This window comes from Salmo salar, chromosome ssa19, assembly GCF_905237065.1.
Source record: "Salmo salar chromosome ssa19, Ssal_v3.1, whole genome shotgun sequence".
Taxonomy (NCBI): domain Eukaryota; kingdom Metazoa; phylum Chordata; class Actinopteri; order Salmoniformes; family Salmonidae; genus Salmo; species Salmo salar.
In genome coordinates, this window is record NC_059460.1 from 5,589,828 (window position 1) to 5,878,185 (window position 288,358).

Below are 288,358 nucleotides of genomic sequence, written 5' to 3' on the forward strand. Positions count from 1 at the left end.
CCAATGGTTTAAAGCTGTTTAAAAATATATTTCACAGTTGTTAAATACAACACAGTCTCCTATCATTTCAACAAACATCTCCTACCAGTCGTGTTAAAGTTTTATGGAAGAAAAAAGTGCAAACATATGTGACTCGTTTCAGGAAACTAGACGCATGTTGCGCGTCACTACTTCACAGGAGCACCATTTGAACGTAAACTTTTTTTTAATCAAAATGCTTTTTTTTCCCCAGAATTGCCTTCGGGAACATTTGAACTTTCATGTGCCTTAATAACAAACTTGTATGCCATCTGTAAATATGAATAACATTTTTAAATTAGGAGCCTAGTTGGTTTAGCAACGGAAAATGACATCAACCTTCCCGCTAGCCATGATTGGCTGGGATAATGAGTGGGCTAGACATGCAGAGAGATGAGTTCGGATTGGTTTTCCATGTAGCACGCTACTGTCTATAACATGAGTATGTGTAGGTAATCCTTTCTAAAGCGGCTTTTTTGAAAGATATCATGTAGTAAAACTGCTTAAGTGTTGCTCTCCACTTTCTGGAGGACCGAGTTTTGAAATTCTGACATTTGATTGAAAAAATGCAGACGGAGTCGAAAAGAGAACACACAGAAAGCTGTTGTATAAAACACCTGTCTCCGGATTACATCTTCAAACTAAGGGCAACCATGGCATCTGTGACAGTGAGCGAGAGAAGCGTCCATCCATGTATACGGGTAAGAGAGTCTAGCTAGCTACATTTTCAGATATTACACGTTTCTAATTTTGTCAGAAAGTCATTTTCATTTCAAGTTAGTGTACTGTTAGCTAGCTAGCTAACATCAGCTAACATTAGCTGGTTGGCTAGCTAACGTTACGTGTATGATCTGTGTAGTGCTATTATTTGTGTCTCAGAGCCATTTGCATTGCTAGTTTTATCCTAATGTTAGCTAGCTAACATTGAACCTGGTTGGTTCACTACCAGCAGATTCATGCAGTAACATTATGAGTTAGGATTATGGTTAATTGTTTTGCTAGCTAGTTAGCAACATGCCTAAACAAAAGACTCCACAATGCAAGTAACTATTTTAATAGAATGTTTATGACGTCACAGCGACAACTGTCGATAGACGTAGGTGGTAAATTCTCTGGGTATCTACTCCAATTTCAGAGCACTCTCGTCTGAGTGTGCCAGAGTGCAGAATAACTGACGAATTTACGAACGCTCAAAACCCCTTGAATATGGCCGGTGTCAGTAAATGTTGGCAATAGAGGGTAATTAAATTGTTGCCAGCAGCACAGTTGCCATCACCAACTCTCTGCATAACATGAAAACAGCCTAACCAGCTCTGCTAGGGCAAGTAAAATGGTCAGTGAGCTGTTCTCTCATTTGTGTCTGGAGGTAGCTAAAAAGCTAGCCAACTTATGCCAGTTAGCTTGGGTGCCTGACTGCTGTTGTTAGGTCAGAAAGCTCTAACCCACCCTACTCCTCGGCCAGAGCATCCAGTGTGCACTATGAACACTCCGAGAGCAAAACGCTCTGAATTTAAGAATGGACAATCTGAGTTTACAAACGCCCAGAGCACACCCTGGCACTCCAGATTAAATTTACTAACACACCCGTAGTATAAACCAGCCTTTAGTCTTGAAATGTTTGATTGTTTTGTACATAGCCTCACTATCAAGGCACAAATCAAGACCCAAATGCAGACACAGGAGGCAGATGGTTGGAGTCTTACAATGTTTATTAATCCAAAGGGGTAGGCAAGAGAATGGTCGTGGACAGGTAAACAGGTCAAAGTCCAGGAGCTACAGAGTCGCAGACAGGCTCGTGGTCAAGGCAGGCAGAATGGTCAGTCAGGTGGGTACAAAGTCCAGAAACAGGCAAAGGTCAAAACTGGGAGGACTAGAAAAAGGAGAATGCAAAAAGCAGGAGAATGGGGAAACCGCTGGTTGACTTGGAAACATAAAAGACGAACTGGCACAGAGAGACAGGAAGCACAGAGATAAATACACTGGGGAAATAAGCGACACCTGGAGGGGGTGGAGACAATCACAAGGACAGGTGAAACAGATCAGCGTGTGACACTCACATGTGAATCCTTAAAGAGATGGTTGGGGCTAAAGCTTAAGAGGCTGTGATTGATGCTGAATGGGTGTAGACAAAGAAAAGCTCTCCAGTTGGTACCAAAACATTCAAGGGCCATTTGCTCATAAGTGAGGTTACAAGTTGATCAACTTTTCCATTGTTGCGCCTCCCGAGTGGTGCAGTGGTCTAAGGCACTGCATCGCAGTTGCTAGCGGTGTCACTAGAGATCCTGGTTTGACCGGGAAACCCATGGGGAGGTGCACAATTGGCCCAGCGTCGTACAGGTTAGAGGAGGGTTTAGCCGGCAGGGATGTCCTTGTCCCATCACGCTCTAGTGACTCGTGGCGGGCCAGGCGCATGCACACTGACACGGTCGCCAGGTGTACGGTGTTTCCTTCAACACATTGGTGTGCCTGGCTTCCGGGTTAAGCGGGCATTGTGTCAAGAAGCAGTGCAGCTTGGTTGGGTTGTGTTTCGGAGGACGCATGGCTCTCGACCTTCGCCTCTCCCGTGTCCGTACGGGAGTTGCAGCTATGTGACAAGACTGTAACTACCAATTGGATACCATGAAATTGGGGAGAAAAATGGGGTTTAAGTAAAAAATAAAAAACACTTTCCCATTGATCCTCAACTGTAGTTTATGATATACCATTTTCTAACTCTGTGTCTGTACTTTTATCCAACGTAAAAAAAAAAAAAAAAATTCAAATTTTGCTACATCAGACTTTGTGGCTGTGTTATCTAGTGGAAATAGCTCTGTCCTTTCCTGGTTGCTAAAATTCTACGCTGTTCACTCAATTTCAGGCTGTGAGAGAAAACAAGGGATTCATTGTGCCATCTAAATCGCTAAGAAATACATTTTCAATAAGAACATTTTTTGCATTTTTACTGCTGTTTTGAAGTTGGTGGACCAAAACCGAAAGCTACAAGTTACTTTTGGTTTTGGTCCACAAGCTTCAACCAGAGGTTTTGGTCTATTGAAAATATATTTTACAGTGATTTAGAGGGTAATGTTGGGTTCTGAGAATATGAAATATACTTATAAATATATTCATGTCACTGAGGGAAAGCGATCACGTGGCAGGCATTGATGTGGGGAGAGAGCCATGGATTACTGATGAAGGGGGGGGGGGAAATCGAGATCAGGTCAGGTCACATTAAGGGAGAAATAAAAGTGTATGGCCCGTATCACTTTGTGTCCTGCCTAGCAGTAAAGATACAATGTTTGTTCAGATGTGTAGGAGAGAGTCAGCCTAGGAGAAAGGGTTAAATATCAGTGCTTGTGTGAAAATGTTTGTCTAATGCAGCTGTTTTGACCCTCTGGGAAGAATAAACTTGGTTAAGCTTTCCGTTGAGTTTTTTACTCTGAGAATTAAAACCTAACAGTACATGAAGTGAAATTGAGTAAACTGTGTAGAATCTTTGCAACCAGGAAATGACAGAATGATTTCCACTAGACAACACAACCACAAAGTCAGAACAACTTTCACATTTTGACAACAGATGCTGCTCCAGCTGGAGAAATCATTAGGGCGAATATCACAGCCAATCAGAACACTGGCGGATAAGTAATACTGTGAAACACTATCATTCCACTATTACTGCAGATATATTATGGACATTTTCTCAAATTACAATGCACATTTTTTTTTTCTATCCAACCTTTAACAAAAACATAATTATGGAATTGAAACACGTGCACATGTCTGTTATTACCAGTTTATTATCACCACTTTATTATCGCCAAGTGGACCTTTAACCCCTGTTCTAGGGCTGCATTTCAAACTCATAAAAGACACACCCTCGTCCACTTACCCTCGCCTTACGCCCTTGGGGAATACCGTCACCATCTTGGACGTCGGTACAAATGATTAGCCAAACAAGGGAAGTTCGCAACGTAAGCCTCTCAGCCCTCATTTTTGATCGAGTTTGCGAGTGTACAATTATGTTCACCTCGGGGCCTTAAATGCCCCATAATTCAATTCACGATGATTGTACTTCCGCTAACAAAAATCAGCCGAAACTTAAAACCTCAACGTCAGATCCTCCTCTCCACCCTCTCCGAGTTGGGCATCTCTGGCGCGGCCCACGCTTGGATTGCGTCCTACCTGACAGGTCGCTCCTACCAGGTGGCGTGGCGAGAATCTGTCTCCGCACCACGTGCTCTCACCACTGGTGTCCCCCAGGGCTCTGTTCTAGGCCCTCTCCTATTCTCACTATACACCAAGTCACTTGGCTCTGTCATATCCTCACATGGTCTCTCCTATCATTGCTATGCAGACGACACACAATTAATCTTCTCCTTTCCCCCTTCTGATAACCAGGTGGCGAATCGCATCTCTGCATGTCTGGCAGACATATCAGTGTGGATGACGGATCACCACCTCAAGCTGAACCTCGGCAAGACGGAGCTGCTCTTCCTCCCGGGGAAGGACTGCCCGTTCCATGATCTCGCCATCACGGTTGACAACTCCATTGTGTCCTCCTCCCAGAGTGCTAAGAACCTTGGCGTGACCCTGGACAACACCCTGTCGTTCTCCACTAACATCAAGGCGGTGACCCGATCCTGTAGGTTCATGCTCTACAACATTCGCAGAGTACGACCCTGCCTCACACAGGAAGCGGCGCAGGTCCTAATCCAGGCACTTGTCATCTCCCGTCTGGATTACTGCAACTCGCTGTTGGCTGGGCTCCCTACCTGTGCCATTAAACCCCTACAACTCATCCAGAACGCCGCAGCCCGTCTGGTGTTCAACCTTCCCAAGTTCTCTCACGTCACCCCGCTCCTCCGCTCTCTCCACTGGCTTCCAGTTGAAGCTCGCATCCGCTACAAGACCATGGTGCTTGCCTACGGAGCAGTGAGGGGAACAGCACCTCCGTACCTTCAGGCTCTGATCAGGCCCTATACCCAAACAAGGGCACTGCGTTCATCCACCTCTGGCCTGCTCGCCTCCCTACCTCTGAGGAAGCACAGTTCCCGCTCAGCCCAGTCAAAACTGTTCGCTGCTCTGGCACCCCAATGGTGGAACAAGCTCCCTCACGATGCCAGGACAGCGGAGTCAATCACCACCTTCCGGAGACACCTGAAACCCCACCTCTTTAAGGAATACCTAGGATAGGATAAAGTAATCCTTCTAACCCCACCCCCCCCCTTAAAAGATTTAGATGCACTATTGTAAAGTGGTTGTTCCACTGGATATCATAAGGTGAATGCACCAATTTGTAAGTCGCTCTGGATAAGAGCATCTGCTAAAGGACTTAAATGTAAATGTATATGGATAAGTGTCACGACCGTCGTATGAATAATTGGACCAAGGCGCAGTGTGAGTAGAGTTCCACATTTTAATGATAGTGAAGCTTCCAAAACAACAGCGCTATAACGATCATGAAATACGTAGCGCACTCATACAAAACAATATCCCACATAGCAGGTGGGAAAAAGGACACACTAAGTATGATCCCCAATTAGAGGTAACGATATTCAGCTGCCTCTAATTGGGAACCATACACACACACCAACATAGAAATATAATACCTAGAAACTCCCCTAGTCACGCCCTGACCTAAAACACTATAGAGAACCCAGAGGGGTCTCTATGGTCAGGGTGTGACAATAAGTCAACATACAAGTAAGTAAAAACGAATTTAAAAAGGTTATAAATTGTGCTACTAATGCACATGATGGCACAAACACGTCTCGTAAAAGTAATGATGTTTTTGTATGGTTAACTTTTGGAAACATTTTCCTTCTTCAGAAGTTCCAGCTAGGCAGGCTAACATTAGTTAGCGAATTAATATGCTAGCTATCATACAGTAGGTGTATATTAATAATTATAAAGTTAATTTAAGTAGACATGCAATCATAATTGACTGCAGCGCATATAAAGCACCCACAAGCTACCGGTGGCTGAAAACACAATCATCGCGTAATGAACGGATGACAAATTTCCGGGCACCGGCAGTCCATTTAAAAATCATTCCTTCCTCCCTCGCCCCTCAAGTGTATACTCGGCAGACGTCATGATACGTCATCATAAGTGTCCACTTAATTTGAGGGCTGAGGGAATAGGGTGTGTCTTTTAAGTGTTTGGAATGCAACCTATGTATCTTCCACAGCCACAACTAAAATAGACCACATCCTGTCCTTTCCAATGGGAGGCAAGTGAGCCGAGTAGGTGGGATCAAGTGTTGAGATGGGTTTTTCAAAGTCGCGTTTATTGGTCTATCAGATGTCGGTCAGATGGTGTCGTGGAAATATTCAGTCAATAATATTTCACAAATACCAGAGCCACCGTTATCTTATTGCCTTACACTAATTTTAGTTTGGTTTCATATTAGGGCATGGAAACTTTAGAGCCACACCAATAGTTAAAAAATACAGACATGTTCTCGACTAAGATAGGTGCATGCATGTAGGACCATAGCAACAGCCGATAGAAATAACCAGACATGTCATCCTGCTAGCTCCTCTGAAGGTAACACCCACGTTCTGGAAAAGTCCCAAAAGGTGTAAGCAACAGTACATATTAGGCCATAACACAGTTACAGAAATAACCAGTCATGTCCACTCCCCAGACAGGTGCATCTCTAATGGTGTCTAATGACCCAGAGCACATATGGAGTGCACTAGTCTTGCTAGCTCTTCTGAAATAAATAATTGCCACACGTTCTGGAAAATTCTCACTAATGGCTTAGTGACGTCAATAAAATACATCGTCATCATATTCAAATGAAGTTCAAAATGAGATGCAGACGTTGGACTGGAGATTTGAAGAGGGACTTCAACACTTGATTTGATGTAGCTAACTTTAACTATTCGTTGTTGAGACTGTTATAACGCCACCAAGATGGAAAAGTTACAAATATATAGTTTAATGTTATATAAATTAGATATTAAAACTTTTTTAGTGGGCGTTAACTGTTTGGCTAGCTATTTTCCGTTAAAACACGCTGAGGAATAGTAACAGTAACATTAAGTTAGCTAACAGTTAAATCAATAACGTTAAATTAGCTGGGCTCTGCACATGCAAGAAACTAGCTGAGGACTAGTTAAAAAACCTCTATGGGCTAGGTGGGACGCTAGCGTGCCACCCGTGGTGCACTACATCAACAGCAGGTGCATTTCAAGAGCGGCAAATTTGAATCCAAATAAATGTCAAAATTCAAATTTTTCAAACATACAACTATTTTACACCCTTTGAAAGATAAACATCTCCTTAATCTAACCACGTTTTACGATTTCAAAAAGGTTTTACGGCGAAAGCATAAATTTAGAGTATGTTAGGACAGTACATTTACAAGAGTTGTGTGTAATGTTTTGTCAATTCAAAGACAGGGTCACCAAAACCATAAAACCAGCTAAAATGATGCACTAACCTTTTACAATCTCCATCAGATGACACTCCTAGGACATTATGTTAGACAATGCATGCATTTTTAGTTCTATCAAGTTCATATTTATATCCAAAAACAGCGTTTTACTATGGCATTGATGTTGAGGAAATCGTTTCCCTCCAATAACCGGCAGTCAAGTCAGCACCACTAATTAAATAATTAAAATTAGAAAACATTGGTAAAATATTATATTGTCATTTAAAGAATTATAGATTTACATCTCTTGAACGTAATCAACTTGCCAGATTTAAAAATAACCTTACTGGGAAATCACACTTTGCAATAATCTGAGCACTGCGCCCAGAAAAATACGCGTTGCGATACAGACTAGACGTCATGTTGGGGAGATCTAAAATCGAAAATACTATGTAAATAATCCATTACCTTTGATTCTCTTCATCAGATGTCACTTCCAGGTATCACAGGTCCATAACGAATGTAGTTTTGTTCAAAAAAGCTCATCATTTATGTCCAAAAATCTCCGTCTTGTTAGCACATGATCTAAGCCAGCCGGACTTCTCGTCATGAACGAGGGGAAAAAATATATTTACGTTCGTTCAAACATGTCAAACGTTGTATAGCATAAATCATTAGGGCCTTTTTTAACCAGAACATGAATAATATTCAAGGTGGACGAATGCATACTCTTTTATAACGTATTGGAACGAGGGTACCCAACATGAACTCGCGCGCCAGGTGTCTAATGGGCCATCATCGTTCCATGGCTCTTGTTCGGTCAGATCTCCCTCCAGAAGACTCAAAACACTTTGTAAAGGCTGGTGACATCTAGTGGAAGCAATAGGAAGTGCCAAAATATTCCTCAGCCCCTGTGTTTTTCAATGGGATAGGTTTAAAGGTAATACAACACATCAGGTATCCACTTCCTGTCAGAAAATGTCTCAGGGTTTTGCCTGCCAAATGAGTTCTGTTATACTCACAGACACCATTCAAACAGTTTTAGAAAATGTAGGGTGTTTTCTATCCATATGTAATAAGTATATGCATATTCTAGTTACTGGGTAGGAGTGGTAACCAGATTAAATCGGGTATGTTTTTTTATCCAGCCGTGTCAATACTGCCCCCTAGCCCTAACAGGTTTTAACAATTGTCATTTTGCGAATCAATACTGGAGACTATTGGTGAAATATAATTGAGTGAGGTTATTAATAGCTAACCTGTTACTCTTCTCTTAATACGTACAAATTTCTCATTGGCAAGAAGAGAGAAATAGTAGCTAGCTTAATATATACAATATTATATATTTCTCAGCTAACGTTAGCTAGCTAATGTTGCTGTAGCGCAACAAATACGATTCTGCACGTGTCAGAAAAATAGCAGAGTAACTAGCTAGTCTAGCTAGCTAATCATTCAGGACCGCACATCTGAGAGAGAACAGGACGTAAGTTATGTTTACTCGTAGAGCTACAAATCGCTAGAACATGGATGAGCACGGACGAACAGCATTTGTATGAATGAATGCACTCTCTACAGTACTGCATTGTTACACTTCAAAAGAGCTAGAACCAGGTGTTGGAACCAAAATTATTCTACAATTGTTTTGAACAGAACCATTACCAGGCGGACATTGGAATTTGTTTCTGAGTGACAGTGATGACAAAGTACTGTTCCCCCAACTCGCGGGCCGAATTTGGCACATGGGTGGTTTTATTTGGCCCCCAAAGTTGAGGTAATTTAAAATATATATGTTTTATTGTTGTACATAAGACTGGAAAACACCAGGAAATCAGCTCCAAGTGATTTTTATTTAAGAATCTATTAATGTTATCATAACACAAGGCGAGACCCAGATGCAGACACCGGAGGCAGATGGTGGGAGTCTTACAATGTTTAATAATCCAAAAGGAGTAGGCAAGAGAATAGTCGTGGACAGGCAAAAGGTCAAAACCAGATCAGAGTCCAGGAGGTACAGAGTGGCAGAAAAGCTTGTGGTCAAGGCAGGCAGAATAGTCAGGCAGGCGAATACAGAGTCCAGAACAGGCAAGGGTCAAAACTGGGAGGACTAGAAAAAAAGAGAAGAGCAAAAGGCAGGAGTACGGGAAAACCGCTGGTTGACTTGGAACATACAAGACGAACTGGCACAGAGAGACAGGAAACACAGAGATAAATACACTGGGGAAAACAAGCGACACCTGGAGGGGGTGGAGACAATCACAAGGACAGGTGAAACAGATCAGGGTGTGACAAATGTATTCTCATGCATAATAGACACCTGATCGTATACAATTGTAAGCAAGGTTTGAATTATTATTTTATTCAAACATTTTATTTTTTGGGGCTTCTTCCAGTCAATTTGCAGTCTACAAATTATTTGTAATTATATTCCGGTCCCCCAACCATCTGCTCAAGAAAAAATTGGCACACAGCTGAATCTAGTTGATGATCCCTGGGATAAAGGGAATGGATGACTCCCCTTTTCTCTGTTTGTTTTTGTTCTCTTCACCAGGATAGTGAGACAGGAGAGTCCAGGCACCAAAAGGAAAGTACTATCCGGTGAAACAGTTTTTGCTGTGCTATGGTTTTTGGTTAGTTAACTTCACCATGTTTTTTTCTAAGCTGTGCTCGCATTCTACACAGGGTGCATTTCTTTATAATTTTTTCTATAAGGGGTAGACATGCTCGACATGGCCTTCCAGGATGAAATCAAAGGCACTAGATCTAAGTAAGACGACTCTTAGTACTTGCACAATGCCAGTTTTTGCCCAGAGACTGCTAAGGGGTTTTGTCAACTATTTTTTTGTTATTCCAATCTATAAGATGACTATGCCTACTTTGCATTTGCTGTTGTTTTTTTGTTTTTTTGTGATTTTGACAGCTTCTTTTCTAGGAGTTGTATTCTCTTAAAGTAACATCTGTATGAGATTAACTTTGTGATATTTTTCCTTCAATGTGTGTGTATTTGTTATTATACTATAGACCTCCTTCAATTGGATGATGGCCTCCTGCATGACACCTTTGCTACATGCTGCTTCCTTTGACACCTGAGCTTCTTCTATGCTCGTGAGGATGACTCCTTCCGCCACCTGTCACCTGACAGACCACCTCCTGTATGCTTGTGAGGAAGCCTCCTGCCACCCCTGTCACCTGACAGACCACTTCCTGCAGACCACCTGAACTAAATTCAGTATCTGCTGCTTTCTCTACTGGAGCTGGGTCGCCTTCACTCTCTTGTTCTCTCTGTCTTTCTCACCTAAAACTCCTACATCTGCATCCCTGTCCTCTCCTTCAAAAATAGACAATTTAAGACTTTAATCCTGTTGATATAAAATAATAACGATGCATACTTCTGGACCTTCTTTGGACACTGTGTTAACCTGTTGAGGACAGACGTTCCGCTAGCGGAACCCTGTTCCGCCTGCGGAACCCCGTTCCGCCTGCGGAACCCCAAGCCAACAGCCAATGGCATCGCACGGCGCGAAATACAAAACCAACTAAAATACCACAATTAAATTTTCTCAAACAATCAACCATTTTACACTGTTTCTGGGCAGGAGTAGTAACCAGATTAAATCAGGTACGTTTTTTATCCGGCAGTGAAAATACTGCCTCCTATCCCAAAGAAGTTTTAACTAACCTCCAGACGAGCTTCAATGCCATACAACACTCCTTCCGTGGCCTCCAACTGCTCCTAAATACAAGTAAAACTAAATGCATGCTCTTCAACCGATCACTGCCCGCCCGTCCAGCATCACTACTCTGGACGGTTCTGACTTAGAATATGTGGACAACTACAAATACCTAGGTGTCTGGGTAGACTGTAAACTCTCCTTCCAGACTCACATTAACATCTCCAATCCAAAATTAAATCTAGAATCGGCTTCCTATTTCGCAACAAAGCATCATTCACTCATGCTGCCAAACATACCCTCGTAAAACTGACCATCCTACCGATCCTCGACTTCGGCGATGTCATTTACAAAATAGCCACCAACACTCTACTCAACAAATTGGATGCAGTCTATCACAGTGCCATCCGTTTTGTCACCAAAGCCCCATATATTACCCACCACTGTGACCTGTACGCTCTCGTTGGCTGGTCATCGCTTCATACTTATCGCCAAACCCACTGGCTCCAGGTCATCTACAAGTCTCTGCTAGGTAAAGCCCCACCTTATCTCAGCTCACTGGTCACCATAGCAGCACCCACCCGTAGCACGCGCTCCAGCAGGTATATCTCACTGGTCACCCCCAAAGCCAATTCCTACTTTGGCCGCCTTTCCTTCCAGTTCTCTGATGCCAATAACTGGAACGAACTGCAAAAATCACTGAAGCTGGGGACCCATATCTCCCTTACTAGCTTTAAGCACCAGCTGTCAGAGCAGCTCACAGATCATTGCACCTGTACATAGCCTATCTGTAAACAGGCCATCCAACTACCTCATACCCATACTGTATTTATCTTGCTCCTTGCACCCCAGTATCTCTATTTGCACATTCATCTTCTGCACATCTACCATTCCAGTGTCTAATTGCTATATTGTAATTACTTCGCCACCATGGCCTATCTTACCTCATTTGCACTCACTGTATATAGATTTTTCTTTTTTTCTACTGTATTATTGACTGTATGTTTGTTTAGTCCATGTGTAACTCTGTGTTGCTGTATGTGTCGAACTGCTGTGCTTTATCTTGGCCAGGTCGCTGTGCTTTATCTTGGCCAGGTCGCAGTTGTAAATGAGAACTTGTTCTCAACTAGCCTACCTGGTTAAATAAAGGTGAAATACATTTTTTAAATATCTTTAATTGCTACGAACGTTGTTGTTGGCTTACTTATTTTTCTACTACAACGTGCATCTGTTGCAGATTGAGGGGGTGGAGTCATGCAATTTAATCTGGTAAGTACTGCTTCAGAGGACAGTGTCTTCCAGAAAAGTATTTTTATTCACAAAGATAGTCAATAATCAGAATAAAATACTCTTCAAAGTGTTCCTCGCACATACTGTAACCCCCTTTCTTCAGGTCCTCAAAGAACTTCTTCAGACTGATGTCCCTACGCCTGATGTTTCTCAGCCACATCGTCCTCCTGAATAATTACAAAAGTGTGTAAGGTTTAATCTCACATTTTATTATACTATATTTTGTGTTATTCTCACTTAAAATCTGATCACAGGGCAACAGAACATAAGTAGTTGCCTATATAACATTTTACAGACCTCTACCATCATTTAAGAGGTACTTAATGGTGTTCTACAACTCGATAAATTACTTTGCAATGACCCAGTGTCACAAATGATGGCTTCTATTGATTGTGCAGCATACGCTGGGATGGCCTTGGATGTAATATGGCTGTGCACATTGGTAAACTAACATTAACTAGCCATGCTGCCTTATGCTAGTTGTGTTAAACCCTGCTATAGATTTCTTTCATTACTGGTAGCTAGCATGTTTTATCTATCAGTGATTATTGCTTTGGTGATTGATTCGATGGGTAGTCATGGATACAGCACACTACAGAGTACATAGTCAACAACGTGTGCCTCATCATGCAATAATTACTCCAAATGCATCTTCTCGTTATTTATGACATACCTTTCAACGTCTGTTGGAAACGTGGAAAAGGGATTTTCCCCCTTCCATTTTACAGTTAACAAGGTATTTATTGATGACGTGTTCTTATCATGAAAAATAGTTGATTCACAAAAGGAGTACTAGTAGTGGGAAAACTTTCAAAGAAATCGATTTCTAGCTATTTAAGTCAAGTATTATTTTTTTTTTTGTGAATTAGCTAGCCAGCTAGATATCTACTTGGGACAGCTAGCTAGCTACCGCCAAGTAGTGGATTTAGACTATTTGTGCCTTACTGAATATGCATGACGTTCATTAGGAAAATGCACTCGTCATAAAAAATGTATCTCCATAAACAATTAGGTAAGTCAAGTCTACCAAACTTTTCTATAACTGTTTGTTATAGATTCTAGTTTTGGAAACAGAAACCTGTATGGAGATCAACTGTTTCATTTATGAGAAAATGTGCAGAATATCGGCCAAAATCCATCTAGCTCAATCTTCTCCCACTGCCAGCCACTGGGCTTCCTGTCACATTTATACCTCCGGTGAAATATCTGTCTCGTCTATCTGTGGTAAAACCATGTCTTATTTTCATTCAGGCAGAGTAAGGGCAGCCATTGGGTCCCTCTCGTGAAGGGGGAGGTGACGTTGACGTCAGAGAGGAAGAGGCGAAGCGAGAGGTTTCACTCTTGCTAAAAATCTGTCCAAAATAAACCCAATAAGTTTCGATGGGTTTATTTTGGACCTAAGCTTGTCGCCTGCCTTCCCGCCTTTGGGACAACGACTCCCATTGTTAGGGCGGAGACATGAGCATCTCGCCATTATATATTTTTCTAAGTGAACGGGGAACTACCCTGAGATTCAACTTTCATAGGATGACAGCTGATTCCAAGACTATGACACACATGTTGGCAAGCGACTTTTTTGTAATGTGTGTAACCAATTAGCTTTGGAAGTGATTTGTAGACCGTGAACGTGTCTGTTTTGTAAAGAACATTTTATCTTACTTGCAGTAGGCGGTGGATGTGGCCGCAGAATTTTTCGCCTGAGTATAAACGAAAGACAGCAACACGGACCGAAAGTTGGATAACTTGCCAGACTGAAATATAAAGACTTGATTTGACCACTTCGGTAACTTCATCACGGATGCTACAGGTAAGCGTTCAGGAGGCAACTTTTGCTTTTATTATGCTTTTACATCAGATGCATTTTCTTTTCATGCAAGCAAAACGCATGAACGATCACATGATGAGCGACATATGTCCAGCCGATCAGTTGTCACATTATAGGCTACTTTGTAACAGTCACATACTTACCACGAATATAGGCTGCTACATTGTATTTTAACTGCTGCAGCTATGGCGATATTGGTACCTCTACAGATGTCTTTCCTCTCCAATAAGTGATCATGAAATCAGTTGCAAATTGTTATGCGTTTTACAAAACGCATATACAATTAACATGTTTTAAATTATTGCTTAATATTTGAAAAGTAATCAATTACTGTCGTAGGGCTATAGGCTACTCAACCACGTCAACAGAACCCACACGTTCTTAGGGCTACTTAACGAGGGACGTGGACTGATGTGTATAGGTTGAGAACGAGGCAGTGGATGGCATTACCAGTCATCTGACAAACGTAGCCTCGTCGTTGTCAAGGTTTGTAAGGCTAGAGAAAACATTGACAAAATATGATGCCTGCAGGCCTAGGCTGAAACCTAGGCTGAAACCTAGGCCTGCGACGTGACGTTGGAATAACCCATGCCGACAAAAAAGACGTGTAGCATGTTTTTTTATTTACTTTCCAAAAGCATAATTTGTCTTCTGTCAAAGCCTATACTTGTTTGTACACAACAGATACCCACCCTACCGTTACGCTTGTTTACACTAAGTGTGTTTTCATATATAGTCCTCTTTAAAATAACCGATTGCACTGTGGGGTAAAAAAAAAGCTAAATAACTCCGTTATTTGTATTCACACTGCCCTGGCATTTGAATGAGGACTCAATCATTTTTCCAGTTCACTATACGTATTTTGTGGTATGAATCAGCAATGTGAATTCAAAGCTATGTTTAGAAAGGACCCAAGATCATTTCCCAAAATTAACTCAATGCACTCTGGGTTTTTACAAAGTGCAAGACGAGCCATTCTATCAGAATGGTGTTATTGGACAGTTAGATATACCAACTTACATTTTGGAAGCTAATAGATTGCATTTAATTAAAATATGAGACATAATTACTTAGAAGATAATTTTAACATGTAAATATTATTGGTAACTGAACAAATAGAAAATTAATAACTAACTGCAGACTAAATAATGCTGTAATTGAAAATTGTACTCTCAATGAAGGCTACTGCCCTTTAAGAGTAGCTTTTGTACACTTTGTTGTGATTCTTACCAAGTATGTTTTCTTCTCACGCTATTCAAACCCCACAATCAAATAAACGGCTTATGAAGATCTCACCCTATAGATCACATATTGCAAACAAATAGTCTTCAACTAAAAACACATTTTGGAATTTCTGTTCATACTTGACAGTCATTATCCAAAAACGGCACTTTTTTTTCTCTAAAATATTTCACTTATATTAGTTTTTATTTGATTACTTTATTTTTCATTCCTTAGTCATCATCATCTCCACTCAGGCAGTAGCAGGCAAAAAGCCAGACAACGTTCTCTGTGATCCCCATATTGTACTGTCTTTAGACAAAATCATTTTTACTCGTTCTTCAAAGTAGTTAAGGCATACTATCCAAATCAAATTTATTTATATAGCCCTTCTTACATCAGCTGATATCGCAAAGTGCTGTACAGAAACCCAGCCTAAAACCCCAAACACCAAGTAATGCAGGTGTAGAAGCACTATCCCTCTCTCGAAGTTGCGTTGTGTTTATTCCTGTCACATTTGGTCTATGCGGTCTGTGGGTACCTAACCGGCGTAAAAGTGTATCCATCTCTATCTGAGCTGTAAATATCAGGCGCAATGGATTATGGTCATTGTAGGTAATTACCAAATTTCTGTGCTGAACTAGGTTAAATATTTGCTTAAGGAAAACTACAACTCCCTTCAGCCCAGCAACACTCAGTTCTTGATTTGATTTCTCTCTAGAGAAATGGCAAGTCGGTCTCACAAAAAAACTAAACTAAATGGAATTAAAGTATTTGAACCGACGTCAGTCAATAAGTTGTTTAATAACCAGAATAAATACTGAAATGTCTGTTAATCACTCAGCACTAGTTCACATTGCACTTCAATTCCACAGTCCGGTTCCCTTTTTAAATGAGCCAAACTCGGACCATCTCTCGATGGTCTCAGTTTGGTTCGCGGGAATCTTTTGAGGGGTCTGAGTTCCTTTGGCGTGTTCACACTACACACACAAGTTTTAAAAAGTTGCCTGAAAGGGACCAATTGTGAAACACCCTAAGCTTCACTGAGGTCGGAATGCAATCATGGTTACATTTTAAGACACCGTGGAGCCGGAGCGAGATAAGGGTCGGAAAACGTACCTCAATGCAGGGATGGGATATGCCACTCTACTTCAAATGTTACTTTTATCCACACTGATACATTGAAGATACTGCTAGTTTTTCTAGGAAACTGCCCTTTTCATCTTAATGCTTGCTAGCATTTGGCACTGCATCAAATATTGGAATGGCAGTGTCAGTGTAAAAACTGCCCGCTGGAATCGTCTGAGCGCTTTGCTTTTGAGCTTACCCGTTAGTGACTGAATGCTGATATACTTGGTTCTGACTCGCTACAGGCTGTCCAGCAAGAACAGTATGGATGCTTCTCCGTCCAGAACTTTCATTATCTTCATCACTACCGCACACTATAGTATTCCCACTGAAATCATTAGTGTACATAGGATGGACTTGTGGTTCTAAAGGGAAGAAACATATACATATGACAGTATTAATATAGTTGTACGTGCAATAGGAATATACAACAGGAACAAAAAGCATATTCACATAGCAGCATATACAGTACACATCAGCAAAAATTGGCCCGCGGGCCGACAGCCCATCCCTGGGCTAGATTTATGGCCCCTCTCTCACGACTTGGTGTTTCTGGTGCCACAGAGTTGTAAATCTGTGCATGCAGAGCTCAGAGGAACATCTCCAAGACTTCTTTCTAGCAGGTTCTAGAATTCACCAGAGCATAACAATTGCGTGAACTATGACAGCGCAGTGGTATTGTGCTCATACAAATAACCACCTGTTAACAGTATAATCTACTGTATTCAACGGAAATGTGTCTTCCGCATTCAACCCAAACCCCTCTGACTCAGAGGTGCGTGGGGCTGCCTTATCCGACAGCCAGGGATAGTTGCAGCGCGGGGTGGAATAGGCTATATAGGATTCGTAGTTCTTTGACTGTGTGCAATTTTAATAAATATAAAATTGCAGAAATGCTTTAAACAGCTACTGACTGCAGCATTTATTTTCACTATAAATGTGATCAAACTTGACTTTTATTCTCAAATGTGAGTGAAATGCTTGCGTTGTGGAGCCCTGACCACCCGCCAACGTGGCTGGTGAAAAATATATATTTGCCACTGCTCAACAACAAAGATCTTGGTTGACCAACAAACAATCGACCAGTCGACCAAATGGGGTCAGCCGTAATTTCAACATATTTATTAGAGAAACCAAAGTGCTGTAACAGCCATACATTTAAATAAAAAAGCCTAGTACACAGCAAAACCTTTCCAATCAAAAGGCTATTGCACAGAAAAACGAGGGCAGTCGGATGCATTGCAAATTCAGAACCGGGACAATTGGACAGCCACATAATAAACTAAAGCACTGACCATTGGGAACAAGATCAGAATGACTCCTTATTAAAAGAAGGCTTGATCCATGAATTCAATATTTAAATTGGTAGCCTAGCCTACAAAACCAAAACCAAAATCAAATAACACGGCCATATCCTTACCCCTCTACACAATCAGAAATGTTTAGGTTACATGAAAGGCTATGCAATTCAACACAATCCCGACATAAAAAAGCCTATTGCAGAGAATTGCATAACTATTTTTGCCATGCCTGTTGAATAACCGAAAAATAGGCTACCTAATTAAATGCTCTCCGTAGGCTAAGTAAAACAATTATTTAAGGACAAATAAACATTGCCATTTTTTTTTTTAGGTATTGATCATTATTTCGATTTTTAAAAGATGGAGTGAAAATTGTGTTAAATGAGGAAATTGTCAGTCACAGGATCTCTCTCGCATTGCAAATTCAGCACATGTACTCACAGGCCTGAAATAGCTAAAGTACTGATTAACAGAAGATGGCGCCGATAGAGATGGCAGCTTTGCTTCTAGTCCTTAGGAAACAGTGTTTAAAAAAACAAAAATGTGTATTATTTATTACATTGTTGGCCCAGAAACATACAACCAGGAAGGACTATTGGATATCAGAGATGTCAATTTACAAGCACCACCAGCACCATGACCAGGAATACGACTTTCCCAAAGCGGATCCTTTTGTCTGCACCGCCCAGGGCATTTTATCTGATTCCAGAGGCCGACCCAAAACAACGCTGCCGGAGGAGAGGGTGCCGGAATGGTCTTCTAGTGAGGCTTCGGATGCGCGCACACCACCCACCGCTCCCGAGTACGTTGATCGCTAATGTCCAGTCCCTAGTTAACAAAGTTGACGAAATTAGGGCAAGAGTTGCTTTCCAAAGAGATATGCGGGATTGTAACATCTCTGTTTCATGGAAACATGGCTAGCTGGGGACATGCTGTCGGAGTCCATACAGCCAAAGGGATTTTCAGTGCATTGTGCCGACAGGAATAAACATCTCTCCGGTAAGAGGAAGGGCGGGGGTGTATGTTTCATGATTAACGTGTCATGGTGTAATTGTAACAACATACATGAACTCAAGACCTTGTGTTCAACTGACCTAGAATTCCTCAGTCAAATGCTGACCGTATTATCTCCCAAGAGAAATCTCCTCGGTTAATTCACGGCTGTGACGATATCTCCCCGCAAGCGGATACCAAGATGGCCATCAAGGAACTTCACTGGGCTTTATGCAAACTGGAAACAAGATATCCTGAGGCTGCATTTATTATAGCTGGGTATTTTAACAAAGCTAATTTGAGAACAAGGCTACCGAAATTCTAGCAGCATATCAATTGCTATACACGAGCGGGTAACACGCGCGACCACTGCTACTCTAACTTCCGTGACGCATACAAGGCCCTCCCCTGCCCTTCTTTTGGCAAATCTGACCATGACTCCATCTTGTTGCTCCCCTCCTATAGGTAGAAACTAAAACAGGAAGCGCCCGTGCTTAGGTCTATCCAATGCTGGTCTGACCAATCGGATTCCACACTTCAAGATTGCTTCGATCACATGGACTGGGATATGTTCCGGGTAGCCTCCGGCAATAACATTGACGTATACGCTAACTCTGTGAGCGAGTTTGTAAGGAATTGTATAGGAGATGTTGTACCCACTGTAACTATTAAAACTTCCTAACCAGAAACCGTGGATTGATGGCGGCATTTGCGCAAAGCTGAAAGCACGTATAACCGCATTTGTAAGTCGCTCTGGATAAGAGCGTCTGCTAAATGACTTAAATGTAAATGTAATGTAATGCATTTAATCATGGCAAGGCGACTGGAAATGTGACCAACTACAAACAGTGTAGTTATTCTCTCCATAAGGCAAGCAAACAAGCCAAGTGTCGGTATAGAGTGGAGTCTCAATTCAACGGCTCAAACACGAGATGTATGTGGCAGGGTCACCGCCTGGTACGGCAACTGCACCGCCCACAACCGCAAGGCTCTCCAGAGGGTGATGCGGTCTGCACAACGCATCACCGGGTGCAAACTACCTGCCCTCCAGGACACCTTCAACACCCAATATCACAGGAAGGCAAAAAAGACCAAGGACAATAACCACCTTTTAAAAATATCCCATTACAAATGAACAGTTCTGTGTCCTTGAGCAAGGCACTTAATCCTAATTACTCCTGTAAAGATAGGCATTTTCTTCCCAAGATGGCGTAGCAGTTCAGACGTCCTTTGTCTTCCTCTTGCCGTGTCATTCATATATATATATATATATCTTTTTACATTTTTTTTTTCTTCTAAAAACTCAAGCTCAAAACACTCTCCTGCAATCCGACTCACCAATTAAAAAAAAAAAAAGATTTATTTACCTCATCTGAAATCCACAACAGAAGCTAGCCAGAGGGTAGCCAGTTCACTGGCTAACGTTGGAGTTCAGCTAGCCACCGTTAGCGGTCCTCAGCTATCCATTAGTTCGAAAAGCTATCGACAGTTTTTGTACAGCGCGACTCAGACCAGAGCATACCGGACCTATTCTCTCTCCATATCCCCGGATTTCTACCGCAGGCTCTGGACATTTACACCTGGATCTTGCAGCTAGCTAGCTGCTACCTGAGTGAAATTGTCAACGTCGGTCCCGGACTTAACCTGTTGGGTCTAGGGGGCAGCATTTGCACGTCTGGATAAAAAAAAATGTACCCGATTTAATCTGGTTACTAATCCTACCCAGTAACTAGAATATGCATATACTTATTATATATGGATAGAAAACACTCTAAAGTTTCCAAAACTGTTTGAATGGTGTCTGTGAGTATAACAGAACTCATTTGGCAGGCAAAACCCTGAGACATTTTCTGACAGGAAGTGGATACCTGATGTGTTGTATTGACTTTAAACCTATCCCATTGAAAAACACAGGGGTTTAGGAATATTTTGGCACTTCCTATTGCTTCCACTAGATGTCACCAGCCTTTACAAAGTGTTTTGAGTCTTCTGGAGGGAGATCTGACCGAACAAGAGCCATGGAACGGTGATGTCCCATTAGACACCTGGCGCGCTACTTCATGTTGGGTACCCTCGTTCAATACCCTTAGCCTTGAATATTATTCATGTTCTGGTTAAAAAAGGCCCTAATGATTTATGCTATACAACGTTTGACATGTTTGAACGAACGGAAATATATTTTTTCCCCTCGTTCATGACGAGAAGTCCGGCTGGCTTACATCATGTGCTAACGAGACGGAGATTTTTGGACATAAATGATGAGCTTTTTTGAACAAAACTACATTCGTTATGGACCTGTGATACCTGGAAGTGACATCTGATGAAGAGAATCAAAGGTAATGGATTATTTACATAGTATTTTCGATTTTAGATCTCCCCAACATGACGTCTAGTCTGTATCGCAACGCGTATTTTTCCGGGCGCAGTGCTCAGATTATTGCAAAGTGTGATTTCCCAGTAAGGTTATTTTTAAATCTGGCAAGTTGATTGCGTTCAAAAGATGTAAATCTATAATTCTTTAAATGACAATATAATATTTTACCAATGTTTTCTAATTTTAATTATTTAATTTGTGACGCTGACTTGACTGCCGGTTATTGGAGGGAAACGATTTCCTCAACATCAATGCCATAGTAAAACGCTGTTTTTGGATATAAATATCAACTTGATAGAACTAAAAATGCATGCATTGTCTAACATAATGTCCTAGGAGTGTCATCTGATGGAGATTGTAAAAGGTTAGTGTATCATTTTAGCTGGTTTTATGGTTTTGGTGACCCTGTCTTTGACTTGACAAAACATTACACACAACTCTTGTAAATGTACTGTCCTAACATACTCTAAATTTATGCTTTCGCCGTAAAACCTTTTTGAAATCGTAAAACGTGGTTAGATTAAGGAGATGTTTATCTTTCAAATGGTGTAACATAGTTGTATTTTTGAAAAATTTGAATTTTGACATTTATTTGGATTCAAATTTGCCGCTCTTGAAATGCACCTGCTGTTGATGGAGTGCACCACGGGTGGCACGCTAGCGTCCCACCTAGCCCCAAGAGGTTAACATAAATTATTCAGGAGCTAGCCAGCTGAAGCGTTCCATCAGCCTCTCCTGGGCTACTAACTAACTATTTTGCCAATTGGACTGGTCCCCCCCTACGACACGGAACCCCACTAATCTACAGACAGAATCGCACGAGGTGGCTAAAAACAGACCTCCCTCCATCTTCTACCAGCTTGCTACCTATGGCTCGGCTAGCTATCTAACTCTCACTGGAGCCTTTGATCACTCGGCTAAGCATGCCTCTCTTTAATGTCAATATGCCTTGTCCATTGCTGTTCTGGTTAGTGTTTATTGGCTTATTTCACTGTAGAGCCTCTAGCCCTGCTCATTATACCTTATCCAACCTCTCAGTTCCTCCACCCACACATGCTATGACATATTCTGGTTTCAATTATGTTTCTAGAGCCAATATCTCTCTCATCATCACTAAATGCCTAGGTTTACCTCCACTGTACTCACATCCTACCATACCTTTGTCTGTACATTATACCTTGAAGCTATTTTATCACCCCCAGAAACCTGCTCCTTTTTCTCTCTATTCCGGACGTCATAGACGACCAATTCTTATAGCTTTTAACTGTACCCTTATCCTCATCCTTCTCTGTTCCTCTGGTGATGTAGAGGTGAATCCAGGCCCTGCAGTGCCTAGCTCCACTCCTACTCCCCAGGCGCTCTCTTTTGATGACTTCTGTAACCGTAATAGCCTTGGTTTCATGCATGTTAACATTAGAAGCCTCCTCCCTAAGTTTGTTTTATTCACTGCTTTAGCACACTCTGCCAACCCGGATGTCCTAGCCGTGTCTGAATCCTGGCTTAGGAAGTCCACCAAAAACTCTGAAATCTTCATCCCTAACTACGTTTTCAAACAAGATAGAACGGCCAAAGGGGGCGGTGTTGCAATCTACTGCAGAGATAGCCTGCAGAGTTCTGTCTTTCTATCCAGGTCTGTACCCAAACAATTTGAACTTCTACTTTTATCTCTCTAAAAACAAGTCTCTCACCGTTGCCGCCTGCTATAGACCACCCTCGGCTCCCAGCTGTGCTCTGGACACCATATGTGAACTGATTGCCCCCCATCTATCTTCAGAGCTCGTGCTACTAGGTGACCTAAACTGGGACATGCTTAACACCCCAGCCATCCTACAATCCAAGCTTGACGCCCTCAATCTCACACAATTTATTAATGAACCCACCAGGTACCACCCCAAAGCCGTAAACACTGGCACCCTCATAGATATCATCCTAACCAATTTGCCCTTTAAATACACCTCAAACGACCTCCACTCATCACTGTCAAACGCTCCCTGAAACATTTCAGCGAGCAAGCCTTTCTAATCGACCTGGCCCTGGTATCCTGGAAGGATATTGACCTCATCCCGTCAGTAGAGGATGCCTGGTTATTTTTTTTTAAATGCCTTCCTCACCATCTTAAATAAGCATGCCCCATTCAAGAAATTTAGAACCAGGAACAGATATAGCCCTTGGTTCTCCCCAGATGTCCTTAACCTGTTAGGGCTAGTATTGACACGGCTGGATAAAAAACATACCCGATTTAATCTGGTTACCACTCCTACCCAGTAACTAGAATATGCATATACTTATTACATATGGATAGATAACACCCTACATTTTCTAAACCTGTTTGAATGGTGTCTGTGAGTATAACAGAACTCAAATGGCAGGTCAAAACCTGAGAGATTCCTTTACAGGAAGTGGCCTGTCTGACCATTTCTTGAACTTCTTTTCCATCTCTATCATTTACTAAGGATCTCTGCTCTAACGTGACACTTCCCACGTCGTCCATAGGCGCTCAGAGCCCGGGAAAAAACAGAATGTCGTCATTCCAGCCCCAGGCTGAAACACATTATCGCCTTTCTCAAGTGGCCCATCAAGGGACACTGGGCTTATGCGCGTGACCCGACCGCCCCCGCCTTTGGGATTTTTTTCCTCTGTTTGCCGAAAAGGAGATTCCCTGTCGGAATATTATCGCTTTTCTACGAGAAAAATGGCGTAAAAATTGATTTTAAACAGCGGTTGACATGCTTCGAAGTACGGTAATGGAATATTTAGAATTTTATTGTCACGAATTGCGCCATGCGCGCGACACTTCTTTACTATTTCGGATAGTGTCTGGAACGCATACGAACAAAACGCCGCTATTCGGATATAACGATGGATTATTTTGGACCAAACCAACATTTGTTATTGAAGTAGCAGTCCTGGGTGTGCATTCTGACGAAGACAACAAAAGGTAATCAAACTTTTATAATAGTAAATATGATTATGGTGAGTGCTAAACTTGCCGGGTGTCTAAATAGCGAGCCCGTGATGCCTGGGCTATGTACTTAGAATATTGCAAAATGTGCTTTCACCAAAAGCTATTTTAAAATCGGACATATCGAGTGCATAGAGGAGGTCTGTATCTATAATTCTTAAAATAATTGTTATGCTTTTTGTGAACGTTTATCGTGAGTAATTTAGTAAAATGTTAGCGAATTCCCCGGAAGTTTGCGGGGGTATGCTAGTTCTGAACGTCACATGCTAATGTAAAAAGCTGTTTTTTGATATAAATATGAACTTGATTGAACAAAACATGCATGTATTGTATAACATAATGTCCTAGGGTTGTCATCTGATGAAGATCATCAAAGGTGAGTGCTGCATTTAGCTGTCTTCTGGGTTTTGGTGACATTATATGCTGGCTTGAAAAATGGGTGTCTGATTATTTCTGGCTTGGTACTCTGCTGACATAATCTAATGTTTTGCTTTCGTTGTAAAGCCTTTTTGAAATCGGACAGTGTGGTTAGATTAACGAGAGTCTTGTCTTTAAATAGCTGTAAAATAGTCATATGTTTGAGAAATTGAAGTAATAGGATTTTTAATGTTTTGAAAATCGCGCCACAGGCTGCAAGTGGCTGTTACGTAGGTGGGACGAATTCGTCCCGCCTAGCCTAGAGAGGTTAACCAACACAAAAACATCCTATGGCGTTCTGCATTAGCATCGAACAGCCCCCGTGATATGCAACTTTTCAGGGAAGTTAGAAACCAATATACACAGGCAGTTAAAGCCAAGGCTAGCTTTTTCAAGCAGAAATTTGCTTCCTGCAACACAAACTCAAAGTTCTGGGACATTGTAAAGTCCATGGAGAATAAGAACACCTCCTCCCAACTGCCCACTGCACTGAGGATAGGAAACTCTGTCACCACTGATAAACCCACTATAATTGAGAATTTCAATAAGCATTTTTCTACGGCTGGCCTTGCTTTCCACCTGGCTACCCCTACTGCAGTCAACAGCACTGCACCCCCCACAGCTACTCGCCCAAGCCTTCCCCATTTCTCCTTCTCCCAAATCCATTCAGCTGATGTTCTGAAAGAGCTGCAAAATCTGGACCCCCTACAAATCAGCCGGGCTAGACAATCTGGACCCTTTCTTTCTAAAATTATCTGCCAAAATTATTGCAACCCCTATCACTAGCCTGTTCAACCTCTTTCGTGTCGTCTGAGATTCCCATAGATTTTAAAGCAGCTGCTGTCATCCCCCTCTTCAAAGGAGGGGACACTCTTGACCCAAATTGCTATAGACCTATATCCATCCTACTACTCTGCCTTTCAAAGGTCTTCGAAAGCCAAGTCAACAAACAGATTACCGACCATTTCGAATCCCACCGCACCTTCTCCGCTATGCAATCTGGTTTCAGAGCTGGTCATGGGTGCACCTCAGCCACGCTCAAGGTCCTAAACGATATTGTAACCGCCATCGATACGAAACAATACTGTGCTGCCGTATTCATTGACCTGGCCAAAGCTTTCGACTCTGTCAATCACCACATCCTCATCGGCAGACTCAATAGCCTTGGTTTCTCTAATGATTGCATCGCCTGGTTCACCAACTACTTCTCTGATAGAGTTCAGTGTGTCAAATCGGAGGGCCTGTTGTCCGGACCTCTGGCAGTCTCTATGGGGGTGCCACAGGGTTCAATTCTTGGGCCAACTCTTTTCTCTGTATACATCAATGATGTCGCTCTTGTTGCTGGTGAGTCTCTGATCCACCTCTACGCAGACGACACCATTCTGTATACTTCTGGCTAGAGGTCGACCGATTATGATTTTTCAACGCCGATACCGATTTATTGGAGGACCAAAAAAGCCGGTACCGATTAATCGGCCGATTTTATTGTTATGATTTTTTAAATGTGTGTGTGTGTATTATATTATATACACTGCTCAAAAAATAAAGGGAACACTTAAACAACACAATGTAACTCCAAGTCAATCACACTTCTGTGAAATCAAACTGTCCACTTAGGAAGCAACACTGAATGACAATAAATTTCACATGCTGTTGTGCAAATGGAATAGACAACAGGTGGAAATTATAGGCAATTAGCAAGACACCCCCAATAAAGGAGTGGTTCTGCAGGTGGGGACCACAGACCACTTCTCAGTTCCTATGCTTCCTGGCTGATGTTTTGGTCACTTTTGAATGCTGGCGGTGCTTTCACTCTAGTGGTAGCATGAGACGGAGTCTACAACCCACACAAGTGGCTCAGGTAGTGCAGCTCATCCAGGATGGCACATCAATGCGAGCTGTGGCAAGAAGGTTTGCTGTGTCTGTCAGCGTAGTGTCCAGAGCATGGAGGCGCTACCAGGAGACAGGCCAGTACATCAGGAGACGTGCAGGAGGCCGTAGGAGGGCAACAACCCAGCAGCAGGACCGCTACCTCCGCCTTTGTGCTAGGAGGAGCAGGAGAAGCACTGCCAGAGCTCTGCAAAATGACCTCCAGCAGGCCACAAATGTGCATGTGTCTGCTCAAACGGTCAGAAACAGACTCCATGAGGGTGGTATGAGTGCCCGACGTCCACAGGTGGGGGTTGTGCTTACAGCCCAACACCGTGCAGGACGTTTGGCATTTGCCAGAGAACACCAAGATTGGCAAATTCGCCACTGGCGCCCTGTGCTCTTCACAGATGAAAGCAGGTTCACACGGAGCACGTGACCGACGTGACAGAGTCTGGAGACGCCGTGGAGAACGTTCTGCTGCCTGCAACATCCTCCAGCATTACCAGTTTGGCGGTGGGTCAGTCATGGTGTGGGGTGGCATTTCTTTTGGGGGCCGCACAGCCCTCCATGTGCTCGCCAGAGGTAGCCTGACTGCCATTAGGTACCGAGATGAGATCCTCTGACCCCTTGGGAGACCATATGCTTGTACGGTTGGCCCTGGGTTCCTCCTAATGCAAGACAATGCTAGACCTCATGTGGCTGGAGTGTGTCAGCAGTTCCTGCAAGAGGAAGGCATTGATGCTATTGACTGGCCCGCCGTTCCCCAGACCTGAATCCAATTGAGCACATCTGGGACATCATGTCTCGCTCCATCCACCAACGCCACGTTGCACCACAGCCTGTCCAGGAGTTGGCGGATGCTTTAGTCCAGGTCTGGGAGGAGATCCCTCAGGAGACCATCCGCCACCTCATCAGGAGCATGCCCAGGCGTTGTAGGGAGGTCATACAGGCACGTGGAGGCCACACACACTACTGAGCCTCATTTTGACTTGTTTTAAGGACATTACATCAAAGTTGGATCAGCCTGTAGTGTGGTTTTCCACTTTAATTTTGAGTGTGACTCCAAATCCAGACCTCCATTTGTTGATAAATTGGATTTCCATTGATTATTTTTGTGATTTTGTTGTCAGCACATTCAACTATGTAAAGAGAAAAGTATTTAATAAGATTATTTCTTTCATTCAGATCTAGGATGTCCCACCTACTCAACAGCCAGTGTAATCCCGTGGCGCGTTATTCAAATTCCTCAAATGCAAAAACTTCAATTTTTCAAACATATGACTATTTTACACCATTTTAAAGACAAGACTCTCGTTAATCTAACCACACTGTCCGATTTCAAAAAGGCTTTACAACGAAAGCAAAACATTAGATTATGTCAGGAGAGTACCCAGACAGAAATAATCACACACCCATTTTTCAAGCTAGCATATGTCACATAAACCCAAACCACAGCTAAATGCAGCACTAACCTTTGATCTTCATCAGATGACACACCTAGGACATTATGTTATACGATACATGCATGTTTTGTTCAATCAAGTTCATATTTATATCAAAAACCAGCTTTTTACATTAGCATGTGACGTTCAGAACTAGCATACCCCCCGCAAACTTCCGGTGAATTTACTAAATTACTCACGATAAACGTTCTTAAAAAGCATAACAATTATTTTAAGAATTATAGATACAGAACTCCTCTATGCACTCGATATGTCCGATTTTTAAAATGGCTTTTCGGTGAAAGCACATTTTGCAATATTCTGAGTAGATATCCCAGCATCACAGGGCTAGCTATTTAGACACCCAGCAAGTTTAGCCCTCACAAAAGTCAGATTTACTATAAGAAAAATGTTATTACCTTTGGTGTTCTTCGTCAGAATGCACTCCCAGGACTTCTACTTCAATAACAAATGTTGGTTTGGTTCAAAATAATCCATAGTTATATCCAAATAGTGGCGTTTTGTTCGTGCGTTCAAGACACTATCCGAAGGGTGACGCGCCCGATGCGTTTCGTGACAAAAAAATTCAAAATATTCCATTACCGTACTTCGAAGCGTGTCAAACGCTGTTTAAAATCTATTTTTATGCGAGTGTTCTCGTAAAAAAGCGATAATATTTCCGACCGGGAGTTGTTTTCGTTCAAAGAGAGAGAAAGTAAACATGGTGTCGGCTCGTGCACGCGCCTCCAGTCTCAATGTCCTCAGATCGACCACTATCCAAATGCGCTAATGTTTTTCCACCAGGACCTGCAAAGCCACCATTCATCGTTCTGGCGCCTTCTGAGAGCCTATGGGAGCGTTAGAAAATGTCACGTTATGCCAGAGATCCCCTGTTTTGGTTAGAGATGATCAAGAAGTTCAAGAAATAGTCAGAGCGCTTCCTGTTTGGAATCTTCTCAGGTTTTGGCCTGCCAAATGAGTTCTGTTATACTCAGACACCATTCAAACAGTTTTAGAAACTTTAGGGTGTTTTCTATCCAAATCAAACAGTTATATGCATATTCTAGTTACTGGGCAGGAGTAGTAACCAGATTAAATCGGGTACGTTTTGTAACGTGACACTTCCTACGGCTCCCATAGGCTCTCAGAACCCGGGAAAAAGCTAAATGATGTCGAGGCAGCCCCTGGCTGAAAAACATTAGCGCCTTTGGTAAGTGGTCTATCAGAGGACAATGAGACTGAGGCGCGTGCACGAGGCGACCCCATGTTTTTATTTTCTCACTCTTTGTACTAAAACACAGATTCCCGGTCGGAATGTTATCGCTTTTTTAACGAGAAAAATGGCATAAAAATTGATTTTTAAACAGCAGTTGACATGCTTCGAAGTACGGTAATGGAATATTTAGAATTTTGTCACGAAACGCGTCGGGCGCGTCACCCTTTACACTTCGGATAGTGTCTTGAACGCACGAACAAAACGCCACTATTTGGATATAACTATGGATTATTTTGAACCAAACCAACATTTGTTATTGAAGTAGAAGTCCTGGGAGTGCATTCTGACGAAGAACACCAAAGGTAATAACATTTTTACCAAATAAACAAAAGTAATTAAAAGCAACAATAACGAGGCTATATACAGGGGGTGAGTCAGTGTGCGGGGGTACAGGTCAGAGGTCATTTGTACATGTTGGTAGGGGTGAAGTGACTGCATAGATAATAAACAGCGAGTTGCAGCAGTGTACAAAACAAATGGAGGGGAGGAGAGTCAATGTAATAGTCCGGTGGCCATTTGATTAATTGTTCAGCAGTCTTATTGCTTGGGGGTAGATGCTGTTAAGGAGCCTTTTGGTCCTATACTTGGCGCTCCGCTACCACTTGCCGTGCGGTAGCGGAGAAAAGTCTATGACTTGGGTGACTGGAGTCTCTGAAACTTTTATGGGCATTCCTCTGACACCGCCTATTATATAGGTCCTGGATTGCAGGAAGCTTGGCCCCGGGGATGTACTGGGCCGTACGCGCTACCCTCTCTAGCACCTTACGATCAGATGCCGAGCAGTTGCCATACCAGGCGGTGATGCAACCGGTCAGGATGCTCTCGATAGTGAATTTTCTACAGCTGCACGACTGTCTTGGTGTGTTTGGACCTTGATAGATCGTTGGTGATGTGGACACCAAGGAACTTGAAACTCTCGACCAGCTCCACTTCAGCCCCATCGATGTTAATGGGGGCCTGTTCGGCCCTCCTCTTTCTATTGTCAATGATCAGCTCCTTTGTCTTGCTCACATTGAGGGAGAGGTTGTTGTCCTGGCACCACACTGCTAGTTCCCTAACCTCTTCCCTATAGGCTGTCTTATCGTTGTGTCGTCAGCAAACTTAATGATGGTTTTGGCGTCGTTCTTGGCCACGCAGTCATGGGTGAACAGGGAGTACAGGAGGGGACTAAGCATGCACCCCTGAGGGGCTCCGGTGTTGAGGATCAGCATGACAGATGTGTTGTTGCCTACCCTTACTACCTGTGGGTGGCCCGTTAGTCCCAGGGTTCTTAGTTTACTGATGAGCTTTGTGGGAACTATGGTGTAGTGTAGTAGACTACAGCTGAGCTGTAGTCAATGAACAGCATTCTCACATAGGTGTTCCTTTTGTCCAGGTGGGAAAGGGCAGTGTGGAGTGGGATTGAGATTGCTTGATCTGTTGGGACGGTATGCGAATTGGAGTGGGTCTAGGGTTTCCGGGATGATGCTGTTGATGTGAGCCATGACCAGCCTTTCAAAGCAGTAAATGGCTACCGACGTGAGTGCCACGGGGCGGTAGTCATTTAGGCAAGTTACCTTCACTTTCTTGGGCACAGGGACTATGGTGGTCTGCTTGAAACATGTAGGTATTACAGACTTGGTCAGGGAGAGGTTGAAAATGTCAGTGAAGACACTTGCTAGTTGGTCCGCGCATGCTCTGAGTACACGTCCTGGTAATCTGTCTGGCCCAGAGGCCTTGTGAATGTTGACCTGTTTTTAAGGTCTTGCTCACATCGGCTACAAAGAGCATGATCACACAGTCGTCTGGAACAGTGTTGCTTGCCTCGAAGCGATAATAAAAGGCATTTAGCTCATCTGGTAGGCTCGCGTCACTGGACAGCTCATGGCTGGGTTTCCCTTTGTAGTCCGTAATAGTTTGCAAGCCCTGCCTCATTCGATGAGCATCAGAGCCGGTTTGGTAGGATTCAATCTTAGTCCTGTATTGACACTTTCCCTGTGTGATGGTTCGTCTGAGGGCATAGCAGGATTTCTTATAAGTGTCTGGATTAGTGTCCCGCTCCTTGAAAGCCGCAACTCTAGCCTTTAGTTGGTGTGGATGTTGCCTATAATCCATGGCTTCTGGTTGGGATATGTACGTACATTCACTGTGGGGACCACGTCGTCGATATACTTATTGATGAAGCCGTTGACTGATGTGGTATACTCCTCAATGCCATTGGACGAATCCCGGAACATATTCCAGTCTGTGCTAGCAAAACAGTCCTGTAGAGTAGCATCCGCGTCATCTGACCACTTTCGTATTAACCTGTTAGGGCTAGGGGGCAGTATTGACACGGCCGGATAAAAAACGTACCCGATTTAATCTGGTTACTACTCCTGCCCAGTAACTAGAATATGCATATAATTATTGGCTTTGGATAGAAAACACCCTAAAGTTTCTAAAACTGTTTGAATGGTGTCTGTGAGTATAACAGAACTCATATGGCAGGCAAAAACCTGAGAACATTCCATGCAGGAAGTGGCCTGTCTGAGAAGTTGTTTCATCTTGGCTCTTTTTATTGAAGACTTGTAGTGATTCATATGTTTATGATGTAGAGAATATTTGTTGGTTCGTGGTGTGTAATGAAGAGCAAACAGACGATGCACTAGACACATGTATGAAATTCCTTATTCCAGTTACTAATAAGCACGCACCCAATAAGAAAATGACTGTAAACTTAAATCTCCTTGGATTGATGAGGAATTGAAAATTTGTATGGATGAGGCAAAAGGTATGGCAGCCCAACTGATCAGCAAACATACTGCAAATTAAGAAATCATGTTACTAAATAAAAACAAACTATGCTCAAACAAGTTAAATACAATTTTGGGGAAAAAGCCATCTCGGCTCCATCATTCATTGAATCAGATGGCTCATTCATCACAAAGCCCACTGATATTGCCAACTACTTTAATGACTTTTTCATTGGCAAGATAATCAAACTTAGGGATGACATGCTAGCAACAAATGCTGACACTACAAGTATAATTGACCAAATTATGAAAGACACAAATTGTACTTTTGAATTCCGTAAAGTCAGTGTGGAAGAGACGAAAACGTATTGTTGTCTATGAACAATGACAAGCCACTAGGGTCTGACAATCTGGATGGAAAATTACTGAGGATAATAGGGGACGATATTGCCACTCCTATTTGCCACATCTTCAATTTAAGACTACTAGAGAGTGTGTGCCCTCAGGCCTGGAGGGAAGTTATTCCGCTACCCAAGAATAGTAAAGCCCCCTTTACTGACTCAAATAGCCAACCAATCAGCCTGTTACCAACCCTTAGTAAACTTCTGGAAAAATAGTTTGACAAGATACAATGTTATTTCACAGTAACAAATTGACAACAGACTTTCAGCACACATATAGGGAAGGACACTCAACAAGCACGGCACTTACACAAATGGCTGATAATTGGCTGAGAGAAAGTGATGATACAATTATTGTGTGGGCTGTCTTGTTAGATTTCAGTGCAGCTTTTGACATTATTGATCATAGTCTGCTGTTGGAAAAACATATGTGTTATGGCTTTACACTCCCTGCTATAATGTGGATAAAGAGTTACTTGTCTAACAGAACACGGGTGTTCTTTAATGGAAGCCTCTCAAAAATAATCCAGGTAGAAGCAGGAATTCCCCAGGAAGGCCTGTGTGTCTATGTATGCGGATGACTCAACACTATACACATTAGCTACTTCAGCGACTGAAATGACTGCAACAATTAACAAAGAGCTGCAGTTAGTTTCAGAGTGGGTAGCAAGGAATAAGCTGGTCCTAAATATTTCCAAAACTTAAAGCATTATACACTGCTCAAAAAAATAAAGGGAACACTTCAACAACACATCCTAGATCTGAATGAAAGAAATAATCTTATTAAATACTTTTTCTTTACATAGTTGAATGTGCTGACAACAGAATCACACAAAAATAATCAATGGAAATCCAATTTATCAACCCATGGAGGTCTGGACTTGGAGTCACATTCAAAATTAAAGTGGAAAACCACACTACAGGCTGATCCAACTTTGATGTAATGTCCTTAAAACAAGTCAAAATGAGGCTCAGTAGTGTGTGTGGCCTCCACGTGCCTGTATGACCTCCCTACAACGCCTGGGCATGCTCCTGATGAGGTGGCGGATGGTCTCCTGAGGGATCTCCTCCCAGACCTGGACTAAAGCATCCGCCAACTCCTGGACAGTCTGTGGTGCAACGTGGCGTTGGTGGATGGAGCGAGACATGATGTCCCAGATGTGCTCAGTTGGATTCAGGTCTGGGGAACGGGCGGGCCAGTCCATAGCATCAATGCCTTCCTCTTGCAGGAACTGCTGACACACTCCAGCCACATGAGGTCTAGCATTGTCTTGCATTAGGAGGAACCCAGGGCCAACTGCACCAACATATGGTCTCACAAGGGGTCTGAGGATCTCATCTCGGTACCTAATGGCAGTCAGGCTACCTCTGGCGAGCACATGGAGGGCTGTGCAGCCCCCCAAAGAAATGCCACCCCACACCATGACTGACCCACCGCCAAACCGGTCATGCTGGAGGATGTTGCAGGCAGCAGAACGTTCTCCACGGCATCTCCAGACTCTGTCACGTCTGTCACGTGCTCAGTGTGAACCTGTTTTCATCTGTGAAGAGCACAGGGCGCCAGTGGCGAATTTGCCAATCTTGGTGTTCTCTGACAAATGCCAAACGTCCTGCACAGTGTTGGGCTGTAAGCACAACCCCCACCTGTGGACGTCGGGCCCTCATACCACCCTCATGGAGTCTGTTTCTGACCGTTTGAGCAGACACATGCACATTTGTGGCCTGCTGGAGGTCATTTTGCAGGGCTTTGGCAGTGCTCCTCCTGCTCCTCCTTGCACAAAGGCGGAGGTAGCGGTCCTGCTGCTGGGTTGTTGCCCTCCTACGGCCTCCTCCACGTCTCCTGATGTACTGGCCTGTCTCCTGGTAGCGCCTCCATGCTCTGGACACTACGCTGACAGACACAGCAAACCTTCTTGCCACAGCTCGCATTGATGTGCCATCCTGGATGAGCTGCACTACCTGAGCCACTTGTGTGGGTTGTAGACTCCGTCTCATGCTACCACTAGAGTGAAAGCACCGCCAGCATTCAAAAGTGACCAAAACATCAGCCAGGAAGCATAGGAACTGAGAAGTGGTCTGTGGTCACCACCTGCTGAACCACTCCTTTATTGGGGGTGTCTTGCTTATTGCCTATTTCCACCTGTTGTCTATTCCATTTGCACAACAGCATGTGAAATTTATTGTCAATCAGTGTTGCTTCGTAAGTGGACAGTTTGATTTCACAGAAGTGTGATTGACTTGGAGTTACATTGTGTTGTTTAAGTGTTCCTTTTATTTTTTTGAGCAGTATATTTGGGACAAATCATTCACTAAACCCTAAACCTAATCTACGTCTCGTAATGAATAATGTGGAAATTGAGTAAGGTGAGGTGACTAAACTGCTTGGAGTAACCCTGGATTGTAAACTGTCATGGTCAAAACATATTGATACAACAGTAGCTAAGATGAGAAGTCTGTCCATAATAAAGCGCTACTTTTTAACAACACTATCAACAAGGCAGGTCCTACAGGCTTTCATTTTGTTGCAGCTAGACTACTGTTCAGTAGTGTGGTCAGGTGCCACAAAGAGGGACTTTAAGGAAAATTGCAATTGGCTCAGAACAGGGCTGCATGGCTGGCCGTTAAAAGTACATGGAGAGCTAACATTAATGACATGCATGTCAATCTCTCCTGGCTCAAAGTGGAAGAGATTGACTTCATCACTACTTGTTTTTGTAAGAGGTGTTAAAGCTGAATGTACTGAGTTGTCTGTTTTAAAATACTTGCACACAGCTCAGACACCCATGCAAACCCCACAAGACGTGCCACCAGAGGTCTCTTCACAGTCCCCAAGTCCAGAACAGACTATGGGAGGCTCACAGTACTACATAGAGCCATGGCTACATGGAACTCTATTCAACATCAGGTAACTGATGCAGCAGTAGAATCAGATTTAAAAAGCAGGTAAATATACACCTTATGGAACAATGGGGACTGTGAAGACATACACACACAAAGGTACAGACCCATTCCTGCGCACATATTGTTGTATGATGGTATTGAACAGTCTCTGTTGTGGATATGTGCTGGTTTAGGGGTGTTGTATAATGTACTGTTTTATCTTTAGCTCATTTAGTACAAACGTAGTTCACTGTTTTTCATATGGAATGTGGGTGCTTTGGTGTGTTTGGACCTTGGTCTTTGACCTTCCTGCCTTGGCAGCAGCTAATGGGGACCCCTAATACATACAAATTGTTTTCCTCTTTGATGTTGAGTTTACTATTGCAACCTTTTGATGGCGATTTATTTAATAATTCAAATCTACTCTATAGGCTAGTTGCTGAGGGTCGACTTTTTCTGTTTGCACTGCGAGAGATCAAGCAGATAACGGCGCTATCGTTGCACCACAGTATTTGTTTATGTAAATTAGACATTTTTCTGCTGTTAACGTTGATAGCCGTAAATTGTTGCTACGAATAAAAGGGTGGCAGGCCCAGCGGCCACGACAGTTTGATATTTCGATTACATAAATTACGTTACGGAGTCTGGCTTTAACCTGTTGGGGATGGGGGGCAGTATTTACACGGCCGGATAAAAAACATACCCGATTTAATCTGCTTACTACTCCTGCCCAGTAACTAGAATATGCATATAATTATTGGCTTTGGATAGAAAACACCCTAAAGTTTCTAAAACTGTTTGAATGGTGTGTGAGTATAACAGAACTCATATGGCAGGCAAAAACCTGAGAAGATTCCATACAGGAAGTGACCTGTCTGACAAGTTCTTGTTCATCTTGGCTCTTTTTATTGAAGACTGAGGATCTTTGCTGTAACGTGACACTTCCTACGGCTCCCATAGGCTCTCAGAACCCGGGAAAAAGCTGAATGATATCGAGGCAGCCCCAGGCTGAAACACATTATCGCCTTTGGTAAGTGGCCGATCAGAGGGCTTAGGCGCGTGCACGAGTCGACCCCATGCTTTATTTTCTTTCGTCTTTTTACCTAAACGCAGATTCCCGGTCGGAATATTATCGCTTTTTTACGAGAAATTGCATAAAAATTGATTTTAAACAGCGGTTGACATGCTTCGAAGTACGGTAATGGAATATTTAGAAATGTTTTGTCACGAAATGCGTCGTGCTCATCACCCTTCTTTACCCTTTCGGATAGTGTCTTGAATGCGCGAACAAAACGCTGCTATTTGGATATAACTATGGATTATTTGGGACCAAACCAACATTTGTTATTGAAGTAGAAGTCCTGGGAGTGCATTCTGACGAAGAACACCAAAGGTAATAACATTTTTCTTATAGTAAATCTGACTTTGAGTGTTAAACTTGCTGGGTGTCTAAATAGCTAGCCCTGTGATGCCGGGCTATCTACTCAGAATATTGCAAAATGTGCTTTCACCAAAAAGCTATTTTAAAATCGGACATATCGAGTGCATAGAGTTCTGTATCTATAATTATTTAAATAATTGTTATGCTTTTTGTGAACGTTTATCGTGAGTAATTTAGTAAATGTTTAGTAAATTCACCGGAAGTTTGCGGGGGGTATGCTAGTTCTGAACGTCACATGCTAATGTAAAAAGCTGGTTTTTGATATAAATATGAACTTGATTGAACAAAACATGCATGTTTTGTATAACATAATATCCTAGGGTTGTCATCTGATGAAGATCATCAAAGGTTAGTGCTGCATTTAGCTGTGGTGTGGGTTTATGTGACATTATATGCTAGCTTGAAAAATGGGTGTCTGATTATTTCTGGCTGGGTACTCTGCTGACATAATCTAATGTTTTGCTTTCGTTGTAAAGCCTTTTTGAAATCGGACAGTGTGGTTAGATTAACGAGAGTCTTTTCTTTAAATGGCTGTAAAATAGTCATATGTTTGAGAAATTGAAGTAATAGCATTTCTAAGGTATTTCAATAACGCGCCACAGGATTCCACTGGCTGTTACGTAGCCGACCCTAGAGAGGTTAAGGGAGTTTAGGCGACATCACATTTTGTTAAAAGTCAGTGGATCAATAAGGACACATGAAAATGTAAGTAACATTTTATCCTGAATCAAAAGAATGTCAACACATCAGTGTATTGCAAAGGCCACATTTGAAAGGGCAACAAGTACTTACTTGCCAAGTACTTTGTGTAATATTTTATATTGCAAGTTCAAGAGATGAAACTCTGGGAGAGGTTGTAGTTGCTGAGGCATGTGTGTTTGTCTAATTGATGAGCAGGAGTGTGGGTGGCAGCTTATCTGCTGACTGGCCATGTTATTTATTGAATTGGGTCCATCTCATGCCAACAATGAAGCCTCTGCCGCTCCCTCTCCCAACAGAACAATAGCAACACACACACCAAGCGGTAGAACCCTCTAGACTGGTCATGGTGCAGTTGTAGCCTTTTTTATTTCTAATAGGTTGTTTACTGACTGCTCATTGTACTTCAGGCCAATGCAGCCCTCTGGGGTGCTGCATCCACTACAATGTATTCAGTTAAAAGCAATGTGCCCAACAGGTATGCCAGTGGATCATTCTAGATATTAACAGAGGACATTTGTCCTTTTTTCCCCCAACTTGTCTTTCAGCCCGTGATGGGGAGTTATGTCTGAGCAGCAGTTGTCAAATGAGCTCATATTGCATGGCTAGCCATGTGCTCTGGCATGCTTTGTGATTTTCATTTGTCAGATAATTTTAGGTGCATAAATTACCAAGTATTAACTAATGTACATTTTCAATTTTTAGAGAAATGTTAAGACTTGCTTGAACTCTTTTAAAAGTATTTTTGTGGCAGAATATAGTCTAAGTTAAATTTTAGTAAAACCATTGTTCTGATTATGTTGATAAAATATTATATCAAACTCAACTTTGTATTGTGGGGCAGGTAGATCATTTCATCAGAAATAACTACACTCAGACTACACTTTCATACACTCTCCTACTAGCATACCACAGTATGTGAAACCTGTAATTATAGAGTACAGAAGACCCTTGGCATTGATGTTTTAAAGAGAAGTTTCAAAAGATTTCTACTTCATATTCATCATCTCCAGCACCGCCCCAACATCAACATATGTGAAAATGGCGCATATCTTTTTGTGTGAAAAAGATATTGTCAACCAATTAAGAGGCAATTGATTGTGTGTTGTAGTGGGCACACATAATGTACTTTTTCACTTACGTTTCCATGTACCGAATAAAAATCTAAAGTTCGATGTGTTTTCAATTCTATGGATTTTTGTCACAAACTGTTGCATTTAAATAGTAAATGTGCCTACTCTGGTCTTGGCATGTGTGCTCTAGCCAACAGCTCGCAGATACAGTGCGGGTAGGCTAGTCTACATGAGATTATGGATAAGATATTTTTTTTATTTGTAAATGGCAGTCAAGCATCGATCATCAGAATAAGACCCTCGATATTTATTGGAAATGAGCATCAAGATCACTGCATTTTCACCACCATGTAAAGTTCATAATATATTTCATGTATAGCCTAATAAACTGCATGGTTTCCCGAGTCATCGTAGTGGGAGGACCACATACCATATCATCACCTAACTCCAAGTTTACTTCCATATGATGGTTATTATACACTACATGACCAAAAGTATGTGGACACCTGCTCGTCCAATATCTCATTCCAGAATCATGGGATTTAATATGGAGTTCCCCCCCCTTTTGCTGCTTTAACAGCCTCCACTCTTCTGTGAAGGATTTTTCTAGTAGATGTTGGAATATTGCTGCAGTGACTTGCTTCCATTCAACCACGAGCATTCGTGAGGTTGGGCACTGATGTTGGAAGATTAGGCCTGCACGCAGTCGGCATTCCAATTCATCCCAAAGGTGTTCGATAGTTGAGGTCAGGGCTCTGTGCAGGCCAGTCAAGTTCTTCCACACCAATCTCAATAAGCCATTTCTGTATGGACCTCGCTTCGTGCATGCGGGAATTTTCATGCTGAAACAGGAAAGGGCCTTCCCCAAACTATTGCCACAGAGTTGGAAACACAGAATCGTCTAGAATGTCATTGTATGCTGTAGTGTTAAGATTTCCCCTCACTGAAACAAAGGGGCATAGCCCGAACCATGAATAACAGCCCCAGACCATTATTCCTCCTACACCAAACTTTACAGTTGGCACTATGCATTGGGGCAGGTAGCGTTCTCCTGGCATCATTTTACTTTCACGTCCACATGGAAGGGGTGGTATGGGGAGGGTTTTCTCCGGTCACCGGGAGTGGTGCAGGAGGGAAGATGGAAAAGCATCCTCTATTGACAAACAACCTTGGATGTATGGAGGGGTAGAATAGATGGGGTGGGGACTGACAACCAACCTGTGTTGCTTAGAAGGGGTGGGAAACATGGTTTCGGGGTGGTGGACAGAGACATGGGGGGGCTGGGGGTAATAGGATGAGGGAGTTTGGAGCGTAGGCCCCCTTGTTTAAATAATAATAATTGTACATAGCATTTTTACTCTTACAAAATCCTGTTTTGGTATCCAATGTGATCATCTCGCTGTATGCATTTCTTAGTTTTTTGTTTTACTTTTAAGTGGCAGCCCACTGTTATATGAATTGTAATTTATATTGTACCTGTAAACCCCCCAAACGAACAATTACAACCCCCCCCCCAAAAAAAAGATCTAACGATACAGATGTTTTAGTAACTTCATTAACACATCTTCCCCCAACTATTTACAAACTTAAGTTTGGACCACTTTCCTGGCAGTTGAGACAAAAGCTTTGGTTGGGGATGACATCTTGGTCTACTTCTTTGATAATTATGTTATGATTCCAGATTTAAATAGCATCTATCAATCAAAAGTTTAAGGCTGACCCCAATTAGTCGAAGCCGTGGTTTACAGGCAACATCCGCACCGAGCTAAAGGCTAGAGCTGCCGCTTTTAAGGAGCTGGACACTAATCCAGACGCTTATAAGAAATCCGCTATGCCCTCAGACGAACCATCATTCAGGCAAAGCGTCAATACAGGACTAAGATTTAATCCTCCTACACCGGCTATGACACTCGTCGGATGTGGTAGGCCTTGCAAACGATTACGGACTACAAAGGGAAACCCGGCCGTCCTGTGACGCGAGCCTACCAGACGAGCTAAATGCCTTTTTTATTATCGCTTCGAGGCAAGCAACACTGAAGTATGCATGAGAGCACCAGGTGATCCGGACGACTGTGTGATCACGCGCTCCGTAGACGATGTGAGCCAGACCTTTTTAAACAGGTCAAAATTCACAAGGCCGCTGGGCCAGACGGATTACCAGGACGTGTACTCCGAGCATGCGCTCACAAACTGGCAAGTGTCTTCACTGACATTTTCAACCTCTCCCTGACCGAGTCTGTAATACCTACATGTTTCAAGCAAACCACCATAGTCCCTGTGCCCAAGGAAGCGATGGTTACCTGCCTAAGTGACAACTGCACCGTAGCACTCACGTCAGTAGCCATGAAGTGCTTTGAAAGGCTGGTCGTGACTCACATCAACATCATCCCAGAAACCCTAGACCCACTCCAATTCGCAGACTGCCCCAACAGATCCACAGATGAAGCAATCTAAAACGCACTCCACACTGCCCTTTCCCACTTGGACAAAAGGAACACCTACAGTGCCTTGCAAAAGTAATCATCCCCCTTGGCGTGTTAACTATTAACTATTGTATCAATACAACCTGTAATTTAAATGGATTTATATTTTGAGATCATGTAATGGACATACACAAAATAGTCCAAATTGGTGATGTGAAATTATTTTTTATTTTTTTAAACTGAAAGTGGTGCATGCATATATATTCACCCCTTTGCTATGAAGCCCCTAAATAAGATCTGTTGCAACCAATTACCTTCAGAAGTCACATAATTAGATTGCACACAGGTGGACTTTATTTAACCTCTTAAGGATCTGCCCCTTCAATTTTCGCCTAAAATGACATACCCAAATCTAACTGCCTGTGGCTCAGGCCTTGAAGCAAGGATATGCCTATTCTTGGTATTATTTGAAAGAAAACATTTTGAAGTTAGTGGAAATGTGAAAGGAATGTAGGAGAATATAACACATTCGATCTGGTAAAAGATAATACAAAGAAAAAAACTTTTTTGTACCATCATCTTATGAAACAAGAGAGAGGCAATATTGTATTATTCCAGCCCAGGTGCAATTTTACTAGATGGCATCAGTGTGAAGTTTGAGACTGATTCAATGAACCATTGCATTTCTGTTCAAAATGTTGTATCAAGAGTGCCTAATTTGTTTATTAATAACTTTTCATGTTCAGAAAAAAAAATGCTTTTTGGCCATCAAAGAAAACACTGTCTGGTGCAAACTCAACACCTCTCATCACCCTGAGTTAACCATGTTAAACAATGTTTTTCATCGGCAGGGACTGGGAAACTGGTCAGAATTGAAGGAATGATGGATGGCGCTAAATACAGGGAAATTCTTGAGTGAAACCTGTTTCAGTCTTCCAGAGATTTGAGACTGGGACGGAGGTTCACCTTCCAGCAGGACATTGACCCCAAGCATAGTGCTAAAGCAACACTAGTGGTTTAAGGGGAAACATTTAAATGTTCTGGAATGGCCTAGTCAAAGCCAGACCTCAATCCAATTGAGAATCTGTGGTATGAGATTACTCTACACCAGTGGAACCCATCCAAATTGAAGGAGCTCGAGCAGTTTTGCCTTGAAAAATGGGCAAAAATCCCGGTGGCTAAATGTGCAACGCTTGTAGAGACATACCCCAAGAGACTTGCAGATGTAATTGCAGCAAAAAGTGTTTCGACAAAGTATTGACTTTGGGGGGGTGAGTAGTTATGCACGCTCAAGTTTTCTGGTTTTATTTGTCTTATTTCTTGTTTGTTTCACAACTATTCAAATTATAGAAACCCCCAAAAATACATGTAAATTCCAGGTTGTAAGGCAACAAAATAGAAAACATGCCAAGGGGGTGAATACTTTCGCAAGCCACTGTATGTGAGAATGCTGTTCACTGACTACAGCTCAACGTTCAACACCATAGTGCCCACAAAGCTCATCAGTAAACGAAGAACCCTGGGATAACAGGCCACCCACTGGTAGTAAGGGTAGGCAAAAACACATCTGCCACTCTGATCCTCAACACTGGGGCCGCTCAGGGGTGTATGCTTAGTCCCCTCCTGTACTCCCTGTTCACCCACGACTGCGTGGCCAAGCACGACTCCAACACCAAGTTTGCTGACGACACAACAGTGATAGGCCTGATCACTGACAATGATGAGCCTATAGGGAGGAGGTCAGACACCTGGCAGTGTGGTGCCAGGACAACAGCCTCTCCCTCAATGTGAGCAAGACAAAGGAGCTGATCGTGGACTAAAGGAAAAGGAGGTCCTAACAGGCCCCCATTTACATCAACGGGGCTGTAGTGGAGCATGTCGAGTTCCTTGGTGTCCACATCACCAACAAACTATCATGGTCCAAACACACCAAGACAGTTGTGAAGAGGGCACAACACCTTTTCTTCCTCAGGAGACTAAATATTTGGCATGGGTCCCCAGATCCTCAAAGCTGCACCATCGAGAGCATCCTGACCGATTTGCATCAATGCCTGGTATTGCAACTGCTCGGGCATCCGACTGTAAGGCGCTACAGAGTGTAGTGCGTACGGCCCAGTACATCACTGGTTCCAAGCTTCCTGCCATCCAGGATCTATATACTAGGCGATGTCAGAGGAAGGCACCTAAGACTGTTCTCTCTGCTACCACACGGCAAGCTGTACCGGATCGCCAAGTCTAGTTGCAAAAGGCTCCTTAACAGCTTCTACCCCCCAAGGCATAAAACTGCTGAACAATTAATCAAATGGGCACCCGGGCTATTTACATTGACACCCCCACTCCCTTTGTTTTTACACTGCTGTTTTATTATCTATGCATAGTCATTTTACCCCTACCTACATGTGCAAATGACCTCGACTAACCTGTATACCCGGTGTATATAGCCTCATTATTTTGTTACTTTTTATAAAAAATGTTACTTTTTAGTTCGTAAATATTTACTTTAAAACTATATATTTACCCCTTTTTCTCCCCAATTTCGTGGTATCCAATTGGTAGTTACAGTTTGATCCCATCGCTGCAACTCCTGTACGGACTCAAAGGCGAAGGTTGAGAGTCGTACGTCCTCTGAAACACAACACAACCCAGCCAAGCCTCACTGCTTCTTGACACAACGCCCGCTTAACCCAAACAAAGGTTCTGGCTCTATTGTCATTAAAGATCCATGAGCACGTATTTCAAGAGTAAGGGTGAGAACCCTGGTGTCTTGGCTTAAATTCCCAACTTGCCCGTCTTCATGGCCATTTTTACATTTGAGTCATATAGCAGATGCTCTTTGCAACTTAGTTAGTGCATAATCATCCTCAGCTTCCAGTTGGGTCATTCAGCCCCTCTTTTCCCCCTGCAGCTATTGCCTAAATTGTTGCTATAAATGACAGTGTCAGTGTCAACGCATGGTCAAATATGCTTGAAACAAATAAATCATTGATTACTATCCATCATTCTCTCTCTGTTCAGGCGATGAGTGATGGAGCCAGGTTCGGTGGTCCGTGCCGTGTTTGAGTTCCTGCCCAGCGTCTCTGAGGAGCTGCCCCTCTTCACTGGCGACGTCATCGAGGTGCTCAACGTGGTGGATGAGTTCTGGTTGCTCGGAAACAAGGATGGAGTCACAGGTGGGGGTCAGGGTTTGAGATTAGCGGTCACAAATTCTCTGACCAGATTAAAGAATCACGTCACTGATCTTTCCTTTTCTCCTCTGACTTATTTTGTCTTTTCTTCTTCCTCTTTCTCATCTCAGTTTTTTGCTCCATCTCCCTCTCCAGGCCAGTTTCCCAGCACTTTTGTGGAAGCAGTCACCATCCCCAGCACCAAACCAGAGGATAAACTGTATGTGTGTATCAATGACTTCAGTACTGCAATGCCAGGGAGCCTACCCCTGCAGAGAGGTATGTGCAAGCACACACACACTTCTTTACTAGTACATAAATAGATGGTCGCTTCAAAAAGGGTAGAAAAGGGTGCTCTCCAATTAATCAAAAGTTTGGGTATGTGGGTCTTAAAATGCGAGCAAGAATTGTGCTCTTGAAAAATAATCCCCTCAGAAAGATGACAGAGGCGGACACAATGTGGAAGTAGATAGCTAGGCTAATTATAGCCATAGCAAGTCAGTGGTTATGTGCTTGTAACGCTAACGTTAGCTGTAATGGCACATGCAAACTACTTACTTGAGAAATACATTCATTGAAAATGTCCTCCTCGAGCTCCATCTAGCTAGCTGCCAATTTTGTGTCTGGTGGGGATGTTTACACCAGAGCACAAATGGATAAGGCTCTGGATGGGTTTCCTGCGCGTCCCATTTCTGCCAAATTATGGAACCCAACCGATTCTAGTATTGTGTGCAGACGTGTCAGAACATTGTAAATGTGGGAGGCAACCCGTCTGCCTATGGAGACTACTATATTACTGAATGAATGAGCTCAACTGAACTGTAGGATCTCAGGTGAAAGAACAGGGATGCAGTATTATTGACAACCAGTGACCAGTCCGGAAAACAATACCATTTCTGAATGCTGGTAGTTAAAGGTGCAGTATGTAACTTTGTGCATAACCCAACCAAATTCACATAGAAATGTGAGTAATAGACAGAGGTCGATAGATGGGGCTTCTTTGCATCTGTGCCCTAATTGCTTCTGTGATAGCATGTGGAGCGCCATTGAGGCTTTCTACATTTTAAAGAAGTCTCCTTCTTTAACTTGTTGTTAATCCAGCCATGGTGTCAGATTTCAAAAAGGCTTTACGGCGAAAGCAAACCATGCAATTTATCTGAGGACAGCGTCCAGCACACAAATGCATAACAAATCATTTTCAACCAGGGAGTTGCGACACGAAAGTCAGAAATAGCGATATAATATATGCCTTACCTTTGAAGATCTTCTGTTGGTACTCCAAAATGTCCCAGTTACATTACAAATGGTCCTTTTGTTCGATAAATTCCTTCTTTATATCCATAAAAACTCAGTTTAGCTGGCGCGCTTCAGTCAATAATCCACTCGGTTTCCTTAAATGCATACAAAATGAATCCCAAACGTTACCAATAAACTTATCCAAACAAGTCAATCAACGTTTATAATCAATCTTTAGGTACTCTAATATGCAAATAAACAAAATTTAAGACGGAGAATCGTTATTGTCTTTACCGGAGATAAACAAAAAGAATGTGCCCTCTCTGCCATGCGCTTGGAAACACTACAGCCAAAATGGGAGCCACTAGAAAAACTACAATTTCTCCCTAATTTTTACAAAAACCAGCCTGAAACTCTTTCTAAAGGCTGACATCTAGTGGAAGCCCTAGGAACTGCAATCGGGGACGATTTAGCCCTATTATAAAAGTGCCAGGCATTGAAATCAGTGGTATGCTAAATTAAAAAAAATTGTATGGTTTGTCCTCGGGGTTTCGCCTGCCATTTCAGTTCTGTTATACTCAGACATAACAGTTTTAGAAACTTTAGAGTGTTTTCTATCCAAATCTACCAATTAAATACATATCCTAGCTTCTGGGCCTGAGTAGAAGGCAGTTTACTTTGGGCACGCTTTTCATCCGGATGTCAAAATACCGCCCCCTATCCCAAAGAAGTTAATCCAGCCGCTGTATTAGATTTCAAAAAGGCTTTACGGCGAAAGTACACCATGCGATTTATCTGAGGACAGCGCCCCGCTTACAAAAGCATACAAACATTTTCAAGCCATTTTCAAGCCGAGTCATGAAAGTCAGAGATAGCGATAAAATGAATCGCTTACCTTTGATCTTCATCTGGTTGCAGTCCCAAGAGTCCCTGTTACACAATAAATGTTCGATGAAGTCCCTCTTTATTTCCCAATAACTCAGTTTTGTTGCCACGTTTTGTTCAGTAATCCACTGGCTCAATGGCAGTCACAACATGCAGACGAATACATCCTTATAGTACTGGTAAAGTTCGTCGAAACATGTCAGACAATGTTTATAATTAATCCTCAGGTTGTCTATTGTCTAAATCGATAATATTTTAACTGGACAATAGCGTATTCTAAAGAAAAAGAACGAAGTGTGCACAATCGGTCACATGCGCAAACCAGCTCTGCTTCATTCTACAGTCCACTTACGAAATGGACTCATTCTTCCTCATTTTTTTCAGAAAACAAGCCTGAAACAATGTCTAAAGACTGTTGACATCTAGTGGAAGCCATAGGAACTGCAATCTGGGTCCTAACCCATTACATACTGTATAGGCATTCCATTGAAAACTACATATCAAAAATATCCCACATCCTGGATGGATTTTCCTCAGGTTTTCACCTGCCATATCAGTTCTGTTATACTCACAGACATTATTTTAACAGTTTTGGAAACTTTAGAGTTTTCTATCTATTCTATTATATGCATATCCTAACTTCTGGGCCTGAGTAACAGGCGAAATCGAAATACTGCCCCCAAGCCATAACAAGTTAACTACTTCTGAGTCTGTAAACAAACTGAAAGGGTGCATCCTGCCACCTGGAGTGTGTTGTCTGAACAGGTATAAAGCCAAGGTTGGTGATTTACTGCCAGCTGAAGTTATGGAATGTTTGTTCAGGAGTATAATTCATTGGCTAATTTCTCCTGAGTCCTGATGATCTGGATATGATTGTTATCTTTCCTTAACCCTTAGTAAGTCCCACCCAGTTGACTACTTCTAAATGGTGAAAGTCCTCAAGCTACAGATGATGGTTCAATACCCGTGCCGGCCTCGACTGGGAGACCCATGAGATGACTGTAGGTTTTTGGTTTCTCTCCCTCTAAAAACAGAAATAAAATATTCTAAATAACAAACTGGATTTATTTACAAATTACTAACAATGTCCCACCCCATGTTCAAAAATTGCCTTTTTCTTGCTCGTTTTACATTATTTGAAAACAAAATAATCTCTTTTTTTTTTTAAACAAAGCTATTTATTATTATTAATTTAGAATTATATAAAAGCCCCGTGGATATTCTCACAGATATATTATTAACCCTGTTATTAGCAGGACAATATATATTGGTCATGGCTCCGGAGTGGCGCACAATGGGATTGCCTTGCAGTTCTCCAGCTGTATCCACTGAAACAGTGGTGGGCGCAAACGGTTCAATGCAAGGGGCATTGGGATGGGCCCGCAGAGCCGTGCACAGAAGATGGACCTAGCCCATGTGCTACCCGCCCCACTGGGTAGCACAGAGCAACAATTTTTAAGGGGCATTGCACTAATAATGGCGCTGACTGGGGAAACGTTCCCGTTGTTCTTAGTTCCAGTCTGCACGTTAAAACTAAAATAATGTAACTAATAACAGTGTGAAAAATGCCCCTTTCAGATATGAATTGGGATGGCAGATATTATTAAATATTAAAGCATTAGACCTCTCACTAAAGGCGTCACTCAAAAGTTATACTTAAATCCGAACTGGATTTAATGAAAAATGACATGAAAAGCACACATTTGTAAATCCCAAACTCTGAAAGGCAATTGGAAAGGTAGATACAAATTATTTGTGACATTGGGGTTACAATAAAGAATGTAAACAAGATGCTGTGCTTTTATTTACAGTAGTGATGGACAGCTGGTGGCATTTTGAAAACAGGTTTTCAAACACTTGTAGCCCGATTAGCAGGACAATAGACTCTTCATAGCCCAGCTACTGTAGGTGTGAACATCCCCCTTCCTGCAAAAAATGACATTGCGACCAAAGAGAACAGACGAAATGGACATTTGTTTTCATCAAGCCAGCTTCTTTCTATGGTGCTACCCGTTCCAGGGTTTGGACCGTAACCACAAGAGGACTTGAACATAAGCCGGAGCTCAGAGGATCACCAAAACTAAAGGTATTTGGTTTCGGTGCATTTTCTTAATATTTTTTTTTATATAGCCTTTCAATGTGTAAGCGTACTGTGTAATAAAATCGATAAATAAATAAATAAAAACATTTTTAAAATCTTGTGTAATAAAAACATGAATGCTTTTTTCCAGAGTATACAAACATGCCTACAACCATCTGTGGAGATCAGTGGACAAAGAGCTGGACAATGGGCCGCACCGAAAAAACGCATGGTTGTCAAGAAAGCGGTTAGTTTTGCTAGATTCTTAAAATGTGTACACAGCATTTGTGTGTTGGAGTCACTTTTTTAATTCTTAATTGATCTACCGTTTCTCTCATAGGCCACTGTAATCGATGGGGGCTCAGGGCAGTATTCTGCTCATCTGATGAAGGTGCACATGGATCAGATTCAAACTTTGAAGACCGAGATGGAGTCATTGAAGGCAGACCAACAGAAAGAGAAACATTATCTGAGGGCAGAGATATGGGCGATTAGCTGATGCATTGGTCCAGAGCCAGGCGGCATTGGCGGAGAAACGGGCGGAGAATGACGCGTTGAAGAGGGCGAGGAATGAGATGGAGTCACAATCCATGCCAGGCACACCTGTGAGCTCTGGAACTCCACCTCCAACAGGCGGAGTCAACATACCTGGCGGGTTCATCAAGTTGTGTGTTCACTCTGACATTTCCATTCCTCTTCTCACAACAGAACTTGACCAACTGCTCACCATGCACAGCAAGGGCTGTCCGGACCGTTATACTGTTCTGCTAAAGCCTAATAAACAAATGCAGGGGGCTTATATCTTCAAAATGCTTTATTATTCAAATGTAAAAGCATATACTGTTCTGTATTTCTTCATCAGCATCTTTATGCTTTTGTTAATAAAAATAATGATAAATACTTTCAAAATGCCGATGTTTATTTAGTTATAGATCCATAATGAATTACTAAGGGAATAAATATCACTGAATTACAGAAATATTGGAACAAAATTGTCTAATGAAGGTAAACATTGTTGCTTACTGGAAAATACTTGTTGTACAGCGCCATTATGGCTATTAGCAGGGCTATATTCTGGCCTTTATGGGCGGTGCACAATTGGCCCAGCGTTTCTCTCCCTCTAAAAACAGAAATAAATGTTTTGGCCTTTACAAATATATTATTCTGGCCTTTATTCAGATTACATTTGTTCTCCTTCATTAAAAAAAAATAATAATAACCTCAAAAATATCGTTATATATTATCAAGTTGATGACAGTCATATAGCCGGCACCTACATAAAGCTGAGTGACTCACGGCTTTGGATCAAAATAAATAAGTACCAACATTTTGTCTGATAGTTAGTCTTTTAATAAAGAACTGTTTTGGTTATCCTGACCAGGACACCATGTACAGTATTTTAATAGTCCATTATGGGCTATTAGCAGGACAATATACTTTTACCAACACCTCTCTGTATTTTGATACTTTGTGGATGGGGGCTCCCGCAGTGCAAAACGCGTTGCTACAGATGCAGGTTCGATACCCGTGCCGGCCGCCACCGGGAGACCCATGAGGTGGCTTTTGGTTTTAATTTAGACTCTATGAAATTATTGGCAGAGAGTCATGTCATATATTTTTTGATATTCTGTAGGCCTTACGTAGGCGACATGAGTCTCACTGGTGTTGAGTAATGTGCTGTTAAAAGTGGTGTAGGTCTTATTGATTTAAAGAGCATATTGAAGATAGACACAATGGGATTTGAAGCAAAACCCTACAACCATTTTAGCAGTTTCGTGCTGCTCTGAGACAAGCATGGGGACTGGTCTTGATCAATCAATGAGATTTTTATTTTTACTTAATCTCCGTTTGGGTATTGGCTAGACTACAATTAGGGTGTAGAAATGTTATGCTCTTAGTGTAACCTTTTATTTAACTAGGCAAGTTCGTTAAGAACAAATTATTAGTTACAAGGACAGCCTACTGAACCCCAGCCTCCCATGTGCCCGCATGACACAGGGATTATTTTAGCTAAATTGCCCAGTACTGTAGCCTAGTCCCGACCATCACGTTGTACAGCGCCATATTTTTCGTTCCATCCTAATGGAAATCCAGAGGGTTTATAATATTAATCAAATTAATTAAGCAACATTTCTTAATCAGTCCCATATACTATGTTTGTACAAAAAAAGGTTTTACATTCTCTAGTACAGCCACTATTGAAGGCTATCAACTGCTTCCCAAAGATGCCCTCTGGTGGTCAAACTAGCACTAACTAGCATTAATGGTACCAGTGGTTGGCACTTAACGTGCCATAGAATTCTGCGGCACCATGCATGCTGTGCCGCAGTACACTGCAACTTTTAAAGGACGAACCACTGTATAGAGGTCCTGGATGGCAGGGAGCTCAGCCTTAGTGATGTTCTGGGCCATACGCACTATCCTCTGTAGCGCCTTGCGGTCCGATGCCAAGCGGTAATGCAGCCAGTCAATATGCTCTCAATGGTTCAGCTGTTGAACTTTTTGGGGATTTGAGGTGCCATGCCAAATCTTTTCAGCCTCCTGAGGGGAAAGAGGCTGGCCAAATAATAATCACAGTGGTTTTAGAGGGTGCAACTGGTCAGCACCTCAGTTGGCTTTTCATAGCTAAGCATTGAGGTCGAGACAGCAGGTGCGGTAGAGCGAGTGAGGGTTAGAGAGAGGGTTGAAAAAGCAGGTCCAGGATTGAGTAGCACGTCTGGTGAATAGCTCAAGGTTCCATAGCCGCAGGCAGAACAGCAGAAACTGGATCAGCAGCACGACAAGGTTGCACATTCTGTGAACAGGAAGAACCTACTCAAGTCGAGTATAGTGAAAAAAGCCTGGCAAGACATGATGCGCCCATGGGAGAGCACTAGCATGCCAGCGACTTAGGGTCAAAGGTAGAGAATCCCAGTGGAGGGGGGAAGCCTGCCAGGCAGACCGCAAGGGTGGTTTGTCACTCCAGTGCCTTGCCATTCAACTTCGCACCACGGAGCCAGACTACACTCAATCATAAGACCTACTGAAGTGATATGTTTGCAGTAAAGAGTTAAATGATGAAACTGAGTCTCTCTCACATGGATCGGCAGTCCATTCCATAAAAATGTAGCTCTATAGGAGAACCTTGCTTCAAGCCCTGTTGAACCCCAGTATGTTGATTTCTTCATCTCTAAATTTGTGCCAGCTTTGCCAGCCTTTTTAGGAGATACCAGGGATGTGCTTAAGATAATCAATAACTATAGATGCGACACCAAAAGCATCTTGGTAACACTTGACGTTCAGTCTCTCTATATGACACAGGCCAACGAGTGCTCTCTTGCTATCTCAACACTAGACCAGAGGGTGTCTTACCTCTGTCTAACTTTATTCGGTCTCTCATTGAAAAAGCCCTCACATCAAATTACTTCCATTATGCGGGCAGTTTCTGCCAATGGGTTTGGGGTACTGTGATGGGAGCTGCATTCACTCCTAACTATGCAAATGTATTAAAGGGACACTGGAGGAGACCTTAATTTATGATGTCCAGGAAAAACCCATATTTCCAGAATGTTGCCCTTAGGAAAAGATACATAGATGACAACCTACTGGTATGGAATTGTACTGATGCTCTCCTCTGAGTTAATTTGTTATGTTCATTTATCTGACCCAATATCAAATTCACAGTAGACAGAAGTCGGGGAAAAAATAGATTTCTCGGATCTTACAGTCCAAAAAAATAACGAATTAGAGTGTACTATCTTCCGCAAGGCGCAGAGTAGGAATAGACTTTTCCGTGCAAACAGTAACCACCTGGTACACCGTAAGCGGAACATACTGGTGGGTCAATTCCGAAGACTCTGACCTAACTGCAGTACCGACATAGATATATACTGATGGGTCAATTCCGAAGACTCTGACCTAACTGCAGTACCGACATAGATTTCGAGTGCAAAGCTAATGATATGCCATCCAGGTTCCCGCCACGCAGGTATGATAAGAATGTCATCAGTCTACTCGCTGGCACTAATAGAAACCAGGACCAAACGTTTTTCCAGTACAGCCCATGTGCCGGTCGCGTCAAATCTGTCGTGTTGAAACACTGGAACATCCTCAAAAGTGATCCAAATCTATGAGAGTTCACAACACTGCCCCATTGCCTTTGTTTTCAAACATGTGCGCAATCTAGCCGATTCCATTATGCACACAATGCAACTACCCAAGAAGTGACACATGGCTCGCAGGCCTGCCCAATGGTAATTACAAGTATGGCCACTGTGATCAATTGTGACAATACAACCAATACTAAAAAAAAATGTAACCAGAGAACAGGTAAAGAATACAAAATCCAAAGCTTCATTAATTGTAGCACCACAAATGTCATATACTTGGACAAATCACACAGGACATTGTGATGGCGCCGGAGGAGATAGCTACCATTTTACGGGCTCCTAACCAATTGTGCTATTTTGTGTGTGTTCGCATTATTTGTAACTTATTTTGTACATAATGTTTCTGACACTGTGTCTTATGACTGAAAAGAGCTTCTGGATGTCAGGACAGCGATTACTCACCTCGTACTGGACAAAGATTTTTTTCTTTAACGAGTTGGACATGGATAACATACAGCTGGCTGGGTTTTTGGTCCATCGGCAAGGTTGTTTTTGTGGACTGTAAGAATGAGGCGACAGGTAGCCTAGTGGTTAGAGCGATGGGCCAATAACCGAAAGGTTGCTGGATCGAATCCCCAAGCTGACAAGGTAAAAACCCACTGTTCCCCGAGCTATACAGTAATGTATAGCAACCCCAGGTGTAAAATAGTAAATAACGGATACTTCTCAGTTTTGAATTGCCAAGAGGAGTTAAACAAGGGTGTCCGCTGTCACCATATCTATTCGTTATGGCCATCGAAATGCTAGCTATTAAAATCAGATCAAATAACAACATTAGAGGATTAGAAATCCAAGACTTAAAAACAAAGGTGCCATGTATGCTGATGACTTGCTTTATATCAAGTCCGCAAGCTAGATCTCTGCATTGTCTCATTGAAGATCTAGATAGGTTTTAGTCCAGAGTCCAGAAAAGCTCATTATGATAACTCAATATTACATATTGGATCTTTAAAAAAGACAACTTTTACATTACCTGGGGCAGCAGGTAGCCTAGTGGTTAGAGAGTTGGGCCAGGAACCGAAAGGTTGCTGGATCGAATCCCCAAGCTGACAAGGTAAAAATCTGATGTTCTGCCCCTGAACAAGGCAGTTAACCCACAGTTCCCCAGTAGGCCATCATTGTAAATAAGAATTTGTTCTTAACCTGTTATGGATAGGGGGCAGTATTTTCACGGCCGGATAAAAAACGTACCCGATTTAATCTGTTTATTACTCCTCCCCAGAAACTAGAATATGCATAGAATTGTTTGATTTGGATAGAAAACACCCTAACGTTTCTAAAATGGTTTGAATGGTGTCTGTGAGTATAACAGAACTCATATGGCAGGCCAAAACCTGAGAAGATTCCAAACAGGAAGTGCCCTCTCTGACCATTTCTTGGCCTTCTTTATTCTCTTTATTGAAAACAGAGGATCTCTGCTGTAACGTGACACTTTCTAAGGCTCCCATAGGCTCTCAGAAGGCGCCAGAACGTTGAATGATGACTTTGCAGTCCATGGCTGAAAAACAGTAGCGCATTTGGATAGTGGTCGATCTGAGAACAATGAGACGGGCGCGCGCGTGCACGTGAAGAGTCCATTTTACATTTTCAGTCTTTGAACGAAAACAACGACTGCCGGTCAGAATATTATCGCTATTTTACGAGAAAAATCGCATAAAAATGTATTTTAAACAGCGTTTGACATGCTTCGAAGTACGGTAATGGAATATTTTGACATTTTTTGTCACGATATGCGCGGGCGCGTTACCCTTCGGATAGTGTCTTGAACGCACGAACAAAATGCCGCTATTTGGATATAACTATGGATTATTTGGAACCAAACCAACATTTGTTGTTGAAGTAGAAGTCCTGGGAGTGCATTCTGACGAAGAACAGCAAAGGTAATCCAATTTTTCTTATAGTAAATCTGAGTTTGTTGAGTACCAAACTTGGTGGTTGTCAAAATAGCTAGCCTGTGATGGCCGGGCTATCTACTGAGAATATTGCAAAATGTGCTTTCACCGAAAAGCTATTTTAAAATCTGACACGGCGATTGCATAAAGGAGTTCTGTATCTATAATTCTTAAAATAATTTATGTTTTTTGTGAACGTTTATCGTGAGTAATTTAGTAAATTCACCGGAAGTGTTCGGTGGGAATGCTAGTTCTGAACGTCACATGCTAATGTAAAAAGCTGGTTTTTGATATAAATATGAACTTGATTGAACAAAACATGCATGTATTGTATAACATAATGTCCTAGGTGTGTCATCTGATGAAGATCATCAAAGGTTAGTGCTGCATTTAGCTGTGGTTTTGGTTTTTGTGACATTATATGCTAGCTTGAAAAATGGGTGTCTGATTATTTCTGGCTTGGTACTCTCCTGACATAATCTAATGTTTTGCTTTCGTTGTAAAGCCTTTTTGAAATCGGACAGTGTGGTTAGAAAAAGGAGAGTCTTGTCTTTAAAATGGTGTAAAATAGTCATATGTTTGAAAAACTGAAGTTTTCGGATTTTCGAGGAGTTTGTATTTCGCGCCACGCCCTATCATTGGATATTGGAGCGGTGTTCCGCTAGCGGAACATCTAGATGTAAGAAGTTAACTGACTTGCCTTAAATAAAGGTTAAATAAAAATAAAAAATGACCCTGCAGTTTACCTAATAAAATGGGCTGATGGTGAAGTAGACATACTTGGTATTCATATCACTAAATTTATGAGCTCTCCACAATGAATTTCAATAGAAAACTTGTAGAAATAGACATATCTCAGTTTACTCACTTATGTCACTGCCTATTCCTGATGATTCGTTGTGAGCAAAAAATATTTTGCTTTATCTTGGACGCTAAACCAGACAAGGCATATAATGAATATGAATTGGGGGGGTTGAGATTATTACATATAAAAGCACTAAACCTCTCTGAAAGTTTTACTTGAACCCTAAATGGTTCTCAGATAGATTACTAACAAAAGCTCATCCATTGTTTAAAAATTTCCTTTTTGCCTTTGTGCGGATTGCCATTTCTCATTTTTGATTAATTAAAAATAAAACCTTTTTCAAAGTATCTCTCTTTTTCAAACAAGCATTGCAGAGCTGGCTTCAATGTCATCCCCCTGAAAAGATAGGACAAATATTATGGCAACTCAAATGTTCTGGTTGATAAAATACCTGTAGTTATGGAAAAGATGTTTGAAAAGGGTATTTTGTTTTTAAATGTAAATTGGAATGGTAGAGTTATGTTTTTCATTTGGAAGGTCTGCTCAATCCAAGATTACAACCAATTTATTACAGCATTACCACAAAAATGGAGGAGGCAGGTGATAGGGAACTTGTCTGTCTGCCCAATATACACTGCTCCAAAAAATAAAGGGAACACTAAAATAACACATCCTAGATCTGAATGAATGAAATAATCTTATTAAATACTTTTTTCTTTACATAGTTGAATGTGCTGACAACAAAATCACAAAAAGAATCAATGGAAATCCAATTTATCAACCCATGGAGGTCTGGATTTGGAGTCACACTCAAAATTAAAGTGGAAAACCACAATACAGGATGATCCAACTTTGATGTAATGTCCTTAAAACAAGTCAAAATGAGGCTCAGTATTGTGTGTGGCCTCCACGTGCCTGTATGACCTCCCTACAATGCCTGGGCATGCTCCTGATGAGGTGGCAGATGGTCTCCTTAGGGATCTCCTCCCAGACCTGGACTAAAGCATCAGCCAACTCCTGGACAGTTTGTGGTGCAACGTGGTCGTTGGTGGATGGAGCGAGACATGATGTCCCAGATGTGCTCAATTGGATTCAGGTCTGGGGAACGGGCGGGCCAGTCCATAGCATCAATGCCTTCCTCTTGCAGGAACTGCTGACACACTCCAGCCACATGAGGTCTAGCATTGTCTTGCATTAGGAGGAACCCAGGGCCAACCGCACCAGCATATGGTCTCACAAGGGGTCTGAGGATCTCATCTCGGTACCTAATGGCAGTCAGGCTACCTCTGGCGAGCATATGGAGGGCTGTGCGACCCCCCCCCCAAAGAAATGCAACCCCACACCATGACTGACCCACCGCCAAACCGGTCATGCTGGAGGATGTTGCAGGCAGCAGAACGTTCTCCACGGCATCTCCAGACTCTGTCACATCTGTCACTTGCTCAGTGTGAATCTCCTTTCATCTGTGAAGAGCACAGGGCGCCAGTGGCGAATTTGCCAATCTTGGTGTTCTCTGGCAAATGCCAAACGTCCTGCACGGTGTTGGGCTGTAAGCACAACCCCCACCTGTGGACGTCGGGCCCTCATACCACCCTCATGGAGTCTGTTTCTTACCGTTTGAGCAGACACATGCACATTTGTGGCCTGCTGGAGGTCATTTTGCAGGGCTCTGGCAGTGCTCCTCCTGCTCCTCCTTGCACAAAGGTGTAGGTAGCGGTCCTGCTGCTTGGTTGTTGCCCTCCTACGGCCTCCTCCACGTCTCCTGATGTACTGGCCTGTCTCCTGGTAGCGCCTCCATGCTCTGGACACTATGCTGACAGACACAGCAAACCTTCTTGCCACAGCTCGAATTGATGTGCCATCCTGGATGAGCTGGACTACCTGAGCCACTTGTGTGGGTTGTAGACTCCGTCTCATGCTAGCACTAGAGTGAAAGCACCGCCAGCATTCAAAAGTGACCAAAACATCAGCCAGGAAGCATAGGAACTGAGAAGTGGTCTGTGGTCACCACCTGCAGAACCACTCCTTTATTGGGGGTGTCTTGCTAATTGCCTATAATTTCCACCTGTTGTCTATTCCATTTCCACAACAGCATGTGAAATTTATTGTCATTCAGTGTTGCTTCCTAAGTGGACAGTTTGATTTCACAGAAGTGTGATTGACTTGGAGTTACATTGTGTTGTTTAAGTGTTCCCTTTATGTTTTTGAGCAGTGTATAAAGGATCAAAACTGGTGGAGGAATAAAAATTAGCATAAATAAGAAAGTACACCAGTTTAATTTGAGGACCAGGATGTTGACAGATGTGCCATACAGATGGCAAAGTAGTTGGGAAGAGATTTTTGATTCCATGGTACAGGGTGTATGAGTTGATATGTGACTCACCACCTGGATTTGTTTTTATGTAGCAACATTTGAAATTGTGTTTTTCCATTGGATAAAAGTAGAGACTCGGAGCTACAAAATGTTATATCATACATTTTTGAGGAACAATGGGAAAGTAATTATGCTTTGAAAGTTGATAAACTTGTATCCTCACTTTTGAGAAAATGGCCTTTGAATGTTTTGGTATCAAGTGAAGTTGTCTACACCCATTCAGCAATGTTCACACTCTCTTAAGCTTTAGCCCCACCCATCTCGTTTCACTCTCAGAGCATTCAGAGCGCACACTTGACACTCTAGCCGATGATAAGTTTACCTCTGGATAACATGAATACAGCCTAACCAGCTCTGCTGGCAACAATTTCATTACGCTTTTTTGCCGACGTTTACTGACACCGGCCATATTCAACAGGTGTTTTACACTTTAGCTTAAGACATGTAGATCGCTAGGTAAACAATGTGTAAGATCGCACATGTCACGTTAGCTAACGAGCCAGCCAGCTAATGTTAGCAAGTTAAACAACAATGAACATAGTGCCCAGCATGAATCTACTGCGAGCTAACCAACCATTTTCAATGTTAGCTAGCTAACATTAGGCTCTAACTAGCAAAGCAAATGTTTCTGGGATACGAATAATGTCATACACGTAATGTTAGCTTGGGAGCCAGCCGGCTAACATTAGCTAGCTAGCTAAAAGTTCACTTTAGCTTGAAATGAAACCACTTTCTGTCAATTGGAAATGTGTAATATCTGAAAATGTAGCTAGCTAGACTATCTTACCCGTATACATCATGATGGATGCCAAGGTTGCCCTTAGTTTGAAGATGTAATCTGGCGACAGGTGTTTTCTCCATCTCCTTAGCTATCGTACTCGAGTTCCACAGATTTCAAAACTCGGTCCTCCAGAAAGTGGAGAGCAAAACGTATGCAGTTTTACTACTACACTATAAAAAAAAAATTAAAGCCGCTTTAGACAGGATTACCTAGACATACTGACCAGCTCAAATAGACAGAAATATGGCAGATAGGGCTGGGCAATATGGCCAAAATATAACATCACGGCATTTGTAAAGAAAATTGGACGGTATGACGGTAGTTGACGGTATGTTGAGTTTTTGAATAATAAAAGTTCTACATTTGCTCTATGAGTAGTGAGTGATCCTAGAGTGCAACACATACATTCTAAGGGATTTCATTGAGTCTTTCTCCATTTTGATTGTTTTATACTGTTCATTTCAACTTCAACAAAAACAGATTTCAGCCCTTTAATAATTTCAGCATTTCCTGCACTCAATTGCAGTGGTGGAAAAAGTACCCAATTGTCATACTTGAGTAAAATGAAGTAAAAGTGAGTCACCCAGTAAAATACTACTTGAGTAAAAGTCGAAAAGTATTTGGTTTTAAATATACTTAAGTATCAAATGTAATTGATAAAATGTACTTAAGTATCAAAAGTATACATTTCAAATTCCTTATATTAAGCAAACCATTTTCTAGTTTATTTTATTTACGGATAGCCAGGGGCACACTCCAACACTCAGACTTAATTTACAAACAAAGCATTTGTGTTTAGTGAGTTTTACAGATCAGAGGCAGTAGATGACTAGGGATGTTCTCTTGACAAGTGCTTGAATTTGACCATTTTCCTGTCCTGCTAAGCGTTCTGCTAAGTATTTTTAGTTGTCAGGGAGTTGTATGGAGTAAAAAGTACAGTATTTTCTTTAGGAATGTAGTGAAGTAAAAGTTGTCAAAAATAAAAATAGTCAACTACAGATACCAAAAAACACCTTAAGTAGTACTTAAAATAATTTTTACTTAAGTACTTTATACCACTGCTCAATTGAGAATTTTCACACTGCCACGTAGAGCTACACGATATGGGCAAATAATCTAGGACTTATTTTTAACCAAATGTTGCAATTGCGATTTGACTTGCGAATTAAAGCAAAACTGTTGGAATCATGGAAATATAATGACTAGTCTAATTCTTTAGTTAGAATATAATAGTGGGCACTTTGAATACAATGTTGTTTGAGATGACAGTGAATGAAAATGCCAGGGAGGAGTTATTGTGACAGGGTAGGAACTAAGTGTTCATACGTATTTCCTGGGACCCTATAAGCTTTGGCTGCATTGCATGTTTTCTCTTAGCTACTTCATGTAGCTAACATATTCTTGCTTTGCATATTCCTCTTTGATTTAGAAGATACTGTTGCACAAACAACAGGCTGATTTAGGTCTACACCATCACTGGTACTATCAGGCTGTATTAGCTAGCTATGTTTCCTCTTACTCAGTACATTTATTAGCTAGCTAGCTATTAGCATTAGCGGCTAACAATTAGCGTCTCACAAGATTTAGGGCAACTTGCTAAGAAAAGACAAACTAGCTGTTTGCTGATGTAAGAAACACAAACTAATAGTGTCTTTATAGAATGCTAGTATATTTATATTAAGCAAAGTGAAAACAGCATTGTTGTCATCAACGTTGTTGCATGTGCTGCATTGACCATGCAGACTGATTTCAAGTGTCTCATGGTTGAGGAACATCAAATGCGCTCCTTGAGTGACGGGGCGTGGCTAGGTCTATGTGGAAAGTGGCACGGAGAGAAGGAGCGGAGAGAGATGCCTCAAGTAGCAAAGTAAACTATAAAAATTGACATTACACATGGCGTATCACATTTAACAAACCAAACATTCAAATACCGGTGTAGAAGGTAAAGTAAAAACCCAAACCGGTCCCTGCATCAATACCGGTATATCATAAAATACGGTATACCGCCCAGCCCTAATGGCAGACCAATCCAAACTCATCTCTCGGGCATTTCCAGCACACTCATTATCTCTGCCAATCATGGCAAGCGGGAAGGTTGCCTCTTTTTCTGTGGCTAAACCAACTAGGCTTGTAATTTAACCGTTTTATTCATATTTACAGATGGCATACAAGTTTCTTATTAAGGCACATGAGAGTTCACATGTTCAAGAAGGCATTTCTTCCCAAAAAAAGTTTACGTTCAAATGTCTCCTGTGAAGTAGTGACTCGCGATATACGCCTAGTTTCCTGAAACGGGTCACAAATGAGGCCCAGAGTCAAGTTACATTTCTACCACCTGCTGTGACAGAATTCTCAAGCCATACAATATCTCATCTGACTTCTGCTCTTCTTGCTCTTCCTCATTCTTCCCTCTCTTTATTTCTTAATACCTTCATCTTCTTCCTCTCATATCTTTTCTTTTGCTCTCCCCTCCCTCTCTCTCTTGTTAGGTGACGTGGTGGCAGCCGAGAGCAGCGTGGACCCAGGGACAGCCTGGCAGAGGGGGCGTAATGCCTGGGGTGCTCGTGGCCTCTTCCCTGTGTCCTGCGTGAAAGAGCTCCACCTGTCAGGCCGCTCCAGGCAGCTGTCGGAGCGCAGCGCTCAGGCCCAGGCTTCCGAGCTCCCCCCATATGCCTTCGGCCAGGCCAGGGCACTCATGGGCCTCCATGCACAGCTCCATGAGGAGTTAGACTTCTGCAAGGGGGACCTTATCACCATCATCGGCCTACCCGAGCCTGGCTGGTTCCAGGGAGAGCTGGTCGGACGCAGGGGGGTGTTTCCTGAGGGATTCGTGGAGCTTCTGGGGCCCCTGAGGTCCCCACATGATAAAGAGGTTGACCCCATGAACTACAAGACTGATCCTTTGACCTATGAGCCCTACAGTAGTGGGAAAGGGATTGAGGAGGTGTTTTCCAGGGAGGTTGAAGAAGAAGAGGAGGAGGATGGTGTATATGGGGTAGCACTGCACGACTTTCGGGCCATGGAGCCAGGAGAGTTGGAATTCGACGTGGGGGACCGTATCCGGGTGGTGAACACCCTGGAGGACGGTTGGCTGTCGGGCGAGCTGAGAGGGCGATGTGGGGTCTTTCCTCATCGCTTTGTCAAGATTGAGGATTATGGGCAAAACATGAGGGAAGACATGGAAGCTGTAAAAAGGGAAGGGGTAGAGGAGTATAGCAGCTACACCTTGGACTGCAGCTCTGGTCAACAGGACCATAGCGAGACGAAGTATGGTTCTGAGTGGAGACCCCAAGAGGACCACACTGTGTGGGACCTGGATTACTTTGATAGGGCGGAAGAAAGGATGTGGCAGGGGGACTCTGTCAGCGAGCGTCTTTCCCAGGAGACTGCAGGGGAGCAGACCCAGGACAGGGGAGAGAGAAGAGATGGGGCTAAAGCGCAACCTCACAGGCCTACAGCCCCCCATGGGCCCCAGAGACCCAGCTCTGTCCCTCAGGCAAGGCCCAGGCTTCTCCCTCGACCTAGTGTGCCAACTCTGGGCCACAGGCATCACATCAGCCCTAATGCCACCAATAATGGTAGTAGGACTAGCCACCCTGATACGACCCTACCACCACTACTCAACAGAGCCTTTAGCCTAGCTACACCTAGCACCCAGTCTGCCTGGTCCAAAGGTAATGGCCACTACCTCGGAGCACTAGAGGGCGCCACCAGCAATGGCAAAGGTCCTAGTCTGGGCAAGGAATTGTTAAGTCTAGTGGTGGAGGGCCACAGGCTGAAAAAGCTGACCCGCCACTCCAGCGTCAACGATGCCGACTTGCTACTTGGTTGCCGTGGTGAGCGCAGGGTGCTGTCCCAGCGGAAAGGACAATGCTCCAATGGTCTCCTGCCCGCTTCCCTCACTTTGGATTCCCTGGCAACATCAGCCGGTGACCTGGAGACCAAGTTATCCCAGCAGCTCTTGCAATTTGAGAGGAGCCTGCCGGGGCACGGAGGGGTTGATGTTGTCGGGGCTGCTGCTGGGGATGTTGTCGGGTCTGCTGCCGAGGACAATGGAAGCCGACAATCCAACATCTCCCGTCACTTTTCCATAATGGACTTCAGTAGCGAGAGCGACATCATGCGAGGCTCCTCCCACTCCCAACTGACCCTCCTCCAACCCTCTTCCTCATCGTCCTCCCTGGAGAGGTGCAAAACCCTTCGCCCCCCTCCCCCTCGTCCAAGAATCCTCCAACCCCCAGTTCGAGCTCCCTACAAACCGGCACGCCCTGCGCCTCGCCCACCTTGTCCCCGGCAAACATCCCCTCCCCTTAACAACCTCCAGCCCTTTGGACCCCTCTTCTACACCCGCGAGGAGGGGGAGGGGTATGTGTCAGAGACTGAGAGCAGAGAAGAATCTGAACCTGCCTTCGGTGACCTGGCTCTGGAGCAAGAGAAGGAGATGGAGCAGCACCTTGAGATGGACAGGGATATCAAGATTGAGAGGCAAAGAGAGATGCAGCAAAAGGAGGAGTACAGGCTGCTGCTGCGGCTGCAGGAGATAGAGAAGGACATGGAGGCGTACGCCCACACAGCCTCAGAGCTGAGGGCCATGCTGGAGGAGGAAGAGGAGGAGGATGAGGATGAGGATGAGACGTCCTGTCTGCAGACCCTGGAGAACCTGGAATTCTGCACTTACACCCTGTCAACTCTGGCCCTGGAACAGCAGCATCTACAGCAGCAGCTACAAGGTAAATGGCTTCACTTATTCCACAACAAGTTCACAAGAGGTCCACAAAAGGCTTTTTCAGAAACAACCCTATAAGCCCTATCCTTTAGGCACTCTTGTAGATCTGAAAGGAATATATATTGTTTAAGCAATATGGCAAAATTCCACTTACTCTATCAGAGGGCAAAGGTGAAGCTACTACCATATTCTCTACACCCATCCAAATCTTTCAGATCTGAACAACGGCAGCAGCTACTAGGACAGAGAGAGATTCATATAACAGGCACTGAATATGGAACGGCAACAGATTAGGGAGCCAATGTTGAATTTAAATGATTGGGTTTCAAACTCGGATCGTCTGCTCAATTTAATGCTTTTCTGCTTCGCTAAAGGCTAGGTATGCTGCATGCAATCAATTCATATTAGTGCCAAAATTGACCTCTGAACACTGACCCAGGAAAGCAGCTGTTATAAAGTATGGGTTATGTTTACAATTGGGGAGATTGATGCCAGAGTTGGCTCATAAAACCAGTTAGCAACCTGGCCCTTAGACCAAAACCTGATGTTGTCACCAAGTGTCACATTTTAAATTCATTCCAGAATTGGCTTGGTCTCCCAAATCCCTGTCAGCACCCCTGGGATAGGTGCTGTGTAAGGTAAGGTCAAAGGGTCCCCTCTAACACTGGCCAAACAAATCCCTGGTTAGCAGTAGAGAAAAGAGACTTGTTCTGCACCCACTGTAGTTTCTTTTAGGTTGGCTGCTGCATCTTCAGTCCAATCGCTAATCTCACAGAGAGACAAACACACCGAGGCTAATCTCAATGTGGTAACCACATCTTATTTGAATAACTGGGCTATCTATATCTCCACAATCATCGCAGGCCACAAATGGGGATGTACATACATTTGCATAATGTTTAAATGACTGTTAACCTCTCTAGGGTATGTGGGACGAAATTGTCCCACCTACTCAACAGCCAGTGGAATCCCGTGGCGCGATATTCAAATACCTTAGAAATGCTATTACTTCAATTTCTCAAACATATGACTATTTTACACCATTTTAAAGACAAGACTCTCATTAATCTAACCACACTGTCCGATTTCAAAAAGGCTTTACAACGAAAGCAAAACATTAGATTATGTCAGCAGAGTACCCAGCCAGAAATAATCAGACACCCATTTTTCAAGCTAGCATATAATGTCACATAAACCCAAACCACAGCTAAATGCAGCACTAACCTTTGATGATCTTCATCAGATGACAACCCTAGGACATTATGTTATACAATACATGCATGTTTTGTTCAATCAAGTTCATATTTATATCAAAAACCAGCTTTTTAAATTAGCATGTGACGTTCAGAACTAGCATATCCACCGCAAACTTCCGGTGAATTTACTAAATTACTCACGATAAACGTTCACAAAAAACATAACAATTATTTTAAGAATTATAGATACAGAACTCCTTTATGCAATCACTATGTCCGATTTTAAAATAGCTTTTCAGCAAAAGCACATTTTGCAATATTCTGAGTAGATAGCTCGCCATCACGGGCTAGCTATTTTGACACCCACCAAGTTTGGCCCTCACCAAACTCCGATTTACTATAAGAAAAATTGGATTACCTTTGCTGTACTTCGTCAGAATGCACTCCCAGGACTTCTACTTCAATAACAAATGTTGGTTTGGTTCAAAATAATCCATAGTTATGTTCAAATATCCTCTGTTTTGTTAGTGCGTTCAAGACACTATCCGAAGGGTGACGAAGGGTTACGCGCCTGACGCGTTTCGTGACCAAAAAAATCTAAATATTCCATTACCGTACTTCGAAGCATGTCAACCGCTGTTTAAAATCAATTTTTATGCGATTTTTCTCGTAAAAAAGCGATAATATTCCGCCCGGGAAACCCTGTTTTCGTTCAAAGACGAAAAAATAAAAACATGGTGTCGGCTCGTGCACGCGCCCCCAGTCTCATTGTTCTCTGATCGACCACTATCCAAATGCGCTACTGTTTTTCAGCCTGGGCCTGCAAAGTCATCATTCCCCGTTCTGCCGCCTTCTGAGAGCCTATGGGAGCCGTAGGAAGTGTCACGTTACAGCAGAGATCCTCAGTTTTCAATAAAGAGAGTGTAGAAGGCCAAGAAATGGTCAGAGAGGGCACTTCCTGTAAGGAATCTTCTCAGGTTTTTGCCTGCCATATGAGTTCTGTTATACTCACAGACACCATTCAAACAGTTTTAGAAACTTTAGGGTGTTTTCTATCCAAATCAAACAATTTTATGCATATTCTAGTTTCTCGGCAGTAGTAATAACCAGATTAAATCGGGTATGTTTTTTATCCGGCCGTGCAAATACTGCCCTCTACCCTAGAGAGGTTAAAGTGTGTGTTTGTAGGAAAAGGAAGGGGATACCTAGCAAGTTGCAAACTGAATGCATTCAACCGAAATGTGTCTTCCACATTTAACCCAACCCCTCTGAACCCTTGAGCACATAACACATTCTGGCTCCTAGCCACCCAATTAAAGGAATCATGTAACAATTAACTCATTAGGAATTTGGGGCACCACATAATACGTTTTTTAATGAGTTAAAATCTCCCGAATTAAACTCTAGAAGATATATAAGTTATATATTGATAACAGTCAATTATTAAATCATTACCTCATATCAATTCTCATTCTGAATACTCGTAACCTTTTTGGATCTGCACAAACCCCAGCCTTGAGCATTATTCAGTACTACACAAATTGGTTTAATTATTTATTTACTAGCGAACTAAATAATAACACAGAATACACATACACACTTACATGAGACAAAGGTCCCTAGTGGACTGACAAGATATGACAGCTTATTACACAGAGATGGAGAAGGGGGTGGGGAAAATAGAGAGAGAAACTGACATTTATCGTGGATACATTCTAGGACTGTCCTCACATTAATCATATGCCTTACACACGAACCGCCACCCATTTGGAATAAGAAAATAGTTAATGTATTTGCGTGTTGAATGCATTTAGTTCGTTGTTTATCTCGGTCGGAACCAAGCCCTCTCAGAAAGTTGTTTCCTGTGGGCCACTTGTACATGCTCTGATTGTCCACCAGAGGTCACAAGGTCCTTCTTCTTAGTTGTCTGGTTTCCAATGGGCTGCTTCCGAAGAACAGCTACTTAGCTGTACCAGTGATTGTCTGAGAGGGGAGTTTTCTTCTCCTCTTCCTCGGGTACATAGTCAAAGTTCCAAACCACTTTACATGTGCACCTGCAGACTGGCGGTGTCCTGGTCTGGTAAGTTTGTTTTCTTCACCTCGTGTTGAGTTTCAGAGTCTCTAATTATTTCAACGTGTGGACCACAGTCTCATGTCTTTCTGGTCTAATGGTTGATTATTCAGGGTTCAGCTCCCGACCACTTTACATGCCACCAGTAACTCGGCAATGTACTGGTCTGATATGTTAATTCTTAGCCAATTCTTTTTTAACCCCACACATGTATGTATGTATGTATGTATGTATGTATGTATGTATGTATGTATGTATGTATGTATGTATGTATGTATGTATGTATGTATGTATGTAGTGTGTGAATGAAAACCTGAGTTTAAATGTTTTTGGCTAAGGTGTATGTAAACTTCTGACTTGAACTATGTGTATATATGTGTGTGTGTGTGTATATATATATATATATATATATATATACACATATATATATATATATATATATATATATATATATATATATATACATACATACATACATACATACACACACACACACACACACACACACACACACACACACACACACACACACACACACACACACACACACACACACACACACACACACACACACACACACACGTGTACGTGTGTATATGTGTGTGTGTTGGCCAGCATCCCGGAGTTGCCTCTTCACTGTTGACGTTGAGACTGGTGTTTTGCGGGTACTATTTAATGAAGCTGCCTGTTGAGGACTTGTGAGGCGTTTGTTTCTCAAACTAGATGTACTTGTCCTCTTGCTTAGTTGTGCACCGAGGCCTCCCACTCCTCTTTCTATTCTGGTTAGAGTCAGTTTGCGCTGTTCTGTGAAGGGAGTAGTACACAGCGTAGTACGAGATCTTCAGTTTCTTGCCAATTTCTTGCATGGAATAACCTTAATTTATCATAACAAGAATAGACTGATGAGTTTCAGAAGAAAGTGCTTTGTTTCTGGCCATTTTGAGCCTGTAATTGAACCCACAGCTGATGCTCCAGATACTCAACTAGTCTAAAGAAGGCCAGTTTTATTGCTTCTTTAATCAGGACAACAGTTTTAGCTGTGTAAATATATTTGCAAAAAGTTTTTCTAATGATCAATTAGCCTTTTAAAATAAACACAGGAGTGATGGTTGCTGAAAATGGGCCTATGTAGATATTCCATTCAAAATCAGCCGTTTCCAGCTACAATAGTCATTTAAAACATTAACAATGTCTACACTGTATTTCTGATCATTTTGATGTTCTTTTAATGGACAAAAAATTGCTTTTATTTAAAAAACAAGGACGTTCTAAGTGACCCCAAACTTTTGAATGTGTGTATATGTATGTATGTGTATATAGTCATATATATATACTGCTCAAAAAAATTAAGGGAACACTTAAACAACACAATGTAACTCCAAGTCAATCACACTTCTGTGAAATCAAACTGTCCACTTAGGAAGCAACACTGATTGACAATAAATTTCACATGCTGTTGTGCAAATGGAATAGACAACAGGTGGAAATTATAGGCAATTAGCAAGACACCCCCAATAAAGGACTGGTTCTGCGGTGGTGACCACAGACCACTTCTCAGTTCCTATGCTTCCTGGCTGATGTTTTGGTCACTTTTGAATGCTGGCGGTGCTTTCACTCTAGTGGTAGCATGAGACGGAGTCCACAACCCACACAAGTGGCTCAGGTAGTGCAGCTCATCCAGGATGGCACATCAATGCGAGCTGTGGCAAGAAGTTTTGCTATGTCTGTCAGCGTAGTGTCCAGAGCAAGGAGGCGCTACCAGGAGACAGGCCAGTACATCAGGAGACGTGGAGGAGGCCGTAGGAGGGCAACAACCCAGCAGCAGGACCACTACCTCCGCGTTTGTGCAAGGAGGAGCAGGAGGAGCACTGCCAGAGCCCTGCAAAATGACCTCCAGCAGGCCACAAATGTGCATGTGTCTGCTCAAACGGTCAGAAACAGACTCCATGAGGGTGGTATGAGGGCCCAACGTCCACAGGTGGGGGTTGTGCTTACAGCCCAACACCGTGCAGGACGTTTGGCATTTGCCAGAGAACACCAAGATTGGCAAATTCGCCACTGGCGCCCTGTGCTCTTCACAGATGAAAGCAGGTTCACACTGAGCACATGTGACAGACGTGACAGAGTCTGGAGACGCCGTGGAGAACGTTCTGCTGCCTGCAACATCTTCCAGCATGACCGGTTTGGCGGTGGATCAGTCATGGTGTGGGGTGGCATTTCTTTGGGGGGCCGCACAGCCCTTTATGTGCTCGCCAGAGGTAGCCTGACTGCCATTAGGTACCGAGATGAGATCCTCAGACCCCTTGTGAGACCGTATGCTGGTGCGGTTGGCCCTGGGTTCCTCCTAATGCAAGACAATGCTAGACCTCATGTGGCTGGAGTGTGTCAGCAGTTCCTGCAAGAGGAAGGCATTGATGCTATGGACTGGCCCTCCCGTTCCCCAGACCTGAATCCAATTGAGCACATCTGGGACATCATGTCTCGCTCCATCCACCAACACCACGTTGCACCACAGACTGTCCAGGAGTTGGCGGATGCTTTAGTCCAGGTCTGGGAGGTGATCCCTCAGGAGACCATCCGCCACCTCATCAGGAGCATGCCCAGGCGTTGTAGGAAGGTCATACAGGCACGTGGAGGCCACACACACTACTGAGCCTCATTTTGACTTGTTTTAAGGACATTACATCAAAGTTGGATCAGCCTGTAGTGTGGCTTTCCACTTTAATTTTGAGTGTGACTCCAAATCCAGACCTCCATCGGTTGAGAAATTGGATTTCCATTGATTATTTTTGTGTGATTTTGTTGTCAGCACATTCAACTATGTAAAGAAAAAAGTATTTAATAAGATTATTTAATTCATTCAGATCTAGGATGTGTTATTTTAGTGTTCCCTTTATTTTTTTGAGCAGTGTATATATATATATATATATATACACACACACACACACACTTAAAAATATTTTTTAATATACCTTTATTTTTCCCTGCAAACTCTACCACCCCTCCCCCAATTGGCATAAACTAATAAACAGTAACACTTAGGCTTCTACTTCCAGCTTATACGTACTATACACATTTTACAAACACAATCTATTTTACAATAGTTATATTTTGTTTGTTTTTAGTCCTTGCCATCCAGTTTGATTTCTATTTGCAATATATTTGTAACTGCTGTTTCACAAATGTTCTGAACCTATATACATTTTACAGACCCATATATTTTACATTTGTTATCTTGTTATTAGTCCCACCCTTAAGCTCCATTCAACCCCTCCCATCTATTTCTTAACACCATCCATATTGGATTTATATTTGCCATATATTTTTCATCTGTGCCATGATGCTTCACAAAAGGTTGACTTTTGACATTATCTTGTTTTTTGGGGATTGCTGAAAATGTATCAGAATTATTTATTTATGCCAACTACATAGCTCTGATTTTAAACCAGTTACTAATTCCCCCCGTGATAAGGAAGTAAAATAAAAATGTAGTGCCTCAGGCTGAGGCCAGTTCCATTTAGTTTTCATTTGGGGTACTTTCAACTGGGATTACTGTAGTATGGCAAATATTTCTGAGCAGACAAGATGCAACCAACCAGCTTTTTGATACGATTTTTATCAATTACATTTACATTACATTACATTTAAGTCATTTAGCAGATGCTCTTATCCAGAGCGACTTAAAAATGGTGCATTCACCTTATGATATCCAGTGGAACAACCACTTTACAATAGTGCATCTAAATCTTTTAAGGGGGGGGGTTAGAAGGATTACTTTATCCTAGCCTAGGTATTCCTTAAAGAGGTGGGGTTTCAGGTGTCTCCGGAAGGTGGTGATTGACTCCGCTGTCCTGGCGTCGTGAGGGAGCTTGTTCCACCATTGGGGTGCCAGAGCAGCGAACAGTTTTGACTGGGCTGAGCGGGAACTGTGCTTCCTCAGAGGTAGGGGGGCCAGCAGGCCAGTGGTGGATGAACGCAGTGCCCTTGTTTGGGTGTAGGGCCTGATCAGAGCCTGAAGGTATGGAGGTGCCGTTCCCTTCACAGCTCCGTAGGCAATCACCATGGTCTTGTAGCGGATGCGAGCTTCAACTGGAAGCCAGTGGAGAGAGCGGAGGAGCGGGGTGACGTGAGAGAACTTGGGAAGGTTGAACACCAGACGGGCTGCGGCGTTCTGGATGAGTTGTAGGGGTTTAATGGCACAGGCAGGGAGCCCAGCCAACAGCGAGTTGCAGTAATCCAGACGGGAGATGACAAGTGCCTGGATTAGGACCTGCGCCGCTTCCTGTGTGAGGCAGGGTCGTACTCTGCGAATGTTGTAGAGCATGAACCTACAGGATCGGGTCACCGCCTTGATGTTAGTGGAGAACGACAGGGTGTTGTCCAGGATCACGCCAAGGTTCTTAGCACTCTGGGAGGAGGACACAAGGGAGTTGTCAACCGTGATGGCGAGATCATGGAACGGGCAGTCCTTCCCCGGGAGGAAGAGCAGCTCCGTCTTGCCGAGGTTCAGCTTGAGCTGGTGATCCGTCATCCACACTGATATGTCTGACAGACATGCAGAGATGCGATTCGCCGCCTGGTTATCAGAAGCGGGAAAGGAGAAGATTAATTGTGTGTCGTCTGCATAGCAATGATAGGAGAGACCATGTGAGGATATGACAGAGCCAAGTGACTTGGTGTATAGCGAGAATAGGAGAGGGCCTAGAACAGAGCCCTGGGGGACACCAGTGGTGAGAGCGCATGGTGCGGAGACAGATTCTCGCCACGCCACCTGGTAGGAGCGACCTGTCAGGTAGGACGCAATCCAAGCGTGGGCCGCGCCGGAGATGCCCAACTCGGAGAGGGTGGAGAGGAGGATCTGATGGTTCACAGTATCAAAGGCAGCAGATAGGTCTAGAAGGATGAGAGCAGAGGAGAGAGAGTTAGCTTTAGCAGTGCGGAGAGCCTCCGTGACACAGAGAAGAGCAGTCTCAGTTGAATGCCCAGTCTTGAAACCTGACTGATTAGGATCAAGAAGGTCATTCTGAGAGAGATAGCAGGAGAGCTGGCCAAGGACGGCACGTTCAAGAGTTTTGGAGAGAAAAGAAAGAAGGGATACTGGTCTGTAGTTGTTGACATCGGAGGGATCGAGTGTAGGTTTTTTCAGAAGGGGTGCAACTCTCGCTCTCTTGAAGACGGAAGGGACGTAGCCAGCGGTCAAGGATGAGTTGATGAGCGAGGTGAGGAAGGGGAGAAGGTCTCCGGAAATGGTCTGGAGAAGAGAGGAGGGGATAGGGTCAAGTGGGCAGGTTGTTGGGCGGCCGGCCGTCACAAGACGCGAGATTTCATCTGGAGAGAGAGGGGAGAAAGAGGTCAAAGCACAGGGTAGGGCAGTGTGAGCAGGACCAGCGGTGTCGTTTGACTTAGCAAACGAGGATCGGATATCGTCAACCTTCTTTTCAAAATGGTTGACGAAGTCATCCGCAGAGAGGGGGGGAGGGGGAGGAGGATTCAGGAGGGAGGAGAAGGTAGCAAAGAGCTTCCTAGGGTTAGAGGCAGATGCTTGGAATTTAGAGTGGTAGAAAGTGGCTTTAGCAGCAGAGACAGAAGAGGAGAATGTAGAGAGGAGTGAGTGAAAGGATGCCAGGTCCGCAGGGAGGCGAGTTTTCCTCCATTTCCGCTCGGCTGCCCGGAGCCTTGTTCTGTGAGCTCGTAGTGAGTCGTCGAGCCACGGAGCAGGAGGGGAAGATCAAGAGTATAAAGTTGTTTTTGTTGGGACAGTTCAATCCAAAGTCAAAGTTCAGGTCTACCTCAAAAGTGATCATGAGATTTCAACCTTTATTCACCCACTCAAAAAGACAGACAGAAGTTTGTTGAATTCCCAATGTGTTATCACTATGCTTTCAAACATCTAAAAGCACAACCAAATTCCAATGGAGGACTTAATTCTTCCTGCTGCCGCTGATATGACTGAGACAGTGCTGGGGAAAAGGCCAACAAAAACTATACAGACAATGCCTTCATCAAACAACGCGGTTTCACGACGCATCAGTGACATGGCAGGAGATGTTTTGAAACAATTACTACTTCGCATACAAGCCAATGAATTCTATGCGTTAGAGCTGCATGAGTCAACAGACGTGGCGGGCCTGGTACAGCTCCTGGTATATGTCTGTTACGTTTATGGGGGGTCAATTAAGGAAGACATCCTCTTCTGCAAACCGCTGGAAACCAGGACAACAGGAAAGGATATTTTTACTGGACAGCTTTGTGACATCAAATGGACTTGGGTGGTCAAGATGTATTGGTATCTGTACTGATGGCGCAAAAGCCATGACAGGAAGACTTAGGGGTGTCGTAATGCGCATACAAGCGGTTGCTCCTGACGCCACTTGGGTACACTGGAGCATCCACCGAGAGGCTCTTGCTGCCAAAGGAGTGCCTGACAGCTTGAAAGACGTTTTGGACACGACAGTGAAAATGGTTAACTTTGTTAAAGCAAAGTCCCTGAACTCTCGTGTATTTTCTGCACTATGCAATGATATGGGAGGCGACCATGTAACAGTTTTACAACATACAGAAGTGCGCAGGTTATCAAGGGTAAAAGTATTGACACTTTTTTTTAATTGAGAGACAAGCTTAAAGTTTTCTTTACTGACCATAATTTTCACTTGTCTGACCACTTGCATGATGACAAGTTTCTCACACGACTGGCCTATCTGGGTGATGTTTTTTCTCACCTCAATTATCTGAATCTAGGATTACAGGGACTCTCCGCAACTATATTCAATGTGTTGGCAAAATTGAGGCTATGATTAAGAAGTTGGAGCTCTTTTCTGTCTGCATTAGCAAGGACAACACAGGTCTTTCCATCATTGTATGATTTTTTTGCGTGCAAATGAACTCAAGCTTACGGACAATGTCAAATGTGATATAGAGAAGAACCTGAGTGAGTTGGGTGCGCAGTTACGCAGGTACTTTCCCGAAACAGATGACACAAACAACTGGATTCTTTATCCCTTTCATGCCCTGCCTCCAGTCCACTGAACAAGAGAGCCTCCTCGAAATTGCAATAAGCGGGTCTGTGAAAATTGAATTTAATCAGAAGCCACTGCCAGATTTCTGTGTTGGGCTGCGCTCAGAGTATCTTGCCTTGGCAAATCGTGCTGTTAAGACACTGATGTCCTTTGCAACCACGTACCTATGTGCGAGTGGATTCTCGGCCCTCACCAGTATGAAAACTAAATACAGACTGTGTGTGGAAAATGATTTAAGACTGAGACTCTCCCCAATACAACCCAACATTGCAGAGTTATGTGCATCTTTTCAAGCATACCCTTCTCATTAACCTGTGGTGAGTTATTCAAATTTTTTGAAAAACAAATTAGGTTTTTATGGCTAAATAAAGAGCAAAATGATTTATTATTTGTGCCCTTGGTCCTATAAGAGCACTTTGTCACAACCCGGCTCGTGGGAAGTGACAAACTCACACCCATTCTTATGTTTAATAAATTTATCATGTAGCTTGTGTGTGGCAGGCTTACAATGATGGCAAAAAACAACATTTGAGAGTGCGCTAACCCTGGTGCTAGAGGGGGTACGCAGCTGGAGGTTGAATGTTTGAAGGGGTACAGGACTATAAAAAGTTTGGGAACCACTGGTGTAGATGAAGGGAAGGAGACCTGTTAAAGAAGGATTTTTCAGCCTTGAGACAATTGAGACATGGATTGCATTTGAATGCCATTCAGAGGGTGAATGGGCAAGATAAAAGATGTAAGTGCCTTTGAAAGGGGTATGGTAGTAGGTGTCAGGCACACCGGATGGTGTCAAGAACTGCAACGCTGCTTGGTTTTTCCTGCTCAACAATTTCCTGTGTGTATCAAGAATGGTCCACCACCCAAAGGACACAACTGTGGGATGCATTGGAGCCAACATGTGCCAGCATCCCTGTGGAATACTTTTAACCTGTTAGGGCTAGGGGGCAGTATTGACACGGCCGGATAAAAAACGTACCCGATTTAATCTGGTTACTACTCCTGCCCAGTAACTAGAATATGCATATAATTATTGGCTTTGGATAGAAAACACCCTAAAGTTTCTAAAACTGTTTGAATGGTGTCTGTGAGTATAACAGAACTCATATGGCAGGCAAAAACCTGAGAAGATTCTGAACAGGAAGTGGCCTGTCTGACAAGTTGTTGTTTATCTTGGCTCTTTTTATTGAAGACTGAGGATCTTTGCTGTAACGTGACACTTCCTACGGCTCCCATAGGCTCTCAGAACCCGGGAAAAAGCTGAACGATATCGAGGCAGCCCCAGGCTGAAACACATTATCGCGTTTGGATAGTTGCTGGTCAGAGTACTCTGAGACTCAGGCTCGTGCACGAGGGCACGAGATGTTTTTATTTTCTCTCTCTTTGTACGTATACACGCTTTCCCGGTCGGAATATTATCGCTTTTTTACGAGAAAAATTGCATAAAAATTCATTTTTAACCTGTTATGGCTAGGGGGCAGTATTTTCACGGCTGGATAAAAAACGTACCCGATTTAATCTGGTTACTACTCCTGCCCAGTAACTAGAATATGCATATAATTATTGGCTTTGGATAGAAAACACTCCAAAGTTTCTAAAACTGTTTGAATGGTGTCTGTGAGTATAACAGAACTCAAATGGCAGGTCAAAACCTGAGAGATTCCTTTACAGGAAGTGGCCTGTCTGACCATTTCTTGAACTTCTTTGCCATCTCTATCTTTTACAAAGGATCTCTGCTCTAACGTGACACTTCCTACGTCTTCCATGGGCGCTCAGAGCCCGGGAAAAAACAGAATGTCGTCATCCCAGCCCCAGGCTGAAACACATTATCGCCTTTCTCAAGTGGCCGATCAAGGGACTGTGGGCTTAGGCGCGTGCCCTAGCCGCCCCCGTCTTTGTGATTTTTCCTCTGTTTGCCGAAAAGGAGATTCCCGGTCAGAATATTATCGCTTTTTTACGAGATAAATTGCATAAAAATTTATTTTAAACAGCGGTTGACATGCTTCGAAGTACGGTAATGGAATATTTAGACATTTTTTGTCACGAATTGCGCCATGCGCACGACCCTTCTTTACCATTCGGATAGTGTCTGGGACGCACGAACAAAACGCCGCTATTCGGATATAACGATGGATTATTTTGGACCAAACCAACATTTGTTATTGAAGTAGCAGTCCTGGGAGTGCATTCTGACGAAGACAACCAAAGGTAATCAAACTTTTATAATAGTAAATCTGATATTGGTGAGTGCTAAACTTGCCGGGTGTCTAAATAGCTAGCCCGTGATGGCTGGGCTATGTACTTAGAATATTGCAAAATGTGCTTTCACCAAAAAGCTATTTTAAAATCGGACATATCGAGTGCATAGAGGAGTTCTGTATCTATAATTCTTAAAATAATTGTTATGCTTTTTGTGAAAGTTTATCAAGAGTAATTTAGTAAATTGTTAGCAAATTCCCCGGAAGTTTGCTAGTTCTGAACGTCACATGCTAATGTAAAAAGCTGTTTTTTGATATAAATATGAACTTGATTGAACAAAACATGCATGTATTGTATAACATAATGTCCTAGGTGTGTCATCTGATGAAGATCATCAAAGGTTAGTGCTGCATTTAGCTGTCTTCTGGGTTTTTGTGACATTATATGCTAGCTTGAAAAATGGGTGTCTGATTATTTCTGGCTTGGTACTCTGCTGACATAATCTAATGTTTTGCTTTCGCTGTAAAGCCTTTTTGAAATCGGACAGTGTGGTTAGATAAAGGAGAGTCTTGTCTTTAAAATGCTGTGAAATAGTCATATGTTTGAAAAATTGAAGTTTTTGTATTTTTGAGGAATTTGTAATTCGCGCCACGCCTATCATTGGATATTGGAGCAGGTGTTCCGCTAGCGGAACGTCTAGATGTAAGAGGTTAACAGCGGTTGACATACTTCAAAGTACGGTAATGGAATATTTAAAAAAAAATTGTCACGAAATGCGCCATGCTCGTCACCCTTATTTACCCTTTCGGATAGTGTCTTGAACGCACGAACAAAACGCCGCTATTTGGATATAACAATGGATTATTTGGGACCAAACCAACATTTGTTATTGAAGTAGAAGTCCTGGGAGTGCATTCTGACGAAGAAAAGCAAAGGTAATAACATTTTTCTTATAGTAAATCTGACTTTGGTGAGTGCTAAACTTGCTGGGTGTCTAAATAGCTAGCCCTGTGATGCCGGGCTATCTACTTAGAATATTGCAAGATGTGCTTTCACTGAACGTTTATCGTGAGTAATTTAGTAAATTCACCGGCAGTGTTCGGTCGGAATGCTAGTCACATGCTAGTCACATGCTAATGTAAAAAGCTGTTTTTTGATATAAATATGAACTTGATTGAACAAAACATGCATGTATTGTATAACATAATATCCTAGTGTTGTCATCTGATGAAGATCATCAAAGGTTAGTGCTGCATTTAGCTGTGGTTTGGGTTTATGTGACAATATATGCTAGCTTGAAAAATGGGTGTCTGATTATTTCTGGCTGGGTACTGTGCTGACATAATCTAATGTTTTGCTTTCGTTGTAAAGCCTTTTTGAAATCGGACAGTGTGGTTAGATTAACGAGAGTCTTGTCTTTAAAATGGTGTAAAATAGTCATATGTTTGAAAAATTGAAGTTTTTGCGGTATTTCAATATCGCGCCACGGGATTACACTGGCTGTTGAGTAGGTGGAACACCAAGATTGACAAATTCGCCACTGGCGCCCTGTGCTCTTCACAGATGAAAGCAGGTTCACACTGAGCACGTGACAGACGTGACAGTCTGGAGACGCCGTGGAGAACGTTCTGCTGCCTGCAACATCCTCCAGCATGACCGGTTTGGCGGTGGGTCAGTCATGGTGTAGGGTGGCATTTCTTTGGGGGGCCGCACAGCCCTCCACGTGCTCGCCCGAGGTAGCCTGACTGCCATTAGGTACCGAGATGAGATCCTCAGACCCCTTGTGAGACCATATGCTGGTGCGGTTGGCCCTGGGTTCCTCCTAATGCAAGACAATGCTAGACCTCATGTGGCTTGAGTGTGTCAGCAGTTCCTGCAAGAGGAAGGCATTGATGCTATGGACTGGCCCGCCCGTTCCCCAGACCTGAATCCAATTGAGCACATCTGGGACATCATGTCTCGCTCCATCCACCAACGCCACGTTGCACCACAGACTGTCCAGGAGTTGGCGGATGCTTTAGTCCAGGTTTGGGAGGTGATCCCTCAGGAGACCATCCACCACCTCATCAGGAGCATGCCCAGGCGTTGTAGGGAGGTCATACAGGCACGTGGAGGCCACACACACTACTGAGCCTCATTTTGACTTGTTTTAAGGACATTACATCAAAGTTGGATCAGCCTGTAGTGTGGTTTTCCACTTTAATTTTGAGTGTGACTCCATGGGTTGATAAATTGGAATTCCATTGATTATTTTTGTGTGATTTTGTTGTCAGCACATTCAACTATGTAAAGAAAAAAGTATTTAATAAGATTATTTCTTTCATTCAGATCTAGGATGTGTTTAAGTGTTCCCTTTATTTTTTTGAGCAGTATATTTTAATGTATATGCCATCGGAAATGATTCAGACCCATTGGCTGTTCCACATTGTGTTATGTTACAGCTTTATTCTAAAATGGATTTCAAGAAATTTACTCAACAATCTACCCACAATACCCCATAATGACAAAGCGAAAACAGGTTTAGAATTTTTTTAGCTCAGTTGCATCCTGTTTCCATTGATCATCCTTGATGTTTCTACAACTTGATTGGAGTCCACCTGTGGTAAATCCAATTGATTGGGCATGATTAGTTAGGCAAACACCTGTCCATCTAAGATCCCATATTGGACAGTGCATGTCAGTGCAAAAACCAAGCCATGAGGTTGAAGCAATTGTCTGTAGAGCGCCGAGACAGGATTGTGTCGAGGCACAGATCTGGGGAAGGGTACCAAAACATTTCTGCAGCATTGAAGGTCCCCAAGAACACAGTGACCTCCATCATTCTTAAATGGAGAAGTTTGGAACCACCAAGACTCTGCCTAGTGCTGGCCGCCCAGCCAAATTAAGCATTTGTCAGAGAAGGGCCTTGGTCAGGGAGATGGTCACTCTGACAGAGCTCTAGAGTTCCTCTGTGGAGATGGGAGAACATTCCAGAAGGACAACCATCTCTGCAGCACTCCACCAATCAGGCGTTTTATGGTAGAGAGGCCAGACGGAAGCCACTCCTCAGTAAAAGGCACATGACAGCGCGCTTGGAGTTTGTCAAAAGGCACCTAAAGATTCTCAGACCATTTTTTGTTAGTAAAGCGTCACGTCTGGAGGAAACCTGGCACCATACCTACGGTGAAGCATGGTGGTGGCAGCATCATGCTGTGGAGATGTTTTTCAGCGGCAGGGACTAGGAGGCTAGTCAGGATCGAGGCAAAGATGATTGGAACAAAGTACAGAGAGATCCTTGATGAAAACCTGCTCCAGAGCGCTCAGGACCTCGGACTGGGGCGACGGTTCACCTTCCAACAGGACAACGACCCTAAGCACACAGCCAAGACAATGCAGGAATGGCTTCGAGTCAAGTCTTTCAATGTCCTTGAGAAGCAAAGCCAGAGCCAGGACTTGAACCCGATCGAACATCTCTGGAGAGACCTGAAAATAGCTGTGCTGCGATGCGCCTCATCTAACCTGAGGATCTGCAGAGACTAATGGGAAAAACTCCCCAAATACAGGTGTGCCAAGCTTGTAGCGTCATATCCAAGAAGACTCGGCTGTCAAAGGTGCTTCAACAAAGTACTGAGTAAAGCGTCTGAATAGTTATGTAAATGTGATATTTCATTTATTTATTCATTTTTATTAGCAAAAAATTCTAAACCTGTTTTTGCTTGTCTTTATGGGGATTTGTGTGTAGATGTTATAAGAATTTTATATCTTGATGATAATAATCAATAATCAATTCACCTTGACTAATGCCCAAGGTTTGTAAGACAATGGGTTAAAATAATTAGGCAAGGACTCAGCTTTCTGCAAAAGGTTTCTGTAGCTTTATTCAGAGAACGTTCTGGCGTCAGGATAACAAAACAGTCATTATATAGTTCTTGCTTACTTACGCACATGCATTTACACACAATCCGTTGGTGACCTGCAACCCCCATAAACTTCTCACACTGTTTATCACCTTCTGACTCAGCCTGTTCCTTTCCTTCAAGGTTAGGAACTCTCTGAGGTTTTACTCCCTTGACCATCTGCTTCTCTATCTCTCTATACTAATTGCATACACACATTTCTTTCCCTCTCCAGTGGTTCCTGGACTTTCCGGAACTAATCAAACTAATCGATCCCTACATTGATCATTACATTGATTATTCATTAAACCTGCTGTATGACTAATAATTCATCATGGTTTATTGATTCATTTACCTTTATTAGATAATTCTCTTATCAGTAGATTGATGAGGAAAAAAACATTTAAATCAATTTTAGCATAAGGCTGTAACGTAACAAAATGTGGAAAAATCAAGGGGTCTGAATACTTTCGAAATGCACGGTAAAAGCGCTCACCTGCCAATTCTCGTATGTAGCGCAGTCTATGCCTCCCCCTAGATGGCTATAGCGCCAATGGTCTGATCAGAAAACAATATATTTTGCCCATGCTGTCACTCCTCTTCCCTTTTGACTGGTGAAGTCGGTCCTTCCACACACGCAGGAGAGGCAATACGGACACGACTGGTGGCCAAAATTGATGACGTATGTCATGCAGCGAGAGTTAAGTGGGGACTTGGGAGAGTTTAGTTTTGTTTATTGAGATCCCCATTAACTACTGCACATGCAGCAACTACTCTTCCTGGGGTCCACATAAAACGTACAAATGCATGGCAAAGTACAGTAAAGTTATAGACAATGACAACAAAATATATTACATTAAATTCAAAATTAAAACAAAATAACAGGGATGTAAATAAATGTCTGCACAAAATGTGAGAGAAGTACACTTTCTGTATTTGGAAATACACCGAGACAAAAAAAAAAAAAAAGTGTTTCTCTCAAATTTTATGCACTCATATCTTTACATCCCTGTTAGTGAAAATGTATCCTTTGCCAATATAATCCATCTACCTTACAGGTGCGGCATATCAAGACGCTGATTAAACAGCATGATCATTGCACAGGTGCACTTTGTGTAGGGGACAATAAAAGGCCACTTTAAAATGTGGAGTTTTGTCATACAACACAATGCTACAGATGTCTCAAGTTTTGAGGGTGTGTGCAATTGGCACACTGACCTGCAGCAATGTCCACCAGAGCTGTTGCCAGAGAAATGAATGTTCATTTCTCTACCATAAGCTGCCGCCAACGTGTTTTAGAGAATTTGGCAGTGCATCCAACCGGCCTCACAACTGCAGACCACGTGTAACCACGCTAGCCTAGTGCCTCCACATCCGGGATTCTGATGAGTATTTCTGTATGTAATAAATTTCTTTTGTGGGGATAAACTCATTCTGATTGGCTAGGTCTGGCCAGTGTGAGGGACTGGCTGCCAAGTGGGTGGGCCTATTCCCTCCAGGGGCCCACCCATGGCTGCACCCATGCGACGCATGAAATCTGTTTTTGGTTTGGGTACCGTGAAGAAACCCATAGTGGCGTGTCTGGTGGGGTATGTATGTATGTATGTATGTATGCATGTCTATTTGAATTGTATGCAAATAGATTATATAAGTTGTTAGGCATTTTCAACACGTTTTTTTAAAAGACTAACCCTCAAATATGAAAGACTATCATGCATGTTGTTAGTTCTGTGTGTGCAATTAAGGGCAAGGCATAAGACTTTGTTTTGAGCCAGCTGCAACTTTCTTAGGTCTGAGTAAACTCTGGTGGCAGAGCATTCCAGGATGCCATGGCTCTATACATAACTGAGCAACACATGTTTTTGGTTTGGGTAACGTGTAGAAATCCATAGTGGCGTGTCTGGTGGGGTATGTAGGTCTGTTTGAAGTGTATGCAAATAGATTATACAAGTGGTTAGGCATTTAACACACAAATGTTTCTTAAAAAGACTAGAAGAGAAGTAGTCAATTTCTCCTCAACCATGAAAGAATATCATGCATGTTGTTGTTCTGTGTGTGCAGTTAATGGCAAGGCGTTCTGCTTCAAGCCAGCTGCAACGTTGCTAGGTCCATCTTTGCTGCACAAGAACATATTACCGGACAGTAATCAAGTTGGGACAAGATCAGAGCTTGAAAAAGTAGTAGTCCTGTTGATATTTGTGTCGGAAACACAGATTATCTTTTTATAACAGACATACCTCTCCCCATCTTCACAACAACTTTGTTAATATGACTTGACCATGATAACTGACCATCCAATGTTACTCCTAGGAGTTCAGCTCCTTCAACTTGTTCAGGGGTCACAACCTTTATGCACAACTCCAGTTGAGGTTTAGTTCTGAGTGAATGCTTTGAACCAAATACAATGTTTTGGGTTTAGATGTATTTAAAACCAGTTTATTGTTAATTACCCATTCCGACATTGACTGGAACTCCTTGATAAGTCTGGTGCTGATGAGTAGAGAGTGCAATCATCAGCATACATAGTCATTTTAGCTTCTTGTAAGACAAGTGGCAAATCATTTGTAAAAATAGAGAAGAGTAATGGCCCAAGGCAACTGCCCTGAGGGATACCACACTGTACATAGCTGATGTTAGAGAAGCTTGCATTGAAGAATACTCTGCGTTCTATTGGATACTTAATCCTCCAACCAAGTGATGGCAGGTGATGTAAAGCCATTACAATTGAGTTTTTTTAAATACAAAATGATGATCAATAACATAAGGCTGCACTGACATCTAACAGTACTGTTCCAACTATCATCTTCTTGTTAGCCAATCATCAGTCATCTGAGTAGGTGCAGTACAAGTTGTGTGCCATTCCCTACATGCATGCTGAAAGTCAGTAGTTAACTTGTTCTTTGAAAACTAGCATTGTATTTGGTACACAATTTTCTCCCTCAGTTTACTAAAAAACAGGCAGCAAACTGATTGGGTGCATGTTAGAGCCAGCAAAGGATGCTTTACTATTTTTTAGGTAGTGGATAAAAGTATAATTTTTTTCCGGCATCCACTTCCTTATGTCTGAAACACAGACTTCCAGGGAGGGCAATTTTGGGGCTTCACCATGTTTAATCGAAATGTACAGCTGTGTGTGGTCCGCATAGCAGTGAAAGGTAACATTATGTTTCCTAATGACATCACCAAGAGGTAAAATATATAGTGAAAACAATAGTGGTGCTAAAACGGAGCCTTGAGGATCACCGAAATGTACAGTTGATTTGTCAGAGGACAAACCATCCACAGAGACAAACTGATATCTTTCCGACAGATCTAAACCAGGCCAGAACTTGTCCGTGTAGACCAATTTGGGTTTCCAATCTCTCCAAAAGAATGTGGTGATCGATGGTATCAAAAGCAGCACTAAGATCTAGGAGCATGAGGACAGATGCAGAGCCTCCATCTGACGCCATTAAAAGGTAATTTACCACTTTCACAAGTGCAGTCTCAGTGCTATGATGGGGTCTAAAACCAGACCGAAGATTTCGTATACATTGTTTGTCTTCAGGAAGGCATTGCGTTGCTGCGCAATAGCTTTTTTAAAAGATTTTGAGGGGAATGGGAGATTCGATATAGGCCGATTTTAGTTTTTTATACACTGCTCAAAAAATAAAGGGAACACTAAAATAACACATCCTAGATCTGAATGAATGAAATAATCTTATTAAATACTTTTTTCTTTACATAGTTGAATGTGCTGACAACAAAATCACACAAAAATAATCAATGGAAATCCAATTTATTAACCTCTATGGGCTAGGCGGGACGAATTCGTCCCACCTACGTAACAGCCACTTGAAGCCTGTGGCGCGATTTTCAAAACCTTAAAAATCCTATTACTTCAATTTCTCAAACATATGACTATTTTACAGCTATTTAAAGACAAGACTCTCGTTAATCTAACCACACTGTCCGATTTCAAAAAGGCTTTACAACGAAAGCAAAACATTAGATTATGTCAGCAGAGTACCAAGCCAGAAATAATCAGACACCCATTTTTCAAGCTAGCATATAATGTCACCAAAACCCAGAAGACAGCTAAATGCAGCACTCACCTTTGATGATCTTCATCAGATGACAACCCTAGGACATTATGTTATACAATACATGCATGTTTTGTTCAATCAAGTTCATATTTATATCAAAAACCAGATTTTTACATTAGCATGTGACGTTCAGAACTAGCATACCCCCCGCAAACTTCCGGGGAATTCGCTAACATTTTACTAAATTACTCACGATAAACGTTCACAAAAAGCATAACAATTATTTTAAGAATTATAGATACAGACCTCCTCTATGCACTCGATATGTCCGATTTTAAAATAGCTTTTTGGTGAAAGCACATTTTGCAATATTCTAAGTACATAGCCCAGCCATCACGGGCTAGCTATTTAGACACCCGGCAAGTTTAGCACTCACCATAATCATATTTACTATTATAAAAGTTTGATTACCTTTTGTTGTCTTCGTCAGAATGCACTCCCAGGACTGCTACTTCAATAACAAATGTTGGTTTGGTCCAAAATAATCCATCGTTATATCCGAATAGCGGCGTTTTGTTCGATGCGTTCCAGACACTATCCGAAATGGTAAAGAAGGGTCGCGCGCATGGCGCAATTCGTGACAAAAAAATTCTAAATATTCCATTACCGTACTTCGAAGCATGTCAACCGCTGTTTAAAATCAATTTTTACGCCATTTTTCTCGTAGAAAAGCGATAATATTCCGACAGGGAATCTCCTTTTCGGCAAACAGAGGAAAAAAATCACAAAGGCGGGGCGGTCGGGTCATGCGCCTAAGCCCAGAGTCCCTTGATCGGCCACTTGAGAAAGGCGATAATGTGTTTCAGCCTGGGGCTGGGATGACGACATTCTGTTTTTTCCCGGGCTCTGAGCGCCTATGGACGACGTAGGAAGTGTCACGTTAGAGCAGAGATCCTTTGTAAAAGATAGAGATGGAAAAGCAGTTCAAGAAATGGTCAGACAGGCCACTTCCTGTAAAGGAATCTCTCAGGTTTTGACCTGCCATTTGAGTTCTGTTATACTCACAGACACCATTCAAACAGTTTTAGAAACTTTAGGGTGTTTTCTATCCATATGTAATAAGTATATGCATATTCTAGTTACTGGGTAGGAGTGGTAACCAGATTAAATCGGGTATGTTTTTTATCCAGCCGTGTCAATACTGCCCCCTAGCCCTAACAGGTTAACCCGTTGGAGGTCTGGATTTGGAGTCACACTCAAAATTAAAGTGGAAAACCACACTACAGGCTGATCCAACTTTGATGTAATGTCCTTAAAACAAGTCAAAATGAGGCTCAGTTGTGTGTGTGGCCTCCACGTGCCTGTATGACCACCCTACAACGCCTGGGCATGCTCCTGATGAGGTGGCGGATGGTCTCCTGAGGGATCTCCTCCCAGACCTGGACTAAAGCATCCGCCAACTCCTGGACAGTCTGTGGTGCAACGTGGCGTTGGTGGATGGAGCGAGACATGATGTCCCAGATGTGCTCAATTGGATTCAGGTCTGGGGAACGGGCGGGCCAGTCCATAGCATCAATGCCTTCCTCTTGCAGGAACTGCTGACACACTCCAGCCACATGAGATCTAGCATTGTCTTGCATTAGGAGGAACCCAGGGCCAACCGCACCAGCATATGGTCTCACAAGGGGTCTGAGGATCTCATCTCGGTACCTAATGGCAGTCAGGCTACCTCTGGCGAGCACATGGAGGGCTGTGCGGCCCCCCAAAGAAATGCCACCCCACACCATGACTGACCCACCGCCAAACCAGTCATGCTGGAGGATGTTGCAGGCAGCAGAACATTCTCCATGGCGTCTCCAGACTGTCACGTCTGTCACATGTGCTCAGTGTGAATCTGCTTTCATCTGTGAAGAGCACAGGGCGCCAATGGCGAATTTGCCAATCTTGGTGTTCTCTGGCAAATGCCAAATGTCATGCACGGTGTTGGGCTGTAAGCACAACCCCCACCTGTGGACGTCGGGCCCTCATACCACCCTCATGGAGTCTGTTTCTGACCGTTTGAGCAGACACATGCACATTTGTGGCCTGCTGGAGGTCATTTTGCAGGGCTCTGGCAGTGCTCCTCCTGCTCCTCCTTGCACAAAGGCGGAGGTAGTGGTCCTGCTGCTGGGTTGTTGCCCTCCTACGGCCTCCTCCACGTCTCCTGATGTACTGGCCTGTCTCCTGGTAGCGCCTCCATGCTCTGGACACTACGCTGACAGACACAGCAAACCTTCTTGCCACAGCTCGCATTGATGTGCCATCCTGGATGAGCTGCACTACCTGAGCCACTTGTGTGGGTTGTAGACTCCGTCTCATGCTACCACTAGAGTGAAAGCACCGCCAGCATTCAAAAGTGACCAAAACATCAGCGAGGAAGCATAGGAACTGAGAAGTGGTCTGTGGTTACCACCTGCAGAACCACTCCTTTATTGGGGGTGTCTTGCTTATTGCCTATAATTTCCACCTGTTGTCTATTCCATTTGCACAACAGCATGTGAAATTTATTGTCAATCAGTGTTGCTTCCTAAGTGGACAGTTTGATTTCACAGAAGTGTGATTGACTTGGAGTTACATTGTGTTGTTTAAGTGTTCCCTTTATTTTTTTAGCAGTATATTTTCTTGGTCAAGGTTTGGCTTTTTCAAGAGAGGCTTTATTACTGCCACTTTTAGTGAGTTTGGTACACACCCGGTGGATAGTGAGCTGTTTATTATGTTCAACGTAATAGCACAGGAAGTAGCTCTTTCAGTAGCTTAGTTGGAGTAGGTTCCAGTATGCAGCTTGAAGGTTTAGAGGCCATGACTATTTTCATCAATGTGTCAAGAGATATAGGATTAAAAAACTTGAGTGTCTCCCTTGATCCTAGGTCCTGGCAGTGTTGTACAGACTCAGGACAACTGAGCTTTGGAGGAATACACAGATTTAAAGAGGAGTCCGTAATTTGCTTTCTAATGATCATGATATTTTCGTCAAAGTATATGAATTTATCACTGCTGAAGTGAAAGCCATCTTCTCTTGGGGAATGCTGCTTTTTAGTTAGCTTTGCGACAGTATCAAAAATACATTTTGGATTGTTCTTATTTTCCTCAATTAAGTTGGAAAAATAGGACGATTGGGCAGCAGTGAGGGCTCTTAGATACTGCACGGTACTGTCTTTCCAAGCTAGTGGGAAGACTTCCAGTTTGGTGTACCGTCATTTCCGTTCCAATTTTCTGGAAGCTTGCTTCAGAGCTCGGATATTGTCTGTATACCAGAGTCTTATGACAAATGCTGTTAGGGGTGCGACTGCATCTAGGGCATTTCGCAAGGTTAAATTGAGCTCCTCAGATAGGTGGTGGTTAACTGATTTTTGTACTCTGTCGTCCTTGGTTAGGTAGATCAAGTCTGGAAGGGCATCTAGGAATCTTTGGGTTGTCTGAGAATTTGCTGCCAGCAGCATACCACCTTGCATCCCACTGCTGGCTTGCTTCTGAATCTAAGCAGGGTTGGTCCTGGGCAGTCCCTAGATGGGAGACCAGATGCTGCTGGAAGTGGTGTTGGAGGGCCAGTAGGAGGCACTCTTGCCTCAGGTCTAAAAAAACATATCCCAATGCCACAGGACACTGCCCTGTGTAGGGTGCTGTCTTTCGGGTGGGACGTTAAACGGGTGTCCTGGCTCTCTGTGGTTACTAAAGATCCCATGGCACTTATCGTAAGAGTAGGGGTGTTTACCCCGGTATCCTGGCTAAATTCCCAAGCTGTCCCTAATACCATCACGTTCACCTAATCATCCCCTGCTTATAATTGGCTCATTCATTCCCCTCCTCTCCCCTGTAACTGTTCCCCAGGTCGTTGCTGTATATGAGAATGTGTTCTCAGTCACCTTACTTGGTAAAATAAAATAGCACAGCTTTTGATGATCCTTGGTTGGGGTCTGAGCAGATTATTTGTTGCAATTGCAAACGTAATGAAATGGTGGTCCGATAGTCCAGGATTATGATGAAAAACATTAAGATCCACAACATTTATTCCACGGGACAAAACTAGGTCCAGAGTATGACTGTGGCAGTGAGTTGGTCCGGAGACATGTTGGACAAAACCCACTGAGTCGATGATGGCGCAAAAATCCTTTTGGAGTGGGTCTGTGGACTTATCCATGTGAATATTAGTCACCAAAAATGTGAATATTATCTGCCATGACTACAAGGCCCAATAGGAATTCAGGGAACTTAGTGAGGAACACTGTATATGGCCCAGGAGGCCTGTAAACAGTAGCTATAAAAAGTGATTGAGTAGGCGGCGTAGATTTCATGACTAGAAGCTCAAAAGACGAAAACGCAGTCATTTCTTTGTAAACGGAAATTTGCTATCGTAAATGTTAGCAACACCTCCGCCTTTGCGGGATGCACAGGGGATATGGTCACGAGTGTAACCAGGAGGAGAGGCCTCATTTAACACAGTAAATTCATCAGGCTTAAGCCATGTTTCAGTCAGGCCAATCACATCAAGATTATGATCAGTGATTAGTTCATTGACAATAACTGCCGTGGAAGTGAGGGGTCTAACATTAAGTAACCCTATTTTGAGATGTGAGGTATCACAATCTCTTTCAATAATGACAGGAATGGAGGAGGTCTTTATTCCAGTGAGATTGCTAACACCGCCATGTTTAGTTTTGCCCAACCTAGATCGAGGCACAGACACGGTCTCAATGGGGATATCTGAGCTGAATACACTGACTGTGCTAGTGGTAGACTCCACTAAGCTGGCAGGCTGGCTAACAGCCTGCTGCCTGGCCTGCACCCTATCTCATTGTGGAGCTAGGGGAGTTAAAGCCCTGTCTATGTTCGTAGATAAGATGAGAGCACCCCTCCAGTTAGGATGGAGTCCGTCACTCCTCAGCAGGCCAGGCTTGGTCCTGTTTGTGCGTGAGTCCCAGAAATAGGGCCAATGATCTACAAATTCTATCTTTTGGGAGGGGCAGAAAACTGTTTTCAACCAGCGATTGAGTTATGACACTCTGCTGTAGAGCTCATCACTCCCCCAAACTGGGAGGGGGCCAGAGACAATTTCTCGATGCCGACACATCTTTCTAGCTGATTTACACGCTGAAGCCATGTTGCGCTTGGTGACCTCTGACTGTTTCATCCTAACATCGTTGGTGCCAACGTGGATAACAATATCCCTATACTCTCTACACACGCCAGTTTTAGCTTTAGCCAGCACCATCTTCAAATTAGCCTTATCGTTGGTAGCCCTGCCCCCTGGTAAACAGTGTATGATCGCTGGATGATTCGTTTTAAGTCTAATACTGGGGGTAATGGAGTCGCCAATGACTAGGGTTTTCAATTTGTCAGAGCTAATGGTGGGAAGCTTCGACATCTCAGACCCCGTAACGGGAGGAGTAGAGACCAGAGAAGGCTCGGCCTCTGACTCCGACCCTTTGCATAATGGGGAGAACTGGTTGAAAGTTTCTGTTGGCTGAATGGGCGACACCGATTGAGCATTCCTACAGCATTTCCTTCCAGAAGCCATGAGAAAATTGTCTGGCTGCGGGGACTGGGCGAAGGGATTTATACTACTATCTGTACTTATTGGTGGCACAGACGCGGTTTCATCCTTTCCTATACTTAAATTACCCTTGCATAACGGTTGTGTCTGAAGCTGGGCTTGCAGCACGGCAATCCTCACAATAAGGCGATCGTTCTCCGGTATATTATGAGTACAGCGACTGCAATGAGAATGCATAATGCTAATGTTACTACTTAGCTTCGGCTGGTGGAGGTCCTGACGAACCACGTCCAGATAAAGCGTCCGGGGTGAAAAGGTTGAATGAAAAAAGTTGAGCGAGGGGAGAAAATAAAAATATACAACGGTAATTAAAGTAAAAACCGTAAAGTTGACAGGTAGCAAAGTAAGGTAATGAAGCATGCATGAGAGGACCAGCTGTTCTGGATGACTGTGTGATCAAGCTCTCCGTAGCCAATGTCACAAGACATTTAAATAGGTCAAGATTCACAAGGCTGCGGGGCCAGACGGATTACCAGGACATGTACTCAGAGCATGTGCGGACCAACTGGCAAGTGTCTACTCTGACATTTTCAACCTTTCCCTGACCTAGTCTGTAATACCCACATGTTTCAAGCAGACCACCATAGTCCCTATGCCCAAGAATGTCAAGGTAATCTGCCTAAATGACTACCGGCCCATAGCACTCACGTCGGTAACCATTAACCTGTTGGGTCTAGGGGGCAGCATTTGCACGTCTGGATAAAAAAAATGTACCCGATTTAATCTGGTTACTAATCCTACCCAGTAACTAGAATATGCATATACTTATTATATATGGATAGAAAACACTCTAAAGTTTCCAAAACTGTTTGAATGGTGTCTGTGAGTATAACAGAACTCATTTGGCAGGCAAAACCCTGAGACATTTTCTGACAGGAAGTGGATACCTGATGTGTTGTATTGACTTTAAACCTATCCCATTGAAAAACACAGGGGTTTAGGAATATTTTGGCACTTCCTATTGCTTCCACTAGATGTCACCAGCCTTTACAAAGTGTTTTGAGTCTTCTGGAGGGAGATCTGACCGAACAAGAGCCATGGAACGATGATGTCCCATTAGACACCTGGCGCGCGAGTTCATGTTGGGTACCCTCGTTCCAATACGTTATAAAAGAGTATGCATTCGTCCACCTTGAATATTATTCATGTTCTGGTTAAAAAAGGCCCTAATGATTTATGCTATACAACGTTTGACATGTTTGAACGAACGGAAATATATTTTTTCCCCTCGTTCATGACGAGAAGTCCGGCTGGCTTACATCATGTGCTAACGAGACGGAGATTTTTGGACATAAATGATGAGCTTTTTTGAACAAAACTACATTCGTTATGGACCTGTGATACCTGGAAGTGACATCTGATGAAGAGAATCAAAGGTAATGGATTATTTACATAGTATTTTCGATTTTAGATCTCCCCAACATGACGTCTAGTCTGTATCGCAACGCGTATTTTTCTGGGCGCAGTGCTCAGATTATTGCAAAGTGTGATTTCCCAGTAAGGTTATTTTTAAATCTGGCAAGTTGATTGCGTTCAAGAGATGTAAATCTATAATTCTTTAAATGACAATATAATATTTTACCAATGTTTTCTAATTTTAATTATTTAATTTGTGACGCTGACTTGACTGCCGGTTATTGGAGGGAAACGATTTCCTCAACATCAATGCCATAGTAAAACGCTGTTTTTGGATATAAATATGAACTTGATAGAACTAAAAATGCATGCATTGTCTAACATAATGTCCTAGGAGTGTCATCTGATGGAGATTGTAAAAGGTTAGTGCATCATTTTAGCTGGTTTTATGGTTTTGGTGACCCTGTCTTTGACTTGACAAAACATTACACACAACTCTTGTAAATGTACTGTCCTAACATACTCTAAATTTATGCTTTCGCCGTAAAACCTTTTTGAAATCGTAAAACGTGGTTAGATTAAGGAGATGTTTATCTTTCAAATGGTGTAAAATAGTTGTATTTTTGAAAAATTTGAATTTTGACATTTATTTGGATTCAAATTTGCCGCTCTTGAAATGCACCTGCTGTTGATGGAGTGCACCACGGGTGGCACGCTAGCGTCCCACCTAGCCCCAAGAGGTTAACTTCTCTAGGGCCAGTGGGACGATTTCGTCCCACCTACGTAACAGCCAGTGGAATCCCGTGGCGCGTTATTCAAATACCTTAGAAATGCTATTACTTCAATTTCTCAAACATATGACTATTTTACACCATTTTAAAGACAAGACTCTCGTTAATCTAATCCACACTGTCCGATTTCAAAAAGGCTTTACAACGAAAGCAAAACATTAGATTATGTCAGCAGATTACCCAGTCAGAAATAATCAGACACCCATTTTTCAAGCTAGCATATAATGTCACAAAAACCCAAACCACAGCTAAATGCAGCACTAACCTTTGATGATCTTCATCAGATGACACACCTAGGACATTATGTTATACAATACATGCATGTTTTGTTCAATCAAGTTCATATTTATATAAAAAACCAGCTTTTTACATTAGCATGTGACGTTCAGAACTAGCATACCCCCCGCAAACTTCCGGTGAATTTACTAAATTACTCACGATAAACGTTCACAAAAAGCATAACAATTATTTTAAGAATTATAGATACAGAACTCCTCTATGCACTCGCTATGTCCAATTTTAAAATAGCTTTTCGGTCAAAGCACATGTTGCAATATTCTGAGTAGATAGCCCGTCATCACAGGGCTAGCTATTTATACACCCAGCAAGTTTAGCACTCACCAAAGTCAGATTTACTATAAGAAAAATGTTATTACCTTTGCTGTTCTTCGTCAGAATACACTCCCAGGACTTCTACTTCAATAACAAATGTTGGTTTGGTTCAAAATAATCCATAGTTATATCCAAATAGCGGCGTTTTGTTAGTGCGTTCAAGACACTATCCGAAGTGTAAATAAGGGTCATGCGCACGACGCATTTCTTGACAAAAAAATTCTAAATATTCCATTACCGTACTTCGAAGCATGTCAACCGCTGTTTAAAATCAATTTTTATGCCATTTCTCGTAAAAAGGCGATAATATTCTGACCGGGAAAGCGTGTTTACGTTCAAAGAGAGAGAAAATAAAAGCATGGGATCCCCTCGTGCACGAGCCTGAGTCTCATAGTACTCTGACCGGCCACTATCCAAACGTGCTAATGTTTTTCAGCCAGGGGCTGCCTCTATCATTCAGCTTTTTCCCGGGCTCTGAGAGCCTAAGGGAGCCGTAGGAAGTGTCACGTTACAGCAAAGATCCTCAGTTTTCAATAAACAGAGCCAAGAAGAACAAGAACTTGTCAGAGAGGGCACTTCCTGTAAGGAATCTTCTCAGGTTTTTGCCTGCCATATGAGTTCTGTTATACTCACAGACACCATTCAAACAGTTTAATAAACTTTAGGGTGTTTTCTATCCAAAGCCAATAATTATATGCATATTGTAGTTACTGGGCAGGAGTAGTAACCAGATTAAATCGGGTACGTTTTTTATCCGGCCGTGTCAATACTGCCCCCTAGCCCTAACAGGTTAAGTGCTTTGAAAGGCTGGTTATGGCTCACATCCACGCCATCATCCCGGAAACCCTAGACAAACTCCAATATGCATACCACCCCAACAGATCCACAGATTACACAATCTCAATCACACTCCATACTGTCCTTTCCCACCTGGACAAAGGGAACACCTGTGTGAGAATGCTGTTCAACACCATAGTGCCAACAAAGCTCAGTAAGCTAAGGACCCTTGGACTAAACACCTTCCACTAAAACTGGATCCTGGACTTCCTGACGGGCAGGCAACAACACATCTGCCACGCTGATCCTCAATGCCGGTTCTCCTCAGGGGTGCGTGCTTAGTCCCCTCCTGTACTCCCTGTCCACCCATGACTGGCCAATCACGACTCCAACACCATCATTAAGTTTGCTGATGACACAACAGTGGTAGGCCTGATCAGTGACAATGATAAGACAGCCAAGACAAAGGACATGATCGTGGACTACAGGAAAAGGAAGGCCGAACAGGCCCCCATTTTGCGTCGACAGGGCTGATATGGAACGGGTTGAGAGTTTCATGTTCCTTGGTGTCCACATCACCAATGATCTATCATGGTCCAAACACACCAAGACAGTCGTGAAGAGGGCATGGCAACACCTTTTCCCTCTCAGGAGACTGAAACGATATGGCATGGGTCCCCGTATCCTCAACAAGTTCTACAGCTGCACCATCGAGAGCGTCTTTACCGGTTGCATCACCGCCTGCTCGGTATCTGACCGTAATGCGCTACAGAGGGTAGTGCGTATTGCCCAATACATCACTGGGGCCAAGTTTCCTGCCATCCAGGACCTATCAGGCGGTGTCAGAGGAAGGCGCAAGAAATGTTCAGACTCCAGTCACCCAAGTCATAGACTGTTCTCTCTGCTACCGTTCGGCAAGCGATACCGGAGCACCAAGTCAAGGTCCAAAAGGCTCCTTATTAACAGTTTCTACCCCCAAGCTATAAGACAGCTGAACAATTCATCAAATGGCCACCTGGACTATTTACATTGAGCCACCCCCCCTCCTTTTGTTTTTACACAAGAAATCAGCCAAGACCTCAGAAAAATAATTGTTGACCTCCACAAGTCTGGTTCATCCTTGTACAAACAATAGTACGCAAGTACTAACACCATGGGACCATGCAGCCGTCATACCGCTCAGGAAGGAGACGCGTTCTGTCTCCTAGAGATGAACATACTTTGGTGCGAAAAGTACAAATCAATCCCAGAACAACAGCAAAGGACCTTGTGAAGATGCTGGAGGAAACAGGTACAAAAGTTTTTTAGTGGCTTCATTGCAAAGGGGTGAATAAAAATGCACGCACCACTTTTCCCCCAAAAAAATTTTGAATTTTTTGAAACAAGTAATTTTTTTCATTTCACTTCACAATTTGGACTATTTAGTGTATGTCCATTACATGAAATCAATTTAAATTCTAGGTTGTAATGCAACAAAATAAGAAAAATGAATACTTTTGCAAGGCACTGTATGGGATGAGTAATTTGAGATATGTAAACATTCTTAAAGTGGCATTATTAAAGTGACTAGTGTTCCATTTATTAAAGTGGCCTATGATATCAAGTCTGTAGGTAGGCAGCCGTCTCTCTGTGCTAGTGGTGGCTGTTTAACAATCTGATGGCCTTGAGCTGTTTTTCAATCTCTCTGTCCCAGCTTTGATGTACCTGTACTGACCTCGCCTTCTGGATGAAGCGGGGTGAACAGGCAATGGCTCGGGTGGTTATTGTCCTTGATGATCCTTTTGGCCTTCCTGTGACATCGAGTGCTGTAGGTGTCCTGGAGCGCAGGTAGTTTGCCCCCGGTGATGCTTTGTGCAGACCGCACCACTCTCTGGAGAGCCCTGCAGTTGTGGGCGGTGCAGTTGCCGTACCAGGCGGTGATACAGCCCGACAGGATGCTCTCAATTGTGCACCTGTAAAAGTTAGTGAGGGTTTTCAGTGACAAGCCACATTTTTTCAGCCACCTGAGGTTGAAGAGGCGCTGTTGCGCCTTCACCACACTGTTTGTGTGCGTGGACCATTTCAGTTTGTCGGTGATATGTACACCGAGGAACTTAAAACTTTCCACCTTCTCCACTGCTGTCCCATCGATGTGGATAGGGGGTGCTCCCTTTGCTGTTTCCTGAAGTCCACGATCATCTCTTTGTTTTGCAGACATTGAGTGAGAGGTTATTTTCCTGACACCACACTCTGAGGACCCTCACCTCCTCCTTGAAGGCTGTCTTGTCGTTGTTGGAAATCAAGCCTACCACTGTAGTGTCGTCTACAAACTTGATGAATGAGTTGAAGTTGTGCATGGCCACGCAGTCGTGGGTGAACAGGGAGTACAGGAGAGGGCTGAGAACGCACCTTTATGGATCCCCAGTGTTGAGGATCAGCAGAGTGGAGATGTTGTTTCCTACCTTCACCACCTGGGGATGGCCCGTCAGGAAGTCCACGACCCAGTTGCACAGGGTGGGGTTGAGACCCAGGGTCTCAAGCTTAATGATGAGCTTGGAGGGTACTATGGTGTTGAATGCTGAGCTGTAGTCCATGAACAGCATTCTTACGTAGGTATTCCTCTTTTCCAGATGGGATGGGGCAGCGTGCAGTGTGATGGCGATTGCATCGTCTGTGGACCTATTGGGGCGGTAGGGCAAATTGGTGTGGGTCTAGGGTGGCAGGTAAGGTAGAGGTAATATGATCCTTGACTAGTCTCTCAAGCACTTCATGATGACCGAAGTGAGTGCTACGGGGCGATAGTCGTTCAGTTATCTTAGCTTTCTTGGGAACAGGAACAATGGTGGCCATCTTGAAGCATGTGGGGACAGCAGACTACGCTAGGGATTGATTGAATATGTCCGTAAACACACCAGCCAGCTGGTCTGCGCATGCTCTGAGGACGTGGCTAGGGATGCCGTCTTGGCCGGCAGCCTTGCGAGACTTAACACGTTTAAATGTTTTACTCACGTCGGCCACGGAGAAGGAGAGCCCAGAGTCTTTGGTTGCGGGCTGTGTCGGTGGCATTGTATTGTCCTCAAAGCGCACAACAAAGTTTAATTTGTCTGGCAGCAAGACATTGATGTCTGTGACGTGGCAGGTTTTCTTTTTGTAACCCGTGACTGTCTGTAGACCCTGCCACATACGTCTCGTGTTTGAGCCCTTGAATTGCAACTCCACTATGTCTCTATACTTATGCATTGCTTGTTTGATTGCCTTACGGAGGGAATAACTACACTGTTTGTATTCGGCCATGTTTCCAGTCGCCTTGCCATGATTAAATGTGGTGCTATGTGCTTTCAGGCAAACGTGTCAGTGAACAGCATGCTGACAAAACAGGCCTTTTGCAATATTTCAAATACAGTCGCGGGAAAACACAGGTTGGACACCAAAGAGAAGACTCTAATCTGTCTGCTGTAGGCAAACAAAATATTTGATAAACTTCCAAATATTATTTTACAAAGTAAAACAGCGAGATATTGGCTTTTGGCACGAACACAATGGCCATCACCGGCGAGTGAATGAATATTTGTCTCAACACACCTAGGCCTATGCTATTGATGGATTCAAGGTTGTTTTTCTTGATCGCAGATTCTCACGTCAGTGTCAAAGTAGCCTGTCATTTCGATAATTTGTGCGGGATTAAAAAATATTCTGCCAAAGTCTACAGTCACATAACTCATGTAGAATTGCATGAAATGCGTTTATAAAAGGCCACATTTCTGCCGGACCCTAGGCTTAGGCTACTAAAATGTTCCACTGCTCTATGCCACTATGCAAATGCAATGAGATGCATGCAATGCTTTGATTATTTAAAAACAGACATTATTACACGTGGCGGAGTGGCGTAACATATTTAACAAACCAAACATTAAAATACCGTTATATAAGGTAAAGTAAAAACCCAAACCTGTCTGTGCATCAATACCGGTATACAGAGCATTCAGAAAGTATTCAGACTCCTTGACTTTTTCCACATTGTTACGTTACAGCCTTATTCTAAAATTGATTACATTTTTTCACCTTATCAATCTACACACTATAGCCCATAATGACAAAGCAAAAACTGGTTTTTAAAAATGTTAGCAATTTTTTTTTAAATATACTGAAATATCAGTATCAGAACCTTTACTCAGTACTTTGCTGAAGCACCTTTGGCAGCGATTACAGCCTTGATTCTTCTTGGGTATGACGCTGCAAGCTTGGCACAACTGTATTTGGGGAGTTTCTCCCCTTACTCTCTACAGATCCTCTCAAGCTCTGTCAGGTTGGATGGGGAGCGTCGCTGCACAGCTATTTTCATTTCTCTCCAGAGATGTTCGCTTAGGTTCAAGTCCGTGCTATGGCTCGGCCGCTCTGGCTTGGCCACTCCTGTGTTGTCTTGGCTGTGTGCTTAGGGTCGTTGTCCTGTTGGTAGGTGAATCTTCGCCCCAGTCTGAGTTCCTGAGCGCACTGGAGCAGGTTTTCCTCAAGGATCTCTGTACTTTGCGCTGTTCATCTTTCCCTCGATCCTGACTAGTCTCCCAGTCCCTGGCGCTGAAAAACTTCCCCACAGCATCATGCTGCCACCACCATGCTTCACCTGGAGGGATGGTGCCAGATTTCCTCCAGACATGACACTTGGCATTCAGGCCAAGGAGTTCAATCTTAGTTTCATCAGACCAGAGAATCATGTTTCTCATGGTGTTCTTGGACACTGTGTTAACAAACCTCCAGGCGAGCTTCAATTCCATACAACACTCCTTCCGTGGCCTCCAACTGCTCTTAAATGCAAGTAAAACTAAATGCATGCTCTTCAACCGATCGCTGCCCGCACACTCCCGGCCATCTAGCATCACTACTCTGGACGGTTCTGACTTAGAATATGTGGACAACTACAAATACCTAGTTGTCTGGTTAGACTGTAAACTCTCCTTCCAGACTCACATTAAGCATCTCCAATCCAAAATGAAATCTAGAATCGGCTTCCTACTTCGCAACCTAGCGTCCTTCACTCATGCTGCCAAACATACCTACCAATCCTTGACTTCGGCGATGTCATCTACAAAATAGCCTCCAACACTCTACTCAGCAAATTGGATGTAGTCTATCACAGTGCCATCCGTTTTGTCACCAAAGCCCCATATACTACCCACCACTGCAACCAGTATCTTTACTCAGTACTCAGCCCTCGCTTCATATTCATCGCCAAACCCAATGGCTCCAGGTCATCTATAAGTCTATGCTAGGTAAAGCCCTGCCTTATCTCAGCTCACTGGTCACCATAGCAGCACCCACACGTAGCACGTGCTCCAGTAGGTATATTTCACTGGTCATCCCCAAAGCCAACTCCTCCTTTGGCCGCCTTTCCTTCCAGTTCTCTGCTGCAAATGACTGGAACGAATTGCAAAAATCACTGAAGCTGGAGTCTTATCTCCCTCACTAACTTTAAGCATCAGCTGTCAGAGCAGTGTACCAATCATTGAACCTGTACACAGCCCATCTGTAAACAGCCCACCCAACTACCTCATCCCCATATCCCCAGGGTGGCATGTAGCCTAGTGGTTAGAGCGTTGGACTAGTAACCGGAAGGTTGCAAGATTTAATCCCCGAGCAGACAAGGTAAAAATCTGTCTTTCTGCCCCTGAACAAGGCAGTTAACCCCCTGTTCCTAGCCTGTCATTGAAAATAAGAATTTGTTCTTAACTGACTTGCCTAGTTAAATAAAGGTGAAATAAAAAAAATTACTAACAAAAAAGCGGGCTGTCATATGACTTTAACTGAGGATTGGCTTCCCATCTGGCCTCTCTACCATAAAGGCCTGATTGGTGGAGTGCTGCAGAGATGGCTGTCCTTGTGGAAGGTTCTCTCATCTCCACAGAGGAACTCTGGAGTGACCATCGGGTTCTTGGTCACCTCCCTGACCAAGGCCCTTCTCCCCCGATTGCTCAGTTTGGCCCGGTGGCCAAGTCTTTGTGGTTCCAAACTTCTTCCATTTAAGAATGATGGAGGCCACTGTGTTCTTTGACAAAGAAACACACATACACAGCTGTGCACACATCTTGGCTGATAAGTGTGTTTTCTTTTGAAGACCTTTACTGTGATCGAGAGGTAAGAGGGGTTCTCATGAGGCATCTGAAAGGGCACCAATTCCTTAAAACAAACCACTAGGGAACTGGTAGTACTTTTCTCTCCTCACCCCTGATACAATTAAAGTGCCTTCGCTTTCTCTTCTTTTCAATTAAGTTCAAAATGCTTTATTGGCATGACAAAAGTGCCAAACCAACAGACATACAAAATATTTAGGAACATTGATGAGAATTTGTTATATGTACTGAATTGTGTAATGAACTACACAAGTATGAAAAACAAATTGGATAGAAAATAACATTAAAATGACATGAAGTGCAGATAAATTAATATTACTGCAGTTTTTATATTATTCACATACATTTTTTCTTTCTCAATATTATTGGGTGTGGTGATTGTTTGTGCTATAGATCAAATATTGTGATTGTTATACATCTTAATGTTATCACTGTTCTGTGATCAGTGAAGCTACAGTAAAAAAAAAACACATCTTAATTGTGACTTTATTTAGGTTTGCTCATATACTTGTATAGAATCATGACACAATAATAGCTTCAAATATGAACAGGGTTTGTAATCACGTCACTGTTTCTCTTTATTAAGTGATACTTTCCTTACAGTAACCAGGTTTCCATCAAACCCTTTTATGTGAGTAAAGTGCATGTCGGATAAAAAAGTTCATGACGGGCCCGGGGGAAACAGAACATTTTTTGTTAAACTTTCCAAAATTCATTAGGATTCAGTTATAGTCACAGCCGTGTATATTCCCCCTCAAACCGATACCATGACGGCCCTCAAAGAACCAAACTGTAAACCACATATCCTGAAGTCGCATTTATTGTAGGTGGGGATTTTAAAGCAAATTTGTGGAAATGCTACTGAAGTTCTATCAACACATTGACTGTAGTACTCGCGCAGCTAAAACACTCAACCACTGCTACTCCAACTTCCGAGATGCCTACAAGTCTCTCCCTCGCCCTCCCTTTGGCAAATCTGATCATGACTCCATTTTGCTACTCCCTTCCTATAGGCAGATACAAAAAAATTAAGTACCAGTGCTAAGGAGTATTCAACGCTGGTCTGACCAATCGGAATCCACGCTTCACAATTGTTTTGATTACGTGGACTGGGATATGTTCCGGGTAGCCTCCGAAAATAATATTGACGAATATACTGCAATGGTGACTGAGTTTATCTATTAAAACCTACCCTAACCAGAAACCTTGGATAGATGGCAGCGTTCACTCCAAAACAAAGCACGAACCACCACATTTAACCACGGCAAGGTGACTGGGAATATAGCCGAATACAAACAGTGTACTTATTCCCTAAGTAAGACAATCAAACAGGCAAAAGTCAGTATAGAGACAAAGTGGAGTCGCAATTCAATGGCTCAGACACGAGATGTATGTGGCAGGGTCTACAGACAATCACGGACTACAAAGGGAAAACTTCCGGACATGCTAAACACCTTCTTCGCCGTCTTTGAGGATAATACAGTGCCACCGACGCAGCCCGCTACCAAGGACTGTGGGCTCTCCTCCGTGGCCGACGTAAGACATTTAAGCGCATTAATCCTCGCAAGGCTGCCGGCCCAGACGGCATCCCTAGCTGCGTCCTCAGAGCATGCGCAGACCAGCTGGCTGGAGTGTCTACGGACATATTCAATCTCTCCCTATCCCAGTCTGCTGTCCCCACATGCAAGATGTCCACATGTCCACCATTGTTCCTGTTCCCAAGAAAGCAAAGGTAACAGAACTAAATTACTATCGCCCCATAGCACACTTCTGTCATCATGAAGTGCTTTGAGAGACTAGTCTCAAAGCCCCAATAGATCCACATATGATGCCATCGCACTGCACACTGCCCTATTCCATATGGACAAGAGGAATACCTATGTAAGAATGCTGTTCATTGACTATAGCTCAGCATTCAACACCAAAGTACCCTCCAAGCTCATCATTAGGCTCGAGGCCCAGGGTCTGAACCCCACCCTGTGCAACTGGGTCCTGGACTTCCTGACGGGCCGCCCCCAGGTGGTGAAGGTAGGAAACAACACCTCCACTTCACTAATCATCAACACTGAGGCCCCAAGAAGGAGCCAGTACTACCTGTTCACCCATGACTGCGTGGCAACGCACACCTCCAACTCAATCATCACCTCAGTAGTAGGCCTGATTACCAACAATGACAAGACAGCCTACAGGGAGGAGGTGAGAGCCCTGGGAGTGTGGTGCCAGGAAAATAGCCTCATACCCAACGTCAGCAAAACGAAGTAGCTGATCTTTGACATCAGGAAACAGCAGAGGGAGCACCCCCCATATCTACATCGATGGGACCGCAGTTGTTGGAGCTAGAAACACAAGCCTTTCACTACACCCGCAATAGCATCTGCTAAACACGTGTATGTGACCAATAATATTTGATTAAATAAATTATGATGAACTTCACAGGGTGGTGGAAGTGCAGGTCATGAGCTTGATGCTCCTTTGTAATAAATATTGTGGGTCTTATTCTGGTGACATGTTCATTGATGCTTGTCTCCCATTTGACAAATAAAAATAATCTTGCTCTTTTGTCCATAATAATCTCATCATGTAGGCTATACGCTCTAGCCAAAAGCACACCCTGCACCCATCAGTAGGGTTGAAAATGCGATGGAAACCCATTTAAGTTGTATTTGTTTATTCGGTATATGAGAATTTAACCGCATAAATTATTTTGACGTGCACTATGACATCACGCACAGCATTTTATCTGTAGTATAGCACAACAAGTCAATTTGCTGGTATCATGTCTCTGGTGGGAAAAAGTGCATATTGTTTTTATGTAGATTTTAGAATATCTGCATGAAAATCTGTCAAAGTGTATGGAAACCTAGCTAGTGGTAAAGCACGCCTCAAAATTATATAATCACATTCTTAGGAGTTCAAGTGGTAGTGTGTGTGTGTCACTACTGTGCATGGTGTTGTTGCAGTGTGTGTAAGAGTGTTTTCTTTGATCTAACAGGGTGTGTGAGTTGCTCAGCTCGGAGTCTGAGATACCTGTGCACTGTAAAGTCCTGATTGTTGTGTGAATAGAGGAGAGGATTTTTAAAGAAAAGCACATATGAAGAGGTAGACTGACAAATAGATGACAAATATACTTAAAATAAAATACTCCGTCACTCTTTTCTGTTATCTGTTATCATCAAATCAAATGTATTTATATAGCCCTTCGTACATCAGCTGATATCTCAAAGTGCTGTACAGAAACCCAGCCTAAAACCCCAAACAGCAAGCAATGCATGTGAAAGAAGCACGGTGGCTAGGAAAAACTCCCTAGGAAAAACTCCCTAGAAAGGCCAAAAACCTAGGAAGAAACCTAGAGAGGAACCAGGCTATGAGGGGTGGCCAGTCCTCTTCTGGCTGTGCCGGGTGGATATTATAACAGAACATGGTCAAGATGTTAAAATGTTCATAAATGACCAGCATGGTCAAATAATAATAATCATAGTAGTTGTCGAGGGTGCAACAAGCACGTCCGGTGAGCAGGTCAGGGTTCCATAGCCGCAGGCAGAACAGTGGAGCACCCTCGAAACTGGAGCAGCACCACGGCCAGGTGGACTGGGGACAGCAAGGAGTCATCATGCCAGGTAGTCCTGAGGCATGTTCCTAGGGCTCAGGTCCTCCGAGAGAAAGACAGAAAGAGAGAATTAGAGAGAGCATATTTAAATTCACACAGGACACCGGATAAGACAAGAGAAATACTCCAGATGTAACAGACTGACCCTAGCCCCCCGACACAAACTACTGCAGCATAAATACTGGAGGCTGAGACAGGAGGGATCAGAAGACACTGTCGCCCCATCCGATGATAACCCCGGACAGGGCCAAACAGGCAGGATATAACCCCACCCACTTTGCCAAAGCACAACCCCCACACCACTAGAGGGATGTCTCCAACCACCAACTTACCGTCCTAAGACAAGGCCGAGTATAGCCCACAACGATCTCCACCATGGCACAACCCAAGGGGGGGCGCCAACCCAGACAGGAAGACCACGTCAGTGACTCAACCCACTCAAGTGACGGACCCCTCCCATGGACGGCATGGAAGAACACCAGTAAGCCAGTGACTCAGCCCCTGTAAAGGGGTTAGAGGCAGAGAATCCCAGTGGAAAGAGGGGAACCGGCAAGGCAGAGACAGCAAGGGCGGTTCGTTGCTCCAGCCTTTCCGTTCACCTTCACACTCCTGGGCCAGACTATACTTAATCATAGGACCTACTAAAGAGATAAGTCTTCAGTAAAGACAAAGGTTGAGACTGATGCTGCGTCTCTCACATTGGTAGGCAGACCATTCCATAAAAATGGAGCTCTATAGGAGAAAGCCCTACCTCCAGCCGTTTGCTTAGAAATTCTAGGGACAATTAGGAGGCCTGCGTCTTGTGACCGTAGCGTACGTGTAGGTATGTACGGCAGGACCAAATCGGAAAGATCGGTACGAGCAAGCCCATGTAATGCTTTGTAGGTTAGCAGTAAAACCTTGAAATCACCCCTTGCCTTAACAGGAAGCCAGTGTAGGGAGGCTAGCACTGGAGTAATATGATCAAATTTTTGGGTTCTAGTCAGGATTCTAGCAGCCGTATTTAGCACTAACTGAAGTTTGTTTAGTGCTTTATCCGGGTAGCCGGAAAGTAGAGCATTGCAGTAGTCCAGCCTAGAAGTAACAAAAGCATGGATTAATTTTTCTGCGTCATTTTTCGACAGAAAGTTTCTGATTTTTGCAATGTTATGTAGATGGAAAAAAAGCTGTCCTTGAAACAGTCTTGATATGTTCTTCAAAAGAGAGATCAGGGTCCAGAGTAACGCCGAGGTCCTTCACAGTTTTATTTGAGACGACTGTACAACCATCCAGATTAATTGTCAGATTCAACAGAAGATCTCTTTGTTTCTTGGGACCTAGAACAAGCATCTCTGTTTTGTCCGAGTTTAAAAGTAGAAAGTTTGCAGCCATCCACTTCTTTATGTCTGAAACACAGGCTTCTAGCGAGGGCAATTTTGGGGCTTCACCATGTTTCATTGAAATGTACAGCTGTGTGTCGTCCGCATAGCAGTGAAATTTAACATTATGTTTTCGAATGACATCCCCAAGAGGTAAAATATATAGTGAAAACAATAGTGGTCCTAAAACGGAACCTTGAGGAACACCGAAATTTACAATTAATTTGTCAGAGGACAAACCATTCACAGAGACAAACTGATATCTTTCCGACAGATAAGATCTAAACCAGGCCAGAACTTGTCCATGTAGACCAATTGGGTTTCCAATCTCTCCAAAAGAATGTGGTGATCGATGGTATCAAAAGCGGCACTAAGATCTAGGAGCACGAGGACAGATGCAGAGCCTCGGTCTGACGTCATTAAAAGGTAATTTACCACCTTCACAAGTGCAGTCTCAGTGCTATGATGGGGTCTAAAACCAGACTGAAGCGTTTCGTATAAATTGTTTGTCTTCAGGAAGGCAGTGAGTTGCTGTGCAACAGCTTTTTCAATTTTTTTTGAGAGGAATGGAAGATTCGATATAGGCCGATAGTTTTTTATATTTTCTGGGTCAAGGTTTGGCTTTTTCAAGAAAGGCTTTATTACTGCCACTTTTAGTGAGCTTGGTACACATCCGGTGGATAGAGAGCCGTTTATTATGTTCAACATAGGAGGGCCAAGCACAGGAAGCAGCTCTTTCAGTAGTTTAGTTGGAATAGGGTCCAGTATGCAGCTTGAGGGTTTGGAGGCCATGATTATTTTCATCATTGTGTCAAGAGATATAGTACTAAAACACTTTAGTATCTCCCTTGATCCTAGGTCCTGGCAGAGTTGTGTAGACTCAGGACAATGGAGCTTTGGAGGAATACCCAGATTTAAAGAGGAGTCCGTAATTAGCTTTCTAATGATCATGATCTTTTCCTCAAAGAAGTTCATAAATGTATTACTGCTGAAGTGAAAGCCAGCCTCCATTTGCGAATGCTGCTTTTTAGTTAGCTTTGCGACAGTATCAAAAAGACATTTCGGATTGTTCTTATTTTCCTCAATTAAGTTGGAAAAATAGGATGATCGAGCAGCAGTGAGGGCTCTTCGATACTGCACGGTACTGTCTTTCCAAGCTAGTCGGAAGACTTCCAGTTTGGTGTGGCGCCATTTCCGTTCCAATTTTCTGGAAGCTTGCTTCAGAGCTCGTGTATTTTCTGTATACCAGGGAGCTAGTTTCTTATGACAGATGTTTTTAATTTTTAGGGGTCATCATCTAAAGCCTCTTCAACAATATTTTCACATGTACACATTTTTTTACTATTTTCTACATTGTAGAATAATCGTAAAGACATAAGCATGAAAAAACACATGGAATCATGTATTAATCAAAAAAGTGGTAAACAAATCAAAATATATTTTATATTTGAGATTCTTCAAATAGCCACCATTTGCCTTGATGACAGCTTTGCACACTCTTGGCATTCTCTCAACCAGCTTCACCTGGAATGCTTTTCCAACAGTCTTGAAGGAGTTCCCACATATGCTGAGCACTTGTTGGCTGCTTTTCCTTCACTCCACGATCCGACTCATCCTAAACCATCTCAATTTGGTAGAGGTCGAGGGATTGTGGAGTCCAGGTCATCTGATGCAGCACTCCATCACTCTTCTTCTTGGTCAAATAGCCATTACACAGCCTGGAGATGTGTTGGGTCATTGTCCTGTTGAAAAACAAATGCCAGTCCCACTAAGCCAAATAAAGATGGGATTGCATATCGCTGCAGAATGCTGTGGTAGCCATGCTGGTTAATTGTGCCTTGAATTCTAAATATATAACAGACAGTGTCACCAACAAAGCACCGCCACACAATAACACCGCCTCCTCCATGCTTCACGGTGGGAACCACACATGCAGAGATCATCCGTTCACCCACACCGCGTTTCACAAAGATATGGCGGTTGGAACCAAAGATCTCAAATTTGGACTCCAGACCAAAGGACAAATGTCCACCGGTCTATGTCCATTGTTCGTGTTTCTTGGCCCATGCAAGTCTCGTCTTCTTATTGGTGTCCTTTAGTAGATGTTTCTTTGTAGCAATTTGACCATGAAGGCCTGATTCACGCACTCTCCTCTGAACAGTTGATGTTGAGATGTGTCTGTTACTTGAACTCTGTTAAGCATTAATTTGGGCTGGTATCTCTAATGAACGTATCCACTGCAGCAGAGGTAACTCTGGGTCTTCCTTTCCTGTGCAGTCCTCAGTTTCATCATAGCGCTTGATGGTTTTTGCGACTGCACTTTTCTGTATTGACTGACCTTCTTATCTTAAGGTAATGATGGACTGTCGTTTTTCTTTGCTTACTTGAGCTGTTCTTGCCATAATATGGATTTAGTATTTTACCAAATAGGGCCATCTTCTGTATACCCCCCAACAATTTTTTGTTTACTACATGATTCCATATGTGTTATTTCATAGTTTTGATGTCTTCACTATTATTCTACAATGTAGAAAATAGTAAAAAAAAAAGAAAGAAAAACCTTTGAATGAGTTGCTGTTCTAAATCTTTTGACCGGTAGTGTATATCCAGCCAATATATCTTTATGGAGTAGAATTCAGTAGAGTTGTCTGAAGTTATGGAAACCATGTTGTGTGGCAAAGAAGTGGCAGAGTAAAAAAGAACACCATAAATGAGAAGACTAAGAGGAAAGAAATGAAAAAGAGCGTGATGCTCTCCCCACTCATTCCCTGAGGTGGGTGCTTTTGTCCTCGTCCAAATGGGAGTGCCTGGTGTTGGGTCCTGTTCCTGGAGAGTGCCTCCTCCAGTATAAAAATCTAATGTTATTTGTCACATGCACTTAATACAACAGGTGTAGAACTTACACACACTAACACATACAGTAAAATGTGTGTATCTGTATTCTGACTATCCCAGTACCTGCCTCCATTTACCACTCTCTCTCTCTTTCTCTCTCTCTCTCTCTCTCTCTCTCTGGGAGGCTATGTTATGCCCTGGACATTATATGTATCAAAGAAGTAGATATATAAGAAGTAGAAAATAAGCATCAAATAATGTCAGTTTACATTAAATTATGTTTCACAATTGTGTTATGAAAGTAATGAAGTGTGTTACAAATGATGAGCCTGTGAAAGCTGTTGTTGCTGACAAGTGAAGGTTTCTGGCCAGATATGAGAGATCGTAATGTTGCCATTACTGGTACCAGCAAAGTTAGATAGCTAAAATATGGTGGTCCCCTCAATCTTAGTTAGCTGGCTAAAGTTATACTGCATCTCAAATCAAATTGTATTTGTCACATGTGCCAGCAGCGTGGGGAGGGGCAAATAGTCTGGGCAGCCATTTGATTAGCTGTTCAGGAGTCTTATGGCTTGGGGGTAGAAACTGTTTAGAAGCCTCTTGGACCTAGCTCTGGTACCGCTTGCTGTGTGGTAGCAGAGAGAACAGTCTATGACTAGGGTGGCTGGAGTCTTTTTTTTGGGGGGGTTCTTCCTCTGACACCGCCTGGTATAGAGGTCCTGGATGGCAGGAAACTTGGCCCCGGTGATGTACTGGGCTGTACGCACTACACTCTAGTGCCTTGCGGTCGGAGGCAGAGCAGTTGATCTGAGGACCCATGCCAAATCTTTTCAGTCTCCTGAGGGGGAATAGGTTTTGTCGTGCCCTCTTCACGACTGTCTTGGTGTGCTTGAACCATGTTCATTTGTTGGTGATGTGGACGCCAAGAACTTGAAGCTTTCAACCTGCTCCACTACAGCCCCGTCGATGAGAATGGGGGCGTGCTCGGTCCTCCTTTTCCAGGAGTCCACAATCATCTCCTTTGTCTTGATCATGTTGAGGGAGAGGTTGTTATTCTGGCACCACACGGCCAGGTCTCTGACGACCTCCCTATACGCAGTCTCATTGTTGTCGGTGATCAGGCCTACCACTGTTGTGTCATCAGCAAACTTAATGATGGTGTTGGAGTTGTGCCTGGCCTTGCAGTCATGAGTGAACAGGGAGTACAGGAAGGGACTGAGCGCGAGGGGCACTCGTGTTGAGGATCAGCATGGCGGATGTGTTACTACCTACCCTTCCCACCTGGGGGCGGCCTGTCAGGAAGTCTAGGATCCAGTTGCAGAGGGAGGTGTTTAGTCCCAGGGTCCTTAGCTTAGTGATGAGCTTTGAGTGCACTATGGTGTTGAATGCTGAGCTGTAGTCAATGAATAGCATTCTCACATAGTTGTTCCTTTTGTCCAGGTTGGAAAGGGCGGTGTGGAGTGAAATAGAGATTGCATCATCTGTGGATTTGTTGGTGCGGTATCCAAATTGGAGCGGGTCAAGGGTTTCTGGGATAATGGTGTTGATGTGGGCCATGACCATCCTTTCAAAGCATTTCATGGCTACAGACGTGAGTGCTACGGGTTGGTAATCATTTAGGCAGTTTACCTTAGTGTTCTTGGGCACAGGGACTATGGAGGTCTGCTTAAAACATGTTGGTATTACAGACTTGGACAGGGAGAGGTTGAAAATGTCAGTGAAGACACTTGCCAGTTGGTCAACGCATGCTCGGAGTACACGTCCTAGTAATCCGTCTGGCCCAGCGGCCTTGTGAATGTTGACCTATTTAAAGGTCTTATTCACATCGGCTGCGGAGAGTGTGTTCACACAGTCATCCATGCATGTTTCATTGTTACTTGCCTCGAAGCGAGCATAGAAATTATTTAGCTTGTCTGGTAGGCTCGTGTCATTGGGCAGCTCTCGGTTGTGCTTCCCTTTTGTAGTCTGTAATAGTTTGCAAGCCCTGCCACATCTGACGAGCGTCGGAGCCGGTGTAGTATGACTTGACCTTAGTCCTATATTGACGCTTTGCCTGTTTGATGGTTCGTCGGAGGGCATAGTGGGATTTCTTATACGCTTCTGGGTTGGAGTCCCGCTCCTTGAAAGCGGCAGCTCTGCCCTTTAGCTCAGTGCGAATGTTGACTGTAATTCATGGCTTCTGGTTAGGGTATGTACGTACAGTCACTGTGGGGACGACGTCCTCGATGCATTTATTGATAAAGCCAGTGACTGATGTGGTGTACTCAATGCCATTGGAAGAATCCCGGAACATGTTCCAGTCTGTGATAGCAAAACATTCCTGTAGTTTAGCATCTGCTTCATCTGACCACTTTTTTATATACCGAGTCACTGGTGCTTCCTGCTTTAATTTTTGCTTGTAAGCAGGAATCAGGAGGATAGAGTTATGATCAGATTTGCCAAATGGAAGGCGAGGGATTGTGATATCCTAGTCACTTTTACCCCTACCTACATGTACACATTACCTAAACTACTTCGTACCCCTGCACATTGACTCGATACCGGTGCTCCTTGTAGCCTTGTTATTGTTATTTTATTGTGCTACTATTTACTTTTTTTAATTAGCAAATTTTTTTAAACTCTGAATTGTTGGGAAAGGGCATAAGTAAGAATTTCACAGTAAAGTCTATACCTGTTGAATTTGGGGCATGTGACAAATAAAATTTGATTTGAGCTAGCTAGCTGGTTAGCTAACGTCAGCTATGCTAGCGATAATGGTGATAATGATTATCAATATATACATAACCAGCAATCTATGGTCTAGCTACCTCTTTACTCACCATCAGTGGGGACCAACAAACTCCAACCACCTATTCCTCATGAAAGGGTCCTTTGGCACGGCATGCAAACCACAGTTAGTCAATCCGTATAGGGCTTTTCAGTCTCAAATGGCTGTAACCTTTGAAATCGTTGGGGGCGATGAAACAACAGAGCCCCATTCAATGAAGGGAAGCGAAGTGGGCAGTGGGGCGATTTACACGTGGAGCTTGGCAAAAGGGGGCATGATTTGTTGACATAATTGTAATCCATTTACTCGTTGTGACACTGAGGTTCCAAATTCCATTTTAGACGAGACTTACTTAATGACCGAAATAATAATTTGGACACTTTGTATTCCATTTTGACACTAGAATAATCGTTTCTGACTCATATTGATGGCACATACGGCGTTTTCAAAGGAATTAGTTGGTTTTTAGGGGCAGTCACTCTCTTTAATCTGACTTTCCATTGCAACCAATTCATTTCCAGGTTGACTGAGTAAATCTCTTTAACCTGCGTGGTATCACCTGTCACATGGATATCAGGGTATGTGTTCTGTTTGACAGGATATTCAGACAATTCTCAGAAAGACTGGCAACTAAATGACAGAAACCTGCCTTGCTTAACAATACAGAACTGGAATGTTGCACCTGATCCCCCTGAAGTAAATGAGAATACACACACACACACACACACACACACACACACACACACACACACACACACACACACACACACACACACACACACACACACACACACACAGTTTCGGTTGGGTCCCTGGGATTGGGAGTTAACCTGTTTAGGATAGGGGGCAGTATTTTCACGGCCGGATAAAAAACATACCCGATTTAATCTGGTTATTACTCCTGCCCAGAAACTAGAATATGCATATAATTGTTTGATTTGGATAGAAAACACCCTAAAGTTTCTAAAACTGTTTGAATGGTGTCTGTGAGTATAACAGAACTCATATGGCAGGCCAAAACCTGAGAAGATTGCATACAGGAAGTGCCCTCTCTGACCATTTCTTGGCCTTCTATAGCCTCTTTTTGGAAAATAGAGGATCTCTGCTGTAACATGACATTTTCTAAGGCTCCCATAGGCTCTCAGAAGGCGCCAGAACGGGGAATGATGACTCTGCAGTCCCTGGCTGAAAAACAGTAGTGCATTTGGATAGTGCTCGATCTGAGAACAATGAAACGGGTGTGCGCATGCACGTGAAGAATCCATTTTACATTTTCAGTCTTTGAACGAAAACGACGTCTCCCGGTCGGAATATTATCGCTATTTTACAAGAAAAATCGCATAAAAATTGATTTTAAACAGCGTTTGACTTGCTTCGAAGTACAGTAATGGAATATTTTTTATTTTTTTGTCAAGATACGCGCCGCCGCGTCACCCTTCGGATAGTGTCTTGAACGCAAGAACAAAACGCCGCTATTTGGATATAACTATGGATTATTTGGAACCTAAACAACATTGGGTGTAAACTAGAAGTCCTGGGAGTGCATTCTGACGAAGAACAGCAAAGGTAATCCAATTTTTCTTATAGTAAATCTGAGTTTGGTGAGTGCCAAACTTGGTGGGTGTCAAAATAGCTAGCCATGATGGCCGTGCTATCTACTCAGAATATTGCAAAATGTGCTTTCACCGAAAAGCTATTTTAAAATCTGACACCGCGATTGCATAAAGGAGTTCTGTATCTATAATTCTTAAAATAATTATGTTTTTTGTGAACGTTTATCGTGAGTAATTTAGTAAATTCACCGGAAGTTTCGGTGGGTATGCTAGTTCTGAACGTCACATGCTAATGTGAAAGCTGGCTTTTGATATAAATATGAACTTCATTGAACAAAACATGCATGTATTGTGTAACATAATGTCCTAGGAGTGTCATCTGATGAAGATCATCAAAGGTTAGTGCTGCATTTAGCTGTGGTTTTGGTTTTTGTGACATTATATGTTAGCTTGAAAAATGGGTGTGTGATTATTTCTGGCTGGGTACTCTCCTGACATAATCTAATGTTTTGCTTTCATTGTAAAGCCTTTTTGAAATCGGACAATGTGGTTAGATAAAGGAGAGTCTTGTCTTTAAAATGGTGTAAAATAGTCATATGTTTCAAAAATGGACGTTTTTGGATTTTTGAGGAGTTTGTAATTCGCGCCACGCCCTATCATTGGATAATGGAGCGGTGTTCCGCTAGTGGAACATCTAGATGTAAGAGGTTAACCTCTATGGGCTAGGTGGGACGCTAGCGTGCCACCCGTGGTGCACTCCATCAACAGCAGGTGCATTTCAAGAGCGGCAAATTTGAATCCAAATAAATGTCAAAATTCAAATTTTTCAAAAATACAACTATTTTACACCATTTGAAAGATAAACATCTCCTTAATCTAACCACGTTTTAGGATTTCAAAAAGGTTTTACGGCGAAAGCATAAATTTAGAGTATGTTAGGACAGTACATTTACAAGAGTTGTGTGTAATGTTTTGTCAAGTCAAAGACAGGGTCACCAAAACCATAAAAACAGCTAAAATGATGCACTAACCTTTTACAATCTCCATCAGATGACACTCCTAGGACATTATGTTAGACAATGCATGCATTTTTAGTTCTATCAAGTTCATATTTATATCCAAAAACAGCGTTTTACTATGGCAGTGATGTTGAGGAAATCGTTTCCCTCCAATAACCGGCAGTCAAGTCAGCGTCACAAATTAAATAATTAAAATTAGAAAACATTGGTAAAATATTATATTGTCATTTAAAGAATTATAGATTTACATCTCTTGAACGCAATCAACTTGCCAGATTTAAAAATAACCTTACTGGGAAATCACACTTTGCAATAATCTGAGCACTGCGCCCAGAAAAATACGCGTTGCGATACAGACTAGACGTCATGTTGGGGAGATCTAAAATCGAAAATACTATGTAAATAATCCATTACCTTTGATTCTCTTCATCAGATGTCACTTCCAGGTATCACAGGTCCATAACGAATGTAGTTTTGTTCAAAAAAGCTCATCATTTATGTCCAAAAATCTCCGTCTCGTTAGCACATGATGTAAGCCAGCCGGACTTCTCGTCATGAACGAGGGGAAAAAATATATTTCCGTTCGTTCAAACATGTCAAACGTTGTATAGCATAAATCATTAGGGCCTTTTTTAACCAGAACATGAATAATATTCAAGGTGGACGAATGCATACTCTTTTATAACGTATTGGAACGAGGGTACCCAACATGAACTCGCGCGCCAGGTGTCTAATGGGACATCATCGTTCCATGGCTCTTGTTCGGTCAGATCTCCCTCCAGAAGACTCAAAACACTTTGTAAAGGCTGGTGACATCTAGTGGAAGCAATAGGAAGTGCCAAAATATTCCTAAACCCCTGTGTTTTTCAATGGGATAGGTTTAAAGTCAATACAACACATCAGGTATCCACTTCCTGTCAGAAAATGTCTCAGGGTTTTGCCTGCAAAATGAGTTCTGTTATACTCACAGACACCATTCAAACAGTTTTAGAAACTTTAGAGTGTTTTCTATCCATATATAATAAGTATATGCATATTCTAGTTACTGGGTAGGATTAGTAACCAGATTAAATCGGGTACATTTTTTTTATCCAGACGTGCAAATGCTGCCCCATAGCCCTAACAGGTTAAAATCTTAAATACTAATAATAAAAGAGCATTACACAAGAAAACTATATCCTTTAAAGTAGGTACTGTATGTTTCCAATTGGCATCCGATTTTTATGCAAATATTCAAAAATATGCATAAAGAAAATATGTGCATTTTCCCAACAGAGCTGTGTTTCCAACAAGCTGACTTGTTGCAGATAACAATCAGTGTGTGATGATATAGTGCACACAAATGTAGTTTTTCACTTAAGTTTTCATGTATTGAATAAAAATCTAGTTTGATGTGTTTACATCGCATTTACAACTATACCAATAGTTTTGTCTTGGCAAGTGCACTCTAGCCAGCAACTCACAGATGCTGTGCAGCTAGGCTAGTCTACATGATGAGATTATTATGGATAAGCTCAAGAATCATTTTTATTTGGCAAATGGCAGTCAAGCATTGATCATCATGCCACCACAATAAGACCCTCGATATTTATTGGAAAGGAGCATCAAGCTCATCACCGTGCACTTCAACACCCTGTGAAGTTCATCATAACTTATTTCATTTGTCGTTCATCTGCATGGTTTCCCGAGTCGTAGTGGAAGGACCACACACCATATCATTGTGTGACTCTAAGTTTACATCAATATGATTGTTATTATATTAATATTTGCGCATAAAGGCGTTTCCACCTCCATTTCTCACATAATTAATTTTACAGACTAAGATCCCACCATGTCGAACAAACAAATTCTGTCGGCATTTATACAATTGTACCAAAACTTTGTTTCCATCACAGCTGTCGTGATTTTTTTTTTATAGGGTTTGACTAATGCATTGTTGTACAACTGACTAGGTCTTTCCCTTTCCCATGATCGACAGCCATACTCGCATAAAAACTGGATGGAAACGTGGTTAGTGTAGGGTTTCTGCCTAGTGCTCAACAACTGCATTGATTTCACTGTCATGAGTAGTTTGAAGAAAGCTATTTTTATCCAATGAATAAGCTTAACTTCAGTTTCTCCCATTTCTCTATTTCCCTCTACATCAGTAGGGGATGGTTGGGAGATGGAGAGATACTGTTTGTGTGGGGAAGGGGCGCTGTAAAAGTCGACCATCTTATAATTGGCTCTTTGATGGAAGGGAAAGGGGGGATATCCTATACCCCAACCTTATGAATAGGCCTGGGTTTTTTCTCACACTGAAATATACCGTAGCCTCTGAAACCAGGGACAGGCTTTCAACAATAGCTCATTGTAGATTGAAGAGACACTTTCCAGTACACTCTAGAATAATCAGCCCCTGTCCCCAAAGCCTTTTCCACCTCCTTTCACTCTCTCGGTCACAGACACGCACATTCCAGCCTTTTTTTTATGAAATCATGTGAATGTGTTCATGCGTAAATTCATTATTCCACTCCAAATGTAGGGCAAACAGGGCCTCATACACTGTTGATTTGCTATTATAACTGGTTCCGTGTTTACTTTGACCAATCTCCAACATAAGACAACTTGATTCGCCTTAAGTTCTGAGGAACTAAGAAAACACATTAGTCTGGAAGTTTACCCAGATAATGTGGAGAATTTGATTAAGAAATTGACCTTTTTCATAATGTGTAAATGAAAGAAAAACAAAAGGAACATTCTCTGAAGTGGAAGTTGCTTGGTGCCAAGTTTCACACACACCAAAGGCATTCTCTTGAAAAGACCGTTAGTCTCCTTCCTCCGGAGAAGGAAATCTGCCCAGCCAGCCTGTGTTTTCCTGCAAACATAGCAACTGCCCAATGAAAACACTGAGAGGGGCTGACTGTAATCCACCACTCATGTGACTACTGAATGATTTACCAAGAATGGCCCCTCCTCCCTTCACCTGCCCCTCCCCACTGACGTGATTCACCGGGCTGCCGGGGGAGGGAAGGATTTTGTAACACAGAAACTGGGAAGTGCCTTAGCAGGGCAGTCCAGTTCAGGCAGCCCTAAGAGAAGGAGTGAGAGCGATCAAGAGAGAGTATGTCTGACAAGTGGTTAAGTCTCCCACATTGCTGTGCTCTGGAATGCCATAGTTTGGGGAGATAGAATAAGACATCACATCGTAGTAGGAGCAACGGCAGCACTGAGAGCTGTATCAGAAACGGCACCATGAAGGGTCAGGTAGTTAATGGCTTCCAGGCTGAGATTGGACCCTTGGACTGGAGCTACGGCACTGGGATGCCCCCTCGGAGGGGCAAGAGTATGGAAGAGTTGGGGAATTGTGGCTGTGCCAGGGAGAGTATGGTCCATCTGCAACAGCAACTACAGTTCCAGCAGAAGCAGCAACAGGTGGTTGGATACCACGGCTATAAGCTAGCTCCAGCGCCAGTGCTGGCCCCTGTACCGGTGGCAACTCCAAGGTCTGTGCCAACTCCTTGGCCAGGGCAATGGGACTACCAGGCCAACCTGAGGCAGGGGAATGCCGGTCGGCAGGCCAGCTGGGAGTATGAGGACTATGACAGAGTGCTCTATAGAGACACAAGGCCTCAAAGCAGGGGCCTTTATTTTCGCTCTGCCTCAGATAATGGCCACCTGGAACCCAGGAGAGTGCAAGAGTGGTCTGGTAACCATTGCTTCTACCCAGGCCCAGAGGACCACAACTACCAGGAGCACAACCGAGAGACACAAATCAAGGATTACAGGGATGTCCACAGAAGTCAGGCGCAGTATGACATCGACAGGGACAAATATGACCACAAAGAGGAGGACTATCACTACAAACAGTGTGACCTCTACAAAGATAGAGATGGGGACCACTATGACTGCAAAAAACAGGACTATTGGGACCTGGAAAATGAATTTTATCAAGAACATGACCGTTATGATCGCAAAGAGTCAGACCAGTATGATCACACAGACCGGTACAACCCTAGGGATATAGGCCACCATGACCGCAAAGATGGTGACCAGTACGACCTTAAAGATCAGGAATATTTTGACCGCAGGAGACAGAGCAAGAATGACCACACAGAAAATGATTATTTGGACTACAGACAAGACAATAGGAAAGATGACCACTACGTAAAATACCGCTATGTTCGCAGGGAGGATTATTATGACCGTAAAGAGAAGACCCATTATGATCGCAGAGAAAAGGACCACTGTGACCAAAAGGATAAGGACCACTATTTGCTTAAAAAGAGTGATAGTTATGACCACAAGGAAAAGGACCACTACAACTACAAAGGAAAGGACCACTGTGATCGCAGAGAAATGGACCACTATGATCACAAGGAAAAGGACCACTACAATGACAAGGGAAAGGACCACTATGATCGTAAGGAAGAAGACCATTACAGGGATTTGCGATCATTATCTATGGACTCCAGGTATGAGGAGTACCCCGGCAGTGGGAAGCACTGTGAAGAATGGGTTGAGGACCGGTGCCACAATCAGCCCGAACGGGAGCGACGGTCCTACGACCTTCACCTGTGCCACAACAAGGACAGCGAAAATGGGTCCCAACTGGATTCTGGTAGCCTCATGGGGACCGTGAACCACCCCAGGCGGGCACGTAAGCCCCTCTACATGGGCTCCCTTGACCGTAACAGTTTCTACAGGAAGACCGCCCCCAGCTCTCTGCGGAGGTCAGAGTTTGCCATCAACAGTAAGCAGAAACAAGGTAAACATCTGTGTGCTGGGAAGGATTCAGGTATGTAAAGTAGGCAGAGGCCAGACCATGGGGTTATAGGAAGTTTTCCTCTTTATTGCTGATCTAGGATCAGCTTTCCTGACACCAATCCATTGAGCGCTTACAAAATAAAAACTGTTTTTGGGGAGCAACCCAGCCGCCCAGCAACAACGAGTCACCAGTTCATTTCCACTCACGATTGGATCGTATGAACATTTCACCAAGATTGAATTGTAAGCCATAATTGTAATGTGTAGTGTCCTGTAATTTCCAAAGTCTCAACCTCAGAAAAATGACCTTTAGTTGCACTTACAATGGACGTCTAAAGTGTTGTCGCCTGGGGCCTCATTTATTAAAACGTTGCATATGTACAAAATATACCCCAAAACGAGCGTGCGATAGTTTTCACTCATTTATAATAACTGATACTTGACGTTAGAATGTTCTTACCACCACGCAAACTTTAGACCATCCTACAAAAAAAATTCTAGGGGTTGTAGTATTGCATTGAAACCAGGTAAGTAAGTATATTGTGCAAATGGGCGATATGATGACACACTTATTGATTTAAAAAAAAAATGAAAAACTGGAAAATATAATAACAAAATACAAACATTTGCCGTTAGTGAGAAGAGCGAAAATATTTTTATTTTATCTTTTCAATCTAAAATAACAATGGATTTATTTCCATGATCATTGTACAATACATTCCTTCTCTTTTCTGACTGTGATGAACGTAGCCTATACAATAAATGGAGATACTATTCGTCCCATCTCTTATTTAATTGGACCTACTTCATCGTAGTAATAGATGGGCTGTTTCAAGTATTTTGCTCTATATGATCCTTCTGTTTTTATACCTACTTATTCTTTTCAGAAATGGCTACGCAGATATTTAGTAGGCAACTTTTATAAATGAGGCCAAGGTGCTCACTCACTCTCCAGGCATGTGTGTGTCAGACATAGTCTGAGGTTTGTAGCGTGTGGTGGTTTCGCCTATTGTCTTAGGAAGGTGAACCTGAAAGTATTTTAGTGTGGGGGAACCAGTCAAGCGGGTTATGTTGGTTCTTGGTTTTTGTTGGCTCCTTTTCTCTCTCTCTCTCTCTCTCTCTCTCTCTCTCTCTCTGTCTCTGTCTCTGTCTGTCTGTCTGTCTGTCTGTCTGTCTGTCTGTCTGTCTGTCTGTCTGTCTGTCTGTCTGTCTGTCTGTCTGTCTGTCTGTCTGTCTGTCTGTCTGTCTGTCTGTCTGTCTGTCTGTCTGTCTGTCTGTCTGTCTGTCTGTCTGTCTGTCTGTCTGTCTTAAAATATGCACAGAAGTAGTGGCATTTGTCATCAGTCTCTTGCTCAGGTGTTTCACATGACTCATTCCATTGCTGTCTTAAAGGGATAGTTCACCTAAATTGCATATTGGTTTCCGTACCCTGTAAGCAGGTTATAGACTACGTAAGACACCAATCCATGCTTTGTTTTTGTTTACCTGGCCACTGTTTCCAAAGGCACAAATCCAATGCAAGTTATTGATACCAATATTTGCATTTTTCACACTTCATTTTGTCATTTGGGTGAACTATCCATTTAATGGTGGGGCTGCTCTTAGACGCTCTGTCAAAGTAGGACTTTGTCCTGGCTGGATGGAATGTCTGTGGCAGGTGTTAAGCACCGCAGATTGCCATACTGAGTGAGTATTTGTGTGTGTGTGTGTGCCTAAATATGTCAGAGCAAGAGAGCACTTCTCAGGAGTTTGCTTGTTAGAACAAGCAGGTGAAGCACCCTAGTGCTCAACACAGCCTGGGACCAGACAGAACTCACTACCTTCTCTCCCCCCCAAACACACACACTGACCATGTTTCCAACCAGTAATCCCTAACGTCAACATAGTGAGGAGGAAGAGAAGGTAGTGAGTTCTGTCTGGTCCCAGGCTGTTTTCAACACGAGGGTGACTCCTCCACAGAGGGACTGAATTTCAAGTTGCATGTACCAAGAGTGTGCGTGCGTGTTGGTCTGTGGAGGTGCCTGTTGCTGGTCTCCGTAGTAATCCATGAGCAGCAGCTGCTGATAGGCAGATGGGGGATTAATCAGAAAATCCTTAGACAACATTCTCACAACGTTCTGGTAACATTCTGTCTAGGGGCCAGCCTGGCAGACAAATGCCCCAGGTCTGGAGCCGAGGAGGGAATTAGCCAGCTAATGTAGGTCAGAAACACTGCACAAGCTCTCTGACACAAACACTGACATCTGGTCTCTCACTATCACACACACACACACACGTATTCCTGTTACATGTATTTGAAATAACTTCACTATGTGCTGGTACATTCCCTAATTTGTTTTTACACAAATTAACAAGCTAGTTAGCACATTATCTTGTGAAACTGTTGAAGTAGCTAGCAAGCGATAAGATTTGCCAAATAACAGACTATAATGTCTTCTACAGTGGCACATACTTTGCAATGTGCAGAATACAATCACTCATCGGGGGTGATTTCTTCTAAACAGCTGATCTCCTGCACTAGTTTTGGAGAATTAATACAAAAGTTTTATATCGATACGAAGCTTAGACTCCACTTTATTTATTTTGACTTATTGTGATCTTATATATATATATATATATATATATATATATATATATATATATATATATTTGCTCTTCTCACTAACGGCAAATGTTTGTATTTTATATATATATATATATATAGATATATATATAGAGTACCTACTGTTTGTACATTTCATTTATTTGTATTTTCGTCTGACACACACATGCCTGGAGAGTGAGTGAGCACCTTGGCCTCATTTATAAAAGTTGCCTACTAAATATCTGCGTAGCCATTTCTGAAAAGAATAAGTAGGTATAAAAACAGAAGGATCATATAGAGCAAAATACTTGAAACAGCCCATCTATTACTACGATGAAGTAGGTCCAATTAAATAAGAGATGGGACGAATAGTATCTCCATTTATTGTATAGGCTACGTTCATCACAGTCAGAAAAGAGAAGGAATGTATTGTACAATGATCATGGAAATAAATCCATTGTTATTTTAGATTGAAAAGATAAAATAAAAATATTTTCGCTCTTCTCACTAACGGCAAATGTTTGTATTTTATATATATATATATATATATATATATATATATATATATATATATATATATATAGATCACCTACTGTTTGTACATTTCATTTATTTGTATTTTTATGTTAGGGTGTGAGGCGAACCAAGGCCCGTAGACCTCTGGGGCAGCTTGGGGCACTTAAAAAAACAGTATTTCTTAAGTTTTGCATTGCGCTAAAAACGTATCTTCTCGCGTGCTTGACTATGATGTTGATTGTCTTTGATTTTTACAGTGTTCTGAAGTTTAATTTACCATAGGAATCAAAATCTATGTCAGTGTATCGCAGGAGGAATATTGCTGTGTTTCTCAAACTTTTCAATACAGGTTTTGATTGAACAGGATCTGGTATTTTGTAATTTCATTTGCTGAACTAGAGCAAATCAATTGTCTTTTTTCACAAAAATGGGACGAGGGGTCATAAGAAATTCAGTTCGAGGTAACTCATGCAAGGATTAAACATTTTTGTTCCACTTAGAATTCTAAATTGGAAATTAGACTATTAAAACTATTGTCATTTCATTTCACCTTCCATAAAAGGTTGTGTTATCAGTGAGTAAAAGGATTTGCATCAGCATATTTTATTTACTGCAAGTACTTTACTCAGTGAAAGTAACTACACAGTGCATGTTTTGAAAGAACCCCAGTGGTCTTAAGTGGATTTGTGAGTGGATAGAAGAAACACTGGTGCAACTCAGGCTTGGGTATGTGAATGCCCTGCACCCTACTTCAGAGACACCCAACAGCATTTGGAGTTTTCAGTAGGGTTAACTAGAGAGCCAACATGGACCTTTTGACCTTTAAGCTGTTGGAGTAAACAGAGGTATCCTACTGTCCAACATGTGGAGTGTCTTCGTTTCCTGTGGCCCATCTCACTGCTTGTTGAAACCAGTGTGGTGGAAGTTTAATTATACTGTGTGCTCTAAGGAGTTGGCCCATGTTTGTTTTATTTTTCCCAGCTCTTGTGAACTTGTAGGGTCCATAATTAAGAACTCTTGCTTACACCTCAAGTCTAAACCTTTTGGAACAAATATGCTAGCTGTTAGTCACTTATATTTCCGGGAACAAATAAATCAACCAATGAAAGATGTAGACTCTAATAACACACCAACCAATGGAATTTCCCAAAATAGGTGAACTTGCCCACGTGAGGTCTGGGATAACTGGACCAAGATACACTGAGTATACCAAACATTAAGAACACCTGCTCTTTCCATGACAGACTGACCAGGTGAATCAAGGTGAACGCTATGATCCCTTATTGATGCCACTTCAATCAGTGTAGGTGAAGGGGAGGATACCGGTTTTAAGCCTTGACACAATTGAGACATGGATTGTGTATGTATGCCATTCAGCAGGTGAATGGGCAAGACAAAAAATGTAAGTGCCTATGAACGAGGTACAGTAGTAGGTGCAGTAGTAGGTGCCAGGCTCACCGGTTTCTGTCAAGAGCTGCAACGCTGTTGGGTTTTTCATGCTCAACAGTTTCCCGTGTGTATCAAGAATGGTCCACCACCCAAAGGACATCCAGCCAACCTGATACAACTGTGGGAAGCATTGGAGTCAACATGGGCCAGCATCCCTGTGGAACACTTTCAACACCTTGTAAAATGAGGCTGTTTTGAGGGCAAAAGGGTGGGGGGGTGCAACTCGATATTAGGAAGGTGTTCCTAATGTTTGGCATGGATCCTAGACTACGAGACAAAATTCAAAAGGTACATGTTTTCATCTATAACAAAATTCCACGTTCCATGTACGGAAAAAGATGTAAGACCTTTATGAAAAATGTCAGTTTGTATTTATACATCGTAAAAAAAAATCTGAGAGACTCATGGTCTTGACAAATAGCAGTAATCCACCCTCCCTTATCACTACCAGATGATGTCCTTAACTAAAGCGGTAAGCTCTGAAACTTTTGGATACTGTAAGTGTGCTTTTTCACTTTGCTCGTACACGCTGCTTGTTCACAATGTTCATCACGCTGCTCGTGAGTAAGCAAATGCTCCTGTCACCTGACTGTCTCTCCGTAACTTGTTGACCGGTGGTTTGGCTTACTGCCCCGCAATTTACTGCTTGAATCTACAGCACCAGCTTGCCAGTAGGTCATCTCCCTCTTGTACAGTGTGTGTGTGCAACCAGGATCCATCCAGAGAGCAAGTCCTCCACTTTACTCTCTGTTTACTGTAGCTGGTGTGTGATTCAGGTGTGTGTTGCTTGCCTGTGTTTGCCATTTCACTGATTTCATGACTCTCAAAAGCCGCTGTTTACTTCTGAAGATCACTTTAGCACCGCCCTAAAAACCCAATTCAAATTGGACACAAACCTTCAAATAGGTATGTAATGACACATTATATAAACTCTTTATAGTGTTTTATTTACATTTGAGGCGATAAGGTGATAAGTTGGACAGATCGAGTGAATAAAGATGTTTCCCCACACGACATCTCTCCTCACTATCACGCAATAGGTTTCGCTTCCCCAACCGCAATTTTTAAAGACCCGAAGGAGCTCATTGCCTTCTTGAATCATGCAGAGATGGGCATCATGAAGGTCTCGTCATTGATTTTGTTGGAAAGGGGAGAAATTGTGCTTTACAATGGTATTGATATTACAGTTGATCTGGAAGTATTACTTTTTGGGGGCGCTAAAATAAGGTAAATTGTACAGACCAGCGCGATGTACAAAAGTGAGTTAGTTCACGTTATATGTCTTAAGCTAATGTGTACTGTTAGCTAGCTAGCTAACATTAGCTGGCTGGCTCCCTAGTGAACATTTTTATTTGTTTCCCAGAGCTGTTTGCTTTTCTAGTTAGAGCCTAATCTTAGGCATTGTTGGCACTTGGTTCATTGTTGGCACTTTGTTCATTGTTGTTTAACAAGCTAACATTAGCTGGCTGGCTCGTTAGCTAACGTTACGTGACGTGTGTACAACACCCTTTGAATATGGCCGGTGTCAGTAAACGTCTCCAAGAAGTGTAATGAAATTGTTGCCAGCAGAGCTGGTTAGGCTGTTTTCATGTTATCCAGAGGTAAACAAATCATTGGCCAGAACGTCAAGTGTGCACTCCTAGAGCGATGCGAGATGGATGGGCTAAAGCTTAAGAGAGTGTGAACGATGCTGAATTGGTGTAGACAAAGAAGAGCCCTTCACTAGATTCAAAAACATTCAAAGGCGATTTCCTCAAAACTGAGTTTACAAGTTGATCAACTTTCAAAGCAGAATAACTTTCCCATTGTTCCTCAAATGTAGTGTATGATATACCATTTTGTAGCTCTGAGTCTCTACTTTTATCCAATGTAAAAAAACACCATTCACATTTTGCTACATAAAACCAAATCCAGGTTGTGAGTCACAAATGGTAGTACAATCAAATGATGGTAAATCAGCTTTTTTAGTACTAATGTGGATTAGCACCCATGGGTCTCCCGTTCGCGACAGAGCCTGGACTCGAACCAGGATCTCTAGTGGCACAGCTAGCACTGCCGTAGACCGCTGCGCCACTCGGGAGGCTATTATTTACTTTTCTAATGACGTTTTGATAAGAATTAAGTTGATGTTTTGCTAGACACTACGCTAAGTTGACTGTGCCTTTAAACAGCTTGGAAAATTCCAGAAAATGATATCATGGCTTTAGAAGCTTCTGATAGACTAATTGACATAATTTGAGTCAATTGGAGGTGTACCTGTAGATGTATTTCAAGGCCTACCTTCAAGCTCAGTGCCTCTTTGCTTGATATCTTGGGAATATCAAAAGAAATCAGCCAAGACCTCAGAAAACAAATTCTAGACCTCCACAAGTCTGGTTCATCCTTGGGAGCAATTTCCAAATGCCTGAAAGTACCATGTTCATCTTTACAAACAATAGTACACAAGTATAAACACCATGGGACCACGCAACCGTCATACCGCTCAGGAAGGAGACGCGTTCTGTCTCCTAGAGATGAACATACTTTGATGCGAAAAGTGCAAATCAATCCCAGAACAACAGCAAAGGACCCTGTGAAGATGCTGGAGGAAACGGGTACAATTTTAATTTTTTTATTTGTTTACCTTTATTTAACCAGGTAGGCTAGTTGAGAACAAGTTCTCATTTACAACTGCGACCTGGCCAAGATAAAGCAAAGATCATACTTTTTGGAGAAAATGTCCTCTGGTCTGATGAAACAAAAATAGAACTGTTTGGCCATAATGACCATCGTTATGTTTGGAGGAAAAAGGGGGAAGCTTGCAAGCCGAAGATTACCATCCCAACCACGAAGAACGAGGGTGGCAGGAACCTGTTGTGGGGGTGCTTTGCCGCAGGAGAGACGGATGCACTTCACAAAATAGATGGCATCATGAGGCAGGAAAATTATGTTTATATATTGAAGCATCATCTCAAGTCATCAGTCAGGAAGTTAAAGCTTGGTCGCAAATGGATCTTCCAAATGGACAATGACCCCAGCATAGTTCCAAAGTTGTGGCAAAATGGCTTAAGGACAAAAAAATCAAGGTATTGGAGTGGCCATCACAAAGCCCTGACCTCAATCCTATAGAAAATTTGTGGGCAGAACTGTAAAAAAGTGTGTGCAAGCAAGGAGGCCAACAAACCTGACTCAGTTACACCAGCTCTGTCAGGAGGAATGGGCCACAATTCACCCAACTTATTGTGGGAAGCTTGTGGAAGGCTACCTGATACGCTTTACCCAAGTTAAACAATTTAAAGGCAATGCTACCAAATACTAATTGAGTGTATGTAAACTTCTGACCCACTGGGAATGTGATTTAAGAAATAAAAGCTGAAATAAATCATTCTCTCTACTATTATTCTGACATTTCACATTCTTAAAATAAAGTGGTGATCCTAACTGACCTAAGACAGGGCATTTTTACTAGGATTAAATGTCAGGAATTGTGAAAAACTGAGTTTAAATGTATTTGGCTAAGGTGTATGTAAACTTCCGACTTGAACTGTATATGGGCAACTTTAATGTATTGTGAGTTTCAGAATAGGAACAAGATGAGATTATATTCACTGGCACACATTCAGGGGAAGAATAGGCTTTGTGTATTTTTTTTAAATGTTTACACCTTACTTCATGCATGCCACAGACTGAAAGACTATTTTAAAGAGAAGAAATGTACATGCTGAATTTTGGCATTGTGACTAGACTTGTACACTTTTTTCCCTTCAGCTTTTTTACTCTGTTCCACAATCTATAATTCCGTTCCAGCGAAGCCACTCCCCACACTCCAAAGCTTGGCTTGATTATAAGAGGCCCCCATGCTATTATGGTTGCCACAGCAACAGGGCGTTCTTGTTTGAACTTTGGGCCGAGCACACAGCACTTATTGTGCGCGACCTTCGACTTCACATTGAAACACAAACTCAGCAGGTAACATCTAGAGAGTGTTGCATGTTCCACATGAAACATGACTCAGGAATTCACAGATCACATTTATCAGAAAAAATGTTTGACTACATTTCCCCCCCACAAAAATATTTGTCTCAAATGAGTATGTCATACAATGTTGCCAACTAATTTCTCTGTGATTTATCATTTAAATGTTGATATGAGACACATGCTGCAAGTTCCTTATAACAGTTACACACAGACAGTGAGAGAGAGAGAAATGTGGGACCTGTTTGAGATCCTTAAGATGGTATTCAGCCTGTTGGGGGTGTAGTTGTGTCAGTTATTGGGCCTAGTTCCGATTTAAAATGCAGAGCCCGGTTTGCAAATCAGACTGGACCAGGCGTGTGTGTCAGAAAGGGAGTGTTGTGGGTGTTCAAGTTGGCCCTGTCCAGAAACCACCTCTTCTCCCTAGACAGTGGGTCTATATCTGAAAACATTACACACCATCAAATCCTTGCTTCCTCTGTCCTTGTTTTTTTGCATTCCTCGCCTCCTGTCTTTCCCACTTTGAGAGGAGAGTACTGGAGAAAACAAGGATCAAGGATACAAGGATGATTGTTTTCAGATACAGCCTTGTTGCGTGTGTGCATGCAGATAAACAGATCTTACATACCCTCTCAAACCGACCCCTAGCCCCTACTACACCCAGTCACTCCTGTAGGTCTGTGCAGATTGGATAGAACCCCTAGCCCCTACTACACCCAGTCACTCCTGTAGGTCTGTGCAGATTGGATAGAACCCCTAGCCCCTACTACACCCAGTCACTCCTGTAGGTCTGTGCAGATTGGATAGAACCCCTAGCCCCTACTACACCCAGTCACTCCTGTAGATCTGTGCAGATTGGATAGAACCCCTAGCCCCTACTACACCCAGTCACTCCTGTAGATCTGTGCAGATTGGATAGAACCCCTAGCCCCTACTACACCCAGTCACTTCTGTAGATCTGTGCAGATTGGATAGAACCCCTAGCCCCTACTACACCCAGTCACTCCTGTAGATCTGTGCAGATTGGATAGAACCCCTAGCCCCTACTACACCCAGTCACTCCTGTAGATCTGTGCAGATTGGATAGAACCCCTAGCCCCTACTACACCCTGTCACTCCTGTAGGTCTGTGCAGATTGAATAGATGTATAATATATTATTAAGCATTATAGTGAACGTTCTACAGGATTGGAGTATGTTCTAAGGGTCTATTTGGTATTCAGAAACACACAGTTTTTCTTCATGGACATGAATAATCCAGTCCAGACATAGTCCAGTTCAAGTCTTCACTGTGCACCGGGGTGTCTGCGTGCACTGGGTTGTGTCTAATCATGGAGGGTTTCCATTAATTCTCATGGTAATGTGGGAACAGAATAGAGCCTGTGCACTGAGACGAATAGAGAAACCCTTCCATGAGGCTAGAGCAAGACAGGGAAACTACAAGTGGGGCTGTACTTTGGAGAGTAGGCTACCTAGGAATGACTGGGCTGACTTGAACCTGTTTGTGGGAGTGTGTGGGCGTGGGGCAGGGTGGAGCAAAGGTGCTTGGCTACAGGTGGGTCTCTCTCTGTCTCTTTCCCTCTTTCATTCACTTAAATGTTTTCATCTGTTGAGATTGTTAATGTCGGTCTTCACAATGGTAGCAGTATCTGTTCTCTGAATTTTTAAGAAAGGAAGTCATTTTTTAAGATAAATATGGGCTGTATAGAAACATATCCTGATTTTAGAGTGAAGATTGTTGGCCTGTGTTTGACCCAAGGTCTTTCAATGTAGCATTTTGTGGCGTTAATTGAAGTCTTGTAAAAACAAATCCTAATGCGGTCTATAGAGGAGTGTGAAGTTAAATGCCGCATCCTTGGCAAAGGACTGATCCAAAAGCATAACTTTCACTGGTGTTAAAAATGTGTGTTAACATTTCCCATCCAGTTCGCATAGAGGATATTTGTGCTCTACCTCTCATCTCAAGTTTGTCCTGCAACCCAGGCTTTCATTTGGTTCAGAGAACTAGCTTAATAAGTAAACTTGCCTGAGACCTGAAGACACACATTTACGCGTCAAACACTTGTGGAGAAGTCTGTCCATAATAAAGCGCTGCTCTGCCTTCTTAACAACACTATCAACAAGGCAGGTCCTACAGGCCCTAATTTTGTCTCACCTGGACTACTGTTCAGTTGTGTGGTCAGGTGCCACAGAGGGACTTAGGAAAATTGCAGTTGGCTCAGAACAGGACAGCACGGCTAGCCCTTAAATGTACACGGAGAGCAAATATTAAAGACATGCATGTCAATCTCTTATGGTTCAAAGTAGAAGAGAGATTGACGCCTTCACTGCTTGTTTTCGTAAGAAGTGTTGACAAGCTGAATCAAATTAAATCAAATTTTATTGGTCACATACACATGGTTAGCAGATACCGAAATGCTTCTAGTTCCGACAGTGCAGTAATGTCTAACAAGTAATCTAACAAATTCACAACGACTACCTTATACACACAAATGTAAAGGGATGAATAAGAATATGTACATATAAATATATGGATGGGTGATGGTCGTGCGGCATAGGCAAGATGCAGTAGATGATATGGAGTACAGTATATACATATGAGATGAGTAATGTAGGATATGTAGACGTTATTAAAGTGGCGATGTTTAAAGTGGCTAGTGATACATTATTACATCAATTTATTAAAGTGGCCAGAGATTTGAGTCAGTATGTTGGCAGAAGCCACTCAATGTTAGTGATGGCTGTTTAACAGTCTGATGGTCTTGAGATAAAACCTATCTTCTAAAAGCTTCTAACTTAACTGCCCTTCACTGACATGGAGGTAGTCTATTTAAAGAGTGCAAGATATATAGCAGCCTATAGCCTAATTCTGTCTGTCAAACAGGTAGACCTACCTCTTATTTCTTAAATAGGAAGAAATAGGCTCCAACACAAAGCCCTGTTGTTAGTAAAATCTAATAATAATTTTGACGGTTGGAATTAATTGTGCCTACTCGAATTTGCCTACTTTCAACAACATGAGCTGTCCATTTCCGATTGATTGGGCCACGGCTGCTGCTTCAAGTTTCAGTACCACAATGTAAATTACTCAAATCTGGTTTATTGTGAGGTCAATAACTCTGATAAATACATCATAAGCAAGAAACATATGGTTTTTATTCAAATCAATTATAGTAGTAGCAAGCTATCAAAGTTGACCTCCAGTCCTCCTCCTCATCTTTGCCCTTTTCTTCTCAAACAGAACATAGGCTATAGGCTAGTCCACATGCAAGATATTACATTTTTTGCAAAAAAATAAAAAATAATTATTTGACTCTCCTGAACTGCCTACACAGTATTGGTTAGGCAGAGCAAAAAAACTATCAACAAGAGCAGAGCATGCCTGAGCTCAAGGTTGCAATATCTATTGCAGTGTGCAATGCAGCCTAGTTTTATTTACACTATCCCAGTAGTGCAAAAGACTCAAGTCAATTTTCTTAGAAATATATCTTTGCTCTGTTCTTCTCCGCGCATGCACTTCTTGTGGACTATGGATCATTTGATTGAGACCACACTAAATAGCCTATAGGCACACTTGATATTTCATCCCTTAATTACCCATTCTGACACTCACTGTAACTCCTTGCTAAGAGTCTCAGTGAGCTCACTGGCTGTAGGTGATTATGTGTAGAGTGCGCAATCATCAGTAAACATAGTCATTTTAGCTTCTTGTAAGACCAGTGGCAAATCATTTGTAAAAATAGAGAAGAGTAACGGCCCAAGGCAACTGCCCTGAGGGATACTGCATATCTGATGTTAGAGAAGCTCCCATTAAAGAATACTCTATGAGTTCTATTGGATAAGTTACTCTCCAACCATGTGATGGCAGGTGATATAAACATTTTCAATAACAAATTATGATCAATAATGTCAAAGGCTCCACTGAAAGCTAATATTCAAAGGCCGGTGTCATCTTAGGAAGGATCTGGGTTGGCCTTTCAGCGGAACGCTTGTAAGGCTCTGATTGTCCGAAAGGGTCCGGACAAGTCTCTTCTATTGTTGTTCACTCTGAAAGATAGCCAGCCATGTCGACTGTTCCCATTGTTGATGGTGGTGGGAGAATATGGTGATTTGAGACTCGTAGTAGGATGGGATGGTTTGGAGAGTCGTAGGATGGTCCCTCTTAGATTCGCTTTTCTCTATCTGACTTAGGACAGCTAATCAGCCATACCAGTGATTGAATGGGAGATGAGCTTCTCGCCTACACCTCGTGTCGATTATTCAGGGTTCAGGATTCAGATCACTTTACATGCACAGCTGCAACCTGGCAATGTTCTGGTCTGAAGATTGATTTCTCTCCCAAGCCTTTATGCACTCTAGGCAAAAGGGGACAGTTCTGTCAGTCTGACACACTCTCTGTCCTTACTCGGGGCGTGGCTACTTAACTTGCAATCATATCCTTTGCACATTATCTGTTATGACTCCTAAAATCATTCATATCTTAACAAAAATACTTTCATAATTGTTCATATTATAAGCACAGCGTATTGGAAGGAAGCTTGAAAGATAAAGTTCAAGTTACAGTATTTAATCTATACAATTTAATGACATCACAAAATGAAAACCCATATGACTTTAGTTTTCTATAGCTCCCCACTGACCTTTCCCCACATTGTTATGTTAAAAATTTTGTACAAATATTGTTTCACTATTCACATTTTTGAACGTGTTAGTTTCGGCAGGAAAAAGTCTGTTAACAAAGAATATTCCCTGGGTTAAATACTGGAAGGGAAAAGAAAGTCTCCTTCTCCTGTAATTTACAACAGGGTGTAAACTGTTGACCATCCAGCAGCCCCCTCTGTGGGAGAGAGAGAGAGACCTGGTTACTGTCATCCCACGCCAGTCTGATCCTCACAGGACTGTCATGACATGGGTATATATTTTATATTATTTGTATTGCCTGGCAGGTAGTCGTTACCTGAGCCTCCCTGCCACCTATTGCATCCTAGGATAAGCAGCCAGAAGAACCACAGCCCTTGCACCTGACTTTCTGTTGTCCTCACCCCAACTATCTTAACCTCTCTGGGCTAGGTGGGATGTTTGCGTCCCACCCTAGTCAACAGCCAGTGGAAAGCACATTTTGCAATATTCTGAGTACATAGCTCGGCCATCACAGGCTAGCTAATTTGACACCCACCAAGTTTGGGGCTCACTAAACTCAGAATTACTATTAGAAAAATTGGATTACCTTTGCTGTTCTTCGTCAGAATGCACTCCCAGGACTTCTACTTCAACAACAAACGTTGTTTTGGTTCCAAGTAATCCATAGTTACTTCCAAATAGCTGCGTTTTGTTCGTGCGTTCAGGTCACTATCCGAAGGGTAATGCTCGAGCGCATTTCGTGACAAAAAAATTCTAAATATTCCATTACCATACTTAGAAGCATGTCAAACTCTGTTTAAAATCCATTTTTATGCTTTTTTTCTCGTAAAATAGCGCTAATATTCCACCCGGGCAACGTTGTATTCATTCAAAGACTGAAAGAAAAAAATGGAGAAGTCTCGTGAATGCGCATCTGTCTCACTGTCCCCAGGCTGACCACTTACAAACTCTGCTGCTGTACTTTACCCAGAGACAGCAGACACCCCATTCCACTTTCTGGCGGCTTTAGAGAGCCAATGGAAGCCTTAGAAAGTGTCACGTTACAGCACAGATGCTGTATTTTCGATAGAGATGCAACAGAAGGACAATAAATTGTCAGACAGGGCACTTCCTGTATGGAATCTTCTGCCATATGAGTTCTGTTATACTCACAGACACCATTCAAAGAGTTTTAGAAACTTTGGAGTGTTTTCTATCCAAATCTACTAATTATATGCATATTCTCGTTTCTGGGCAAGAGTAGTAACCAGTTTAAATCGGGTACGTTTTTTATCCGGCCGTGAAAATACTGCCCCCTATCCCAGACAGGTTAACCACTGACTCAGTGAGCCAGTATTGTCAGACACAGACGAAAGTGCATACCCTTACCAGGAGCAACACCAGATGCACTGGGAGCTCAACTAGACCCATGAGACAGAGATAGCGAGAGAGACCGAGAGATTAAGAGGCGGAAAGAGACAGGGAGAGAAAGAAAGACAGAGACAGACACAGAGAGATACACCGAGAGACACACAAAGACAGAGTTAGGAAGAGACAGACCGAGAGACACAGAGAGTGTGAAAGAGGGAGACAGAGACACAGAGAGGCACAGATACACCCGGGGAGAGACGAGAAAGAGAAAGACAGAGAGTGAAAGAAAGGCAGAGAGAGAGACTGAATGAGAGACAGAGAGAGAGACGGACATTGAGAGAGACGGAGAGAGACAGATTGAAAGAGACACCCAGCGAGAGAAAGACAGACAGAGATAGACCGAGACACACAGAGCGGGACGGGGAGAGAGACACCAAGAGAGAGAGACACAGAGCAAAAGAAATAGACACAGAGGGATGCACAGAGACGGAGGCACAGAGACTGAGGCACAGAGACGGAGGCACAGAGACTGAGGCACAGAGACGGAGACACAGAGACGGAGGCACAGAGACGGAGACACAGAGCAAAATAAACAGACACAGAGACGGAGACACAGAGCAAAAGAAATAGACACAGAGACGGAGGCACAGAGACGGAGGCACAGAGATGGAGGCACAGAGATGGAGGCACAGAGACGGAGGCACAGAGACGGAGGCATAGAGACGGAGGCACAGAGACGGAGACACAGAGCAAAAGAAATAGACACAGAGGGAGACACAGAGACGGAGACACAGAGCAAAATAAATAGACACAGAGACGGAGGCACAGAGACGGAGGCACAGAGACGGAGACACAGAGACGGAGACACAGAGCAAAAGAAATGGGCACAGAGACGGAGGCACAGAGACGGAGGCACAGAGACGGAGACACCGAGCAAAAGAAATAGACACAGATGGAGGCACAGAGACGGAGGCACAGAGACTGAGGCACATTGAGAAACACAGAGAGAAAAAAAGAGAAAGAGACATACTGGGACAAGGAGAGAGAGACACAGAGAGACACACTCAAAGAGAGTGAGAGAGAAAGAAAGAAAAGGCAGAGCGAGAGACTGATGGAGACCAAGACAGAGGGAGAGAGACACAGGGAGACTGAAAGAGAGAGACAGAGAGACACACAGAGAAAGAGAGAGATGCACACAGAGGGAGAGAAAGAAAGACAGAGAGAGACAGAAAGACAGACACAGAGCGGGGGAAAGAGACACAGAGAGACACAGAGTGAGGAGAGAGGGAGACACGGAGAGAGATAAAGAGAGAGAGACAGATACCGGGACACGGAGAGAGAGGGAGACGGAGAGAGAGAGAGACACACAGAGAGTGAGAGAGAGAAAGAAATAAAAGACACAGGAAGAGAGATACGGAGAGAGAGGGAGACACAGAGAGAGAGACACACAGAGTGAGAGAGAGAGAGAAAGAAAGAAAAGACAGGGAGAGAGCGAGACACGGGGAGAAAGAGACACGGGGAGAGAGAGACAGGGGGAGAGAGAGACACATGGGGAGAGAGAGACACAGGGGGAGAGAGAGACACAGGGGGAGAGAGAGACACAGAGGGAGGGAGAGAGCGAGACAGAGGGGGGAGAGAGCGAGACAGAGGGAGGGACAGAGAGACACAGAGGGAGGGAGAGAGAGACACCGAGGGAGGGAGAGAGAGACACCGAGGGAGGGAGAGAGAGTCACAGAGGGAGAGAGACACACAGAGGGAGGGAGAGAGAGACGCAGAGGGAGGGAGAGAGAGACACCGAGGGAGGGAGAGAGAGACACCGAGGGAGGGAGAGAGACACAGAGGGAGAGAGAGACACAGAGGGAGAGAGAGACACACAGAGGGAGAGAGAGACACACAGAGGGAGAGAGAGACACACAGAGGGAGAGAGACACACAGAGGGAGAGAGACACACAGAGGGAGAGAGACACACAGAGGGAGAGAGACACACAGAGGGAGAGAGACACACAGAGGGAGAGAGACACAGAGGGAGAGAGACACACAGAGGGAGAGAGACACAGAGGGAGAGAGAGACACACCGAGGGAGGGAGAGAGAGACACCGAGGGAGGGAGAGAGAGACACACAGAGGGAGAGAGAGACACACAGAGGGAGAGAGAGACACAGAGGGAGAGAGACACACAGAGGGAGAGAGACACACAGAGGGAGAGAGACACACAGAGGGAGAGAGACACACAGAGGGAGAGAGACACACAGAGGGAGAGAGACACACAGAGGGAGGGAGAGAGACACACACAGAGGGAGGGAGGGAGAGAGACACACAGAGGGAGGGAGGGAGAGAGACACACACAGAGGGAGGGAGGGAGAGAGAGACACCGAGGGAGGGAGAGAGAGACACCGAGGGAGGGAGAGAGGGAGAGAGAGACACAGAGGGAGGGAGAGAAAGACACAGAGGGAGAGAGAGACACACAGAGGGAGAGAGACACACAGAGGGAGAGAGACACACAGAGGGAGAGAGACACACACGGAGGGAGGGAGAGAGACACAGAGGGAGGGAGAGAGACACACACAGAGGGAGGGAGAGAGACACACACAGGGAGGGAGAGAGACACACACAGAGGGAGAGACACACAGAGGGGGAGAGACACACTTTTCAGGGAAGTTAGGAACCAATATACACAGGCAGTTAGGAAAGCTAAGGCTAGCTTTTTCAAACAGTAATTTGCATCCTGTAGTACAAACTCAAAAAAGTTATTGGACACTGTAAAGTCCATGGAGAATCAGAGCACCTTCTCCCAGCTGCCCACTGCACTGAGGCTAGGAAACACTGTCACCACCGATAAATCCACTGCACGGCTGGCCATGCTTTCCACCTGGCTACCCCTAGCCCAGTCAACCCCCCCACAGCAACTCGCCCAAGCCTTTCCCATTTCTCCTTTTCCCAAATCCAGATAGCTGATGTTCTGATTGAGCTGCAAAATCTGGACCCCTACAAATCAGCCGGGATAGACAATCTTGACCCTCTCTTTCTAAAATGATCTGCCGAAATTGTTGCAACACCTATTATTAGCCTGTTCAACCTCTCTTTCGTATCGTCTGAGATTCCCAAAGACTGGAAAACTGCCGCGATCATCCCCCTCTTCAAAGGGGGAGACACTCTAGACCCAAACTGCTCAAGACCTTTATCTATCCTACCCTGCCTTCCTAAGGTCTTCGAAAGCCAAGTTAACAAACAGATTACCGACCATTTTGAATCCCACCGTACCTTCTCCGCTATGCAATCTGGTTTCAGAGCTGGTCATGGGTGCACCTCAGCCACACTCAAGGTCCTAAATGATATCATAACCGCCATCGATAAGAGACATTACTGTGCAGCCGTATTCATCGACCTGGCCAAGGCTTTCTATTCTGTCAATCACCACATTCTTATCAGCAGACTCAACAGCCTTGGTTTCTCAAATGACTGCCTCGCCTGGTTCATCAACTACTTCTCTGATAGAGTTCAGTGTGTCAAATCGGAGAGCCTGTTGTCCGGACCTCTGGCAGTCTATGGGGCTGCCACAGGGTTCAATTCTCGGGCCAACTCTCTTCTCTGTATATCAATGATGTCGCTCTTGCTGCTGGTGATTTTCTGATCCACCTCTACGCAGATGACACCATTCTGTATACTTCTGGCCCTTCTTTTAACTAACCTCCAGACGAGCTTCAATGCCATATAACTCTCCTTCCATGGCCTCCAACTGCTCTTAAATGCCAGTAAAACTAAATGCATGCTCTTCAACCGATCGATGCTCGCACCTGCCCGCCCGTCCAGCATCACTACTCTGGACGGTTCTGACTCAGAATAAATGGACAACTACATATACCTAGGTGTCTAGTTAGACTGTAAACTCTCCATCCAGACTCACTTTAAGCATCTCCAATCCAAAATCAAATCTAGAATCGGCTTCCTATTTCGCAACAAAGCATCCTTCACTCATGCTGCCAAACATACCCTCGTAGAACTCACCATCCTACCGATCCTCGACTTCGGCGATGTCTAAATCTAAAAAATAAAATAGCCTCCAACACTCTACTCAGCAAACTGGATGCAGTCCATCACAGTGCCATCTGTATTGTCACCAAAGCCACATACACTACCCACCACTGTGACCTGTACGCTCTCGTTGGCTGGCCCTCGCTGCATACTCGTCGCCAAACCCACTGGCTCCAGGTCATCTACAAATCTTTCCTAGGTAAAGCCCAGCCTTATCTCATTTCACTGGTCACCATAGCAACACCCACCTGTAGCACGTGCTCCAGCAGGTATATCTCACTGGTCACCCCCAAAGCCAATTCCCCCTTTGGCTGCCTTTCCTTCCAGTTCTCTGCTGCCAATGACTGGAACGAACTGCAAAAATCACTGAAGCTGGAGACTCATATCTCCCTCACTAGCTTTAAGCACCAGCTGTCATAGCAGCTCACAGATCACTGAACCTGTACATAACCCATCTGTAAATAGCCCATCCAACTACCTCATCCCCATACTGTATTTATTTATTTATTTATCTTGCTCCTTTGCACCCCACTATCTCTATTTGCACATGTGTTGTTGTATGTTGTCGAACTGCTTTGCTTTATCTTGGCCAGGTCGCAGTTGTAAATGAGAACTTGTTCTCAACTAGCCTACGTGGTTAAATAAAGGTGAAATAAAATAAATAAATAAAAATATGTAATGATGTCTGTGTATGTGCGCTACCGTTCAAAAGTTTGGGGTCACTTAGAAATGTCCTTGTTTTTGAAAGAAAAACAATTTTTTTTGTCCATTAAAATAACATCGAATTGATCAGAAATACAGTGTAGACATTGTTAATGTTGTAAATGACTATTGTAGCTGGAAACGGCTGATTTCACAAGTCCTCAACTGGCAGCTTCTTTAAATAGTACCCGCAAAACGCCAGTCTCAACGTCAACAGTGAAGAGGTGACTCCGGGATGCTGGCCTTCTAGGCAGAGTTGCAAAGAAAAAGTAATATCTCAGACTGGCCAATAAAAGATTAAGATGGGCAAAAGAACACAGACACTGGACAGAGGAACTCTGCCTAGAAGGCCAGCATCCCGGAGTCTCCTCTTCACTGTTGATGTTGAGACTGGTGTTTTGCAGGTACTATTTAATGAAGCTGCCTGTGGAGGACTTGTGAGGTGTCTGTTTCTCAAACTAGACAAGTGTGCCTTGTTAGTTTGTTGAATTTATTTCCTTCTTAATGCGTTTGAACCAATCACTTGTGTTTTGACAAGGTAGGGGTGGTATACAGAAGATAGCCCTATTTTGTAAAAGACCAAGTCAATATTATGTCAAGAACAGCTCAAATAAGCAAAGAGAAATGACAGTCCATCGTTACTTTAAGGTGTGGTCAGTCAATACAGAAAATATTAAGAACTTTGAAAGGTTCTTCAAGTGCAGTCGCAAAAACCATCAAGCACTATGATGAAACTGGCTCTCATGAGGACCACCACAGGAAAGGAAGACCCAGAGTTACCTCTGCTGCAGAGGATAAGTTCATTAGACTTACCAGCCTCAGAAATTGTAGCCCAAATAAATGCTTCACAGAGCTCAAGTAACAGACACATGTTCAGAGAAAACTGCGTGAATCAGGCCTTCATGGTCGAATTGCTGAAAAGAAACCACTATTGAAGGACACCAATAAGAAGAAGAGACTTGCTTGGGCCAAAAAACACGAGCAATGGACATTATAGCAGTGGAAATCTGTCCTTTGGTCTGGAGTCCAAATGTAAGATTTTTGGTTCCAACCACCATGTCTTTGTGAGACGCGGTGTAGGTGATCGGATGATCTCCGCATGTGTGGTTCCCAACGTGAAGCATGGAGGAGGAAGTGTGATGGTGCTTTGCTGATGACACTATCTGTGATTTATTTAGGACTTAGCACTGAATGAAATGAAAAAAGGTACTAACCACATTTGGCTAAAACTTACTGAAGGTACTATCTATTGGGACTTTGATGTATACATATGTGCCATTTATGCTCCTTCAGATTCATCATATTATTATTAGTTTTTTGACAATCTCCATACAGAAATCATTCAATTTCAGGCAGAGGGTAAAGTGCTTCTTTGTAGAGATTTCAATGGAAGAACAGGTTCTGAGCCTGACTACACTAATGCGGGAGGTAACCACCAGGGTTGGGGAGTAACGGATTAAATGTAATCTGTTACATGTAAGGGATTACAAAAAAAACAATTTGTAATCCGTTACGTTACTAGCAAAAATATTGTAATCAGATTACAGATACTTTTGAAAAACTAGATGATTATTTCGAGGATTACTTTTACATTCAGAATGGATGTTTGCGAGAGAAAAAAAGTCTGACACTTCTCTGTTTTCTCAATGACATTTAAATCAGCATTGAAAAAAGACACACGTTTAAGTTTGTTCCACCTGAGCGTAGGGCTGGGCTTTATGGCCAACATCTCATATCACGATATAGGTCATTTCATATCCCGATAACAATACATATCACGATATAGCACATTTTCTGTAAATTCGATGAATAGTTTATATAAAATGACCACATGTAAAGGCCTATTTCTTACATTTTGAATTATACTCAACAAATAAAAGGTACTTACTTGTATTTGATTATTTCTCATTTTATTTAGAACCTTTGTACAAATTTTCAATTAAGCATGTAACAAAATATTAATGTATAAAATCTGAAAATGTAAATAGAAAACACTTAAACTACAGTTGCAAACAAAATAAATATAGGCCTAAAATATATATATATATATTTTTTGGGTCTTGCCTGTTTTGCATGTTATTTTGGCATTAATACGTGTCACATTTCAATTTGCATTTGGTATCTTGGGTCGAGTGTTAGCACCAACTCACGAAACCATCGTTTCCAGACCGTGTAATTTGGGGCCTTGTCTTTGCAGATGTAAGTTGTAACGGCAGCTGTTATCTCCTTCCATCTTTGTGATTCTTTGCCATATGGTGTGTCGCGGGCAAAAGCTTCTTGCAACGTCTGAGTTGGGGGTTTGTTTTGCGCACTCGACTGTACTTTTTTGGGTCTCATCTATAGACTCTCTCCGTACTGTTTCACATGAATCTTGCGTAGGTGGTAAAAGAGGTTAGTGGTGTTTGAGCCTGTTGTCGTGACCGGCCCGCGGCATATTTTGCAGAGGATGATTTTCTGGTCCATGTCAGACTTTTCATACCCAAACCACATCCATGCGAGCGAAGTAGCCCCTCTTTTAGGTACGAGCTCTGTGTCACGTTCACTCTCCTCCATGTTTGTTTGTGTTGCAAATTTCCTTTCACATGGCACGTGTGGACGCAAAGCGTCGTCCAATTAACTACAAATATTGCCTTAAAGAGTGTGATTTGCGACACAACAAAATAAACGATAGAGCATAATATGAAACGATAGACGTTTTTCTATCGTCACACGATATATATCGCCCAGCCCTACCAGAGCGTGTTTGACCACAAGTTGACCACTATGATGACACACCAAATGTGTTTGATGGATGGCGGGAAAAAAGCAAGAATAGGCTTTTATAAGCTACTGTCCAAGCTATGTCTTCCAATGGTGCGACTGCTGTCAGCAACCAAAGATTATCCAACTTGAATAAATGCTTGGAGGTAAGGATGACAGTAGTGGTGTAGTCTACGGCAATAAGGACATCACTTATTATTGATATCTACATAGCGCATCGATGTGAATCACACTCCTGCTCTCTCATTTAGCTATTTGCGCCTTATGGATTGTGGTTGTTGTGGATGGCTGATCACAAATCTAAATGTGTATTTGAACCCAATAATGGTTGAATTCAAGAAGTTTAAGCTGCCTATCAATCAATGTTTTTTAAACCAGTGGACAGCCAGTGAAAACCCATAAAATAAAATGTAACATCCATATATGGCCAACTATATCAACTTTAATATTGATTAATCCTGCAATAGATGTCGTTCAATTGGTAACACACATTTTTCTCTTCTTCTAAAGCCTCTTAAGGGGAAAGTAAAAGTAACTGAATGTAATCAGATTACGTTACTGAGTTTGGGTAATCCAAAAGTTACGTTACTGGTTACAATTCTGGACCGTTAACTAGTAACTGTTAAGGATTACATTTAGAAAGTAACCTACCCAACCCTGGTAACCACTTCATATTTGGACACCCTCCTTGTACAGTAGCCCTATTATTAATAATAGAAACAGTCCTGACCAAATACTGAACAAAAACAGGAAGGAGTTAGTGCATCTCTGTCAAGCCTTAGGCCTGTACAGGGTTTGGTGGCTTTGCTAATTTAAAAACAACACTCTTCTAATGATTCAGCAACGTTACACATTTGCTGTGGTGTAGTGACACAGGTTGACATTATATCTACTCCTGAGACCCCCTCCTAGTAAAGAAAAAAAATGTAATGTTTTATTGTCACATATACCGGAGGGGTGCCGTGAAATGTGTTGTTTGATAATGACTGTAATTATATTTTAATAGACACACACACACCGAATGACCCTAATCTGATAATATATTATACTTTTGGTATCAACCCTGGTCCCCTTGCCTTTATCCTCTGTCCATCCTCCCCCCACTCCTAAATTCCCAGTTTCCGTCTGTCCCATCCACACTCCACTCTCTCCTTTTTGCTTGATTGTATATCTTTGTTTATGCTTTCCATATTCCCAGATTTATTATTAATCCATTATGCCTTTCTTTCTCCATCTCCCTCTTTCCTTTATCCATGTCCCTCCTCTTCCTTATGTTCTTCACTCTCATCTCTCTATCTATGCTCCCACGCACTGTTTATGTACTCATGATAGTTTCCATTCCCACATCCCTTCCTTTCCCACCCGTTCACTCCTGACTTTCTTTCTCCCTCTATCCCCAAAGTCCTCTTTTCTCCTCTCCGTTCCCAAAACTGTCCTCCTTCCCATCCCTCGTCTCTCCGCTGTCCCACTGAGGCCTATATCTCACTAGCTGCTGTCATAGTCTATTGTGCCATTGACAAAGAGCTGAGTCCACTCCAGTCCATAGCCCATTCAGAAGGCTCAGCAGTGCGTGAAACAGACTCTCCGTCCGTTCCCATACACCACAGAGACCAGCCATTGACACCAGAGATCTAGATGAAAGTCTAGCCTGACATGTCTAAAGAAAATGGGTCTTGTTCGAAAATTGTTTTGAACCTTTTTGTATAAATGCCTAATCAGAAGAGTGGAATTAATTGTATTTTTCTCCACTGCTCCTCAGGTGCTTAACGTTCACGGCAAGTATGCTTGTTGACAGGCTAACTTTCACATTCAATTCCATTCACTAACCATGAAATCTCTTTCTCTCTTTTCCCCCTCTCTATCTTTCAGAGATGACCCTCCTGTCGACCCAGCCCAAGTGCCTGGAGTCAGCCCCGGTCTCTGCAGTGGTGGCCATCGAGGACCCCGAGCAGAGGATGCTGGAGAAAAGGTCAAAGGTCATAGAAGAGCTGCTGCAGACAGAGAAGGACTACATCAAGGACCTGCAGATGTGTGTCAAGGAGATTATCCAACCACTCCAACGCAAACAGGTACACACACTATTAGAACTAGTAGAAGAAGACAATTGACTACTTCAAAATGGTGATGCCTCCATGGCGCTGGCTGTGCGTTCACAGTCGCCATAATGGGACAGATACAACATTGCTTCCTCTATCATTCTTTATGGATTTTAATGGTCAGCTTCATAACAATAAATATTACACCCAAATTAAGAAGACATATGCCACTATTATAAACATTGTAAGCTTCACAGAGCTTATGTATTGCACATCTAACTTATATAAACACACGCACCTACGCACACACTATTATGTAATTCGGAAATGTTTACCCACCTGCCCAGAGACAACATATAAAAACCAAATACATCTGGCACATTTGCAGAGTTGTTGATTCATGTGCATTGTCCATGTAAAAAAATTATTTAAAAAGTTCAGTAAATATTTCTGTACCTCTGCTCTTCCTAAAGGTGCAGAACATTGACTTTGACGGTCTCTTTGGCAACATCAACTCTGTAATCGACCTCTCGCGTCGTCTCTTCAAGACCCTCCAGGACACTGACTCCATTGGTAATGCAAACCCTAGACTGTTTTTATAGCAAACGTAATGACTCAATTATTAGAAAAACTTGAAAGATGTGCCTCCCACTTAATCTGACTGAGACCCAACTCAAAGTCCTCTTGGAGAGGCTGTTTTGGCACGATGCATCGATAATAAAGGGGTATGTGCTTTAACTGGTTGGTTCTTTCTCACTCAAACACCCACATGTACAGCCACACACAGCCCCTGAGCGCTGCTCCCTTCCATGACAACTGTTGTATTTTCAAATCCTAACAATGAGAGGTCTCAATCCCTCAGGGAAAAATAACATTTGAGAGAACCAATTCAAAATCTCTCAATTTCAAGGCGAATATTGCATCAACAAATGGACTCCTTTCCAGACCAGTGTGTCTCAGCTCTCCCTCGCTGTGTACCTCGTGGGTCACGTCAGCCAGGCTTCCTCCCACTATGGCAATCACACACTTGACTTTGGGAGATGCTGTTTGGTGGGACATGGTAGACTTAAAGAAATAATCTAGACACGTTAATAAAAGTCCCAAACCAGTTTTCCATGACTTTCTTTAAAGGATAAGTTCATATTTTTTCAACCAAATCTCCATGTTTGATGTAAATGGCATGTTATAGAAGAGTCCAGACATGTTTTTGGCGATATCACTTGGTTTTGAAAAATTTACTTATGCTCATTCTGCAGTGCACTATATTCCATTGTGTTGGACCCGAGCGATACTTCTCTGTGTAGCCAGCACATGCACACACGGTAAAGTATCACTCGAGTCCAACAAAATGGAATATAACATTGCGGAAAAAGTTTAGAATTACACAATGTCATCTGTAAAACATCTAAAGACCTGCATCACTATACTGAGAGCGTTGTCGTTTCTAAAATGCCGTATTTGGGTGTTATTGGAGCTTTTGTTCATGCTTTAGCCGTGCCCTGGTAGTGCAGAATGAGCATGAGGGACTATATCGCTGGTTGGGGTAAGTTTTTCAAAACCAAGTGACTCTTCTATAACATGCTATTTACATAAAACATTTAGATTTGGTTGAAAAATATGAACTTTACCTTTAAGAATTGATAAATGAGGAACAATAGAATGACAGTGGTATTGCTCTGTTGCATTTCCCAGGAAAGGTGTTCCTGGACTTTAAGGTAGAGCTCGAAGAGGTGTACAAGATCTACTGTCAGAACCACGATGACGCCATCTCTCTCCTGGAGATGTACGAGAAGGACGAGAGCATCCAGAGACACGTGCTGGAGTGCCTGGAGAAACTCAGGTGACTACACACAAACAAAACAGAGCAGATTTAAAGCCTGAGAGAGAGACCACAGTCCCGTCCAGAAGCCCATACCGCCATGGGCAGATCTGAAATAATTAGATAAGTGTAAGCAATATGGCGAAAATTCCACCTGAGGTAAATTTAGAGGTACTACCACATTGCTTGAACCAATCCAACTATTTCAGATCTACACGGGTGTCTAAGGGGTAGAAGTTAGTGTTTTTTGGGACAAGGCCAATAAGTGCTATCAGGTCAATTCCATTTTAATGCAATGCATTTGGGAAATAAATAGTCATTCAAATTAAGGTTTTAAAAGTACAATTTTCAATTAGGAATATTTTATTTTATTGTAATTTCAGTTAACTTCCTGATTTCACTGGAATGAATGACATTGACTCCAACCCTGCTCTCAACAATGTATTGTGCCTTCTTTTTTCCATCTCCTCTCTTTCAAAATGCTGGATGCCAACCAGGATTTTTTTTCCCTACATGTACCCAGTAATTTCACATAAATGTTGATGAAGAAAAGGAGACGAGGAGAGGAAGCCACTTTAGATTGTTGAGATGTACCCCATGGTTGAGTCACAATTCTCTTACATAACCTCAACCCAACCTTTCCATTGCTTTGGATTGAAACCTGTTTTTTAGTTTACCAGCAACCATCAATGAAAGGACACAAGGAATGGGAGTTATATTCAAAAGAGAATTGGGACATACTAAAACAAAGCATTTTTTTATGAGACATTGTACTATTATGACTTGCATGTGAATTGATAGAGAAACCTTACTCACCCTTCTGCAATGAGTGGCGTGTGTTTGTGTGTGAGCCTGTCTACTTGTGACATCAACATCTAGAAAAAAATTCTACATTGACCATATGGATGCACCATGTTGTTGAAAATGGATTGTAATGGAAACCGTATTGTTGTCCTAGAAATCTCACCTCATTGAGGTTGAGAGATGGAATACTTTGTACTGGGTTTTTAGACTTATGGAATAGTATATTCTGATCACATTCTCCCCAATAGACAACCTGTAGTTGCCTGACGACTCATCTTGAATTTAATTCCACTGCTCTATTGTCAAACTGCTGGTGTCAAAAAAAGGTCCGTTGTACAAAACAAATTAATCGGCGATTCGATCGTCTCGAACCAATCAGAGTATCAAAGCCAATGACGTGATTCATGAAGGCCGGATCTGGCCCACCCATCGGTTTCTGGGAACAATTAGAATGGTCAAGATGTGTTGGCATTCTGCATTCTACAGCATTCTGCTGGGGAGGAAAGCAAATCCAGACTCATTGTGGAGAAGAAACGCTAGTGGGCGTGGCGTTTGGTCAGAGTGACCTGTAGTGCTTTCCGAAGAGATTTTTTTAAGCCACTAAATATATTCCGAACCATCTTCTAGTTTTTCTTTTGTTGTGGTCCCCTATTTGCATAACGCTAGATAGGGGGTTACAAGCAAATCTGTGTTTTAGTCTGACTCGAGTCCCGATATTCGTGACTTGGACTCAACCATTGGTGACTTGGACTTTGACTCGCTAGGCTATGAACAGAATATTAACAGCACTAGATACGCAGCACAGCCTGGTGAGCTGTGGGGGAAGCAAGCAATAAATGTGGGAAGACAGGCAGGCTCCGCTCTGCTCTGGCTCCGCCTCCAATCATACTCATTGAGCAAGCGACTATTGCGTCCCCGTAACCAGTCACCGGCCTACTATTTAGCTATCCTTTGCCTGGTTAAGAAATACAAAGCTGCTTTACCAAATGAAAAACAGTACTATTGAGTTTAATTGTAAAACAACAGTCCAGCTATGTTGTCTCTCTCCCACTTTCACCCCTGCTTCCCAATTTCTGACAATTCGCCCCCTTTAGTTCACACTCTGCAATAAATATCAGTGGGCGTTTTACAAAAAACGTCTGAATGCCTGTTGCAGTAATTGCAAATAGAAGACTCCAGCCAAATTGATAGGAGCAATAGCCAATTCCGTCTGGAGACCATTCATTCACTACTGAACTTAATATTTATATAAAATATGTGTGTGAGCCTGTGTATGAAGGACTTATTAGTTTCATAGGCTATTGCATATTGCAAGCAATGATGACCATTGGGCAATCGGAGGAAAATATTTGCATATATTTAATGTAACTAGATTCTCGCCTCTATTGATTGAGCTCGGATTTGGTCATGGTAGAAGAAATCTGCCTAGCAACTAGTAATGTTATACATGCCTTGTTTTAAATGGAGCTACTTTGCCATGCTTCCATACTTTGAACTCATCTCGAGCATAGGCATTGAGGTCATTTGGCTTTATATCACACACGCACACTCACGCACGAACACTATGTATGAGTAGTCCAATTCATGGGATGTCCTTTCTGTCCCAGTACATTTTAATCATGTGGAGTTTGAAGAATGTGCCCTGCCTAGTTTCACCTCTCCAGTCTTGTTTCACCCAGTCTTTCAGCAGAGACTACGGCATTCCGTAGTAACACCATTTTGTTTATCCACTAGAGTGCTGGCGTGGGCTTTGTTTGAAGCAAGAAACTATGATTCATTTAACAAGAAGGGCCTGGTCAACGGCGTTCTGTGTTCAACTTGGCTCAACTTTCTTCACAATTACCTAGAATACATGTCGTAAGTAAGCTTGATGTACAAATACACACCCTGAAAAGAGGGCCTTACCTAGGGCTGTGACCGTATTTCCGCCAAACCGGCAGTCATGAGTCATGGCCGCAGTCAAATTCCATGAGTCATGTTAATCTCCTTTGGCTTGGTCCTAATGGCCTGGTACTCAGGGCTCTAATGTCCCTCCATCAGGTCCTAATGGCCTGGTACTCAGGTCTCTAATGTCCCTCCATCAGGTCCTAATGGCCCGGTACTCAGGGCTCTAATGTCCCTCCATCAGGTCCTAATGGCCTGGTACTCAGGGCTCTATTGTTCCTCTAACCACTCTGATATCAATGCAAATGGTTCAAAAGTCACGTCAAACACTTATCATCAAAACAGTATCATGCTTTTAAAACTCACTATTGGACTACATTTTTTGACCTCACTAACCACGTTTCTATCCCACCATTTTATGCAGATTAATTACCTGATGCATCAAAAAAGTCACAACCGGGCTAATGGAAACATGAAATGCCGGGACAATTTTATAAATGCCGATGACAATTTTTTTATTCAAAATGATAGGATCTTTTTGTGTCTGTAACATTAATTATGTGAGAAATGGTGACGGAAATGCCTTAATATTGATATAATAACCATCATATCGAAGTAAACTTGGAGTCACACAATGATATGTTGTGTGGTCCTCTCACTACGACTCGGGAAACCATACAGATTATTAGGCTACAGATTAAATAAGTTATGATGAACTTTACAGGTTGGTGAAAGTGCAACGTGATGAGCTTGATGCTCCTTTCCAATAAATATCAAGGGTCTTTTTGTGGTGACATGAGGATCGATGCTTGGCTGCCTTTTGACAAATACAAATAATATCGCTCTTATCCATAATCTCATCATGTAGACTAGCCTAGCTGCACTGTATTTGCGAGCTGTTGGCTAGAGCGCATGTGCCAAGACTAGAGTGGGCACGTTTGCTATATAACAGTTTTTGTGACAAAAACACCAATAAAGTTGAAAATGCTATGGAAACCCATTTAACTTGTATTTTTCATTCGGTACATGGGAATTTAACAGTAAAAGTCATTTTTATGTGCACTATGTCATCACGCACAGGCTTTTATCCACAAAAAGTAAGTTTGATGGAAGCATCTCTGAAGAGAAAATGTGCATATTGTTTTATGCAAAAAATATATATATTAGCATGAAAATCTGTCGCAAATTAGATGGAAACCTAGCTACTGTGATGATCAATTTGAAGAAAGAAGTTCAAGAATAGGTTGAAACTGAGTGGAAAACTTGGTCGTTGTGGATGCTGATTCTAAGCCAAACACAACTAAATGGACAGCGCTTCAAAGGTGATGATTAATTCGGTAACACGTTTTACTTGACACCCAGCGGCATAACACATTATCACACGGTCATAATGTCGTGGAAATTCCAACCAACTCAGTGCACCATAGTACACACGTCAATCAGGAGCTCTCCCTGGGCAGACCCAGCAGTTGTCTAGTATACAGCTATACACAGACAAGTTATATTTGCATGATTTAGCAGAATTCATTAATCATTACTGTTTTGTTTCATTCATGTGACAGACCAATATTGGTTCATAACAAGTGACAGACCAATACCTCACGAGGTTTCTTCTCTCTAAGCTGAGACCTTGAAACTGAGCTCTTTCGTTCATTCTCAAAACAAGGTCTGGGCGTACTGCCAAATTGCTGCTACTGATAGTGAGGATTTGTACAGTCAGCCACTTGATGAACACATAAATGAGTTATAAGATAAGCACAAACATTAAAATTCCCTTACATTAACCATGTCATATGTCATAACAGTTTAAATAACTTGTCATAACCTGTTATAATATGGACATAACACTGTCATGACACGTATTTAGACCTGTTAATGACAACTACATAAGTGTCAAAACACACAACCTACCACATAAGGTAAAACATTCCATTACACTATAGCCTACGTGTCTTCAGTATGTTTTGACATTGAAATTGACCATATGAAATTAGTATTGTTATTGCGCACACATTGATGTCAGATATGCACCTGCCCAAATGCTATGTTGCTGATGACTGGGATGAATGCAGGAGAAGATTTCAGGAGCTCCCACTTTTTGATTGATGACTGATTTGTGCGTGTGTGCATACATACGTGCACAGGCACACGTGAGTGTCCGTGGATACAGAGGAGTAACATGTCATATATTGCTTGTCTAAAGAGCTTTATAGGGCCCCAGGAAGGGTTTAAGAACAAATTCTTATTTACAATGACGGCCTTCCCCGGCCAAACCGTAACGGCACTGGGCCAATTGTGTGCGGCCCTATGGGGCTCCCAATCACGGCCGGTTGTGATACGGCCTGAAATTGAACCAGGGTCTGTAGTGAGATGCAGTGCCTTAGACCGCTGTGCAACTCAGGTGTACTACAACTTGTGCTACGACAACAGCCATTGCTATAGCATTGGACAGTTTATTAACTCTAACTTGGATTCATGGATTTCTGCATTTGAACTATAACCCTTAAAGCTCTTAAAATTAGCACTCCAGGGTGAAGTTTCCTCTAGGTACAGATCTAGGAACAGCTTTCCTTCCCCCAATCCTAACCTTAACCATTGGTGAGGGAAATGGAAAACTGACCCAAGATCAGCATGTAGGGGCAACTTTACCCTACACCCAAACTTGGCACTACAGTATATGTTACAAGGGTATGCAAGGCTAGATTAGAAAAGTGTATCCTCTCATAATTGAGTGTAGCATCGAAATTGACATTGGCTTACATTTAATGTAGTGTATTTTGACCTCTGTACGGTTTACTGCTGTGCTTCCTAAGGTTGTTTGTGTGATCCTCCCAAAGCCTGGAATGTAGCTGTGGTCCTAGAGATGAACAATACCAACGTTCCTATCACAGCTTAGTGCTAATAAACTCTGAACTGCTAGACAATAGCGGTGACTCTCTGTTAGGGAAACACCTGTTTACTGGACAGACAGGTATAATGTCAAAGACCCAGGCCATATGCTCTTTAGCCAAGCTTTATAATGTCTGCTGTATGTGTTCTTGTCTCACTCTCACTCTCCCCATCCCTCTGCTTCTCCCACCCTCTTCCCCATCCCAGGGCGGTGTATCGCGACTGGTAAGTCTCCCTAAAGAGTGTTGCTATGATATCTGCATGAGAAACCGCCGGACTGCATGCCTGTGGCTCACTAACCCCATAATAAGCTTTGTCTACATGTGTTTTCTCCTTTAATAGTTTTAAAGCTGGTGTGTGTGTGCTGAAAATCTTTATATTACTTAGATGCACTTGATTTAAAGTGCCTTCAGAAAGTATTCATACCCCTTGTTACAGCCTGAATTCAAAATGGAATAAATATATATTTTTCCTCACCCATCTACACACAATACCCCATAATAAAAGTCAAAACATGTTTTTATAAATGTTTTCAAATTTATAGAAAATTAAATACAGATATATAATTTACATAAGTATTCACACCCCTGAGTCAATACTTTGTAGATGCACCTTTGGCGGCGATTACAGCTTTGAGTCATCTTGGGTATGTCTGGATCAGCTTTGCACATTTTGATTTGGGGATTTTCTCCCACTCTTCCTCAAGCTCTGTTAAGTTAGATGGGGAGTGGTGGTGAACAGCAATCTTCAAGTCTTTCCACAGATTTTCATTGGGATTCAAGTCTGGGCTTTGGCTGGGCCACTCAAGGAATTTCACATTTTTGTTATGAAGCCATTCCAGGGTTGCTTTGGTTGTATGCTTGGGGTCATTGTCCAGTTGGAACGTAAATCTTCGCCCCCAGTCTAAGGTCGTTTGCACTCTGAAGCAGATTATCATCTGTCACCACCATGCTTCATGGTAGGGATTGTGTGGCATTGATTTGGCATTCCGGCCAAAGAGTACATTTTATGTCTCATCAGAACACAGAATCTTTTATCCTTCTGGCAGGTTCTCCCATTTCTACCAAGGAGCTCTGTAGTTCTGTCAGAGTGGTCATTGTGTTCTTGGTCACCTCCCTGACCAAGTTCCTTCTTGCCCAAGGAATTTGGTCAGTTTGGTCAGATGCTAGACAGAGTCTGGGTAGTTACATATTTTTTCCATTTCCCAATGATGGAGACCACTATGCTCTTGGACTCTTTCAACACTCTAGAGATTGTTTTATACCCTTCCCCAGATATATGCCGCATCACAATTCTTGGAGCTCTACGGACAGTTCCTTGGACTTCATGGTATAGGTTCTGCTCTGACTTGCACTGTCAACTGTGGGACCTTATGTAGACAGGTTATTTTTTCCTATATCATGTCCAAACAATTGAATTGGCCACAGGTGGACCCCAATCAAGTTGTAGTGACATCTCAAGGATGATCCAAGAAAATGGGGATGTACCTGAGCTCAATTCATAACAAAGGGTTGTGAATACTTATATAAATGAGATATTTCTGTATTTCATTTTCAAAAAACATTTTTTCATTTTGTCATTATTGGGTATTGTGTGTGACAAAGAAATAAATTTAATACATTTTAATTCAGGCTGTAACACAGAAAAATGTGGAATAAGTTAAGGGGTATTAATACTTTCTGATGGCACTTGTAGCTTGCCTCGGGTCCAGAGGGGCAGGGTTTGCAAATATGAGACTATTCCATTAGTTCCATTGTATCGGGGGAGTTAAATCAAGCACACCTTAAGTATTTGAGAGAAAGCAAATACTATTTTGGCACAAGTCTGGAGCTCACACAATGTGCTGCTGTGTTTTATGCTCTGTGTGTGTGTATGTGCATCTGTGTTTACTGTTGTGACTGCCTTTGGTAAAGTGAAATGTTGACTTCTGTTTTGTGGGTCCAGTTTTCTAAGGGCCAACAAAGATTGTTGTTGGTGACTGAACAGACGTAATGCTATCTAGTGGAGTACAGCAGTAATCCCTTCACCATTTCCGTATTGACAATATTTTATTAACTGAAATAATCTACTTTAAGATATTCATCAGAAAATTGCTTTTAAAGCAAATAATATAACATTCCCAGTATACAGATCTTCATTTGCTTTGCTGTAATTAGCTTTACATATTGTATCTTACCTATAGATTAAATATCAATCATTGAATCCTGTGTAAGGTTGCCTAAGTTGCTTTTTCTCTTGGAATACATTAAACTAAGCCAATAAAGGTGGATGTTATATAGTTACTGGACAAATGTTGAGTCCCTCCATTTCCACATGAGTGTCATCATAAAAATATATGCACTTGTGATGATAATGATTGTATATTGAATGGCCAGCACGTTCCTTACATTCACTAAATATACAAAAGTATGTGGACACCGCTTCAAATTAGCAGATTCGGCTATTTCAGCCACACTCGTTTCTGACCGGTGTGTAAAGTCGAGCACACAGCCATGCAATTTACATAGAAAAACATTGGCAGTAGCCTTACTGAAGATCTCAGTGACTTTCAACGTGGCACCATCATAGGATGCCACCTTTCCAACAAGCCCTGCTAGAGCTGCCCCGGTCAACTGTAAGGGCTGTTATTGTGGAGTGGAAATGTCTAGGAGCAACGATGGCTTAGCCGTGAAATTGTAGCTCATAGAACGGGAACGCCGGGTGCTGAAGCACCAAAACATTGGTTGCAACACTACCACTACTACCACTACTCCTTGGTTGCAACACTACCGAGTTCCAAACGGCCTCTGGAAGCAACGTCAGCACAACAACTGTTTTATCAATGGAGCGTCATGAAATGGGTGTCCATGGCCTAGCAGCCGCACACAGGCTTTAGATCACTGTACGCAATGCCAAGCGTCGGGCTGGAGTGGACTCTGGAGCCGTGGAAACGCGTTCTCTGGAGTGATCAATCACGCTTCACCATCTGGCAGTCCGACGGACGAATCATCTGGGTTTGGCGGATGCCATGAGAACGCTACCTGCCTCAATGCATAGTGCCAACTGTAAAGTTTGGTGGAGGAGGAGTAATGATCTGGGGCTGTTTTCATGGTTCAGGCTAGGCCCCTTAGTTCCAGTGAAGGGAACTCTTAACGCTACAGCATACAATGACATTCTAGATGATTCTGTGCTTCCAACTTTGTAGCAACAGTTTGGGGGAGGCCCTTTCCTGTTTCAGCATGACAATGCCCCTTTGCACAAAGCGGTTTGCTGAGATTGGTGTGGAAGAACTTGACTGGCTTGCACAGAGCCATGACCTCAACCCCATCAAACACCTTTGGGATGAATTGGAACACAGACTGTGAGCCAGGCCTAATCACCCAACATCAGTGTCCAACTTCACTAATGCTCTTGTGGCTGAATGGAAGGAAATCCCCGCAGCAATTTTCCAACATCTAGTGCAAAGCCTTCCCAGAAGAGTGGAGGCTGTTGAAGCAGCAAATGGGGCACCAACTCTATATTAATGTCCATGATTTTGGAATGAGATGTTCGACATGCAGGTGTCGACATACTTTTGGTCATATAGTGTATGTAGGGCCCTATACAATCTGTGATGTGGAGAACGTGGAAGGAATCATGAAATCTAGACATTAAAAAGGAATTCAACAATATTCAAAAATGTATTGAACTTAGTAGGGAATCAACTAAATGTATTGAAAATGTATTAATTTGCAGAATGCATCAGTGATTCGTATTTCCTGCAACTTTCTGAAGAGGCATTGAGATTTCCCCCTGTTTGTGTATGTGCATGCATCTACCACTTTGTGTAGCATTTAGCGATGATGTTAATGAAAAGTCTTCTGGTAGATGGAAAGGCTTTCCCAAAAACCATGTCAATTAAATGTTAACTACACTGAACAAAAATATAAATGCAACATGTAAAGTGTTGGTCCCATGTTTCATGAGCTGAAATAAAAGATCCCTGAAATTTTCCGTATGCACAAAAAGCTAATTTATCTCATATTTTGTGCACACATTTGTTTACATCCCTGTTAGTGAGCATTTCTCCTTTGCCAAGATAATCCCTCCACCTGACAGGTGTGGCATGTTAAACATCGTGATCATTACATAGGTGCACCTTGTGGTGGGGACAATAAAAGGCCACTCTAAAATGTTCAGTTTTGTCACACAACAGAATGCCACAGATGTCTCAACTTTTGAGGGACCGTGCAATTGGCACGCTGACTGCAGGAATGTCCACCAGAACTGTTGCCAGAAAATGTAATGTTAATTTCTCTACCATAAGCCGCCTCCGTCATTTTAGAGAATTTGTCTGTACATCTAACTGGCCTCACAACCACACACCACGTATGTGTATGGGGTCGTGTGGGTGTACAGTTTGCTGATGTCAATGTTGTGAACATAGTGCCCCATGGTGGCGGTGGGGTTATGGTATGGGCAGGCTCAAACTATGGACAATGAACACAATTAATTTTATCAATGGCAATTTGAATGCACAGAGATACCGTGACGAGATCCTGAGGCCCATTGTCGTGCCATTCATCCGCCGCCATCACCTCATGTTTCAGCATGATAATGCACGGCCCCATGTCGCAAGGATCTGTACATAATTCCTGGAAGCTGAATATGTTCCAGTTCTTCCATGTCCTGCATACTCACCAGACATGTCACAAAAGGAGTTCCCGCCAATGTCCAGTAACTTCTCACCCCTCTTCAATGGCTGTATGACAACATTCCACAGGCCACAATCACTGCATGAAGCTAATGGTGGTCACACCAGATACTGACTGGTTTTCTAATCTACGCCCCTACCTTTTTTTAAGGTATCTGTGACCAACAGATGCATATCTGTATTCCCAGTCATGTGAAATTCATAGATTAGGGCCTAATTAATTGATTTAAATTGACTGATTACCTTCTATGAACTGTAACTCAGCAAAATCTTTCAAATTGTTGCATGTTGCGTTTATTTTTTTCAGTATACGAAGTAGTCTATTCTTACCTGGCAAAATGGTACCCACTGGATTGATCCAGTATTTGTTTTGCAAACTCTACCATCAAATGACTCTAAACTCTACAAAAACACAGCTAAACAAAATCTTGCTAGGAATTAAGGGGTAATCCAGACCTCAGAAGTGTTCTCCTGGTGTGGTTTGTTCTGGACTTAGAACATCACATTTAGGTTTTTTTTTCTATTAAAAAAGTGAATTTGAGAGGGGAAAACGGAAACCTGGAAAATCATTAAGGAGAAAACTGAATTTGGGGAATATTTTTGTATTTTTTTTTATAGGGCCCTACAGTACATATGCACTTGTAACTGGATCAATGGCACAAATGTGAGCGTGTGTTCAGTGTCATTGATGAAGGGCAGTGGTCACCAACCTTTTCTCTGTCAAGATCACTTCCGGAGTCAAAATGCAAACCGAGATCTACCACGCAGATTTTTTTTATCTATAGGCCCAATACATTATCACTGCATATTGGCTATGTTTGAATTGCCCTGCCAATGTTGTTCTTTTCAGACCATTTTGAAATTCTATATTTTTTTAAGTTAGGTATATGATCACACTGGTAATATAAATGTTTTTGTATTACTTGTGAGGCACGGCTGAGTGAGCATAATGATTTCCTTTTTTTCTGGATTGATGGCCTGCATCTGAGGGTCAGACTGAGGAGAGGGAGGGAGGTGCGGTGAGGCTACCTCGAGAAAAGGGGAAACAGTCTTCCAGCTGATGGCAAAACTAGTTGCACTGCATTATTTCTGTCTCATGCACCAATTCATGTTGTTAGCTACTCCTATGAACATAAATATTCCTCGATATAAAAAAAGACACAAGCCGCAAAATAATAACAATGCAAGCATAATTCATTGCAGATGCAGTGCTGTGTGAGTGGAAGTAGGGAGAAAGTGCATTTTATGGCGTATAAGTGTTGACAGTGCTGAATAACAACTTAAACGTAACATAAAAACAGCAGCTTTTCGCTGTATTCGTTGAGTCTCTCCAGTCATGATTTTAAATGTTTTGAAATCTCACAGTATCGACTTTGCTGTGCATTCGAGTCTTCTTTTTAGTCAGTGGTTCAAGGAAACTGTGCAGACATGGTAATCTGAGCTATCTGATTGGCCAGTGTTAGGCCTATATTGTAGGTGCACTTGATTTGCTCTCTAGGCCTACCGGGTATCGTTGGGTTTTACAGAAATGTTTGGTGATTGACTAGGAATACCTTGGAAATCGACCGGTTGGTGACCACCGATGTAGGGCATCACTTGGCGAGGGACGTGTTAAGTGATGTCAGAGTTGGTGGGTGTAGCCAGCTTGTTTTGTGGTTGTGTCCCTTCCCGAAGTGACTGGTGGGTGTAGCCAGCTTGGTTTGTGGTTGTGTCCCTTCCCGAAGTGACTGGTGGGTGTAGCCAGCTTGGTTTGTGGTTGTGTCCCTTCCCGAAGTGACTGGTGGGTGTAGCCAGCTTGGTTTGTGGTTGTGTCCCTTCCCGAAGTGACTGGTGGGTGTAGCCAGCTTGGTTTGTGGTTGTGTCCCTTCCCGAAGTGACTGGTGGGTGTAGCCAGCTTGGTTTGTGGTTGTGTCCCTTCCCGAAGTGACTGGTGGGTGTTCCAAAGCATCTCTTGCTCACATTCTAATTCTCTCTCTGTTTTGAATTTCAATCCTGTCCTTTCCCATTCTCCTTACTCCTCCTTTACCTTCAAACTCTCTCTCTGTATTTCTTCATCCCCAATCCCCACCACCTTTCTCTCTTTCTTTCTCACAATCTCCTTCCTATTATCCCCCCTCTCAGGGGGAAGACCAACTACATCAACCTGGGCTCATTCCTGATCAAGCCGGTGCAGAGGGTGATGCGGTACCCACTGCTACTAATGGAGCTGCTGAGTGCCACGCCCGAGTCTCACCACGACAGGCCCCTACTGGCCCAGGCACTGCTGTCCATCAAAGAGATCAATGTCAACATAAATGAATACAAGAGGAGGAAGGACCTGGGTATGAGCAAAAGCCTGCACACGCTGGTCCCCTTCTAAAACTGAAGTCGGAGACCCTTGCTTTAGTTTACTAGTGTATTTAGCAACAGTTTTTAACTCGTGTCCCCTCTCCTGTCCACAGTGCTCAAGTACAGGAAAGGGGACGAGGACACCCTCATTGACAAGATCTCCAAGCTGAGCATGCACTCCATCATTAAGAAGTCCAACCGCGTGAGCAGCCACCTCAAACATCTCACCGGGATCTCCCCCCAGGTATGACTAAAGGGTGACCAAAGGTGACCTCCATGGTCACAGTATATTTGTCCATGACTACATTGATTGAGTGTAAAATAGAAGTGGCCGTAAGTCTCACTATGTCTGTTACATACATCTTTAAACATCTCAAAACTAGCGACAGTGTTCCCTTTCCTTTGCACTCCTATTTGAATTTGGACTGGTGATGAAATCTGTAGTTGCTGATGGTTCTCCACCTCCTTTTCTTCAGATCAAAGATGAGGCGTTTGATGAGGCAGAGAAGAGGTTCCGACTCCAGGAGAGACTCATCAAGTCCTTCATCAGGGACATCTCTCTGTACCTGCAGCATATTCGAGTAAATAGTAATATCCTACTACATACAGTCACACTATAATATGTAGAATCACACTTCAAATTCATTCATTCACATACAAGTGAATTGGTCATTCAAATACAAGCATTCAGAATTAATGCAAGCAGAAGACAAACATGTTTGCTGGCCTCCCGATTGGCGCAGCCCTCTAAATCACTGCATCATAGCAACGGCTGTTGTCGTAGCACAAGTTGTAGTACACCTGAGTGGTGCAGCGTTCTAAGGCACTGCATCTCAGTGCAAGAGGCGTCACTAAGGTCCCTGGTTCGAATCCAGGCTGTATCACATCCGGCCGTGATTGGGAGTCCCATAGGGCGGTGCACAATTGGCCCAGCGTCGTCCGGGTTTGGTTGGGTAGGCGTCGTTGTAAATAAGAATTTGTTCTTAACTGCCTAGTTAAATAAAGGTTAAGTAAATAAAATAAAAATATGTGCATATCAAAAAGCACATATAATGAATGGTATGCACTATTGCTAATGTTCAATCACTATCAGCGATACCCACCTAGACTGTTTCTACTGCACTGTAAACTTGCTCCAAAATTGACTTTTGACCAGGGTTTTCTTCCTTCGGGCATACAACTGAAAACATTTTTTTTTTTTAAGTCCCTTTCTGCCTCAGTCCATTTTCTTCCATTTGGTGCCTAATGAACACAACCCAGATCAATTACTCTACTTCTATCATGTCATTGGCTGGCCCCTGTGTTGACTGGCGTGTGTGTTGTCCAATAGGAATCGGCCTCAGTGAAGGTACTGGCTGCTATCAGTTTCTGTGACATCTACACAGACCGGAGCCAGCTGGACCCTGAACGATTCCAGAGAGCCCACCGTTCCATTAGCGACAAGCAGTTCCCCCACTTTGTGAGTGTTGACATCCAATTTTGTTCTAATCATAAGACCGTTATGAAGCATGTCCCAATATAGAAAACAAACTAAAAGGTTCTTCCCTTTCCCGTTTGTGTGTGTGTGTGTGTGTGTGTGTGTGTGTGTGTGTGTGTGTGTGTGTGTGTGTGTGTGTGTGTGTGTGTGTGTGTGTGTGTGTGTGTGTGTGTGTGTGTGTGTGTGTGTGTGTGCGCATGCGTGTACACGTGTGTGTACGCGTGCGTGTATGTGTGTAAGCAGAAGGAGCGAGCGGAAGCCTTGGTCATCTTCCCTCTCACCCAGCTTCTGCTCATGTTTGCCGGGCCCCACAAGCTCATTCAGAAGCGCTTTGACAAGCTGCTGGACTACGACAACTGCAAGGAGCGCGCTGAGCGCCTCAAAGACCGCCGCGTCCAGGATGAGCTGCAGGCGGCACGCAACAACTACGAGGCGCTCAATGCCCAGCTGTTGGACGAGCTGCCCAAGTTTCACCGTGCCGCTGAAGACCTGTTTACTGGCTGTGTGAGAGCCTTTGCACAGGCCCAGAGAGATTTTACCAAGTTGACGCTAGGGCAGCTGCAGCCTTTGCTACAGGTAAGAGTGTGTGTGTGTGTGTGTGTGTGTGTGTGTGTGTGTGTGTGTGTGTGTGTGTGTGTGTGTGTGTGTGTGTGTGTGTGTGTGTGTGTGTGTGTGTGCGCGCGCGGGCGTGCGTGTGCGCTAGAGGGTGACATTATGTTGGGACTTGAATCCTGCATGTCATATGGGGATTATTCAAAATCAAATTCAGGACAGGACATGTTGGACACCACAGACGTGGACAATACCGGAATTATTAAGAACTGCGACATACAATATATATTTTTGTATTCTTGATATTCAGAATTCAACTTTGGAGTGCAGAGTGCTAGAGGTATTATAGTATCACATCTATGCATTATTGGCATAATTGATCTAGCTCCCAGTTGAGTGAATGGGATCTGCATAAGACCACATTCATTTCTAGTTAATGTCTTACTGGCACACAAGGGTTATCTGCTGGCTTTAGTAACTAGTGTCTATGGCTTTTTTCTCTCTCTTGATTCTCTCTTGCTCCAGTTATCATGCATTGGGGGCAATGAGGGGAACCTGATATCATTGTTCCAAGAGGAGTATGGTAGAGTCCTCCAGCTTCTACAGCGCTTCAGTTTCTGCCAAGAGAGCCTGCCACCCTCCACCTCCACACGCAAGCCTCTTGACAAGAAGACCCTGGAGAAACAGACCTCCAAGAAGCAGTTGCAGGGACCGGTGAGTGTTTCTGCTTACCTAGATGCCAGTTCCACCCACAAGACTAGTAGTATAATGATATACTAATGGTGTTGAATGTCTGTTTCTCTCTTGATATCTTAGCCTAACTACATCCTGCAGACAGATGAGCAGAGAGCGGGACTGTTGGCCCGGTATGGCCCAGAGAAGCTCTTCCAGGCGGAAAGGAACTTTAACGCGGCCCAGGAGTTGGACGTGTCCATATTAGTGGGAGACATTGTGGGTGTCATCAAACAGCAGGACCCCATGGGCAGCAACAACCGCTGGCTCATCGATAATGGGGGTAGGTATGGGGTGCTACACAAGAAGCAGAGCTATTGAGATGGACAATATTGATTGGGAAATAATGGGGCTGTATGTACTACGAAATCATGTGGTAACAATAGATAGTTTTGCGTACTTACTTGATTGTACGTGCTTGTTTCGATCCCAAAACCCTTGACTGCAGACCGTAAAATAAAGTGTAACTTGTTATTTTTGTTTACACTGAAATTTGTTGGTGGTAGCAGAACTCATTGATTAGTGTCGTATAGTGTAAAAATTAATACGATTCTGTGAATCTGCATTGGCATGATTGCTGATCAGTGATTAATTCATATTTTTTCTCTCTGCAGTCTCCAAGGGCTTTGTATACAGCTCCTTCCTGAAACCCTACAACCAACGCAGGAGCCAATCGGATGTCTCCATTGAGAGCCAGTCCTCCAATGAGTCAGGCTATGGTGGCTCATCCCCTGTGTTCTCCCGCCAGAACAGTAACAGCACGCTGACCTTCAACCAGGAAACGTCTGCCGTCAGCTTCTCCACTGCCCCTCACACAAGCCACTCCTCACCCCGCCCCAACCTTGACCTAACCCAGGACCCCACCCTCTCCCGCAGAACCCACCACAGAGACACTCCCTCGCCAAACCGCAATCCTGCAGACTCCCCCAGAAATCCCTCCAATCACCGGGACCTGTTGGACCCTGCGCTCCGAAACTCCCCCAATCACAGAGACATTACAGACCCCACCTACCAACAGTCCTCTAATCACAGGGACTCGTTCGACTCAAGTAAAACAACACCAACCAATCACAAGGAGCTGTCTGACTCTTCGGAGACAGAATCTTGTTCTTCGCACAGAAACAACCGTTTGGGTCTTTCTCAGAGATCTGGCCAAACTGAGGCGGCCCTTGGCTCGTACCAACGGAATGGAGACTGTGGTGATCAGAGGAGGTCCCCGTACTCAAGGGATGGGTTCATTGAACCAGAGGCGGAGCCCAAACCTGAGCTAGAGTCAGAGCTCGATGGGCATCAGGTATGACTGGCCTACAATAGGACTGCGAAATAAAGTCTGTTATTAGAGGAATGTATATAAAGAGTTTGTAGATAAATCAGTCATTTGATAAATGGTTATGTTGTGTATTTATTATGTTGGAATAGGTATTCAAGTATTCCTCCAAAAATTATTGTTTGAAACCATCTTGAATGCAGTATTATAATTGTACATTATTCCTTTGTTCAGACATTGTTAACAGAAGACAATCTAATAATTTTTTCATTCTAGATTTACTATGCCATCTACTCATTCACTGCCCGCTGTGCTAACGAGCTGAGCATCTCGGCCAATCAGCGTGTCCGCATCCTGGAGTTCCAGGACATGAACGGCAACAGCGAGTGGTGGCTCGGTGAGGCGGGGGGCAGGCGAGGCTACATCCCCTCCAACTATATTCGCAAGTCTGAGTACACCTGAAAAATTACCCTGGGGGAAGGTGCCCCCTAACCCCCAAAGTCAGAGCCCCCACACTAGAATGAGCTCACCCCGTGATAGAAAACAGCTCTCCAGACTCCAAACAACAACAAACATACAAACAAACACTTAAACAAATGAACAAACCATCAACAGGATATCTGGTGCCTTAATATTGAAGGGGATCTGTGGTTGAGTTTTTTTTGGGGGGGTGGGGGGACTTTACCGTGCTGCTGATCCACTTCTTTGAAAGTTGTTAAATGACTATACTGTATTTATAGACTTTTTTTCATTTTTGTTACTACTTGGGAGTGTCTCTTCTCTTTTCCCTCATATGCTGTGATACACTTGTGAGTTGCCCAGGCTCAGAACCAAATACACTGGGTCTATAGAGTTGGTTATATGTTAGATAACCTCATTGGGGAAGCTTATTGGGCTGTGAGTTAGGAATTTGAAGGGGTTTAGTTCAGACTTCAAAACTCAAATATCCTGAGGCATAAACTCAGACAACAGTATAACAGTATGACTTCCAGTATAACATTTCAATTGTGTGTATGTAATTTAGAGCATTACCCTACAAAGTGAACAACAGTGAGATGAGGATGATAATGATTTTGTGCAGTATATAATCTACTTGTGAGACAATGGGGCTACATTCCAATTCTCTACCCTTCTCCCGAAGTGTGCACCCATTCACTGCTCCTCATGGATTTAAAAGGAATGGACTAGTGTGAGGAATATGTTGGTGGAAACTCTTCAGCCGTGCTTGCACCAATCCAATGCTTTTAAATTAATGGGGGGGGTGGGGGTTAACGAGTGCACACTTCTGGAGAAGGGTAGAGAATCGGAACTCAGCCCAGGTTAAAAACCGCCGGTATTGTGAGTATGAAGTGGCCTTGAGAAGCAGGTTGGGTTTAGAGCAGTGGAGGCTGCTGAGGGGAGGATGAATAATGTCTGGAACGGAGCGAATGGAATGGCATCAAACACATGGAAACCATGTGTTTGATGTATTTGATACCATTCCACCTATTCCACTTCAGCCATTACCACGAGCCCGTCCACCCCAATTAAGGGTGCCACCAACCTCCTGTGGTTTAGAGCATTGAACACTATTGTGGGTTGATCAAAAGGTAATATCTACTGTAGGTGTAGTTTCCGACCTAAAGCCCATAAAAAATGTAAATAATCACAAACATGCTCTTATTTAAATTTCAAAGATCAAAGGAACAAACAAGGATTGCAAGCACTCCTTTAAAATGATCTGTTTGTAGCTTGAATCTGAATGGTTCTGTAGCTCCATTCAACTGGGTTTGACAGAGTGTGTAAAAGCTGAGGGTGATGAAAGGTTTTCCTATAGTGAGGGTGGGAGTTTAACCAATAGGGACAAAGACGATCTGGCTCTGATTGGTCTCTCACTCTCCTCATACATATACGGTACCAGTCAAAAGTTGGGACACACCTACTCATTCAAGGGTTTTTCTTTATTTTACAATTTTCTACATTGTAGAATAATAGTGAATACATCAAAACTATGAAATAACACATATGGAATCATGTAGTAACCAAAAAAGTGTTAAATCAATCAAAATATATTTGATATTTGAGATTCTTCAAAGTAGCCACCCTTTGCCTTCATGACAGCTTTGCACACTTGGTATTCTCTCAACCAGCTTCATGAGGTAGTCACCTGGAATGCATTTCAATTAACAGGTGTGCCTTGTTAATTTGTGGAATTTTTTTCCTACTTAATGCGTTTGAGCCAATCAGTTGTGACAAGGTAGGGGGTGGTATACAGTAGATAGCCCTATTTGGTAAAAGACCAAGTCCATATTATGGCAAGAACAGCTCAAATAAGCAAGGAAAACGACGGTCCATCATTGCTTTAAGACATGAAGGTCAGTCAATGTGGAAAATTGTGCAGTCACAAAACCATCAAGCGCTATGATGAAACTGGCTCTCATGAGGACCGCCACAGCAAAGGAAGACCCAGAGTTACTAGACTCAGAAATTGCAGCCCAAATAAATGTTTCACGGAGTTCAAGTAACATACACATCTCAACATCAACTGTTCAGAGGAGACTGTGTGAATCAGGCCTTCATGGTTGAATTGCTGAAAAGAAACCACTACTAAAGGACACCAATAAGAAGAAGAGACTTGCTTGGGCCAAGAAACATGAGCAATGGACATTAGACCGGTGGAAATCTGTCCTTTAGTCTAATGAGTCCACATTTGAGATTTTTGGTTCCAACCGCCATGTCTTTGTGAGACGCAGAGTAGGTGAACGGATGATCTCCGTGTGTGTGGTTCCCACTGTGAAGCATGAAGGAGGAGGTGTGGGTGTGCTTTGCTTGTGACATGGGTCTGTGATTTATTTAGAATTCAAGGCACACTTAACCAGCATGGCTACCGCAGCATTCTGCAGCGATACACCATCCCATCTGGTTTGCGCTTAGTGGGACTATCATTTGTTTTTCAACAGGACAATGACTCAACACACCTCCAGGTTGTGTAAGGGCTATTTGACCAAGAAGGAGAGTGATGGAGTGCTGCATCAGATGACCTGGCCTCCACAATCAACCGACTTCAACCCAATTGAGAAAGTTTGGGATGAGTTGGACCGCACAGTGAAGGAAAAGCAGTCAGCAAGTGCTCAGCATATGTGGGAACTCCTTCAAGACTGTTGGAAAAGCATTCCACGTGAGGCTTGTTACAAGAATGCCAAGAGTGTGCAAAGCTGTCAAGGCAAAGGGTGGCTACTTTGAATAATCTAAAATATATTTAGATTTCTTTAACTTTTTTGGTAACTACATGATTCCATATGTTACTTCATAGTTTTGATGTCTTCACTATTATTCTACAATGTAGAAAGTAGTAAAAATAAAGAAAAACCCTTGAATGAGTAGGTGTGTCCCAACTTTTGACTGGTACTGTATATCATGCTGTATATTGAGAATGTATTACTTACTGCACTCCATTGTCAAGTGATGTTTTCATTTGAATAAAAAAGAAAATCAGCTTAGCTGAAAAATATCCCCTGGGTTCTGTGTTTTTACTTCATTGTTATGGGCTGCTTTGTTAAAGGCCCAGTGCAGTAAACATTACGTTTACCTGTGTTTTGTGTCATTTTGTACAACAAGTGATGAAACAAACACTGTCAAAGTGTGAAAAGGTATTTCCTGATCAAGTGTGACGTTGTGCTGAAGGATGGCATACTCTCTAAAGTCAAGTCATGTCAGTCACATTACACCTAATTTTGTTCGCAGACACTTCCAGCCAACTTGGCTCTTTGTTAGTTAGGGTTAGGTTTAAAATCTAATTTTAAGAAGATCGATTGTGGATATGTGTAGGGTTTTGCCATAATTATGACTTTGACTGTGTTAACTAGTGACGATGACAAATACTTTACTAAGGTCACTCCTATAGAATTATATGGTCACTCCCATTAAGGCCAACTTTGAATGATTGATATCCAAGACTTATATGTGCTGTGTGTGCAATAGCCTGGGGAGGATGCTACACCAATAAATACTTACCTTGATGAAAGCCCCCAACCTAAAGAAATTGAAAGTGGCTTTCTTCTGGAACCAAGTTACATGTTCCTCAGTTCCCAAACACAACAAACACGAGCCATACTGTGCGGTGCTGGGTCCAGTCAGGTCTTTGACACATTTAGCCACTGGAAGATCAGCCACAAAATGTTGGCACCATTGTAACAGGTTGTAATCAAGCCATGGTCTCCAGCATGGGAAACGAAGAGGAATAACGGGTGCAGTAATCTCATGTTGCAAGCACTCCTTTAAAATGATCTGTTTGTAGCTTGAATCTGAATGGTTCTGTAGCTCCATTCAACTGGGTTTGACAGAGTGTGTAAAAGCTGAGGGTGATGAAAGGTTTTCCTATAGTGAGGGTGGGAGTTTAACCAATAGCGACAAAGACGATCTGGCTCTGATTGGTCTCTCGCTCTCCTCATACATATATACGGTACCAGTCAAAAGTTTGGACACACCTACTCATTCAAGGGTTTTTCTTTATTTTACAATTTTCTACATTATAACTCCCCTAGCTCCACAATGAGATAGCCAGCCTGCCAGTTTAGTGGAGTCACTGCCACTAGCACAGTCAGTGTAGCCAGCTCAGCTATCCCCATTGAGACCGTGTCTGTGCCTCGACCTAGGTTGAACAAAACTAAACATGGCGGTGTTTGCCTTAGCAATCTCACTGGAATAAAGACCTCCTCCATTCCTGTCATTATTAAAAGAGATTGTGATATCTCACATCTCAAAATAGGGCTACTTAATGTTATATCCCTCACTTCCAAGGCAGTTATTGTCAATGAACTAATCACTGATTGATATAGCCCAATTGATGTGATTGGTCTGACTGAAACATAGCTTAAGCCTGATGAATTTACTGGGTAAAATGAGGCCTCACCCCCTGGTTACACTAGTAACCATATCCCCCGCGCATTCCGCAAAGGCGGAGGTGTTGCTAACATTTACGATAGCAAATTTCCATTTACAAAAAAAAAGACTGTGTTTTCGTCTTTTGAGCTTCTATTCATGAAACCTATGCAGCCTACCCAAACACTTTTTATAGCTACTGTTTACAGGCCTCCTGGGCCCTATACAGGGTTCCTCACTGAGTTCCCTGAATTCCTATCGGGCCTTGTAGTCATGGCAGATAATATTCAAATTTTTGGTGACTTTAATATTCACATGGAAAAGTCCACAGACCCACTCCAAAAGGCTTTTGGAGCCATCATCGACTCAGTGGGTTTTGTCCAACATGTCTCCGGACCTACTCACTGCCACAGTCATACTCTGGACCTACAGTGGGGGGGAAAAGTATTTAGTCAGCCACCAATTGTGCAAGATATCCCACTTAAAAAGATGAGAGAGGCCTGTAATTTTCATCATAGGTACACGTCAACAATGACAGACAAAATGAGGAAAAAAAATCCAGAAAATCACATTGTAGGATTTTTAATGAATTTATTTGCAAATTATGGTGGAAAATAAGTATTTGGTCACCTACAAACAAGCAAGATTTCTGGCTCTCACAGACCTGTAACTTCTTCTTTAAGAGGCTCCTCTGTCCTCCACTCGTTACCTGTATTAATGGCACCTGTTTGAACTTGTTATCAGTATAAAAGACACCTGTCCACAACCTCAAACAGTCACACTCCAAACTCCACTATGGCCAAGACCAAAGAGCTGTCAAAGGACACCAGAAACTAAATTGTAGACCTACACCAGGCTGGGAAGACTGAATCTGCAATAGGTAAGCAGCTTGGTTTGAAGAAATCAACTGTGGGAGCAATTATTAGGAAATGGAAGACATACAAGACCACTGATAATCTCCCTCGATCTGGGGCTCCACGTAAGATCTCACCCCGTGGGGTCAAAATGATCACAAGAATGGTGAGCAAAAATCCCAGAACCACCGGGGGGACCTAGTGAATGACCTGCAGAGAGCTGGGACCAAAGTAACAAAGCCTACCATCAGTAACACACTACGCCGCCAGGGACTCAAATCCTGCAGTGCCAGACGTGTCCCCCTGCTTAAGCCAGTACATGTCCAGGCCCGTCTGAAGTTTGCTAGAGAGCATTTGGATGATCCAGAAGAGGATTGGGAGAATGTCATATGGTCAGATGAAACCAAAATAGAACTTTTTGGTAAAAACTCAACTCGTCGTGTTTGGAGGACAAAGCATGCTGAGTTGCATCCAAAGAACACCATACCTACTGTGAAGCATGGGGGTGGAAACATCATGCTTTGGGGCTGTTTTTCTGCAAAGGGACCAAGACGACTGATCCGTGTAAAGGAAAGAATGAATGGGGCCATGTATCGTGAGATTTTGAGTGAAAACCTCCTTCCATCAGCAAGGGCATTGAAGATGAAACGTGGCTGGGTCTTTCAGCATGACAATGATCCCAAACACACCGCCCGGGCAACGAAGGAGTGGCTTCGTAAGAAGCATTTCAAGGTCCTGGAGTGGCCTAGCCAGTCTCCAGATCTCAACCCCATAGAAAATCTTTGGAGGGAGTTGAAAGTCCGTATTGCCCAGCGACAGCCCCAAAACATCACTGCTCTAGAGGAGATCTGCATGGAGGAATGGGCCAAAATACCAGCAACAGTGTGTGAAAACCTTGTGAAGACTTACAGAAAACCTTTGACCTGTGTCAGTGCCAACAAAGGGTATATAACAAAGTATTGAGATAAACTTTTGTTATTGACCAAATACTTATTTTCCACCATAATTTGCAAATAAATTCATTAAAAATCCTACAATGTGATTTTCAGGAATTTCTTTTCTCATTTTGTCTGTCATTGTTGACGTGTACCTATGATGAAAATTACAGGCCTCTCTCATCTTTTTAAGTGGGAGAACTTGCACAATTGGTGGCTGACTAAATACTTTTTTTCCCCACTGTAGTTTTGTCCCGTTGAATACATGTTGTGGATCTTATTGTTTTTCCTCATAATCCTGGACTATCCGACCACCATTTTATTACGTTTGCAATCGCAACAAATAATCTGCTCAGACCCCAACCAAGGATCATCAAAAGCCATGCTATAAATGATCGGACAACCCAAAGATTCTTAGATTACATTCCAGACTCCCTCCACCTACCCAAGGACGTCAGAGTACAAAAATCAGTTAACCACCTAACTGAGGAACTCAATTTAACCTTGCGTAATACCCTAGATGCAGTCGCACCCCTAAAAACAATAAACATTTGTCATAAGAAACTAGCACCCTGGTACTGAAGCAGGCTTCCAGAAAATTAGAACGGAAATGGCGCTACACTAAACTGGAAGTCTTCCGACTAGCTTGGAAAGACAGTACCATGCAGTATCGAAGAGCCCTCACTGCTGCTCGATCATCCTTTTTTTAACTTAATTGAGGAAAATAAAAACAATCCTAAATGTATTTTTGATACTGTCGCAAAGCTAACTAAAAAGCAGCATTCCCCAAGAGAGGATGGCTTTCACTTCAGCAGTGATAAATTCATGAACTTCTTTGACAAAAAGATCATGATCATTAGAAAGCAAATTACGGACTCGTCTTTAAATCTGCGTATTCCTCCAAAGCTCAGTTGTCCTGAGTCTGTACAATACTGCCAGGACCTAGGATCAAGGGAGACACTCAAGTTTTTTAATCCTATATCTCTTGACACATTGATGAAAATAAACATGGCCTCTAAACCGTCAAGCTGCATACTTGACCCTATTCCAACAAATCTACTGAAAGAGCTGATTCCTGTGCTTGGCCCTCCTATGTTGAACATAATAAATGGCTCTTGGTACCGGATGTGTACCAATCTCACTAAAAGTGGCAGTAATAAAGCCTCTCCTGAAAAAGCTAAACCTTGACCCAGAAAATCTAAAAAACTATCGGCCTATATCGAATCTCCCATGCCTCTCATTTTTTTTGAAAAAGCTGTTACGCAGCAAAACACTGCCTTCCTGAAGACAACCAATGTATACGAAACACTTCAGTCTGGTTTTAGACCCCATCATAGCACTGAGACTGCACTTATGAAGGTGGTAAATTACCTTTTAACCTGTTAGGGCTAGGGGACAGTATTGACACGGCTGGATAAAAAACGTACCCGATTTAATCTGGTTACTACTCCTGCCCAGTAACTAGAATATGCATATAATTATTGGCTTTGGATAGAAAACACCCTAAAGTTTCTAAAACTGTTTGAATGGTGTCTGTGAGTATAACAGAACTCATATGGCAGGCAAAAACCTGAGAAGATTTCATGCAGGAAGTGGCCTGTCTGACAAGGTGTCGTTCTTCTTGCCTCTGTTTATTGAAGACTGAGGATCTCTGCTATAATGTGACACTTCTTACGGCTCCCATAGGCTCTCAGAAGGCAGCAAAAAGCTGAATCGTGGCTTTGCAGGCTCTGGCTGAAAAAAAGTAGCACGTTTGGGTAGTGGCTGGTTACAGTACTGTGAGACTCAGGCGCGTGCCCGCGTCGACCGAATGCTTTGTTTTCTTTCCTCTGTTTACCTAAACGCAGATTCCCGGTCGGAATATTATCGCTTTTTTACGAGAAAAATGGCATAAAAATGGATTTTAAACAGCGGTTGACATGCTTCGAAGTACGGTAATGGAATATTTAGAATTTTTTTGTCACGAATTGCGCCATGCTCGTGACCCTTATTTACACTTCGGATAGTGTCTTGGAACGCACTAATAAAACGCCGCTATTTGGATATAACGATGGATTATTTTGGACCAAACCAACATTTGTTATTGAAGTAGCAGTCCTGGGAGTGCATTCTGACGAAGAACATCAAAGGTAATCAAACTTTTGTAATAGTAAATCTGACTTTGGTCAGGGCTAAACTTGGTGGGTGTCTAAATAGCTAGCCGTGATGGCTGGGCTATCTACTGAGAATATTGCAAAATGTGCTTTCACCGAAAAGCTATTTTAAAATCGGACACCTCGATTGCACAAAGGAGTTCTGTATCTATAATTCTTAAAATAATTGTTATGTTTTTTGTGAACGTTTATCGTGAGTAATTTAGTAAATTCACCGGAGGTTTGCGGAGGGTATGCTAGTTCTGAACGTCACATGCTAATGTAAAAAGCTGTTTTTTGATATAAATATGAACTTGATTGAACAAAACATGCATGTATTGTATAACATAATGTCCTAGGGTTGTCATCTGATGAAGATCATCAAAGGTTAGTGCTGCATTTAGCTGTGGTTTGGGTTTATGTGACATTATATGCTAGCTTGAAAAATGGGTGTCTGATTATTTCTGGCTGGGTACTCTGCTGACATAATCTAATGTTTTGTTTTCGTTGTAAAGCCTTTTTGAAATCGGACAGTGTGGTTAGATTAACCTGTTAGGGCTAGGGGGCAGTATTGACACGGCTGGATAAAAAATGTACCCGATTTAATCTGGTTACTACTCCTGCCCAGTAACTAGAATATGCATATAATTATTGGCTTTGGATAGAAAACACTCCAAAGCTTCTAAAACTGTTTGAATGGTGTCTGTGAGTATAACAGAACTCAAATGGCAGGTCAAAACCTGAGAAGATTCTGTACAGGAAGTACCCTGTCTGACCATTTCTTCCCCTTCTTGATTATCTCTATCCATTACAAAGGATCTCTGCTGTTACGTGACACTTCCTACGGCTCACATGGGCTCTCAGAAGGCGGCAAAAAGCTGAATCGTGGCTTTGCAGGCTCTGGCTGAAAAAAAGTAGCGCGTTTGGGTAGTGGCTGGTTACAGTACTGTGAGACTCAGGCGCGTGCCCGCGTCGACCGAATGCTTTGTTTTCTTTCCTCTGTTTACCTAAACGGAGATTCCCGGTCGGAATATTATCGCTTTTTTACGAGGAAAATGGCATAAAAATGGATTTTAAACAGCGGTTGACATGCTTCGAAGTACGGTAATGGAATATTTAGAATTTTTTTGTCACGAATTGCGCCATGCTCGTGACCCTGATTTACCATTTCGGATAGTGTCTGGAACGCACGAACAAAACGCCGCTATTTGGATATAACGATGGATTATTTTGGACCAAACCAACATTTGTTATTGAAGTAGCAGTCCTGGGAGTGCATTCTGACGAAGACAACAAAGGTAATCAAACTTTTGTAATAGTAAATCTGATTTTGGTCAGGGCTAAACTTGGTGGGTGTCTAAATGGCTAGCCGTGATGGCTGGGCTATCTACTGAGAATATTGCAAAATGTGCTTTCACCGAAAAGCTATTTTAAAATCGGACACCTCGATTGCACAAAGGAGTTCTGTATCTATAATTCTTTAAATAATTGTTATGTTTTTTGTGAACGTTTATCGTGAGTAATTTAGTAAATTGTTAGTAAATTCCCCGGAAGTTTGCGGGGGGTATGCTAGTTCTGAACGTCACATGCTAATGTAAAAATCTGGTTTTTGATATAAATATGAACTTCATTGAACAAAACATGCATGTATTGTATAACATAATGTCCTAGTTGTGTCATCTGATGAAGATCATCAAAGGTTAGTGCTGCATTTAGCTGTCTTCTGGGTTTTTGTGACATTATATGCTAGCTTGAAAAATGGGTGTCTGATTATTTCTGGCTGGGTACTCTGCTGACATAATCTAATGTTTTGCTTTCGTTGTAAAGCCTTTTTGAAATCGGACAGTGTGGTTAGATTAACGAGTCTTGTCTTTAAAATGCTGTAAAATAGTCATATGTTTGAGAAATTGAAGTAATAGCATTTCTAAGGTATTTGAATAACGCGCCACAGGATTCAACTGGCTGTTGAGTAGGTGGGACGAATTCGTCCCGCCTAGCCCAGAGAGGTTAATGGCGTCAGACCGAGGCTGTGCATCTGTCCTCGTGCTCCTAGACCTGAGTGCTGCTTTTGATAACATTGATCACCACATTCTTTTGGAGAGATTGGAAACCCTAATTGGTCTACACGGACAAGTTCTGGCCTGGTTTAGATCTGTCGGAAAGATCAGTTTGTCTCTGTAGATGGTTTGTCCTCTGACAAATCAACTGTAAATGTCGGTGTTCCTCAAGGCTCTGTTTTAGGACCACTGTTGTTTTCACTATATATTTTACCTCTTGGTGATGTCATTCGGAAACATAATGTTAACTTTCACTGCTATGCGGACGACACACAGCTGTACATTTTGATGAAACATGGTGAAGCCCCAAAATTGCCCTCCCTGGAAGCCTGTGTTTCAGACATAAGGAAGTGGATGGCGGCAAATGTTCTACTTTTAAACTTGGACAAAACAGAGATGCTTGTTCTAGGTCCCAAGAAACAAAGAGATCTTCTGTTAAATCTGACAATTAATCTGGATGGTTGTACAGTCATCTCAAATAAAACTGTGAAGGACCACGGCGTTACTCTGGACCCTGATCTCTCTATTGACGAACATATCAAAACTGTTTCAATTACAGCTTTTGTCCATCTACGTAATATTGCAGAAATCAGAAACTTTCTGTCCAAAAAATGATGCAGAAAATTCAATCCATGCTTTTGTCACTTCTAGGTTAGACTACTGCAATGCTCTACTTTCCGGCTACCCGGATAAAGCACTAAATAAACTTCAGTTAGTGATAAACACGGCTGCTAGAATCTTGACTAGAACCTAAACATTTGATCATATTACTCTCTACACTGGCTTTCTGTTAAAGCTACTGCTGATTTCAAGGTTTTACTGCTAACCTACAAAGCATTACATGGGCTTGCTCCTACCTATCTTTCCGATTTGGTCCTGCCGTACATACCTACACGCACGCTACGGTCACAAGACGCAGGCCTCCTTATTGTCCCTAGAATTTCTAAGCAAACAGCTGGAGGCAGGGCTTTTTCCTATAGAGCTCCATTTTTATGGAATGGTCTGCCTATCCATGTGACAGACGCAGACTCGGTCTCAACCTTTAAGTCTTTATTGAAGACTAATCTCTTCAGTAGGTCCTATGATTGAGTGTAGTCTGGCCCAGAAGTGTGAAGGTGAACGGAAAGGCACTGGAGCAACGAACCGCCCTTGCTGTCTCTTCATTTCACATTTATTTAACCAGGTAAGCTAGTTGAGAACAAGTTCTCATTTACAACTGCGACCTGGCCAAGATAAAGCAAAGCAGTGCGACACAAACAACAACACAGAGTTACACATGGAATGAACAAGCGTACAGTCAATAACACATAGAAAAAAATAGAGTCTATATACAGTGTGTGCAAATGGCGAAATGAGGTAAGGCAATAAATAGGCCATGGTAGCGAAGTAATTACAATTTAGCAAATTAAGACTGGAGTGATGGATGTGCAAGTAGAAATACTGGTATGCAAAAGAGCAGAAAAGTAAATAAAACAATATGGGGATGATGCAGGTAGATTGGGTGGGCTATTTACAGATGGCCTATGTACAGCTGCAGCGATCGGTTAGCTGCTCAGATAGCTGATGTTTAAAGTTAGTGAGGGAAATATAAGTCTCCAGCTTCAGCAGTTTTTGAAATTCGTTCCAGTCACTGGCAGCAGAGAACTGGAAGGAAAGGCGGCCAAAGGAGGTGTTGGCTTTGGGGATGACCAGTGAGATATACTTGCTGGAGTGCATGCTACGGGTGGGTGTTGTTATCGTGACCAATGAGCTGAGATAAGGTGGAGCTTTACCTAGCATAGACTTATAGATGACCTGGAGCCAGTGGGTCTGGCGACGAATATGTAGTGAGGGCCAGCCGACTAGAGCATACAGGTCGCAGTGGTAGGTATAAGGGGCTTTGGTGACAAAATGGATGGCACTGTGATAGACTGCATCCAGTTTGCTGAGTAGAGTATTGGAAGCTATTTTGTAAATGACATCGCCGAAGTCGAGGATCGGTAGGATTGTCAGTTTTACAAGGGTAGGTTTGGAGGCGTGAATGAAGGAGGCTTTGTTGCGAAATTGGAAGCTGTTTCTAGATTTAATTTTGTATTGGAGATGTTTAATATGAGTCTGGAAGGAGATTTTACAGTCTAGCCAGACACCTAGGTATTTGTAGTTGTCCACATATTCTAAGTCAGAACCGTCCAGAGTAGTGATGCTAGTTGGGCGGGTGCGGGCAGCGAACGGTTGAGAAGCATGCATTTAGTTTTACTAGCGTTTAAGAGCAGTTGGAGGCCACGGAAGGAGTGTTGAATGGCATTGAAGCTCGTTTGGAGGTTAATTAACACAGTGTCCAAAGAAGGGACAGATGTATACAGAATGGTGTCATCTACGTAGAGGTGGATCAGGGAATCACCCACAGCAAGAGCGACATCGTTGATATATACAGAGAAAAGAGTCGGCCCGAGAATTGAACCCTGTGGTACCCCCATAGAGACTGCCAGAGGTCCGGATAACAGGCCCTCCGATTTGACACACTGAACTCTGTCTGAGAAGTAGTTGGTGAACCAGGCGAGGTAGTCATTTGAGAAACCAAGGCTGTTGAGTCTGCCGATAAGAATGCGGGGATTGACAGAGTCGAAAGCCTTGACCAGGTCGATGAAGACGGCTGCACAGTACTGTCTTTTATCAATGGCAGTTATGATACTGTTTAGTATCTTGAGCGTGGCTGAGGTGCACCCGTGACCAGCTTGAAAACCAGATTGCACAGCAGAGAAGGTATGGTGGGAATCGAAATGGTCAGTGATCTATTTATTAACTTGGCTTTCGAAAGACTTTAGAAAGGCAGGAGAGGATAGATGTATGTCTGTAACAATTTGGGTCTAGAGTGTCACCCCCTTTGAAGAGGGGGATGACCGCGGCAGTATTCCAATCTTTAGGGATCTCGGACGATACGAAAGAGAGGTTGAACAGACTGGTAATAGGGGTTGCAACAATGGCGGCGGATCATTTTAGAAAGAGAAGGCCCAGTTTGTCTAGCCCAGCTGATTTGTATGGGTCCAGGTTTTACAGCTCTTTCAGAACATCTGCTATCTAGATTTGGTTGAAGGAGAAGCTGGGGAGGCTTGGGCAAGTAGCTGTGGGGGGTGCGGAGCTGTTGGCCGGGGTTTGGGTAGCCAGGAGGAAAGCATGGCCAGCCGTAGAGAAATGCTTCTTGAAATTCTCGATTATCATGGATTTATCGGTGGTGACAGTGTTACCTAGCCTCAGTGCAGTGGGCAGCTGGGAGGAGGTGCTCTTATTCTCCATGGACTTTACAGTGTCCCAAAACATTTTGGAGTTAGAGCTACAGGATACAAATTCCTCTTTGAAAAAGCTAGCCTTTGCTTTCCTGACTGTCTGCGTGTATTGGTTCCTGACTTCCCTGAACAGTTCCATATCTATTCGATTCTATTGCTGTCTGCCACAGGATGTTTTTGTGCTGGTCGAGGGCAGTCAGGTCTGGTGTGTTCTTAATTCTAAAATCTTTGAAAGGTGCATGCTTATTTAAGATGAAGAAATTACTTTTAAAGAACGGCCAGGCATCCGCAACTGATGGGATGAGGTCAATATCCTTCCAGGATATCCGTGCCAGGTCGATTAGAAAGGCTTGCTCGCTGAAGTGTTTTACGGAGCGTTTGACAGTGATGAGGGGTGGTCGTTCGACCGCGGACCCATTACGGACGCAGGCAATGAGGCAGTGATCGCTGAGATCCTGATTGAAAACAGCAGAGGTGTATTTGGAGGGCAAGTTGGGCAGGATAATATCTATGAGGGTGCCCATGTTTACGGATTTAGGGTTGTACCTGGTGGGTTTGTGGGAGAAAGGTAGACGTGCTGAGGGAAGGAAAGATAGAAATACATTAGCTAGCGAAAGAGGAGACTGGCAGCTGACCCTGAGTGGAGATAACAGGTGGCCATACATCCCCAAGTAGGAACCACGGAACGGCCAGGCAAGCTGAATGTATGGCCATGACTAAATATATGCCAAGCGTAAGCATGCAATGCATGCATTATTTTCATATCCTTATGAGGAGAGTCCAGCCACTACTATGTTAGAGCTAAAAGCAGATATGGGCGTTATCCAGCCACTACTATGTTAGAGCTAAAAGCAGATATGGGCGTTATCCATTGGGTTGAAAGAAAATGGTGGCAGAACGCATAGGGGGTTTTACTTCATTTACATAAAGGATGGACCTATGTATTGTATGTGCATAAAAGCAGAGCCGGGGCCTAAGGAAGGCAGTTGTTGTCCGCGGACCGGCTCGGCTTTATTACTCTGTATTAAAGTCTATATAAGTGTTATTCTTAAGACAATTTTCCACGACATATTTTGGTGAGCTTGCCAGGAGTCTGAAGGGACCTCAGATAACAGCGTTTTTGGTTGGTGACGGTTTCTCTGGACAGTCTCACAAACAGGTGGCTACCCAACTATAATAAGGTAAGCTTGTTCTTACAATAGTTGAAATGTTTGTGTAGATTGCTTCAGAGATTCAGTCTCAACGAAGGGGACGCCACGTAGGTCTCTCTATTTAAAGAACTCCTAAAAACCCAGTAGTACTAAAAGAACTTGTGAATTCAATAAAACTGCATGCATGCATGAATTGGGGGATTGTTAAATGTAATATGTGTACATTTTGTTAGGATTACATGCGTAGTAAGTTGTGAACCTGCTGGTGTTGGGTGTTTAGCGGGGAGGGCTTGCGCTTGCGCTGATTGGAACATTCTAACGAACCCACATGTGTGGTTTGGTTGGGTGGGGTTGTCCCATCTGATTCTACTTGGCCGAGTTCGACTGTTTCAGGACCTGTTTTGGGATGTGCGTGAACACAGCCCAATCAACCTGATCAGGCGATTCGTGTTGGGTGTGTGATTCGGGTTGCTCCTCTCGCGAGACCACTCATCTGGGGACCTTGTGTGGCCCGGGAAGTGTGTGCGTTTGCTCTCTTTTGACTGAACTGCCTGACCTAGTGTGGGGCTACTGCTACTGCGTGCGTGTGGTCAGAACAAAAAAATAAATAGATAGAAAATCCTGTGATACCGCTTCAAACAATAGTTAGCGAAGGACTGCTTGGACAGGTTATTTGGCTATGTGGCTCTGCTGGGTTGAAAGAGCTACATAAATAAATAGATAGAAAATCCTGTGATACCGCTTCGAACAATATTTAGCGAAGGACTGCTTGGACAGGTTATTTGGCTATGTGGCTCTGCTAGGTTAAGAGAGCTACATAAATAAATAGATAGAAATCCTACACAATCGCGCCTAGGAGAAAATTAGAAGGCTTGATTGGGTGGGCTGTTCACGAAATCGCTCGAGGAACGAGGATCTGTATGCAGTGAACAGATAGGGTGCAGGAGAATTTCGACTTAGGTAAGCGAATGGGAACTGCAAAAAATTTGTCCTACAGATAATAACGTTCCGCTTTGCTAACGGCGCCGGAAGATCAGTAGGGTCCACCGCGTAGCTGCTCTGAGGAACAGAGGACAGTACGAGGGGGGGAAAACAGTGTGAAGGGAAGCTGACTCAATTAAGCAGAATTTCCGACATACTACAAAAATCCTATGAATACAAAGTTATCCTGTGTTGAGGAAGTGTATCAGGAATAGACTGAGGTTTATAGGTCGCTTTATGAAAGGCGAGGTGTGAATGAACGAATGTGAATAAAGATTGTATGAATGCAAATAAAAGACTGAATGAGTGAAAGTTTCTCTAGGTTGAGGAAGTATATCAGAGCGAGCCAGAAGTGTGGAGCAAGAAGGAAAAATATTGTGTGTGTGTGTGTGTGTGTGTGCGCTATTTTGGGACATAGGAGGAACTGTGAGGCTCCGCTGTGACAGCCGCTTGATATATGATATAGGAGGGAGAGTCGGGTTAAACTCTCGTTGGGGAAAAGGGGACAAAACCAATAGATAACGGATAAGGAAAGCTATATGTAAAAGTAGAACATTGATATAATAAAGTATGTTAAACTGATAAAACTGGGAAATACATAGGATACGACAAAAAGGCAGTAAACACATACACATAGTATACATGGTGTGTAGGGAGGAAAGAAAAAACATACGAATAAAATATAAACTACAGTGAGTAGTTAAATAAAGCCAAGTTAGTTAGAATAAAATAAGATAAAATACCGAACCGCGATATAAAGTTATAGCATTCACGAATCGGATAGCATAGAGCAGTAGAAACACTAGTAAAGAATAAAATGCCATAGAGCTGCTGGATCCCTAGGGGGCCGCAGCTTAGGGAAAAAGGATCAGATTACGATAACTAGGAGAGACAGAGAGGGTCTGGGGAAACCCTGAAAAATAGGAACCAGGACTAAGATAGACAGAATAAAATAGGAACGAAGCAATAAGAAGCAATCGGATAAAATAGCGAGCAAATAAATATAAATAGAAAAGAATAGACATTATAAGGAATAATAAAAAAAAATGTTTAAAAAAGGATTTAATAAAGTAAAGCTGAGGTATAGATAGCCCTCAAAATGAATAGGACGCCGGTAGAGACCTTGGGGGCCAGACACCCCTTAAGTAAAGATGAAATAAAGAAAACGTCTGAAAAATGGGAAAAACGCACCAGGGAATTGAACACAAAGTGGCCTGCAGTGGGGACATTGGATGTCTCTGTGTGTGAGGAAATGGAGATTTTAATAAAGAACTATAAACCAAACGACAAAAGAAGAAAGCAGGACACTATAGTCTAGTTCTGAATAAACAATGTCCAATCCTGATTAGAGGAAATCAAGGACACTACATACCATGGGCTACGCAGGACCTGGAAGGGTTGGTTGCCCGGTTGCCGGACCTCCATGAGGGAGCTGGAAAGTGGATCAGAACCTTTGAAGAATTTACAATGGGGAAATTGCTGGCGGTGGGCGACATAAGGGCATTGTTGGCAAGGGTAACGAGCGTGCAGAGAATGGGAGAAATCATGCAGGATGGAGGAATCAACGGCACAGAGTGGGAGGTGTCAAGGGATGGACTGATGTTTGACAGGTATAGGCCTGCCGTCTGGAGGGCCCTAAGGGCAGCATACCCAACAAAAGTGGACCCCAAGGCACTAAGGGGAGAGGCCATTGGAGCTACAGAAAACCCGGCTGCGTACCTGCATGGACAATTGAAAAATGGAGAATGGAAACAGAACAGGACCGGAGGAAAATGAACTGATGACAACAATGTTCCGGACCTCAGTGGTGGAAGCCATGCCCCAGCCGGTGAGGAACCGACTGGAGGACGTGGTGGGACTTACTTCAAAACCTTACAAAGAATTCTGTGACTATGTAATTCACGCTGTGGAGAAACATAGAAAGGAAGAACAAAAACAAGAGAAAAGCTGGCCCAGTTGCAGCTGGATGAACTGACCAAAGGGAAGAAGAAAATCCAGGCCTCGGTAACCACTCCTGTGCCCGAGATAGGAACAATGGCTGCTGTTTCCCCAGGAGGGCCACAACCGTTAACCCCTGGCCGGACCCAAGTGCCTGCCCCATTGCCAGTAGCAAATGTGTATGCACAGCCCCCGAATTGGAATAGTGGGAATGCTAGTGGAAACCAGAATGGCTGGGGCCCTACTGGTGGATGGCAGGGCAACCAAAACCCACCCCCGGGCCCTGTGAACCCATGGTCGGGACCTAATCAGACATACTAGGGATGCCCAGAGAATCCTAAAGGGGAGGGTCAGTTCCCAATAGTAACCACGAGAGCTGACCAAGAACCTATGCTGCAGGTTCAAATAGAAAATAAAGGCATACCCATGATGATAGATACTGGAGCCACTTACACATGTTCTATACCGACTCAGCTTATGCACATGGGGTATGTCATCTGTTTGGCGCAGTCTGGAAACAAAGAGGGTTTAAAAAAAAATTAAAAAATATTTACTAAAATTAAATAAAAAAATAAAAGTGAATGAACTAACCATCCAACATCATGCACAAATCATTAAACTAATGACAGCTTTAATGTACCGCAAGAAACTGGCAATAATAAAATGTCAAGCTCATAAAAAAGGTAATGACTTTGTTATTAGGGGCAATAATGCAGCTGACGAAGATGCTAAAAAGGCATCTAGATGTATTGTCCCTATTTTAACTGCACCGTTGCTAGATGTAATCGGAATCGCACCGCTTACAACTCCAGCTGAGTTAACTCAAATTCAGGCTCGTGCCTCGATTACTGAGAAAAATACCTGGATACAGAGGGGAGCCTCTATGGATAGACATGGGGTATGGAGAACACATGATGGTGCCATACTTGCCACCACCACCTTATTGGTTTTGCTTATTAATGATGCGCATGATCTAGATCATTGTGCAAGGGGGGAGGTGGTAAGACAAATCAGAAAACAAGGTTTTTGGTCTCCTTATCTACAGGCAACAGTAGATGACGTCCTGTCAAAATGTGAAATATGCGCGAAAAACAACATACGTAAAGGCATAACCACGCCCATAGGTCACATACCGGTCCCAGAAGGTCCATTCCGACACATTGTGATGGATTACGTAGTTATGATAAAACCTGCATATGGTAAAAGATACATGTTAGTCATCATAGACAGGTTTAGCAGGTGGATAGAAGCAGTACCGTTGGCTGATCAAGGAGCAAGCACCGTGATAAAATTCTTATCAAAAGAAGTAATACCTAGGTTTGGTATTCGATCAGAAATCAGCTCAGACAATGGCGCAGCGTTTATACAAAAAGATTTGCCTATCCACAGGGCTTAACTGGGTAGATGCTTTGCCGCTTGCACTAATGAGCAGTCGCATGGAAACTAACAGAAACACGCACTTGTCACCGCATGAAATGCTTACGGGTGAAATGCTTACCCATGCCTGTGCCAACACTAGGGGGACTGTACAAAGGTCCCTCTTTAGACATACTAGAAACAGAACTAAAATCATATGTAAAGCACCTAACCAAGATACATGAAGCTATATATTCACAGGAGAAAAAGAAGGAACCGGAGCAGAGACCAGAGGGGCCACGCCAGGTAATACCAGGGGACCTGGTCTACATTCGGGTGTTCCAGAGAAAGTGGGATCAACCAAGGAGAGAAGGACCCTACGAGGTGGCCGAAGCAACATCAACAGCCGTCCAGCTGAAAGGAAGCAAGACGTGGTATCATCTCAACCACTGCACCAGGATCCCAACAGAAAGGAGGAAACAACCAGATAGAAATGAGGACCCAGAGGATGCTGAGGATGCTGATACACCAAACGGGGGCACAACAGGAGAAGGAGCAGCGGAAGAAATCGTGGCTCCAAAAGGAAGCCAGGAAGCTAACAGGCCAAGTGGAAGCCAAGAGACAACTGATGCACCGCCAACTGCTCTCAGAAGAAGTAAACAAAGAGACAGGGCGGGAGAAGAAACCGGCCAACCAACAATATTCAAACCTGTGGGACCAGAGACTCCAGGGTGGGGGGTAAACGATATGCCTGATACTCCTGGTGATATGCCTACTGTGGCAGATATCTATGGCGAAAGCCCAATACAATGGGACCCAGAAGTACACCCCAGAGAATGGGAACAATTCTTCCCTGGAATTGATGCCTACCCAGATGGGGAGCCAGGTGGATCAGAGGAGGGAGATCCACAAACTAAAGAAGGAACTACCCCTACAGGAGCCACTGAAGAAGAAAATATCCCAACAAAAGCTACTGAAGGAGAGACGAGCCCAACAGGAGCTGCCGAAGGAGAAACTACTCAAACAGCAGGAGGAGAAACTTCCCAAAGGAGAAAAGAGGGAGACGTTCGAAGGCCAAGGGACTTTTCCCACAATTGACTTCTCGACACTCACCCGGTCCCCTTGATGAACAATTGAATAGTAAAAAAGAGAGGAACCTGCCAAACAACCGGGTAGGACAAACAAGGTTAGCATTCCAGTCCCACCTCAGATCATAACGGAAACAGGAGAACAAAGATCGGTCGCAATATACAGGGTAAAACCCCTACCTGAAGTCGCATACTGTGGATGGACTCATCATCAGACGAAGGGAGAAGTGATTTGGGATCCAAAAGGATGTGACTTAACAATAACCAAAGAAGAAAATGAATGGGTGCTCAGCATAAATAACATTGAACCCGTTGAAGGAGAAGAATTTATAGTTGAACTGGCACGTACAAGACTGACTGAATGGAGCAGTTCAATCACCATGAAAATCGAATTCACACCGGCACCCAATCTAGAGGTGCTTACAACGACTAGAACCACGACGACTGTGGCAGCTGCTGTAAGCACCACAGTGGTCATCACCAGAGTACCAACTACTACTCTGGGTGAGAAATCCACTATACCTACAACGAAACCAAAAGCATCAGAAACAGGAGGGTTCTTTACTGACATTTGGAACTTGTTGACAAAACCCAACAGTCCACCTCAAAAGGACTACGCGGATGAAACAGCAACTATGTTAGAACCAGAACCGCTCAAGGACAAAACATTGGAAGAAGCGGTAAAAGAATGATTGGTATAAATGGGCTAGGTATACGGCGGACAGACATAGAATGGACAATTGTATCTTGTGCAGCAAATCACCTTTGTCTGAAGTGTTAATAGTACCTGAACCTGCATCATTTGACAGTTGTGCTAATTGGAAAAATGCTAATTGCAATCCGGGAAAGTACCATATTCCTTTGTGTGACATTGAATGCAGAATGGCCTTGGGCAGTACTAGGGGTAAAACTATGTTAAATGAGACTGTACTGGCTAATAAGGAATGTGCTGCATACAACATTAAAACTGATTTAACTAGACCTCAGATAGACAAAAGTATTGTGGTTATGGGAAAATATGAATGTTTCTATAACTATGGTATTGGTGGGATTAACGTAGGAAACACAACTGTTAAATGTGACACTATCTGGGTGTTAGAGATTGCAGGGATTCGCAAATTTGATGAGAAAGGATTAATTACCAATAGGAGGGGTTCGTGTGGCCACATCACTCAGGTTGCACCATCTCTTACTATGTTAAAAACCCAAGATAAAGGTATTGCTGATAGCTTTTGGATGTGTGGGAAAAACAAACTTCTGAATGTTCTTCCTGAAGAATGGACTGGATTATGTGCTTTAGTCAGAGCAGTCCAACAGGTTACCATCATCAAAACACCACAGGAGGAGCATGTTAAAACTAGAACTAGGAGGGAGTATGAATCAGATCCTAGAGTGTACCTTGATTCAATTGGACAACCCAGAAGTGTGCCCAATGAGTTTAAGGCCAGAGATGAGATTAAATCTGGATTTGAATCTATATTTTTGTGGGTAACACCCAATAAGAACTTAGAGTGGATTAATTATATATATTATAACCAACAAAGATTTATTAATTATACTGACTCTGCCTTGACAGCCTTAGGAGAACAGGTAAAGGCCACAAGTCAGATGACATGGCAGAATAGGGAAGCTCTCAACTGGCTATTGGCAGAGAAGGGGGGAGTTTGTGTAATGTATGGAGATGCTTGTTGTACTTTTATTCCCAACAACACTGCACCTAATGGAACATTTTCCCTAGCTATGAATAAACTTAAAGGGTTAAGAGCAGAAGTAAAGGCGAATGCTGGGTTTGATTCTCATGCCTGGGATTGGTTGGACCTGGCTTTGGGAAAATGGGGTGCTATGTTTACTAGGCTGGCAATTATGATGGGTGGAGGTCTAGTGACATTGGGCATTGTATTTTGCTGTGTGGTGCCCTTGGTTAAATCACTTGTGGTCAAAACCACTGTTAAACAGATGTCAGTACATGGAGCAGACCCTAGACATAAGAGGGGGTCAAGAAAGAAGTTTAAGGAACATATACTGGATCCACCTCTCATAATCAATCCTGTCCCTGGTAACCCTGGACATTACACGGACAAGAATGGAAAACCTTGCAATGCTGTTGGAGGACCCCTTGATTGCCCTTTTGGTAATCCTAACTGTCGTCATGGGGTAATTCTTGGGGGAGGTTATGAGTGCCATGATTGGCGTCCTGGTGGGTTTCCTGTGTATGCCAAAGACCCCGATTCGGATGAGATAGTGCTTGTCCATGTACACAAAAAATGTCTGCAACCCAGGCGTTGCAAGTTGTGCTCCCAAGAGGACCATGATGGGCATTACCATCATCCTGAACCCTTATTCTGTGCAATGTGCCAACGAGAGGATTGCCCTATATGTGGAAATGAGGAATGTGCCCCTATGATGTAAATTCTGGTATGACTTTGAACAAACCTTAACCTCTATGGGCTAGGTGGGACGCTACCTACTCAACAGCCAGTGTAATCCCGTGGCGCGTTATTCAAATTCCTCAAAATTGCAAAAACTTCAATTTTTCAAACATATGACTATTTTACACCATTTTAAAGATAAGACTCTCGTTAATCTAACCACACTGTCCGATTTCAAAAAGGCTTTACAACGAAAGCAAAACATTAGATTATGTCAGCAGAGTACCCAGCCAGAAATAATCAGACACCCATTTTTCAAGCTAGCATATAATGTCACATAAACCCAAACCACAGCTAAATGTAGCACTAACCTTTGATGATCTTCATCAGATGACAACCCTAGGACATTATGTTATACAATACATGCATGTTTTGTTCAATCAAGTTCATATTTATATCAAAAACCAGCTTTTTACATTAGCATGTGACTAGCATGTGACTAGCATTCCCACCGAACACTGCCGGTGAATTTACTAAATTACTCACGATAAACGTTCACAAAAAGCACAACAATTATTTTAAGAATTATAGATACAGAACTCCTCTATGCACTCGATATGTCCGATTTTAAAATAGCTTTTCTGTGAAAGCATATTTTGCAATATTCTCAGTAGATAGCCCGGCATCACAGGGCTAGCTATTTAGACACCCAGCAAGTTTAGCACTCATCAAAGTCAGATTTACTATAAGAAAAATGTTATTACCTTTGCTGTCTTCGTCAGAATGCACTCCCAGGACTTCTACTTCAATAACAAATGTTGGTTTGGTTCAAAATAATCCATAGTTATATCCAAACAGCGGCGTTTTGTTCGTGCGTTCAAGACACTATCCGAAAGGGTAAATAAGGGTGACGAGCATGGCGCAATTCGTGACAAAAAAATTCTAAATATTCCATTACCGTACTTCGAAGCATGTCAACCGCTGTTTAAAATCAATTTTTATGCAATTTTTCTCCTAAAAAAGCGATAATATTCCAACCGGGAATCTGCGTTTAGGTAAACAGACGAAAGAAAATAAAGCATTCGGTCGACTCGGGCACGCGCCTAAGCCCATAGTACTCTGATCGGCCACTTGCCAAACGCGATAAAGTGTTTCAGCCAGAGCCTGCCTCGATATCGTTCAGCTTTTTCCCGGGCTCTGAGAGCCTATGGGAGCCGTAGGAAGTGTCACGTTATTGCAAAGATCCTCAGTCTTCAATAAAAAGAGCCAAGATTAAACACAACTTTTCAGACAGGCCACTTCCTGCATGGAATCTTCTCAGGTTTTGGCCTGCCATATGAGTTCTGTTATACTCACAGACACCATTCAATCAGTTTTAGAAACTTTAGGGTGTTTTCTATCCAAAGCCAATAATTATATGCATATTCTAGTTACTGGGCAGGAGTAGTATCCAGATTAAATCGGGTACGTTTTTTATCCAGCCGTGTCAATACAGGTTAACCCCTGTGCGGCCTCGGACGGACATCCAGCGAAAAATCATATCGCCATTGAAAAAAAAAAGTGTTACATTTTGTTATGCTAATTTTTTTCTCCAAATTATATCGTTTTATAGATACACCTCTCCTGAATCGAACCACGTTGTCACATTTCAAAAAGGCTTTACAGCAAAAGCAAAACATTAGATTATGTTAGAGAAGTATATCGTAAAAGTAGCCACATAGCCATTTTCCGACCAACCACATGCATCACAAATAACCAAAAAACAGCTAAATGCAGCACTAACCTTTGACAATCTTCATCAGATGACACACCTAGGACATCATGTTACACAATACATGCATTATTTTGTTCGATAAAGTTCATATTTATATATAAAAACAGCATTTTACATCGGTGCGTAACGTTGACTAACTATTTTCCCTCAAATGCATCCGATGAAACAGAGCTACAATTTACTAAATTACTATTCGAAAACATTTTTAAAATGTAATATTGTCATTCTAAGATTTATAGATGAATATCTCTTGAAAGCACCTGTAATGCCAGATTTAAAAATAACTTTACTGGGTAATCACACTTTGCGATAAAAGGGGATGCGATACTCAGAACAATAGGCTAGCAATAGCAATAGGCTAGCCATCTTGGAACAATCGCATATCACATCTAGTCTTGTATACTATTGTCAATAATCCCTTACCTTTGGTTGTCTTCATCAGAAAGCACTTCCATTTCGAGAAAAAGCATTTTTTTCCCATTTAGGTTCGTTCAAACATGTCAAACGTTGTATAACATAAATCTTCAGGGCGTTTTTCAACAAGAGAGCCAATAAGATTCGAGGGGGACGATTGCATTGTGTTTCAAAACGTTTCGAAAGGGGAGGGTAACCAGGGGCGCCGGCGTCATAATGGTGATGGCCCTCTCCGTGTGACCACGTTCCACAGCGGTCTCATTAATTCAGTTTTAACAGTAGAAGGCTCAAACCAATTTGTGAAGACTGGGGACATCTATTGGAAGCAATAGGAAGTGCTCAATGAACCATAGCTCACGGTGTGATTAATAGGCAACGTGATGAAGTTGAGTTCGCAATTCAGAATTCCACTTCCTGTTTCCATCTGTCTCGGGGTTTTGACTGCCATATGAGTTCTGTTATACTCACAGACACCATTCAAACAGTTTTAGAAACTTTAGGGTGTTTTCTATCCACAAGTATTAATTATATGCATATCCTAGCTTCTGAGTTTGAGTAGGAGGCCGTTTAAAATGGGCACAAATTATTTTCAAAAATCGCTTTAGCGCCCCCTATCCTAGGGGAACGCCAAGAGGTTAATAAATGTGGCATAACTGTGTGACCTAACCACCAATGTCAAATGTGACACAACCCACTATGTGAAATATGACATAAACCTGGGCTTTATAAAGGGTGGTATAAGCACAAATTCTGAGATTTCCATCCCCAACTACAACATTTTCCGTCAAGATAGAACTGCCAAAGGGGGAGGAGTTGCAATCTACTGCAGAGATAGCCTGCAAAGTTCTGTCATACTTTCCAGGTGTATGCCCAAACAGTTCGAGCTTCTAATTTTAAAAATGTATTTCTCCAGAAATAAGTCTTTCACTGTTGCAGCCTGTTATAGACCCCCCTCAGCTCCAAGCTGTGCCCTGAACACCATATGTGAATTGATTGCCCCTCATCTATCTTCAGAGTTCGTTCTGTTAGGTGACCTAAACTGGGATATGCTTAACACCCCGATAGTCACACAATCTAAGCTAGATGCACTCAATCTCACACAAATTATCAAGGAACCTGTCGTGGAAAATTGTTTTAAGAATAACACTTCTTACAAGAACTTGTAAATTCAATATAGACTTTAATACAGAGTAATAAAGCTGAGCCGGTCCGCGGACAACAACTGCCTTCCTTAGGCCCCGGCTCTGCTTTTATGCACATACAATACATAGGTCCATCCTTTATGTAAATGAAGTAAAACCCCCTATGCGTTCTGCCACCATTTTCTTTCAACCCAATGGATAACGCCCATATCTGCTTTTAGCTCTAACATAGTAGTGGCTGGATAACGCCCATATCTGCTTTTAGCTCTAACATAGTAGTGGCTGGACTCTCCTCATAAGGATATGAAAATAATGCATGCATTGCATGCTTACGCTTGGCATATATTTAGTCATGGCCATACGTTCAGCTTGCCTGGCCGTTCCGTGGTTCCTACTTGGGGATGTATGGCCACCTGTTATCTCCACTCAGGGTCAGCTGCCAGTCTCCTCTTTCGCTAGCTAATGTATTTCTATCTTTCCTTCCCTCAGCACGTCTACCTTTCTCCCACATAAATCCCTCCCCTGGGACATCAAACATGATTAAACTAGAGACAATAAGGATGGAAGCAAAATAATATACTATGAAGAAGCATGAGCATGTAGTACATAGCCTTGCCTGAGGTTATCTCAGTTATGTACAGTATAGATAGAATATAGAAAATAATAAAATGAATATAACAAGAATTTAAAAGAATAATAAACATAATAGACCTAATTAAAGTTAATATTCTTACTATGATTCTGAACAAGACCTAAGTGAGCAAAAATAAAAGTTACATACAACATTCCAAATTGAGACACTCTAACATGATTCTCCCTCGCGGACCCCTCTGTAACAGAAATTAAGCATGTATCACTCATTACTGCTAGAAGATTAAGGGCATGGTCCGTAGACACTTGTAACCGGAATACCTTCTGTTACCTAGCGTGTAATAAATGATCCTCATTTTAGGAAGGCAAAACTGGCTTGAATTTAAAAGAAAATGCATACATTTATATATGTATGAAAACCATAAAACAAACATAAAATACAACATACACTTAACCTTATATAAAGCATGACATACGGTTATAGATGATTTGTAAAACATTTATGTAGCGTTTATGACACCTTTATAAGCTGCACTTCATTTAAAGCTGAACGTTCAGATCTTCCCTTCTCAACGTTAAAGAAATTACAATAGTAAGTGCCTATTAAGTGCCAAATAAAGTAACAGGGTTGACGATTTCTTAAATCAACCATCTTGTGACAGGGGGAATTTAAGCTTTTTGTGTGCAACAGGGAGTGGCAAAAGGGGGAATGCATTTCTAGCCTGTCTATGGGTAACAGGGTTGACGTGTTACACTCGACCAAAACACCAGAAAATGGCCACCTGCTTTTACTCTATGATTTGACTACTAGATGGTCAGTGTTTATTTTTACCTACATACATTTTACATTAATCACTAATCACATGAGCAAAATCATCTTCAGAAATTACTTTGTCAAAGCAACAAAATAACTAGGGCTTGGTGAAACTTGGAGCAATGTTGGGATTAAGTGGGTTCAAATCTTCCTAGAAGTGACACGGTGTCACGGTTGTTATAAGGAGCGGACCAAGATGCAGCGTTTTCGTAGTTCCACATATTTATTAAAAGTGAAACTGAATGCAATACACTGAATAATAAAGGAAACCAACAACCCGTGAAGCAGAGGACAACACACTACTCAAAAGACAATAACCCACAAACAACAATGAGAAAAACCCCTACTTAAATATGATCTCTAATCAGAGGCAATGAGGATCAGCTGCCTCCAACTAGAGATCAACCCCAAACAATCCCAAAATAGAAATAGAAAATTAGAATTTAAACATAGAACTAGAAAACATAGATCAGACACACACAAAAACCCTGTCACGCCCTGACCACTCTACCATAGAAAATAACAACTTATATTGGTCAGGACGTGACACACGGTTGACGGAGGGACGTCAAAATGCTGAATTTCTACATTTAAGCAAGCCTTTATTCATATAAAAAAATCAGATTAATTGAATTCTCCATGTTGTCTATATTAAAGAGCACTTCATTTAATATAACAGGCATTTGAAATTCTAAATTGGTGTACAATGTCTTCTTAAAATATCGAAGGGCAACCCTTCCGTGGAATGACACATGAGTGCATTATAGACTATAAGGGTAGTTCAATTACAAAAATCTAATTTCACAGTTGTTATTATGAGATGATTACAAAACCTGTGTCGAGCTGTTCATCAAATTTGACCTCTGAGTTTTCTTACAAAGCCTGCTAAACAAACACACTTCAATACCTAGGGCTCAATTCAATCCGTTTTGCGGAATATCTGCAGTATAGTGCAATTGAAATTTAAAGGGATAGTTCATGCAAAATCTGTATTTGGGTCAAATTACCCTTGAGAAAAAAGAACAAACACACACTTTATTAAGCTTTACGTATCGACCTCAAGGCCTTCTTCAGAGCTTTTGTGAGTGTTTTAAATTTGGACCCTTATGTAGACTTTGCTCCACCTACATCCGTTCAACTCATCAAATGGGGTTGGAGTCAAGGGAAAATAAGCATGTGTTACCAAATATAACAATGTGCATTTAATAAGTATTCTAATAAAGTGTGTACATAAAACGTATTAAACACGTCTGTAAAACCACTATGAGGACATTGACCTATCAAGTAAGTTTTCATAAATCATTGGGTACAGCGCAAGAAAAAACATAAAAGTAGGCTGAAGTGGTGGCATTAGTTCATGTTCTCATTTACAGCATAACATGCATTTCATCATTAAGACCTTTTGGGATTCTGGAGGGTGAATCCAAAAACATAATATTTTTCTCAGAGTATTATTCTATCTGATATCTTGACTTTCTCTAAGTCACAAAATCTAAAGGTAGAAATGTCAGGTCTTTGGACATTAAAATGTACTGCGACTGGATAATCCCTGTTGTTTCAATCGAATTTCAATCAGATGTATTGATAAAGCACTTTTTACATCAGCCAATGTCACAAAGTGCTATACAGAAACCCAGCTTAAAACCCCAAACAGCAAGCAATGCAGATGTAGAAGCATGGTGGCTAGGAAAAACTCCCTAGAAAGACAGAAACCTAGAGAGGAACCAAGATCTCAGGGGTGGCCAGATCTCTTCTGGCTGTGCCGGGTTGAGATTACAACAGTACATGGCAGCAAGGAGTCATCAGCCCAGGTAGTCCTGAGGCATGGTCCCAGGGCTCATATCCTCTGGGAGGGGAGGGAGAGAGAGAGAATTAGAGGGAGAACACTTAAATTCACACAGGACACCAGATAAGACAGGAGAAATACTGACCCTAGCCCCCCGACACAAACTATTGCTGCATACATACTGGAGGCTGAGACACGAGGGGTCGGGAGACACTGTGGCCCCGTCCGATGATACCCCCGGACAGTGCCAAACAGGCAGAATATAACCCCACCCACTTTGCTAAAGCACAGCCCCCACACCACTAGAGGGATATCTTCAACCACCAACGTACTACCTTGAAACAAGGCTGAGTATAGCCCACAAAGATCTACACGTGACTCTTCTACAGACACAGACGACTAAATATTTTCACCACCGGGAATGGTAAAGGATGAAACTGATCTGTTAAAATCAATAAATGACAAACTGGGTATACTTGAATTAGTCAGTAAGGATATTAAAGAGTTGAAGGCAAGCCTCGAGATGACTGACAAAAAAGCTGCGACATTGGAGAAGGAAACAAAAAAGCAAAAAGTGACAGTCAATAAGATTGAAACCGAAGTGAATGAACTTAAAAAGGAGAACATTGTTCTGTGAGAAGCCTTACTTAACATACAGACTAGATCCATGAGAAAGAATCTGGTACTTACAGGTATCCAGAAGAAAGAAGGAGTAGTTCCTGAATCCGTAGTTAGAGAGTTTCTCCTTACAGCGCTTCAGATTCCACGCGAAGCTATCGACAAAATCCAACTCGAACGTGTACATCGCTTCGGACAGAGAGGGCAGAGGTATGAACGCCCAATCGTTGCGAAATTTTCGTCATTTACAGATAAAATAATGGTTAAAACCCTGGGTAAAGACTTGCTGGGACCAAAATTGGCATGAATGACCAGTTCCCGAAGGAAATTGCAGAAGGGCATAAAGTTCTGTATCCAATTTTCAAGGAAAATAGATAAAAAGGGAAACGAGTTGCTCTCGTTGTCGATAAACTATACAGCGAGGGAAAAAAGTATTTGATCCCCTGCTGATTTTGTACGTTTGCCCACTGACAAAGAAATGATCAGTCTAGAATTTTAATAGTCGGGTTATTTGAACAGTGAGAGACAGAATAACAACAAAAAAATCCAGAAAACGCATGTCAAAAATGTTATAAAATGATTTGCATTTTAATGAAGGAAATAAGTATTTGACCCCTCTGCAAAACATGACTTAGTACTTGGTGGAAAAACCCTTGTTGGCAATCACAGAGGTCAGACGTTTCTTGTAGTTTGCCACACATCTCAGGAGGGATTTTGTCCCACTCCTCTTTGCAGATCTTCTCCAAGTCATTAAGGTTTCGAGGCTGACGTTTGGCAACTCGAACCTTCAACTCCCTCCACAGATTTTCTATGGGATTAAGGTCTGGAGACTGGCTAGGCCACTCCAGGACCTTAATGTGCTACTTCTTGAGCCACTCCTTTGTTGCCTTGGCCGTGTGTTTTGGGTCATTGTCATGCTGGAATACCCATCCACGACCCATTTTCAATGCCCTGGCTGAGGGAAGGAGGTTCTCACCCAAGATTTGACGGTACATGGCCCCGTCCATCATCCCTTTGATGCGGTGAAGTTGTCCTGTCCCCTTAGCAGAAAAACACCCCCAAAGCATAATGTTTCCAACTCCATGTTTGACGGTGGGGATGGTGTTCTTGGGGTCATAGGCAGCATTCCTCCTCCTCCTCCAAACACGCCGAGTTGAGTTGATGCCAAAGAGCTCCATTTTGGTCTCATCTGACCACACCATTTTCACCCAGTTGTCCTCTGAATCATTCAGATGTTCATTGTCAAACTTCAGACGGGCATGTATATGTGCTTTCTTGAGCAGGGGGACCTTGCGGGCGCTGCAGGATTTCAGTCCTTCACGGCGTAGTGTGTTACCAATTGTTTTCTTGGTGACTATGGTCCCAGCTGCCTTGAGATCATGGACAAGATCCTCCCGTGTAGTTCTGGGCTGATTCCTCACCGTTCTCATGATCATTGCAACTCCACGAGGTGAGATCTTGCATGGAGCCCCAGGCCGAGGGAGATTGACAGTTATTTTGTGTTTCTTCCATTTGCGAATAATCGCACCAACTGTTGTCACCTTCTCACCAAGCTGCTTTGGCGATGGTCTTGTAGCCCATTCCAGCCTTGTGTAGGTCTACAATCTTGTCCCTGACATCCTTGGAGAGCTCTTTGGTCTTGGCCATGGTGGAGAGTCTGGAATCTGATTGATTGATTGCTTCTGTAGACAGGTGTCTTTTATACAGGTAACAAACTGAGATTAGGAGCACTCCCTTTAAGAGTGTGCTCCTAATCTCAGCTCGTTACCTGTATAAAAGACACCTGGGAGCCAGAAATCTTTCTGATTGAGAGGGGGTCAAAAACTTATTTCCCTCATTAAAATGCAAATCAATTTATAACATTTTTTACATGGGTTTTTCTGAATTTTTTTGTTGTTATTCTGTCTCTTACTGTTCAAATAAACCTACCATTCAAATTATAGACTGATCATTTCTTTGTCAGTGGGCAAACGTACAAAATCAGCAGGGGATCAAATACTTTTTTCCCTCACTGTATATCCTCAAATTTCAATCGGCTGGCCCTATGTCCTCGCTTGAGAAATTAATAATGACCGAGTCTACCCATTCTGAAAAATGAGAGACAGAAATAGCATGTTTGGCCCAACGCGTCTATTTCTCAAATTTCTATAATTAGCTGGATTGTTATCCAAGTACTAGAAATATAATCACTAACTTTACCAACTCCTAAGACACCCTGGCGTCATCAGATACGTGACACCGGGACAACTTCTATGGGCAAACAGACACAACTGTAACGAGTGCGCTGAGAGTCGGAAAGCAAGTACAGGGAGTGAGTGTTTTAATAAATAAACACGAAACACAAACAACACACCGACATGAAACAGAGTCAATAACACCTGACGAAAGAACCAAGGGGGGTGACAGATATAGGGAAGATGATCAAGGAGGTGATGGAGTCGATGGAGTATACGTGACAACAACCAATAAGTCCTGTTGGCAACTCTCATGCTCTATCACATAATCTGGGTGTATAATGCAATCTGCTTTTCAGTTTTATATAGGCTGAATCAAAATAAATTCCTTATGCTATCTTAGATTCCTCGAATGGGGTGTCAAAATGCTGTGTCTGTGACTATCGTTAAATGTGAAGACTGTTATTTTATCAAATCAATTTTCTATCTGTAATTATTATTACGTGATTAAACTAATCATGTAAACTTTAATTAACTAGGAAGTCGGGGCACCACGGGAAAATGTCTCTATTTCCCGAATCGACTCTTCAGATATTGTCATATCTTATCAAAACAGTCTTGTATTAATGTATTATTATTACCTCATCAGTCATATTCTGAATGTCGCAAACCCTTGGATATCTGCACGAACCCTAGCATAAATTATGAATCAGCAAAATACAAATTAGCTTAATTATTTATTTACTAACTAACTAACTCATCAAATCACAGAAATACATGAAACACACTGTCACGTCCTGACCAGCAGAGGGAGTAATTGTATTAGTTTTGGTCAGGATGTGGCAGAGGGTTTGTGTTTTTGTATGTATTTCTGCGTTCTGTCTTGTTTAGTTTTCTATGTTTAGGTTTGGGTGTTGGACTCTCAATTGGAGGCAGGTGTTTCTAGTTGCCACTGATTGAGAGTCCTATAATTAGGTGTGTGTTTGGTTTGGGTTTTGTGGGTTGTTGTTTTTGCATTGCTTTTAGTATAGCCTGCAAGACTGTTGTACTGTCGTGTTTCTTTGTTTCTTTCGTGTTCACTAATAAATAACAATGATGAGCACACAACCCGCTGCGCCTTGGTCCATTCCTGACGACAGATGTGACAGAACTACACACCATACCAGGACCAAGCAGCGGAGGAATTCTGGTGAGGACTTGGGAACACGGCGGGTAAGGGAGCCCGAGAGGCAGCCCCAAGACATTTTTTGGGGGGGCACAAGGGCTGTTTGGCGGGGCGAGATTGGAGACCCAGGCCAGCTCCCCGTACCCTTTTTGGACAGAAACAGACTGGACAGGTCCCGTGCTTTGGGGTAGGTGCTGTGGTGAGGCCTGGTATTTTCAGGCCGGTATGCGCAGTACCAGCGCCCCGCATGTGCCAGGGGAGAGTGGGCATCGAGCCTGAAGGGGTGATGCCAACCCTGCGCTCGAGACCGCCAGTGCGCCTCTACGGTCCAGCGTTTCCCACTACACGCACTAGCCTTGAGGTGCGTGTCTCCAGGCTGGCACATCCTGTACCAGCCCCACGCATCAGGCCTCTAGTGCGTCAGCCCAGCCTCACCAGTCTGGGGCCGCCAGAGTGGCCCGCCTGTCCTCCGGCCCAGCCAGAGTGGCCCGCCTGTCCTCCGGCCCAGCCAGAGTGGCCCGCCTGTCCTCCGGCCCAGCCAGAGTGGCCCGCCTGTCCTCCGGCCCAGCCCGAGTGGCCCGCCTGTCCTCCGGCCCAGCCCGAGTGGCCCGCCTGTCCTCCGGCCCAGCCCGAGTGGCCCGCCTGTCCTCCGGCCCAGCCCGAGTGGCCCGCCTGTCCTCCGGCCCAGCCCGAGTGGCCCGCCTGTCCTCCGGCCCAGCCCGAGTGGCCCGCCTGTCCTCCGGCCCAGCCAGAGTGGTCCGTCTGCCCGGGTCAGCCAGAGGGGCCCGTCTGCCCGGCGCAGCCATCGGCGTCACCTAAGTGGGCGACGCCGAAGGTGGAGCGAGGTCCACGTCCCGCACCTGAGCCGCCTCCTATATAGGTGGGTTGGGGAGGGGGGGGGTGTAGCACAGTGCCGTCGTTGACGGCAGCCACCTTCCCTTCCCTCCCTTTAGTTTAGGGGGATGTTTTTTGTTGTTTGGGGGTTTTTGTCTTTTCCTTTAGGTGCAGTCGGGGTCTGCACCTTTAGGGGGGGTACTGTCACGTCCTGACCAGCAGAGGGAGTAATATCATTAGTTTTGGTCAGGATGTGGCAGAGGGTTTGTGTTTTTGTATGTATTTCTACGTTCTGTCTAGTTTAGTTTTCTATGTTTAGGTTTGGGTGTTGGACTCTCAATTGGAGGCAGGTGTTTCTAGTTGCCTCTGATTGAGAGTCCTATAATTAGGTGTGTGTTTGGTTTGGGTTTTGTGGGTAGTTGTTTTTGCATTGCTTTTAGTATAGCCTGCAAGACTGTTGTACTGTCGTGTTTCTTTGTTTCTTTCGTGTTCACTAATAAATAACAATGATGAGCACGCAACCCGCTGCGCCTTGGTCCATTCCTGACGACAGATGTGACACACACACACAATTAGTTCATACATTGAGTATTACATGATACAAAGAAAAAGTCCCTAGTGGACGAAACCGATATGATGGCTTGGTAGACAAAGGAAAGGGGGTGTGGACCGCTCAAGAGCGGGAAACTCATAGGTGATAACTACACTCATAGAAATTGCTAATACTTTACATGAACGACCACTCAATCGAAAAGAAATTGCAATTGACATATTTACGAGTGTATGTTTTGTGGTCGCCGGTCCATCTGCTGGAGAGTCAATCAACAGAAAGTCTCTAGTTGTGTTTATAATGGATACGTCAGGCATACCCATGGTTGTCGCATAGAATAGATTTTTCAGCGGTTGTCTGTATTCTTGTCCTAGGCTTCGTACATTTCCGACTGCAGACTTGTAGTTTGACGGCCTAGGATTGCTTACTTCTGTAGTGAATTGATAGTCTCAGAGTTGAACCATTTCCAGGCGTGTAGCCAATGCTCCATGCTGTATGGTCTTGTCCATTGGTAGAGTTGTAGTGCCAACCATTTCAACATGTAGCTACCGCTTCATATTTTCTTTTCTTAGAAATTCAACCATTTGCAACCATTTCCAACCTTAGCTTACACCGTGGTTTGGCGTCACGGGGGCTTTTATTCTTGGGTAGAAAAGGGCCATCTCATCATGTTTGTGCCCACCTGGGCGTGGCTACTGACTGTGCATAAGTTACCATAAAACAACCAATTCTCATTTAGAAGACTAAATCACATTTTCATCTTTTCAAATGTATTCTTATACTTATTCATCCTATACAACCTTCAGATGTAAACCTGACAGCTGGGAAATGTACACATTAAGAGATATAGTTATGTGTCTTTCCTGTCCCTCATGAGATCACCAAATGAAACAAACGCGACATGACTGTCCCTTAAGTGTCCACGGAGCCTTCCCACATTCTCAAAAATTGAAATATTGTTTAATTCTCCAATTTTGAGGATTAGGAGTTTTGGGAAGAAGAATGTCTTAGTTCTCCATAGGCTCTCTCCCTCCATACTCTGTGGCAGAGAGAGAGTTTCTGGCATTAATTTATGACCGTTGTAGAACCTGATGTGGGAGAGAGAGTGAGAGAGGGGGGAGCCACGATATACACCCCAAAAGGGCCACGTCGTGACATAATCATATACAGTACATAAACACATTATTCTAATGATCTAATTTGTCACAGTGACTCGAGGACCATGTATTACATTTTTTTTGGGGGGGGGACCTGGGTGGGTCTCGAAACCTTGCTTTGCTGTATCTAAAAATTCTGAGCAGACCACCTTAGTGGAGGACACCCCCTAACAGTGATAATGTTGGGAGGTAAATGACTTCTATTTGACAACAGCGTTTGCCTCAGATTTTTTTTTTATAACAGTAAAAGACAAATATGTACATTTTGGACACTGAGTAAACCAAACATTTGGGAACACCTGCCTAATATTTAATTGAATCCACCCATTTGCCCTCAGAACAGCCTCAGTGGCAGAAGGTAGCCTCGTGGTTAGAACGTTGGGCCAATAACCGAAAAGTTGCTGGATCGAATCCCCAAGCTGATGTTGTTCTGCCCCTGAGCAAGGTAGTTAACCCACTGATGTCGATTAAGGCAGCCCCCTTCACCTCTCTGATTCAGAGATTAAATGCTTAAGACATTTCAGTTGAAGTCATTCAGTTGTACAACTGACTAGGTATCCCCTTCCCAATTGGAGCATGGACTCTACAAGGTGTCAAAAGCATTCCACAGGGATCCTGGCCCATGTTGACTCCAATGCTTCCCACAGTTGTGTCAAGTTGGCTGGATGTCCTTTGGGTGGTGGACCATTCTTGATTCACACATGAAACTGTTGAGCATAAAAAAAACAGCAGCGTTGCAGTTCTTGACACACTCAAAGCGGTGCGTCCAGCAGGTTAAAGAAGGATACCCTATTCAAAAGAAACTTCAATCTTTTGTCGTTCCCATTCACCCTCTGAATGGCACACATATCCTTCTTTATCCTGTCTCCTCCTTTCATCTATACTGATTGAAGTGGATTTAACAAGTCCCAAAAAGGGATCATAGCTTTCACCTGGTCAGTCTATGTCATGGAAAGAGCAGGTGTTCTTAAAGTTTTTTTTCAGTAAAAGCACACAGATGTGTGTGTAACTAATTAGCAAAAACTTTGAACTTTGTCAAGAATACAAAAACATGCCCTTTGAATTTTGTCAAGAATGCATTCAAAAGCCTCCCGAGTGGCGCAGCGGTCTAAGGCACTGCATCACAGTTCTAGCTGCATCACTACAGATCCCGATTCGATCCCAAGCTGTGGACCGGGAGACCCATGAGGTGGCGCACAATTGGCCCAGTGTCATCCGGGTTAGGGGAGGGTTTGGCCGGCTGGGTTGTCCTTGTCCCATCGTGCTCTAGCGACTCCTGTGGCGGGCCAGGCGCAATGCACGCTAACACGGTCGCCAGGTGTGCAGTGTTTCCTCCGACACATTGGTGCGGCTGGCTTCCGGGTTAAGCGAGCATTGTGTCAAGAAGCAGTGCGTCTTGGCGGGCTCGTGTTTTGGAGGACGCACGGCTCTCGAGCTTCCCCATTTCCCGAGTCTGTAGGGAGTTGCAGCGATGGGACAAGAATGTAACTACCAATTGGGGAGAAAAAGGGGTAAATATAAATACAATTCTGAAAAAAAGAATGCATTCAATATATAGTATCAGTCAAAAGTTTGTACACACCTACTCATTCATTTTCTTTCTTTTTTACTATTTTCTATATTGCAGAATAATATTGAAGACATCAAAACTATGAAATAACATATGGAATCATGTAGTAACCAAAAAACTGCTAAACAAATCAAAATATATTTTATATTTCAGATTCTTCAAAGTAGCCACCCTTTGCCTTGATGAAAGCTTTGCACACTCTTGGCATTCTCTCAACCAGCTTCATGAGGTAATCACCTGGACTACCTCATCTACAATGTAGAAAATAATACAAATAAAGAAAAACCCTGGAATGACTAGATGTGTCCAAACATATGACTGGTACTGTATATTGGTCCATCCCTCCCAGACAAGAGGAACGAAGTAAAACCTTTTAGCCTTCTCCCTCTGTTGGGCAAGTTGACCTATTTTAAGAACTTTGATTGATTCAATCAATCAAATGTATTCATAAAGCCCTTCTTACATCAGCTGATGTCACTAAGTGCTGTACAGAAACCCAGCCTAAAACCCCAAACAGCAAGCAATGCAGGTGTAGAAGCACAGTGGCTAGGAAAAACTCCCTAGAAAGGCCAGCACCTAGGAAGAAACCTAGAGAGGAACCAGGCTATGCTGGGTGGAGATTATAACGGAACATGGCCAAGATGTTCAAATGTTCATAGATGACCAGCAGAGTCAAATAATAATAATCACAGTGGTTGTCGAGGGTGCAACAGGTCAGCACCTCAGGAGAAAATGTCAGTTGGCTATTCATAGCCAATCATTCAGAGTATCTCTACCACTCTTGCTGTCTCTAGAGAGTTGAAAACAGCAGGTCTGGGACAGGTAGCACGTCCGGTGAACAGGTCAGGGTTCCATAGCCGCAGGCAGAACAGTTGAATCTGGAGCAGCAGTAGGGCCAGGTGGACTGGGGACAGCAAGGAGTCATCAGGCCAGGTAGTCCTGAGGCATGGTCCAAGGGCTCAGGTCCTCTGAGAGAGAGAAAGAAAGAGAGAAAGAGAAAAAAAGAATTAGAGAGAGCATACTTAAATTCACACAGGACACCGGATAAGACAGGAGAAAGACTCCAGATATAACAGACTGACCCAAGCCCCCTGACACAAACTACTGCAGCATAAATACTGAAGGCTGAGACAGGAGGGGTCGGGAGACACTGTGGCCCCCTTCCGATGCACATCTACTAATACTGGAAACATAACTGTGCATTTCATGCTGGTCAGATGTTCATGTTAGAATAATGGTTAAGTGGCTAATGTTTTCTTATTGGAAAAGCTACCAGCTACTATGGTTAAACCTTTGTAAGTATGGACCCGTAGCATTTACTCCCAGTCCAGCTTTAAGTTCTTACCAGAACATTGTCACAAAGCTGATCCTGCCAGACAAAACACAGTATATCAAATACCAACTCAATATATCAAGTTCTCAGTGAGCATCACCAAGAAAAACACCAGACCTAATGATAAAACAGCAGGCAGTGTTTTGAGCTAGAATTGTGCCCACAAGAAATTTGCAAAAAAATAATGTATATTCACTTAAGGTCAATTAAAGTTAACGTGTTAATAATGCATTAACGCACGATATTGTCACGCCCTGATCTGTTTCACCTGTCCTTGTAATTGTCTCCACCCCCTCTAGGTGTCGCTTATTTTCCCCGGTGTATTTATCACTGTGTTTCCTGTCTCTCTGTGCCAGTTCGTCTTGTATGTTCAAGTCAACCAGCATGTTTTTCCCATGCGCCTGCTTTTCTATTCTCTTTTACTAGTCCTCCCGGTTTTGACCTTGGCCTGTTTTTCTGGACTCCATTCCCACCTACCTGATCACCCTGCCTGCCCTGACCATGAATCAGCCTGCCCTTTGGTACCTATTGGACTCTGAACTGGTTTTGACCTTTTGCCTTTCCACGACCATTCTCTTGCCTACCCCTTTTGGATTGTTAATAAACATCTTGGACTCTAACCATCTGCCTCCTGTGTCTGCATCTGGGTCTCGCCTTGTGCCCTCATAGACATGTTTATATGCAGGTTTGTTTTTACGCCGTTAATCCCGTCTCGATTTCCTTACCGCATGGAACCTTTTAAGTACACGTTCTTCAGCACAGATCCTTTAAAACACAGAACACAACACGGAACACAGCTACAGTCAATGCTTGCTACATTGCTGTCAACCGTGTGCCTCTAGTCAAAATCATGTAAAAGGTATACACAATATTACCGTAGCTGTGTTTTTTTTCTTTCTGCCGAGGATTCGTGTGTAGGTCGGGCCTTTTTTAAACTACTCACGAGCTGCTACATTTTGGTTTGATAACAAACAACATTATTTTGCTAGTTATGCTAGCTAGCTAGATAGCTAGCAACCTGATAACTTGACCACTGGCTATGCAAACGTTTAGATGGCACAGGAAGAACTGAAAATAAATAGGCTACTCAAAGAGATGCTTCAAAGGTAAGCGGCATATGCAAGAGTTCGGTATGTGTGAGCAGAGTAAGTGAAAGAGCGAGGGTGTGTGAGAGGGGGAAAGTGTGTAGGCTTATGTGTGTAAAGTTATCTGAACAGTACAGATGGTTACAGTGCTTCCATAACATTGTTGGACAAGTTGAAAAGCTCTTTGTTCTTTTTATCCATGGAGCCAGTTATTTTTTCCTAGTCACACATTTAGAATACCTGAAGCTTTAACAGTACTTAAAGCTGTGGGTGTGTGAGAGAAAAAAGAAAAGAGAGAAAAAAAGAGAGAAAGAGATTGTGTGTGTGCTGTGCGCAAATTAAACTTCAAGAACATTGATAACGGAGAGTAGGCCTACTTGTGAGCATTATTAGCTGTATGTTACAGTGACTTGTGGTGTTTATAGTGAAAATGCTATGAAAAAAATTGGATATAGATGTTCTTTCCATCCCTTACAACCAAATCATGCCTGTAACTCAACGCACTGCTTTGTAAATGGGAAAATCTTTCTTTAGGGCAAAATTTGACCAAAAACAAATACATTAACTCTAACATTTGACAGCCGTAATTATCTTGTACCTGCAACATCTGTATGATCAAATAAATATATATAAATGGTTAAATACAGTCATTGGTTTTCTCGGCAGCTGTTGTGGAGCTATCACCAGTCCACCTTTCTCTAACATATGCGGATATAGGGGTGGGCCGAGAACTCTGCCAAAAAGGTTTTTGTCCAATACTCGGCGTATGTTGTAACGGATATGGAGAACGTTCCAATTATGATACAAGTATTTTTTTCTTATTATCCAGCATGCATCTCTCTCATGGCCTTAAACAGTGCTAAGTGCTGTGCGCTCTAAATAACTCAACTGGCTAGTTTTTCTACCTGTAAAGAAATGGGTGGGCTGTAGATTGATCCTGCTGCTACTATTGGATAGAGCGCAGCTGTATCTCCATTAACTTGCTCTTCATTGCTTGATAATTTCACTGGTTTCTTCTACTCACATGTTTTACTCTGATCATTTCGATTGCTACTGCCTGCTGCTAGCTACTACGATAAATCAGTTTGGTTTCTTCTACTCACATGTTTTACTCTGATCATTTCGATTGCTACTGCCTGCTGCTAGCTACTACAATAAATAAGTTTGCGTGGACATTTGCTAGCAAGCTATCAATGTGCATAATATCTAACATCAACAAGTGGAGCGAGGGTAGGAAAAGAAGTCTCACACACAAAGCAAAAACCACATTTTCTCAAAGCACTTTCTACATATTTCCTTCTCACTCTCCTTTTGCACTTTACTTGATTTGAAGGGTAAAAAAATAAGGGTTTCTTGACATTTTTTTTAATGTAACCTTTATTTAATTAGGCAAGTCAGTTAAGAACAAATTCTTATTTACAATGACGGCCTACACCGGCCAAACCCGGACGACGCTGGGCCAATTGTGCGGCGCCCTATGGGACTCCCAATCACAGCCAGTTGTGATACAGCCTGGATTTGATCCAGGATGTGTGTAGTGACGCCTCAAGCACTGCGATGCAGTGCCCAATTCATAAGCCATACGCAACACATCCATACGCTGTACAAAATAACAATTTTATTGCATTACATGAATGCAAGTCGACATTGGATCATTATTGTGACATACAGTTCCTTTCAGAAAGTATTCACAACCCTTTACTTTTCCACATTTTCTTGTGTTACAGCCTGAATTTAAAATGTATTACATTTAGATTTTGTGTCACTGGCTTACACACAATAAATACACCATAATATCAAAGTGGAATTATGTTTTTAGAAATGTTTACAAATTCATTTAAAATTAAACGTTTGAATGTCTTGTGTCAATAAGTATTCAACCCCTTTGTTATGGCAAGCCTAAATACATTCAGGAGTAAAAATGTGCTTAACAAGTCACATATACTAAACAAAAATATATACGCAACATGCAACAATTTCAAATGAGTAAATTCAAATAAATTAATTAGGCCCTAATCTATGGATTTCACATGAAAAACATTTGTGGCGTTGTGTGACAAAACTGCACATTCTACAGTGGCCTTTTATTGCCCCCAGCACAAGGTGCATGCTGTTTATTCAGCTTCTTGCTGTGTCACACCTGTCAGGTGGATGGATTATCTTGGCAATGGAGAAATGTTCACTAACAGGGATGTAAACAAATTCGTGCACAACATTTGAGAGAAATAAGCTTTTTTTTGCGTATGCATATTTCTGAGATCTTTTATTTCAGCTCATGAAACATGGGACTAACACTTTACAGCACACACAAGTACACATTATTAATTACACTTTGGATGGTGTATCAATACACCCAGTCACTACAAAGATACAGGTGTCCTTCCTAACTTGCTGGAGAGGAAGGATACCGCTCAGGGATTTCACTATGGAGGCCAGTGGTGACTGTTACTGAGTTTAATGGGTGTGATAGGAGAAAACTGAGGACGGATGAACAACATTGCAGTTACACCACAATTCTAACCAAAATGACAGGCTGAAAACAAAGAAGTCTGTAAAGAATACAAATATTCCAAAACATGCAATAAGGCACTAAAGTAAAACTGCTAAATATGTGGCAAAGAAATTAGCTTTATGTCCTGAATACAAAGCGTTATATTTGGGGCAAATCCAACACAACACATCACTGAGTACCGCTCTTCCTATTTTCAAGTATTGTGGTGGCTGCATCATGATTTTGTTAAGTTTGTCATCGGCAAGGACTATGAATCTTTTGGGTATAAAAAAACCCCGAATACAACTAAGCATACGCAGACCCTAGAGGAAAACCTGGTTCGGTCTGCTTTCCAACAGACCCTGGCAGGAAAATTCACCTTTCAGCAGGACAATAACGTAAAACACAAGGCCAAAATACACTTGAGTTGCTTACCAAGACGACATTGAATGATTCTGAGTGGCCTGGTTACAGCTTTGACTTAAATCTGCTTGAAAATCTATGGCAAGACTTTAAAATGGCTGTCTAGCAATGATCAACAACCAACTTGACAGAATTTTAGAAATAATAAATGTGCAAATATTGTACAATCCAGGTATGCAAAGCTCTTAGAGACTTACACAGAAAGACCCATGGCTGTAATCGCTGCCAAAGGTTCCTTCTAACAAGTATTGATTCAGGGGTGTGAATACTTATGTAAATTTGATATTTCTGTATTTCATTTTCAACACATTTGCAAACATTTCTAAAAACATGTTTTCACTTTGTCATTATGGGGTATTGTGTGTAGATGGGTAAGGAAAAAAATCGATTTAATACATTTTGAATTCAGGGTGTAACGCAACAAAATGTGGAGGGGTATGAAGTCAAGGGGTATGAATACTTTCTGAAGGCACTGTAGCAAAATATAAACTTGTCATTGTTGAAAAATAAATGACATTCTCCTATACTTCTTATGAATGTTGTGTATGGGTTATGAATGTGTAATGAAGTACCCTTCAACATAAACCACTTACAGCACTTCTGAACTCCCTTCCTGATTCTACATGCACAGTTCCCTCACAACATTCTCTAATTGTATCTTGTTGTGTATGGGTTATGAATAAGCAATGAAGTACCCTTCAACATAAACCACTTACAGCACTTCTGAACTCCCTTCCTGATTCTACATGCACAGTTCCCTCACAACATTCTCTAATTGTATCTTGGGGTAGAAATTGCTCTTAATAGATCTAGGATCAAGTAATCCAACTCCAATCCCTTACTTCATCCATCAGGTGAATTAAAAAAGACCTGACCCTATATCATAGGTTAGAGGCAACTTCCACCTACCCTCTAGGGCAGGGGTGTCAAACTCATTCCATGGAGGGCCTAGTGTCTGCTGGTTTAAGACCTAGAAAACCAGATGAGGTGAGTTCCTTACTAATTAGTGACCTTAATTCATCAATCAAGTACAAGGGAGGAGTGAAAACGCACAGACACTCGGCCCCCTCGGTGGAATAAGTGTGATACGTGCCCTAAGGCAACACCTTCTCACAACATTGTCTAAGCATTTTCTATGGCCGATGCCTCACTCGTTGTGGACATCTTGACTGTGTTCTCAATGGCTGAGACAGAGGTGGAAGCCATCATTGACTCTATGGCTGAGTTGGAAGCCATCATTAACTTCTTGACGCTGCTATCCATGGAGGAGGAATTGGACTTCTTCACCGTTTGGATGGTCTTCTTCCTCTTGACGTGGAGGATCTCCATTGCGTCTAGATTGACTCCCGACTGCTGGAACTCTTTGCTGGTGTCAACAGGTTCTGACACCTGCTGCTGCTCCTCCATCTGCTGCTGGTGGATGAAAAGAGAGATTGGGCATATTTACACCTTCCATATTAGTTTTGTGTATGACCAGACTCATTTCAGATATAAATGTGAGTATTAGATCTGTCATTCTCATTGAAAGCAAGTCTGATAAGTGGTAGATCAAATCCTAAGATCTAATTTTATTTGTCACATGCTTCGTAAACAACAGGTAGATCTGTGAAATGCTTACTTCCCAACAATGAAGAGAAGAAAAAAAAGGAGAAATAATAGAATAATAACAAAAGGAATAAATACACAATGAGTAATGATAACGTGGCTATATACACAGGGCACCACTACGGAGTTGATGTGCAGAGGTATGTGGTAATTGAGGTAGATATGTACGTATAGGTAGGGATAAAGTGACAAGGCAACAGGATAGATGATAAACAGTAGCAGCAGCGTATGTGATGAGTCAAAAGAGTTAGTGCAAAAAGGGTCAATGCAGATAGTTAAATAGTTAATCAATAGCTACACGGACTAACTATTTAGAAGTGTTATGGCTTGGGGTTAGAAGCTGTTCAGGGTTCTGTTTGTTCTAGACTTGGTGCATCGGTACAGCTTGCCGTGCATTTGCAGAGAGAACAGTCTGACTTGGGTAGCTGGAGTCTATGACAATATTTTTGGCCTTCCACTGACACCACCTGGTATAGAGGTCCTGGATGGCAGGGAACTTGGCCCCAGTGATGTACTGGTACATAGGCACTACCCTCTGTAGACCAATGTGCAAAATGTCTATGCTTCCCCTCCCTAAGTTGCGATTCCAGGCTGAATCACATCCGGCCGTGATTGGGAGTCCCACAGGGCGGCCCACAATTGGCCCAGCATCGTCCAGGTTTGGCCGGGTTAGACCGTCATTGTAAATAAGAATTTGTTCTTAACTGACTTGCCTAATTAAATGAAGGTTTAAAATAATTTAAAAAAGCTTCAAACAGCTGAGAAAAGGATATTTCTGGTTTTCCTCAATCTACACACAATAGCCCATAATCACAAAGCAAACAGGTTTTTAGAAGTTTTTGCACATTTATAAAAAATAAAGAAGTGAAATATAACATTTACATACGTATTCAGACCCTTAACTCAGTACTCAGCACCTTTGGCAGCGATTAAAGCTTTGAGTCTTTTTGGGTATGACGCTACAAACTTGGCACACAGGTATTTGGGGAGTTTCTCCCATTCTTCTCTGCAGATCCTCTCAAGCTCTGTCAGGTTGGATGGGGAGAATGAGAAACACAGCTATTTTCAGGTCTCTCCAGAGATGTTCGATCGGGTTCAAGTCCGGGCTCTGGCTGGGCCACTCAAGGACATTCAGACTTGTCTCGAAGCCACTCCTGCCTTGTCTTTGCTGTGTGCTTAGGATCGTTGTCCTGTTGGAAGGTGAACCTTCACCCCAGTCTGAGGTCCTGAGCACTCTGGAGCAGGATTTCATCAACGATCGATCTTGTGCTCACGTTCATCCGATACTGACTAGTCTCCAAGTTCGTGCCGCTGAAAAACATCCCCACAGCATGATGCTGCCACGACCATGCTTCACCGTAGCGATGGTGCCAGGTTGCCTCCAGACGTGACGCTTGGCATTCAGGCCAAAGAGTTCAATCTTGGTTTCATCAGACCAGAGAATCTTGTTTCTTATAGTCAGAGGCCTTTAGGTGCCTTTTGGCAAACTCCAAGAAGACTGTCATGTGCCTTTTACTGAGGAGTGGCTTCTGTCTGGCCACTCTACTGTAAAGGCCTGATTGGTTGAGTGCTGCAGTGATGGTTGTCCTTCTGGAAGGCTCTCCCATCTTCACAGAGGAATTCTGGAGCTCTATCAGAATGACTATTGGATTCTTGGTCACCTCCCTGACCAAGGCCCTTCTCCCCCGATTGCTCAGTTTGGCCGGGCAGCCAGCTCTAGGAAGAGTCTTGGTGGTTCCAAACTTCTTCCATTTAAGAATGATGGAAGCCACTGTTTTTGGGGACCTTCAATGCTGCAGACATTTTTAGGTACCCTTCCCCAGATCTGTGCCTCAACACAATCCTGTCTCAGAGCTCTACGGACAATTCCTTTGACCTCATGGCTTGGTTTTTGCTCTGGCATGCACTGTCAACTGTGGGACCTCATATAGACAGGTGTATGCCTTTCCAAATCATGTCCAATCAATTAAAATTTACCACAGGTGGATTCCAATCAAGTTGTCGAAACATCTCAAGCATGATCAATGGAAACAGGATGCACCTGAGCTCAATTTCGAGTCTCATAAGCAAAGGGTCTGAATACTTATGTAAATAAGGTATCTGTTTTTTATTTGTAATACATTTGCAAAAATGTATAAAACCTGTTTTCACATTGTCATTATGGGATATTGTATGTAGATTGATGAGGAATTGTTTTATTTAATCCATTTTAGAATAAGGCTGTAACGTTACAACATTTGGAAAAACTCAAGAGTATAAGATGTGTTTTGAACTTTCTAAAATGTATGTACTCAGCTGACGGCATCCTTGGTAATAAATTCCTTATTGCAATAGCATTTTCATTTTTAACAACAGGATTCACCTTTGAGAGAGACTTGGTGGGAAGGAGAATCGGTAGCGGAGGTGGCTGGCCTAAAATAAAAAAAGGTAAGCTAGTTTCTTTCCAATACCTCCTGTGCCTCATAAGGGCCATCTACCCTTTCTGTATCTGTAGGAGAGTGAAGTTTCAATTTGTTTATGTGAAACCATTGTTGGCGAGAGGGGTACCCTGAAATAGAGGCCGGTCATCATAAGAATGCAGACTATTGTTAGTAGTTTTGAATTTGGTGGAAGGACTGTGACATATCCGGAATGTCTTGCACAGATCTATAGAAGGTCTCCGGGTGGGGGCATACGTGCTCTGGCATTACGGTCGGGTTGTATCATCGTATGGACTGAGGTGGGATTTCAGTATACAGAGTCTCACCATAACGTGCTGTTGTTTGGAGGGTCGTTCAACGCAGACGGGTCATATTAGGCGATCGATTCGGGTAGGGGTGCGTCCCTATCAGAGAATAGATGTGCGGTTGTGCCATGTTCGCCGGAAAAGACAAAGAAAGGGGAAGGGGATACTGGAGAGGAGACTTGTATTTAATATAGGTGAAAACAATGACTGTGTGCTGGTTTTCATGGGCGAGAGCTGTATTTCATGAAAGTATCCACAGGTGAATGTATACACTGTTCAAAAGTTTGGGGTTACTTATAAATGTCCTTGTTTTTGAAAGAAAAGCACATTTTTTGTCCATGAAAATAACATGAAATTGATCAGAAATACAGTGTAGACACTGTTAATGTTGTAAATGACTATTGTAGCTGGAAACGGCAGATTTTTGATGGAATATCTACATAGGCGTACAGAGGCCCATTATCAGCAACCATCACTCCTGTGTTCCAATGGCACATTGTGTTAGCTATTCCAAGTGTATAATTTTAAAAGGCTAATTGATCATTAGAAAACCCTTTTGCAATTATGTTAGCACAGCTGAAAACTGTTGTTCTGATTAAAGAATCAATAAAATGGCCTTCTTTAGACTAGTTGAGTATCAGGTACATCAGCATTTGTGAGTTCGATTACAGGCTCAAAATGGCCAGAAACAAATAACTTTCTTCTGAAACTCGTCAGTCTATTCTTGTTCTGAGAAATGAAGGCTATTCCATGCGAGAAATTGCCAAGAAACTGAAGATCTCAACACTGTGTACTACTCCCTTCACAGAATAGTGCAAACTGGCTCTAACCAGAATAGAAAGAGGAGTGGGAGGCCCCGGTGCACAACTGTGCAAGAGGACAAGTACATTAGAGTGTCTAGTTTGAGAAACAGATGCCTCACAAGTCCTCAACTGGCAGCTTCATTAAATAGTACCCGCAAAACACCAGTCTCAATGTCAACAGTGAAGAGGCAACTCTGGGATGCTGGCCTTCTAGGCAGAGTTGCAAAGAAAAAGCCATATCTCAGACTGGCCAATAAAAATAAAAGATTAAGATGGGCAAAAGAACACAAGACACTGGACAGAGGAACTTGAAACTTCTCTTGAGCTTTGTCTCAATTTCTTATTGCAAATAGGTTGCAATAGCATTTTTTTAACAATATACATAAAAGCATGCTGTATTTTGTAATCACTCTCTCACCATCATCATCATGTGTTGGTACTGAGCAATGGCGTCCTCAGTGCTCACGCTCTTCGTCAGGCCCAGTTCTGCAGCCCGCCGGGCCATCTCCACCTTATGGGAGCCAGGGGGGGTCCAGCCCACACCCCTGATCCAGTTCAGATCTGACTTGTAGTTCACCTGCAACAGATCGCGTTGGGGGGGGGGGGGGGTACAAGTCAATATTAGGAAGGTAATCCTAATGTTTTGTACACACAGTGCATATCTAGTACCAGTCAAAAGGGCTTTTCTTGAATTTTACAATTTTCTACATTGTAGAATAATAGTGAAGACGTCAAAACTATGAAATAACTCATATGGAATCATGTAGTAACCAAAAAAAAGTGTTAGAAGAATCTAAAATGTAAAATATATTTAGATTTGTTTAAGTAGTCACCCTTTGCCTTGATGACAAGGCAAAGGGTGCAAAAGGGTGCACACTCTTGGCATTCTCTCAACCAGCTTCATGAGGTAGTCACCTAGAATGCATTTCAAGTAATAGGTGTGACTTCTTAAAAGTTAATTTGTGGAATTTCTTTCCTTCTTAATGCGTTTGAGCCAGTCAGTTCTGTTGTGACAAGGTAGGGGTGGTATACAGAAGATAGCCCTATTTGGTAAAAGACCAAGTCCATATCATGGCAAGAAGCAAAGAGAAATGACAGTCCATCATTACTTTAAGACATGAAGGTCAGTCAATCCGGAAATTTCAAGAACTTTGAAAGTTTCTTCAAGTGCAATTGCAAAAAACATCAAGCGCTATGATGAAACTGGTTGTCATGAGTACTGCCACAGGAAAGGAAGACCCAGAGTTACCTCTGCTGTAGAGGATATGTTCATTAGAGTTAACTGCACCTCAGATTGCAGCCCAAATAAATGCTTAACAGAGTTCAAGTAATAGACACATCTCAACAACAACTGTCCAGAGGAGACTGCGTGAATCAGGCATTCATGGTCGAATTGCAGCAAAGAAACCACTACTAAAGGACACCAATAAGAAGAAGAGACTTGCTTGGGCCAAGAAACACAAGCAATGGACATTAGACTGGTGGAAATCTGTTCTTTGGTCTGATGAGTCCAAATATGAGATTTTATGTTCCAACCGCTGTGTCTTGTGAGACACAGAGTAGGCGAACGGATGATCTCTGCATGTGTGATTCCCACTGTGAAGCATGGAGGGGGAGGTGTGATGGTGTGGGGTGCTTTGCTGGTGACACTGTCTGATTTATTTAGAATTCAAGTCACACGTAACCAGCATGGCTACCACAGCATTCTGTAGCCATACGCCATCCCATCCGGTTTGCGCTCAGCGAGACTATCATTTGTTTTTCAACAGGACAATGCCCTTACACACCTCCAGGCTGTGTAAGGGCTATTTGACAAAGAAGGAGAGTGATGGAGTGCTGCATAAGATGACCTGGCATCCACAATCACCTGATCTCAACCCAATTGAGATTGTTTGGGAAGAGTTGGACCGCAGAGTGAAGGAAAAGCAGCCAACAAGTGCTCAGCATATGTGGGAACTCCTTCAAGACTGTTGGAAAAGCATTCCAGGTGAAGCTGGTTGAGAGAATACCAAGAGTGTGCAAAGGGTGGCTACTTTTAAGATTCTAACATCTAAAATATATTTAGATTTGTTTAACACTTTTTGTTATTACTACATGATTCCGTATGTGTTATTTCATAGTTTTGATGTCTTCACTATATATATATTATTCTCTGCACTGGAATCCCAGTAAATTGAGTTTACCTTAAACTCTAAACCATTTCTACAATTTACAATGGGTACCCACACACACACACACTCGCACACACACTCGCACACACACTCACGTCACTCTGCAGCTTGTAGGCCTGCTTGGCGTGTTGGACATTGAGCTGCTGAGGGTCAAAGGTGTAGTCATGGAGCCTCTGGTGGTAGGTCTGGTTGCTGGCCAGAGCTTGGCTCTTCTTGGCCTGCTGGAACACAGGCTGGTCGGCATGCATCTTGAACTGGGAGCGCGTCTCTTGAGCCTGCCTCTTGTACCCCAGGCAGCTCTGGAGCTTGCTGGCTGCCAGGGAGTGCACCATCTTTGGGTCATCCTCGATACTGAGCAGCCCCACCTGCTGACCCTTCTCCTTCACAAAGGCTTCCTTGTAGCGGAACTGAGGGTGCAAAGACAGGACCATTTTAGAGAATCGCCCAATTCCACTTGGCTCTACTCTACTAGCAGATGCTATTTAGCTTGGTCCCAGATCTGTTTGTGGTATCATTCCAAACAGTTTGGCATGAGAAGAAGCGGCATGATGGCACAAACAGACTGGTTCCCAGGCTACACACAAGGGTTATTTGGTAAGGGTGATGGTTGTGGAACCATGATGACTCTTTGCAGTTTAGAAAATGAGTGAACCAATCCTTTATGAAATGGTTATTTACAGCACCATTAATGTTCTATGAAGAACCATTAAGAAAAGGTTATTTGTAGTACCAGAAAAGGGTTGTAATGATAGCAGAACCCTTTTTGGAGCTATATTTCTGCTGGTTTTCTTTTTGAAACAATGAAATGACCAACATGATCCTGACCGGTCTATTGTTTCAGCCCATCAGCTGATGTGGAAAACAGTAAGCTGGTTATTAATTTCCAAAAAGTCACAGAAGATGAGGTCTTATCTGCACTATCTGCTATAGATTCTAATAAATCATTAGGCGCTGACTATCTGGATCCATATTTACTCAAGTGTGCGGCACCTATTATTGCTAGTGCAGTGACGCATATCTTCAATCGAACATTAGTAGTAGGAAATATTCCTAAAGCTTGGAAATCAGCCTTTGTTTTACCACTCCTCAATGGGGGTGATGGTAGTGAATTGGATAATTATATGCCCATCTCTAAGCTCTCCTGTTTGGCAAAAACTTTAGAGTCATTGGTGCAGAGGCAACTACAATCATTTTTAACTGTTAACAATACTCTTTCTAGCAATCAATCTGGCTTTAGACCTAAACACAGTACCACTACGGCCGCTGTAGGTGTTATAAATGATATTACTAATGCCCTAGATAATACAAAGTACTGTGCCGCCTTGTTCATAGATTTGTCTAAAGCTTTTGACACTGTAGACTATGTGATACTTTTGGGTAAGCTGTCGTTAATAGGACTGGGATCGGATGCCTGTCGTTGGTTTCATGAGTATCTAAAGGATAGAAGTCAGGCTGTTGGAGTCAACGGCATCCAGTCGGAGCCATTGGAGTTGGTTATATGGGTCCTACATGGTTCTATACTTGGTCCATTACTGTTCACTCTCTACATAAACAATATCGGTGATGAGGTAAGAAAGTGTAAAATACAGTTGAAGTCGGAAGTTTACATACGCTTAGGTTGGAGTCTTTCAACCACTCCACAATTTCCTTGTTAACAAACTATAGTTTTGGCAAGTTGGTTAGGACATCTACTTTGTGCATGACACGAGTAATCTTTTCCAACAATTGTTCATAGACAGATTTCTTCACTTATAATTCACTGTATCACAATTCCAGTGGGTCAGAAGTTTACATACACTAAGTTGACTGTGCCTTTAAACAGCTTGGAAAATTACAGAAAATGATGTCATGGCTTTAGAAGCTTCTGATAGGCTAATTGACATAATTTGAGTTAATTGGAGGTGTACTTGTGGATGTATGACAAGGCCTACTTTCAAACTCAGTGCCTCTTTGCTTGACATTATGGGAAAATCAAAAGAAATCAGCAAAGATCAGAAAAAAATTGTAGACCTCCACAAGTCTGGTTCATGCTTGGGAGCAATTTCCAAACGCCTGAAGGTACCACGTTCATCTGTACAAACAATAGTAAGCAAGTATAAACACCATGGGACCACGCAGCCGTCATACTGCTCAGGAACGAGACGCGTTCTGCTTCCTAGAGATAAACGTACTTTGGTGCGAAAAGAGCAAATCAATCCCAGAACAACACCAACAGACCTTGTAAAGATGCTGGAGGAAACAGGTACAAAAGTATCTATATCCACAGTAAAACGAGTCCTATATCGACATAACCTGAAAGGCCGCTCAGCAAGGAAGAAGCCACTGCTCCAAAACCACCATAAAGAAGCCAGACTACAGTTTGCAACTGCACATGGGGACAAAGATCCTACTTTTTTGAGAAATGTCCTCTGGTCTGATGAAACAAAAATAGAACTGTTTGGCCATAATGACCATCGTTATGTTTGGAGGAAAAAGGGGGAGGCTTACAAGCCGAAGAACACCATCCCAACCGTGAAGCACGGGGGTGGCAGCATCATGTTGTGGGGGTGCTTTGCTGCAGGAGGCACTGCTGCACTTCACAAAATAGATGGCATTATGAGGAGGGAAAATTATGTGGATATATTGAAGTACCATCTCAAGACATCAGTCAGGAGGCTAAAGCTTGGTTGCAAATGGGTCTTCCAAATGGACAATGACCCCAAGCATACTTCCAAAGTTGTGGCAAAATGGCTTAAGGACAACAAAGTCAAGGTATTGGAGTGGCCATCACAAAGCCCTGACCTCAATCCTATAGAAAATCTGTTGGCAGAACTGAAAAAGCGTGTGCGAGCAAGGAGGCCTACAAACCTGACTCAGTTACACCATCTCTGTCAGAAGGAATGGGCCAAAATTCACCGAACTTATTGTGGGAAGCTTGTGGAAGGCTACCTGAAACGTTTGACCCAAGTTAAACAATTTAAAGGCAATGCTACCAAATACTAATTGAGTGTATGTAAACGTCTGACCCACTGGGAATGTGATGAAAGAAATAAAAGCTGAAATAAATCATTCTCTACTATTATTCTGACATTTCATATTCTTAAAATAAAGTGGTGATCCTAACTGACCTAAAACAGGGAAATTTTACAAGGATTAAATGTCAGGAATTGTGAAAACTGAGTTTAAATGTATTTGGCTAATGTTTATGTAAACTTCCGACTTCAACTGGACATCTATATGCTGATGACACTCATGTATTCTATTGCTTCAACGGCTGACCAAGCATTATCACAATTGGGGACACATTTTAAGATATTACAAAGGTCTTTTTTTATAAGCTGAAACTTGTTTTAAATGCAAAAAAAACACATTATGATTTTCAATAGGTCCAAAAAGTTGGTTGAAAATACACTTGCACTTATGAGCTTAGATGGCCCTCGAATTAATCAGGTCTCTGCATATAAATACTTAGTTCATCATCCAACCATTTCCCTGTCTTTTTAAATGCATGTTGACGAACTTTGTAAATGGCTAAAAATCAAGCTAGGCTTCCTTTATAGAAACAGGACATGTTTGTCCTCTACAAATAGAAGACAAATTGTGCAATCTACTTTTATGTCTGTTATAGATTATGGGGATATTATCTACATGCATACTACGGCATCAACACTTAAATCGCTGGATGCTACTTATCATTGCTCACTTAGGTTTATTACAGGTGCTAGCTACAGAACTCACCACTGTGTTTTATATCAAAATGTGGGTTGGACTTCACTGTCCATGAGACGAGAACAACATGCTCTCGTGTTTGTCTATAAAGCACTTCTGTATAAACTACCTTCTTATTTATCATCAACATTATAATTCATAAAACCAGGTCTCAAGCATGGATTACACTTGAGGCCCCTGCGATCTCCACAGAGTTGGGTTTGGCTGCCTTTTCCTGTTAGGCTCCTTGCTTATGGAATAGCCTGCAGACTAAACTTAAACTTGAGATTCTTGTCCCCTTTGGCCATTTTAAACATTTATTGGAGGATTTGTATTGCTTGTAACTGCTTCGGGTAATGCAAGTTATTGTGCTGTTAGGGGAATAACCTGTGTGTAAATGTAACAATCTCCTACTGTATTTTTTTGTGTTATCTGTGGTCGTTTTGTTTGTCTTGTGTAGTTTCTTAAATCATTGTACCTAAACTGTATGTGTAAACATGTATACGTAGGGCCCAGCTGTAAAAAAGACCTTGGTCTCAGTCCTTGTTGAAATAAAGGTATAATATAGAACCCTATTTATCTAACTTTTTAACAGCTTTTTGAGGAGGAGCTGAAGTGAACCCTGGAACCCCAAAGAACTTCTGGTGCGTTTGTAAACAACAGCTGTTCCATCACATCTGTAAACAGCTAGCTAGCTTAGTCTAGTTGTTTTCTCAAGGTCTTAGTCTAGTTGTTTTCTCAATACTATACTTTTCCGTCACATCTGCAAACAGCTAGCTAGCTTAGTCTAGTTGTTTTCTCAATACTATTTGCCAGTGGGATGGTCCTTATGACTGGGCACACTTTTTTTCAATTAAAGTTTATAGATTTCACAAAGAAGCATCGCAGCGGGCTGCATTGCCTGCATGGATAGTAATATTAGCAGCAGGCGGTGGCGGCACCAGGATGATGTGGGTAAAGGTTACTAAAAGCTCCGTTGAACTACGCGTGGGTGGAGTGGGAATTTTGGAGCAGCGGATGCCTTTTGGTAACATGACATGCTCACCGGACCCACTTCCAATAACAAGGGGGCAATAGCAACGTTTTTTATTTTTATTATTTCATTTTGTGAAATCAAGGAAGAGTCAGTCGCCTGCTATTAGTAGCTAGCTGGATTTAGCCTGGCTAAAAACACAGCAAGTTAGCTAGGCTTTTTAGCTTCTCCCATCTCTATGTGAAATAGTCAGGAAAAAAGCAGGTTCTACCATTTCACAATATCCTGGAATCACTACTTATTAATTCCAAACAAAATATGTTTTCGGGTGTGTAATGGGAATTTTTTACGTTTGTGCTTTTCTTTAACTAATTTCTGTGTTCTATGCATGTGCTGTTCTAATAACCAATTTCTGTGTTCATGCAAGTGGCTGACTGTACAAATCACACCCATGTATGTGAGAATGGTATTCATTGACTACAGCTGAGCGTTCAACACCATAGTGCCCTCAAAGCTCATCAATAAGCTAAGGACCCTGGGACTAAACATCTCCCTCTGCAACTGGATCCTGTACTTCCTGACGTGCCGCCCCCAGGTGGTACGGGTAGGTAACAACACATCCGCCACGCTGACCCTCAACACTGGACACTGCACGGCCAGGCATGACTCCAACACCATCATTAAAGTTGCAGATGACACAACAGTGGTAGGCCTGATCACCGACAATGACGAGACAGCCTATAGGGAGGAGGTCAGAGACCTGGCCGTGTGGTGCAAGGACAACAACCTCTCTCTCTCTCTCTCTCTCTCTCAACGTGATCAAGACAAAGGAGATGATTGTGGACCACAGGAAAAAAAGGACAGAGCACGCCCCCATTCTCATCGACGGGGCTGCAGTGGAGCAGGTTGAGAGCTTCAAGTTCCTTGGTGTCCACATCACCAACAAACTAACATGGTCCAAGCACACCAAGACAGTCGTGAAGAGGGCGCGACAAAACCTATTCCCCCTCAGGAGACTGAAAGGATTTGGCATGGGTCCTCAGATTCTCAAAAGGTTCTACAGCTGCACCAGAGAGCATCCTGACTGGTTGCATCACTGCCTGGTATGGCAACTGCTCGGCCTCCGACCGCAAGGCACTACAGATGGTAGTGCGTACGGCCCAGTACATCACTGGGGCCAAGCTTCCTGCCATCCAGGACCTCTATACCAGGCGGTGTCAGAGGAAGGTCCTAAAATGTGTCAAAGACTCCAGCCACCCTGGTCATAGACTGTTCTCTCTGCAACCGCAGAGTGCCAAGTCTAGGTCCAAGAGGCTTCTAAACAGCTTCTACCCTCAAGCCATTAGACTCCTGAACATCTACTCAAATGGCTACCCAGACTATTTGCACCCCCCCCCCCCCCCTCTCTTTACACGACTGCTACTCTCTGTTTTTATCATCTACGCATAGTTACTTTAATAACTCTACCTACATGTACATATTACCTCAACTAACCGGTGCCCCCGCACATTGACTCTGTTCCAGCACCCCCTGTATATATTGTTATTTTTGCTGCTGCTCTTTAATTACTTGTTACTTTTATCTCTTATTCTTATCCGTATTTTTTTTAAACTGCATTGTTGGTTAAGGGCTTGTAAGTAAGCATTTAACTGTAAGGTCTACATCTGTTGTATTCGGCACATGTGACTAATAACATTTGATTTGATTGAGTGTAGTCTGGCCCAGGGGTGAGAAGGTGAATGGCCGGCTCCCCTCTCTCCACTAGGATTCTCAACCTCTGACCCTATTATGGGGGCTCAGTCACTGGCTTACTTGTGCTCTCCCATGCTGTTCCTAGGAGGGGTGCATCACGTCGTGCTGGGCTTTTTTCCCCCGCTACATTTGACTTGAGTGGGTTGAGTACGATTTTGCTTCCCCTCTGGCTTGTGCGGTGGTGGAGATCTTCATGGGCTATACTCAGCCTTATCTCAGGGTAGTAATATCCCTCTAGTGGTGTGGGGGCTGTGCTTTGGCAAAGTGAGTGGGGTTATATGCTGCCTGACTGGTCCTGTCGGACGGGGCCACAGTGTGCACATGTAGGCCTATTGAACACAAGAGTCAAAGCAAATTAAAACGGTCTTTAAAACAAAAAAACACTATACAAAATTAAAAGCACATTGCACCAAATAGTTTTACAGTATTTGATTACTTTTTTATCTCTGTTTAAAGAACGAGTTTTGATTTGCGTCGAGGACTCATGCCCATCCCTACCTCAGACATACATTTTTTGGGGGGGAGCGCTGTCACAGTGTCACCATGAACATGTTTAAAACTTGTCTCAGAAGCATATATATACAGTACCAGTCAAAAGTTCAAGTAGCCACCCTTAGCCTTGATGACAGCTTTGCACACTAAAAGTTAATATGTGGAATTTCTTTCCTTCTTAATGCGTTTGAGCCAATCAGTCGTGTTGTGACAAGGTAGGGGTGGTATACAGAAGATTGTCTTTTAACAAATAGGGTAACATTATGGCAATAACAGCTCAAATAAGCAAAGAGAAACGACAGTCCACCATTACTTTAGGACATGAAGGTCAGTTAATACAGACAATTTCAAAAACTTTGAAAGTTTCTTCAAGTGCAGTCGCAAAAAACATTAAGCGCTATGATGAAACTGTCTCTCATGAGGACCGCCACAGGAAAGGAAGACCCAGAGTTACCTCTGCTACAGAGGATAAATTCATTAGAGTTACCAGACTCAGAAATTGCAGCCCAAATAAATGCTTCACAGATTTCAAGTAACAGACATTTCAACATCAACTCTTCAGAGGAGACTGTGTGAATCAGGCCTTCATGGTCGAATTGCTGCAAAGAAACCACTACTAAAGGACACCAATAATAAGAAGAGACTTTCTTGAGCCAAGAAACATGAGCAATGGACATTAGACCAGTGGAAATTTGTCCTTTGGTCTGGAGTCCAAATTTGAGATTTTTGGTTCCAACCTCCATGTCTTTGTGAGAAGCGGCGTGGGTGAACGGATGATCGCCGCATCTGTATTTCCCACCTTCAAGCATGAAGGAGGTGTTATGATGTGGGGGTGCTTTGCTGGTGACACTGTCTGTGATTCAAGGCACACTTAACCAGCATGGCTACCACAGCATTCTGCAGCGATACGCCATCCCATATGGTTTGCGCTTAGTGAGACTATCATTTGTTTTTCAACATGACAATGATTCAAAACACACCTCCAGGCTGTGTAAGGGCTATTTGACCAAGAAGGAGAGTGATGGTTCTGCATCAGATGTCCTGGCCTCCACAATCCCCCGACCTCAACCCAATTGAGATGGTTTGGGATAAGTCGGAAGGCAGAGTGAAGGAAAAGCAGCCAACACGTGCTCAGCATATGTGGGAACTCCTTCAAGACTGTTGGAAAAGCATTCCAGGTGAAGCTGGTTGAGAGAATGCCAAGAGTGTGCAAAGCTGTTATCAAGTCTACTTGAAGAATCTCAAATATATTTTATTTAACACTTTTTTGGTTACAACATGATTCTATATGTGTAATTTCATAGTTGTGATGTTGTGATGATTATTCTACGATGTAGAAAATAGTAAAAATAAAGAAAAACCCTTGATTGAGTAGGTGTTGTAAAACGTTTGACCGGCAGTGTATAGGGGTAAGAGTCTAGCTATATTTTCACATATAAAAGTTTCTAATTTTGTCGGAAAGTCGTTTTTATTGCAACTTAAAGTGTACTGTTAGTTAGCTAAGAAACGCTAGCTTGCTGGCTCGCTAGCTAACGTTATGTGTATGATCTGTTTAGTAACACTACATTTCGAATCAGAAATCCATTTACATTGCTAGTTAGCTAGCTAACATTGAACCTAGTTGGTTAGCTTTAGCTACCTGCAGATTCATACTACAGCTATGACAATGTTTGTATTGGTAGTAGTATGAGTTGGGATTATGCTGGTTCATTGTTTAGCTAGGTAGCTAGCTACATGTCTAAACAAAAGACTCGGCTGGATTATTACATGACCCATCAAATTAGCCAGGTGTGTCTGATTACGGCCATCTATTGTATTTCATGAACATGTGTACATGTCCAGACAATAGTGACCCATCCACTTAGATAGATGTGGCTGGGGGGTGGTTATAGCATTTCCTTCACATGACCCATCAATTTAGACAAGTGTGTCTGGGTAAGCATCATTTAGTAATTATAAAATATTTATACAATATTTTTATCTGATATTACTACTATGCAAGTAAGCACTTCACTGTACCGTTTACACCTTCTGTATGCTGTGCATGTGACAAATAAATGTTGATTATGTGTACCAAAACATTCAAGGACCATTTTCTCGAAAGTTTATCGAATTTCAAGGCAGAATTACTTTCCCATTGTTCCTCAACTGTAGTGTATGATATACCATTTTCTAGCTCTGAGTCTCTACTTATATCCAATGTAAAAAGCACAATTTAAAATGTTGCTACATAAGACCGAATCGAGGCGGTCAGTCACAAATGGTTAAATAATTGAACAGTGCACCAGGGTACTTGGTACTGTGATTCTTGAAATGCAGAGCCTGTTGATTGTATTTTTAGAATCGGAAAATATACTTTTGTTACATTGTTTGCTACAGTGGTTCTTCCTGTAAAAGTTGCATCATACTGCAGCACACCTTGCGGGCTGCCGCAGAATTCTATGGCACGTTATTTAATTGTCAGCCATTGATGCTAGATTGAATACCTGAGGGCATCTTTGAGAAGCATTTGATAGTCTTCAATATTGGCTGTACTAGAGCAGGTATTCCCAAACTGGGGTACGCCAAATAAAAATGTGAAGGTAAGGTACTTTTTTTTCTTCACATTTTCAAACTATCCATTTATATTTTCCAACAGGGCTTTACATTTGAGTGAGTTTCTCGCCTGAGTAGCCTCGTTTCACTACCAAAAATTAAAATTAAACCATCTTGTGTTCAGCGAAATAACAACACAATGTCAAATACAGGTAGCCTAGTCAAATAATTAACATCCAGTCACTAACGGTCCGTATGTAGCCAAATGTAGCTGCTACTCATGTTGGTATCTGTACTGATGGCGCAAAAGCCATGACATAACTGTTCACCCCCCAAAGTCAATACTTTGTAGAGCCACCTTTTGCAGCAATTACAGCTGCAAGTCTCTTGGGGTATGCCTCTATAAGCTTGGCACATCTAGCCACTGGGATTTTTGCACATTCTTCAAGGCAAAACTGCTCCAGCTCCTTCAAGTTGGATGGGTTCCACTGGTGTAGAGTAATATTTAAGTCATACCATAGATTCTCAATTGGATTGAGGTCTGCGCTTTGACTAGGCCATTCCAAGACATTTAAATATTTCCCCTTAAACCACAGTGTTGCTTTAGCAGTATGCTTAGGGTTATTTCCCTGCTGGAAGGTGAACCTCCGTCCCAGTCTCCCAGTCAGAAAATATGGTGCTGTAGAACGTGACAGTCGGGAGTAGGCTACAGTACTAAGAGCATAACATTTCCACACCCTAGTTGCAGTCTAACCAATACCCAAACGGAGATTCAGTGAAAAAAATCTCATTGATTTATCAAGACCAGTCCCCTTGCTTGTTTCAGAGCAGCGCAAAACCCTATGCGCCATGAACTTGATTATTTAGCAGACATCACTTGCTAATATTCAGTCAACACATATATCTTAAGAATATCATGGAATATAATTGAACATTTTTGTTTCTCTTAGAATAAAAACCTTAGTGTAACAACAGCTTTAGTAAGTAATACTGACGAGTTAGTAACAAAAAATAAGTGTATTTTTCCGGTGTGTGCGTGCAGGACAGAGGAACAGCAATTCTTACACTATTGTTCTAAATTCAATCACCTTCTTCATCATTCAATTCCTTGAAATAAAATGTTGAAGTTGTGCAGAATTATCAGTTTCTATTTGGTTTATGTCGCCCATTCATTGTCAGTTAGAGAGACATTAGCGCCTTGGGACCCAAAAGCATAATCAGTGCTCTAACTCTCCCTTGCGCTGGTCTGGAGCAATGAAGCAGTGACGCAGGGTACCATACTAAACCACAAATTACCTATTCAATTAATTATTAAGTCCCGCAGTATAATCTCAAAACTTTTAGTTGAGCAACCACTGTACCTCAGCTGGTTAGCTAGCTCTCAGTCTCATTGACCACCAAATGTTGCTAATGCTAGCTAGCCACTTAATATAACTTGTTTTCTATAAATGTATGTTATCTAGCTAAGTTAGCCATGTTATGAATACAACTCCCATCTGGTCTGTTGTCAACATCAGGTTACGATTTGAGAGCACAAGCTAGTTCAGTGCCTAGCCACAGCACAAACATAATTTTACCAGGTTGCCGTGAAGCAATTGTAATGACAGTCCACCACAACATACGCTAGAGTTTCCTGATTAGCAAGGGGTAGTCTGTGTTTATTTTCATTGTGTGTTGAAAACACATTTGAGATCATTGTGAGGGCATTTCGCCAGTGGTTAGAAGGTGGAATTGGGCTTCCCGGGAAAATGTTGTCCAAGGTTGCAACAGTAACCAAGAGGGGCGGGGCTTAGCAAAGGGTAAATTGCCACTGCCTGTTGCACACAACAAGCTTCCATTCCTGCTGTCACAAGGGGATATACGGCTGACTTGAGAGATGGGATTTTTTTTTTAATGAAGTTGAATGTGATCTTTACGACAGAATGTTACAATAAGGTGAAATCAAACTTTTTTTTAACCAAGTTACACTTCTCAAAAGGCAACAAATTGGTGTAACGTCCAAGGTAAGACAAAAACTTTCCTCAATAAAGCAGCTATTAGCAAAATCAGTGCTAGTAAGTAAAATACAAGTGTGAGTGCAAGAAAGACAATTTAAACAGCAATGTGTTAGTATTTTTTGTTTCTTTTTTCTCTTGTGTAAACTAAACTCACATCACTGGCGATATTCGTGGAAGCTTTGGCCGTCTGGAAGGGAATAGCATCCAGCCTCAAGTCGTAGCCTGCCGACCTCATCTCGTCCCCAGATGCTTTATAGGCTTTCTGCAGAGGCCGGGACAAAGAGATAGACAGGCATGGTTACTAAACCAGGATAGTTTGTGTTTCACTATGGACTGTTTCATACACAGTAGGTGATGCATGAAGATCTGGGTGGGTTACACCCACTGTTTTAGCACATGGTTAATTACATTTTCATTCTTGTGGCATGGACATGTGTATTTAGGCTTACTCTGTTGTTTTGGTCTGGTACTTAATTGTACTTATGTCAAGTAAGTACACTGTATATAACAAAGTCGATAACAGTACTTGCCTGGTACAAAATGGCACATTGCCAATCATGCATCCCTACAAACTGAGGAGTAATTATCGGGCAGTGCATTCGGAAAGTATTCTGACCCCTTCCCTTTTTCCACATTACAGCCATGTTCTAAAATTGATATTTTTCCCGCTCATCAATCTACACACAATACCCCATAATGAAAAAGTGAAAACAGGTTTAGAAATTGTTGGAAATGTATAAAAAAACAAAACAGAAATACCTTATTTACATAAGTATTCAGACCCTTTGCAATGGGACTCGAAATTGAGCTCAGGTACATCATGTTTCCATTGATAATCCTTGAGATGTTTCTGCAATTTGATTGGAGTCCACCTGTGGTAAATTCAAGTGATTGGACATGATTTGCAAAGGCACATACCTGTCTATATAAGGTCCCGCAATTGACAGAGCAAAAAACAAGCCATGAGGTCGAAGGAATTGTCCGTAGAGTTCCGAGACAGGATTGTGTCGATGCACAGATCTGGGGTTCTGCAGCATTCTGCTGATTCTGCAGCATTGAAGGTCCTCAAGAACACAGTGGCCTCCATCATTCTTAATTGGAAGAAGTTTGGAACCACCGAAACTTCCTAGAGCTGGGCGCCCGGCCAAACTAAGCAATCGGGGGAGAAGGGCCTTGGTCAGGGAGGTGACAAAGAACCCGATGGTCCCTGTGACAGAGCTCAATAGCTCCTCTGTGGAGATGGGAGAACTCCACCAATCAGACGGATGCCACTCCTCAGTAAACGGCACATGACAGCCTGCTTGGAATTTGCCAAAAGGCACCCAAAGGAATCTCAGACCATGAGAAACAAGATGCTCTGGTCTTATGAAACCAAGATTGAACACTTTGGATTGAATGCCAAGCGTCTCATCTGGAGGAAAACTGGCACCATCCCTATGGTGAAGCATGGTGAAGGCAGCATCGTGCTAGTCAGGATCGAGGGAAAGATGAACGGAGAAAAGTACAGAGAGATCCTTGAAGAAAACTTTCTCCAGAGCGCTCAGGACCTCAGACTGGGGAGAAGGTTCACCTTCCAACAGGACAACGACCCTAAGCACACAGCCAAGACAACGCAGGAGTGGCTTTGTGACAAGTCTCTGAATGTCCTTGAGTTGCCCAGCCCGAGCCCGGACTTGAACCCGATCGAACATCTCTGGAGCGAGCTGAAAATAGCTGTGCAGCGACGCTCCCCATCCAAACTGACAGAGCTTGAGAGAATCTGAAGAGAAGAATGGGAGAAACTCCCTAAATACAGGTGTGCCAAGCTTGTAGTGTCATACCCAAGAAGACTTGAGGCTGCAATCGCTGCCAAAGGTGTGTGAACAAAGTACTGAGTAAAGGGTCTGAATACCTATGTAAATGTGATATTATATAAAAAAAAATGTATACATTTGCAAACAAATCTAAAAACCTGTGTTTGCTTTGTCACGATGGGGTATTGTGTGTAGATTGATGAGGGGGGGAAAAGTATTTAATCCATTTCAGAATAAGTCAGGGGGTCTGAATACTTTCCGAACGCACTGTATACAGTGCCTTCAGAAAGTATTCACACCCCTTGACTTTTTCAACATTTTGTTGTAACAACCTGAATTTAAAATGTATACATTTAAGGAAAAAAATATCACTGGCCTACACCACAATACCACATTTTAGAAATGATTTACAAATAAATAAAAAATGAAAAGCTGGCATGTTTTGATTCAATAAGTATTCAACCCCTCTGTTATGTCAAGCCTAAGTAAGTTTAGGAGTTAAAATGTGTTCAACAAGCCAAATCATGTGCTGAATACAACCTTACAGTGAAATGCTTACTTACAAGCCCTTAACCAAGAATGCAGTTTTAAGAAAATACCCCAAAGCAAGTAAGAGATAAGAATAACAAATAATTAAAGAGCAGCAGTAATATAACAATAGCGGGGCTATATACAGGGGGTACCGGTACACCGGTGTCGAGGTAATTATGTACATGTAGGTAGAGTTATTAAAGTGACTATGCATAGATAAATAGAGAGTAGTAGCAGCGTAGAAGAGGGGAGGGGGGCAATGCAAATAGTCTGGGTAGCCATTTGATTAGATGTTCAGGAGTCTTATGGCTTGGGGGTAGAAGCTGTTTAGAAGCCACTTGGACCTAGACTTGGCACTCCGGTACCGCTTGCCGTGCGGTAGCAGAGAGAACTGTCTATGACTAGGGTGGCTGGAGTCTGACAATTTTCAGGGCCTTCCTCTGACACTGCCTGGTATGGAGGTCATGGACGGCAGGAAGCTTGGCCCCGGTGATGTACTGGGCCATACAAACTACCCTATGTAGTGCCTTGCGGTCGGAGGCTGAACAGTCACGATGCTATCGATGGAGTAGCTGGAGAACCTTTTGAGGATCTGAGGACCCATGCCAAATTGTTTAAGTCTCCTGAGGGGGAATAGGTTTTGTCGTACCCTTTTCAAGACTGTCTTGGTGTGCTTGGACCCTGTTAGTTTGTTGGTGATGTGGACGCCAAGGAATTTGAAGTTCTCAACCTGCTCCACCACATCCCCGTCGATGAGAATGGGGGCGTGCTCGGTCCTCCTTTTCCAGGAGTCCACAATCATCTCCTTTGTCTTGATCACGTTGAGGGAGAGGTTGTTGTCCTTGCACCACAGGGTCAGGTCTCTGACCTCCTCCCTATAGGCTGTCTCATCGTTGTCGGTGATCAGGCCTATCACTGTTGTGTCATCGGAAAAGTTAATGATGGTGTTGGAGTCGTGCCTGGCCTTGCAGTCATGAGTGAACTGGGAGTACAGGAGGGGACTGAGCACATACTCCTGAGGGGCCCCAGTGTTGAGGATCAGCGTGGCAGATGTGTTGTTACCGACCCTTCCCACCTGGGAGCTGCCTGTCAGGATGTCCAGGATCCAGTTGCAGAGGGCGGTGTTTAGTCCCAGGGTCCTTAGCTTATTGACGAGCTTTGAGGGCACTATGGTGTTGAACACTGAGCTGTAGTCAATGAATAGCACTCTCAGACTTGTTCCTTTTGACCAGGTGTGAAAGGGCAGTGTGGAGTGCAATAGAGATTGCATCATCTGTGGATCTGTTGGGGGAAGTATGCAAATTGGAGTGGGTCTACGATTTCTGGGATAATGGTGTTGATGTGAGCCATGACCAGCCTTTCAAAGCATTTCATGGCTACAGACGTGAGTGCTACGGGTCAGTAGTCATTTAGGCAGGTTACCTTAGTGTTCTTGGGCACAGGGACTATGTTGGTCTGCTTAAAACATGTTTGTATTACAGACTCGGACAGGGAAAGGTTGAAAATGTCAGTGAAGACAATTGCCAGTTGATTAGCGCATGTTTGGAGTACACGTCCTGGTAATCCGTCTGGCTCTGCGGCCTTGTGAATTTTGACCTGTTTAAAGGTTTTACTCATATCGGCTGCAGAGTGCGTGATCACACAGTCGTCTGAAACAGCTGATGCTATCATGCATGTTTCAGGTTTACTTGCCTTGAAGCGAGCATAGAAGTTATTTAGCTCGTCTGGTAGGCTTGTCTTACTGGGGAGCCCTCGTCTGTGCTTCCCTTTGTAGTCTGTAATAGTTTGCAAGCCCTGCCACATCCGACGAGCATCGGAGCCGGTGTAGCACGCTTCGATCTTGGTTCTGTATTGACGTTTTTCCTGTTTGATGGTTCGTCGGAGGGCAGAGTGTGATTTCTTATAAGCTTCCTGGTTAGAATCCCGCTCCTTGAAAGCGGCAGCTCTAACCTTTAGTTCAGTTCGAATGTTGCCTGTAATTCATGGCTTCTGGTTGGGGTTTGTATGTACAGTCACTCTGGGGATGAAGTTATAGATGCACTTATTGATGAAGCCAGTGACTGATGTGGTGTACTCCTCAATGCCATCGGAAGAATCCTGGAACATATTCCAGTCTGTCCTAACAAAACAGTCCTGTAGCTTAGCATCTGCTTCATCTGACCACTTTTTTATAGACAGAGTCACTGGTGCTTCCTGCTTTAATTTTTGCTTGTAAGCAGGAATCAGGAGGATAGAATTATGGTCAGATTTGCCAAATGGAGGGTGAGAGAAAGCTTTGTATGCGTCTCTGTGTGTGGAGTAAAGGTGGCCTCGAGATTTTTCCCTCTGGTTGCACATTTAATACGCAATATAAATTAGGTAAAACGGATTTAAGTTTCCCTGTATTAAAGTCCCTGGCCACAAGGAGCGTCGCCTCTGGATGAGCATTTTCCTGCTTGCTTATACAGTTCATTGAGTGCGGTTTTAGTGCCAGCATCGGTCTGTGGTGGTATGTAGACAACTATGAAAAATACAGATGAACTCTCTAGGTAGATAGTGTGGTCTACAGCTTATAATGAGATACTCTACCTCAGGCGAGCAAAAGCTTGAGACTTCCTTAGATATCCTGCACCAGCTGTTGTTAACAAATATATGTAGGCACCCGCCCGGTGTTTTACCAGAGGCTGTTGTTTTATCCTGGCGATAGAGTGTATAACCCACCAGCTGTATGTTATTAATGTCGTCATTCAGCCACGACTCTGTGAAACATAAGATATTACAGTTTTTAATGTCCCGTTGGTAGGATATACACGCTTTCAGTTCGTCCCATTTATGTTCCAGCGATTGAATGTTGGCTAACAGTACGAATGGCAAAGGCAGATTAACCACTCGTCGCCTGATCCTCACAAGGCACCCCTATCTCTTTCCGCGAAATCTCAGTTTCTTTCTCCAGCGAATGACGGGGATGAGGGCCTGTTCGGGTGTTTGGAGTATATCCTTCCCATCCGACTCATTAAAGAAAAATTATTAGTCCAATTCGAGGTGAGTAATCACTGTTCTGATGTCCAGGAGCTCTTTTTGGTCATAAGAGATGGTAGCAGCAATATTATGTACAAAATAAGTTACAAACAATGCGAATAAACAAACAAAATAGCACAGTTGGTTAAGAGCCAATGAAACAGCAGCCATCCTCTCCGGCGCCATCTTCATTTTAACATAATAAGTTGCATGGACTCAGTCTGTGTGCAATAATAGTGTTTAACATTATTTTTACATTACTACCTCATCTCTGTACCCCACAAATACAATTATCTGTAATGTCCCTCAGTCGAGCAGTGAATTTTAAACACAGATTCAACCATAAAGACCAGGGAGGTTTACTAATGTCTCGCAAAGAATGGCACCTACTGGTAGATGGGTAAAAAAAGAAAAAAGCAGAAACCTGAATATCCCTTTGAGCATCGTGAAGTTATTAATTACACTCTGGATGGTGTATCAATACACCCAGTCATTACAAAGAAACAGGCATCCTTCCTAACTCAGTTGCAGAAGAGAAAGGAAACCGTTTAAGGATTTCAAAATGAAGCCAATGGTGACTTTAAAATAGTTACACAGTTTAATGGCTGTGATAGGATCAACAACATTTTAGTTACGGGCAAATGTTGTACAATCCAGGTGTGTAAAGCTTTTAGAGACTTACCCAGAAAGACACAGCTGTAATTGCTGCCAAAGGTGCTTCCACAAAGTATTGACTCAGGGATGTGAATACTTACAGTACCAGTAAAACGTTTGGACATAAATCCTTGAATGAGTAGCTTTCTTTATTTTAACTATTTTCTACAATGTAGAATAATAGTGAAGACATCAAAACTATGAAATTACACATATGGAATAATTTAGTAACCAAAAAAGTATTAAACAAATACATTTTATATTTGAGATTCTTAAGTACAGTGGTTCTTCCTGTAAAAGTTGCGTCATACTGCAGCACACCTTGCGGGCTGCCACAGAATTCTATGGCACGTTATTTAATTGTCAGCCATTGTTGCCATTAATACTAGTTAGTGCTAGTTTGACCACCAGAGAGCATCTTTGAGAAACATTTGATAGTCTTCAATATTGGCCATACTAGAGAATTTAAAACCTGTTTTTGTAAGAACGTAGAATATGGGATTGATTTTAAGAAATGTATCTTAATTAATTTGAATAATATTGTGGTGTTTCTAGTCCAAGAAAAACAAAAAATGAAACCCTCCGTTAGGAAAATATGGCTCTGTACAACGTGACGGTCGGGAGTAGGCTACAGTACTAAGAGCATAACATTTCCACACCCTAATTGTAGTCTAACCAATACCAAAATGGAGATTAAGTGAGAAAAGAAGACCAGTCCCCATGCTTGTCTCAGAGCAGCACGAAACGGTGCTGAAATAGTTGACCACACGCGGGTGAACTATTGCATCTATCTTCAATATGCTTTTTAGATAAATAAGACCTACACAGCACATTACTCAACACTAGTGAGACTCATGTCACCTACGGTTGGCCTACAGTATATCTAAAAATATGTTTTCAATGACGTTACTCTCCGTCAATAATTAATTTTAGAGGATTGGAGGAGTCTAAATGAATATCTAACGGGCATTTTTCATTAAGGTAAATCTGAATTTTGAGAATATCAAAAGGGGCTTTTATATCATTCTAAATTATTTAATAATAAAAGGCCAAAATAATATTTATAAAGGCCAAAATATTTATTTCTGTTTTTAGAGGGAGAGAAACGAAAAGCCCACCATGCCTATTTTTTGGACAAGGACATCCCAGCCGGACAAACCCTCCCCTAACCCGGACGACACTGGGCCAATTGTGCACCGCCCTATGGGACTCCCAATCACGGTCGGATGTGATAGAGCCTGGTTTCGAACCAGGGACTGTAGTGATGCCTCTTGCACTGAGATGCAGTGCCTTAGACCGCTGCGCCACTCAGGAGCCATGACCAATATATATTGTCCTGCATCATAGAAACATTGTTTGCAGAATTCACAGCCTGACACACTTGTGAAAAACAAGCTAAATAATAATAATAATAATAAGTTTCCCCCTTACCACATGTATGGTTTTTTAATCAATTAGGATATTTGAGTTTAACCACAATATTTGTTGTATCTTTTCTGGTGGATGAAACTGAAATTGCAACCAACTTTCTATGGCTATGGCGATATTTTGGAGATTATTTTGTTTTCAAGTAACTGGAAGTGATTGAGAAAAAAGCCATTCTTGAACATGAGGTGAGACATTCTTACTAATATGTAAATAAAGCCAGTTTGTTATTTAGAATTATTTATTTCTGGTTTTAGAGGGAGATAAACCAAAAGCCCACCGTCACCTCATAAAACCTATTTTTGTAAAAACATAATATATGGGATTGATTTTAAGAAATGTAGCTTAATGAATGTGATTAATATTATGGTGTTTCTATTCCAAGAAAATCAAAAAATGAAACCCTTAGGGGTATCACAACCGGCCGTGATTGGGAGTCCCTTATGGCGCTGTACAACGTGACCTTTATTTAACTAGGCAAGTCAGTTAAGAACAAACGCTGGGTCAATTGTTGGCCGCCCTAAGGGACTCCCAATCATGGCCGGTTGTGATACAGCCAAGCTAACTAAAAAATATATTTGACAATACAATTCTCCACCTTACCCTCCTTCTTGGCAGGAGTCTATTATCCTGCTAATAGCCCACAATGGCGCTGTACAATGTGACCGGTCGGGAGTAGGCTACAGTACTACAGTAAGAGAAAAATAATCCTGACATATCCACACCCTAATTGTTGTCTAACCAACACCCAAATGGAGATTCAGTGAAAATAAAAATCTCATTGATTTATCAAGACCAGTCCCCATGCTTGTCTCAGAGCAGCGCCGTCTTGACCACTGAATGCGGTCTCTTCCATTAATTTTGAAAGAGTATTTTCCAGTAAGCAACAATTTGTTTACCTTCATTAGCCTACTTTGTTAACTTCTCTAGGGTAGGGGGCAGTATTTTGACGTCCGGATGAAAGGCATGCCCGTAGTAAACTGCCTGCTACTCAGGCTCAGAAGGTAGGATATGCATATTATTAGTCGAGTTGGATAGAAAACACTGAAGTTTCTTAAACTGTTTGAATGATGTCTGTGAGTATAACAGAACTCATATGGCAGGCAAAAACCAGAGAAATATCCAACCAGGAAGTGAGGAAATCTGAAGTTTGTAGTTTTTCAAGTGATTGCCAATACAGTATACAGTGACTTAGGGTTCATTTTGCACTTCCTAAGGCTTCCACTAGATGTCAACAGTCTTTAGAACATTGTTTCATGCTTCTATTGTGAATGGGGAGAGAACAAGAGCTCCTGGAAGTAGATGAGTGAGAAAATGACGAGCTCAGAGGCACACACTCACGTGAGTTAGCTGTGTTCCTTTTCTTTTTTGAAGACATTGGAATTGTCCGGTTGGAATATTACTGAAGATTTAAGATAAAAACACCCTAAAGATTGATGCTATACATTGTTTGACATGTTTCTACGAACGTAAATATAACTTTTTTGTACATTTTGTCATGACAATTTGCGCGCACTTCCTGCATTTGGAGTAGTGGACTAAACGCACGAACAAAAAGGAGGTATTTGGACATAAATTATGGACTTTATCGAACAAAACAAACATTTATTGTGGAACTGGGATCCCTGGGAGTGCATTCTGATGAAGATCATCAAAGGTAAGTGAATATTTATAATGTAATGTTTGTCATTTCTGTTGACTGTTTGGCTTGTTTTGATATCTGAGCGCTGTACTCAGATTATTGCAAAATGTGCTTTCGCCGTAAAGCTTTTTTGAAATCTGACACAGCGGTTGCATTAAGGAGAAGTGTATCTATAATTATTTGAATAACTGTTGAATATTTTATCAACGTTTATGATGAGTATTTCTGGAAATTGATGTGCTCATTCACCGGATGTTTTGGGAGGCAAAACATTTCTGAACATTACACGTCAATGTAAAATGGGGTTTTTGGATATAAATATGAACTTCATCGAGCAAAACATACATGTATTGTGTAACATGAAGTCCCATGAGTGCCATCTGATGAAGATCATCAAAGGTTAGTGATTAATTTTAGCTGTATTTCTGGTTTTTGGCTGTGTGGTTTTTCTTGTCTCGGCTCTGTCCTAACATAATCTAATGTTATGCTTTCGCCGTAAAGCCTTTTTGAAATCGGACAATGTGGTTGGATTAACGAGAAGTGTATCTTTAAAATGGGATATAATAGTTGTATGTTTGAGAAATTTGAATTATAAGATTTTTGTTGTTTTGTATTTGCCGCCCTGCTATTTCACTGGCTATTGAATAGTGTCCCACATACCCCAGAGAGGTTAAACATTTTCTGTCATTCAGTGATATTTATTCCCATAGTAATTCATTATGGATCCATAATGAAATAAACATCTGCATTTTGAAAGAGTACTTTTTACATTATTTTATTAACAAAAGCATAAAGATGCTGATGAAGAAATACAGTACTGTACAGTATATGCTTTATCCGACATTTTGCGGTTGCATGAGGTCGCCTACACGTACTTTAAACATATAGATAATAAAGCAGAAGATAGACGCTGCCTGCATTTGTTTATTAGGCTACTGTGCAGTCTGACAAGTAAACATAGCCTACAATACATACTGTAGTAAACATGGGAAAGTGCCTAATTCCTTACATAAGGGAGAGCAGGCCATGTCCAGACTTTCTCTGTGACCTCAAGTACTCATTAACGCTGTCTTTAATGCATTTTCGGGTTGCATCAGTCTTGGACAGAAACTTCTGAGACACAGTATTAATGATGAACACCTGGAGGTTCACTGGTAAGCCACATATGCCTCAGGATCAATTCCAGTTGGTATTCTGTATCCACTCGTGGGATCTCTCTTCGGTTACACATCCTTGGAATAGCAGAACAGCATAACGGTCTGGACGGCCCTTGCTGTGCCTGGTGAGCAGTTCGTCAAGTTCTGTTGTCCGAAGATGCATGGAAATGTCAGGGTGAACCGACGACCTGACGAACCCACCACGTATGTTGAATCTGCCTGTTGGAGGTGGAGTTCCAGAGCTCACAGGTGTACCTGACATGGATTGTGACTCCATCTCGTTCCTCGCCCTCTTCAACGCGTCATTCTCCGCCTGACTCTCCACAAATGAGGGCATAAACTGAGTGAAGACGCCAGCAGAGTAAGTATACCTTTATGTAGTAAAACAAAAATAAATAAAATACCAACAACACCTACAGTATATCCATTTTTTTTTATCTCTACATGTACAGTGGGGAGAACAAGTATTTGATACACTGCCGATTTTGCAGCTTTTCCTACTTACAAAGCATGTAGAGGTCTGTAATTTGTATCATAGGTACACTTCAACTGTGAGAGACGGAATCTAAAATCACATTGTATGATTTTTAAGTAATTAATTTGCTTTTTATTGCATGACATTAGTATTTGATCACCAGTAAGAATTCCGGCTCTCACAGACCTGTTCGTTTTTCATTAAGAAGCCCTCCTGTTCTCCTCTCATTACCTGTATTAACTGCACCTGTTTGAACTCGTTACCTGTATAAAAGACACCTGTCCACACACTAAATCAAACAGACTCCAACCTCTCCACAATGGCCAAGACCAGAGAGCTGTGTAAGGACATCAGGGATAACATTTTTACATTTTAGTCATTTAGCAGACGCTCTTATCCAGAGCGACTTACAGTGGTGAATACATACATTTCATTTTTTCATTTCATGCATTTTTTTTAAATTGATTTATTTATTTTTTGTACTGGCCTCCCGTGGGAATCGAACCCACAACCCTGGCGTTGCACACACCATGCTGGCATTGCAAACACCATGCTCTACCAACAGCCACAGTTGGTAGAGCAAAATTGTAGACCTGCACAAGGCTGGGATGGGCTACAGGACAATAGGTAAGCAGCTTGGTGAGAAGGCAACAACTGTTGGCGCAATTATTAGAAAACGGAAGAAGTTCAAGATGACAGTCAATCACCCTTGGTCTGGGGCTCCATGCAAGATCTCACCTCGTGGGGTATCAATGATCATGAGGAAGGTGAGGGATCAGCCCAGAACTACACGGCAGGACCTGGTCAATGACCTGATGAGAGCTGGGACCACAGTCTCAAAGAAAACCATTAGTAACACACTACGCCGTCATGGATTAAAATCCTGCAGCGCACGCAAGGTCCCCCTGCTCAAGCCAGCGCATGTCCAGGCCCGTCTGAAGTTTGCCAATGACCATCTGGATGATCCAGAGGAAGAATGGGAGAAGGGCGTGTGGTCTGATGAGACAAAAATAGCTTTTTGGTCTAAACTCGACTCGCCGTGTTTGGAGGAAGAAGGATGAGTACAACCCCAAGAACACCATCCCAACCGTGAAGCATGGAGGTGGAAACATCATTCATTGGGGATGCTTTTCTGCAAAGGGGACAGGACGACTGCACCGTATTGAGGGGAGGATGGACAGGCCATGTATCGCGAGATCTTGGCCATCAACCTCCTTCCCTCAGTAAGAGCATTGAAGATGGGTCGTGGCTGGGTCTTCCAGCATGACAACGACCCGAAACACACAGCCAGGGCAACTAAGGAGTGGCTCCGTAAGAAGTATCTCAAGGTCCTGGAGTGGCCTAGCCAGTCTCCAGACCTGAACCCAATAGAAAATCTTTGGAGGGAGCTGAAAGTCCGTATTGCCCAGCGACAGCCCCGAAACCTGAAGGATCTGGAGAAGGTCTGTATGGAGGAGTGGGCCAAAATCCCTGCTGCAGTGTGTGCAAACCTGGTCAAGAACTACAGGAAACGTATGATCTCTGTAATTGCAAACAAAGGTTTCTATACCAAATATTAAGTTCTGCTTTTCTGATGTATCAAATACTTAAGTCATGCAATAAAATGCAAATGAATTACTTAAAAATCATACAATGTGATTTTCTGGATTTTTGTTTACGATTCCGTCTCTCACAGTTGAAGTGTACCTATGATAAAAATTACAGACCTCTACATGCTTTGTCAGTAGGAAAACTTGCAAAATCAGCAGTGTATCAAATACTTGTTCTCCCCACTGTAGGTCTCCTGATTTAAACCCAATCTATCTTGTTTGGCATCAACTGAAAACATTCATCTGCAACTGTACCAAGCCTACAAGCAAAGATTAACTGGTTAAGGCTTGAGAAATTGATGATACAACAATGCAAAAAATGAATTGATCATCTCAGCAAGGTTTTACCAGTGGTCGTGGAGCTGGGGGGAAGTGCAACTAAAATGTAGTTTAAATAAACATCTGCATTTTTAATGTTTTTTATCTCGTTATTTTAATAATGAAAGCATAAAAGACGTTTATTTAGAAAATTGGGGGATTTTCCCACCTACAGCAGCCGAGCTTTGAAGAGTTGCCTGTCAATTCATAAACCATGTGCCATGAAATGTCTATTTTGCTATCTATATGGCTCGCCGACATTTTGCGGTTGCATGAGGTCTTGAGTTAGAAATGTAACATTTTATAGTACTTAACCTGTTATGGCTAGGGGGCAGTATTTTCACGGCTGGATAAAAAACGTACCCGATTTAATCTGGTTACTACTCCTGCCCAGTAACTAGAATATGCATATAATTATTGGCTTTGGATAGAAAACACTCCAAAGTTTCTAAAACTGTTTGAATGGTGTCTGTGAGTATAACAGAACTCAAATGGCAGGTCAAAACCTGAGAGATTCCTTTACAGGAAGTGGCCTGTCTGACCATTTCTTGAACTTCTTTGCCATCTCTATCTTTTACAAAGGATCTCTGCTCTAACGTGACACTTCCTACGTCTTCCATGGGCGCTCAGAGCCCGGGGAAAACCTGAATGTCGTCATCCCAGCCCCAGGCTGAAACACATTATCGCCTTTCTCAAGTGGCCGATCAAGGGACTGTGGGCTTAGGCGCGTGCCCTGGCCGCCCCCGTCTTTGTGATTTTTCCTCTGTTTGCCGAAAAGGAGATTCCCGGTCTGAATATTATGGCTTTTTTACGAGATAAATTGCATAAAAATTGATTTTAAACAGCGGTTGACATGCTTGGAAGTACGGTAATGGAATATTTAGATTTTTTTTGTCACGAATTGCGCCATGCGTGCGACCCTGATTTACCATTTCGGATAGTTTCTGGAACGCACGAACAAAACGCCGCTATTCGGATATAACGATGGATTATTTTGGACCAAACCAACATTTGTTATTGAAGTAGCAGTCCTGGGAGTGCATTCTGACGAAGACAACAAAAGGTAATCAAACTTTTATAATAGTAAATCTGATTTTGGTGAAGGCTAAACTTGCCGGGTGTCTAAATAGCTAGCCCGTGATGGCTGGGCTATGTACTTAGAATATTGCAAAATGTGCTTTCACCAAAAAGCTATTTTAAAATCGGACATATCGAGTGCATAGAGGAGTTCTGTATCTATAATTCTTAAAATAATTGTTATGCTTTTTGTGAACGTTTATCGTGAGTAATTTAGTAAATTCTTAGCAAATTCCTCCGGAAGTTTGCGGGGGGTATGCTAGTTCTGAACGTCACATGCTAATGTGAAAAGCTGGTTTTTGATATAAATACGAACTTGATTGAACAAAACATGCATGTATTGTATAACATAATGTCCTAGGTGTGTCATCTGATGAAGATCATCAAAGGTTAGTGCTGCATTTAGCTGTCTTCTGGGTTTTTGTGACATTATATGCTAGCTTGAAAAATGGGTGTCTGATTATTTCTGGCTTGGTACTCTGCTGACATAATCTAATGTTTTGCTTTCGCTGTAAAGCCTTTTTGAAATCGGACAGTGTGGTTAGATAAAGGAGAGTCTTGTCTTTAAAATGCTGTGAAATAGTCATATGTTTGAAAAATTGAAGTTTTTGTATTTTTGAGGAATTTGTAATTCGCTCATTGGATATTGGAGCAGATGTTCCGCTAGCGGAACGTCTAGATGTAAGAGGTTAAGCATTGAATACATTGCAAATTGGGGGATTTTCACACCTACAGTAGCCGGGCTGTAAAGAGTCTATTGTCCTGCTAATAGGAAACATTGTTTGCATGATTGACTACACCTGCTTCAGTACTACAGTACACTTGTGAAAAACAAGTGTTTGAAAACCTGTTTTCAAAATGCCTCCAGCTGTCCATCACTACTGTAAATAAAAACACAGCATCTTGTTTACATTCTTTATTGTAACCACAATGTCAAAAATAATTTGTATCTACCTTTCCAATTACTTTTAGAGTTTGAGATTTACAAATGTACACTTTTCATGTCATTTTTAGTAAGTAATATGCTACAGTCCAGTTACAGGTTGTTCTGATCAAGTAGAAACAAAAAAAATGTGTATTTTTTGGGGTGTGTGTGCAGGACAGAGAAATAGCAATTATTACACTATTGTTCAGGAGGAATGGAAAATTTCATGTCAATTCATAAACAATGTCACATTGAAAATCTCTTCCCAACTATTTTCCCCAATAATTAGATTTAAAGGATTGGAGGATTCTAAATTGTTTGTTTAAAAAAATTATATTTTGGAGATTTCATTTTCAAGGAAATCCCAGATGGCCAAACCCTCCCCTAACCCGGACGACACTGAGCCAATTGTGCATCGCCTCATAGGTCTCCCGGTTGCAGCCGGCACGGGTATCGAACCAGCATCTGTAGCAAGGCAGTTTGCACTGCGATGCAGTGTCTTAGACCGCTGCGCCACTTGGGAGGCCCCATCCATAAAGTTTTTAATGCTGATCAATTGCGTTGCACAAAGTATCAAAATATGGATGATCACCTGGAATGCATTTCAATTAACAGGTGTGCCTTGTTAAAAGTTAATTTGTGGAATTTCTTTCCTTATTAATGCATTTGAGCCAATCAGTTGTGTTGTGACAAGGTGGGGGTGGTATATAGGAGATGGCCCTATTTGGTAAAAGACCAAGTCCATATTATGGAAAGAACAGCTCAAATAAGCAAAGAGAAACGACAGTCCATCATTATTTTAAGACATGAAGGTCAGTCGGTCTGGAAAATTTCAAGAACTCTGAACATTTCTTCAAGTACAGTTGCAAAAACCATCAAGCGCTATGATGAAACTGGCTCTCATGAGGAACGCCACAGGAAAGGAAGACCCAGAGTTACCTCTGCTGTAGAGGATAAGTTCATTAGAGTTACCAGCCTCAGAAATTGCAGCCCAAATAAATGCTTCACAGAGTTCAAGTAACAGACATGTTCAGAGAATGCTGCGTGAATCAGGCCTTCATGGTCGAATTGCTGCAAAGAAACCCCTACAAAGGGACACCAATAAGAAGAGACTTGCTTGGGCCAACAAACACGGGCAATGGACATTAGACCGGTGGAAATCTGTCCTTTGGTCTGGAGTCCAAATATGATATTTTTGGTTCCAGGCCTGTGTCTTTATGAGACGCAGAATAGGGGAACGAGGGATCTCCACATATGTGGTTACCACCGTGAAGCATGGAGGAGGAGGTGTGATGGTGTGGGGGTGCTTTGCTGATGACACTGTCTGTGATTTATTTAGAATTCAAGACACACTTAACCAGCATTCTGCAGCGATACGCCATCCCATCTGGTTTGCGCTTAGTGGGACTATCATTTGTTTTTCAACAGGACAATGACCCAACACACCTCCAGGCTGTGTAAGGGCTATTTGACCAAGAAGGAGAGTGATGGCGTACTGCATCAGACCTGGCCTCCACAATCACCTGACTTCAACCCAATTGAGATGGTTTGGGATGAGTTGGACCGCAGAGGGAAGGAAAAGCAGCCGACACGTGGCTCAGCATATGTGGGAACTCCTTAATGACTGTTGGAAAATTTTGAGAGAATGCCAAGAGTGTGCAAAGCTGTCATCAAGGCAAAGGGTGGCTACTTTGAAGAATATAAAATATATTTTGATTTGTTTAGTGCATTTTTGGTTACTACATGATTCGAAAGTGTGGCCCATGGCACTTTACCAACATGTAAGGTTGCACCCTCCTAGGCCTCACCATCACTGTAATTGGCATTTTAATTTTGCCTTATGGAAGAAGAGGAATAATAATATTAATTAAAGCTGCAGGTAGCGTTGCCGGGGTTCAGCTGTGTGCTCACTGTGCAACCTTCAGGACAAATTGGACACATTGCACTAGGATGAGCTACTTCTGTACTGTTTACAATGCCAAATATCAGAACTCCACATTGAACAAGTCATGCAACATTTTGCTTTTGCGGTATTTTGGACCATTTTCAATGATGTTGACTACTTTAAACGTCTTCTTTTCCAGAACCGCTGTACCGATTGGCACCAAATTTGGTATATATCATCTATGTAGCCATGTCTTTAAACGGAACATTTTGCAGGACTCTAACTGAAACAGTATGACTGCTATGAGCCAATGAGCTTGCATTAATGTGCATTGGACAGGAAAAAACATTCATGCAGCCAAAATATACCATACTTTCCAGGTTAGCTAGACTCATATCCTTGAGCATGTGTGCCAAATTCCATCACTCTGAGTCTAACAGATCAAGAGATATAAACATGTGCCCGTTACAGCCCCACAGTGTGAGGAGAGGAACCTATGTACACATTTTTTGGACCCTAGCTAACACAGGGTGAGGGGCGTGACCTTTCAAATATACCATTTTCAATCGCTTGTTATAGCGCCACAATGTGGCCAATTGGTAAGGCATTTTATGAGAGGGTGTGTTGGCGCTTTACCATCATGCCAGGTTGCACCCTCCTAGGCCTTATCATCTCACTGGAATTTGCATGTGGATCTGAATGTGCTTGAATATGTTCTCTTCACAGTGTTTGGAACATGTGTACCAAGTTATGTTACAATACTAAAACCTGTGACTGATTTATATGCATTAATGAGAATAAACATGTTCCCGTTATAGCACCACCGTGTGGTCAATCTCGATATGCTTGCATATGTTGAGTCTCACAGTGTTTGGATTTGTCTTGGATATTATGCATCTAATCATTTTTTTTTTTACATTTTCAGGCCCTGTACACACTCAGATTGACAACTGATATACAACACATTTGACACAAGGTTGTGATGCAACTATTTTTGTAATACAATGGAGAGTTTATTGCACAACCATTGTGATCTGTTTCTAAACACATCTAAACACTTCTGTGTAGACAAACTCTCCGTTGTATCAAAACAGTTGTCTTTGTTGTACATCAGTTGTATAAACTGAGTGTGTACAAGGCATTAGAGAAAAAAAAGCATAGTTGGTCTCTTACATTGCTAATTTGCTGGGCGTTGATCCTTGCTCTGATGAAGTCAGGGTCGTCGGCATGTAAGGTATATTTGTGCATGGCGTCCGAGTCTCCAGACTTATACAGCCTCTGTAACGTGGTGAGAATAACATTGATAACAATTACACAGAATTTGCCTTTGAAGGGGTCACAGAGATACATGGTTTTAAATACTATTTTAAATCTTTCAAATACTTATAGCGTTTGCTTTAGTCTGCCTGGAGTGCCAAATGGGTGGGGTTTGCTCTTTTGAGACTAGGCAAGCTCAATCAAGCTCAGCTGTATATTAAATATTTTCATAGTATTTGAAGCCTGGTCTGCTCAAATAGCAAGTTCCATTAGATTTAGTAGCCCTTCTCAACTGAGGACACTGAGGATTTTACAAAATGAATAGGACCTCATACCTCACTGCACTGGAGGTAGCTGTTCTTAGCATGAACCATGTCTGGAGAGTCCGCCACTTGGGTGAACTTCAGACTGTCTGGCAGTTGACGATATTTCTTCTGCAAGACCAAGACCACTTCACATAAGGATCAGTCACACGCACACTCTCTATCTTATTTCTCAGGTAACATGGCCGCTAGTTGTGTACTTACATCACTGGTGAGTTCTCCGGCTTTCTTTGCCAACTCCATTTGAGGCGCCCCCATACCATCCCAGGCCACGCCCTTCATGAAGTTCAGATCCGACTTGTACAGTTTCTAGAAAACAGACAGGGTTGCTATTTATACCCTCATATTTACTGAAACTCTTATTGGAATATTGTTCTTTGTATTTCCTGAGAAAGACTTTGGTTGAGATCTCTTTAATTATTTTGAAAATGTACTATGGTAAAAACGATTCTATTTGATTGTATTCTCTTCTAGTCTATTCTAAACAACGTTGCACCCTGGGACATGATTTGTTAAATTAATTTGAGGAGAAAGCCCCTGCTCCAATATCCTAATACTTAATAGTATATTTCCCTTAATCATGTTCTCCCTCTCCCCTCCACTCTCCTCTTCCACTCACCCTCCCCCCTCTTCTCCTCGCTGCCTCACCTCGCTCTGCAGGTTGTAGGCCTTCTTGGCCCATTGGACTTTAATATCGTCAGGTAGGACAGTGTACGCATGGAGCCTATTTCTGTAGTCCTGATCGCTGGCCAGAGCCTGGGCGTTCTTGGCTGTCACTAAATTGATCATATCTCGATTGAGGTGGTACTGTCCGCTGGTGGAAAGTGCGTCTTTGCGGTACTCCTGCTCACTCGTCAGCCGGCCCATCTGCATGCAGTGTAGCATGCGCGGGTCATCCAGAATGCTGCGGGCGCCGATGTGCTTGCCCTTATCCAGCAGGTGGTTGTGCTTGTATGGGACCTAGGTTGGTAGAAGGGAAAGAGAAGAGTGAACAGGCAATAAGTGTATCTTATGATTGACTTGATCAAATTGACTGTCATACATTGGTGACTTCATTATATACATTTCATTATTTGATTTTGTTAAAACACCTTTTTTTCTTCTACTTCCTCCCACCCCATTGTATTTTTGTGCACCTCATATACCAAACCCCCCTTTTTGCCCTCAGAGCAGCCTCAATTCATCAGGGCATGGACTCTACAAGGTGTCGAAAGTGTTCCACAGGGATGCTGGCCCATGTTGACTCCAATGCTTACCACAGTTGTGTCAAGTTGGCTGGATGTCATTTGGGTGGTGGACCAATCTTGATACATACAGGAAACTGTTGAGCGTGAAAAACCCAACAGCGTTGCAGCTCTTGACAGAAAACTGGTGAGCCTGGCACCTACTACCATACCCCGTTCAAATGCACTTAAATATTTTGTCTTACCCATTCACCCTCTGAATGGCACACATACACAATCCATGTCTCAATTGTCTCAAAGCTTAAAAATCTTATTTAACCTGTCTACTCCCCTTCATCTACACTAATTGAAGTGGATTTAACAAGGGACATCAATAAGGGATCACAGCTTTCACCTGGATTCACCTGGTCAGTCTATGTCATGGGAAGAGCAGGTGATCTTAATGTTTTGTATACTCAGTGTAACTTACATGCAAATAGGTGCTACTGTTGTGGCTAAGGTTCCTAGCTAAGGTTCCTTTTATTTCGTGTCTTACCTTATCCTTTCATTTACTGTTTTTGTTGGACAATTTTGTGCGGTTTTTGAGTTTCCTTTTTGCCATCATTATCATCCTGGAATCTGTTCAAATAACCTGGAAACAATCAAGGTGTTCATTACTCAAACCTTGGAACAACTGTACCTGGGAATAATTACAATCAAGAAATCTCAAGTTGTTTTATTGGAAGATTTGCATTAATTGGAAATGAGTTGGAACCCTACATCTATTTTGGTGTCTATTATACAACGGGTGGGTCTAATCCTGAATGCCGATTGGTTAAAATTGCCTTCCAGCCGGTGTCTATTCCACAAGTTACCACTGGCTAAAGCTATGATGTTAAAATGCCTATTTACTCTGTTCCATCTGACTGCGCAATCCACTGACTCATCAGCCCAGCCAGGCACATTATAAACTTGATCTCTGCTAAGAAAAGCATCTAGACATTATCTCACATTTCTTTTAGACAAAAATGTAGTTTTCAACAGCTGAGATTTGGAACCAAATTCTACCGTTGTTATGGCTTCTGTTCTAATGTTCTAATTCGCTATTTCTATTAGACACCAAAATACAGGTAAGGGTTACACCTCATCTTCCAATAAAACTGTACATTTCTTGATTGCAATAATTAACATATTTATTACTCACTAAGTTCGGTTATGAACTCAGTTTGAGTAATGAAGGCATTGGTTGTTTCCAGGTTATTTGAACAAATTCCAAGATGATAATGATGATAAAACGCAAACTCAAAAAGATACAAAATGATCCAACAAAAACAGCCAAAGGATAAGGAGAGATATGAAATGAAAGACACGGAAATGGTGCCATATTGCCAGCTATAAACTGGTTCTAGGTGTTAGTAACATGAATGGCCAGCAGGTGGTACAATAACCTAAATAAAATGGGTTCAATAAACATTATTTCTCCAGGTAATTTCTTTATATTTCTACCACATTTTCTAATATATAAAAATGGCTATTACAACTACTGTACTTTCAAAGAGTGCATTCATAAACGGAGTATTACTCACATCGCTGGCTAAAGCCATTGAGGTTTTGGCAGCCTGGAAGGGGATGTCCTGCATGGTCAGTTTGTAGCCCTGAGCCCTTAGAGTGTGCCATGACTCCCTGTACTTGGTCTGAAGAGGAAAACAAACCATCAGTAAGTCCAGGCCCTCGTTTGCCAAAGCCTTCATAAGCGTTAACGTAGACTGGATCAGTTATTCATATTATTTATCATCTAATGTTACAATTGTTCATTGGAGATCCCATCATAAGGTGCATCATTGATTTTGACAAACTGAGCTGTTTGTCAAAATCAACTTACTATCTAGAATCTCTTTCTGATGGTATCTACATTTTGGAAAACAATTACATGTCGCTGCCCAAATCATGTCAGTTTCTGGCCCCATCACTGACAAAATAGAAATATGTGATGCTTTTTACTCTCATTATTTGAGAATTTAGCTCTACCTTATGTTTCTACATAGACTGTAGACAGTGTGGAGCTCAATAGACACTAGGGATCCCTTGTTTTCCTTTAATCAGTTTACGGACAAGGACGAGCTTGATTCTTTGTTTACTATAGATGTTAAGTCCACGGGCAGACCAGTTAGATCCTGGTCATCGTATTGTGAAACACATAGCCCATATTTTCTTAGTAATATTTATTTCTGGGATTATTCCTAAAGAATGCATAACAGTGCATGTTTTTCCTCTTCACATCTGCCCCATATCAACACTTTCGTGTTTGGCTAAAGTACTAGAGCTATTGATAAACTCTCAAAGTCTTCAACAGAAACTGTATCCTAAATACAGTACATATCAATCTGGATTGAGACAAGGACATAGTACCGTCTCAGCTGCATCTCTTGTTGTCAACGATATTGTATGCTCTCTTGATAAAAAACAGCATCGCACTAGCTTGTTTATAAACCTGTTAAAAGCTTTTGACACTATGGATCATTCATTGTCATTACAAAGCTGTCCACTGGCGGACTTGATAGAAATGCATGTGCTTGGTTAAAAAAAAAACGACCTAATGGATAGCTCTCAACTGCTGACTTTGTCATCTCGCAATTCCTCAAAGTCACAAAAGGAGTTCCTTAAGGGTCTATGTTAGGGCCAGTACTATTCACACAGTATTTCAATTACATTGGTTCCTTAGTAAATAACTGTAAGCTACACTTTTATGCTGATGACACTGGGCTGTACTCTTCTGCCTCCTCTGTGAACCAGGCTATAGCTGATCTGCAGATTGCTTTTAATGTTGTACAAAAAACACTTCTTGACCTTAAACTGGTACTGCATGCAGATAAAAAAGTAAGCCTATATAATATCCTCTAGAGCACAACTTTGACTATTCAGACTTACATATTTGCACGTTAAATGGAGCACAAATTGAGCAAGTCCCCATTTGGAGAGATGACAAGTTGTAATTTAAAAACACATTTAAAAAACACATGAGCTAACGAAGAAACTGATAATTAACCTGGGCTTCTTCTACAGAAATATACTGTGCCTTGATAGCAGGAAAAAAATTATTGAGTCAACTTTTCCGTCAACCCTTGACTATGGCAACATAATCTATATGAACCCAGCTGCCACTTCTTTAAAACCACTAGATGTTGTTTATCATAGTGCACTCTGCTACGAGTGACCAACTGTCACCTTCATTGTTGTAATTGTATCACTAATTACTTTGTATTTCTTGCAGCATTTTTCTGTGAAGCAGGGCTCCCTTGCAAAAGAGACACGGTCTCAATGGGACTTCCCTGTGTAAATAAAGGTTAAATACAAAATCCTAGAGGAAAACCTGTTTCAGTCTGCTTTCCAACAGACACTGGGAGACAAATTCACCTTTGAGCAGGACAATGACCTAAAACACAAGGCCAAGTCTACACTGGAGTTGCTTACCAAGATGACATAATGTTTTTGAGTGGCCTACTTACAGTTTTGACTTAAATCGGCTCGAAAATCTATGGCAAGACATGAAAATGGCAGTCTAACAATGATCAACAACCAATTTGACAGAGCTTAAAGAATTTTGAAAAGAATAATGGGCAAATAATCTACAATCCAGGTGTGTAAAGCTCTTAAAACTTACCCAGAAAGACTCACAGCTGTAATCGCTGCCAAAGGTGATTCTAACATGTAAGACTCAGCGGTGTGAATACTTAGGTAAATTAGATATTTCTGTATTTAACTTTCAATATATTGGCTAAAATGTCTAAAAACATGTTTTCATTTCGTCACTATGAGATATTGTGTGTAGAGGGGTGAGAAAAATATTAAATTCAGGCTATAACACAACAAAATGTGGAATAAGTTAAGGGGTATGAACACTTTCTAAATGCACTGTATATCTATACACACATACACATATATACATACATACATATATATATACATATATATATATACACACATATACATATATATACACATATATATATATACACACATATATATATACACATATATATATACACACACATATATATATACACATATATATATACACACACATATATATATACACACACATATATATACACACACATATATATATACACACATATATATACACACATATATACACACATATATATACATATACATATATATACACATATACATATATATATAGACACACACACACACACACACACGCACACACGCACACACACACACACACACACACACACACACACACACACACACACACACAGTTAGAAAAGCTAAGGCTAGCTTTTTCAAGCAGAAATTTGCTTCCTGCAACACAAATTCAAAAAAGTTCTGGGACATTGTAAAGTCCATGGAGAATAAGAACACCTCCTCCCAACTGCCCACTGCACTGAGGATAGGAAATTCTGTCACCACCGATAAACCCACTATAATTGAGAATTTCAATAAGCATTTTTCTACGGCTGGCTATGCTTTCCACCCTACTGCAGTCAACAGCACTGCACCCCCCACAGCTACTCGCCCAAGCCTTCCCAATTTCTCCTTCTCCCAAATCCATTTAGCCGATGTTCTGAAAGAGCTGCAAAATCTGGACCCCTACAAATCAGCCGGGCTAGACAATCTGGACCCTTTCTTTCTAAAATTATCTGCCGAAATTATTGCAACCCCTATTACTAGCCTGTTCAACCTCTCGTGTCATCTGAGATTCCCATAGATTGGAAAGCAGCTGCAGTCATCCCCCTCTTCAACGGAGGGGACACTCTTGACCCAAATTGCTATAGACCTATATCCATCCTACCCTGCCTTTCTAAGGTCTTCGAAAGCCAAGTCAACAAACAGATTACCGACCATTTTGAATCCCACCGCACCTTCTCCGCTATGCAATCTGGTTTCAGAGCTGGTCATGGGTGCACCTCAGCCACGCTCAAGGTCCTAAACGATATCGTAACCGCCATCAATAAGAAACAATACTGTGCTGCCGTTTTCATTGACCTGGCCAAAGCTTTCGACTCTGTCAATCACCACATCCTCATCGGCAGGCTCAATAGCCTTGGTTTCTCTAATGATTGCATCGCCTGGTTCACCAACTACTTCTCTGATAGAGTTCAGTGTGTCAAATCGGAGGGCCTGTTGTCCGGACCTCTGGCAGTCTCTATGGGGGTGCCACAGGGTTCAATTCTTGGGCCAACTCTTTTCTCTGTATACATCAATGATGTCGCTCTTGCTGCTGGTGAGTCTCTGATCCACCTCTACGCAGACGACACCATTCTGTATACTTCTGGCCCTTCTTTGGACACTGTGTTAACAACCCTCCAGATGAGCTTCAATGCCATACAACTCTCCTTCCGTGGCCTCCAACTGCTCCTAAATACAAGTAAAACTAAATGCATGCTCTTCAACCGATCGCTGCCCGCACCTGCCCGCCTGTCCTGCATCACTACTCTGGACGGTTCGGACTTAGAATATGTGGACAACTACAAATACCTAGGTGTCTGGTTAGACTGTAAACTCTCCTTCCAGACTCACATCAAACATCTCCAATCCAATTAAATCAAGAATTGGCTTCCTATTTCGCAACAAAGCATCCTTCACTCATGCTGCCAAATATACCCTCGTAAAACTGACCATCCTACCGATCCTCGACTTTGGCTATGTCATTTACAAAAAAGCCTCCAATACCCTACTCAACAAACTGGACGCAGTCTATCACAGTGCCATCCGTTTTGTCACCAAAGCCCCATATACTACCCACCACTGCGACCTGTACGCTCTCGTTGGCTGGCCTTCGCTTCATAATCGTCGCCAAACCCACTGGCTCCAGGTCATCTACAAGACCCTGCTAGGTAAAGTCCCCCCTTATCTCCGCTCACTGGTCACCATAGCAGCACCCACCTGTAGTACGCGCTCCAACAGGTACATCTCTCTGGTCACCCCCAAAGCCAATTCCTCCTTTGGCCGTCTCTCTTTCCAGTTCTCTGCTGCCAATGACTGGAACGAACTACAAAAATCTCTGAAACTGGAAACACTTATCTCCCTCACTAGCTTTAAGCACCAGCTGTCAGAGCAGCTCACAGATCACTGCACCTGTACATAGCCCATCTATAATTTAGCCCAAACAACTACTACTTCCCCTACTGTATTTATTTATTTTATTTTTCTCCTTTGCACCCCATTATCTCTATTTCTACTTTGCACTTTCTTCTACTACAAATCTACCATTCCAGTGTTTTACTTGCTATATTGTATTTACTTTGCCACCATGGACTTTTTTTGCCTTTACCTCCCTTATCTCACCTCATTTGCTCACATTGTACATAGACTTATTTTTCTACTGTATTATTGACTGTATATTTGTTTTACTCCATGTGTAACTCTGTGTTGTTGTATGTTGTCGAACTGCTTTGCTTTATCTTGGCCAGGTCGCAATTGTAAATGAGAACTTGTTCTCAACTTGCCTACCTGGTTAAATAAAGGTGAAATAAAAATAAATAGAATATGAAGCTCGGGAAAATCACATTTTTGACTGCACTGATTTTTTTCTTCTTCCAATGAATCAATTAAGTATAATGGTCCAATTGTTTGCCTAATCAGGCCTATAGGCTAGATGGACATATTTTGTAATGAAGCATTTCTTCAAAACGCAGGGCTTTTGAGCGGTTATTCAAATGGCATATTTAGTGCAGTTCACAGCCTACACTAGAATGTTGCACTCACTTGAAAACAATTATAAAATGATTAATTGCATTGTGATCAATAAGGAAGGTTTTTGACCTACGTGCTGGGGGACTGGAAGTGTAGCCTGCATGGAAGTGCACAGTGAACCTGTCATTTCTTAATCTGTTAACTTTTGCCCTCAGAAAGCTTCAATTTGTCAGGGTATGGACTCTACAAGGTGTCGAAAGCTTTTCACAGGGATGCTAGCCCATGTTGATTCCAATGCTTCCCACAGTTGTGTTAAGTTGGCTGGATGTCCTTTGGGTGGTGGATTGATACACACAGGAAACTGTTGACTAAGATCGAATCCTACTACACCGGCTCTGACGCTAATCGGATTTACAAAGGGAAACCCAGATGCATGCTGCCCAGTGACGCGAGTCTACCAGAGGAGGTAAATTCCTTCTATGCTTGCGTCGAGGCAAGCAATACTGAACCATGCATGAACGACTGTGTGATCTCTCTCGCTCTGTAGCCAATGTGCGGGGCCAGACAGCATGTGCTGACCAGCTGGCAAGTGTCTTCACTGACATTTTCAATCTCTCCATGACCCAGTCTGTAATACCTACATCAGGGCTGCCCAACTCTCTTCCTGGAGATCTACTGTCCTGTAGGTTCAGTTCAACCCTAATTTAGCATATCTAATTCAGCTAGTTAAGGTTTTTGTTGAGCAGCTAATTAGTAGAATCAGGCGTGTTAAAGTAGGGTTGGACTAAAAACCCACAGGACCGTAGATCTCCAGGAAGAGAGTTGGGCAGCCCTGACCTACATGTTTCAAGCAGACCACCATAATCCCTGTGCCCAAGAATGCCATGGTAACATGTCTAAATAACTACCGCCCTGTAGCACTCACAGCTGTAGCCTTTAAATGCTTTCAACACCATCATCCAAAACACTGTGGACCCACTCCAATTCGCATACCGCCCGAACTGACCCACAAATGACGCAATCTCTATTGCATTCCACACTGCCCTCTCCCAACTCGACAATTAACTATAGCTAAGCGTTCAACACCACAGTGCCCTCCAAGCTCATCACTAAGCTCAGGACCCTGAACAACTCCCTCTGGAACTGGATCCTGGACTTCGCGACGGGCTGCCCTCCTACGGCCTCCTCCACGTCTCCTGATGTACTGGCCTGTCTCCTGGTAGTGCCTCCATGCTCTGGACACTACACTGACAGACACAGCAAACCTTCTTGCCACAGCTTGCATTGATGTGCCATCCTGGATGAGCTGCACTACTTGAGCCACTTGTGTGGGTTGTAGACTCCGTCTCATGCTACCACTAGAGTGAAAGCACCGCCAGCATTCAAAAGTGACCAAAACATCTGCCAGGAAGCATAAGAACTGCGAAGTGGTCTGTGGTCCCCACCTGCAGAACCACTCCTTTATTGGGGGTGTCTTGCTAATTGCCTATAATTTCCAACTGTTGTCTATTCCATTTGCACAACAGCATGTGAAATTTATTGTCAATCAGTGTTGCTTCCTAAGTGGACAGTTTGATTTCACAGAAGTGTGGAGTTACATTGTGTTGTTTAAGTGTTCCCTTTATTTTTTTGAGCAGTGTATAAAAAATCCAGATTGTAATGTCCAATGGTCCGCTCTGCTGTTGCGCTCTTGATGCAATGATGATGCATCAAGATGTTGCCCACTGAATGTTGTCAGGCTGATTGCATTTACACTGAGCTGAGATCAGAACACAAAACGAGCTCATCCACCTCCGGAGGTCCTCAGGCAAATCTGCTTACATGCCGAACATTGCATTGTTTGCATTTAGACCTGGCAAGTTTCTTGTTATGCAAATTATTTTAATGCAAGGTGCAAATTGGGTCTACTTCCGGAGGTGGTCAGAATGCGTGTTTTAATCACCTGTCTAAACATGTGGGCACAATCAGAACATGGACAAGATCAGGACAAAAGTACACGTTAGAACCACGTATAAACAGGGCTAATACAATGAATTGTATCCCGGCCTAAGGCTAAGACAGATATACCTCGCTGAAGTTAGCCGCGTTGATCTTAGCCTGTGTTATCTCTGGACTCTCCAATGTCATTGTGTAGTTATGCCTGTCATTCACCCCTTTCATCTTGTACAGGCGCTGATGAGAACAAAATGTTACAAAAATGATATTTTGAATGTCTGTTCAGGACTATGTGAAGATATGTAACTACAGTGTAATGATAAGTGGCACATCTCACCTCGTTGGTAAGCTTATTGCTGAGTTTGGCATGGACAATGTCTGGTGAGTCTGCAACAGACGTGTGCTTGAAGGAGCAGGGCTGCTGACGGTATTTTTTCTGTTGGAGAGGAAAGAATGAAGAGGTTAACAGTTTAATACGAGTATATTAGGTAGCACTATATAATAGCACCTTGCAATAAAGCATGTATAATGGATAAGTAAATCGTTTATTCATGTTTTGCGTGACTAGTGTAATGTCTCACAAAAATATGGACCTTCTAGCAGTACCTAATGCTCCTTAAGGTCTTAAAATAGCCTAGAACATATCAATGATAAACGAATAAGCACACAACACAGGATGTGTAGCCTTTTGCACTCGTAAAGGGTTGAAAATGACAGATTTGGGCACTGATCAGCGTCTAAATTGGAATACAATGCCTGGCCAGTAACATGCTATAAATGATGTCAGGGCTCTGGCTCTGCACTTCACTTCACTTCACTTTGCTATATGGGTTTTGACTGACAGCCATGACAGAACTTGAGCATCGCACACACAAAGAAGTTTCCCCTCCCGCGAATTGGGCAACGTTTGCACAGTTCTTGTTGTCTGGGTAATGCTGTAAGAGTACTCAATGTATTTCGAAAGACATTGATGATTATAATAAATACCGCCAACTATACTCATCATGTGCGCTCAGAGGAATCGAGCTAGAAATGCCAAATGGTAGAGATGTTGCCGTTTATATTCAGAACCACATTCCTGTAAAGATTAAATACTGTTGAAGTATTACGGCTACAGGTTCATCTGCCTCACCTAAAGGCCATTCTGGTGGGAAGCTGCTATAGACCACCAAGTGCTAACAGTCAGTATCTGGATAATGTTAAATACTGTTGAAGTAATATGGCTACAGGTTCATCTGCCTCACCTAAAGCCCATTCTGGTGGGAAGCTGCTATAGACCACCAAGTGCTAACAGTCAGTGTCTGGATAATGTGTGAAATGCTTGATAATGTATGTGATATAAACAGTGGTATATTTTCTGGGTGATTTAAATATTGACTGGCTTTCATCAAGCTGCCCACTCAGGAAAAAACTTCAAACTGTAACCAGTGCCTGCAACCTGGTTCAGGTTATCAGTCAACCTACCAGGGTAGTTACGAACAGCACAGGAATGAAATCATCAACATGTATTGATCACATATTTAATAGTACGGCGCGTTGCTGGCCTTTTACTCTACCCATTCCATTGGTGGCCACAATGCAAATAACTGTATTTGGAATATACAATCATCAAATGTGTGATTACTGCGCTACAGAAAACCCATTTATCTATTTCACAATCTCAACTGAAATAAAGTATTTCCACGTTTAAAAAACAACTGTTGGTGTAGCCTTATTATGTTTTTGTTTCAAATTCATGTAAACCAAAAGTTTGGTCATTTCTTATTAATATCAGGGGGTAAAATGTCTATACTTGTAATGCGTAATAAATCAAGTCAATCGTGATGAGTTAGGCCTATATAATCTAAATGTTTTATCAAATGAAAATGTAGTATAATAAAGTTATTTCAAATAGCACACATTATTTTGCCATTTAAGGTGTAATATTTGCATGAAATATAGGTCTATTACTTCTATACTCATACTCAAATATATATATATTTTTTAATCAGCCTTACATTTCCGATACTCCTGAAAGGTTGATATTTCATTGGGGGTGGGAGTAGAGCACATAGACACATCTGTCTAGTATCATAACCACTTGACATAGTAACAGCGAGAGATCAACTGATCTGCTGGTTTATTATTGTGTGTTGTTGGGTGTAATGAAGTTTGTTAATACGCAGGTGCATGTAACCTCCTGTTTGTAGCAGAAATCCAGCAGTAACCTGCAGGAGCATGTTCAAGGTCCAATGCAGCCATTTTATCTTCATATCAAATCACTTCTGGGTAACAATTAAGTACCTTACTGTGAATGTTCACTAAGTGGTCAAAAATAAATAATAAAAACAATCTTCTCAAGCAAGAGTTTACCATCCTTTGGGTGGTGAACCATTCTTGATACACACAGGAAACTGTTGAGCGTGAAAAACCCAGCAGCATTGCAGTTCTTGACACAAACTGGTGCGCCTGGCAACTACTACCATACCCTGTTCAAATGCACTTGGCCATTCACCCTCTGAATGGCACACATACACAATCCATGTGTCAATTTTCTCAAGGCTTAAACATCCTTCTTTTAACCAGTCTTTACCCCTTCATCTACGCTGATTGAAGTGGATTTAACAAGTGACATCAATAAAAGATCATAGCTTTCACCTGGATTCAGCTGGTCAGTCTATGTCATGGGAAGAGCATTTGTTCTTAATGCTTTGTACACTCATTGTATATGTAAAACATTGAAAAATCACGTTTTAGACTAAACTGACCCTTTAAGTTCTGCCTGTTCGGTGCAATCAGGACTTCATATAACATTTATTCACAAAAGCTGTTGTAAAACAACTGTTGCATGACGTAAGGAAAAGTTGTAATGTGAATGTTTTGCTAAAAAGCGAACTAATCATCAAATTGGGAGATGTATCCTACACACAGCTGGCCTGACAGGCCAGTTTTTCTCTAGTGGATTTTGATTCCTTGGTTACTACTGATGTGTGATTGAGGTAGAAACAGCTATGATGTAACAATGCTGTTCATCAACAACAACTCAGCCTTCAACACCAAACTCATCACTAAGCTCAGGGCCCTGGGTATAAACCCCGCCCTGTGCAATTAGTTCCTGGACTTCCTGACAGGCCGACCACAAGTGGTGAAGGTAGGCAACAACACTTCCGCCATGCTGATCCTCAACACGGAGGCCCCACACGGTTGCGTGCTCAGCCCCCTCCTGTGCTCTCTGTTCACCCATGGCTGCGTGGCCACGCATGTCTCCAACTCAATCATCAAGTTTGCTGATGACACAACAGTGGTAGTAGGCCTGATTACCAACGTCGATGACACAGCCTACATGGAGGAGGTGAAAGCCCTGGCAGAGTGGTGCAGGAATCTAACCTTTCCCTCAACGTCAACAAAACAAAGGAGCTGATTGTGTAATGCATGAAACAGCAGAGAGAGCACACCCCCATCCACATCAATGGGGAGAGGGTCAAAAGCATCAAGTTCCTTGGCGTGCACAGTGCCTCTTCAACCTCAGAAGAGTGAAGAAATTTGGCTTGGTCCCTAAGACCCTCCCAAACTTCCACAGATGCACCTGGTACGGCAATTGAACGGTCCACAACCACAGTGCTCTCAAGAGGGTGGTGCGCTCAACCCAACGCGTCACTGGGGGCACACTGCCTGCCCTCCAAGACATCTACAGCACCCGATGTCACAGAAAAGCAAAGCAGATCATCAAGGACCTCAGTCACCTGAGCCATGGCCTGTTCACCCGCTACCATCTAGAAGGCGGAGAGTACAGGTACATCAAAGCTTGGACCGACAGACTGAGAAACAGCTTCTATCTCCCGGCTGTCAGACTGTTAAACAGTCACCATTAGCCTTAGTCACTGTTCTCTTTACATTTTTAAAGCCCTCTTACAAAAACTACCATTTTACCGAACATCATTAATAACCTTTAGACGAACGAGTTACCACACCCAGTCTCATGCATGGCTAACTCTGGAAATTCCTTCGGTCTCTACTAGTGTTGTCACGATACCATCATTTTGACTTCATTACCTATACCAGGTTTAGTATCACGATACTCGATACAAAATAACCACTGGGCCTTTTTTTTAACATTGAACAATATGTTGATAACTGGTAGAACTAAAATAACAAATAAAATGTTATATTCTATATAAAATGTCTTTAAAAAATAAAACAATATTAAATAACAGAACAGAATAAAATAACATTATAGAGAATGATGCACTAACAGACTCACATACTTTATTTTCATTTCAACCCTTTGATGTCTATGATGTACTAAGTGCCTTGCTCATAGGTGTTGATTCACTTGATCCCTTCTCACTGCAGCTCTCTGACCCACTTATTGCAGGACCCATGACCTATAATTTTTACTTGACAATTGTACTGTTATTCCTAAGATCTGGAAAGTGGCACGTCCTCCCTCTACATAAAGGAGGAGATCCTTCTGACTTAGATAACTACAGCCAAATTATCTCGCCTTTCTAAAGTGTTAGAATCCCTGGCCAACTGTCAGCTAAGAACTTTTTTTACTTCTCACTATTCTTAATGTGAAGCAATCCGGTTTTAGACATGGACATAGAACAGTTTCAGCTGCTACGCTTGTTTTAGATGATATGTTAAATTGCTTGGATAATACAAATAATTGTGATGCCTTATTTATAGACCTTTCCAAGGCCTTTGATACTGTTGACCATCTCATTCTTATTCAAAGGTTGACAGAAATAGGACTGGATCAGGCTCCTTGCAAGTAGTTTGAAAATTATCTGTCAGACAGGACTCAATGTGTGATCTCTGATGGTGTTAAATCTAGTTTCCTGGATATTACAAAAGGTGTACTGCAGGGATCGGTACTGGGACTTGTTCTCTTTACTATTTATATAAATAATATTGTCAGTATTTATTCATTGGGTGGTTCTCCCATTGATCGGGTTCCCACCTATACATTTCTGGGCATCTGGATTGACAAAGAGTTCATGTTTACAAAAGATGGGGATGAGCTCGTTAAAAAGCTATAATTTAAAGTGGGCTTCTTTTTTAGAAATAGATTTAGCCTCTCCCTAAATAGCAGGAAGCAGATTGTAGTCAACTTTCCTGCCAGTTCTTGATTATGGTGACACCATTAACCAGATTGCAGCAGCCAGTACTCTTAAACCTTTGGTACAGTTTTAATACTCACCATTGCATCCTGTATCAAAAGGTTGGCTGGTCCTCATTAAATTCACGAAGATTAATGAATTACTCCCTTTGTTTACAAAGCCCTACTAAGCCCCCACGGGGGGCCAGCACAGAAAAAAAATGTATGAAATGTTATGAAATTGTATGAAATGTATGCATTCACTACTGTAAGCCGCTCTGGATAAGAGCGTCTGCTAAATGACTAAAATGTAAATGTAAAATGTAAACAAGCTTCCAACTGACCTAACTTGGTTACTAACGTATAAAAGAATGAGATACCAAACCCTTTCACTGGGTTGCTTTACTCTTCAGATTCCTCGGATCTTCACGGAATTAGGTAAATCTGCTTTTAGTTTTCCCGCTCCACATTTTTGGAATCACTTACAAAATGAATTACATTTGGACTCCCTGATCCCACTAGGGCACTTTAAAACCCTGATAAATTAGTTCACGAGATGTGCAATTGTTTTGATTTAGTAACTAGTTTATGATGGCTGTGATATTGGTGATGTTCTGGTGTAGTGTACTTGTATTGTATTTTGTTATTTCTTTTAAAATATTTTGCTTTGTGGTCTCAGGGCGCCATTGAAAATGAGCCCCTTGTCTCAATTGGGCTCCCCTGATTAAATAAAAGTTCATAAAAAATGACATAAGACATTTGACAGAAGTACCATAAGTAACACAAATTCTAATACCGATACGTTTTTCATGTTATAGTTCAGAAGAAGTACCTAAGTTTTAGTACACAGTGCAACAGTAGTCTCTATAGATGTAGGTAAATCAGCTTTTTGTTTGTTAAGGTCAACAGCATCATGAACTTGGCTACTTGGCGAATGCATTGGGAAAGATAACATAAACAGCCTTCATTGAGGGGAGGGGAGGCTATGCTTGGTTATTAATCAAATGTAACAAAATGGGGAAACAAGTTTCTAAAATACAAGGTTCACCATCACAATCACTGTGCATCAAGGCTGGATAGGCTGCGCTTCCGCTCTAAAAATCCATGCCATTACCAACTGTGTTACCGCTAGGACATGCTTTTTGTGGGTCTTAATTCTCCCCATTTGCTCTGTATGACACTGTCACTTGTTTTTAAGGACACACCTCAAATATTGCTACCCCTCTCACCTCAGCGAAAGTGAGCTGATGCTAGACAGGTAAATTGCTGAACATGGTGCAAGGGGTGGGAAATTCCAGAGTGCCAGTTGTTACATGACAAAATTGCCAACTAACATGCATTTGACAAGAGCACTGCCTTAGCGCCAGCCGAAAAAGCCCAGAGACTGTGATGTTGAAACAATTTAATATATAATAATAGCAGACACCTTTATCCAAATCAACTTTCAGTCATGTGTGCACTGCATACATTTCAACATTCTATTTCTATGGTTAACATACTATACTTAATAAGTCCAATGGTATCTTTAGTGACCACGAAGAGTCAGGACCTCAGTTTAGCCTCTCATTTGAAAGATGGTCAGAGGGCTAGAGCAGTTTCCTAAATGGTACTGACAATTCACCTTTTAAAGGCAAGATCGCACTCATGGTAAGCGCTGCGGAGTCAAGTACAATGCGCTTGTCGACTACTCGTCTTTGATTTCATTCTGGACCAAGTCTCCCCTGGGTGGCAGCTAAGGACAGAGCTAGAGAAGAGTGGAGTTTGACTCACCTCACTAATAAGGTCTGTGGCCCTTTTGAAGCCCTCCATCTGCAGGGCCCCGGTGCTGATCCAGGCTACACCACGCAGGTAGTTCAGGTCAGAGCGGTACACATTCTGAGGGCCACATGCACACACACGCAAGCATGCACACACGCACAAACAGAATTATTGGTTCAATATGCAAAGTAGCACACTGCTATCTAACAAACTATCGAACACAATACACAAAAGTGTTTTGAATGTGCTTTAAATGTTCTTTGACACTGTTGGGAATAACACTCCTCTATCCAGAGACATCCAATGACCAGTCTAGAAACAGAACTCCTCTTATAACATCTAAACACTACGAGAGAAGGTTCCCTGAACAAAGGTCTTTTATTGGACCGTCTTATTGTTCTAGAAACATTCTGACATTAGCAACGTTTTTTACATTTTAATTCTATATAAAAATATGAATAACTGAGCAAATGGCAGCTACAGCGGGAAAAAGTTACTGGTTAGCTGGGGTGTAGTCATTGGTGCACACTGTAGAAAACCATAGCATAACGATTTTCAATGAAAACAAGAGTTTCTTATTGGACAAATGTAGGTCCCTCCCAGTTTCAACCATTTGGTTCCTAGTGAATACACCCCTGGTGAGGGGTTGTTACCTTGCTCTGTAGTTGGTAGGCTCTCTTAGCGGCCAGCACCTTCATGTCATCAGGTAGAGTGGTGTACTGGTGGAGTGTAAGCCGGTAGTCCTGCTCACTGGCCAGGGTCTGGGCTTTTTTAGCATGGGCCATCTCCAACATGTCCATAGAAAGATGGTACTGAGAGCGCTTATTCACAGAGTCCTGCTTATACTTGATCTGCAAAATTAGAGAGAGACAGAGAATACAATAACGCCGTATACTCCAACAGTGCATGTCCACATTGCCACGTCCTGACCAGTAATAGGGGTTATTTGTTATTGTAGTTTGGTCAGGACGTGGCAGAGGGTGTTTGTTTTATGTGGTTCGGGGTGGTGGTTTGTTTAGTAGGGTATTTGATTTATGTATTCCGGGGGGTTTTGGGCACTGTTCTATGTTAGTGTATTTCTATGTTCTGTCTAGTCTTTTATATTTCTATGTTTTGTTTATTGGGGTTGGACTCTCAATTGGAGGCAGGTGTTTTCTAGTTGCCTCTGATTGAGAGTCCTATATATAGGTATGTGTTTGTTGAGTGCTTTGTGGGAGATTGTTCTGTGTATAGCCTTGTGCCTTACCAGCCTGTGAATAGTCGTTGTGTTTTCTTTGTGTATGTGTTTATTTTGGTTCTCCTTCTTGTCAGATTATAATAAAGAAGATGAGTGCACATTTCCCCGCTGCATTTTGGTCTACATCCGACGACAGCTGTTACACCCATATATCACTCGCACTACACCATTTCAATACACTCAACATTTAACGTTTTGCAGTCTTTTTCAATCCATTTGTGGTTGAGCATCAGGGTGTGCACATTTTTCCCTAACAGAAACACACCTGATTTAATTAATCAAATGCTCAGATAGTTTAATCAGATGGATTGTTGCTGGACTAGAACACACCCCTGGGGGTTTCCACCAGGAATTGGTTGAGAAACACTGCCTTACTGTATGAAGTGTATTCATATACACTCCAATCACTCCCTTTCATACTACACCCTATACACCCATATTACTCTGACACAAACCCATTGCTCATGTTGAGCTGGTACTCACGTCACTCTGCAGTTTGCTGGCATTCACAGAGTGAGACATGTTCATGTCGTTCTCCAGTCCCTTCATTCCAATCATATGCCCCTTGGTCTTTTCAAACTGCTCCTTGTACTTGTGCTAAAACAAATGTTTTATATACATACAGTATGTTTTATGTACTGTGTGTTCAGATGTTTCACAGAGAGGATCACTTTGGAAATACGAATTTAAAAAAATAATGCTTTAAAATTATATCGTCTGGAATCAAATTTCACCCAAAATAAAATATACATGTACAGCGCATTCGGAAAGGATTCAGACCCATTTAGTTACGTTTCTGTCACACCCTGATCTGTTTCAACACTCCCTCCAGGTGTCGCCCATCTTCCCTTTATCCCCTGTGTATTTAGACCTATGTTCTCTGTCTGTTGTCAGTTCGTCTTGTCTGTTCAAGTCAACCAGCATTTTGTGTCTCAGCTCCTGCTTTTCCATTTCTCTCTTTTCTCACCCTCCTGATTTTGACCCTTGCCTGTCCTGACTCTGAGCCCGCCTGCCTTGACCACTCTGCCTACCCCTGAGCCTGCCTGCTGCCCGGTACCGTTGCCCCACCTCTGGTTTACTGAACTCTGCCTGCCTTGACCTGTCTATTGCCTGACCCTGCCTGCTGCCCGATACCGTTGCCCCACCTCTGGTTACTGACCCCTGCCTGCCTTGACCTGTCTATTGCCTGCCCCTGACCCTGACTGCCGCCCGGTACCGTTGCCCCACCTCTGGTTACTGACCCCTGCCTGCCTTGACCTGTCTATTGCCTGCCCCTGACCCTGACTGCCGCCCGGTACCGTTGCCCCACCTCTGGTTTACTGACCTCTGCCTGCCTTGACCTGTCTATTGCCTGCCCCTGTTGGAATATTAAACTATTGTTTATTCTACGTGGTCTACATCTGGGTCTTACCTTCCTACCTGACAGTTTCAGCCTTATTCTAAAATGGATTACATTGTTTTTTTAAACTCATCAATCTACATACAATACCCAATTATGACAAAGTAAAAAGAGGTTTTGATTTTTCTGCAAATGTATTCAAAATAAAAAACTGAAATATCACATTTACATAAGTATTAAAACCTTTTACTCATTACTTTGATGAAGCATCTTTGGCAGTGAATACAGCCTCGAGTCTTCTTGGGTATGATGCTACAAGCTTGGCACACCTGTATTTGGGGAGCTTCTCCCATTCTTCTCTGCAGTTCTTCTCAAGCTCTGTCAGGTTGGATGGGGAGCGTCGCTGCACAGCTATGTTCAGGTCTCTCCACAGATGCTCGATTTGATTTAAGTTTGGGCTCTGGCTGGGCCACTCAAGGACATTCAGAGACTTTTCCCGAAGCCACTCCTGCATTGTCTTGGCTGTGTGCATAGGGTCGTTGTCCTGTCGGAAGGTGAACCTTTGCCCCAGTCTGAGGTCCTAACCACTCTACCATAAAGGCCTGCTTTGGTGGAGTGCTGCAGAGATGGTTGTCCTGCTGGAAGGTTCTCCCATCTCCACAGAGGAACTCTGTCAGAATGACCATCGGGTTCTTGGTCACCTCCCTGACCAAGGCCCTTCTCCCCCGATTGCTCAGTTTTGCTGGGTGGCCAGCTCTAGGAAGAGTCTTGGTGGTTCCAAACTTCTTCCATTTAAGAACGATGGAGGCCACTGTGTTCTTGGGGACCTTCAATGCTGCAGAAGTTTTTTGGTACCCTTCCCCAAATCTGTGCCTCGACACAATCCTGTCTCGGAGCTCTACGGACAATTCATTCGATCTTGTTTTATTCTCTAACATGCACTATCAACTGTTGGAACTTATAGACAGGTGTGTGCCTTTCCAAATCATGTCCAATCAATTGAATTTACCTCAGGTGGACTCCAATCAAGTTGAAGTCTCATGGCAAAAGCTCCATTTCGAGTCTCATAGCAAAAGGTCTGAATACTTATGTAAATAAGTAACCTGTTTTCACTTTATCGATATGGGGTATTGTGTGTAGATTGATGAGAGAAAACATGTATTTAATCAATTTTAGAATAAGGCTGTAAAGTAACAAAATGTGGAAAAAGTGAACTTTCCGAATGCACTCAAAAATATATACAGCATTTATTCATGAAAAAATGTGTTGACAGTTTTCATGGTCTTTCTTTATATTCAGTATAATAACATTATATATATATATGACGTAAAATCAAACTCACATCACTAAGTATGTTCCCAGATGCTTTGGCTGACTGGAAGGGAATGGCATCCAAACGGAGCTTGTAGCCACCATCTCTGATTTTAGTCCACGACTCCTTATAGCGGGTCTGCCAACACAAAACATTCAGTCCGTAAACTACCGGCACAAAATGGATCCAACGATAGGTAATCAGAAAAAAACTACCCACATTTGCTTGATTTCTCTGCAAAACCAGGTGAAACCAGTGCTCTATTCATTCTTCATCTTTGCAGGAGTGTGTGTGTGTCTAGGGTACTGACCTCACTGATGTTCATGGCATTGAGCTTGGCCTGCACGTGTTCAGGCAGATCTCCGGAGAGTGTGTAGTTGTGCTTGATATGTTCCCCCTTTTCCCTGTACAGCCTCTGAAAAACACAGGTCAACCTTGTTGTGATCACAAAACTATTGTACAGTCCTACAACGAATGATACATTTTCTTGTCTGTGAGAAATTACATGTTCAGGGCTATAATTCTTTGTTGTTGCTATTTTCACAGCAGGTAGCGTAAATGGCTGGGTTTTGATAAAATAAATATGTTGTAAGTGTGATGAGGGCTTGACCATTCACTGGCCAATCAACGTTTTTCATGGATTAATTATGCATGCGGTTGTCTCAAGTTTTGTACGCTATTGAAGGTCTTTGAGTTATCATCAACTACAATTCAGCTGGAGGGCACGGAATATTATTGTCCTAGTCCATTGTGGATTGATACCATTTATTAAATAGGATACAGTAACTAATAATAGCAACAGTAGAATGCATCCTGTTTTGATAAATATGTTTGCAGTCCAAATAGTTCGAGATGGCTTCAACAAAATCCAAAATAATACAAAGGGAATGTACTGTTTTGCTGTTCCCAAATGTGGTCTTTCAATAAAGCTTTGGTGATTAAGATTAATTTCAAGGCAGTCTCACAAGCAAAATCCTTGGCTTTGAAAAGAATGAAACAAACTGGGATTTTTTTAATGATTCTAATTATAGATACAAGTTTCACCAGCCCATCTGTTGTTCCATGAGCATTGTGCGTCATGGCTGGATAGGCTGCGCTTCCGCTCTCAAAATCAATGCCATTACTAACCGTGTTACTGCTAAGACCTGCTTTTGGTTACATGCTGACCAGACTGGACACGTCGCATGCGCAAGCATCGCAAAATAAATTTTGAAATCCACGTTATTCAATTATTGCGTGCGCGTGCCAACGAGCGTCTGCAATGTCAAGGGCTAAAATAGAAGCAAGACCTCTTTTGTCAGGGTTTCTCCAGAAGTAGACTTTGTCCTCAGACTTGTCTTTTTGTCTTGGTTGAATTTGTTGATTTTAAGTTCCTTTATTTCTGTAGACAACTTGTCCTGGAGCGCTTGGTTAGTTGTCATATTCAATGAACTGATGACATCATCATTAACAGCTCCTTGCAGAGCTGTGCGTTTCTCTTCAATCGTGTTATCCATTTCAATAAAATCCTAAATAAAAGTGTGAATTAAAAGTTTGCATCTCGGAGCATTGGAGCACCATTAGGTGCAAAAACTCGACTTACCCAGTTGCGGCCCACTTTTTGAAAGCAAACCACTCGATTTCATCTCTACGTTATATTGGCATCGAACATGTCACCGTCCCTAGGAGAGGGGGTGACCTCGACAATTTATTGTTAAAACGAGAGGCTACCCGGATCTTTAATTTAAAGACCCTTGCTCCCTTCGGTCTCAACGTAGACTTTGATCTGAAGCCATTATTGTGATTTTGCTATTGTAAATGTTTGTAGGCTTATGTAGCCAAATTGTATCTATAATCGTACGTTATCCATATGTTTTTTTTATGCTGTTTTAATATATAAGAATTAACCAATGATATCAGGCCACACCTGGCCATGATTACAGACACCTGTGTGTGTCTTTTGACACTATAAATGAGTCATCCCGCAGTGTTTGTCATTATACCCTGATGAAGACAGCTTGGCTGTCCAAACGTTGGACATAAATATTTTTGCATCTGAGCTCCTAGAGTGTGTGGCTCTCCTTTATTTTTTTAAACCTTTACAATAAACACCTGCTGCGCCCTGTGCTTGAAACCAGCTCTCTGTCTCCCCTTGTGTTCATTACAGTAGGTTTATGTGTATGATATTGGATGTGATTTAGCGAGAGTGTGTATGTCTGAATACGAGTAAGGCTATAACGTGTGATGTCCAAATAAATAATAACCCAGACAATTTGCATTGTTGAGTGTATGTGTTTAACATGAAGTGAGTATAGCCTTAATATTCAGGATGATAATTTGAATCCATATCGTATCACCATCATAGATGCATCATAATTACATTTAACAACATTTTCAGAGAAAAACACATCCCAGCACTTCCATAGCAATTGACGTTTCAAGTGACTATGAAAGAGACCTTGCTTTACTCTAGAGATGGCTTCACTACAGTACAAATGTATCCCGTACAATATGTTCTCATTCCCCAACGTCCCTGTTCTGATATCTTCCCATTGCTTGTTAAACATATATCAACATGTAGACAGACAAAAACATATTACATTTTAGAAAAGTTTCACAATAAAGAGAGAGCGATCGAGTGTTTGTATATGTAAGCGTGTATGTAATTGAGTGTGTGTGCTGATAAAGTTCATAGTGTTTAAATATTTGTACAGTTCCAATTTTTTTCCATAACCTGAAGTCCCTGTAGAATTTGGTACAGCCACGGTGTTATGGAGCTGTCTCGGAAGAGCTGTCCATCTATAAAGAGTTTGTCTACAATGAGAAAGGTACTCTCCCTCTGCTGCCTCTGTACAGGATACAGCCCCTTGCGACGTTCGTTTATCTCCCGGGGAAATTGGTAATGAATTAGGTCCCTTTAAGCTCGCTTCCCCTGCTTTAGATCAGCTCCTTTTGTTGGTTGTGTTCAAATTTTGCGTTGGTCTTGTCGCACTGAGCCACCTTGTTTACAGTCTCTATAGGAAGCTTCAAGGTGGATTACACGAACTCTGATCGCCCCCTCTGGATTATTTGATGCGTCCTCAGCCATCCCCAAAAAATATTAGATTTTCACGCATGCTTCGGGTTTGTATGTCTAGTAGCGACTCCCTCATCATCCTGTTTTCCCTGAGTAGACAATCCATGTTGGAATCGAGGGTTTTTACCTTGGCTGTGAGTGCCTTGTTCTCTCCTTGGAACGTGAGAATTTCACTCTGGCTAAACTCCAAACTCCCCCTCAGCCCTGCTTCCTCCTCACACAACTTTTCAAGTGTTGCATGGATTCCAGCAAGAACACTCGCCTCTACTTCAAAAGGTTAGTAAATCGTCAGTGTCTGTAGATTAATCTGCCTTTCTATTTTTGTAGGGTTAGAGTTATTTTGTGAGGTAGCCGGATCTTTCCACGATAGAGTATGTTGTCCCTCCATAGCATAAAGCTATTGATACTCATCGATTTCCCTCAGGCTCTCCTTAGTATCACATTTGGCTCAGAACTGCAAGCAGTTGTTTACAAATCTTTTAACGATGTGTCTTTCCCAGGACGACCGAAGATGTTATTGAGTTATTTCTTTTTAAACAAACAGACAGGGGAGAAATTCCAACCGTTTTCCCCATTGTAAAAGAATGATATTAAGCAACCGCACCTAAGCAGAACGAGTACAAGGTAAGTGATGTCATTTCAATGGATAAACAAATGCATTGCCTTAAGATGACCACATTTTTTACATTTTTGCTGAGCTTGACCTAATTGATTATATTCATCATGCATGATATATAGCCTGTGGGAAGAGGGGGGGATGCATGCTTATGGCATTGCCAGCAGTAAGATTTGAGTTCGATTCCAAAAAGGAAATCGCTGTAGGTTATGAATGGTATGTCATTTATTTATATTTTTTACCTTAATAGACAGAGTTAGTGCACATGTGTTATCGGGTCCAAAGCAACCGCCCAGAGTTTAAGTAGTGTCCCTTTTTAGCCGCTATGTATAGATGACTGGTGGGCTTACGTCTAGGGCCAGTTTATTGCTGAGTTTGGCCTGGACCATCTCGGGAGTGTCCTCCACGCTGGTGAACTTCAGATCGCTGACATGTTGACGGTACTTTTTCTGGAAAACACCACAGATAAAGCACAGTATGTGAAATGAAGAGTAAATGAAATAAAATCTAACTGTGTTAAAAATGCACTTAAAATTTAAACACACTTTACAGTAAAACAAAATAAAAGACGTTAAAGCAAATAAGAGGTAGGCTGGGTCAAAAAGAACTCTACCCCCAGTTAATGTCAATATATTTTAGACTGTTCTGGAGCTGAAATAGATCCATGTATAATCATGACTAGGGTGTTGTTGTTGTTAAGGAAATTATAATAAAGATGATTATGAATAGAGTACTTCTGATGATCAACATATTTAAAATCACCCCTACAGAGATTGACAGAAATTAAGGATCACTGCTAGCTAAAATAATGAGATGGGTCAATCATATTGCTTTCACATATCATGTCACTGTTGGATTGAGGTCAAGAAGGAAGAGGTGCCGTGAGAAAGAGGCAGCTTTGTGGACAGAGCAATACAAAGACAGCTATACTATAGCTATTTTTCAATAAAACTTCACAATACGTTCGATTTGGCTGCTTGTGGGCAAGGAGACCCCAGCTCCCCTAAAACCATTTACAACTATGTGCCGTTTTTAAGGGATAGTTAAAAGTTAACTATTTGGTTTTAATACTGTATAATCACCTATTTAGCATAGTCAGAACTACATATTTCCGATTATTCAATACAAAACAATTACACACATTTAGCTCCATGAGAGTTATACAGTAAGTAACTTTTCATGATCAGTAAACATCAATGATAATGTAATTTCAGATACGTGAAGGTACCTATCCATTTGGCATGTACTAAGCAAACATCCTTTAGCTTTGCTTCATCAGAGATCAGTATTTTGGAACGAGGATGACATCGGCAAGTTGGACTACTGTTTTCACCACTATAGATGGCAATGAAATCAAATAATATTTGGATATAGTCATTTAGTTTATCCCCTGAAAGTTTGCTTGTTTACTAGCCATATTGACATGATCTGTTATTAGCTAGCTAGCCAATTTCACCTGGTTCGTCAATCAATGTAGCCTATATCATGTGTCAGCAGCAATCGTAATTAAACACTCTTAAAAACAATGTTGAAAAGGGGATAATGTGAGCTAACTTCACTAGGTAGGCCTACATTGGTTGGCGAAAAAGTACATTAGGTCTACAGTACTTACCACTATGGACAAAGTTTCTGCCAGTAGCTTGGGAAGTAAACAGGCAAATGCTCGCTTCTGCTACTTGACAGGCAGAGCCCACAATAGATGCAAAAATAAACCACTCATACTTGTCAGGCAGAATTCACTTTTATTTTATATCGCTCAAATATCCAATTAATGGTGGCTAATATTGAGCGACATTGTGAGGCTACCCTACATATCTGAAATTACATGATGAATTAATGTTTACTGATCATGAAAAGCATGCAGTTAGTTAATTCCTGTATAACTCTGATCATAGAGCTAAATGTGCACAATTGTTTTACATACAATAATCAGAAATGTGGAGGTCTGACCATGCTCTTCAAGAGGTGATGACAACCAAATTGTTTTTATTACATAAAAAAAAACATTCAATCTACCTGCAGTGAAGCCACTCAACATTTACATTCCATTCCATCTAGCAGACACATCCAGAGCGTCCAACAGGAGCAACCAGGGTCAAGTGCCCCACCCAAGGTCACAAGGACAGATCCCTCACCCAGTTGAATCGGGGACCCGAACCAGCGAACTCTTGGCCACTGGCCCAAGCTCCCAACCATCCAAGATCCCCCAACAGTTCCCCTCGACAACAACGTTTGATTTTCACATGATGTCAAGCAAAGAGGCAGTGAGTTTGAAGGTAGTCCCTGACTCAAATGATGTCAATTATCCTATCAGAAGCTTCTAAAGCAATGACATTTTCTGTAATTTTTCCAAGCTGTTTAAAGGCACAGTCAACTTAGTGCATGTAAACTTCTGACCCACTGGACTTGTGATACAGTGAATAAGTGAAATAATCTGTCTGTAAACAATTGTTGGAAAAATTACTTGTGTCATGCACAAAGTAGATAACTAGGGTGACCATATGTCCTCTTTTTCCCGGACATGTCCTCTTTTTGGACCTAAAAAAAATGCGTCCGGCCGGGATTTCTATATCGCCCAAAATGTCCGGGATTCGGCTTTTGCTTTCTACAGTCGCCATTCATTGTGTGCGTTTTTGGGGGTTTGCATTGCTTTGAATTTTCTCTTTAGGTCCCGCCTTCTCACACGCCACCATTGGTGGGCCATGTAGGCCTACGCAAACATTGGTCAAACTGCATCTCAATCATTACCCTCACCATGGCAACAGCCAAGAGACAGAGCAGCAGCTTGCTTGTCAACAGTGGCAAATGGCTCCAGAACAGCGTAAAAATGCCCAAACGCAAATGTAAATTCACAGACGATTTACAGAGAAAATTCCCGTGTTTTCGTCTTGGTCGGGATCCGTGTGAAGCAGAATGCATGACCTGCAAAGCTGGCACGTATGTGTCAGTGTCAAATAAAGGTGCTAGCGACCCAGAAGCCCACATAAGCTCCGCAAAACACAACATTGCAGCTAAAGGAGAGAGTTCCTCAGGTAAATTAACTGACTATTTTGTGAGAGCAGGTAAAACAGAAGATGCTGTTACTGCTGCGGTGGGAGTTTTTGCATTCCACAGCACGAAGCATCACAATAGCTACAGATCAATGGACTGCACGTCTGTCTTGTTAAAAGGCTTTCCCTGATTCCGAGACTGCGCAAAAATGTTCAAGCGCTCGTACTAAGACCGAAGCAATTGTTAACGCTGTGATAGCACCACATTCTGTCGACATAGCTCAGAAAGCACTAGAAGACATACCTTACTGTGGTGTTTCTACTGATGGGAGCAAACACGGTGCTGTGAAAATATTCCCTCTGCTTATTCAGTATTTTGATTGGAAGAATGGTGGCGTGCAAAGTAACTTAGTCTAAGTTAAAAACACTCCAAATGAGACAGCTGATACTAGGGTGACTATACGTCCTCTTTTTCCCGGACATGTCCTCTTTTTTGAAAACTAAAATATGGTCACCCTAAGATAACCAACTTGCCAAAACTATAGTTTGTTAACAAGAAATTTGTGTAGTTGTTGAAAAACGAGTTTTAATGACTCCAACCTAAGTGTATGTAAACTTCCAACTTCAACTATATACTTAGCGTCATATATAGTTGACTTAAGTATGAAAGTATGTGATTCTTAACCCAGTCATACAGTATGTCCTCTATATCAAGTGTTTAAGTTTGGTGCAACTTTGTACTTCCAGCTCTGAACAAAGACCTCATTGACCTAAGATTGAGCATTCTTTTCTAGGTTAAGGATTTAAATGTTACCTCGCTAACAAGCTCGCCAGCCTTCTTTGCTTGTTTCACATCCAGGAAATCTGCTGCCACCCAGCCCACGCCCTTCATCCAGTTCCGATCCGACCTGTACTGTTTCTGAATACACAAACAAGGAACAGCTCTCATACCCGTTCGTTATTTTAAATACTAATTTGTTCTTAACTGACTTGCCTGGTTAAACACATGTTAAGTTAATTAATACATCAAATACAATACCATTAAAGGTGCATTCTATCTGTAAAATGTCCATATGCAAATAACCTTCAACACCTATGATATAATGATATCTGTATTTATGGTAAATGAGAGAAATGCCAGCAGACATTCCTGGTGCTTTGGTTGTTCTGATGCTGCATTCATGCCCTATCGGAGTAATCAGAGGAACGATTGTCAACTTGGAGCCACAACCTGGGAGCTTTCACTTGTTTCGAACTCGTTTAGAACGCTAACGACAAACTAGCTACAGCAAACATAATATTAAAGTACAGCTATCACGCGGCTCGCAATCAAATGATGGTGTTAAAAAAAATGTTTTGTTATATTTAACTGGCAAAAAATGCTGTCATCAAAGTCATTTCTGTGGTAATAGGTTACGTCAGCATTTTGGGAAAGTCAGGGACCAGAGTTTCCAACTTGTATTTACGACTTGGAAGCTGGCGTGAGTGTTTTTTCCAAGTCGGGATTTATATTTACTATTACTCCGATTTGCTGTGAATGCAGCCTTAGACTTACGTGACTGAGAATGCTGGGAAATGTAGTTCCGGCAGGTAAAACTTACATCACTCAGTAGTCCGTAGGCCTTCTTGGCCCAGGCCACCTTCATGTCGCCGGGCAGGGTTGTGTACTTGTGCAGGAAGGTCCTGTAGTTGGTCTCAGTTGCCAGATCCTGGGCCTTCTTGGCGTGGGTCAGGGTCAACATGTCCAAAGAGGCACTATGCTTGGTCTTAGTGTCCTCATACTCCTTTCTGTAATGGTGATCACTCTGCAACCGGGTGGCCAGAGCCGAGTGCGCCATCTGAGAGTCGTCAGTGACCGTCTTCACCCCAATCATCTTCCCCTTAGTCTGCTCGTACTTCTCCTTGTATTTTACCTGGCCAGTCAGAAATGTCTCATTAGTGGCCGCTAGAAGAGATCCTTGAAAAGGATATTTAGCCCCATCCCTAACACTAACTTCTGGGACTAATCCCTGCCTACCATACCCTTTCTGATTTGTATTTTGACCAACCACATCCTACTTAAAATTAGCATTTGTGATTATGTTGTTGCTGTTCTTGTATCAATGCATTTCTGTGAGTCACAGAGATACTTAGCATAGTGCTATGCCTGGTACCTGGTCAAATAAAGGTTAACGAATACATTAATAAGGGGGTAACTCACATTACTGGCCAGGTCTCTCTTAGCCTTAGCTGTGAGGATGGACAAGGAGTCCATGCGCAACTCAAAGCCCTTCTCTCGCTGTTGCTCCCAGCTACTCTTATACACTTTCTGAAATGAAAACAAGATCGAATGATGGAACATGTTAAAAGACAGACAAGAATTGTAAATTGCCCAGAGCTGTGTTTGAATACTCATACTAACCACACTGTTTGACATAAATTGAGTATATTATATGCTTATTGTTCATAGTATGGATACAGTTAATATGCCAAATGTTCCCGGATGTCGTACTAAATTCACCAAAATACGAAGAATACAAGCAGTGGACACTATTTCCGTGCTTTTAGGGCCCATAATGCAATTCTTCTGAAAATGGGCATGGCCTCACAACGTTTTCAGATTTGAAGAAAATGGGGGAAATGATGCAGCCAAAGTCCGACGAGAGTGGATACAAATTCATTGCTTTAACTAATTATGACAAATGTTAAGAATATTTTGAGCAATGTATTGACTTTCCAAATAAGTTACGTTACGTTATATGTTGGCTGAAAATGTGTTAGCTACGCTATCCTTACGAACCGCATAGCATTACAGCAGTATGTTAATTTTTATCAGGATCCCCATTAGCTAACGCCGTAACGTAAGCTAATCTTCCTGGCATCCAAAAACAGCAGTATGTACCGGTATGTTAGCTAGTTATCTAACGTTAGTTTGCTACTAATACAGTTAACTTGCCAGGCAGTATATTAACTATAATCTAACTAACTACCCAACGTTTATTGACTTGATTATTCATGTCATTCTTAGCTAAGTGGTATAGTCGTTCTCAATGGACATTGTTCATTCTGTCTATCTACTCCGATTTCAGAGTACTCTCGTCTGAGTGAGCCAGTGCAGAATAACTGATGAATTTATGAACGCTCAACACCCTTTGAATATATGGCCGGTGTCAGCAAAAAAGAGAATAATTAAATTGTTGCCAGCAGCACAGTTAGTCACCGCTCTGGATAACATGAAAACAGTCTAACAAGCTCTGCTATGGCTAGTAAAATGGTCAGAGTGAGGTGTTGTCTCATTTGTGTCTGGAAATAGCAAGCAAGCTAGCCAACGTTAGCTTGGGTGCTTGACTGCCGTACTCCTCGGCCAGAGCGTCCAGTGATGTGCTCTGAGAGCAAAACATTCAGAATTTACGATGGACAATCTGACAACGCTTTGGATTTACAAACACCCAGAGTGCACTCTGAACGCACTCTGGCACTCCAGATTGAATTTACAAACACACCCAAAATTGTAAAATGTCTAGCTAGTAACAAGCTAGTAAGAAGTTGCATAGCAACAGCATCAACTTCCGGTAGACAGGCAAAGCGCTAGTACGCTCAACTGAAAGGATACCGTTTATTTACAGTATACTAAAATTAACTCGTGTGGCTCAGTTGGTAGAGCATGGTGTTTGCAACGCCAGGGTTGTGGGTTCGATTCCCACGGGGGACCAGTACGGGAAAAATATTTTTTTATGAAATGTATGCATTCACTACTGTAAGTCGCTCTGGATAAGAGCGTCTGCTAAATGACTAAAATGTAAATGTAATGTAAAATAAACTAATAGTATGTAGTCTGCCAGAGTCCTTACCCCACTGAGGAGGTCTGCATTGGCTTTGGCCTGCCTGAAGAGTGGCTCATCTTTATCCATGGTGTACTGGTGCATCATCCGCTCGTTGCCCGCCTTATACGTTAGCTGACGGGAGAAATAGCCAATCAAACACAAGCCGACTGAATACAGCCAGAAGAAAAGAGCAGGACAGGGTTATAGCAAATGAACAGCCAACCTCACCTTGCTCTGCAGTTCCTGGCTCTTCTTGGCGTGTTTGATAGAGAGAGTATCGGCCACCTGGGTGAACTTAACGTTGTCCACTTTCTGACGGTACTTTTTCTGTGAGAGGAAACAAAGTGAGGAGTCAACACTAAAGAAACAAATAAAAAATACAATAACACACACACACACACATACACGCTCTACCCTATTATACTGACATCACTGAGAAGCTCTCCAGCCTTCTTGGCTTGGGTCACATTCAGACATCCATCAGCCTCCCAGCCAACTCCCTTCATCCAGGTCAGATCTGAACGGTATTGATTCTGAGGGGAGAGTGAGAGAGAGAGAAAGAAAGAGGGGGACAGGCAAAGAGTGTGAGACCGAAAAAGAGAGAGTTCACAATTCATTCATATTTGATAGTAAACACTAACTTGAATAACACCTATATAGATATTTTCCTAAATCCCTATTCACCTTCCCTTTGCTCTCCCGACCCTCTCACCTAACCTCAACCCTGAAGACTCAAGTCAATTCAAACATACCTTATGACTGTTCAATTATAAGACCAAAGCTTTCTGATTATTACCCCTTTAAACATTGGCACTCAAATTCTATTATCTGCATGAGAAGATAAGCTGTTCATTTTAGTCTATTAAACACACATAGAACCCTCCATCACCACCAGTGCTGCCCATGGCCCACCCCTCTCTGCCTCACCTCGCTCTGCAGGTTATAGGCCTTTTTGGCCTGCTGTACTTGGATGTCGTCGGATAGGATGGTGTAGTGGTGGAGCTTCGTCCTGTAGTCCAGGTCGCTGGCAAGGGCCTGGGCTTTTTTAGCATGGCTCAGGTTGACCATGTCCATGGACAAGCTGAACTGGGACTGGTTTGCCTTGGAGTTCTTCTTGTACTCAATCTGTTGGAATTGTTGTAGATAACAGAGAGATAGACTGATGAGGGAGGAGATTGAGAATCAGGAGATTGAGAATCAGGAGGTTGAGAATTTCCTGGTGTGTATGTGTGTGTTTTGTACACTGCATCATTTAGAGGGTTTTGTGAACTGTGTGCTGTAACTCACAATGGTATTGTTAAAAAAAAACTAATTTAGAGTGCCTTCAGAAAGTATTATACCCCTTGACTTATTCCACATTTTGTTGTGTTACAGCCTGATTTCAAAATGGATTAAATAGATGTTTTCTATCACCCATCTAGTCACAATACCCCATAATGACAAAGTGAAACATGTTTTTAGAAATGTTTGCAAATTTATTGAAAATGAAATACAGAAATATATCACACCCCTGAGTGAAATCTTTGTAGAAGCACCTTTAGCAGTGATTACAGCTGGAAGTCTTTCTGTGGAAGTCTTTTAAGAGATTATTCAAGCTCTGTCAAATTGGTTGTTGATCATTGCTGGACAACCATTTTCAGGTCTTTCCATAGATGTTCATGTACATTTAAGGCAAAGCTGTAACTCGGCCACCCAGAAACATTCACTGTCTTCTAGGGAAGCAACTCCAGGGTAGATTTGGCCTTGTGTTTTAGGTTATTGTCCTGCTGAAAGTTGAATTCATCTCCCAGTGTCCGGTGGAAAGCAGACTGAACCAGGTTTTCCTCTAGAATTTTGCTTAGCTCCAATACATTTTTTTATACTGAAAAACTCCCCAGTCCTTAATTATTACAAGCATACTCATAACATGATACAGCTACCACTATGTTTGAAAATATGGAGTGTGGTTCTCAGTAATGTATTAGATTTACCCCAAACATATCACTTTGTATTTAGGACAAAAAGTTCATTGCTTTGCCACATTTTTGCAGTATTACCTTACTGCAAACAGGATACATGTTTTGGAATATTTATATTCAGTACAGGCTTCCTTCTTTTCACTCTGTCATTTAGGTTAGTATTGTGGACTAACTACAATGTTGATGATACATACACAGTTTTCTTCTATCACAGCCATTAAACTCTGTAGCTGTTTTAAAGTCACCATTGGCCTCATGGCCTTCCTTTCCGGCAACTGAGTTAGGAAGGACACCTGTATCTTTGTAGTGACTGGGTGTATTGATACACCATCCAAAGTGTAATTACTAACTTGACCGTATTCAAAGGGATATTCAATGTCTGCTTTTTTTACCAATAGGTGCCCTTTGCAAGGGACTGAAAAACCTCCCTGGTCTTTGTGATTGAATCTGTGTTTGAAATGCACTGCTTGACTGAGGGACCTTCCAAATAATTGTATGTGTGGGGTACAGTGATGAGGTAGTCAATCAGAAATCATATTAAAAACTATTATTGCACACAGATTCCATGCAACTTAATATGTGACTTGTGAAGCACATTTTTACTCCTGAACTTATTTAGGCTTGCCATAACAAAATGGGTTGAATATGAATTGACATTTTAGCTTTTCATTTTTTATTGAACTGTACACAAAGAGACGGGTCTCGTGGACAAAGACCCGGGTGCCTTGTTAGGATCCGTCGCCGAGAGGGTAATCTACAGATACCATCGGTCCTATTAGCCAACGTACAATCAATCAGTAATAAAATATCCTACCAACGGGACATTAAAAACTGTAATATCTTATGTTTCACCGAGTCGTGGCTGAACGATGACCTGAATAACATACAGCTGGCAGGTTTTAAGCTTTTTCGGCAGGATAGAACAGCGGCCTCTGGTAAGACAAGGGGTGGCGGTCTGTGTATATTTGTAAACAACAGCTGGTGCACGAAATCTAAGGAAGTCTCAAGGTTTTACTCTCCTGAGGTAGAGTATCTCATGATAAGCTGTAGACCACACTATTTACCAAGAAAGTTTATCTGTATTTTTTGTAGCTGTCGACATGCCACCACAAACCGATGCTGGCACTAAGACCGCAGTCATTGAGCTGTATACGTATACTACCTTACCTGACACCCTAGACCCACTTCAATTTGCTTACCGCCCCAACAGATCCACAGACGATGCAGTCGCCATCGCACTGCACACTGCCCTATCCAATCTGGACAAGAGGAAAACCTGTGTAAGGTATTCCTCTTGACTATAGCTGAGCATTCAATACCATAGTACCCTCCAAGCTCATCATTAACTTTTTTAGGATAGGGGGCAGCATTCGGATGTTTGGATGAAAAGCGTGCCCAAAGTAAACTGCCTGCTACTCAGGCCCAGAAGCTAGGATATGCATATAATGGGTAGATTTGGATAGAGAACACTCTAACGTTTCTAAAACTGTTAGAATTATGTCTGTGAGTATAACATAATTTATTTGGCAGGCGAAACCCCGAGGACAAACCATCCAGGATTTTTTGTTGTTGAGGCGACAGTGTTTTCAATGAGCTTTCTATGTGGATCTAGATTTCTAAGACACTTGCTTGCAGTTCCTATCGCTTCCACTGGATGTCAACAGTCTTTAGAAATTGGTTGATGTTTTTCTTTTGAGTAATGAAGAAGTAAGGCTGTTCAGAACGAGGGTCGAGTCTAGTGTACTGTTGTGGTTGGGGCGCACGACCTGAAAGCTCGCTCCACTTTGTTTCCATCCTGTATTGAACACTGTTTATCCCGTCTTAAATTATATCGATTATTTACATATAAAAAATACCTAAAGTTGTATTAGGAAAGTTGTTTGAAATGTTTGGATCAAAATTACAGTTAACTTATTAGATATTCTGTAGTCATGTTGCGCGAGTTGGAACCAGTGTTTTTCTGAATAAAACGCGCCAAATAAATGGACATTTTGGAGATATAACGACGGAATTTATCAAACAAAAGGACCATTTATGATGTTTATGGGACATATTGGAGTGCCAACAGAAGAAGATCTTCAAAGGTAAGGCATGAATTATATCGTTATTTCTGAGTTTTGTGTCGCACCTGGCGGGTTGAATTATGATTGTCATGTGTTTGTTTGATGGGGTGCTGTCCTCAGATAAAAGCATGGTTTCCTTCGCCGTAAAGCTTTTTTGAAATCTGACATGCTGGCTAGATTAGCAAGAAGTTAAGCTTTAATTTGGTGTATTGCACTTGTGAATGTATGAAAGTCTTTTTTTATTTTATTTTGCGCTCTGCAGTTTCACCGGATGTTGACTAAACGTTCCGCTAGCGGAACCCTATCCCAAACAGGTTTAAGCTCGAGGCCCTGGGTTTGAACCCCGCCCTGTGCAACTGGATCCTGGACTTCCTGACGGGCCGCCCCAGGTGGTGAAGGTAGGAAACAACACCCTCAACACTGGGGCTCCAAAAGGATGCATGCTCAGCCCCCTCCTGTACTCCCTGTTCACCCATGACTGCATGGCCATGCAAACCTCCAACTCAATCTTCAAGTTTGCAGATGACACAACAGTGGCGCAGTGGTCTAAGGCACTGCATCTCAGTGCTAGAGGCATCAGTACAGACACCCTGGTTTGAATCCAAGCTGTAAAACAACCGGCCGTGATTGGGAGTCCCATAGGGCAGTGCACAATTGGCCCAGTGTCATCCAGGTATGGCTGGTGTAGGCCGTCAATTGTAAATAAGAATTTGTTCATAACTAATTTGCCTATTTAAATAAAGGTTAAATACGTTTTTTTATAACAATTACCAACAATGACGAGCCTACATGGAGAAGGTGAGGGCACTGGGAGTGTGGTGCCCGTAAAATAACCTCTCACCCAATGTCAACAAAACAAAGGAGCTGATCATGGACTTCAGGAAACAGCAGAGGGAGCACCCCCCTATCCACATCGACGGGACCTCACTGAAGAAGGTGGAAAGTTCCTCAGTATACACATCAATGACAAACTGAACTGGTCCACCCACACAGATAGTGTGGTGAAGAAGGCGCAACAGCCATTGTGATTGGCTCAGTGTTCTTTCATTCATGGGGACACTGAGCCACCACAGAATCTACAGGGAGACCTATGCAGTTCAAGCCCCCTTTGGTGCTGCCGTAGATTTACATTAGAAGTTTCCACCCAAGAAGGCTCAAGTTCATTGACAGATATGACAACAAATCACTTTATATCTAGTGTAGCGTTGATTGGACTGATCATGTCAACAACATACTTTCAGAATCTTAGCTAGCAAGCTAGACAAGTATTCATCATCATGTCCACATCACATCATCATGTCCACATCACCAACGGACTATCATGGTCCAAACACACCAAGACAGTCATGAAGATGGCACAACAACACCTTTTCCCCCTCAGTAGACTTGATTTGGCATGTGTCCCAGATACTCAAATATTTCTAGAGCTGCTCCATCGAAAGCATCCTGACTGGTTGCATCACCGCCTGGTATGGCACCTGCTCGGCATCTGACTGTAAGGCGCAACAGAGGGTAGTGCTTACGGCCCAGTACATCACTGGGGCCAAGCGTCCTGCCGTCCAGGACCTTTAAACAAGGCTGTGTCAGAGGAAAACCCAAAATATTGTTCCCAGTCATCCAAGTCATAGACTTTTCTCTCTGCCATGACTGCTGAACAATTAATCAAATGGCCACCCAGACTATTTACATTGACACCCCCCCCCCCCCTTTGTTTTACACTGCTGCTACTTGCTGTTTATTGTCTGTGCATAGTCACTTTACCCCTACCTACATGTATCCTGAATCATGGCTTAGGAAATCTCCATCCCTAACTATGACATATTCCGCCAAAATAGAACTGCCAAAGGGGGTGGTGTTGCAATCTGCTGCAAAGATAGCCTGCAGAGTTCTGTATTACTATCCAAGTCTGCACCAAAACAATTCGAGCTTCTACTTCTAAAAATGCACCTTTCCAGAAACAAGTCTCTCACTGTTGCCGCTTGCTATAGACCACCCTCTGCCCCCAGCTGTGCCCTCGATACCATATGTGAATTGGTTGCCCCCATCTATCTTCTGAGCTCGTGCTACTAGGTGACCTAAACTGGGACATGCTTAACATTTACATTACATTTACGTAATTTAGCAGACGGTCTTATCCAGAGCGACTTACAAATTGGTGCATTCACCTTATGATATCCAGTGGACCAACCACTTTACAATAGTACATCTATATCTTTTTTTTGGGTGGGGGGGGGGGTTAGAAGGATTACTTTATCCTATCCCAGGTATTCCTTAAAGGTGGTGATTGACTCCGCTGACCTGGCATCGTGAGGGAGCTTGTTCCACCATTGGGGTGCCAGAGCAGCGAACAGTTTTGACTGGGCTGAGCGGGAACTGTGCTTCCGCAGAGGTAGGGGGGCCAGCAGGCCAGAGGTGGATGAACGCAGTGCCCTTGTTTGGGTGTAGGGACTGATCAGAGCCTGAAAGTACGGAGGTGCCGTTCCCCTCACAGCTCCGTAGGCAAGCACCATGGTATTGTAGCAGAGGCGAGCTTCAACTGGAAGCCAGTGAAGTGTGCGGAGGAGCGGAGTGACGTGAGAGAACTTGGGAAGGTTGAACACCAGATGGGCTGCGGCGTTCTGGATGAGTTGTAGGGGTTTAATGGCACAGGCAGGGAGCCCAGCCAACAGCGAGTTGCAGTAATCCAGACGGGCGATAACAAGTGTCTGGATTAGGACCTGCACCGCTTCCTGTGTAAGGCAGGGTCGTACTTTGCGAATGTTGTAGAGCATGAACCTACAGGATCGGGTCACCGCCTTGATGTTAGCGGAGAACGACAGGGTCACGCCACGGCTGTTAGCACTCTGGGAGGAGGACACCCAGGCCATCCTACAATCTAAGCTTGATGCCCTCAATCTCACACAAATTATCAATGAACCTACTAGATACAACACCAAATCCGTAAACATGGGCACCCTCATAGTTATCATCCTAACTAACTCGCCCTCCAAACACACCTCTGCTGTTTTCAATCAAGATCTCAGCGATCACTGCCTCATAGCCTGCATCCGTAATGGGTCTGCGACCAAATTACCACCCCTCATCACTGTCAAACGCTCCCTAAAACACTTCTGCGAGCAAGCCTCTAATCGACCTGGCCGGGGTATCGTGAAATGACATTGACCTCATCCCGTCAGTAGATGACGCCTGGTTATTCTTTAAAAGTGCCTTCCTCACCAGCTTAAATAAGTATGCCCCATTCAAAAAATGTAGAACTAGAAATAGATATAGTCCTTGGTTCACTCCAGACCTGTCTGCCCTTGACCAGCACAAAAACATCCTGTGGCGCTCTGCATTAGCATCGAATAGCCCCCGTGATATGCAACTTTTCAGGGAAGTTAGGAACAAATGTACACAGGCAGTTAGGAAAGCTAAGGCTAGCTTTTTCAAACAGAAATTTGCATCCTGTAGTACAAACTCAAAAAAGTTCTGGGACACTGTAAAGTCAATGGAGAATAAGAGCACCTCCTCCCAGCTGCCCACTGCTCTGAGGCTAGGAAACACTGTTACCACCGATAAATCCACTATAATTGAGAATTTCAATAAGCATTTCTCTACGGCTGGCCATGCTTTCCACCTGGCTACCCCTATCCCGGTCAACTGCCCGGCACCCTCCACAGCAACTTGCCAAAGCCCCCACCATTTCTCCTTCAACCAAATCCAGATAGCTGATGTTCTGAAAGAGCTGCAAAATCTATACCCCTACAAATCAGCCAGGCTAGACAATCTTGACCCTCTATTTCTAAAATGATCTGCCGAAATTGTTGCAACCCCAATTACTAGCCTGTTCAACCTCTCTTCCGTATCGTCTGAGATTCCCAAAGATTGGAAAGCTGCCGCGATCATCCCCCTCTTCAAAGGGGGTGACACTCTAGACCCAAACTGCTACAGACCTATATCTATTCTACCCTGTCTTTCTAAGGTCTTCGAAAGCCAAGTTAACAAACAGATTACCGACCATTTCGAATCGCACCGTACCTTCTCCGCTATGCAATCTGGTTTCAGAGTTGGTCATGGCTGTACCTCAGCCACACTCAAGGTCCTAAATGACATAACCGCCATCGATAAGAGACATTACTGTGCAGTCATATTCATCGACCTGGCCAAGGCTTTCGACCCTGTCAATCACCACATTCTTATTGGCAGACTCGACAGTCTTGGTTTCTCAAATGATTGCCTCGCCTGGTTTACCAACTACTTCTCTGATAGAGTTCAGAGTGTCAAATCGGAGGGCCTGTTGTCCGGACCTCTGGCAGTCTCTATGGGGGTGCCACAGGGTTCAATTCTCGGGCCGACTCTCTTCTCTGTATACATCAATGATGTCGCTCTTGCTGCTGGTGATTCTCTGATCCACCTCTACGCAGACGACACCATTCTGTATACTTCTGGCACCTCTTTGGACACTGTGTTAACTAACCTCCAGACGAGCTTCAATGCCATACAACTCTCCTTCCGTGGCCTCCAACTGCTCTTAAATGCAAGTAAAACAAAATGCATGCTATTCAATCGATCACTGCCCGCACCTGCCCGCCCGTCCAGCATCACTACTCTGGACGTCTCTGACTTAGAATACGTGGACAACTACAAAAACCTAGGTGTCTGGTTAGACTGTAAATTCTCCTTCCAGACTCACATTAAGCATCTCCAATCCAAAATGAAATCTAGAATTGGCTTCCTATTTCGCAACAAAGCCTCCTTCACTCATGCTGCCAAACATACCCTCGTAAAACTGACCATCCTACCGATCCACAACTTCGGCGATGTCATCTATAAAATAGCCTCCAACACTCTACTCAACAAATTGGATGTAGTCTATTACAGTGCCATCCGTTTTGTCACCAAAGCCCCGTACACTACCCACCACTGCGACCTGTACACTCTCGTTGTTTGGCCCTCGCTTCATACTCGTCGCCAAACCCACTGGCTATAGGTTATCTACAAGTCTCTGCTAGGTAAAGACCCACCTTATCTCAGCTCACTGGTCACCATAGTAGCACCCATTCGTAGCACGCGCTCCAGCAGGTATATCTCACTGGTCACCCCCAAAGCCAATTCCTCCTTTGGTCGCCTTTCCTTCCAGTTCTCTGCTGCCAATGACTGGAATGAACTGCAAAAATCACTGAAGCTGGAGACGCATATCTCCCTCACTAGCTTTAAGCACCAGCTGTCAGAGCAGCTCACAGATTGCTGCACCTGTACATAGCCCATCTGTAAACAGCCAATCTATCTACCTACCTCATCTCCATACTGTATTTATTTATTTATCTTTCTCCTTTGCACCCCAGTATCTCTACTTGCACATCTACCATTCCAGTGTTTAATTGCTATATTGTAATTACTTCGCCACCATGGCCTATTTATTGCCTTTACTCCCTTATCTTACCTCATTTGCACTCACTGTATATAGACTTTTTGTTTTCTTTTGTTCTACTGTATTACTGACTGTATGTTTTGTTTATTCCATGTGTAACTCTGTGTTGTTGTATGTGTCGAATTGCTATGCTTTATCTTGTTCAGGTCGCAGTTGCAAATGAGAACTTGTTCTCAACTAACCTACCTGGTTAAATAAAGGTGAAATAAAAAATAAAATGTACAAACTACCTCGACTAACCTGTACCCCCGCACATTGACTCAGTACCGGAACACCCTGTATATACAGTTGTAGTCGGAAGTTTACATACACTTAGGTTGGAGACATTAAAACTTGTTTTTCAACCACTCCACAAATTTCTTGTTAACAACCTAGAGTTTTGGCAAGTAGGTTAGGACATCTACTTTGTGTATGACACAAGTAATTTTTCCAACAATTGTTTACAGACAGATTATTTCACTTATAATTCACTGTATCACAATTCTAGTGGGTCAGAAGTTTACATACACTAAGTTGACTATGCCTTTAAACAGCTTGGAAAATTCCAGAAAATTATGTCATGGCTTTAGAAGCTTCTGATAAGCTAATTGAAATCAGTTGAGTCAATTGACGGTGTACCTGTGGATGTATTTCAAGGCCTACCTTCAAACTCAGTGCTTCTTTGCTTGACATCATGGGAAAATCAAAAGAAATCAGCTAAGACCTCAAAAAGAAATGTAGACCTCCACAAGTCTGGTTCATCCTTGGGAGAAATTTCCAAATGCCTGAAGGTACCACGTTCATCTGTACAAACAATATTACGCAAGTATAAACACCATGGGACCACGCAGCCGTCATACCGCTCAGGAAGGAGACGCGTTCTGTCTCCTAGAGATGAACGTACTTTGGTGCGAAAAGTGCAAATCAATCCAGAACAACAACAATGGACCTTGTGAAGATGCTGGAGGAAACAGGTACAAAAGGAGGAAACAGGTACAAAAGTATCTATATCCACAGTAAAACGAATCCAGGATCCAGTTCCAGAGGGAGGTGTTTAGTCCCAGGGTCCTTAGCTTAGTGATGAGCTTGGAGGGCACTATGGTGTTGAACGCTGAGCTGTAGTCAATGAATAGCATTCTTACATAGGTGTTCCTTTTGTCCAGGTGTGAAAGGACAGTGTGGAGTGCAATAGAGATTGCATCATCTGTGGATCTGTTGGTGCGGTATACAAATTGGAGTGGGTCTAGGTTTTCTGGGATAATGGTGTTGATGTGAGCCATGACCAGCCTTTCAAAGCATTTCATGGCTACAGATGTGAGTGCTACGGGTCAGTAGTCATTTAGGCAGTTTACCTTAGTGTTCTTGGGCACAGGGACTATGGAGGTCAGCTTGAAACATGTTGGTATTACAGACTCGGACAGGGAGAGGTTGAAAATATCAGTGAAGACACTTGCCAGTTGGTCAGCGCATGCCCACAGTACACGTCCTGGTAATCCATACAGCCCTGTGGCCTTGTGAATGTTGACCTGTTTAAAGGTCTTACTCACATCAGCTGCGGAGAGTGTGATCACACAGTCGTCTGGAACAGCTGACGCTCTCATGCATGTTTCAGTGTTACTTGCCTCGAAGCGAGCATAGAAGTCATTTAGCTCATCTGGTAGGCTCGTGTCACTGGGCAGCTCTCGGCTGTACTTCCCTTTGTAGTCTAAAGGTTTGTTCGTCGGAGGGATATTTTATAAGCTTCCGGGTTAGAGTCCCGCTCCTTGAAAGCGGCAGCTCTACCCATTAACTCAGTTCGATTGTTGCTTGTAATCCATGGCTTCTGGTTGGGGTATGTGTGTACAGTCACTGTGGGGATGATGTCCTCGATGCACTTATTGATTGGGTCGGCAGGTAGCCTAGTGGTTAGAACATTGGGCCAGTAACTGAAAGGTTGCTAGATCGAATCCCTGAGATGACAAGGTAAAAATCTGTTATTCTGCCCCTGAACAATGCACTGTTCCTACGCTGTCATTGTAAATAACAATTTGATCTTAACTGACTTGCCTAGTTAAATAAAATAAAAAGTTCAATTGATAAAGCCAGTGACTGCCATTTCCTCAATGCCATTGGAAGAATCCCGGAACATATTCCAGTCTGTCCTATCAAAACAGTCCTGTAGTTTAGTGTCTGATTCATCTGACCGCTTTTTTATTAAAGACCGAGTCAATGGTGATTCTTGCCTTAATTTTTGCTTGTAAGTAGGAATCAGGAGGATAGAATTATGGTCAGATTTGACAAATAGAGGGGCGAGGGAGAGCTTTGTACGTGTCTCTGTGTGTGGAGTAAAGGTGGTCTAGAATTGTTTTCCCCCTCTGGTTGCACATTTGACATACTGAGTGAAATTAGGTAAAGAACTGATTTAAACTGATTTAAGTTTCCCTGCATTAAAGTCCCCGGCCACTAGGAGCGCCGCCTCTGGATGAACATTTTCCTGTTTGCTTATGGTGGTATACAGCTCATTGAGTGCTGTTTTCGTGCCAGCATCGGTTTGTGGTGGTATGTAGACAGCTACAAAAAATACAGATAAACTCTCTAGGTCAGTGGTTCTTAACCTTGTTGGAGGTACTGACCCCCACCAGTTTCATATGCGCATTCACCGAACCCTTCTTAATTGGAAAAATAAAATTCAAAACATAGGTATATATTGAATGAACAAAATGAACCGTGCATCAACATCAGTGTTCAAAGAACAAAACCATTAAAACATGATTTTCACACAAAAACAAAAACATAATAATGAATATTTACTGCAAATCAGTGTGACTTCTACTGTTGCCTTTCAGAGACCAGTTCAGAAATGCGCGGCTTCACCTTGGCAAGTGCCACTCTCATGTCATTTTCGCAACAAAGTCTGTTCCTTTTCTTCGTTTTTATGTCCAGCATCCTCGAAAAGGATTGCTTGCAAAGATATGTTGTAACAAACGGTATGAAAATCTCCAGAGCTTTCTTAGCAATAACAGGGTACGTTACCATTTGTTGACACCAAAACGTTGAGAGCGTTGTTGTTCTGAAGAGTTGCTGTTGAACCTTCGTACGATGCTGTGAGGATCGGTTTGTTGATGGGTACAAAGCCGAGAACAGGCAGAGTAGCCTTTTCATCGAATCTGGCTCTCTTCACCTTGAATTCAGCGAGCGTTGTGTTCTTGTATTGTCCATCTCCATGCAGCTTAAGTAAGTGTTCTCTTAGTTTTGCCGGTGCTAGACTAGAATTGCTCAACTTGGCATTGCAAATCATGCAGTTAGGACGCTGACTCTCATCACGTTCCGTTATACATGTGAATCCATATTGTACATATTCGTCCGACCACTTTCTTTTTTTGCTCGACATAGTTAGTATGAAGGGATTAAAATATTAAGAAAGAAATCACACGACGTACCATCATGACAGTCACAATTCGACTACTGAGCGCGCCAAATTCCCTGCAGCACAGATAGGCCAAGCGATGTTGCGTGATCACCTGCAGCCAATGATGGCCAAGCGGGGCGTGTCATCACGAATCATATGAGTCGGGTGTGTGTCTTGACCTCCGCCGAACCCCTGAGACTGACTCACCGAACCCCTGGGGTTCGATCGAACCCAGGTTAAGAACCACTGCTCTAGGTAGATAGTGTGGTCTACAGCTTATCATGAGATACTCTACCTCAGGCGAGCAAAGTCTCGAGACTTCCTTAGATATCCTGCACCAGCTGTTGTTTACAAATATGCATAGGCCCCCACCCCGTGTTTTACCATAGGCTGCTGTTCTATACTGCCGATAGAGTGTGTAACCCGCCAGCTGTATGTTCTTAATGTCGTTGTTCAGCCACGACTCGGTGAAACATAAGATATTACAGTTTTTAATGTCCCGTTGATAGGATATATGTGCTTTCAGTTCGTCCCATTTATTTTCCAGCAATTGAACATTAGCTAGCAGGATGGAAGGCAAACGCAGATTAGCCACTCGTCGTCTGATCCTCACAAGGCACCCAAAATCTTTGTTTCCTTCTCCAGGAAATGACGGGGATCTGGGCCTGGTCGGGTGTCTGTAGTATACCCCTCCCATCCGACTCATTGAAGAAAAACTCTGTCTAATCTGAGGTGGGTAATCGCAGTTCTGATGTCCAGAAGCTCTTTTCGGTCATAAGAGACTAGTAGCAACATTATGTACAAAACAAGCCTGTATCCCTTTCATTGCTGCTTGCAGCTATATTTATTATTATCATATGAAACATTTGATCTCAAATCCAAACTGCTGGAGTATAGATTCAAATGAAAAATGTTAGCTTCACTGTCCAAATACATATGGTGCAACAGCATGTTTATTGTGTTTCATATTCTTACCTCACTGGTCATCTTGGACGCCTGAAGAGAGTGCAGGGTCTTAGAGTCGCTGACATTGCTTGTCTTATCTTTATTTTTCATGAAGGACTCTTTGTACTTAATCTGTAACACACGGCCACCATCCAAATCACATCAGCCAGTCACATATAATCAGATGACCATTCCCTCCCTCATTCTTATCCACTAATATCTCCTTCTCATTACATAAGAAATTATTGTTCTGTGTGAGTACCAGCAACAGGAAGGGAATGCTTACATCGCTGGCCAGGTCCCGAGATGCTTTGGCAGCCTTGACGGTCAGCGTGTCCAGGCCGATGTCACATGTTTTGGACTTGGTCTTCTCCCAGTCCTCCTTGTATTTGATCTGGAATCATTTATATAAATAAAAACTACAGAACCCCTTATTCATATGGTATGTGTATAACCCTTTCGGAATACAGTGCATTCTGAACATATTCAGACCCCTTGACCTTTTCCACATTTTATTACGTTATAGCCTTATTCTAAAATGTATTAAATTGTTTTCCCCCCTTATCAATCTACACACAATAACCCTATAATGACAAAGCAAAAACTGTTTATTTTTTATTTTTACAAATTAATAAAAATATCTACTGAAATATCACATTTTACATAAGTATTCAAACCCTTTACCAAGTACTTTGTTGAAGCACCTTTGGCAGTGATTAAAGCCTCGAGTCTTCTTGGGTATGACGCTATAAGCTTGGCACACCTGTATTTGAGGATGTTCTCCCATTCTTCTCTGCAGATCCTCTCAAGCTCTGTCACGTTGGATGGGGAGCGTCGCTGCACAGCAATTTTCAGGTCCCTCCAGAGATGTTTGACAGGGTTCAAGTCCGGGCTCTAGCTGAGCCACTCAAGGACATTCAGAGACTTGTCCGCAAGCCTCTCCTGCGTTGTCTTGGCTGTGTGCTTAGGGTCGTTGTCCTGTTGGAAGGTGAACCTTTGCCCCGGTCTGAGGTCCTGAGCGCTCTGAAGCAGGTTTTCATCAAGGTTCTCTCTGTACTTTTCTCCGCTCATCTTTCCCTCAATCCTGACTAGTCTTCCAGTCCCTGTCGCTGAAAAACATCCCCACAGCATGATGCTGCTACCACCATGCTTCACCGTAGGGATGGTGCCAGGTTTCCTCCAGACGTGACGCCTTCAATTCAGGTCAAAGAGTTCAATCTTGGATTCATCAGACCAGATAATCTTGTTTCTCATGGTCAGGGTCCTTTAGGTGCCTTTTGGCAAACTCCAAGCGGGCTGTCATGTGCCTTTTACTGAGGAGTGGCTTCTGCCTGGCTACTCTACCATAAAGGCCTGATTGGTGGAGGGCTGCATAGATAGTTGTCCTTCTGGAAGGTTCTCCCATCTCCACAGACGAACTCTAGAGCTCTGTCAGAGTGACCATCGGGTTCTTTGTCACCTCCCTGACCAAGGCCTTTCTCCCTTGATTGCTCAGTTTGACCAGGCGGCCAGCTCTTGGAAGAGTATTGGTGGTTCCAAACTTCTTCCATTTATGAATGATGGAGGCCACTGTGTTTTTGGAAACCTTCAATGCTGCAGAAATGTTTTGTATTGAGACAGGATTGTATCTGTTCCTTGATACAGTCCTGTCTCGGCGCTCAACTGACAATTCCTTCAACCTCATGGCTTGGTTTTGCTCTAACATGCACTGTCAACTGTGGGACCTTATATATAGACAGTTGGACTCCAATCAAGTTGTAGAAACATCTCAAGGATGATCAATGGAAACAGGATGCACCTGAGCTCAATTTCAAGTCTCATAGCAAAGGGTCTGATTACTTATGCAAATAAGGTATCTGTTTTTATTTTGAATAACTTTGCAAAAATGTCAACCAAAATATTTAATACATTTTGGAATAAGGCTGTAAACGTAACAATATGTGGAACAAGTCAAGGGGTCTGAATACTTTCCAAATGCACTGTATATGCAAATGCAGAGCGAAAGCTATGCTGTTTGTATGTACTGTATAGAGTGTAGTGTTTGGTATAGACCGTAGTGTGATAGAAAGATAGTGTACAAGTATATCTTTGGCTCTACTTACATTGCTGAGTTGTTGAGCGTTGATCCTGGCCTGGACGATTTGAGGGGTATCTGTCACCGAGCTGTACTTGACTTGGTCAATGTGTTGTCTGTAGTTAACCTACATGGGGGAATCCGAGATACCAAGTCAGGTTTCCTTGATATTATGAAAGGGGTCCCGCATAGGTTGGTTTTGGTTCCAGTACTTTTTACTATATACATTAACAATATTGGTATGTCTGTAAAAAAATTGTAACCTACAATTAGGGCTGTTATTTATGGTGCCCATATTACCGCCACATCTGCGGTCAAGAGTCATGATGGCAATCAAATTTTACATGACCTTTAGTCACTAAGTAGGCTTCTCCAAGCTCTGATGCTGCTGATGGTCAATAGTAGTCTACCAAACTTGCTAACTGCCAGGTACTCAGCACTCTATTGTCCCTCTAATCACTCTGACATCAATAAAAATGTTATCGAAAATCTACTCAAACACTTCATGAGAACCCATGAGCTCATGTTGGGCAACATTTCTATAGGCTATGCAATTGCGTCAGAAAACAGAGTGATGGCCTTTATTAAAAAGAGGAGGATCCCATCAGCTTTCTATGGGCTAGGCCTACTACATTTATCAACTTTCCTAGTATTAAGCACATTGCTTCTCTTTACAACAGGAGTATAGCCAACCTGGCTGGCATGAAAATGAACTAATGGAAAAGTGTCCTCCATTCGCTATTTAAGTGCATAGATGATGTATTTTTTCCCCCTGCCCCTTTTTTGAGACAGGTATATGATAACGGTCCATTCTAAACCAAGCAAATTTCACACATATATTATTTAGTATTTGTCAAGACAAGACCAAAACAATTATAGTCTGGTGGGTGACAATATTAGCTTTGCCTTAAAGCTCATGTGCAATAAGGCAAGAAACGAATGGCTCATGTAGCCTAGCCCATAGATTTAAAGTGGCAAAATAACTTATTGAAATGAAGTGCATGAATCCGCTTTACAAAGGGTGTAGAGCCTAACTGGCATACATACGCAGCACGTGAGTTTCAAGTTTGGGGAATTTTCACTTTCACCATAAAAATTCACCTTTATAATAAAAACATTACATGCATAATCGCATTTGCCGTCACTTTGGAGAATGGTGTTTTCCCGCTAATGGAACATTTGTGCTTGTAGCCTACGGCCATGCGAGCATTGCTGCACTTACAATGTGAAGAAACAGCTTAATATTATAGGAACATTTTAAGCTAAACGTTCTGATCTGTTGCGTCAGCCTCATTGCTTAAACAAGTTTAGTTGATGTTAGTGGTTGTATTAATTTGGGATCCATCCCATCTCACAACTGTCCCAGACTATGTTTGGAATATTTATTTCTCGCACAGAATAGGTCGACTTTTGTACTATGGGGGATAGTAGATTGACATAGACTAGTGCTTTTGCTGTTCGTTAGGCCCACTCATCTTGTTGGCTGACCGAAAGTAAATGTGGACAGTTCTTCCAATATCTTCAATATGCACCTCGGAATTGGATAAGGACACGTGCAGTTGCGTCCCCGATGTGTCTATCTTCACTTGTAGCCTGTGAGAAGGACCCGATCACGTGAAGGAGAGACATTTGAGTGAGAGGTGATTTGCAGTATGCAGCCGGGAGAAGGGAATTATAATTATTATATTCAGCCCAACAGTCCAACGGCCACTGGCCGCAAAAGGCATAGATTTTTTTAGGGGTTATTATGACCACACAAAGGGGATCCTTTCCAGCTGGGAAATTCAAGGCATATTCAAGTGCTTGTCAAATTGTGAATGAGAGACTGACGAAGTGTGTACAGCCTGCGCAAAAAAACTAAGCAGAGCTAATGCCTTTCATGCAACTTTTTTCTTATCCCCATTAGAGTCGCATCATGCAGCCTTCGAATGTATTAAATATCAAAACATATAGCCCAACGTTTGTATCACAACAACTAAAGTTACATAAATAACTCTAAATTAAGCAAATAGGAGAAGGCTACCTGTTTCTTTGTTAACTGCTCAACACAGAATAGACGCTTGTGCGCACTTCCTCAAATAATTTGGATAAAAAAATATCCTTTTTATTTTATTCAGCTATGTTATTGTCACGCCCTGACCTGAGAGCGACATGTTATTTCCTCTATTTTGGTTAGGTCAGGGTGTGATGTGGGGTGGGCATTCTATGTTGTGTATTTCTTTGTTTGGTCGAGTATGGTTCCTAATCAGAGGCAGCTGTTTATCCTTGTCTCTGATTGGGAATCATACTTAGGCAGCCTTTCCCCCACCTGTGTTTATGGGTAATTATTATTTCTGTGAGTGTTTTGTGTGCGCCACAGTTGCGTCACGTTTCTTTCTGTTTACCTGTTTATTGTTTTGTTCGGTTTTCTTCAAATAAAGAATGTGGAATTACCGGCACGCTGCGCCTTGGTTGATTTATGACAGGGAGTTCGAGGATAGTGAACGTAACAGTTATATTGTATTCTTCATACTATAAAATAATATAACATTTAAATAATATAAAATAATGCCACTGAATTCTAAGCAAATCTTGACTGCTCAATGAACTAGTGTAGCCCACAGCCATTGCCAGTTCAGGGCCTAACATAAGGACAACTCAGAGTATGCTATTCCGTTCTTCTGAAATAGACAACATTTTCTTCATATCATGTTTCTTTAGACCTGTCTAAAATAAATAATGGATTTATTGTGATGGTGTAGGCTATATTACATGGATTTATTAGACTTCTTAAAATGTAGATGTTCCAAAGGTCTGCATCAGTGGCTTGTAGGCTATGCATGGAAGCCAGGAGATGCTAAATGTGTTTATGTTAATTACTGGTCAATTACCATTACACCGGCAGTTATTTCATTGACAATCACTGGCTGACAAAATTTCATGATGCAACAGCCCTACATGCAAGTGTATGCGGACGATACTGTTGTGTATGCTTTTTCCCCCACTGTTGACCAGGCTCTATCTGAACTACAGTCTGATTCCATTGTTTTACTGAACACCTTTATTGACCATAAATTAGTACTGAATGTGGGTTAAACTAAGAATC

The 288,358-nt window shown here is 42.5% G+C and overlaps 2 protein-coding genes and 2 long non-coding RNA genes across 13 annotated transcripts in view; 1 reads left to right on the top strand and 3 right to left on the bottom strand.

Annotated features, from left to right (window-relative positions):
• Positions 1-12,345: 12,345 nt before the first annotated feature.
• Positions 12,346-13,625, bottom strand: LOC106578352 (uncharacterized). Its single transcript, XR_001322430.2, has 2 exons — positions 13,013-13,625; positions 12,346-12,506 (listed from the first exon to the last, which is right to left on the bottom strand). It is a non-coding gene; the product is annotated as an uncharacterized lncRNA (long non-coding RNA).
• A 151-nt stretch (positions 13,626-13,776) lies between these two features.
• On the top strand, positions 13,777-159,877 carry dnmbp (dynamin binding protein). 5 transcript variants are annotated; one of them, XM_014157049.2, is made up of 18 exons: positions 13,777-13,922; positions 14,005-14,146; positions 43,797-43,951; positions 44,102-44,224; positions 60,636-62,876; positions 140,222-140,421; positions 140,862-140,961; positions 142,081-142,228; positions 147,992-148,009; positions 154,578-154,777; positions 154,898-155,028; positions 155,261-155,365; positions 156,115-156,243; positions 156,505-156,837; positions 157,339-157,527; positions 157,630-157,828; positions 158,160-158,839; positions 159,089-159,877. In XM_014157049.2, the coding sequence occupies exons 3-18, from the start codon at positions 43,807-43,809 to the stop codon at positions 159,272-159,274; spliced, it is 5,127 nt and encodes a 1,708-aa protein (XP_014012524.1). In that variant the 5' UTR covers positions 13,777-13,922; positions 14,005-14,146; positions 43,797-43,806; the 3' UTR covers positions 159,275-159,877. The 5 variants fall into 5 exon arrangements, with proteins under 5 accessions (XP_014012524.1, XP_045557961.1, XP_014012526.1 ...); XM_045702005.1 differs by having other exon boundaries at positions 13,777-14,146; XM_014157051.2 differs by lacking the exon at positions 147,992-148,009 and having other exon boundaries at positions 13,777-14,146.
• On the bottom strand, positions 101,133-109,280 carry LOC123728980 (uncharacterized). The gene is made up of 2 exons (XR_006760659.1): positions 109,101-109,280; positions 101,133-102,131 (listed from the first exon to the last, which is right to left on the bottom strand). It is a non-coding gene; the product is annotated as an uncharacterized lncRNA (long non-coding RNA).
• Positions 159,878-202,213: 42,336 nt separating the features above from the next.
• Positions 202,214-288,358, bottom strand: part of nrap (nebulin-related anchoring protein) — a 126,711-nt gene continuing 40,566 nt past the window's right edge. For 3 of the 6 annotated variants that reach the window (XM_014157059.2, XM_014157054.2, XM_014157058.2), the window contains 27 exons: positions 285,302-285,400; positions 283,486-283,593; positions 283,230-283,331; positions 270,384-270,581; positions 269,885-269,989; positions 269,685-269,783; positions 269,484-269,588; positions 267,854-267,961; positions 267,255-267,566; positions 266,468-266,572; positions 263,014-263,112; positions 259,303-259,407; positions 259,023-259,130; positions 256,825-256,938; positions 255,758-255,955; positions 255,117-255,221; positions 248,604-248,702; positions 248,399-248,503; positions 241,255-241,362; positions 239,154-239,465; positions 238,710-238,814; positions 238,518-238,616; positions 238,099-238,203; positions 220,612-220,719; positions 209,117-209,428; positions 207,269-207,427; positions 202,214-203,130 (listed from right to left, as the gene is read on the bottom strand). In XM_014157059.2, coding sequence (XP_014012534.1) covers positions 202,840-203,130; positions 207,269-207,427; positions 209,117-209,428; positions 220,612-220,719; positions 238,099-238,203; positions 238,518-238,616; positions 238,710-238,814; positions 239,154-239,465; positions 241,255-241,362; positions 248,399-248,503; positions 248,604-248,702; positions 255,117-255,221; positions 255,758-255,955; positions 256,825-256,938; positions 259,023-259,130; positions 259,303-259,407; positions 263,014-263,112; positions 266,468-266,572; positions 267,255-267,566; positions 267,854-267,961; positions 269,484-269,588; positions 269,685-269,783; positions 269,885-269,989; positions 270,384-270,581; positions 283,230-283,331; positions 283,486-283,593; positions 285,302-285,400 — 3,873 coding nt within the window. In that variant the 3' untranslated portion in view covers positions 202,214-202,839. The remainder of the gene's footprint in view (positions 203,131-207,268; positions 207,428-209,116; positions 209,429-220,611; positions 220,720-238,098; positions 238,204-238,517; positions 238,617-238,709; positions 238,815-239,153; positions 239,466-241,254; positions 241,363-248,398; positions 248,504-248,603; positions 248,703-255,116; positions 255,222-255,757; positions 255,956-256,824; positions 256,939-259,022; positions 259,131-259,302; positions 259,408-263,013; positions 263,113-266,467; positions 266,573-267,254; positions 267,567-267,853; positions 267,962-269,483; positions 269,589-269,684; positions 269,784-269,884; positions 269,990-270,383; positions 270,582-283,229; positions 283,332-283,485; positions 283,594-285,301; positions 285,401-288,358) is intronic. The other 3 variants (XM_014157056.2, XM_045702007.1, XM_014157057.2) reach the window with 3 other exon arrangements.

Coding starts and splice junctions, on each gene's coding strand:
- dnmbp (XM_045702005.1), top strand. CDS start 43,807: ATGGAGCCAGGTTCGGTGGTCCGTGCCGTGTTTGAGTTCCTGCCCAGC. Junction 44,225..60,635: donor GAGCCTACCCCTGCAGAGAG/GTATGTGCAAGC, acceptor CTCTCTTGTTAG/GTGACGTGGTGGCAGCCGAG. Junction 156,838..157,338: donor AGCTGCAGCCTTTGCTACAG/GTAAGAGTGTGT, acceptor CTCTTGCTCCAG/TTATCATGCATTGGGGGCAA.